Below are 288358 nucleotides of genomic sequence, written 5' to 3'. Positions count from 1 at the left end.
AGAACAGTCCATCTCCAGCTTTATTTTTGATAGAAATGAACACTTTCAGGCTACTTCAAAAAGGGGCATTCACTTTACTTTTCTTGTAGTAAGTGCTTTTCTTTGGGGTAGCTTTATTGCTGCATTTCAACCAGTAACTCTTCAAATCAATGTTGTTTGTCAATCGTATCCTACAACAACGTTTTATTTTGAATTAATCTCCAACTTTAGTACTGCCTTTGTTTCTTGTAACAGTAAGGCTATCAAGTTGGGGCAAATGTGAGAATAATATACTGCTTTTTATTTACCAAAATGTAACCCAGTACACAGTACAGTGAATATGAACCTGGACAAATGTAATGCCAGGTGACAGTTTTAAACAGACAAGATTTGTTTTATTCAGAAGGATTATTGTAACGTATACACTGACTGGTTTTATGTGTTAGAAAGTTGTTTGAATTTGCATCGTTTCAGTTGCTTCTCACTTGGAAGCCTCGTTTCTACAGGTTTTGGGGCAGAAAAGGAATTACTCTTTACTTTGCTAATGATATTTTAGAATTCACCAACGACCAATTATATCAACATCATTTTTTAACCATGCAGGCTACTTCAAAAAAAGGCATTCTCTTTCATTTATTATAGTAAGTGCTTTTCTTTGGGGTAGCTTTATTGGCGTTTATCAGCCAGTATCTCAACATGTTGTGTTTTTATATCCAAAGCTACAACAGTTCCTTTTGAATTCTACTTCAACTTTAGTACTGTCTTTTATAAATAAGAGTAAGTGCTATCAAGTTGGGGCAAAATTTGAGGATACTAAGCTTCTCTTCTCTGCTGTTTCTCATCCAAACATTAGAAAATCGAAAAATGAATGAAAATGTTCACAAAATTAACTGTGAAAGGATAAGGCTGATCCAGAAATGTCTTATAGTCACAAGGATTACTTTAACAAAAGCACTAACTCGTTCATTGCATTAGTAAGTGCTTTTTGTTGGGGTAGATCTTGGCTGTATTTTTTTTCAATTTACCAATAATGTGTTTTAACAATCAGAATGCGGGCGCAAGGGTTATTTTACAAAATGTTATATCATATCTATCAAATAAATGGACAATGGGTTCAATAAGTATTAACACTTGTGTTGACATAGAAACTACATGTGTGAGACTGCTGATTGGGTACTCAACACTATCTTTTGTTTAGTAAAGCAGAAGGAGGTTAAATCATTTTCATTGAGACAAATATAACGACGGTGCAAGAAAGGGGCTTGGCTGCAAATAGTCCCGTTCTTGCCAGATTTCTACCCGAACATAAAAAGGGAGCATTTTTGTAGTAGGAACATTCCTGCAAGGTATCCAGAAGGAGAAGACATTGCCACTAAGAAGGAAGATTTGTTTCACCAAGGATTTGCACATGCTGGAATTAAGTAAGTCTTAGTTGTATTTCTTTAAAACAACACTTTATTGTCCCAGGAGTTGAAATACTTACAGATTGTAATAGTCACAATGATTACTTTAACTTAAGCACTAACTTGTTGTTTTTAAAAGTAAGTGCTTTTTGTTGGGGTACTCTGTAGTTGATTTTTTCATCAGATATTTCACTCTCTCTGTCTCCATTGAGAACAGTCCATCTCCAGCTTTATTTTTGATAGAAATGAACACTTTCAGGCTACTTCAAAAAGGGGCATTCACTTTACTTTTCTTGTAGTAAGTGCTTTTCTTTGGGGTAGCTTTATTGCTGCATTTCAACCAGTAACTCTTCAAATCAATGTTGTTTGTCAATCGTATCCTACAACAACGTTTTATTTTGAATTAATCTCCAACTTTAGTACTGCCTTTGTTTCTTGTAACAGTAAGGCTATCAAGTTGGGGCAAATGTGAGAATAATATACTGCTTTTTATTTACCAAAATGTAACCCAGTACACAGTACAGTGAATATGAACCTGGACAAATGTAATGCCAGGTGACAGTTTTAAACAGACAAGATTTGTTTTATTCAGAAGGATTATTGTAACGTATACACTGACTGGTTTTATGTGTTAGAAAGTTGTTTGAATTTGCATCGTTTCAGTTGCTTCTCACTTGGAAGCCTCGTTTCTACAGGTTTTGGGGCAGAAAAGGAATTACTCTTTACTTTGCTAATGATATTTTAGAATTCACCAACGACCAATTATATCAACATCATTTTTTAACCATGCAGGCTACTTCAAAAAAAGGCATTCTCTTTCATTTATTATAGTAAGTGCTTTTCTTTGGGGTAGCTTTATTGGCGTTTATCAGCCAGTATCTCAACATGTTGTGTTTTTATATCCAAAGCTACAACAGTTCCTTTTGAATTCTACTTCAACTTTAGTACTGTCTTTTATAAATAAGAGTAAGTGCTATCAAGTTGGGGCAAAATTTGAGGATACTAAGCTTCTCTTCTCTGCTGTTTCTCATCCAAACATTAGAAAATCGAAAAATGAATGAAAATGTTCACAAAATTAACTGTGAAAGGATAAGGCTGATCCAGAAATGTCTTATAGTCACAAGGATTACTTTAACAAAAGCACTAACTCGTTCATTGCATTAGTAAGTGCTTTTTGTTGGGGTAGATCTTGGCTGTATTTTTTTTCAATTTACCAATAATGTGTTTTAACAATCAGAAGGAAGATTTGTTTCACCAAGGATTTGCACATGCTGGAATTAAGTAAGTCTTAGTTGTATTTCTTTAAAACAACACTTTATTGTCCCAGGAGTTGAAATACTTACAGATTGTAATAGTCACAATGATTACTTTAACTTAAGCACTAACTCGTTGTTTTAAAAAGTAAGTGCTTTTTGTTGGGGTACTCTGTAGTTGATTTTTTCATCAGATATTTCACTCTCTCTGTCTCCATTGAGAACAGTCCATCTCCAGCTTTATTTTTGATAGAAATGAACACTTTCAGGCTAATTCAAAAAGGGGCATTCACTTTACTTTTCTTGTAGTAAGTGCTTTTCTTTGGGGTAGCTTTATTGCTGCATTTCAACCAGTAACTCTTCAAATCAATGTTGTTTGTCAATCGTATCCTACAACAACGTTTTATTTTGAATTAATCTCCAACTTTAGTACTGCCTTTGTTTCTTGTAACAGTAAGGCTATCAAGTTGGGGCAAATGTGAGAATAATATACTGCTTTTTATTTACCAAAATGTAACCCAGTACACAGTACAGTGAATATGAACCAGGACAAATGTAATGCCAGGTGACAGTTTTAAACAGACAAGATTTGTTTTATTCAGAAGGATTATTGTAACGTATACACTGACTGGTTTTATGTGTTAGAAAGTTGTTTGAATTTGCATCGTTTCAGTTGCTTCTCACTTGGAAGCCTCGTTTCTACAGGTTTTGGGGCAGAAAAGGAATTACTCTTTACTTTGCTAATGATATTTTAGAATTCACCAACGACCAATTATATCAACATCATTTTTTAACCATGCAGGCTACTTCAAAAAAGGCATTCTCTTTCATTTATTATAGTAAGTGCTTTTCTTTGGGGTAGCTTTATTGGCGTTTATCAGCCAGTATCTCAACATGTTGTGTTTTTATATCCAAAGCTACAACAGTTCCTTTTGAATTCTACTTCAACTTTAGTACTGTCTTTTATAAATAAGAGTAAGTGCTATCAATAAGAAGGAAGATTTGTTTCACCAAGGATTTGCACATGCTGGAATTAAGTAAGTCTTAGTTGTATTTCTTTAAAACAACACTTTATTGTCCCAGGAGTTGAAATACTTACAGATTGTAATAGTCACAATGATTACTTTAACTTAAGCACTAACTCGTTGTTTTAAAAAGTAAGTGCTTTTTGTTGGGGTACTCTGTAGTTGATTTTTTCATCAGATATTTCACTCTCTCTGTCTCCATTGAGAACAGTCCATCTCCAGCTTTATTTTTGATAGAAATGAACACTTTCAGGCTAATTCAAAAAGGGGCATTCACTTTACTTTTCTTGTAGTAAGTGCTTTTCTTTGGGGTAGCTTTATTGCTGCATTTCAACCAGTAACTCTTCAAATCAATGTTGTTTGTCAATCGTATCCTACAACAACGTTTTATTTTGAATTAATCTCCAACTTTAGTACTGCCTTTGTTTCTTGTAACAGTAAGGCTATCAAGTTGGGGCAAATGTGAGAATAATATACTGCTTTTTATTTACCAAAATGTAACCCAGTACACAGTACAGTGAATATGAACCAGGACAAATGTAATGCCAGGTGACAGTTTTAAACAGACAAGATTTGTTTTATTCAGAAGGATTATTGTAACGTATACACTGACTGGTTTTATGTGTTAGAAAGTTGTTTGAATTTGCATCGTTTCAGTTGCTTCTCACTTGGAAGCCTCGTTTCTACAGGTTTTGGGGCAGAAAAGGAATTACTCTTTACTTTGCTAATGATATTTTAGAATTCACCAACGACCAATTATATCAACATCATTTTTTAACCATGCAGGCTACTTCAAAAAAGGCATTCTCTTTCATTTATTATAGTAAGTGCTTTTCTTTGGGGTAGCTTTATTGGCGTTTATCAGCCAGTATCTCAACATGTTGTGTTTTTATATCCAAAGCTACAACAGTTCCTTTTGAATTCTACTTCAACTTTAGTACTGTCTTTTATAAATAAGAGTAAGTGCTATCAAGTTGGGGCAAAATTTGAGGATACTAAGCTTCTCTTCTCTGCTGTTTCTCATCCAAACATTAGAAAATCGAAAAATGAATGAAAATGTTCACAAAATTAACTGTGAAAGGATAAGGCTGATCCAGAAATGTCTTATAGTCACAAGGATTACTTTAACAAAAGCACTAACTCGTTCATTGCACTAGTAAGTGCTTTTTGTTGGGGTAGATCTTGGCTGTATTTTTTTTCAATTTACCAATAATGTGTTTTAACAATCAGAATGCGGGCGCAAGGGTTATTTTACAAAATGTTATATCATATCTATCAAATAAATGGACAATGGGTTCAATAAGTATTAACACTTGTATTGACAAAGAAACTACATGTGAGACTGCTGATTGGGTACTCAACACTATCTTTTGTTTAGTAAAGCAGAAGGAGGTTAAATCATTTTCATTGAGACAAATATAACGACGGTGCAAGAAAGGGGCTTGGCTGCAAATAGTCCCGTTCTTGCCAGATTTCTACCCGAACATAAAAAGGGAGCATTTTTGTAGTAGGAACATTCCTGCAAGGTATCCAGAAGGAGAAGACATTGCCACTAAGAAGGAAGATTTGTTTCACCAAGGATTTGCACATGCTGGAATTAAGTAAGTCTTAGTTGTATTTCTTTAAAACAACACTTTATTGTCCCAGGAGTTGAAATACTTACAGATTGTAATAGTCACAATGATTACTTTAACTTAAGCACTAACTCGTTGTTTTTAAAAGTAAGTGCTTTTTGTTGGGGTACTCTGTAGTTGATTTTTTCATCAGATATTTCACTCTCTCTGTCTCTATTGAGAACAGTCCATCTCCAGCTTTATTTTTGATAGAAATGAACACTTTCAGGCTACTTCAAAAAGGGGCATTCACTTTACTTTTCTTGTAGTAAGTGCTTTTCTTTGGGGTAGCTTTATTGCTGCATTTCAACCAGTAACTCTTCAAATCAATGTTGTTTGTCAATCGTATCCTACAACAACGTTTTATTTTGAATTAATCTCCAACTTTAGTACTGCCTTTGTTTCTTGTAACAGTAAGGCTATCAAGTTGGGGCAAATGTGAGAATAATATACTGCTTTTTATTTACCAAAATGTAACCCAGTACACAGTACAGTGAATATGAACCTGGACAAATGTAATGCCAGGTGACAGTTTTAAACAGACAAGATTTGTTTTATTCAGAAGGATTTTTGTAACGTATACACTGACTGGTTTTATGTGTTAGAAAGTTGTTTGAATTTGCATCGTTTCAGTTGCTTCTCACTTGGAAGCCTCGTTTCTACAGGTTTTGGGGCAGAAAAGGAATTACTCTTTACTTTGCTAATGATATTTTAGAATTCACCAACGACCAATTATATCAACATCATTTTTTAACCATGCAGGCTACTTCAAAAAAGGCATTCTCTTTCATTTATTATAGTAAGTGATTTCTTTGGGGTAGCTTTATTGGCGTTTATCAGCCAGTATCTCAACATGTTGTGTTTTTATTTCCAAAGCTACAACAGTTCCTTTTGAATTCTACTTCAACTTTAGTACTGTCTTTTATAAATAAGAGTAAGTGCTATCAAGTTGGGGCAAAATTTGAGGATACTAAGCTTCTCTTCTCTGCTGTTTCTCATCCAAACATTAGAAAATCGCAAAATGAATGAAAAATGTTCACAAAATTAACTGTGAAAGGATAAGGCTGATCCAGAAATGTCTTATAGTCACAAGGATTACTTTAACAAAAGCACTAACTCGTTCATTGCATTAGTAAGTGCTTTTTGTTGGGGTAGATCTTGGCTGTATTTTTTTTCAATTTACCAATAATGTGTTTTAACAATCAGAATGCGGGCGCAAGGGTTATTTTACAAAATGTTATATCATATCTATCAAATAAATGGACAATGGGTTCAATAAGTATTAACACTTGTGTTGACATAGAAACTACATGTGTGAGACTGCTGATTGGGTACTCAACACTATCTTTTGTTTAGTAAAGCAGAAGGAGGTTAAATCATTTTCATTGAGACAAATATAACGACGGTGCAAGAAAGGGGCTTGGCTGCAAATAGTCCCGTTCTTGCCAGATTTCTACCCGAACATAAAAAGGGAGCATTTTTGTAGTAGGAACATTCCTGCAAGGTATCCAGAAGGAGAAGACATTGCCACTAAGAAGGAAGATTTGTTTCACCAAGGATTTGCACATGCTGGAATTAAGTAAGTCTTAGTTGTATTTCTTTAAAACAACACTTTATTGTCCCAGGAGTTGAAATACTTACAGATTGTAATAGTCACAATGATTACTTTAACTTAAGCACTAACTTGTTGTTTTTAAAAGTAAGTGCTTTTTGTTGGGGTACTCTGTAGTTGATTTTTTCATCAGATATTTCACTCTCTCTGTCTCCATTGAGAACAGTCCATCTCCAGCTTTATTTTTGATAGAAATGAACACTTTCAGGCTACTTCAAAAAGGGGCATTCACTTTACTTTTCTTGTAGTAAGTGCTTTTCTTTGGGGTAGCTTTATTGCTGCATTTCAACCAGTAACTCTTCAAATCAATGTTGTTTGTCAATCGTATCCTACAACAACGTTTTATTTTGAATTAATCTCCAACTTTAGTACTGCCTTTGTTTCTTGTAACAGTAAGGCTATCAAGTTGGGGCAAATGTGAGAATAATATACTGCTTTTTATTTACCAAAATGTAACCCAGTACACAGTACAGTGAATATGAACCTGGACAAATGTAATGCCAGGTGACAGTTTTAAACAGACAAGATTTGTTTTATTCAGAAGGATTATTGTAACGTATACACTGACTGGTTTTATGTGTTAGAAAGTTGTTTGAATTTGCATCGTTTCAGTTGCTTCTCACTTGGAAGCCTCGTTTCTACAGGTTTTGGGGCAGAAAAGGAATTACTCTTTACTTTGCTAATGATATTTTAGAATTCACCAACGACCAATTATATCAACATCATTTTTTAACCATGCAGGCTACTTCAAAAAAAGGCATTCTCTTTCATTTATTATAGTAAGTGCTTTTCTTTGGGGTAGCTTTATTGGCGTTTATCAGCCAGTATCTCAACATGTTGTGTTTTTATATCCAAAGCTACAACAGTTCCTTTTGAATTCTACTTCAACTTTAGTACTGTCTTTTATAAATAAGAGTAAGTGCTATCAAGTTGGGGCAAAATTTGAGGATACTAAGCTTCTCTTCTCTGCTGTTTCTCATCCAAACATTAGAAAATCGAAAAATGAATGAAAATGTTCACAAAATTAACTGTGAAAGGATAAGGCTGATCCAGAAATGTCTTATAGTCACAAGGATTACTTTAACAAAAGCACTAACTCGTTCATTGCATTAGTAAGTGCTTTTTGTTGGGGTAGATCTTGGCTGTATTTTTTTTCAATTTACCAATAATGTGTTTTAACAATCAGAAGGAAGATTTGTTTCACCAAGGATTTGCACATGCTGGAATTAAGTAAGTCTTAGTTGTATTTCTTTAAAACAACACTTTATTGTCCCAGGAGTTGAAATACTTACAGATTGTAATAGTCACAATGATTACTTTAACTTAAGCACTAACTCGTTGTTTTAAAAAGTAAGTGCTTTTTGTTGGGGTACTCTGTAGTTGATTTTTTCATCAGATATTTCACTCTCTCTGTCTCCATTGAGAACAGTCCATCTCCAGCTTTATTTTTGATAGAAATGAACACTTTCAGGCTAATTCAAAAAGGGGCATTCACTTTACTTTTCTTGTAGTAAGTGCTTTTCTTTGGGGTAGCTTTATTGCTGCATTTCAACCAGTAACTCTTCAAATCAATGTTGTTTGTCAATCGTATCCTACAACAACGTTTTATTTTGAATTAATCTCCAACTTTAGTACTGCCTTTGTTTCTTGTAACAGTAAGGCTATCAAGTTGGGGCAAATGTGAGAATAATATACTGCTTTTTATTTACCAAAATGTAACCCAGTACACAGTACAGTGAATATGAACCAGGACAAATGTAATGCCAGGTGACAGTTTTAAACAGACAAGATTTGTTTTATTCAGAAGGATTATTGTAACGTATACACTGACTGGTTTTATGTGTTAGAAAGTTGTTTGAATTTGCATCGTTTCAGTTGCTTCTCACTTGGAAGCCTCGTTTCTACAGGTTTTGGGGCAGAAAAGGAATTACTCTTTACTTTGCTAATGATATTTTAGAATTCACCAACGACCAATTATATCAACATCATTTTTTAACCATGCAGGCTACTTCAAAAAAGGCATTCTCTTTCATTTATTATAGTAAGTGCTTTTCTTTGGGGTAGCTTTATTGGCGTTTATCAGCCAGTATCTCAACATGTTGTGTTTTTATATCCAAAGCTACAACAGTTCCTTTTGAATTCTACTTCAACTTTAGTACTGTCTTTTATAAATAAGAGTAAGTGCTATCAAGTTGGGGCAAAATTTGAGGATACTAAGCTTCTCTTCTCTGCTGTTTCTCATCCAAACATTAGAAAATCGAAAAATGAATGAAAATGTTCACAAAATTAACTGTGAAAGGATAAGGCTGATCCAGAAATGTCTTATAGTCACAAGGATTACTTTAACAAAAGCACTAACTCGTTCATTGCACTAGTAAGTGCTTTTTGTTGGGGTAGATCTTGGCTGTATTTTTTTTCAATTTACCAATAATGTGTTTTAACAATCAGAATGCGGGCGCAAGGGTTATTTTACAAAATGTTATATCATATCTATCAAATAAATGGACAATGGGTTCAATAAGTATTAACACTTGTATTGACAAAGAAACTACATGTGAGACTGCTGATTGGGTACTCAACACTATCTTTTGTTTAGTAAAGCAGAAGGAGGTTAAATCATTTTCATTGAGACAAATATAACGACGGTGCAAGAAAGGGGCTTGGCTGCAAATAGTCCCGTTCTTGCCAGATTTCTACCCGAACATAAAAAGGGAGCATTTTTGTAGTAGGAACATTCCTGCAAGGTATCCAGAAGGAGAAGACATTGCCACTAAGAAGGAAGATTTGTTTCACCAAGGATTTGCACATGCTGGAATTAAGTAAGTCTTAGTTGTATTTCTTTAAAACAACACTTTATTGTCCCAGGAGTTGAAATACTTACAGATTGTAATAGTCACAATGATTACTTTAACTTAAGCACTAACTCGTTGTTTTTAAAAGTAAGTGCTTTTTGTTGGGGTACTCTGTAGTTGATTTTTTCATCAGATATTTCACTCTCTCTGTCTCTATTGAGAACAGTCCATCTCCAGCTTTATTTTTGATAGAAATGAACACTTTCAGGCTACTTCAAAAAGGGGCATTCACTTTACTTTTCTTGTAGTAAGTGCTTTTCTTTGGGGTAGCTTTATTGCTGCATTTCAACCAGTAACTCTTCAAATCAATGTTGTTTGTCAATCGTATCCTACAACAACGTTTTATTTTGAATTAATCTCCAACTTTAGTACTGCCTTTGTTTCTTGTAACAGTAAGGCTATCAAGTTGGGGCAAATGTGAGAATAATATACTGCTTTTTATTTACCAAAATGTAACCCAGTACACAGTACAGTGAATATGAACCTGGACAAATGTAATGCCAGGTGACAGTTTTAAACAGACAAGATTTGTTTTATTCAGAAGGATTTTTGTAACGTATACACTGACTGGTTTTATGTGTTAGAAAGTTGTTTGAATTTGCATCGTTTCAGTTGCTTCTCACTTGGAAGCCTCGTTTCTACAGGTTTTGGGGCAGAAAAGGAATTACTCTTTACTTTGCTAATGATATTTTAGAATTCACCAACGACCAATTATATCAACATCATTTTTTAACCATGCAGGCTACTTCAAAAAAGGCATTCTCTTTCATTTATTATAGTAAGTGATTTCTTTGGGGTAGCTTTATTGGCGTTTATCAGCCAGTATCTCAACATGTTGTGTTTTTATTTCCAAAGCTACAACAGTTCCTTTTGAATTCTACTTCAACTTTAGTACTGTCTTTTATAAATAAGAGTAAGTGCTATCAAGTTGGGGCAAAATTTGAGGATACTAAGCTTCTCTTCTCTGCTGTTTCTCATCCAAACATTAGAAAATCGAAAAATGAATGAAAAATGTTCACAAAATTAACTGTGAAAGGATAAGGCTGATCCAGAAATGTCTTATAGTCACAAGGATTACTTTAACAAAAGCACTAACTCGTTCATTGCACTAGTAAGTGCTTTTTGTTGGGGTAGATCTTGGCTGTATTTTTTTTCAATTTACCAATAATGTGTTTTAACAATCAGAATGCGGGCGCAAGGGTTATTTTACAAAATGTTATATCATATCTATCAAATAAATGGACAATGGGTTCAATAAGTATTAACACTTGTATTGACATAGAAACTACATGTGTGAGACTGCTGATTGGGTACTCAACACTATCTTTTGTTTAGTAAAGCAGAAGGAGGTTAAATCATTTTCATTGAGACAAATATAACGACGGTGCAAGAAAGGGGCTTGGCTGCAAATAGTCCCGTTCTTGCCAGATTTCTACCCGAACATAAAAAGGGAGCATTTTTGTAGTAGGAACATTCCTGCAAGGTATCCAGAAGGAGAAGACATTGCCACTAAGAAGGAAGATTTGTTTCACCAAGGATTTGCACATGCTGGAATTAAGTAAGTCTTAGTTGTATTTCTTTAAAACAACACTTTATTGTCCCAGGAGTTGAAATACTTACAGATTGTAATAGTCACAATGATTACTTTAACTTAAGCACTAACTCGTTGTTTTTAAAAGTAAGTGCTTTTTGTTGGGGTACTCTGTAGTTGATTTTTTCATCAGATATTTCACTCTCTCTGTCTCCATTGAGAACAGTCCGTCTCCAGCTTTATTTTTGATAGAAATGAACACTTTCAGGCTACTTCAAAAAGGGGCATTCACTTTACTTTTCTTGTAGTAAGTGCTTTTCTTTGGGGTAGCTTTATTGCTGCATTTCAACCAGTAACTCTTCAAATCAATGTTGTTTGTCAATCGTATCCTACAACAACGTTTTATTTTGAATTAATCTCCAACTTTAGTACTGCCTTTGTTTCTTGTAACAGTAAGGTTATCAAGTTGGGGCAAATGTGAGAATAATATACTGCTTTTTATTTACCAAAATGTAACCCAGTACACAGTACAGTGAATATGAACCTGGACAAATGTAATGCCAGGTGACAGTTTTAAACAGACAAGATTTGTTTTATTCAGAAGGATTTTTGTAACGTATACACTGACTGGTTTTATGTGTTAGAAAGTTGTTTGAATTTGCATCGTTTCAGTTGCTTCTCACTTGGAAGCCTCGTTTCTACAGGTTTTGGGGCAGAAAAGGAATTACTCTTTACTTTGCTAATGATATTTTAGAATTCACCAACGACCAATTATATCAACATCATTTTTTAACCATGCAGGCTACTTCAAAAAAGGCATTCTCTTTCATTTATTATAGTAAGTGCTTTTCTTTGGGGTAGCTTTATTGGCGTTTATCAGCCAGTATCTCAACATGATGTGTTTTTATATCCAAAGCTACAACAGTTCCTTTTGAATTCTACTTCAACTTTAGTACTGTCTTTTATAAATAAGAGTAAGTGCTATCAAGTTGGGGCAAAATTTGAGGATACTAAGCTTCTCTTCTCTGCTGTTTCTCATCCAAACATTAGAAAATCGAAAAATGAATGAAAATGTTCACAAAATTAACTGTGAAAGGATAAGGCTGATCCAGAAATGTCTTATAGTCACAAGGATTACTTTAACAAAAGCACTAACTCGTTCATTGCACTAGTAAGTGCTTTTTGTTGGGGTAGATCTTGGCTGTATTTTTTTTTTCAATTTACCAATAATGTGTTTTAACAATCAGAATGCGGGCGCAAGGGTTATTTTACAAAATGTTATATCATATCTATCAAATAAATGGACAATGGGTTCAATAAGTATTAACACTTGTATTGACATAGAAACTACATGTGTGAGACTGCTGATTGGGTACTCAACACTATCTTTTGTTTAGTAAAGCAGAAGGAGGTTAAATCATTTTCATTGAGACAAATATAACGACGGTGCAAGAAAGGGGCTTGGCTGCAAATAGTCCCGTTCTTGCCAGATTTCTACCCGAACATAAAAAGGGAGCATTTTTGTAGTAGGAACATTCCTGCAAGGTATCCAGAAGGAGAAGACATTGCCACTAAGAAGGAAGATTTGTTTCACCAAGGATTTGCACATGCTGGAATTAAGTAAGTCTTAGTTGTATTTCTTTAAAACAACACTTTATTGTCCCAGGAGTTGAAATACTTACAGATTGTAATAGTCACAATTACTTTAACTTAAGCACTAACTCGTTGTTTTTAAAAGTAAGTGCTTTTTGTTGGGGTACTCTGTAGTTGATTTTTTCATCAGATATTTCACTCTGTCTATCTCCATTGAGAACAGTCCATCTCCAGCTTTATTTTTGATAGAAATGAACACTTTCAGGCTACTTCAAAAAGGGGCATTCACTTTACTTTTCTTGTAGTAAGTGCTTTTCTTTGGGGTAGCTTTATTGCTGCATTTCAACCAGTAACTCTTCAAATCAATGTTGTTTGTCAATCGTATCCTACAACAACGTTTTATTTTGAATTAATCTCCAACTTTAGTACTGCCTTTGTTTCTTGTAACAGTAAGGCTATCAAGTTGGGGCAAATGTGAGAATAATATACTGCTTTTTATTTACCAAAATGTAACCCAGTACACAGTACAGTGAATATGAACCTGGACAAATGTAATGCCAGGTGACAGTTTTAAACAGACAAGATTTGTTTTATTCAGAAGGATTATTGTAACGTATACACTGACTGGTTTTATGTGTTAGAAAGTTGTTTGAATTTGCATAGTTTCAGTGGCTTCTCACTTGGAAGCCTCGTTTCTACAGGTTTTGGGGCAGAAAAGGAATTACTCTTTACTTTGCTAATGATATTTTAGAATTCACCAACGACCAATTATATCAACATCATTTTTTAACCATGCAGGCTACTTCAAAAAAGGCATTCTCTTTCATTTATTATAGTAAGTGCTTTTCTTTGGGGTAGCTTTATTGGCGTTTATCAGCCAGTATCTCAACATGTTGTGTTTTTATATCCAAAGCTACAACAGTTCCTTTTGAATTCTACTTCAACTTTAGTACTGTCTTTTATAAATAAGAGTAAGTGCTATCAAGTTGGGGCAAAATTTGAGGATACTAAGCTTCTCTTCTCTGCTGTTTCTCATCCAAACATTAGAAAATCGATAAATGAATGAAAATGTTAACAAAATTAACTGTGAAAGGATAAGGCTGATCCAGAAATGTCTTATAGTCACAAGGATTACTTTAACAAAAGCACTAACTCGTTCATTGCATTAGTAAGTGCTTTTTGTTGGGGTAGATCTTGGCTGTATTTTTTTCAATTTACCAATAATGTGTTTTAACAATCAGAATGCGGGCGCAAGGGTTATTTTACAAAATGTTATGTCATATCTATCAAATAAATGGACAATGGGTTCAATAAGTATTAACACTTGTATTGACAAAGAAACTACATGTGAGACTGCTGATTGGGTACTCAACACTATCTTTTGTTTAGTAAAGCAGAAGGAGGTTAAATCATTTTCATTGAGACAAATATAACGACGGTGCAAGAAAGGGGCTTGGCTGCAAATAGTCCCGTTCTTGCCAGATTTCTACCCGAACATAAAAAGGGAGCATTTTTGTAGTAGGAACATTCCTGCAAGGTATCCAGAAGGAGAAGACATTGCCACTAAGAAGGAAGATTTGTTTCACCAAGGATTTGCACATGCTGGAATTAAGTAAGTCTTAGTTGTATTTCTTTAAAACAACACTTTATTGTCCCAGGAGTTGAAATACTTACAGATTGTAATAGTCACAATGATTACTTTAACTTAAGCACTAACTCGTTGTTTTTAAAAGTAAGTGCTTTTTGTTGGGGTACTCTGTAGTTGATTTTTTCATCAGATATTTCACTCTCTCTGTCTCTATTGAGAACAGTCCATCTCCAGCTTTATTTTTGATAGAAATGAACACTTTCAGGCTACTTCAAAAAGGGGCATTCACTTTACTTTTCTTGTAGTAAGTGCTTTTCTTTGGGGTAGCTTTATTGCTGCATTTCAACCAGTAACTCTTCAAATCAATGTTGTTTGTCAATCGTATCCTACAACAACGTTTTATTTTGAATTAATCTCCAACTTTAGTACTGCCTTTGTTTCTTGTAACAGTAAGGCTATCAAGTTGGGGCAAATGTGAGAATAATATACTGCTTTTTATTTACCAAAATGTAACCCAGTACACAGTACAGTGAATATGAACCTGGACAAATGTAATGCCAGGTGACAGTTTTAAACAGACAAGATTTGTTTTATTCAGAAGGATTTTTGTAACGTATACACTGACTGGTTTTATGTGTTAGAAAGTTGTTTGAATTTGCATCGTTTCAGTTGCTTCTCACTTGGAAGCCTCGTTTCTACAGGTTTTGGGGCAGAAAAGGAATTACTCTTTACTTTGCTAATGATATTTTAGAATTCACCAACGACCAATTATATCAACATCATTTTTTAACCATGCAGGCTACTTCAAAAAAGGCATTCTCTTTCATTTATTATAGTAAGTGATTTCTTTGGGGTAGCTTTATTGGCGTTTATCAGCCAGTATCTCAACATGTTGTGTTTTTATTTCCAAAGCTACAACAGTTCCTTTTGAATTCTACTTCAACTTTAGTACTGTCTTTTATAAATAAGAGTAAGTGCTATCAAGTTGGGGCAAAATTTGAGGATACTAAGCTTCTCTTCTCTGCTGTTTCTCATCCAAACATTAGAAAATCGAAAAATGAATGAAAAATGTTCACAAAATTAACTGTGAAAGGATAAGGCTGATCCAGAAATGTCTTATAGTCACAAGGATTACTTTAACAAAAGCACTAACTCGTTCATTGCACTAGTAAGTGCTTTTTGTTGGGGTAGATCTTGGCTGTATTTTTTTTCAATTTACCAATAATGTGTTTTAACAATCAGAATGCGGGCGCAAGGGTTATTTTACAAAATGTTATATCATATCTATCAAATAAATGGACAATGGGTTCAATAAGTATTAACACTTGTGTTGACATAGAAACTACATGTGTGAGACTGCTGATTGGGTACTCAACACTATCTTTTGTTTAGTAAAGCAGAAGGAGGTTAAATCATTTTCATTGAGACAAATATAACGACGGTGCAAGAAAGGGGCTTGGCTGCAAATAGTCCCGTTCTTGCCAGATTTCTACCCGAACATAAAAAGGGAGCATTTTTGTAGTAGGAACATTCCTGCAAGGTATCCAGAAGGAGAAGACATTGCCACTAAGAAGGAAGATTTGTTTCACCAAGGATTTGCACATGCTGGAATTAAGTAAGTCTTAGTTGTATTTCTTTAAAACAACACTTTATTGTCCCAGGAGTTGAAATACTTACAGATTGTAATAGTCACAATGATTACTTTAACTTAAGCACTAACTTGTTGTTTTTAAAAGTAAGTGCTTTTTGTTGGGGTACTCTGTAGTTGATTTTTTTATCAGATATTTCACTCTCTCTGTCTCCATTGAGAACAGTCCATCTCCAGCTTTATTTTTGATAGAAATGAACACTTTCAGGCTACTTCAAAAAGGGGCATTCACTTTACTTTTCTTGTAGTAAGTGCTTTTCTTTGGGGTAGCTTTATTGCTGCATTTCAACCAGTAACTCTTCAAATCAATGTTGTTTGTCAATCGTATCCTACAACAACGTTTTATTTTGAATTAATCTCCAACTTTAGTACTGCCTTTGTTTCTTGTAACAGTAAGGCTATCAAGTTGGGGCAAATGTGAGAATAATATACTGCTTTTTATTTACCAAAATGTAACCCAGTACACAGTACAGTGAATATGAACCTGGACAAATGTAATGCCAGGTGACAGTTTTAAACAGACAAGATTTGTTTTATTCAGAAGGATTATTGTAACGTATACACTGACTGGTTTTATGTGTTAGAAAGTTGTTTGAATTTGCATCGTTTCAGTTGCTTCTCACTTGGAAGCCTCGTTTCTACAGGTTTTGGGGCAGAAAAGGAATTACTCTTTACTTTGCTAATGATATTTTAGAATTCACCAACGACCAATTATATCAACATCATTTTTTAACCATGCAGGCTACTTCAAAAAAAGGCATTCTCTTTCATTTATTATAGTAAGTGCTTTTCTTTGGGGTAGCTTTATTGGCGTTTATCAGCCAGTATCTCAACATGTTGTGTTTTTATATCCAAAGCTACAACAGTTCCTTTTGAATTCTACTTCAACTTTAGTACTGTCTTTTATAAATAAGAGTAAGTGCTATCAAGTTGGGGCAAAATTTGAGGATACTAAGCTTCTCTTCTCTGCTGTTTCTCATCCAAACATTAGAAAATCGAAAAATGAATGAAAATGTTCACAAAATTAACTGTGAAAGGATAAGGCTGATCCAGAAATGTCTTATAGTCACAAGGATTACTTTAACAAAAGCACTAACTCGTTCATTGCACTAGTAAGTGCTTTTTGTTGGGGTAGATCTTGGCTGTATTTTTTTTTTCAATTTACCAATAATGTGTTTTAACAATCAGAATGCGGGCGCAAGGGTTATTTTACAAAATGTTATATCATATCTATCAAATAAATGGACAATGGGTTCAATAAGTATTAACACTTGTATTGACATAGAAACTACATGTGTGAGACTGCTGATTGGGTACTCAACACTATCTTTTGTTTAGTAAAGCAGAAGGAGGTTAAATCATTTTCATTGAGACAAATATAACGACGGTGCAAGAAAGGGGCTTGGCTGCAAATAGTCCCGTTCTTGCCAGATTTCTACCCGAACATAAAAAGGGAGCATTTTTGTAGTAGGAACATTCCTGCAAGGTATCCAGAAGGAGAAGACATTGCCACTAAGAAGGAAGATTTGTTTCACCAAGGATTTGCACATGCTGGAATTAAGTAAGTCTTAGTTGTATTTCTTTAAAACAACACTTTATTGTCCCAGGAGTTGAAATACTTACAGATTGTAATAGTCACAATTACTTTAACTTAAGCACTAACTCGTTGTTTTTAAAAGTAAGTGCTTTTTGTTGGGGTACTCTGTAGTTGATTTTTTCATCAGATATTTCACTCTGTCTATCTCCATTGAGAACAGTCCATCTCCAGCTTTATTTTTGATAGAAATGAACACTTTCAGGCTACTTCAAAAAGGGGCATTCACTTTACTTTTCTTGTAGTAAGTGCTTTTCTTTGGGGTAGCTTTATTGCTGCATTTCAACCAGAAACTCTTCAAATCAATGTTGTTTGTCAATCGTATCCTACAACAATGTTTTATTTTGAATTAATCTCCAACTTTAGTACTGCCTTTGTTTCTTGTAACAGTAAGGCTATCAAGTTGGGGCAAATGTGAGAATAATATACTGCTTTTTATTTACCAAAATGTAACCCAGTGCACAGTACAGTGAATATGAACCTGGACAAATGTAATGCCAGGTGACAGTTTTAAACAGACAAGATTTGTTTTATTCAGAAGGATTATTGTAACGTATACACTGACTGGTTTTATGTGTTAGAAAGTTGTTTGAATTTGCATCGTTTCTGTTGCTTCTCACTTAGAAGCCTCGATTCTACAGGTTTTGGGGCAGAAAAGGAATTACTCTTTACTTTGCTAATGATATTTTAGAATTCACCAACTACCAATTATATCAACATCGTTTTTTAACCATGCAGGCTACTTCAAAAAGGGGCATTCTCTTTCATTTATTATAGTAAGTGCTTTTCTTTGGGGTAGCTTTATTGGCGTTTATCAGCCAGTATCTCAACATGTTGTGTTTTTATATCCAAAGCTACAACAGTTCCTTTTGAATTCTTCTTCAACTTTAGTACTGTCTTTTATAAATAAGAGTAAGTGCTATCAAGTTGGGGCAAAATTTGAGGATACTAAGCTTCTCTTCTCTGCTGTTTCTCATCCAAACATTAGAAAATCGAAAAATGAATGAAAATGTTCACAAAATTAACTGTGAAAGGATAAGACTGATGCAGAAATGTCTTATAGTCACAAGGATTACTTTAACAAAAGCACTAACTCGTTCATTGCATTAGTAAGTGCTTTTTGTTGGGGTAGATCTTGGCTGTATTTTTTTTCAATTTACCAATAATGTGTTTTAACAATCAGAATGCGGGCACAAGGGTTATTTTACAAAATGTTATGTCATATCTATCAAATAAATGGACAATGGGTTCAATAAGTATTAACACTTGTACTGACATAGAAACTACATGTGTGAGACTGCTGATTGGGTACTCAACACTATCTTTTGTTTAGTAAAGCAGAAGGAGGTTAAATCATTTTCATTGAGACAAATATAACGACGGTGCAAGAAAGGGGCTTGGCTGCAAATAGTCCCGTTCTTGCCAGATTTCTACCCGAACATAAAAAGGGAGCATTTTTGTAGTAGGAACATTCCTGCAAGGTATCCAGAAGGAGAAGACATTGCCACTAAGAAGGAAGATTTGTTTCACCAAGGATTTGCACATGCTGGAATTAAGTAAGTCTTAGTTGTATTTCTTTAAAACAACACTTTATTGTCCCAGGAGTTGAAATACTTACAGATTGTAATAGTCACAATGATTACTTTAACTTAAGCACTAACTCGTTGTTTTTAAAAGTAAGTGTTTTTTGTTGGGGTACTCTGTAGTTGATTTTTTCATCAGATATTTCACTCTGTCTATCTCCATTGAGAACAGTCCATCTCCAGCTTTATTTTTGATAGAAATGAACACTTTCAGGCTACTTCAAAAAGGGGCATTCACTTTACTTTTCTTGTAGTAAGTGCTTTTCTTTGGGGTAGCTTTATTGCTGCATTTCAACCAGTAACTCTTCAAATCAATGTTGTTTGTCAATCGTATCCTACAACAACGTTTTATTTTGAATTAATCTCCAACTTTAGTACTGCCTTTGTTTCTTGTAACAGTAAGGCTATCAAGTTGGGGCAAATGTGAGAATAATATACTGCTTTTTATTTACCAAAATGTAACCCAGTACACAGTACAGTGAATATGAACCTGGACAAATGTAATGCCAGGTGACAGTTTTAAACAGACAAGATTTGTTTTATTCAGAAGGATTATTGTAACGTATACACTGACTGGTTTTATGTGTTAGAAAGTTGTTTGAATTTGCATAGTTTCAGTGGCTTCTCACTTGGAAGCCTCGTTTCTACAGGTTTTGGGGCAGAAAAGGAATTACTCTTTACTTTGCTAATGATATTTTAGAATTCACCAACGACCAATTATATCAACATCATTTTTTAACCATGCAGGCTACTTCAAAAAAGGCATTCTCTTTCATTTATTATAGTAAGTGCTTTTCTTTGGGGTAGCTTTATTGGCGTTTATCAGCCAGTATCTCAACATGTTGTGTTTTTATATCCAAAGCTACAACAGTTCCTTTTGAATTCTACTTCAACTTTAGTACTGTCTTTTATAAATAAGAGTAAGTGCTATCAAGTTGGGGCAAAATTTGAGGATACTAAGCTTCTCTTCTCTGCTGTTTCTCATCCAAACATTAGAAAATCGAAAAATGAATGAAAATGTTCACAAAATTAACTGTGAAAGGATAAGGCTGATCCAGAAATGTCTTATAGTCACAAGGATTACTTTAACAAAAGCACTAACTCGTTCATTGCATTAGTAAGTGCTTTTTGTTGGGGTAGATCTTGGCTGTATTTTTTTCAATTTACCAATAATGTGTTTTAACAATCAGAATGCGGGCGCAAGGGTTATTTTACAAAATGTTATGTCATATCTATCAAATAAATGGACAATGGGTTCAATAAGTATTAACACTTGTATTGACAAAGAAACTACATGTGAGACTGCTGATTGGGTACTCAACACTATCTTTTGTTTAGTAAAGCAGAAGGAGGTTAAATCATTTTCATTGAGACAAATATAACGACGGTGCAAGAAAGGGGCTTGGCTGCAAATAGTCCCGTTCTTGCCAGATTTCTACCCGAACATAAAAAGGGAGCATTTTTGTAGTAGGAACATTCCTGCAAGGTATCCAGAAGGAGAAGACATTGCCACTAAGAAGGAAGATTTGTTTCACCAAGGATTTGCACATGCTGGAATTAAGTAAGTCTTAGTTGTATTTCTTTAAAACAACACTTTATTGTCCCAGGAGTTGAAATACTTACAGATTGTAATAGTCACAATGATTACTTTAACTTAAGCACTAACTCGTTGTTTTTAAAAGTAAGTGCTTTTTGTTGGGGTACTCTGTAGTTGATTTTTTCATCAGATATTTCACTCTCTCTGTCTCTATTGAGAACAGTCCATCTCCAGCTTTATTTTTGATAGAAATGAACACTTTCAGGCTACTTCAAAAAGGGGCATTCACTTTACTTTTCTTGTAGTAAGTGCTTTTCTTTGGGGTAGCTTTATTGCTGCATTTCAACCAGTAACTCTTCAAATCAATGTTGTTTGTCAATCGTATCCTACAACAACGTTTTATTTTGAATTAATCTCCAACTTTAGTACTGCCTTTGTTTCTTGTAACAGTAAGGCTATCAAGTTGGGGCAAATGTGAGAATAATATACTGCTTTTTATTTACCAAAATGTAACCCAGTACACAGTACAGTGAATATGAACCTGGACAAATGTAATGCCAGGTGACAGTTTTAAACAGACAAGATTTGTTTTATTCAGAAGGATTTTTGTAACGTATACACTGACTGGTTTTATGTGTTAGAAAGTTGTTTGAATTTGCATCGTTTCAGTTGCTTCTCACTTGGAAGCCTCGTTTCTACAGGTTTTGGGGCAGAAAAGGAATTACTCTTTACTTTGCTAATGATATTTTAGAATTCACCAACGACCAATTATATCAACATCATTTTTTAACCATGCAGGCTACTTCAAAAAAGGCATTCTCTTTCATTTATTATAGTAAGTGATTTCTTTGGGGTAGCTTTATTGGCGTTTATCAGCCAGTATCTCAACATGTTGTGTTTTTATTTCCAAAGCTACAACAGTTCCTTTTGAATTCTACTTCAACTTTAGTACTGTCTTTTATAAATAAGAGTAAGTGCTATCAAGTTGGGGCAAAATTTGAGGATACTAAGCTTCTCTTCTCTGCTGTTTCTCATCCAAACATTAGAAAATCGAAAAATGAATGAAAAATGTTCACAAAATTAACTGTGAAAGGATAAGGCTGATCCAGAAATGTCTTATAGTCACAAGGATTACTTTAACAAAAGCACTAACTCGTTCATTGCACTAGTAAGTGCTTTTTGTTGGGGTAGATCTTGGCTGTATTTTTTTTCAATTTACCAATAATGTGTTTTAACAATCAGAATGCGGGCGCAAGGGTTATTTTACAAAATGTTATATCATATCTATCAAATAAATGGACAATGGGTTCAATAAGTATTAACACTTGTATTGACATAGAAACTACATGTGTGAGACTGCTGATTGGGTACTCAACACTATCTTTTGTTTAGTAAAGCAGAAGGAGGTTAAATCATTTTCATTGAGACAAATATAACGACGGTGCAAGAAAGGGGCTTGGCTGCAAATAGTCCCGTTCTTGCCAGATTTCTACCCGAACATAAAAAGGGAGCATTTTTGTAGTAGGAACATTCCTGCAAGGTATCCAGAAGGAGAAGACATTGCCACTAAGAAGGAAGATTTGTTTCACCAAGGATTTGCACATGCTGGAATTAAGTAAGTCTTAGTTGTATTTCTTTAAAACAACACTTTATTGTCCCAGGAGTTGAAATACTTACAGATTGTAATAGTCACAATGATTACTTTAACTTAAGCACTAACTCGTTGTTTTTAAAAGTAAGTGCTTTTTGTTGGGGTACTCTGTAGTTGATTTTTTCATCAGATATTTCACTCTCTCTGTCTCCATTGAGAACAGTCCGTCTCCAGCTTTATTTTTGATAGAAATGAACACTTTCAGGCTACTTCAAAAAGGGGCATTCACTTTACTTTTCTTGTAGTAAGTGCTTTTCTTTGGGGTAGCTTTATTGCTGCATTTCAACCAGTAACTCTTCAAATCAATGTTGTTTGTCAATCGTATCCTACAACAACGTTTTATTTTGAATTAATCTCCAACTTTAGTACTGCCTTTGTTTCTTGTAACAGTAAGGTTATCAAGTTGGGGCAAATGTGAGAATAATATACTGCTTTTTATTTACCAAAATGTAACCCAGTACACAGTACAGTGAATATGAACCTGGACAAATGTAATGCCAGGTGACAGTTTTAAACAGACAAGATTTGTTTTATTCAGAAGGATTTTTGTAACGTATACACTGACTGGTTTTATGTGTTAGAAAGTTGTTTGAATTTGCATCGTTTCAGTTGCTTCTCACTTGGAAGCCTCGTTTCTACAGGTTTTGGGGCAGAAAAGGAATTACTCTTTACTTTGCTAATGATATTTTAGAATTCACCAACGACCAATTATATCAACATCATTTTTTAACCATGCAGGCTACTTCAAAAAAGGCATTCTCTTTCATTTATTATAGTAAGTGCTTTTCTTTGGGGTAGCTTTATTGGCGTTTATCAGCCAGTATCTCAACATGATGTGTTTTTATATCCAAAGCTACAACAGTTCCTTTTGAATTCTACTTCAACTTTAGTACTGTCTTTTATAAATAAGAGTAAGTGCTATCAAGTTGGGGCAAAATTTGAGGATACTAAGCTTCTCTTCTCTGCTGTTTCTCATCCAAACATTAGAAAATCGAAAAATGAATGAAAATGTTCACAAAATTAACTGTGAAAGGATAAGGCTGATCCAGAAATGTCTTATAGTCACAAGGATTACTTTAACAAAAGCACTAACTCGTTCATTGCACTAGTAAGTGCTTTTTGTTGGGGTAGATCTTGGCTGTATTTTTTTTTTCAATTTACCAATAATGTGTTTTAACAATCAGAATGCGGGCGCAAGGGTTATTTTACAAAATGTTATATCATATCTATCAAATAAATGGACAATGGGTTCAATAAGTATTAACACTTGTATTGACATAGAAACTACATGTGTGAGACTGCTGATTGGGTACTCAACACTATCTTTTGTTTAGTAAAGCAGAAGGAGGTTAAATCATTTTCATTGAGACAAATATAACGACGGTGCAAGAAAGGGGCTTGGCTGCAAATAGTCCCGTTCTTGCCAGATTTCTACCCGAACATAAAAAGGGAGCATTTTTGTAGTAGGAACATTCCTGCAAGGTATCCAGAAGGAGAAGACATTGCCACTAAGAAGGAAGATTTGTTTCACCAAGGATTTGCACATGCTGGAATTAAGTAAGTCTTAGTTGTATTTCTTTAAAACAACACTTTATTGTCCCAGGAGTTGAAATACTTACAGATTGTAATAGTCACAATTACTTTAACTTAAGCACTAACTCGTTGTTTTTAAAAGTAAGTGCTTTTTGTTGGGGTACTCTGTAGTTGATTTTTTCATCAGATATTTCACTCTGTCTATCTCCATTGAGAACAGTCCATCTCCAGCTTTATTTTTGATAGAAATGAACACTTTCAGGCTACTTCAAAAAGGGGCATTCACTTTACTTTTCTTGTAGTAAGTGCTTTTCTTTGGGGTAGCTTTATTGCTGCATTTCAACCAGAAACTCTTCAAATCAATGTTGTTTGTCAATCGTATCCTACAACAATGTTTTATTTTGAATTAATCTCCAACTTTAGTACTGCCTTTGTTTCTTGTAACAGTAAGGCTATCAAGTTGGGGCAAATGTGAGAATAATATACTGCTTTTTATTTACCAAAATGTAACCCAGTGCACAGTACAGTGAATATGAACCTGGACAAATGTAATGCCAGGTGACAGTTTTAAACAGACAAGATTTGTTTTATTCAGAAGGATTATTGTAACGTATACACTGACTGGTTTTATGTGTTAGAAAGTTGTTTGAATTTGCATCGTTTCTGTTGCTTCTCACTTAGAAGCCTCGATTCTACAGGTTTTGGGGCAGAAAAGGAATTACTCTTTACTTTGCTAATGATATTTTAGAATTCACCAACTACCAATTATATCAACATCGTTTTTTAACCATGCAGGCTACTTCAAAAAGGGGCATTCTCTTTCATTTATTATAGTAAGTGCTTTTCTTTGGGGTAGCTTTATTGGCGTTTATCAGCCAGTATCTCAACATGTTGTGTTTTTATATCCAAAGCTACAACAGTTCCTTTTGAATTCTTCTTCAACTTTAGTACTGTCTTTTATAAATAAGAGTAAGTGCTATCAAGTTGGGGCAAAATTTGAGGATACTAAGCTTCTCTTCTCTGCTGTTTCTCATCCAAACATTAGAAAATCGAAAAATGAATGAAAATGTTCACAAAATTAACTGTGAAAGGATAAGACTGATGCAGAAATGTCTTATAGTCACAAGGATTACTTTAACAAAAGCACTAACTCGTTCATTGCATTAGTAAGTGCTTTTTGTTGGGGTAGATCTTGGCTGTATTTTTTTTCAATTTACCAATAATGTGTTTTAACAATCAGAATGCGGGCACAAGGGTTATTTTACAAAATGTTATGTCATATCTATCAAATAAATGGACAATGGGTTCAATAAGTATTAACACTTGTACTGACATAGAAACTACATGTGTGAGACTGCTGATTGGGTACTCAACACTATCTTTTGTTTAGTAAAGCAGAAGGAGGTTAAATCATTTTCATTGAGACAAATATAACGACGGTGCAAGAAAGGGGCTTGGCTGCAAATAGTCCCGTTCTTGCCAGATTTCTACCCGAACATAAAAAGGGAGCATTTTTGTAGTAGGAACATTCCTGCAAGGTATCCAGAAGGAGAAGACATTGCCACTAAGAAGGAAGATTTGTTTCACCAAGGATTTGCACATGCTGGAATTAAGTAAGTCTTAGTTGTATTTCTTTAAAACAACACTTTATTGTCCCAGGAGTTGAAATACTTACAGATTGTAATAGTCACAATGATTACTTTAACTTAAGCACTAACTCGTTGTTTTTAAAAGTAAGTGTTTTTTGTTGGGGTACTCTGTAGTTGATTTTTTCATCAGATATTTCACTCTGTCTATCTCCATTGAGAACAGTCCATCTCCAGCTTTATTTTTGATAGAAATGAACACTTTCAGGCTACTTCAAAAAGGGGCATTCACTTTACTTTTCTTGTAGTAAGTGCTTTTCTTTGGGGTAGCTTTATTGCTGCATTTCAACCAGTAACTCTTCAAATCAATGTTGTTTGTCAATCGTATCCTACAACAACGTTTTATTTTGAATTAATCTCCAACTTTAGTACTGCCTTTGTTTCTTGTAACAGTAAGGCTATCAAGTTGGGGCAAATGTGAGAATAATATACTGCTTTTTATTTACCAAAATGTAACCCAGTACACAGTACAGTGAATATGAACCTGGACAAATGTAATGCCAGGTGACAGTTTTAAACAGACAAGATTTGTTTTATTCAGAAGGATTATTGTAACGTATACACTGACTGGTTTTATGTGTTAGAAAGTTGTTTGAATTTGCATAGTTTCAGTGGCTTCTCACTTGGAAGCCTCGTTTCTACAGGTTTTGGGGCAGAAAAGGAATTACTCTTTACTTTGCTAATGATATTTTAGAATTCACCAACGACCAATTATATCAACATCATTTTTTAACCATGCAGGCTACTTCAAAAAAGGCATTCTCTTTCATTTATTATAGTAAGTGCTTTTCTTTGGGGTAGCTTTATTGGCGTTTATCAGCCAGTATCTCAACATGTTGTGTTTTTATATCCAAAGCTACAACAGTTCCTTTTGAATTCTACTTCAACTTTAGTACTGTCTTTTATAAATAAGAGTAAGTGCTATCAAGTTGGGGCAAAATTTGAGGATACTAAGCTTCTCTTCTCTGCTGTTTCTCATCCAAACATTAGAAAATCGATAAATGAATGAAAATGTTAACAAAATTAACTGTGAAAGGATAAGGCTGATCCAGAAATGTCTTATAGTCACAAGGATTACTTTAACAAAAGCACTAACTCGTTCATTGCATTAGTAAGTGCTTTTTGTTGGGGTAGATCTTGGCTGTATTTTTTTCAATTTACCAATAATGTGTTTTAACAATCAGAATGCGGGCGCAAGGGTTATTTTACAAAATGTTATGTCATATCTATCAAATAAATGGACAATGGGTTCAATAAGTATTAACACTTGTATTGACAAAGAAACTACATGTGAGACTGCTGATTGGGTACTCAACACTATCTTTTGTTTAGTAAAGCAGAAGGAGGTTAAATCATTTTCATTGAGACAAATATAACGACGGTGCAAGAAAGGGGCTTGGCTGCAAATAGTCCCGTTCTTGCCAGATTTCTACCCGAACATAAAAAGGGAGCATTTTTGTAGTAGGAACATTCCTGCAAGGTATCCAGAAGGAGAAGACATTGCCACTAAGAAGGAAGATTTGTTTCACCAAGGATTTGCACATGCTGGAATTAAGTAAGTCTTAGTTGTATTTCTTTAAAACAACACTTTATTGTCCCAGGAGTTGAAATACTTACAGATTGTAATAGTCACAATGATTACTTTAACTTAAGCACTAACTCGTTGTTTTTAAAAGTAAGTGCTTTTTGTTGGGGTACTCTGTAGTTGATTTTTTCATCAGATATTTCACTCTCTCTGTCTCTATTGAGAACAGTCCATCTCCAGCTTTATTTTTGATAGAAATGAACACTTTCAGGCTACTTCAAAAAGGGGCATTCACTTTACTTTTCTTGTAGTAAGTGCTTTTCTTTGGGGTAGCTTTATTGCTGCATTTCAACCAGTAACTCTTCAAATCAATGTTGTTTGTCAATCGTATCCTACAACAACGTTTTATTTTGAATTAATCTCCAACTTTAGTACTGCCTTTGTTTCTTGTAACAGTAAGGCTATCAAGTTGGGGCAAATGTGAGAATAATATACTGCTTTTTATTTACCAAAATGTAACCCAGTACACAGTACAGTGAATATGAACCTGGACAAATGTAATGCCAGGTGACAGTTTTAAACAGACAAGATTTGTTTTATTCAGAAGGATTTTTGTAACGTATACACTGACTGGTTTTATGTGTTAGAAAGTTGTTTGAATTTGCATCGTTTCAGTTGCTTCTCACTTGGAAGCCTCGTTTCTACAGGTTTTGGGGCAGAAAAGGAATTACTCTTTACTTTGCTAATGATATTTTAGAATTCACCAACGACCAATTATATCAACATCATTTTTTAACCATGCAGGCTACTTCAAAAAAGGCATTCTCTTTCATTTATTATAGTAAGTGATTTCTTTGGGGTAGCTTTATTGGCGTTTATCAGCCAGTATCTCAACATGTTGTGTTTTTATTTCCAAAGCTACAACAGTTCCTTTTGAATTCTACTTCAACTTTAGTACTGTCTTTTATAAATAAGAGTAAGTGCTATCAAGTTGGGGCAAAATTTGAGGATACTAAGCTTCTCTTCTCTGCTGTTTCTCATCCAAACATTAGAAAATCGAAAAATGAATGAAAAATGTTCACAAAATTAACTGTGAAAGGATAAGGCTGATCCAGAAATGTCTTATAGTCACAAGGATTACTTTAACAAAAGCACTAACTCGTTCATTGCACTAGTAAGTGCTTTTTGTTGGGGTAGATCTTGGCTGTATTTTTTTTCAATTTACCAATAATGTGTTTTAACAATCAGAATGCGGGCGCAAGGGTTATTTTACAAAATGTTATATCATATCTATCAAATAAATGGACAATGGGTTCAATAAGTATTAACACTTGTATTGACATAGAAACTACATGTGTGAGACTGCTGATTGGGTACTCAACACTATCTTTTGTTTAGTAAAGCAGAAGGAGGTTAAATCATTTTCATTGAGACAAATATAACGACGGTGCAAGAAAGGGGCTTGGCTGCAAATAGTCCCGTTCTTGCCAGATTTCTACCCGAACATAAAAAGGGAGCATTTTTGTAGTAGGAACATTCCTGCAAGGTATCCAGAAGGAGAAGACATTGCCACTAAGAAGGAAGATTTGTTTCACCAAGGATTTGCACATGCTGGAATTAAGTAAGTCTTAGTTGTATTTCTTTAAAACAACACTTTATTGTCCCAGGAGTTGAAATACTTACAGATTGTAATAGTCACAATGATTACTTTAACTTAAGCACTAACTCGTTGTTTTTAAAAGTAAGTGCTTTTTGTTGGGGTACTCTGTAGTTGATTTTTTCATCAGATATTTCACTCTCTCTGTCTCCATTGAGAACAGTCCGTCTCCAGCTTTATTTTTGATAGAAATGAACACTTTCAGGCTACTTCAAAAAGGGGCATTCACTTTACTTTTCTTGTAGTAAGTGCTTTTCTTTGGGGTAGCTTTATTGCTGCATTTCAACCAGTAACTCTTCAAATCAATGTTGTTTGTCAATCGTATCCTACAACAACGTTTTATTTTGAATTAATCTCCAACTTTAGTACTGCCTTTGTTTCTTGTAACAGTAAGGTTATCAAGTTGGGGCAAATGTGAGAATAATATACTGCTTTTTATTTACCAAAATGTAACCCAGTACACAGTACAGTGAATATGAACCTGGACAAATGTAATGCCAGGTGACAGTTTTAAACAGACAAGATTTGTTTTATTCAGAAGGATTTTTGTAACGTATACACTGACTGGTTTTATGTGTTAGAAAGTTGTTTGAATTTGCATCGTTTCAGTTGCTTCTCACTTGGAAGCCTCGTTTCTACAGGTTTTGGGGCAGAAAAGGAATTACTCTTTACTTTGCTAATGATATTTTAGAATTCACCAACGACCAATTATATCAACATCATTTTTTAACCATGCAGGCTACTTCAAAAAAGGCATTCTCTTTCATTTATTATAGTAAGTGCTTTTCTTTGGGGTAGCTTTATTGGCGTTTATCAGCCAGTATCTCAACATGATGTGTTTTTATATCCAAAGCTACAACAGTTCCTTTTGAATTCTACTTCAACTTTAGTACTGTCTTTTATAAATAAGAGTAAGTGCTATCAAGTTGGGGCAAAATTTGAGGATACTAAGCTTCTCTTCTCTGCTGTTTCTCATCCAAACATTAGAAAATCGAAAAATGAATGAAAATGTTCACAAAATTAACTGTGAAAGGATAAGGCTGATCCAGAAATGTCTTATAGTCACAAGGATTACTTTAACAAAAGCACTAACTCGTTCATTGCATTAGTAAGTGCTTTTTGTTGGGGTAGATCTTGGCTGTATTTTTTTTCAATTTACCAATAATGTGTTTTAACAATCAGAAGGAAGATTTGTTTCACCAAGGATTTGCACATGCTGGAATTAAGTAAGTCTTAGTTGTATTTCTTTAAAACAACACTTTATTGTCCCAGGAGTTGAAATACTTACAGATTGTAATAGTCACAATGATTACTTTAACTTAAGCACTAACTCGTTGTTTTAAAAAGTAAGTGCTTTTTGTTGGGGTACTCTGTAGTTGATTTTTTCATCAGATATTTCACTCTCTCTGTCTCCATTGAGAACAGTCCATCTCCAGCTTTATTTTTGATAGAAATGAACACTTTCAGGCTACTTCAAAAAGGGGCATTCACTTTACTTTTCTTGTAGTAAGTGCTTTTCTTTGGGGTAGCTTTATTGCTGCATTTCAACCAGTAACTCTTCAAATCAATGTTGTTTGTCAATCGTATCCTACAACAACGTTTTATTTTGAATTCATCTCCAACTTTAGTACTGCCTTTGTTTCTTGTAACAGTAAGGCTATCAAGTTGGGGCAAATGTGAGAATAATATACTGCTTTTTATTTACCAAAATGTAACCCAGTACACAGTACAGTGAATATGAACCTGGACAAATGTAATGCCAGGTGACAGTTTTAAACAGACAAGATTTGTTTTATTCAGAAGGATTTTTGTAACGTATACACTGACTGGTTTTATGTGTTAGAAAGTTGTTTGAATTTGCATCGTTTCAGTTGCTTCTCACTTGGAAGCCTCGTTTCTACAGGTTTTGGGGCAGAAAAGGAATTACTCTTTACTTTGCTAATGATATTTTAGAATTCACCAACGACCAATTATATCAACATCATTTTTTAACCATGCAGGCTACTTCAAAAAAGGCATTCTCTTTCATTTATTATAGTAAGTGCTTTTCTTTGGGGTAGCTTTATTGGCGTTTATCAGCCAGTATCTCAACATGTTGTGTTTTTATATCCAAAGCTACAACAGTTCCTTTTGAATTCTACTTCAACTTTAGTACTGTCTTTTATAAATAAGAGTAAGTGCTATCAATAAGAAGGAAGATTTGTTTCACCAAGGATTTGCACATGCTGGAATTAAGTAAGTCTTAGTTGTATTTCTTTAAAACAACACTTTATTGTCCCAGGAGTTGAAATACTTACAGATTGTAATAGTCACAATGATTACTTTAACTTAAGCACTAACTCGTTGTTTTAAAAAGTAAGTGCTTTTTGTTGGGGTACTCTGTAGTTGATTTTTTCATCAGATATTTCACTCTCTCTGTCTCCATTGAGAACAGTCCATCTCCAGCTTTATTTTTGATAGAAATGAACACTTTCAGGCTAATTCAAAAAGGGGCATTCACTTTACTTTTCTTGTAGTAAGTGCTTTTCTTTGGGGTAGCTTTATTGCTGCATTTCAACCAGTAACTCTTCAAATCAATGTTGTTTGTCAATCGTATCCTACAACAACGTTTTATTTTGAATTAATCTCCAACTTTAGTACTGCCTTTGTTTCTTGTAACAGTAAGGCTATCAAGTTGGGGCAAATGTGAGAATAATATACTGCTTTTTATTTACCAAAATGTAACCCAGTACACAGTACAGTGAATATGAACCAGGACAAATGTAATGCCAGGTGACAGTTTTAAACAGACAAGATTTGTTTTATTCAGAAGGATTATTGTAACGTATACACTGACTGGTTTTATGTGTTAGAAAGTTGTTTGAATTTGCATCGTTTCAGTTGCTTCTCACTTGGAAGCCTCGTTTCTACAGGTTTTGGGGCAGAAAAGGAATTACTCTTTACTTTGCTAATGATATTTTAGAATTCACCAACGACCAATTATATCAACAACATTTTTTAACCATGCAGGCTACTTCAAAAAAGGCATTCTCTTTCATTTATTATAGTAAGTGCTTTTCTTTGGGGTAGCTTTATTGGCGTTTATCAGCCAGTATCTCAACATGTTGTGTTTTTATATCCAAAGCTACAACAGTTCCTTTTGAATTCTACTTCAACTTTAGTACTGTCTTTTATAAATAAGAGTAAGTGCTATCAAGTTGGGGCAAAATTTGAGGATACTAAGCTTCTCTTCTCTGCTGTTTCTCATCCAAACATTAGAAAATCGAAAAATGAATGAAAATGTTCACAAAATTAACTGTGAAAGGATAAGGCTGATCCAGAAATGTCTTATAGTCACAAGGATTACTTTAACAAAAGCACTAACTCGTTCATTGCACTAGTAAGTGCTTTTTGTTGGGGTAGATCTTGGCTGTATTTTTTTTCAATTTACCAATAATGTGTTTTAACAATCAGAATGCGGGCGCAAGGGTTATTTTACAAAATGTTATATCATATCTATCAAATAAATGGACAATGGGTTCAATAAGTATTAACACTTGTATTGACAAAGAAACTACATGTGAGACTGCTGATTGGGTACTCAACACTATCTTTTGTTTAGTAAAGCAGAAGGAGGTTAAATCATTTTCATTGAGACAAATATAACGACGGTGCAAGAAAGGGGCTTGGCTGCAAATAGTCCCGTTCTTGCCAGATTTCTACCCGAACATAAAAAGGGAGCATTTTTGTAGTAGGAACATTCCTGCAAGGTATCCAGAAGGAGAAGACATTGCCACTAAGAAGGAAGATTTGTTTCACCAAGGATTTGCACATGCTGGAATTAAGTAAGTCTTAGTTGTATTTCTTTAAAACAACACTTTATTGTCCCAGGAGTTGAAATACTTACAGATTGTAATAGTCACAATGATTACTTTAACTTAAGCACTAACTCGTTGTTTTTAAAAGTAAGTGCTTTTTGTTGGGGTACTCTGTAGTTGATTTTTTCATCAGATATTTCACTCTCTCTGTCTCCATTGAGAACAGTCCATCTCCAGCTTTATTTTTGATAGAAATGAACACTTTCAGGCTACTTCAAAAAGGGGCATTCACTTTACTTTTCTTGTAGTAAGTGCTTTTCTTTGGGGTAGCTTTATTGCTGCATTTCAACCAGTAACTCTTCAAATCAATGTTGTTTGTCAATCGTATCCTACAACAACGTTTTATTTTGAATTAATCTCCAACTTTAGTACTGCCTTTGTTTCTTGTAACAGTAAGGCTATCAAGTTGGGGCAAATGTGAGAATAATATACTGCTTTTTATTTACCAAAATGTAACCCAGTACACAGTACAGTGAATATGAACCTGGACAAATGTAATGCCAGGTGACAGTTTTAAACAGACAAGATTTGTTTTATTCAGAAGGATTTTTGTAACGTATACACTGACTGGTTTTATGTGTTAGAAAGTTGTTTGAATTTGCATCGTTTCAGTTGCTTCTCACTTGGAAGCCTCGTTTCTACAGGTTTTGGGGCAGAAAAGGAATTACTCTTTACTTTGCTAATGATATTTTAGAATTCACCAACGACCAATTATATCAACATCATTTTTTAACCATGCAGGCTACTTCAAAAAAGGCATTCTCTTTCATTTATTATAGTAAGTGATTTCTTTGGGGTAGCTTTATTGGCGTTTATCAGCCAGTATCTCAACATGTTGTGTTTTTATTTCCAAAGCTACAACAGTTCCTTTTGAATTCTACTTCAACTTTAGTACTGTCTTTTATAAATAAGAGTAAGTGCTATCAAGTTGGGGCAAAATTTGAGGATACTAAGCTTCTCTTCTCTGCTGTTTCTCATCCAAACATTAGAAAATCGAAAAATGAATGAAAAATGTTCACAAAATTAACTGTGAAAGGATAAGGCTGATCCAGAAATGTCTTATAGTCACAAGGATTACTTTAACAAAAGCACTAACTCGTTCATTGCACTAGTAAGTGCTTTTTGTTGGGGTAGATCTTGGCTGTATTTTTTTTCAATTTACCAATAATGTGTTTTAACAATCAGAATGCGGGCGCAAGGGTTATTTTACAAAATGTTATATCATATCTATCAAATAAATGGACAATGGGTTCAATAAGTATTAACACTTGTATTGACATAGAAACTACATGTGTGAGACTGCTGATTGGGTACTCAACACTATCTTTTGTTTAGTAAAGCAGAAGGAGGTTAAATCATTTTCATTGAGACAAATATAACGACGGTGCAAGAAAGGGGCTTGGCTGCAAATAGTCCCGTTCTTGCCAGATTTCTACCCGAACATAAAAAGGGAGCATTTTTGTAGTAGGAACATTCCTGCAAGGTATCCAGAAGGAGAAGACATTGCCACTAAGAAGGAAGATTTGTTTCACCAAGGATTTGCACATGCTGGAATTAAGTAAGTCTTAGTTGTATTTCTTTAAAACAACACTTTATTGTCCCAGGAGTTGAAATACTTACAGATTGTAATAGTCACAATGATTACTTTAACTTAAGCACTAACTCGTTGTTTTTAAAAGTAAGTGCTTTTTGTTGGGGTACTCTGTAGTTGATTTTTTCATCAGATATTTCACTCTCTCTGTCTCCATTGAGAACAGTCCGTCTCCAGCTTTATTTTTGATAGAAATGAACACTTTCAGGCTACTTCAAAAAGGGGCATTCACTTTACTTTTCTTGTAGTAAGTGCTTTTCTTTGGGGTAGCTTTATTGCTGCATTTCAACCAGTAACTCTTCAAATCAATGTTGTTTGTCAATCGTATCCTACAACAACGTTTTATTTTGAATTAATCTCCAACTTTAGTACTGCCTTTGTTTCTTGTAACAGTAAGGTTATCAAGTTGGGGCAAATGTGAGAATAATATACTGCTTTTTATTTACCAAAATGTAACCCAGTACACAGTACAGTGAATATGAACCTGGACAAATGTAATGCCAGGTGACAGTTTTAAACAGACAAGATTTGTTTTATTCAGAAGGATTTTTGTAACGTATACACTGACTGGTTTTATGTGTTAGAAAGTTGTTTGAATTTGCATCGTTTCAGTTGCTTCTCACTTGGAAGCCTCGTTTCTACAGGTTTTGGGGCAGAAAAGGAATTACTCTTTACTTTGCTAATGATATTTTAGAATTCACCAACGACCAATTATATCAACATCATTTTTTAACCATGCAGGCTACTTCAAAAAAGGCATTCTCTTTCATTTATTATAGTAAGTGCTTTTCTTTGGGGTAGCTTTATTGGCGTTTATCAGCCAGTATCTCAACATGATGTGTTTTTATATCCAAAGCTACAACAGTTCCTTTTGAATTCTACTTCAACTTTAGTACTGTCTTTTATAAATAAGAGTAAGTGCTATCAAGTTGGGGCAAAATTTGAGGATACTAAGCTTCTCTTCTCTGCTGTTTCTCATCCAAACATTAGAAAATCGAAAAATGAATGAAAATGTTCACAAAATTAACTGTGAAAGGATAAGGCTGATCCAGAAATGTCTTATAGTCACAAGGATTACTTTAACAAAAGCACTAACTCGTTCATTGCACTAGTAAGTGCTTTTTGTTGGGGTAGATCTTGGCTGTATTTTTTTTTTCAATTTACCAATAATGTGTTTTAACAATCAGAATGCGGGCGCAAGGGTTATTTTACAAAATGTTATATCATATCTATCAAATAAATGGACAATGGGTTCAATAAGTATTAACACTTGTATTGACATAGAAACTACATGTGTGAGACTGCTGATTGGGTACTCAACACTATCTTTTGTTTAGTAAAGCAGAAGGAGGTTAAATCATTTTCATTGAGACAAATATAACGACGGTGCAAGAAAGGGGCTTGGCTGCAAATAGTCCCGTTCTTGCCAGATTTCTACCCGAACATAAAAAGGGAGCATTTTTGTAGTAGGAACATTCCTGCAAGGTATCCAGAAGGAGAAGACATTGCCACTAAGAAGGAAGATTTGTTTCACCAAGGATTTGCACATGCTGGAATTAAGTAAGTCTTAGTTGTATTTCTTTAAAACAACACTTTATTGTCCCAGGAGTTGAAATACTTACAGATTGTAATAGTCACAATTACTTTAACTTAAGCACTAACTCGTTGTTTTTAAAAGTAAGTGCTTTTTGTTGGGGTACTCTGTAGTTGATTTTTTCATCAGATATTTCACTCTGTCTATCTCCATTGAGAACAGTCCATCTCCAGCTTTATTTTTGATAGAAATGAACACTTTCAGGCTACTTCAAAAAGGGGCATTCACTTTACTTTTCTTGTAGTAAGTGCTTTTCTTTGGGGTAGCTTTATTGCTGCATTTCAACCAGAAACTCTTCAAATCAATGTTGTTTGTCAATCGTATCCTACAACAATGTTTTATTTTGAATTAATCTCCAACTTTAGTACTGCCTTTGTTTCTTGTAACAGTAAGGCTATCAAGTTGGGGCAAATGTGAGAATAATATACTGCTTTTTATTTACCAAAATGTAACCCAGTGCACAGTACAGTGAATATGAACCTGGACAAATGTAATGCCAGGTGACAGTTTTAAACAGACAAGATTTGTTTTATTCAGAAGGATTATTGTAACGTATACACTGACTGGTTTTATGTGTTAGAAAGTTGTTTGAATTTGCATCGTTTCTGTTGCTTCTCACTTAGAAGCCTCGATTCTACAGGTTTTGGGGCAGAAAAGGAATTACTCTTTACTTTGCTAATGATATTTTAGAATTCACCAACTACCAATTATATCAACATCGTTTTTTAACCATGCAGGCTACTTCAAAAAGGGGCATTCTCTTTCATTTATTATAGTAAGTGCTTTTCTTTGGGGTAGCTTTATTGGCGTTTATCAGCCAGTATCTCAACATGTTGTGTTTTTATATCCAAAGCTACAACAGTTCCTTTTGAATTCTTCTTCAACTTTAGTACTGTCTTTTATAAATAAGAGTAAGTGCTATCAAGTTGGGGCAAAATTTGAGGATACTAAGCTTCTCTTCTCTGCTGTTTCTCATCCAAACATTAGAAAATCGAAAAATGAATGAAAATGTTCACAAAATTAACTGTGAAAGGATAAGACTGATGCAGAAATGTCTTATAGTCACAAGGATTACTTTAACAAAAGCACTAACTCGTTCATTGCACTAGTAAGTGCTTTTTGTTGGGGTAGATCTTGGCTGTATTTTTTTTCAATTTACCAATAATGTGTTTTAACAATCAGAATGCGGGCGCAAGGGTTATTTTACAAAATGTTATGTCATTTCTATCAAATAAATGGACAATGGGTTCAATAAGTATTAACACTTGTATTGACATAGAAACTACATGTGTGAGACTGCTGATTGGGTACTCAACACTATCTTTTGTTTAGTAAAGCAGAAGGAGGTTAAATCATTTTCATTGAGACAAATATAACGACGGTGCAAGAAAGGGGCTTGGCTGCAAATAGTCCCGTTCTTGCCAGATTTCTACCCGAACAAAAAAAGGGAGCATTTTTGTAGTAGGAACATTCCTGCAAGGTATCCAGAAGGAGAAGACATTGCCACTAAGAAGGAAGATTTGTTTCACCAAGGATTTGCACATGCTGGAATTAAGTAAGTCTTAGTTGTATTTCTTTAAAACAACACTTTATTGTCCCAGGAGTTGAAATACTTACAGATTGTAATAGTCACAATGATTACTTTAACTTAAGCACTAACTCGTTGTTTTTAAAAGTAAGTGCTTTTTGTTGGGGTAATCTGTAGTTGATTTTTTCATCAGATATTTCACTCTCTCTGTCTCCATTGAGAACAGTCCATCTCCAGCTTTATTTTTGATAGAAATGAACACTTTCAGGCTACTTCAAAAAGGGGCATTCACTTTACTTTTCTTGTAGTAAGTGCTTTTCTTTGGGGTAGCTTTATTGCTGCATTTCAACCAGTAACTCTTCAAATCAATGTTGTTTGTCAATCGTATCCTACAACAACGTTTTATTTTGAATTCATCTCCAACTTTAGTACTGCCTTTGTTTCTTGTAACAGTAAGGCTATCAAGTTGGGGCAAATGTGAGAATAATATACTGCTTTTTATTTACCAAAATGTAACCCAGTACACAGTACAGTGAATATGAACCTGGACAAATGTAATGCCAGGTGACAGTTTTAAACAGACAAGATTTGTTTTATTCAGAAGGATTTTTGTAACGTATACACTGACTGGTTTTATGTGTTAGAAAGTTGTTTGAATTTGCATCGCTTCAGTTGCTTCTCACTTGGAAGCCTCGTTTCTACAGGTTTTGGGGCAGAAAAGGAATTACTCTTTACTTTGCTAATGATATTTTAGAATTCACCAACGACCAATTATATCAACATCATTTTTTAACCATGCAGGCTACTTCAAAAAAGGCATTCTCTTTCATTTATTATAGTAAGTGCTTTTCTTTGGGGTAGCTTTATTGGCGTTTATCAGCCAGTATCTCAACATGTTGTGTTTTTATATCCAAAGCTACAACAGTTCCTTTTGAATTCTACTTCAACTTTAGTACTGTCTTTTATAAATAAGAGTAAGTGCTATCAAGTTGGGGCAAAATTTGAGGATACTAAGCTTCTCTTCTCTGCTGTTTCTCATCCAAACATTAGAAAATCGAAAAATGAATGAAAATGTTCACAAAATTAACTGTGAAAGGATAAGGCTGATCCAGAAATGTCTTATAGTCACAAGGATTACTTTAACAAAATCACTAACTCGTTCATTGCATTAGTAAGTGCTTTTTGTTGGGGTAGATCTTGGCTGTATTTTTTTTCAATTTACCAATAATGTGTTTTAACAATCAGAATGCGGGCGCAAGGGTTATTTTACAAAATGTTATGTCATTTCTATCAAATAAATGGACAATGGGTTCAATAAGTATTAACACTTGTATTGACATAGAAACTACATGTGTGAGACTGCTGATTGGGTACTCAACACTATCTTTTGTTTAGTAAAGCAGAAGGAGGTTAAATCATTTTCATTGAGACAAATATAACGACGGTGCAAGAAAGGGGCTTGGCTGCAAATAGTCCCGTTCTTGCCAGATTTCTACCCGAACAAAAAAAGGGAGCATTTTTGTAGTAGGAACATTCCTGCAAGGTATCCAGAAGGAGAAGACATTGCCACTAAGAAGGAAGATTTGTTTCACCAAGGATTTGCACATGCTGGAATTAAGTAAGTCTTAGTTGTATTTCTTTAAAACAACACTTTATTGTCCCAGGAGTTGAAATACTTACAGATTGTAATAGTCACAATGATTACTTTAACTTAAGCACTAACTCGTTGTTTTTAAAAGTAAGTGCTTTTTGTTGGGGTAATCTGTAGTTGATTTTTTCATCAGATATTTCACTCTCTCTGTCTCCATTGAGAACAGTCCATCTCCAGCTTTATTTTTGATAGAAATGAACACTTTCAGGCTACTTCAAAAAGGGGCATTCACTTTACTTTTCTTGTAGTAAGTGCTTTTCTTTGGGGTAGCTTTATTGCTGCATTTCAACCAGTAACTCTTCAAATCAATGTTGTTTGTCAATCGTATCCTACAACAACGTTTTATTTTGAATTCATCTCCAACTTTAGTACTGCCTTTGTTTCTTGTAACAGTAAGGCTATCAAGTTGGGGCAAATGTGAGAATAATATACTGCTTTTTATTTACCAAAATGTAACCCAGTACACAGTACAGTGAATATGAACCTGGACAAATGTAATGCCAGGTGACAGTTTTAAACAGACAAGATTTGTTTTATTCAGAAGGATTTTTGTAACGTATACACTGACTGGTTTTATGTGTTAGAAAGTTGTTTGAATTTGCATCGCTTCAGTTGCTTCTCACTTGGAAGCCTCGTTTCTACAGGTTTTGGGGCAGAAAAGGAATTACTCTTTACTTTGCTAATGATATTTTAGAATTCACCAACGACCAATTATATCAACATCATTTTTTAACCATGCAGGCTACTTCAAAAAAGGCATTCTCTTTCATTTATTATAGTAAGTGCTTTTCTTTGGGGTAGCTTTATTGGCGTTTATCAGCCAGTATCTCAACATGTTGTGTTTTTATATCCAAAGCTACAACAGTTCCTTTTGAATTCTACTTCAACTTTAGTACTGTCTTTTATAAATAAGAGTAAGTGCTATCAAGTTGGGGCAAAATTTGAGGATACTAAGCTTCTCTTCTCTGCTGTTTCTCATCCAAACATTAGAAAATCGAAAAATGAATGAAAATGTTCACAAAATTAACTGTGAAAGGATAAGGCTGATCCAGAAATGTCTTATAGTCACAAGGATTACTTTAACAAAAGCACTAACTCGTTCATTGCATTAGTAAGTGCTTTTTGTTGGGGTAGATCTTGGCTGTATTTTTTTTAAATTTACCAATAATGTGTTTTAACAATCAGAATGCGGGCGCAAGGGTTATTTTACAAAATGTTATGTCATTTCTATCAAATAAATGGACAATGGGTTCAATAAGTATTAACACTTGTATTGACATAGAAACTACATGTGTGAGACTGCTGATTGGGTACTCAACACTATCTTTTGTTTAGTAAACCAGAAGGAGGTTAAATCATTTTCATTGAGACAAATATAACGACGGTGCAAGAAAGGGGCTTGGCTGCAAATAGTCCCGTTCTTGCCAGATTTCTAACCGAACAAAAAAAGGGAGCATTTTTGTAGTAGGAACATACCTGCAAGGTATCCAGAAGGAGAAGACATTGCCACTAAGAAGGAAGATTTGTTTCACCAAGGATTTGCACATGCTGGAATTAAGTATGTCTTAGTTGTATTTCTTTAAAACAACACTTTATTGTCCCAGGAGTTGAAATACTTACAGATTGTAATAGTCACAATGATTACTTTAACTTAAGCACTAACTCGTTGTTTTTAAAAGTAAGTGCTTTTTGTTGGGGTACTCTGTAGTTGATTTTTTCATCAGATATTTCACTCTGTCTATCTCCATTGAGAACAGTCCATCTCCAGCTTTATTTTTGATAGAAATGAACACTTTCAGGCTACTTCAAAAAGGGGCATTCACTTTACTTTTCTTGTAGTAAGTGCTTTTCTTTGGGGTAGCTTTATTGCTGCATTTCAACCAGTAACTCTTCAAATCAATGTTGTTTGTCAATCGTATCCTACAACAACGCTTTATTTTGAATTAATCTCCAACTTTAGTACTGCCTTTGTTTCTTGTAACAGTAAGGCTATCAAGTTGGGGCAAATGTGAGAATAATATACTGCTTTTTATTTACCAAAATGTAACCCAGTACACAGTACAGTGAATATGAACCAGGACAAATGTAATGCCAGGTGACAGTTTTAAACAGACAAGATTTGTTTTATTCAGAAGGATTATTGTAACGTATACACTGACTGGTTTTATGTGTTAGAAAATTGTTTGAATTTGCATCGTTTCAGTTGCTTCTCACTTGGAATCCTCGTTTCTACAGGTTTTGGGGCAGAAAAGGAATTACTTTTTACTTTGCTAATGATATTTTAGAATTCACCAACGACCAATTATATCAACATCATTTTTTAACCATGCAGGCTACTTCAAAAAAAGGCATTCTCTTTCATTTATTATAGTAAGTGCTTTTCTTTGGGGTAGCTTTATTGGCGTTTATCAGCCAGTATCTCAACATGTTGTGTTTTTATATCCAAAGCTACAACAGTTCCTTTTGAATTCTACTTCAACTTTAGTACTGTCTTTTATAAATAAGAGTAAGTGCTATCAAGTTGGGGCAAAATTTGAGGATACTAAGCTTCTCTTCTCTGCTGTTTCTCATCCAAACATTAGAAAATCGAAAAATGAATGAAAAATGTTCACAAAATTAACTGTGAAAGGATAAGGCTGATCCAGAAATGTCTTATAGTCACAAGGATTACTTTAACAAAAGCACTAACTCGTTCATTGCATTAGTAAGTGCTTTTTGTTGGGGTAGATCTTGGCTGTATTTTTTTTCAATTTACCACGAATGTGTTTTAACAATCAGAATGCGGGCGCAAGGGTTATTTTACAAAATGTTATGTCATATCTATCAAATAAATGGACATTGGGTTCAATAAGTATTAACACTTGTATTGACATAGAAACTACATGTGTGAGACTGCTGATTGGGTACTCAACACTATCTTTTGTTTAGTAAAGCAGAAGGAGGTTAAATCATTTTCATTGAGACAAATATAACGACGGTGCAAGAAAGGGGCTTGGCTGCAAATAGTCCCGTTCTTGCCAGATTTCTACCAGAACATAAAAAGGGAGCATTTTTGTAGTAGGAACATACCTGCAAGGTATCCAGAAGGAGAAGACATTGCCACTAAGAAGGAAGATTTGTTTCACCAAGGATTTGCACATGCTGGAATTAAGTAAGTCTTAGTTGTATTTCTTTAAAACAACACTTTATTGTCCCAGGAGTTGAAATACTTACAGATTGTAATAGTCACAATGATTACTTTAACTTAAGCACTAACTCGTTGTTTTTAAAAGTAAGTGCTTTTTGTTGGGGTACTCTGTAGTTGATTTTTTCATCAGATATTTCACTCTCTCTGTCTCCATTGAGAACAGTCCATCTCCAGCTTTATTTTTGATAGAAATGAACACTTTCAGGCTACTTCAAAAAGGGGCATTCACTTTACTTTTCTTGTAGTAAGTGCTTTTCTTTGGGGTAGCTTTATTGCTGCATTTCAACCAGTAACTCTTCAAATCAATGTTGTTTGTCAATCGTATCCTACAACAACGTTTTATTTTGAATTAATCTCCAACTTTAGTACTGCCTTTGTTTCTTGTAACAGTAAGGCTATCAAGTTGGGGCAAATGTGAGAATAATATACTGCTTTTTATTTACCAAAATGTAACCCAGTACACAGTACAGTGAATATGAACCTGGACAAATGTAATGCCAGGTGACAGTTTTAAACAGACAAGATTTGTTTTATTCAGAAGGATTATTGTAACGTATACACTGACTGGTTTTATGTGTTAGAAAGTTGTTTGAATTTGCATCGTTTCAGTTGCTTCTCACTTGGAAGCCTCGTTTCTACAGGTTTTGGGGCAGAAAAGGAATTACTCTTTACTTTGCTAATGATATTTTAGAATTCACCAACGACCAATTATATCAACATCATTTTTTAACCATGCAGGCTACTTCAAAAAAGGCATTCTCTTTCATTTATTATAGTAAGTGCTTTTCTTTGGGGTAGCTTTATTGGCGTTTATCAGCCAGTATCTCAACATGTTGTGTTTTTATATCCAAAGCTACAACAGTTCCTTTTGAATTCTACTTCAACTTTAGTACTGTCTTTTATAAATAAGAGTAAGTGCTATCAAGTTGGGGCAAAATTTGAGGATACTAAGCTTCTCTTCTCTGCTGTTTCTCATCCAAACATTAGAAAATCGAAAAATGAATGAAAATGTTCACAAAATTAACTGTGAAAGGATAAGGCTGATCCAGAAATGTCTTATAGTCACAAGGATTACTTTAACAAAAGCACTAACTCGTTCATTGCACTAGTAAGTGCTTTTTGTTGGGGTAGATCTTGGCTGTATTTTTTTTCAATTTACCAATAATGTGTTTTAACAATCAGAATGCGGGCGCAAGGGTTATTTTACAAAATGTTATATCATATCTATCAAATAAATGGACAATGGGTTCAATAAGTATTAACACTTGTATTGACATAGAAACTACATGTGTGAGACTGCTGATTGGGTACTCAACACTATCTTTTGTTTAGTAAAGCAGAAGGAGGTTAAATCATTTTCATTGAGACAAATATAACGACGGTGCAAGAAAGGGGCTTGGCTGCAAATAGTTCCGTTCCTGCCAGATTTCTCCCAGAACATAAAAAGGGAGCATTTTTGTAGTAGGAACATTCCTGCAAGGTATCCAGAAGGAGAAGACATTGCCACTAAGAAGGAAGATTTGTTTCACCAAGGATTTGCACATGCTGGAATTAAGTAAGTCTTAGTTGAATTTCTTTAAAACAACACTTTATTGTCCCAGGAGTTGAAATACTTACAGATTGTAATAGTCACAATGATTACTTTAACTTAAGCACTAACTCGTTGTTTTTAAAAGTAAGTGCTTTTTGTTGGGGTACTCTGTAGTTGATTTTTTCATCAGATATTTCACTCTGTCTATCTCCATTGAGAACAGTCCATCTCCAGCTTTATTTTTGATAGAAATGAACACTTTCAGGCTACTTCAAAATGAGGCATTCACTTTACTTTTCTTGTAGTAAGTGCTTTTCTTTGGGGTAGCTTTATTGCTGCATTTCAACCAGTAACTCTTCAAATCAATGTTGTTTGTCAATCGTATCCTACAACAACGTTTTATTTTGAATTAATCTCCAACTTTAGTACTGCCTTTGTTTCTTGTAACAGTAAGGCTATCAAGTTGGGGCAAATGTGAGAATAATATACTGCTTTTTATTTACCAAAATGTAACCCAGTACACAGTACAGTGAATATGAACCTGGACAAATGTAATGCCAGGTGACAGTTTTAAACAGACAAGATTTGTTTTATTCAGAAGGATTATTGTAACGTATACACTGACTGGTTTTATGTGTTAGAAAGTTGTTTGAATTTGCATCGTTTCAGTTGCTTCTCACTTGGAAGCCTCGATTCTACAGGTTTTGGGGCAGAAAAGGAATTACTCTTTACTTTGCTAATGATATTTTAGAATTCACCAACGACCAATTATATCAACATCATTTTTTAACCATGCAGGCTACTTCAAAAAAAGGCATTCTCTTTCATTTATTATAGTAAGTGCTTTTCTTTGGGGTAGCTTTATTGGCGTTTATCAGCCAGTATCTCAACATGTTGTGTTTTTATATCCAAAGCTACAACAGTTCCTTTTGAATTCTACTTCAACTTTAGTACTGTCTTTTATAAATAAGAGTAAGTGCTATCAAGTTGGGGCAAAATTTGAGGATACTAAGCTTCTCTTCTCTGCTGTTTCTCATCCAAACATTAGAAAATCGAAAAATGAATGAAAATGTTCACAAAATTAACTGTGAAAGGATAAGGCTGATCCAGAAATGTCTTATAGTCACAAGGATTACTTTAACAAAAGCACTAACTCGTTCATTGCATTAGTAAGTGCTTTTTGTTGGGGTAGATCTTGGCTGTATTTTTTTTCAATTTACCAATAATGTGTTTTAACAATCAGAATGCGGGCGCAAGGGTTATTTTACAAAATGTTATGTCATATCTATCAAATAAATGGACATTGGGTTCAATAAGTATTAACACTTGTATTGACATAGAAACTACATGTGTGAGACTGCTGATTGGGTACTCAACACTATCTTTTGTTTAGTAAAGCAGAAGGAGGTTAAATCATTTTCATTGAGACAAATATAACGACGGTGCAAGAAAGGGGCTTGGCTGCAAATAGTCCCGTTCTTGCCAGATTTCTACCAGAACATAAAAAGGGAGCATTTTTGTAGTAGGAACATACCTGCAAGGTATCCAGAAGGAGAAGACATTGCCACTAAGAAGGAAGATTTGTTTCACCAAGGATTTGCACATGCTGGAATTAAGTAAGTCTTAGTTGTATTTCTTTAAAACAACACTTTATTGTCCCAGGAGTTGAAATACTTACAGATTGTAATAGTCACAATGATTACTTTAACTTAAGCACTAACTCGTTGTTTTTAAAAGTAAGTGCTTTTTGTTGGGGTACTCTGTAGTTGATTTTTTCATCAGATATTTCACTCTCTCTGTCTCCATTGAGAACAGTCCATCTCCAGCTTTATTTTTGATAGAAATGAACACTTTCAGGCTACTTCAAAAAGGGGCATTCACTTTACTTTTCTTGTAGTAAGTGCTTTTCTTTGGGGTAGCTTTATTGCTGCATTTCAACCAGTAACTCTTCAAATCAATGTTGTTTGTCAATCGTATCCTACAACAACGTTTTATTTTGAATTAATCTCCAACTTTAGTACTGCCTTTGTTTCTTGTAACAGTAAGGCTATCAAGTTGGGGCAAATGTGAGAATAATATACTGCTTTTTATTTACCAAAATGTAACCCAGTACACAGTACAGTGAATATGAACCTGGACAAATGTAATGCCAGGTGACAGTTTTAAACAGACAAGATTTGTTTTATTCAGAAGGATTATTGTAACGTATACACTGACTGGTTTTATGTGTTAGAAAGTTGTTTGAATTTGCATCGTTTCAGTTGCTTCTCACTTGGAAGCCTCGATTCTACAGGTTTTGGGGCAGAAAAGGAATTACTCTTTACTTTGCTAATGATATTTTAGAATTCACCAACGACCAATTATATCAACATCATTTTTTAACCATGCAGGCTACTTCAAAAAAAGGCATTCTCTTTCATTTATTATAGTAAGTGCTTTTCTTTGGGGTAGCTTTATTGACGTTTATCAGCCAGTATCTCAATATGTTGTGTTTTTATATCCAAAGCTACAACAGTTCCTTTTGAATTCTACTTCAACTTTAGTACTGTCTTTTATAAATAAGAGTAAGTGCTATCAAGTTGGGGCAAAATTTGAGGATACTAAGCTTCTCTTCTCTGCTGTTTCTCATCCAAACATTAGAAAATCGAGAAATGAATGAAAATCTTCACAAAATTAACTGTGAAAGGATAAGGCTGATCCAGAAATGTCTTATAGTCACAAGGATTACTTTAACAAAAGCACTAACTCGTTCATTGCATTAGTAAGTGCTTTTTGTTGGGGTAGATCTTCGCTGTATTTTTTTTCAATTTACCAATAATGTGTTTTAACAATCAGAATGCGGGCGCAAGGGTTATTTTACAAAATGTTATATCATATCTATCAAATAAATGGACAATGGGTTCAATGAGTATTAACACTTGTATTGACATAGAAACTACATGTGTGAGACTTCTGATTGGGTACTCAACACTATCTTTTGTTTAGTAAAGCAGAAGGAGGTTAAATCATTTTCATTGAGACAAATATAACGACGGTGCAAGAAAGGGGCTTGGCTGCAAATAGTTCCGTTCCTGCCAGATTTCTCCCAGAACATAAAAAGGGAGCATTTTTGTAGTAGGAACATTCCTGCAAGGTATCCAGAAGGAGAAGACATTGCCACTAAGAAGGAAGATTTGTTTCACCAAGGATTTGCACATGCTGGAATTAAGTAAGTCTTAGTTGAATTTCTTTAAAACAACACTTTATTGTCCCAGGAGTTGAAATACTTACAGATTGTAATAGTCACAATGATTACTTTAACTTAAGCAAAAACTCGTTGTTTTTAAAAGTAAGTGCTTTTTGTTGGGGTACTCTGTAGTTGATTTTTTCATCAGATATTTCACTCTGTCTATCTCCATTGAGAACAGTCCATCTCCAGCTTTATTTTTGATAGAAATGAACACTTTCAGGCTACTTCAAAATGGGGCATTCACTTTACTTTTCTTGTAGTAAGTGCTTTTCTTTGGGGTAGCTTTATTGCTGCATTTCAACCAGTAACTCTTCAAATCAATGTTGTTTGTCAATCGTATCCTACAACAACGTTTTATTTTGAATTAATCTCCAACTTTAGTACTGCCTTTGTTTCTTGTAACAGTAAGGCTATCAAGGTGGGGCCAATGTGAGAATAATATACTGCTTTTTATTTACCAAAATGTAACCCAGTACACAGTACAGTGAATATGAACCTGGACAAATGTAATGCCAGGTGACAGTTTTAAACAGACAAGATTTGTTTTATTCAGAAGGATTATTGTAACGTATACACTGACTGGTTTTATGTGTTAGAAAGTTGTTTGAATTTGCATCGTTTCAGTTGCTTCTCACTTGAAAGCCTCGATTCTACAGGTTTTGGGCAGAAAAGGAATTATTCTTTACTTTGCTAATGATATTTTAGAATTCACCAACGACCAATTATATCAACATCATTTTTTAACCATGCAGGCTACTTCAAAAAAGGCATTCTCTTTCATTTATTATAGTAAGTGCTTTTCTTTGGGGTAGCTTTATTGGCGTTTATCAGCCAGTATCTCAACATGTTGTGTTTTTATATCCAAAGCTACAACAGTTCCTTTTGAATTCTACTTCAACTTTAGTACTGTCTTTTATAAATAAGAGTAAGTGCTATCAAGTTGGGGCAAAATTTGAGGATGCTAAGCTTCTCTTCTCTGCTGTTTCTCATCCAAACATTAGAAAATCGAAAAATGAATGAAAATCTTCACAAAATTAACTGTGAAAGGATAAGGCTGATCCAGAAATGTCTTATAGTCACAAGGATTACTTTAACAAAAGCACTAACTCGTTCATTGCATTAGTAAGTGCTTTTTGTTGGGGTAGATCTTGGCTGTATTTTTTTTCAATTTACCAATAATGTGTTTTAACAATCAGAATGCGGGCGCAAGGGTTATTTTACAAAATGTCATATCATATCTATCAAATAAATGGACAATGGGTTCAATAAGTATTAACACTTGTGTTGACATAGAAACTACATGTGTGAGACTGCTGATTGGGTACTCAACACTATCTTTTGTTTAGTAAAGCAGAAGGAGGTTAAATCATTTTCATTGAGACAAATATAACGACGGTGCAAGAAAGGGGCTTGGCTGCAAATAGTTCCGTTCCTGCCAGATTTCTACCCGAACATAAAAAGGGAGCATTTTTGTAGTAGGAACATTCCTGCAAGGTATCCAGAAGGAGAAGACATTGCCACTAAGAAGGAAGATTTGTTTCACCAAGGATTTGCACATGCTGGAATTAAGTAAGTCTTAGTTGTATTTCTTTAAAACAACACTTTATTGTCCCAGGAGTTGAAATACTTACAGATTGTAATAGTCACAATGATTACTTTAACTTAAGCACTAACTCGTTGTTTTTAAAAGTAAGTGCTTTTTGTTGGGGTACTCTGTAGTTGATTTTTTCATCAGATATTTCACTCTGTCTATCTCCATTGAGAACAGTCCATCTCCAGCTTTATTTTTGATAGAAATGAACACTTTCAGGCTACTTCAAAAAGGGGCATTCACTTTACTTTTCTTGTAGTAAGTGCTTTTCTTTGGGGTAGCTTTATTGCTGCATTTCAACCAGTAACTCTTCAAATCAATGTTGTTTGTCAATCGTATCCTACAACAACGTTTTATTTTGAATTAATCTCCAACTTTAGTACTGCCTTTGTTTCTTGTAACAGTAAGGCTATCAAGTTGGGGCAAATGTGAGAATAATATACTGCTTTTTATTTACCAAAATGTAACCCAGTACACAGTACAGTGAATATGAACCTGGACAAATGTAATGCCAGGTGACAGTTTTAAACAGACAAGATTTGTTTTATTCAGAAGGATTATTGTAACGTATACACTGACTGGTTTTATGTGTTAGAAAGTTGTTTGAATTTGCATCGTTTCAGTTGCTTCTCACTTGGAAGCCTCGATTCTACAGGTTTTGGGGCAGAAAAGGAATTACTCTTTACTTTGCTAATGATATTTTAGAATTCACCAACGACCAATTATATCAACATCATTTTTTAACCATGCAGGCTACTTCAAAAAAAGGCATTCTCTTTCATTTATTATAGTAAGTGCTTTTCTTTGGGGTAGCTTTATTGACGTTTATCAGCCAGTATCTCAATATGTTGTGTTTTTATATCCAAAGCTACAACAGTTCCTTTTGAATTCTACTTCAACTTTAGTACTGTCTTTTATAAATAAGAGTAAGTGCTATCAAGTTGGGGCAAAATTTGAGGATACTAAGCTTCTCTTCTCTGCTGTTTCTCATCCAAACATTAGAAAATCGAAAAATGAATGAAAAATGTTCACAAAATTAACTGTGAAAGGATAAGGCTGATCCAGAAATGTCTTATAGTCACAAGGATTACTTTAACAAAAGCACTAACTCGTTCATTGCACTAGTAAGTGCTTTTTGTTGGGGTAGATCTTGGCTGTATTTTTTTTCAATTTACCAATAATGTGTTTTAACAATCAGAATGCGGGGGCAAGGGTTATTTTACAAAATGTTATATCATATCTATCAAATAAATGGACAATGGGTTCAATAAGTATTAACACTTGTATTGACATAGAAACTACATGTGTGAGACTGCTGATTGGGTACTCAACACTATCTTTTGTTTAGTAAAGCAGAAGGAGGTTAAATCATTTTCATTGAGACAAATATAACGACGGTGCAAGAAAGGGGCTTGGCTGCAAATAGTCCCGTTCTTGCCAGATTTCTACCCGAACATAAAAAGGGAGCATTTTTGTAGTAGGAACATTCCTGCAAGGTATCCAGAAGGAGAAGACATTGCCACTAAGAAGGAAGATTTGTTTCACCAAGGATTTGCACATGCTGGAATTAAGTAAGTCTTAGTTGTATTTCTTTAAAACAACACTTTATTGTCCCAGGAGTTGAAATACTTACAGATTGTAATAGTCACAATGATTACTTTAACTTAAGCACTAACTCGTTGTTTTTAAAAGTAAGTGCTTTTTGTTGGGGTACTCTGTAGTTGATTTTTTCATCAGATATTTCACTCTCTCTGTCTCCATTGAGAACAGTCCGTCTCCAGCTTTATTTTTGATAGAAATGAACACTTTCAGGCTACTTCAAAAAGGGGCATTCACTTTACTTTTCTTGTAGTAAGTGCTTTTCTTTGGGGTAGCTTTATTGCTGCATTTCAACCAGTAACTCTTCAAATCAATGTTGTTTGTCAATCGTATCCTACAACAACGTTTTATTTTGAATTAATCTCCAACTTTAGTACTGCCTTTGTTTCTTGTAACAGTAAGGTTATCAAGTTGGGGCAAATGTGAGAATAATATACTGCTTTTTATTTACCAAAATGTAACCCAGTACACAGTACAGTGAATATGAACCTGGACAAATATAATGCCAGGTGACAGTTTTAAACAGACAAGATTTGTTTTATTCAGAAGGATTTTTGTAACGTATACACTGACTGGTTTTATGTGTTAGAAAGTTGTTTGAATTTGCATCGTTTCAGTTGCTTCTCACTTGGAAGCCTCGTTTCTACAGGTTTTGGGGCAGAAAAGGAATTACTCTTTACTTTGCTAATGATATTTTAGAATTCACCAACGACCAATTATATCAACATCATTTTTTAACCATGCAGGCTACTTCAAAAAAGGCATTCTCTTTCATTTATTATAGTAAGTGCTTTTCTTTGGGGTAGCTTTATTGGCGTTTATCAGCCAGTATCTCAACATGTTGTGTTTTTATATCCAAAGCTACAACAGTTCCTTTTGAATTCTACTTCAACTTTAGTACTGTCTTTTATAAATAAGAGTAAGTGCTATCAAGTTGGGGCAAAATTTGAGGATACTAAGCTTCTCTTCGCTGCTGTTTCTCATCCAAACATTAGAAAATCGAAAAATGAATGAAAATGTTCACAAAATTAACTGTGAAAGGATAAGGCTGATCCAGAAATGTCTTATAGTCACAAGGATTACTTTAACAAAAGCACTAACTCGTTCATTGCACTAGTAAGTGCTTTTTGTTGGGGTAGATCTTGGCTGTATTTTTTTTTTCAATTTACCAATAATGTGTTTTAACAATCAGAATGCGGGCGCAAGGGTTATTTTACAAAATGTTATATCATATCTATCAAATAAATGGACAATGGGTTCAATAAGTATTAACACTTGTATTGACATAGAAACTACATGTGTGAGACTGCTGATTGGGTACTCAACACTATCTTTTGTTTAGTAAAGCGGAAGGAGGTTAAATCATTTTCATTGAGACAAATATAACGACGGTGCAAGAAAGGGGCTTGGCTGCAAATAGTCCCGTTCTTGCCAGATTTCTACCCGAACATAAAAAGGGAGCATTTTTGTAGTAGGAACATTCCTGCAAGGTATCCAGAAGGAGAAGACATTGCCACTAAGAAGGAAGATTTGTTTCACCAAGGATTTGCACATGCTGGAATTAAGTAAGTCTTAGTTGTATTTCTTTAAAAAAACACTTTATTGTCCCAGGATTTGAAATACTTACAGATTGTAATAGTCACAATGATTACTTTAACTTAAGCACTAACTTGTTGTTTTTAAAAGTAAGTGCTTTTTGTTGGGGTACTCTGTAGTTGATTTTTTCATCAGATATTTCACTCTCTCTGTCTCCATTGAGAACAGTCCGTCTCCAGCTTTATTTTTGATAGAAATGAACACTTTCAGGCTACTTCAAAAAGGGGCATTCACTTTACTTTTCTTGTAGTAAGTGCTTTTCTTTGGGGTAGCTTTATTGCTGCATTTCAACCAGTAACTCTTCAAATCAATGTTGTTTGTCAATCGTATCCTACAACAACGTTTTATTTTGAATTAATCTCCAACTTTAGTACTGCCTTTGTTTCTTGTAACAGTAAGGCTATCAAGTTGGGGCAAATGTGAGAATAATATACTGCTTTTTATTTACCAAAATGTAACCCAGTACACAGTACAGTGAATATGAACCTGGACAAATGTAATGCCAGGTGACAGTTTTAAACAGACAAGATTTGTTTTATTCAGAAGGATTTTTGTAACGTATACACTGACTGGTTTTATGTGTTAGAAAGTTGTTTGAATTTGCATCGTTTCAGTTGCTTCTCACTTGGAAGCCTCGTTTCTACAGGTTTTGGGGCAGAAAAGGAATTACTCTTTACTTTGCTAATGATATTTTAGAATTCACCAACGACCAATTATATCAACATCATTTTTTAACCATGCAGGCTACTTCAAAAAAGGCATTCTCTTTCATTTATTATAGTAAGTGCTTTTCTTTGGGGTAGCTTTATTGGCGTTTATCAGCCAGTATCTCAACATGTTGTGTTTTTATATCCAAAGCTACAACAGTTCCTTTTGAATTCTACTTCAACTTTAGTACTGTCTTTTATAAATAAGAGTAAGTGCTATCAAGTTGGGGCAAAATTTGAGGATACTAAGCTTCTCTTCGCTGCTGTTTCTCATCCAAACATTAGAAAATCGAAAAATGAATGAAAATGTTCACAAAATTAACTGTGAAAGGATAAGGCTGATCCAGAAATGTCTTATAGTCACAAGGATTACTTTAACAAAAGCACTAACTCGTTCATTGCACTAGTAAGTGCTTTTTGTTGGGGTAGATCTTGGCTGTATTTTTTTTTTCAATTTACCAATAATGTGTTTTAACAATCAGAATGCGGGCGCAAGGGTTATTTTACAAAATGTTATATCATATCTATCAAATAAATGGACAATGGGTTCAATAAGTATTAACACTTGTATTGACATAGAAACTACATGTGTGAGACTGCTGATTGGGTACTCAACACTATCTTTTGTTTAGTAAAGCAGAAGGAGGTTAAATCATTTTCATTGAGACAAATATAACGACGGTGCAAGAAAGGGGCTTGGCTGCAAATAGTCCCGTTCTTGCCAGATTTCTACCCGAACATAAAAAGGGAGCATTTTTGTAGTAGGAACATTCCTGCAAGGTATCCAGAAGGAGAAGACATTGCCACTAAGAAGGAAGATTTGTTTCACCAAGGATTTGCACATGCTGGAATTAAGTGAGTCTTAGTTGTATTTCTTTAAAACAACACTTTATTGTCCCAGGAGTTGAAATACTTACAGATTTTAATAGTCACAATTACTTTAACTTAAGCACTAACTCGTTGTTTTTAAAAGTAAGTGCTTTTTGTTGGGGTACTCTGTAGTTGATTTTTTCATCAGATATTTCACTCTGTCTATCTCCATTGAGAACAGTCCATCTCCAGCTTTATTTTTGATAGAAATGAACACTTTCAGGCTACTTCAAAAAGGGGCATTCACTTTACTTTTCTTGTAGTAAGTGCTTTTCTTTGGGGTAGCTTTATTGCTGCATTTCAACCAGTAACTCTTCAAATCAATGTTGTTTGTCAATCGTATCCTACAACAACGTTTTATTTTGAATTAATCTCCAACTTTAGTACTGCCTTTGTTTCTTGTAACAGTAAGGCTATCAAGTTGGGGCAAATGTGAGAATAATATACTGCTTTTTATTTACCAAAATGTAACCCAGTACACAGTACAGTAAATATGAACCTGGACAAATGTAATGCCAGGTGACAGTTTTAATCAGACAAGATTTGTTTTATTCAGAAGGATTATTGTAACGTATACACTGACTGGTTTTATGTGTTAGAAAGTTGTTTGAATTTGCATCGTTTCAGTTGCTTCTCACTTGGAAGCCTCGATTCTACAGGTTTTGGGTCAGAAAAGGAATTACTCTTTACTTTGCTAATGATATTTTAGAATTCACCAACGACCAATTATATCAACATCATTTTTTAACCATGCAGGCTAATTCAAAAAAAGGCATTCTCTTTCATTTATTATAGTAAGTGCTTTTCTTTGGGGTAGCTTTATTGGCGTTTATCAGCCAGTATCTCAACATGTTGTGTTTTTATATCCAAAGCTACAACAGTTCCTTTTGAATTCTACTTCAACTTTAGTACTGTCTTTTATAAATAAGAGTAAGTGCTATCAAGTTGGGGCAAAATTTGAGGATACTAAGCTTCTCTTCTCTGCTGTTTCTCATCCAAACATTAGAAAATCGAAAAATGAATGAAAATGTTCACAAAATTAACTGTGAAAGGATAAGGCTGATCCAGAAATGTCTTATAGTCACAAGGATTACTTTAACAAAAGCACTAACTCGTTCATTGCATTAGTAAGTGCTTTTTGTTGGGGTAGATCTTGGCTGTATTTTTTTTCAATTTACCAATAATGTGTTTTAACAATCAGAATGCTGGCGCAAGGGTTATTTTACAAAATGTTATATCATATCTATCAAATAAATTGACAATGGGTTCAATAAGTATTAACACTTGTATTGACATAGAAACTACATGTGTGAGACTGCTGATTGGGTACTCAACACTATCTTTTGTTTAGTAAAGCAGAAGGAGGTTAAATCATTTTCATTTAGACAAATATAACGACGGTGCAAGAAAGGGGCTTGGCTGCAAATTGTACCGTTCTTGCCAGATTTCTCCCAGAACATAAAAAGGGAGCATTTTTGTAGTAGGAACATTCCTGCAAGGTATCCAGAAGGAGAAGACATTGCCACTAAGAAGGAAGATTTGTTTCACCAAGGATTTGCACATGCTGAAATTAAGTAAGTCTTAGTTGTATTTCTTTAACCCTTTGCGGTCCATTGTCGGACTGGGTCCGACATTGCAATTATTCCTCACAGGTCCTTTGTCGGACTGGGTCCGACATCATTATAGCAACGCAATAAACGGGTGTTTAGTCGTTTTTTCTCCGGAAAAAGCCGAGAAAACCATTCAATTGCCGAGTGGTAGCGACAGGAGCCGAGACAAGTCGGAAAAAAAAAAAAAAAAAAAAAAAAGGCGTATTTCATGAATAGTCATACATGGTATCAGGTATCAGATAATGGGCGTCCATAATAAACAAGCTGGCTAAGTGCGTCAGCGCACTGAGACTATCATGGACATTTGCAGAGCTTTTTTCAGATGTTATAGTAATAAAATAATGACTTTGATCGCATTATTGAGGAGTTTGGTGATAAAACGAGTGATCTGGAGATGATCGATCGGTATGTACGACTATTATTATTATTATTATTTATTTCTTACACAGCTGAACGCTATAGCAAACAAAAGGCTGGGGAGGGGCTGGAGATGCCTAGTGTGTGCTTTGTTGATATGCAGGGCCATTTAAACCCGTTTGACTGTGAAAAAAAATACTTTTAAACAGCGCGTATAAAATTAACTGCGCGTGTGAAAATTAATTATTCCTGGCGTGCCTGACGCGCGATTAATAAATGGACCGCAAAGGGTTAAAACAACACTTTATTGTCCCAGGAGTTGAAATACTTACAGATTGTAATAGTCACAATGATTACTTTAACTTAAGCACTAACTCGTTGTTTTTAAAAGTAAGTGCTTTTTGTTGGGGTACTCTGTAGTTGATTTTTTCATCAGATATTTCACTCTGTCTATCTCCATTTTGAACAGACCATCTCCAGCTTTATTTTTGATAGAAATGAACACTTTCAGGCTACTTCAAAAAGGGGCATTCACTTTACTTTTCTTGTAGTAAGTGCTTTTCTTTGGGGTAGCTTTATTGCTGCATTTCAACCAGTAACTCTTCAAATCAATGTTGTTTGTCAATCGTATCCTACAACAACGTTTTATTTTGAATTAATCTCCAACTTTAGTACTGCCTTTGTTTCTTGTAACAGTAAGGCTATCAAGTTGGGGCAAATGTGAGAATAATATACTGCTTTTTATTTACCAAAATGTAACCCAGTACACAGTACAGTAAATATGAACCTGGACAAATGTAATGCCAGGTGACAGTTTTAATCAGACAAGATTTGTTTTATTCAGAAGGATTATTGTAACGTATACACTGACTGGTTTTATGTGTTAGAAAGTTGTTTGAATTTGCATCGTTTCAGTTGCTTCTCACTTGGAAGCCTCGATTCTACAGGTTTTGGGGCAGAAAAGGAATTACTCTTTACTTTGCTAATGATATTTTAGAATTCACCAACGACCAATTATATCAACATCATTTTTTAACCATGCAGGCTAATTCAAAAAAAGGCATTCTCTTTCATTTATTATAGTAAGTGCTTTTCTTTGGGGTAGCTTTATTGGCGTTTATCAGCCAGTATCTCAACATGTTGTGTTTTTATATCCAAAGCTACAACAGTTCCTTTTGAATTCTACTTCAACTTTAGTACTGTCTTTTATAAATAAGAGTAAGTGCTATCAAGTTGGGGCAAAATTTGAGGATACTAAGCTTCTCTTCTCTGCTGTTTCTCATCCAAACATTAGAAAATCGAAAAATGAATGAAAATCTTCACAAAATTAACTGTGAAAGGATAAGGTTGATCCAGAAATGTCTTATAGTCACAAGGATTACTTGAACAAAAGCACTAACTCGTTCATTGCATTAGTAAGTGCTTTTTGTTGGGGTACTCTGTAGTTGATTTTCACATCAGATATTTCACTCTGTCTATCTCCATTGAGAACAGTCCATCTCCAGCTTTATTTTTGATAGAAATGAACACTTTCATGTTACTTCAAAAAGGGGCATTCACTTTACTTTTCTTGCAGTTAGTGCTTTTCTTTGGGGTAGCTTTATTGCTGCATTTCAACCAGTAACTCTTCAAATCAATGTTGTTTGTCAATCGTATCCTACAACAACGTTTTATTTTGAATTAATCTCCAACTTTAGTACTGCCTTTGTTTCTTGTAACAGTAAGGCTATCAAGGTGGGGCAAATGTGAGAATACTATACTGCTTTTTATTTACTCAAATGTAACCTAGTACACAGTACACTGAATAAGAACCAGGACGAATGTAATGCCAGGTGACAGTTTTAAATAGTGAAGGTTTGTTTTGTTCAGAAGGATTATTGTAACGTATACACTGACTGGTTTTAGATGTTAGAAAGTTGTTTTAATTTGCATAGTTTCAGTTGCTTATTCTCAGTTGGAAGTCTCGATTCTACAGGTTTTGGGGCAAAAAAGGAATTACCCTTTACTTTGTTAATGATATTTTAGAATTCATCAACGACCAATTATATCAACATCATTTTTTAACCATGCAGGCTACTTCAAAAAAAGTCATTCTCTTTCATTTATTATAGTAAGTGCTTTTCTTTGGGCTAACTTTATTGGCGTTTATCAGCCAGTATCTCAACATGTTGTGTTTTTATATCCAAAGCTACAACAGTTCCTTTTGAATTCTACTTCAACTTTAGTACTGTCTTTTATAAATAAGAGTAAGTGCTATCAAGTTGGCGCAAAATTTGAGGATACTAAGCTTCTCTTCTCTGCTGTTTCTCATCCAAACATTAGAAAATCGATAAATGAATGAAAATGTTAACAAAATTAACTGTGAAAGGATAAGGCTGATTCAGAAATGTCTTACAGTCACAAGGATAACTTTATCAAAAGCACTAACTCGCTCAATGCATTAGTAAGTTCTTTTAGTTGGGGTAGATCTTGGCTGTATTTTTTTCAATTTACCAATAATGTGTTTTAACAATCAGAATGCGGGCGCAAGGGTTATTTTACAAAATGTTATATCATATCTATCAAATAAATGGACAATGGGTTCAATAAGTATTAACACTTGTATTGACAGAGAAACTACATGTGTGAGACTGCTGATTGGGTACTCAACACTATCTTTTGTTTAGTAAAGCAGAAGGAGGTTAAATCATTTTCATTGAGACAAATATAACGACGGTGCAAGAAAGGGGCTTGGCTGCAAATTGTCCCGTTCTTGCCAGATTTCTCCCAGAACATAAAAAGGGAGCATTTTTGTAGTAGGAACATTCTTGCAAGGTATCCAGAAGGAGAAGACATTGCCACTAAGAAGGAAGATTTGTTTCACCAAGGATTTGCACATGCTGAAATTAAGTAAGTCTTAGTTGTATTTCTTTAAAACAACACTTTATTGTCCCAGGAGTTGAAATACTTACAGATTGTAATAGTCACAATGATTACTTTAACTTAAGCACTAACTCGTTGTTTTTAAAAGTAAGTGCTTTTTGTTGGGGTACTCTGTAGTTGATTTTTTCATCAGATATTTCACTCTGTCTATCTCCATTGAGAACAGTCCATCTCCAGCTTTATTTTTGATAGAAATGAACACTTTCAGGCTACTTCAAAAAGGGGCATTCACTTTACTTTTCTTGTAGTAAGTGCTTTTCTTTGGGGTAGCTTTATTGCTGCATTTCAACCAGTAACTCTTCAAATCAATGTTGTTTGTCAATCGTATCCTACAACAAAGTTTTATTTTGAATTAATCTCCAACTTTAGTACTGCCTTTGTTTCTTGTAACAGAAAGGCTATCAAGTTGGGGCAAATGTGAGAATAATATACTGCTTTTTATTTACCAAAATGTAACCCAGTACACAGTACAGTGAATATGAACCTGGACAAATGTAATGCCAGGTGACAGTTTTAAACAGACAAGATTTGTTTTATTCAGAAGGATTATTGTAACGTATACACTGACTGGTTTTATGTGTTAGAAAGTTGTTTGAATTTGCATCGTTTCAGTTGCTTCTTCTCACTTGGAAGCCTCGATTCTACAGGTTTTGGGGCAGAAAAAGGAATTACTCTTTACTTTGCTAATGATATTTTAGAATTCACCAACGACCAATTATATCAACATCATTTTTTAACCATGCAGGCTACTTCAAAAAAAGGCATTCTCTTTCATTTATTATAGTAAGTGCTTTTCTTTGGGGTAGCTTTATTGGCATTTATCAGCCAGTATCTCAACATGTTGTGTTTTTATATCCAAAGCTACAACAGTTCCTTTTGAATTCTACTTCAACTTTAGTACTGTCTTTTATAAATAAGAGTAAGTGCTATCAAGTTGGCGCAAAATTTGAGGATACTAAGCTTCTCTTCTCTGCTGTTTCTCATCCAAACATTAGAAAATCGAAAAATGAATGAAAATGTTCACAAAATTAACTGTGAAAGGATAAGGCTGATTCAGAAATGTCTTACAGTCACAAGGATGACTTTATCAAAAGCACTAACTCGTTCAATGCATTAGTAAATGCTGTTTGTTGGGGTACTCTGTAGTTGATTTTTTCATGAGATATTTCACTCTGTCTATCTCCATTGAGATATCTCCATTGAGATAGACAGGCGGAGGGGTAGCGCTATACATTAGAAATATTCTTGAAGCCCAGGTGTTATATCGGACAAAGAAAATAATGCAGAATCAATATGGGTCCGAATAATGGACAAAAATTCAAAAGGGCATAATAATAGGAGCATTGCATAATAATAGGAGCATGCTATAGGCATGCTATAGACTGCCAAATTCAGTTGCCGAGCAAAATAATCTGTTATACAATGGCATTCGAAATGCGTGTAGAAAAGGAGAAGCCATACTAATGGGGGATTTCTACTTCCCCCGTATAAAATGGGAGAACCCGGTGGGAATGACACATGACTGCTTCCTAACGCAATTTGTCAAGGCACAGACTAGAGGGGAGGCATGACTTTAGTCTTTTCAAATAACAAAGACAGAATAACTAAAACAGAGGTCAGAGAGCCATTGGCAAACTCAGACCACAACATGGTCTCATTTGAAGTGATTTTTTAAAATCCCCAAAGTAATGACTAAAGCTAAGGTTTTCAACTTTAGAAAAGCAAACTATGAAGGTATGAAAAAGAGACTAACAGAAGTACTTTGGAGTACAATCGAGAAAACATCAACAGAAAAAGGACGCCTTTTTTTAAAAAAATGTAGTGCTAGAGGCGCAAAACAATCCTAAAAGTAGACAAATCTACATCTAAAACAAAATGCCGAAAATGGTTTACTAGATCAATTAAAAATATTCAGCGAAAAACTTTACAGAGCGTTTAAAAGGTACCAAAAACAAAGTACACAGAACTGGAACTGCAAACGCAAGTCAAAAAGGAAGTTAGAAAATCCAAGAGAGAAATGAACATTGCTAAGGGGGTAAAACCAATTCCACAATGTTTTTCCAATATTATAACAGCAAGAGAACATTTAAAGAGGAGTGCAACGGGGGTGGGGGGATCTGTGCTGACTATCTGGCACATGCGTGGTACTGCAGGAAGTGGGCAGCAGTATCGTAGATCCCTCTGTCAGTCATGGCAGTGACATGGAGAGGTGAGGAAGAGGGTGGTTTTCTTCCCTCTCTCTGAGTGGCTGAGACGCGGGCCTTGGGATTGCTGGTCCCATAAGTACTGCGCTTGGTTATTATTATTATTATTATTATTATTATTATTATTATTATTATTATTATTATTATTATTAATTTCTTAGCAGGTTATGCATTCGGGTGGCCAGAGAGCGGATATGCAGTGACGCTGGCAAAAGACACCAGTGTAAACAAAGACCAGGCAGGAACACCAGCGGTTGAAGAGAGAACAAAACAGGCAAGCATGGCTGAGGAAGACTGCCAGCCCGAACTGGCTGGCTTAGCGGCAGTGGGGGCACTGCATAAGCAGCACTTTTATTTTGTAGTTTTATTACTGTGTTTTATTTTCTCTTTTTATTTCAGCATGGTTTTAGGAAAGGGAAATCGTGCCTAACTAACCTGCTTGATTTTTTTGAGGATGCAACATCGACAATGGACAAAGTCCCGCATAAAAGGTTAATTCTCAAACTGAACACAGTAGGGATTCAAGGAAATGCATGCACATGGATTAGGGAGTGGTTAACATGTAGAAAACAGAAAGTACTGGTTAGAGGAGAAACCTCAAAATGGAGCGAGCTAACCAGTGGTGTACCACAGGGATCAGTATTAGGTCCTCTGCTATTCCTAATCTACATTAATGATTTAGATTCTGGTATAGTAAGCAAACTTGTTAAATTTGCAGACAACACAAAAATAGGCAGAGTGGCAAACACTGTTGCAGCAGCAAAGGTCATTCAAAATGATCTAGACAGCATTCAGAACTGGGCAAATTACATTGAATAGAGAAAAGTGTAAGGTACTGCACGCAGGCACTAAAAATATACATTATAAATATCATATGGGAGATACTGAAATTGAAGAATCTATGAAAAAGACCTAGGAGATTATGTTGACTCACAAATGGCTTCATCTAGACAATGTGGGGAAGCTATAAAAAAGGCCAACAAGATGCTCGGATATATTGTGAAAAGTGTTGAATTTAAATCAAGGGAAGTAATGTTAAAACTTTACAATGCATTAGTAAGACCTCATCTAGAATATTGTGTTCAGTTCTGGTCACCACATTACAAAAAGGATATTGCTGCTTTAGAAAGAGTGCAAAGAAGAGCGGACAGAATTATCCCGGGTTTAAAAGGCATGTCGTATGCAGACAGGCTAAAAGAATTGAATCTATTCAGTCTTGAACAAAGAAGACTATGCGGTGATCTGATTCAAGCATTCAAAATTCTAAAAGGTATTGACAATGTCGACCCTGGGGACTTTTTCGACCTGAAAAAAGAAACAAGGACCAGGGGTCACAAATGGAGATTAGATAAAGGGGCATTCAGAACAGAAAATAGGAGGCAATTGTGAGGGTCTGGAACCAACTACCCAGTAATGTTGTTGAAGCTGACACCCTGGGATCCTTCAAGAAGCTGCTTGATGAGATTCTGGGATCAACAAGCTGCTAACAACCAAACGAGCAAGATGGGCTGAATGCCCTCCTCTCGTTTGTAAACTTTCTTCTTCTTCTTCTTCTTCTTCTTCTTCTTCTTCTTCTTCTTCTTCTTCTTCTTCTCGAAAGCATTCGCTCAGCTTCACCAAACCCCAAATCTCTGTCTGTTTATTTCCTGCTTCTGGTCTGACGCCACCCACTCCGGCCGTCTTTGTGACACGTGGTGTCCTGCGTGGGATCTACAGCGCCGCCAGGACTCAGGCCAGAGCAGGAACCGCATTTTTGGATTAAAAAAAAAAAAAAAAAAAAAAAAAATGGCAGAAGACGCCATCAAAGTGCGGGACTGGATCCTGGAGAATGCTGGGCTGGAGGCCCAGTCTATACCAGTAGCCGTCCGGTTCCTGCGGTTGATGGACAGAGAGCGATGGGAGACGTATGCAAGGGAACAGACCGTAAGCACCTGGGAGGAAGGTGTGGAGTTGGTCCTCAGCTACCTGGATGCGGTCATAACTACAATAGCCCAGGTAGCAGGTCCACCAGCAGAGGAAGAATGTCTGCTGTCCCCGTCTCCACCAGCAGAGGAAGAATGCCTGCTGGTTTTGCCTCCACAGCCCAAGCGGGAGGAGCCAGAGCGTCCACAGCCCGAGCGGGAGGAGCCAGAGCGTCTACAGCCCGAGTGGGAGGAGCCTGAGTGTCCACAGCCCAAGCGGGAGGAGCCTGAGCGTCCACAGCCCAAGCGGGAGGAGCCTGAGCGTCCACAGCCCGAGCGGGAGGAGCCTGAGCGTCCACAGCCCGAGCGGGAGGAGCCTGAGCGTCCACAGCCCAAGCGGGAGGAGCCTGAACGTCCTACGCCTGAGTGGGAGGAGCCTGAACGTCCTACGCCTGAGTGGGAGGAGACCGAACGTCCTACGCCTGAGTGGGGGGAGCCCGAACGTCCACAGCCCAAGAGGGGGGAGTCGGTGCGTCCACAGCCCAAAAGGGAGGAGTCGGTGCGTCCACAGCCCAAAAGGGAGGAGTCGGTGCGTCCACAGCCCAAAAGGGAGGAGTCGGTGCGTCCACAGCCCAAAAGGGAGGAGTCGGTGCGTCCACAGCCCGAAGAGAGGGAAGTCGGGGCTTCCACAGCCCTAGGACCCAAGCTGCCAGCAGAGGGAGAATACCTGTTGGTTCACCTGCTGCTGCCATCCCGAGAGCTAAAGGGGGAGGAGCCATCGCTGCCGTCCCAAGAGCCAGAAGGGGAGGAGTTACAGGCGCAACCCCCTGAATTTTTCTGGGGGGGAGAAGGGCAGGATGCTGGTGTCCCCCAGCAGCCTCTATTTATGCTGCTGAAGGGAGCACGGCGCACACCAGCCCAGCCGCCACAGCAGAGGGAGCCAGCACCGCCACAGCCTCCCTCTGAGTGGCCAGCATCAGCCCCATGGCCTCTGCCTCCACCGCAAGGAGCAGAGCAGCAGGAGCTGCCTCTGCCTCCTCCACCTCCACCGGTTCCTCCACTAGGAGCAGAGGAGCAGGAGCTGCCTCTGCCTCCACCACCGCCAGGAGCAGAGGAGCAGGAGCTGCCTCTGCCTCCGCCACCACCACCGCAACGAGCAGAGCAGCAGGAGCTGCCTCTGCCTCCGCCACCTCCACCGCTTCCTCCACTAGGAGCAGAGGAGCAGGAGCTGCCTCTGCCTCCACCACCGCAAGGAGCAGAGCAGCAGGAGCTGCCTCTGCCACTAGGAGCAGAGGAGCAGGAGCTGCCTCTGCCTCCGCCACTGCCAGAAGCAGAACAGCAGGAGCTGTCTCTGCTTCCCGTACCTCCACCACAGGGAGTACGGTGGCCGGAGCCCCAGAAAGGGGAGCTGTCGGCCACGAAGAAGGGGGAGGAGGTCTGGAGACCACCAACCCCAGCAGCAGTTTTGCTGCCGGAGATCGTGGGGGAGGTCAGGAGACCTACTCCCACTGCAGCTTCTTTGCTGCTGGAAGTACTGTGGTCGGAGCCCCACCAAAGGGAGCTACCGGCTACAAAGACAGGGGGAGAGGTCAGGAGACCACTTTCCCCAGCAGCAGTTTCGCTGCAGGAATGGACCAGCATGCTGTCAGCCGTGCCACTACCGGCAGGGGTGCTGACCGCATGGCCAGCCATGGGCCCACTGAAGCCTCCCTTCCCAGCCCGAGACTTTGTCCTGGACTGCTGGATTTTTAAGGGGGGAGGTGGCCGTTGAGGCCATGTGTGCTTTGCACAGGGGGGGGGGGTATATGTGGCAATGTGCCCTGCCCCTGTGTGCATATTATGTGTTGTATGTTGCGTGCGTGTGTTAATGTTGGTGTATAGTCATTGGTACACGGGATATAAACGGGTCTGTGTTTCACGTGTATTTAAAAAGTGTAGATTTGTATTTAGGCACCAGGAGAGCACAAATCACTTCACGTGCTGGTTAAATGTAATATGTGAGCACGGGGTTGCACAGAATTAATTCACGTGCTGGGATTCAAGTGAATAATTAATTAGTAATTGAATCCCAGCACAACAGTATATATAGATGCACGTTTCTTTCACTCAGGGTTGGGTGTTCGGTGAGTGGAGAACGGGAGAGAGAGAAGGAGAAAAGTAAAATCTAAGTAAATAATAAGTGTTATCTGCTCACCGTGTTTGTTTGTCTGTCTAGTCCGTTTTGTTCGTCTATTTATTTTGGTGTATAGTGCCGTGTCCTGTGTTTTGTTGTTTCAAACCTTTTATTTTCTGTTCTGTTTATTAAATGCTTCACCAAACCCCAAATCTCTGTCTGTTTATTTCCTGCTTCTGGTCTGACGCCACCCACTCCGGCCGTCTTTGTGACACTCCCTTTTCAATTTTCCACTTTTTATTTAAATACAGTAGATGCTGCTTGATAGCCATCAGGAAGTTGTCTTAATCTGAAAGTTGTTAAGCGAAAAACCATAGCATAGGATTAGTTCCTGTAAAAATGTTAATAACCAAAAATTGTCTTTATCAGAGTTGCTAATAAGCAGCATCTATTGTATAAATTATATATCTGTTTTTGATGTTTATCTGTACGAATTGACATAATGTGTGATGAACTGAATTGTGATAAATATAAATTGTTTCGGACAAAATAGAGCAATACATAAAATGAAAATGAACATGCATACTAAAGCTGCAAGTATGCCTTATTATTAAAAATACAGCGTCTGTTATTAAAAATGCATTGTCTATTTATTGTCTGTATCTATTAATTAATAGCAACTGCTTCATTTAAAAAGATACATTCCTTTAAGAAGCTTGTCATAGGTTGAAGCCTGTTTCATATCCTTTCTCCTTATATGTATTGTTTACAGATTATTAAAAGTGTCTATTATTAAAAATACAATGTCTATTATTGAAAATAGTGTCTATTACTAAAAAATATTGTGTATATCTATCTTATTAATTAAAGCAACTGCTTCATTTAAAAAAGACGTCTCTTTTTTTTAAATGATCAGCTTGTATTTACAATATAATAATATAATAAAGAAATATATAATAATAATAATAATAATAATAATAATAATAATAATAATAATAATAATAATAATAATAATAATAATAATAATAATAACCCAACATTACCAAACCAAATCACGCCCCAGTCTTGACTGTTTATGAATATGCACGACGGTGGCAATTTCTGACGGCACTTCGTCCATAAAGAGCTCTTTTCAGGCCAGGTTACTAGCTACCGCAATTCTAGAATCTAGATTTCCATGAAGCACCGCTTGGGCACGGACGGGAGTTCGTGTTAAATCAGCGGAGTTGATCATCTTGTCTATGTAGATCTTTGGTGTGAATCAATGCACGCAGCAGGAGGACGGTAATGCGCCAAACTGTGCTGTGATCAAAAAAACCGTATTGTATACGTAGTGGTTTAGCGCTACCATTGGCGCGGGCCGATCAGGTTCGATTCCCGGCCAATGCACCTTTTTTTTGTTTTGTTGTTTTTATATATTATTATATTTCTATTGCTTTTTATTATTTTAGAAATTGTAATTATTGAAAACGAATTTAACAGGCATTCAAATTCGAACAACATTTCTTCCTATAAATGCTGCAGGAAAAAAATAAAATAATATATTATTATTATTATTATTATTATTATTATTATTATTATTATTTATTAATTTATTCGCAGACGCCCTTATCTAGGGCGACCTACAATTGTTACAAGATATCACATTATTTTTACATACAATACATACATAGAGAGAGAGAGAGAGAGAGAGAGAGAGAGAGAGAGAGAGAGAGAGAGAGAGATTAAAATACATTAACTTTTTTTCTAATGATAGTATAATTCTTATAGTTAATCTAATATCTCTTCAAAGAATTTGGAATTTGCTATTAATAATTCGCCGCCGACAATAATTAGTGGCGTACCCCTTTAAGATTATTTTTCACCACCGACAGTGAAACCCCGCCGACTGTTTCCGGTTCCGGATAGTGAGTTTGTTTGCAAGAGAGATGGCCTCTCGGTTAGTGCGGATTTTGCCCGCTTGGTCCCGGGTTCGACTCGGCTCTGTGGCCGGGGCCCGGTTTGTGTCTCAGACTCCGTCTCCTGGAGCCGCGGGCAGCCCCGCAGTGTCCAGCCTGAGCCCCGCCGAGCACAATGACGACCACGGGCATGTGGAGGTCAGCTTGTACGAGAAGGTGAGCCGAGGACATCACTGACTAGCGATACATTTTCAATGTTTTTGCTTTTCCAATACAACGCGTTTACTCCATTTCTGTATTGGCAACATTTTATTTCACATACAAATGATACATTCCATTAAATGATAAATTAACTTGGTATCATGACGTGGTCTTGTATGCTGGTTATGTTTTGGTGTCAGTTTATCAGTCTGTTTTTTTTTTGTCACCTCTGCATTCTTTCACTTTAGTAGGCCTGGTTGACTGTCCAGTGTAAATTGCTTGGTTGTTTAAAATAGACAGTGTTCCAGCATGGTTAAGGTTGTAATCTTAAAAAAAACTAACTGACGCAATACTGGATAAAGGGCACATAAGACTTATTTTTTATTATTGATTATGTCTCCTAATGCTAATGATGACACTCACATTAATAGAAAAAAATAATGTCTGCAAAGTAGGACAGGTGACCTTAAAATTAGTACATTCTGACAATAGCCTGATCTTTTACACCTTGTGCTGTAATAAAGCTGGAATAAAGCTGTGTTTTATTGGGGAGGGAAGCTATTAAGTGCCATTGTCCCCATTTGAGGACAGGCTACTTTGTATGTTTTGGAGCATTTTTATTTTTTTTAAACAGACATCTACCTGTTTTAAATTTTCTCTTTAACTAGATTATGATAACTTACTCAAATTGTGTTAAGCACACAAGTCTAAGTGTAGGGTACCAAATTACAGCTTGTCTTCTGGTGTTTTTCAAAGACAATATTATTTATTACTTAATTTATTTGGGAAGGCAATTTCAAGTGATTTAAAAGTGAATCCGCTTTAATAACTGATTCAAGTTGCCCCCTCTCTCCTCCCCTCAGAACAGGGATTTCCATGGGTTTCACAAGGACCCCCAAGTGGACGTGTGGAACATGAAAGTAGCCTTCTTCTTTGGAATCTCTGTTGCTATAGTGATCGGAGGCACTTTCATCCACTATCTACCAGACCACGGGTATGTGAATATTTCAGAAGATTGTAGCTACGTTTTCAATTCTCCATGCAATGCACATATTTACTGTACAGGGCTTAAATATGTAGTTTTGATGTTTCAGCAAACATTTATTGGCATTTTCAAACATGATAGCCAATGTTTTACTTTTAAAAAGAATCTGATTCAGTTCAATTCTGACTAGTTACAGCAACCTTTTACATGGAAACAAGACATTGTGTTCATGTGACATGTAAGGTTTGACCTGCACTGTGAAAGCACTTTATGCATTAGCCAGGATTTCTTTTTTTAACTAACTAAAATGAAGTACGTTATTTTATCGTTACCTGTCTGAAAAAGGAATCGTTAGTTACAAGTTACTGTAAAATGTAATCAGATTACAGTAATGCTTTGCTCTGGCACTACGCTTGGTTAGTGAAATCTCCAGACACTTCCAAGGTCATCTGGAGAGTGACATTGAAACAGCAACCAGCTGCTTCCCCTAATGACTGCTTGACCCTGAAAACGGAATGACCTAGGCAGTGCAAGCGTAACTGATTTCCTGCCAGGGAAACTGCAAACTTTCTTTAACCCAGAGTAGTAGCAGATCTTTTCAAATGAAAGTGTTTTTGCAATATAATGTTGCTTTCATGCGAGACCTGTATACAGTGCTGATTGGGCAGGTAACATCTATGAGAGTAATGTGCTAGCTACAACCACTGTAATGGCAGTGATTTTAACACCAGAATGCACTGATCCCTTGTTATCTACAGAGTTACAAACTCACTGCCCCAGCACCTAGTCCTGGGTTTCAGAACTTCCCTTGTTTAATTATTGAAATGTCATGAAGCCCGTGGTAAATCTGCTGTGAATGAGCTGATCGCACTTCTCATCACAGCATGATGTATTAGAACACCTGAAGATTGGTCCTTTATATACGTACCTGCATGAAATCCTCAGGGTGTGAGAATTTCAATTTCCACTCAGTAATCCGTGATACAGAAACAATAGGTGAAAATGTCAGCCCACTTTGTTCTTTAATTAGGCATCTTAAACAACTTCTATAAAGTTTAAATGAATTGCATATCATTAATTCAATTAGACAATCATTAATCTATTTTAACAATTTTCCAAGATTTTCAATTCCAGTGGTTTGATTTCATATTCACAACAAATGAAAACAGATGCAATGGGGTGTTCTAATACATTTGCACGCCACTGTACTTTTTTTTTTTTTTTCTTTTTATTCAGAATCTTAATTTTGTTTTTCAGAATGAGACAGTGGGCTAGACGGGAGGCCGAGAGACTCATCAAAGAAAGAGAAGCCAAGGGGGTCGCTGTCCTTGATGGCAATTACTATGACCCCAGCAAGATCATCCTGCCCTCTGCAGAGGAGGAGAAGTAACTACAGACATGATCACAGTGCAGAAATGAACAATTCAACAGTGCAACTTACTTGTTATATAGCTTCCCAATAAACGTCTCTTGAACATCATTTTTATTTAACTTTTATTTTATTTGTAGGATCTAACAGTAAGTAATGCCCAATGCAAACTAAGAAGTGGCAGTTTTCGCCTGCATTTCAAAATATTCTTTTCAGCAGAAGGATCTTTTTAGACAAAACCTACACTGGAAAAAAATACCTTCAATAGTGTAATAATGTGCTATTTCTAAATGGCATTATGTACCTTTAGAAAGGCAACGCTGATGGATTCACAACCTGTATATCATACTGTACATCTATCTTTATTCGGTTGAGAACCTTATCATATTCAATGATCCTGAGTGAATATTTTTCTTACCGAGTCTGATTTACATTCGTTCAAATCCAACTTCAGAGTGACCGGATGAATCGCTCTGTTCAAATTATAGTGAGTTTTTTTAAACCGATGCAGTGCTTCATCTAAGGATAGTGATTCTGTGAATTCATCTGTTTAATTCTGGTTTAAACAAACTTTCTTTTCTATGTCCTTTGTTATATAAACAGAATACACCCTGACTGTTCATAGAGTGCTGTGGTTATTTCATTCAAGCCTTTGAGGGTTTGTGGGTTCTTCAGCTGTCCTCTTTGATGCAATAACTACAGAACTCCATAAGTGTTCATGGTGCTTCTAACTAAATATCTAAGTGGCCCTTAAGTGTTCCTCTTGGTAAAGGCATGGCTGTGTGGTGTGCAGGGTGAGTCATACAGTCAGGATAGTGTACACTTCCATTCTTCACTGGGGATTCCACAGGGAGCAATAGCTGATTCAAGTTACTGGCCCCTGGAGTACAAAAGACAGCCTTGTAGGTGTCTGCTTGAGCTCATCAGACACCTGTCCAGTACGGTCCCTTTAAGGACCCTGATGATTTAACTCTTTCCCCTGCGGGAGCGCCAGAGCCAATGCTTCCTGTGGAATCCCCAGCAAAGACCACAGCCTGCACTCTCCTGACCGTATGACTCGCCCTGCATACCACACAGCCGTGCCTTTACCAGGGGAGACATTCTGGGACCCCTGCGCTCTCCTGACTGTATGACTCGCCCTGCACACCACACAGCCGTGCCTTTACCAGGGGAGACACTCTGGGACCTCTGCGCTCTCCTGACTGTATGACTCGCCCTGCACACCACACAGCCGTGCCTTTACCAGGGGAGACACTCTGGGACCGCTGCGCTCTCCTGACTGTATGACTCACCCTGCACACCACACAGCCGTGCCTTTACCAGGGGAGACATTCTGGGACCCCTGCACTCTCCTGACCGTATGACTCGCCCTGCACACCACACAGCCGTGCCTTTACCAGGGGAGACATTCTGGGACCCCTGCGCTCTCCTGACTGTATGACTCGCCCTGCACACCACACAGCCGTGCCTTTACCAGGGGAGACACTCTGGGACCTCTGCGCTCTCCTGACTGTATGACTCGCCCTGCACACCACACAGCCGTGCCTTTACCAGGGGAGACACTCTGGGACCGCTGCGCTCTCCTGACTGTATGACTCACCCTGCACACCACACAGCCGTGCCTTTACCAGGGGAGACATTCTGGGACCCCTGCACTCTCCTGACCGTATGACTCGCCCTGCACACCACACAGCCGTGCCTTTACCAGGGGAGACATTCTGGGACCCCTGCGCTCTCCTGACTGTATGACTCGCCCTGCACACCACACAGCCGTGCCTTTACCAGGGGAGACACTCTGGGACCTCTGCGCTCTCCTGACTGTATGACTCGCCCTGCACACCACACAGCCGTGCCTTTACCAGGGGAGACACTCTGGGACCGCTGCGCTCTCCTGACTGTATGACTCACCCTGCACACCACACAGCCGTGCCTTTACCAGGGGAGACATTCTGGGACCCCTGCACTCTCCTGACCGTATGACTCGCCCTGCACACCACACAGCCATACCTTTACCAGGGGAGACACTCTGGGACCCCTGCGCTCTCCTGACTCTATGACTCGCCCTGCACACCACACAGCCGTGCCTTTACCAGGGGAGACATTCTGGGACCCCTGCACTGTTACAGCATGCAGGTATCTTATTTAAAATAAACATGTTACAGCATGCAGGTATCTTTATTTTAAAGCAGGATTTCTGGTGCTACTTTAGGTTAAAGGAAGTTCTTGGTTTCTGTGTCTGATTCTTGGTTTATCTGTTTGCACTTGTTCTCCCTGGGTCATTCCACCCCAGCAGTGTCTTCTGGGTCATGTTACTGGCTGAAAGCATGTCAGTCAGTAGGGGAAGCAGCTGATTGGTTATTGGCAGGAAAGAAGCCAGTGAAAGGGGTGGGGACAGTTTCACTCTCCAGGTGGCCCAGTATGTAAAAGCATAGCTCGTGTTTTCTTTAACCTAGTGTAGCATCAGATACCGTGTTTTGAAATTAAAACATGTTTGCTATAAAATGTGTTTCTTTCAAAACTGCACATTTATAATAGCTGTAAATGGTGGAGAAATTGTAGAGAACTATTTTTTTTTTACTTCAGTGACCCAGGATTATGGGGACAGGTCTGTTATATCATTGTGCAATCAAATACAGACAGAACTGTTATAGTTTTTACAGTATGTGTAGAATAGTGGATTCAACAGAATTGATTCAATTAAACAGTTTGGAACAGGGTTGGACTTTGTTTGTATTATACTGATAACATTTTTCAGGAAACACACAAGATGGCGTCATCAAATATGGGTTTTGAGACAATAACAGTATTATTGTCTCATATTGTTTTAAAAAACCAAATGTTGCAGGGTCCGCCAACGACTTCCAGTGCTAACACGACCCCATCAGTTTTTTGGTCTCAGTTTCGATGATTCTTGTCTCTCTCGGACTGACGTTGGGTAATTCGACATAGAGGCGTACCGTTCATATTCACGATAATTCATTGGCTAACATAGTTGTCTCGTATTAGAAACTCGGCGTTTATTGGACATAGTGGCCAACAATGAAACCAGTGGTCCTGTTTCACTTTTCCTTGTCACTTCTGAAAAAAAAAAGTCGACTAGCGGTACGCTGTCGTTGGCAGTTCCCCTGCCACTTATAAAACATTTGCTTTTGATTGCTCGCTTTAATCCCCGGTGGGCGGGTGGTATCGGCGTGGCAACTGAGCTGGGGGGTGGCTTCAGAGTCGGACAGGAAAAGAAAAAGGAAAAAAAAGAAGATTGTGACAGCGAGAAAATAAAACGGTAAATAAAATAATCTCATATATTCACTTCAACTCGAAAATAACCTTGTACAGTGCTGATATTCTGGGGGTGGTTCGTTGAAATGAAAAGTTTGAAATATGGAAAAGGAAGGGTTATCAAATTATATATATATATATATGTAAAGAACATCCCAAAAGTTTAAAATGAAAAGTTATGTAACTTCCACGCCAGCCCTGTTCCGGGGTTTATAATTACTCTTTCATAGTTATAATTCCGTTTACATTCCAGAAAATGACCCAAGTAGAAACATTATTATATATTAGAAACGTCCAATTGAAAGCTTTATTTATTTTTATTTTCTTTACACGTTTATAAAAACAACTTCAGATTATATTTCGGCTTATTTGAAATTATATTTAGTTTTTGATACATAGGTATGCATATATTTTCTTTAACCTGTTGTGTATTCGAGACCGAACAGCGTATATGCGACCAGGAATACGACACAAAGAAGTGGGGGAGGGGTAGACGAAGTGTACGAGAGAGCTCTCACCCTGAACTACATTACAATATGTTTCATTCATATATATTTATATATATATAAAACGATATTATTTTTCTATTTATTTATTTTCTTGTGAGCGGAGCGGTTTGGGCGCGGCGCGTAGGCCCTTTTGGCAGGGAGCTCTCGGCGGTGGGCGGGACTACTGTGGTTAGAGAAAATAAAGTAGTTTTACCCAGGATATACAGCGTTTAAATACAATATACATGTGTGTTACACACACACACACACACAATGTTCTGTCTTGTATAATATGTATTTTTGTTTTAAGAATTTAAGTGTGGCATGACATGTTTTCCGGTCAGGCCGCGGTTCAGCATCTGTATTTCCGGTTTGCGGCTGAATCTGAGTGAACACAGTCACTTCATTGTAATGTTGCGGTACCGTGTTGATATTATTATTATTCGTGTAATACCACACAGCTAATGTGATACTAGTGTGTGAAACAATTTGACAAGGGTGTAAAGTTGATATATAAGGTGAACACTAGTATTGTATTTATTTCAACTGCAATTCCATTTTTTTTCATGCGTGATATTTTATTTTATGTTTGTATACGAGCATGATTTTTACCTCATTTTAAGTAGTGGTACATAGATACAGGAAAATCTGGGTAACCAGATTTGTAAAAGAAGACCCAATACCAGCCCAGATCGGTGTATTCAAATTTCTTATGATCGCACATAGCGCTCCTTCTCTGATTGTTTTGACGTTGCATAGGAAAGAATGAGGCATGACTCTGATAGCAGCACTAGGGTGGTTAATTACATTTCATTATCCTAAGGGAGTCTGGATGCCCATAACCACTCAGTATTGATGTGTATGTGGAATAGACTACAAATACATACAGACTATTCAATGCATCTGTATTATGGGTGTTAATAGTTTAAAAGTTAAACTAAATGTTTAACCACTTAAAAAAATAAATGTGCTGGGCAATTTGTGTCATTTACATACAGTGAGATACTTTATTTATTTCTTATTTAGTATTTCATCACAATATTTAAAAATGATTTTTCCATGTCATGATTTTTTATTTAAATTTTTGAAATGTTGTCGTGCCATAACTTAAACAACAACAAAAAAAAAACATGCATTATAAAATATAGGAAACTTAACATTGTACAATTATACACACAGTGACTGGAGGGGATATACTATTATTATTATTATTATTATTATTATTATTATTATTATTATTATTATTATTATTAATTTATTTTGGCAGATGCCTTTATCCAGGGCACTTATACGTGTTAGTTAAGTGCTGTATGTCTTCTATAGAAATACATGCAGTGATTTTTATGACCGGTGACACATATTCCCAGTATGTTCTAACATGCAAAGGTTGATAAAATGAAAGGGAAGCTAGCTACCCTACATTGTATAGCTCACACTGTATTTCACATGCAGACTCTGATCAAGTTGAGAGTGTAACAGCAGCACTAATGAAGCCTCTCCTCTCTCCTGTCCTCTCCTCTGCTCCTGTAGACATGGCTGCGATTCGTAAGAAGCTGGTGATCGTAGGGGACGGTGCTTGTGGAAAGACCTGCCTGCTGATTGTGTTCAGTAAAGACCAGTTCCCAGAGGTGTACGTGCCCACTGTCTTTGAGAACTACGTGGCAGACATTGAGGTGGACAGCAAGCAGGTGAGGCGCCCATGAAGGGTTAACTCAGGAGGGGCTGTCGGGGCTAAAGTCAATACTCCTGCAAAACAGCCTTGTTTAAATGCCTAAGAGGACTGTGTATGGGCTCCTGTGATGTGTAGGTTTACTGTTCTTTCAAATCAAAGTCTTATTAATTCTCAGGAGCTTCCATTGAAATTGTCATGTTTTAGATGATCCTTGTGTCAATGACAGCGTTTGCTGGTCTGCACTCTGTTCTGATAGCTAAAACCCTGTCCTGCTGGTACACTACAAGGATGCAGGGAGCAGTGGAACCATTTTTACACATTGCATTGCATAAAACTACTTCATAATATAAACAAAATGATTGGATAGGGATGAAAAAGGGAAATGTTGTCCATGTGCGTTTTAGAAACGCACTGCTGTTTATGTTTTGCGTTTTATTAAAATGTCCTGTGTAGTTTTTCTCTTGATTGGTTGTTACTCTGGCTGGTTGTGGATTTAAACAACTGTTTATTTTTATTTTGCTGGTACAAATCAACACGAATAAGGTAAAAAACAATAATTTAACATATTTAATTAATACTTTATATGCATAAACTGATGTAATCAATTGACTATGCATAGTAGTTTTTAAGGCTTCACTTGCAATGTCACACAGTAATCCACAGCTCCACATGTATTACTGCGTTTTTTTTACCCTTCCATAACGTTGATGAATCGATGCATCGGCTTGTTTGGAGAACGATATATCTAGTGAAAAATTAGGCATTGCCCCAGCCTTAAATAATAATAATAATAATAAACATATATATGCCATGTCATGTGATACTTAGCTGTTGCACGTTGTGTTTACAATCATTAAAGGGAAAAACAAAACAAAAACCTGTAATTATGACGTTACTCCCTAGCAATCATTGCTAACAGGTTGAAAACAACCAGAAATCAGCACAGAAAGCAGATTTGATGCCTGTGATAAAAAAAATAAACACTTAATGTCATATTGTTTAAAATGAATACAATGACTGAAATAATATTTTTCAGTGTTTTCAGATGCATGGCCTCAGGGGGAACATGCTTCTTTCCCTGGTAAACATGCATACACCCTACATACTTACATACAGAGGTAGCTGCCGGTGTTAAATGCCAAATATATCAGTATTTCTTATTGTAGATATTATGGTACTGAAGTAAGTTACCATTACCAAGACAATATTATATGTTACAGAGAAAACACTAACAGGTATGTTCAGACAGCAGAGTGCACAGTTACATGGTCTGCTGAGCTGACATTTAGAAGAGCTTTTTCCCTTAATTTTCCCATCCCAGACTCGTCCATTCCCAGAATAGTCTCCTCCACTCACAGAGATGCAGTATATACATACAGCTATGGCCAAAACTTTTGCATCACCCTATAAAATTAAAAAATGTTGCTTCATAAATTCGAATGAAACCTGCTGAATAATGTTACGTTAACACAGGGCTGGCCAACCCTGGTCCTGGAGAGCTACAATCCAACAATGTTTTATAGGTAACCCTTAACCGTTAGTTTGATTACATTACGTTAAATAAAAGATCTCTGTTCTATAGTTTATTTAATTTTTTTTAAAATTTACAGTAAATACAGACTTTACAGATAAAAATGTTAACGTAATGTTTTTTTTTTCTTCAGTTTTACAATTTTGCCTAATCGTATGTGTCTGTCTGTCCGTGCATTTCCAGGTGTGTCACACTGTGCATGCTGAACATGGTAACCGGCTCGTTAATGCAACAAACTTTTATTATACACACCTTGCATCTTACAGAATTAACTTGATTTTGCTATATACGTTTACACAACTATTTTGTAACCTGTAAATTCACGTTATTACCTTTGGGATTATGAGGACCAGCGCTGGTTACAAGTAGCAATGGCCGCAAGCAAGCTTTATTCATTGAGGACAGCAGCTGGACATGTTAACTGACAGGATAACTGAATCTACCTCACTGATACCACAGGAGTACCTCTGCTGGGGAGTTATCTGATAACGATGCCTGCCGGGTGGCACTCTGTAGTGCAATACTGTATATCACCGTATTGTTACCTTATGCAAAATTAAAAACAGCAACTACAAACTATTTGTGTAGGCCACATAAAATTATAGACCATAATATATGATCATTTATTTAAAAATGTTCTCGCAAGTCTATCTAATAATCGCCATATTAATGACCGTAAAATTTCACTCTCTCTCTCTCTACTTATATATTTATGTAACAAAAATAATTCTCCATTTTGAGTTATCAGTGTTGTGTTTCTTGTCAAACTGGTTGTGGTCTTGCAGAGCTCTGCATGTGACCCTCGTCTTCTCTGAGAAAAACACACTCTTCAGGGGACTGTTTTTGGTACAATAGGAAACTGTCACAGGTAAACAAAGCTTGCAGTAAGAATATCAGGGTCGTTGGATGCTGGAGGAGTTATGTTATTTTAACTTTCAAGCGAACAAAAATAAACTAAACAATTCATCCGTGAAAAGTGGAAATGTGCCTAAAACAAAGGCGAGCAAAACGTTTGTAAACTTTCATGCCTATCAACATTTACTTTGAATTGTTGCTGTCCTACATTTATTTATATATATATATAAGTCAGGTTTAAAACTACTGTGCCACACACTTGTCTCTCCCACCATAGTGCCTTTAGTTAACGACGGCTCTTTCCACTCGATTTCCACTTCTGAAACAGGACGGCTTTTGGATTTAAACAGTATGAAACAGTATATTTATTCCAAATACACCTAACCATTTTTTTTTTTCATGAAATAATCTGTGGAGTGCTTTGAGGGTGTGTCAGTCCCGTGTCAGGCAGGTTGTAATAAATCTACTTCCCGTGCAGGTGGAGCTGGCCCTGTGGGACACGGCTGGGCAAGAAGATTACGATCGCCTCAGACCGCTGTCCTACCCCGACACCGACGTCATCCTCATGTGCTTCTCCATCGACAGCCCTGACAGCTTAGGTGAGCGGGTATTACTGCACCTCAACTGAACACAGCACCCCCAGGGCTAGGAGCAGGGTATTACTGCATCTCCACTGAACACAGCACCCTCAGGGCTAGGAGCAGGGTATTACTGCACCTCAACTGAACACAGCACCCTCAGGGCTAGGAGCAGGGTATTACTGCATCTCCACTGAACACAGCACCCTCAGGGCTAGGAGCAGGGTATTACTGCATCTCCACTGAACACAGTGCCCCCAGGGCTAGGAACAGGGTATTACTGCACCTCAACTGAACACAGCACCCTCAGGGCTAGGAGCAGGGTATTACTGCATCTCCACTGAACACAGCACCCTCAGGGCTAGGAACAGGGTATTACTGCACCTCCACTGAACACAGCACCCTCAGGGCTAGGAGCAGGGTATTACTGCATCTCCACTGAACACAGCGCTCTCAGGGCTAGGAACAGGGTATTACTGCATCTCCACTGAACACAGCACCCTCGGGGCTAGGAGCAGGGTATTACTGCATCTCCACTGAACACAGCACCCTCAGGGCTAGGAGCAGGGTATTACTGCACCTCAACTGAACACAGCACCCTCAGGGCTAGGAGCAGGGTATTACTGCATCTCCACTGAACACAGCACCCTCAGGGCTAGGAGCAGGGTATTACTGCATCTCCACTGAACACAGCACCCTCAGGGCTAGGAGCAGGGTATTACTGCACCTCAACTGAACACAGCACCCTCAGGGCTAGGAGCAGGGTATTACTGCACCTCAACTGAACACAGCACCCTCAGGGCTAGGAACAGGGTATTACTGCATCTCCACTGAACACAGCGCTCTCAGGGCTAGGAACAGGGTATTACTGCATCTCCACTGAACACAGCGCTCTCAGGGCTAGGAACAGGGTATTACTGCATCTCCACTGAACACAGCACCCTCAGGGCTAGGAACAGGGTATTACTGCATCTCCACTGAACACAGTGCTCTCAGGGCTAGGAGCAGGGTATTACTGCATCTCCACTGAACACAGCACCCTCAGGGCTAGGAGCAGGGTATTACTGCATCTCCACTGAACACAGCACCCTCAGGGCTAGGAGCAGGGTATTACTGCATCTCCACTGAACACAGCGCCCTCAGGGCTAGGAACAGGGTATTTTACAGGAGTGAAAAAGTGCAAACGTTTCGGTCAATGCAAGACCATCCTCTGTGTTTAAAAACTGAAAATACACTTTTATTAATTAACGCCCATAAGGGCTGTATGTTAAACATATTTAGCTATGTTTTGTGGGCTGTACTGTATTTAACCCTTTAGATCCCAGAATAATTAAAGAACCTTTCTGTAGATTCCTTTGAATTTTCGCCTGTTTTAATCAAATAAACATAACTCAAAAGCCATGACAAATCTATAATTACAAGTTTTTATTTTTTTATTTTATCCAGGTCATTGTTTTTTTCTGTGATTTTCTTTATTGCTTTTATTCAAATTGTAGGTTATATTCAAAATAAAAACATGTATTAAAGTCAGTCAGAATTACGGCTTTGTTGCTAGGTGGGCGGGCTTACAACTTCCTTATTTTCGTGATCCTGCCTTTCAGACGCCGTCGGGGTATTTATTTAGGAAAAGTCATAAACGGACAACCACATAACTTTCAGACATGCAGAGTAATTTAAATTTGAAAACCTGAACCTGTCAAAATGACTTCCGTGTTAAGGTGGTATAGGTGAATAAAATATTGTAACGACCCCTGGTCTTGAGACTCAAAGCAGGAGACGGAGACGGGATTCAGGCCCTAACAAAACTACTTTATTAATTAAACAGGGTCCGTGTTTGGCTCAGGATCATACCACAAAAATAATAAATCCTTCATCCTGTCTCTGTCCTAAGAACTCGTTCACTTTCTCGCTCGCTCTATTCCACACACACTGGCTCTATCAGTCTCCTCACACACAGAGAAGAGAGTAGACCACTACTGTCATGGGAGAGGGGGGGGGGGGTGTCTAGATGACATGGTCCGTACCCAACATCACACCCACACACCCACACTACCGAAACTAGTGGTATGGTCCCACCCTGGAACAGTACAGATAGCGTGAATGCACAGGACCAGAACTGATGGGTCGCTACAATATATTGAACATGCAATCATGAAGAGATATTATTGACATTTTTTCGAGTAATAAATTAGTGCTCGAGTACTAATTTACTAAACTAAAACCCACCCCTACTCTTCTGTGTATACGGAAGACTGATTTGAGCGTGTTGATACAATAATGATTATTGCAGCGCCTGAACAAAAACATGGGCGCTGGCGGGCGTTCCAGTAATCTACAGGTTGGGCGCTCACGGGTGTTCTGGGGTTTAGAGAGTTAAAGATGGACTGCTTGTTCCTGCAAACAAAGCTGGTTGCTGCAGCACATCCTCGCTTTGCTTTTTATACCACATCAACGTAGGTTAGGGCAGCCTTGCTAAACCGCTGTCCCCTGTGCTATGTGTTTGACAGAGAACATCCCTGAGAAGTGGACCCCTGAGGTGAAGCACTTCTGCCCCAATGTGCCCATCATCCTGGTTGGGAACAAGAAGGACCTGCGCAACGACGACCACACGAGGCGCGAGCTCGCCAAGATGAAGCAGGTACGCAGCCAGAGAAACAGGGACATTATTAAACATTCACCAAGATGAAGCAGGTACGCAGCCAGAGAAACAGGGACATTATTAAACATTCACCAAGATGAAGCAGGTACGCAGCCAGAGAAACAGGGACATTATTAAACATTCACCAAGATGAAGCAGGTACACATATCTGAAAAACTCTTTATTTAAATTTACATTCTTGGAACCCCAGGATTCAAACAGAGACATGCGCACACAAAAGGGTAGAGTCCCAGGAGAGGCCCTCAGATTCAGCACACAGAATCGCCATGATGAAAGGCGTCTCAAGCAAAGACTGAGAACCCCCGCAACTTCTATACCCAACTGCTTATCACAAAAGAGTGCAGGGGCCTCTCCCTGACAGTGTCATAGAAAGTGTTCTCTTTTGCTTAAAGGCAAGTTTCATAGCCTTAATTATGTTACTACCAGGTTCCTGAATGCCCAGTTTCTTACCTTATCATGCTGTCCAGAAGTACCTCTGTGTGGCACAGCACCCAAGTTACAACTGACATTCCTTTTAAGACATAATGAATGTTTCCCCATGAGAAGCACATAAAGTGAAAAGATGTGCTAGTCCCATTTTCTACAGATGTAAATTCCTTTACATGCCTAAAATGTGTCAGTCCCTTTAGCTATAGATATCAATCCCTTTAAATGCATATATCAACCCCAACACATCCATAGAAACTAAGACATTATTGATGGCTTTCATTTTGCGAGCCCCAATTAAGCATTCACTCATCAAATAATCACCCTGGTGCCCTGTTTTGTAGGTAGCTAACCAGAAACACATGCTTTTCTTTTCACGTTGGTATTTGAGTTTTGATGAGAAACGGAAGAATCTAATAATAAAATCTTGGTTTCTAATGGTAGTTTGCTCAATGCATGTATCGTATTACTATGTATAACAATATGCACATGTTTTCAGTTACTTTTGAATACTTAAACGTTCTCAATGCGTCGATTTTATTAGGTTTTTAGATATTTGATTAGAACCAAAAAAATGCAACACAATAAAAAGAAAGGGACAGGCATTGTTGATGTTTCTATACCTTGCGTAGCTCTTAAAATACCAATAGAGAGCAAGAGAGCATTTATCAGACACAATGAAGCCTGCTTCCTGTCTACCTGTGCAGAGTACAGATGGGTGTAGAATTGTCTTATTCAGGAGCACTTGAATATCTGTGCCTGCTGGATTTCTTAGAGCACTGCTTCCAGCAGTTGGGAATGGATGTCTGTGTGCTTCTCTCATCGTGCCAGGGCTGGGTTGTAGTTCTCAAGAGAAGCCATGTTTGCATTGAGATCCCCCTTAGTTTCCCTCAGCTCCTGAGTCCTCTTCCTGCCTCTCTCCCCTCAGGAGCCGGTGAAGCCCGAGGAGGGCCGGGACATGGCTAACAGGATCAACGCATACGGATACCTGGAGTGCTCTGCCAAGACAAAGGATGGGGTGAGGGAGGTGTTCGAGATGGCCACACGCGCCGCACTGCAGGCCAAGAAGAGCAGGAGGAAGAACGGGTGCCTCTTACTATAGAAGAGAAGAACAGCAGCCAGCAGAAATGTACCAGCTTCATTCTTCTGTCATTCGCCTTCCCCACTCACCAGCTACCCTGATTGAAAGAGCTGGCGCAGAAACGTACTCAAACAGGTGCTGAACTTCAGGCCTTTATACCGTCTTGAGGGGCTCTTATAATGCAGCACCGCCCTCCCCCAGATCCCCTCTCCCCTCTGGTTGAGTTTGGTGCTAGCTAACCCTTTTCACACAGCATATGACTCTTAAGTAGCTTCAAATTTCATTTCATTTTTTTAACATGTGTTCAGTGATTCTGAATAGTTCTGGATTCTGTTATAATCGTTTTTACTCTCCAAACCTGCCTTTTCCTGGCTTTGAGTTTACCTTTAGCTTGTCTGGAAAGTCCTTTGTCAGGACTGAACAGCCTTCCTCATTCCATTAAAATCATGTGTCCCCCATATAACTCTGCCACCTCCTTTACATCTAAGTAGACAGAGAGTAGGAGGGGCTAGTTGAAAGGTCACAATGACACGTGATTTGAATGCACTGAGGAAGGCTGTTCAGTCAAAGCACTTAGGATTCTCCAGACAAACTCAAAAGTTAGTAAGAGAAAAAAACTCAATCTTGTAGCAGCCCAGAAGCGCTCAGAATGATTGCAAACACCGTACTGTAAGAGCAATGACATAGGACAGTGTGTAGCCCTCACAACTGGTTTAATTATTATTATTATTATTATTATTATTATTATTATTATTATTTGAAATAAAATATCAGGGTCCAATTACAGGGATGTAAAGTAGCTGATGTTTCTGTGTAAGCTGTGATGAAATGTTTCTGTTTTCCTCTAAACTGTCTTTCCTAAGCTTTTCCTCCTGTCTTAAAATACCTGTGTATGCCCAAATCCTGTACACTTTCATAAATCTTTACTTTCATCCCTGAAATTAGATACACAATTGTGACACCAGCTCTGGTCTATCAGGGTTGAAAAACGGTTAAAGGCACTGAATTGAACTGGATAGGTGATGGGAATATATGATACTGTACTGTTTATAGTCGGAAATGGAAGTGTTTTGATTTTCCCTTCAAAACCATGCGCAAGTTTGTTAAGCCTTTACTCATCCTTACTAACTGGGTTTTAAAGCCACGGTTCTCATTGTGTGTGTCTAACCAGACCTGCCCTGCTGAGTGATGTACTGTCTGTTCCTGGCTTGTGCAGTTTAAGACAGCTACGTGAGCCTGCAGCATTCGCGCAGTGCATAAAGACCACTTCATAAACATTCCCAAACAACGCATGCTGCAGTGATGAAGGTTTTTAAAACAGAAATAAGAAGAATCTGGGGGATTAGGGCGATAATAATGAAACCTATTTTACTGTGCTTTTTAGGAATAGCTTATATAAAAGGCTCTTCGTTGGAAACTGGTCACATTTTCATGCCGGTGTGTTGTTGGACTCTGCGCTCCCAGTGCCCACACTTCCCTGGCACACGCCCCTACATTGACGTCTGCCTCACTTTGTGTTTTTCTACTATTACTCTGTATATTTAACCCTGCGTGGAATTCTACTGGCTTGTACTGTATCAGTAATACCCTCTTGCACTCTAGAAATCCTACCTTTAAAAAAAAAATAAAAAATTAAAACAAATATATATTAATATTAAACAAGATAACTTTTTTAAATCTACTGTGCATAACTTTCCCTTTTGTACAAGTGCATCTAGGAATTTCTTCAGTTATTGCTTTTTAAAAGTATTTTAAATAAAAAAAAAATGTTTTTAGGGTATAAAACAGCTCAAGAGTATCTATTAACAAAGTGTGTTTTTTTTCCCTCTTATAAAAAAATAAAATAAATGGTTAACATGGTCTAGTGCAGGGGTGTCCTGGAGGGCCATTCCAGTCCAGGTTTAACAGGTAAAATGAGACAATGAACTACTTCAGGGTCTGGATGGAGGTTTAATTGGTTCAATTATATTAGGGGTGGGCACCAATATTGATATTTTGATATCAATAATTTCCATATTGCGATATCCTGGGATAAAAAAATAAAAAAAACTGTACTCTCGCAGAGACATATTTTTTATTGCTAATACTGCTAAAAATACAAACTCAGTGCAATCAAGTTTATTTTATGTCAAGATACAACAAACCCTATACATACCAGTCATTGTTAGTCTCGTAGGCAAACATCACACATAAAGTATTATTTAACCATTTTATTCCATTGATTGGCATTTTTCTTTTCTAAGAACAAATGTATTTCAAACATTCAATAGCTGTAAATCAAGAAAAAACTTTTCACCTGTTTCCTCTCACCAGCTAATCCCTTACCGGAAATATCCTGTTTTCAAAAAGTTCCCGCATCAACTAATGAAGTAACAGGACTGTCTTTTTTAAAGGGATACACACCTAAAAACAAACTTAATACAACAAAAGAAAACCATAATAAACAGGAAAAAGTTGATTTATATATATATATATATATATATATATATATATATATATATATATATATATATATATATATATAGCTGCATTAAGCACTATAGGGATTATTGTGAGATATGCACATGCGTCAGTGTGGTTCATTGCATTTTTTCCATTTCCTTACACTGTAATTAATGTATTTTTAAAATGTGAAATTGTGAGGGTCTGGAACCAACTCCCCAGTAATGCTGTTGAAGCTGACACCCTGGGATCCTTCAAGAAGCTGCTTGATGAGATTCTGGGATCAATAAGCTACTAACAACCAAATGAGCAAGATGGGCCGAATGGCCTCCTCTCGTAAACTTTCTTATGTTTTTATGTTCTTAAATGAGATGTACTTTTAAAACAACAAAACACATCTCAAAATAATGCACCATTCAGCATGACACCGTACTTAATACTTTTAGATGTGTCGTGCAGTTATATGCAGAGAAGATTTAATTACTTGTGGATTGGCTAGCCTGCGCAGTGAAGTATAGAAAATTTCAGTTTTGAGGTGGCTGATGATGGCATGGAATAGTAAGACAATATAACAAGACCTTGTTTTTCTCCATGGATATTGTGAAGCAAAGCACCACTAAGTTAAAGTAAGTTATTGCTTTTCTATGTAAATATCTGTTAATGTCTATATGTATATGTATGTCACATATTGCATTTGTGTTATTATATTTTTCTGTGTTTTCGAAGACTTCGATATTATAGATATCAGTATCGAAATATGCGTTGATATCGATATACAATTTTCATATCGATGCCCACCCCTAAATTAAACCATTTAGACCAGGATTATAACAAAGACCCGGATCCCTTTTAAAGATATGGAAACACAGTGTAGTAGAATGCCTTATTTGTTTAAAATGTAATGTATGCAGTGGCTTTTATTTGCATGATATTTTGATAGTGATTTTTAAATTGTGTTATATGAATATATTTCAAGCCCTATTGTTTGAAATTGCCAAATGTTTGACAAGGCACTATTTTAAACTGGAGGGGGGCACTGGTTGTGTTTTGTTTGAGATTATATATATATATATATATATATATATATATATATATATATATATATATAATGTCACCTCCAAAATTATTAGCACCATTGATAAAGATGAGCAAAAAAGGCTGTATAAAATAAACAACACAGGTAATGAGCTATATTGTATGCTCAAATATATGGGAAAATCATATTATTTTATTCTAATACAAAAGATAGGTGTCAGAATTATTGGCACCCCTAAAGATTCTTATAAATAAAATAAAACAAAATTAAATCTGCATTAACATTCTACTTCTTCAAGTTCATCTCAGTCTTAAGGAACTGTATTGTGGCTGTCCATGGCTTCCTGTTTCACTGGGGTATAAAAATGAGGTAACACGCATATGAAATCCATTTGTCATCCATCACCATGGGGAAAGGCAAATAACTCACAAATGAAAAGAGACAAATGGTTGTTGACCTTCATAAATCAGGCAATGGGTACAAAACAATAGCCAAAAAACTAAATATACCACTTACTACTATTAGGGCAATAATTAAGAAGTTCAAAACCACTGGAACCGTGGTAAACTTGCCTGGTAGAGGACACAAGTGTATTTTGCCCCCACGCACAGTGAGGCAGATGGCAAAGGGAAATCCAAGGGCAACAGTTGGAGAATTACAGAACTTGGTTGCATCTTGGGGTCACCGAGTCTCCAAATCTACAATTAGACGCCACCTCCATGCCAATAGACTATTTGGAAGGGTTGCCAGGAAAAAAGCCTTTATTGAGAGCAACCAACAAACGTAAGCGCCTGGAGTTTGGTAAACGGCATAGGCACTTCGATTGGAACCGGGTGCTATGGTCAGATGAGACGAAAATAGAGTTCTTTGGCCACGCACAGCAGCAGTGGGTTTGGCGTTTGGCATGTGCAGAAAATAACCTCATACCTACTGTAAAATGTGGTGGATCTTTGATGTTATGGGGCTGTTTTGCTTCCACTGGTCCTGGGGCCCTTGTTAAGGTTAACGGCATCATGAACTCTACCCAGTACCAGGACATTTTAGCCAAAAACCTGGTTGCCTCTGCCGCAAGTGGATCTTCCAGCAAGACAATGACCCCAAGCACGCATCAAAATCCACAAAGAAATGGTTAATTGACCACAAAATCTACATTTTGCAATGGCCATCTCAGTCTCTGGACTTGAAACCCATTGAAAACCTGTGGTTTCAATTGAAGAGGGCAGTCCATAAGCGCAGACCGAAGATATCAAGGATCTGGAAAGATTCTGTATGGAGGAATGGTCTAAGATCCCTCCCAATGTGTTCTCCAATCTCATTAAACATTATAGAAAAAAGACTCGGTGCCATTATCCTTGCAAGGGGAGGGTGCACAAAGTACTGAAAACAAGGGTGCCAATAATTGTGACACTTCATATTTATTAGAAATAAATTTATCATTTGAGAAATGTGTAATTTTGGTTGATTCCATTGAATCATTAATAAAGTCAAATATATTCCACATGTTGGAAAATTACAGTATAACTCAGTACTGGTATTATTTATTTTATACAGTCTTTTTTGCTCATCTTTATCAAGGGTGCCATTAATTTTGGAGGTGACTGTATATAAAAGTACATAAGAGAATACACTATGGAGTATTATTATTATTTATTTCTTAGCAGACGCCCTTATCCAGGGCGACTTACAATCGCAAGCAAATACAAATACATTCAAGTGTTACAATATAAGTCATACAATAAGAACAAGAAATACAATAATTCTCAAGTGTGACAAACCACAATTCAATAAGTACAGCTGTAGTTCCACAAATGAGGATGGCCAAATAAGCCCCTGACAAGGCTTACCATATGACTTAATGTACACTAGAACAGTGTGGGCAGTTCAGGTTTTCAACTCACACCGCAGTGCATTCTGGTAAGTATAGTCCTGCTGTGAAAGGCAGCTGAGCCAGGTAAAACGTGCCAGAATGCATTGGGGGAGTTGAAAAGCTTGGCCGTGCCGTATCCCTGCTGTTGAGTGTCTATTCCAGTCGCACTCTCCTCCACGGGGCTAGGCCTTGCCGCATCCCTGCTGTCGAGTAGACCCTGCCGGCTGTGTAGGCCCGCCCACCTCGGTCAGTCGGGCCTTGTAAACAAATAGTGTGCTCTCCCCATTACTATCCACGCGTTGCTGTCTGCTTAACTCGCCCACCGCGGCTTCAGGTGTGTTACCACATGGTTCGGGTAGGCACTCTGCGTAGCAGCCTCTCCGGTGCTGCGGTACCACGGCGCACGCATCGCCCTTGATACTTAGATATCTCCGGGGGTCCACAATAAGGTCCTGCAGTGGGGCCCATCTTCCTCTTCCTCCGCCACTGCTGTGGCGTGTTCCTTATAGGAAGACTAGGGTACCAAATATTAGTGTCTGGCACTGAAAAATAAAAATTGACATATACATTTTAGTATAGCCCATTGTCCAAATGGAAACAGACCTGTCACGTGTTTGTGTAATTTGGGTCACTGCAGCACTGCGTAATCCGTCATCATGACCCACTAAAATATCTATTGCAAAATGACTCACAAAGCACATTGCTACCATCATTTGCTTTGGTGAGCTCCCTGTGGTCCTGTTCCAGTACCGACATTCAGCGCTAGCAGTGCTTTGTGAAAAGGACCCCTGGCTGATTCTGTTGTAAAAAGAGCATGACTTTACGCTGAGATGTTAGCTTGCTGTAAAACGTTGTTACTCTCAAATCTTCAAAGCTCTGAGATTTACGTTTTTGTACAGTGCTACCGAAATAACATTAAATGACCATTTCCACCGATCAAATGCAAGCTGTTAAAAGTATGAAAAGCGATTCGAAGACAATGTGTAGTACTCCTTTAAATATCTGTTTAAAGCAAACATACATCAGTAGCCTATTCAATACGTTCCTGCTTCACACTGTACCGCTGTCAGTGTATTTATTGAAAAACGAAAAAAACAAAACAAACAAAAAAAACTGGTACATAAACTGGCACATGCATTAAAAGACTTACAAATGTATCAGTTTTTGACAACGTACCATTTTTCTGACATTACAAGGGTCACCGGTTATCATGTTGCCAAGAAAATAGGAAAACAGACAATAAACCGTGGTAACCTTACCAGGGAAGACCAATCCCGGTCCTGGAGGGCCGTTCCACGCCAGGGTTAACAAGTAAATTTCTTACTACCGTAGAGAAGTTGAAGCGTTGCTACAGTCCCTGCACGTCCGTTGTTAGTAGAACATACGAACCAATTTCAGAACGAATGCTGTGTCAGACTCAATCAATAGAGCTGCTCTATTATTTTCAAAACGTCATGTACACAGATTCATTCCTTTACAGATGCACAGCATCAAAATACATTATTTGGGAATCTAATAGTCCAAAATGGTGTGCACTGTAAATGTTAATCACGTTATCACAAACATTAACCTTCAGATAACACTAAAATAACTAACAATTTATTATTATTATTATTTATTTCTTAGCAGACGCCCTTATCCAGGGCGACTTACAATTGTTACAAGATATCACATTATACATTATTTCACATACAGTTATCCATTTATACAGTTGGGTTTTTTTACTGGAGCAATCTAGGTAAAGTACCTTGCTCAAGGGTACAACAGCAGTGTCCCCCACCTGGGATTGAACCCACGACCCTCCGGTCAAGAGTCCAGAGCCCTAACCACTACTCCACAATTTATGTGTATAACTAACGATAAAACGTTTTATTATAGACAACATAACATTATCCAAAGGGACTTGATATAACTTTCTGCGTTGCACTTTCTATAGGCTATTCTGTTTTCTTCCTTGGTTCTTCTTTTGCAAGTAAGAAATGTATCCATTTTTGATCTGGGTGCAAACACCGAAAACAACTTCAACGAGCCGCTATCGCTGTCAATTCAATGCAGCCGCGCTTAAGAGTGTGTAGGTGGTTTATTATTGTTCATTTATTTGGCAGACGCCTTTATCCATGGCGATTTACAGATGTTACAGGGTTACAATGCAAGATTAATGTATGATCATTTTGAAACTATAGTCAGGCTGCTAAACAAAATGGAATTATGCATGCACAGTGATTTAGAGATAATAATATAAAATACCGCTACGGTTTTACTACGGTAACCTTTCATAGGGGAAAGACAGATTTGAAACATGTTTTTGTTATATAGGCAAAAAGGAAATGTTTGGTTTTGTGACACACTGTAAATTGTGTTCGAATCCAATCCTAAGAACATTTCGTGATAAGCGGTTCTCTTGATATTATTTACCAGCCAATCAGAAATGAGTTACTCAAGGCGGGTTAAAATGATCGATGCGCACACTATCCAATAGCATTCAACGTTCTCTTAAAGGTGAGGATTGAAGCCAGTAAGAGAGGAAAACATTGGCGTGAGGGAGCCAGGTGGAAATGGTTGATAACAGTTACAACCAATCAGGGGCACAATAGGAAACGCTTCCAAACGTGTTGACCAATGAGTTATTGGACCCCGCCCCCCCACTTCCTCAGACGTGTGCCCCGCCCTGGATGTTAGCCATTTTGTCTGGAGACCCGTTTTGCTGAACAGAGGCGGTTGGTTATTTTAGGTTTTCCCATTTACTTATTTATTTCACAATATTGATTTTTTTGGGGTCCATACCTGTGGAAAATACGTATAATTACGTTAAGTAAAAGGGTAAGCATGTCGTCATCTTAATCTTGTAAGCATGTTGTTTATAACTGCGTTTTTAGTAGTTGTTTGCAATGTCTTCTCATCTAACAAACGTGACTTGTGTTGTTGTTTTAATGCGCTTTTTTTCACAATATTGCACATGCAGCAGCGTTCAAACTAAAGACATGTTTACGAACACGACACTGGTCGGAATCCCTGTATTAAGTGCGGTACGTTTCCAGGTCTTGTACGTACGGCCATGTAATGCACGTTTACGTGTTTTTTCAAACTTTTTTTTTTTTACTTTTACTGTACGTGGTTTTTTCATTAAACAGAAATGTGTCATTTTACACAGCAGTAAGACCAGCGTGTCAAAAATATACATCGTATTTAACGTTTGCACGATTTATAAAACAAGTCTTAAAATATTCGTCGTGGAATTTCTCAAAACCGTCGCGGAGTAGCTGTACGTGCAGGGCAGGGGTTACAATGCGCTCCTTGGAAGTACTTCTGACTTACTGTACACAGCACTGCCCCTGAGTGAATCATTTTGCTATTAATATAATACAAATCAATACGGGTACGGCTGATCTTGAGCCCTATTCACTGTCCACAATACAGGTATTGTCAGATATACAGCCAACCCCCTTCCCCCCACAAGTACAGTACTCTGCATTTACATGATTAAACTCGACAGCTGTATTCTGTTTCATCAAAACAGTGGCAATGAATGCTAGCTCCACTGATATTTTTGCGGTGTGGTTAATAATGTGGACTTAAACAAATGTAGCAAAATAAATTGTCCAGAAAAAAATAACAAAAAAATAGGGAGAGTTGTAGTAACATAATATGTGAACCCAACAAAATAAATACATTTCTGGCAGAAATATTCCATAATTATATGTGGACACTTTCCAAAAGGACAAAGGTTGCGATGTTGCAGAATTCACAGTTAAGACTTGTTTTTGCACCGAGTCATTCAGTTCATCCTCTTTCACAACAGATTTGAAAAGATTGAATCCCAGTAAAGATTTTTAAAATGTGTATTTAGTTGTGCTGAATTAAACTGAACACGTCAGACTGAGCAATCATATGTAGTGACATTGTAACTAATTCAAACTACATTTTAAAATTGGATTTTAAAACCTTGGTCACTCCTTTTAAATGTAATTAAGTGAATCTAAATGAGTTTGTTTTTTGTTCGTACCCTTATGTGACTATAGGGCAGCAGTGTGGAGTAGTGGTCAGGGCTCTGGACTCTTGACCAGAGGGTCGTGGGTTCAATCCCAGGTGGGGGACACTGCTGCTGTACCCTTGAGCAAGGTATTTTACCTAGATTGCTCCAGTAAAAACCCAACTGTATAAATGGGGAATTGTATGTAAAAATAATGTGATATCTTGTAACAATTGTAAGTCGCCCTGGATAAGAGCGTCTGCTAAGAAATAAATAATAATAATAATAATATAGATCCTGTTGCATTGTGCTATGTCTGTAGTTTGAGAGAGATAGGTGCTTGTTTTTCAGGGCGAGTGAAAGCAGGGTGTGTGGATGGTGTGTCGGGGTTTGTAGAGACGGGTGACCTGCTGGAAGCAGCTGCCTGAGGGAGGGGATGGAGTACGAGAGACGGTAAGCCATTGCTGCTGTGTGGGGTTGAACCCATTCAGCGAGCTTACATGCACTCCAGCTGTTTATTATTTTCACAACAGTACGGTTCTAGCGTGTCAAAATATGTATTTAACTTTTTCAGTATTTATCAAACAAGTCAAAATATTCTGCTGCCCCTTTCATTCAGAGTGAATCATTTTGCTGTTAAAATAATAAACGTCAGTATGGGTTAGTATCCTCTGTACTACAGTATGCTGCATGTGAGTAAGTGTATTCTGCATGTTGTGTGCACATGGTATGGAATAAGCAATTTCTCTAGAATTCCCTGTTTACGTGTAATATGAAGCGATGGTTGTGTGCAGCAGTGGAAATCTCATGTTCCCAAATGAAGTTCAGTTTGCATGCAGTGTCTTCTGGGAGAATTCCTCCAACATGCTGGCAGGACTCTGAATTGGCACAAAAAGGGCAAGGCCAAAATGGCCTTCAGTTCATTACGTTTGAAGAGGGCACCAAAGCCACTAAACTTCAGTCAAGGCCATAGTGTAGGGTGTTGTGTAAGAAGGGCACCCACAGCAATGGCTGCTGTTAATTTTGAGCCCTGTGCTGCTTACTGCACCAGGGATTCCGCATACTGCTGACATCACGTGCAAATGCAGCATACTTGTATTCACAATATGTGGAATATCCTTTTTTTATTGTACAGAAGTATTCTGCACATTCAGTATGCAGAATCAGAATTTAAAATGCTTGCAAGTGTGCAGATTGTACATCAATAAATCACAAAGCTGTGTTGCACTATACAGTGTATCATAATAGAAGCACAATGCTGCCCCTTGTAGACCACCGATGAGGAACAGAAATGTGATTCGTTGTTCTCAAAGATTTGCATAACATTTCTACACTATTGCATGTGTCATTGTGATGCGCAAGTTCCTTTCTGTTATCATGAAGCGTTTTTCATGTCAGACATCCCGAAGCTGTGATCACTTGGACTGGGTTGCACGAGCTGTGCTTAAGTTCTTACTTAGCTTAGTTAAAGCATAAGTCTTTATTAACATTGATTTTACAGATTACTAACTTTTCATGGTTGCAACAGCTATGATAGTTATAACTAAGACTAAAATGTACGCATACCTTTAGGGAGGTGTAAGCTGTTATTAGAATGAAAATACAAGATGAAACGGCAACTTTTGCTGCGTGAGCTTCTCTTTGAAGATGAATCTTGCGAGACCGCATACACATCTTGATAATTATAGGACATCCTTTTAAATCCTATTAGATTCTAAAGTTTCTTATAGGATTTAATAGGATTAAAAAAAAAAAAAAACTAAAACTTTGTTTTAAATTTCAGTATTTTATACCATATATATATATATATATATATATATATATATATATGAATATAATGACATACCTGCGATTCTTAGTACAAAATATTAGTTGTCTTCTGTCTGTCACGGCTGTCTTGTCAGCTTGTCTGTCAGAAGTGACAGGGAGACAACTCTGGGAGAAGCTGCGGGAATTATTATTTTTTTTAATTGTAACTTTAATCGTAACGTACGTGTGCGTGCGTGTGTGAGTTAGTTATACATAAGATGTTATACATGGAAGTGGGAAGGTTTAAGATGTGAAGTACAAACAAAAAAAGTTTGCCCTCAGCATCCCGGTTCACAAAAAGATGCTGATTTTATTTTAATCAATGAATCTCTAAAACGAAACATTCTAAAGATTCCCATTAAATGATTTGTTTATTTTCAGTAGTTAAAAGGTCCTGTCCATACGTGTTTCTTCAGAGTTTCGATCTGTATAACTGACAAAACCCTCTGAAATATCCTCACATGTAGTTGGCTACCGAGCAGTGATGACATCACTAACTTAGTATCAACCACTCTTCGTGATAAACTAACAAAAAGTATTGTCTTAAGTACATGTGGTGCAACTGAAATAACAGAGTGTTTCTTTATAAACTAACAACAAAGTCCTAAGTGGAATCTTTGTTTTAACTGATGCACAGCTGGTGCAACGGAGCCCATGATCTGAGTGATGCAAGGTGCATCTTTGAATTTACTAGCCTGAGATTTGACCTGCACTTTTGCGTCTTACTTGTCTGCTTTGAATTACAGACTTAGCTGTTTGCTATTTAGCGTCATTGTTTTTAGATGCCTACATAACGTTTTGCCTTAATACTTCAGCTTTCCCAAAATGGAGTGTTCTCTCCCAACTAGCCAGGGTCCTAAAGCCCCAAGGTATTATTCCTGCCCCATAATATTTATTTTAAACCAAACTTATTTAAATGTCCCTTATTTAATACACCATTATCATTTACACACCTATTAATTAACCCATCTTTAGTTTGAATCCCCAAAACTTTACATTATTTGATTTCCTTGTTCACCATCCAGTTGGTTTACATCAGGGGTTCTCAGACTTGGTCCTGGGGACCCCCTGTGTCTGCTGGTTTTCATTCCAACTGAGCTCTCAGTTACTTAACTATATCTTTAATTGAACTAATAATTAGCTTAATTACACCTTTTTACTTGTTTTCAGCTCTTAAACAGTTGCGGATTTCAAGTTACTTATAAAATGTTATAGCTAACTTGGAATCTGCAACTGTTTAAGAGCTGAAAACAAGTACATTAAGCAAATTATCAGTTCATTTAAGTGTGTAGTTCAGTAATTGAGAGCTCGGTTGGAATGAAAACCAGATGACACGGGGTCCCCAGGACCGAGTTTGAGAAGCCCTGGTTTACATTGTCCTTTCACCTTTTCTTAGTTTCCTTTAACCAGTCCCTCACAATATCTGTATATAAGGGGTTTTGATCTTGGCATTTTCTTTTAATCGATTAATCCACCAATTTGGACGAGTAATTAATCGATTATTCACATCCGTTTGCTATAATATGCAATTGCAGTGAAAGACAACTAAAAGTAACATTTGGTATTAATGTTATTTTTTGCAAGCTTTTACTAATGACACCTAATGTTTTACAAGCAACTTTAATATGACAGTAAATGGAAATGTTTACTTGCATGTAATGTGAAGTTAGTCAAAACAAGTCTTTTAATATAATACATAACTGTGCCATACGTTGCTGTATATTAGCAGCGGTGCTACGTACAACCAATACTGTGAATATGTTGAGCCGTTTTTCGTATAAACTTGAAACTAACAGGTATTTTATTGAATTGAGTGCCGTTTTATTTTTGTTTCATTTAGTTAGCTGAATATGCCTTAATTAAGACTTCGACTTCATCTGTAGCTGTAAATGTACTGCCATGGCACAGATTTAAACTAATAGAATACATTGTTTAAAAGAAAAATCAACGACAAGGATGATTAGATAAACTCATAGTACTGTCGTGAAAGGAAAGCCCCAAAGAGCAAATCTTGCAAGTTGTCTCTTTTTCCTTCCTTTCTTTTCCCAAACATTTTTTGCTGCGCCCTCTTCAAAGGTTTTTTTCTTTTGCTGCCTCCTAATAAGCAGTAAAATAAAAAGTATAATCTATATTTAAGATGGATACAGATTATTACAATCGCTATTCGTAATTGCATTAACTCCAATACAAAAAAAGTCAATTATTAAAATGCTGCACTCTCGTTTTCTCGTTCTTCATTCCGTTTTTAAATGAGAAAGTAAGGACATGGAGGATTTAAAGCCCATTTAATTTTCACAGGAAAACCCTGTAAACGAAACAGATTGTACTATTATTTCAGTGTTGTTATTACAGTATACCTGTGACTAGTCTTTAAATAATGTTAATGCAATTATGAATAGTAATTGTAATGTTTGTGCAGCTTATTTTTTATTATAACTATTTAAGATTGTATTAAAGATTTGTTTAATAAAACGTTGCACCTCGTTTGCTCGTTTTCTACGTTCTGCACGCAGCAAATCCTGTTAATTTTAAACTAAAAGCTAAGCCCCCTCCTCCCTATTTATAAACTGAAGCTGTATTTAAATCTAGATTATTTTATTTGTTGACAAAATGTATTTGATATTAAAACCCACCGCCACTACACTTTCAAATGAAGGAGGGCTGGGCGATAGAGGTGCTGAGCTACGATAGGTCTGAAACAACACAAGCTCTGTGGACGGGGTTGGTCAGATTAAACGTGATCCCTGCCTGGCTGGATAGTTGATCGAGTCAATCATCCTGGAGACCCACCGAGTCTGCCATTTACCGTGGAGCGTTTACAATTGCCAGGAAGTCAGAAAAAAGTATTTTACAGTCAAGTCTTGGCGCCCCCAAATAACCTGAAAAACACTGTTCTGAGCTATGGCAAAATGTTGGGTATATCTCCCTGTAACCCGTTTGCCACCGTCTTTTAAAGTACTAACGCCATCTTTCTAGATTTCCTTCTCACGCCGTGCTTTTTGCTACAGCACGTGGGGTAGACTAGATTAATCAAGCAACGATTTATATAGCGCCTTTCATAGTGGACCACCATCACAAACTGCTTTACAGGTAGGCTGTGAACTGTGCATTATATGCAGAGTCACTTACAATAGGACATTACAAGGTAGTCTTAGTCTATTATAAAAAAGAAAATTTAATGCACCTCAAGATTGTATTTTGTCTATTATTCGTACTGATAAAGCAAGGAAGACGTTACTTGGATCATGGCAAAGTTATAGCTAGCTGTTTGCTCCAGTTTATTTTTTCGTAGTCAGAATTTTGATAAAGTAATAATTATCTACTGATTTATGTGTTCATTTTAGTGTGGGTGAAACCAGGGTTAACGTTATAACAAAATAATCTCCATGACAGATTAAATTAACATTTTATAGACACTGAATAATCTTAATATACTGTTAGGACACTGCCTGTTTATGTTATAAAATTGTAATGTATTTCATTTTACTTTTGGTCTATAAAATAAACTTCATACCTTGAAGTTGTATCCACGTTGTTCTGTACTGTAGGTATTTGTACTCTACTGTCCAATACGATTTGCATTGTGGGCCTCGTGCGTATCTACATGGGGCCGTACAAACCGCAGTCATCTGTTGGGAAGCTCTATTAGCAGTGGTTTCATGAAAGATACTAATAATGTATGTGTTAAAAAAAAACGAATACCAGTGATTATGTACGTGTTCACTCAAGGTCGGTCATAAACTGCAGCGTAAGGTATCAGAAAAATGCTACTGCATAAAAAAAACTAGTAGCAAAATGCTACCAAATATACGTTAACTTTGAGCATTGATAATATATACAGTCCATATAAAAATGACTACACAACATTTTCAAGAAGCCGGGTACTGTTTAAGCAAACGTGCTTGCCTTTTTTTCTGTCCCATGAGATTCTGACATGCTCTAAAGCAGCATAACGCGTTTTTGTCCCAGTTGGCTTTCCATAGAGATCACTATGCGTGCATGCGCATAATCTGGTTTGTTTACTTTTTGCTGTCTAAAACTTTTAAAATGAGGCTCGAGCTGCTGTGTTGATCCTGTGTGTGTTTTATTTTTTTTAATATTAATCTCACATATCACACGGAGCTCTTTTTCATTTGCCATTTTTTTTAAACTGTTGCACAAATTCTGGTGAGGCGGTATATAAGTGCAAGGTATTTTTGTCATTTGTAGCGAATACGAACATCTGATATTTTTGTTTATCCGAATACATGTAAAAAAATGTTCGTTCTGATATTCGGATATTTGTTCTAGCACTAAGCTAAGTAAATGTCAGTCACCATGTGGAGCGCTCTGTTTATTATGGATGTTTGATTTTTACTGCCATCAGTAACTCCATCCACAGTAAATTCAGAATGTTGTCATTTCAAATGGTGAAGCATTGAATGTGTTTTTGTGGTACGGCAATTTTGTTTGGCATAATTATTTACATACCACGGCTTTCTCGTCCGGTTCCTCAAAATACTTCTAAACGTGGCTTTGCTTCGTTCTTTTGTGTAGAGATGCCATTTTATTAAACATATATAACAAACCAGAAAAAATGCTCGTCATTAACTTTCTTACCTCATGGACTTGATACCGTACCACTCCTACTACAGCATGAACACAGAGTGCACCAATCAAGTGCCAGATCGACCAAGAATAAACCCTGTGCCAGTGTCAATCTTTCTGTTGCACCAGTTAGAAAAGCTATTGGAGGCAACTGCCAAACCCCTTCCTTTTTATAATATCTGCTCACTGACTCCACAGCAGTCATGCGACAGACTGACTGTGTATGATGATAATTTACTAAAATTTAATACATTAAAAAATACGCGTTCTGTGAAATTTGTCACATGACCGGTTATACGTCATATAATCAATGTATATTATTCAACGTTTAACCTCTACTTTGGTTTATACGTTTTTAAACATTTATAATTCCCATCTGTGACAGGTTGGCTGAGTGGTCTGATGTCAGACAGAAACAGGAACAAAATACTGACACCAGGCACTGCAGTTCAAAAGAAAGAATCGGCTGGCCGCCGTTTTTATTAACAATTAACAAAAATAAATCAAAGGCTTGAACAAAAAAACCACTTGCTCACAGAGCGAAAATAAAAAGGTTAAACGGAACAAAATCACGAACACAAAGTATAAATAAACTATACAGGTCAGGCTGGGCAGTAGCCTTCACTGATCCTGTATGTTATAATTTAGTTTCGTTTTCAGTTTCGTTCCTCTCGCTCTCTCCTTCCAACACCCACCTCGAATGCCGAGAGCTGCAGGCTTTTTATATCATGGCCAAGGGGTTTAACTAATTAGTAATCATCCTATTACCCCTCGGCCACAATCTGCACGGGTTTATTAATTGTGTTGTGGATGGGGCTACCCATCCACGCTAAACAAAACAATCGGCTATGCCGTCCTAATACAAAACAATAACATATGGCGCTTCGCCGACATTGATACCAGAAACCTGTTTGCATGCATTACTCGGGTTGATACTGTGCACTTCCTAGGTCACCACCTGGAGACACTGGTGGCAAAGCATGTCAGTCATTAGGAGAAGCAGCTACTTGGTAATGTCAAGAAATAAGGATCGGAGCGAATTTCAGTCTCCAGGTAAAATCACCTAGGAAGTGCACACAAACTGAGAGGTTTCAGGTACCAGATAAATTATTATTATTATTATTATTATTATTATATATATATTTTTTTATAACTGAACATGCGAGAACTACATAAGAGAAAGAGAAGTGCAGACCAACATACTCAATTATATCATTAGCTAGAACCCTTTTAAAGCTGTATTAACTTTAACTACCAAATGCAATGTCAAAACCCTTGTAAAACACTGGCATTGTTAAACCTATTGGTCCTTATTCTTAACAATCTTGCGTTCTTGCATTCTCATTTTAGATTTCACCTGTAAATAAGTGATTTGCAAAATACATCCTTTCACTCAACTTAAATATACTTCTGCTGTTTTGAATCGCACTTTGCTTATATTTCTGTTTGTTTATAGCTCCCAAATGTAATTTAGTTCCAATTTTTTGTACACACTTTTGTGTGCAATATCTATGTATCTCAAAAAAAAACAAACCTATGTATGCATGGATTAATACATGCGTACCACACTTGTGTGTGCGCGATAGATAGGTATTGCACATCAGTGGGAGCTAGAAACAAACTCAAATATAAGTCTGCATTCTAAAGAAATTGAGTACACAGGCTAAACTATGGAAGATTGCAGTAAACAGTTTTAATAGTAAGTACAAGCTAAATGTAATTCTACCTTGCAGTGTAACAGAAGCGTGCTCTGCATCTGTCTTGGCTACCCTGCAACTCTTTTACTTTTGTGATTATGATTTACAGCAATGACCAGCTTGTTTTAATTTGAGAGCACATTGAAAATCAACGCATTGTAGCGTTTGGCCCCTTTGTGCAATTAACACTTTTTTCCCCCTAAAGATTTATCTGCTGTCAAAAATATTAAGGACAAATAAAGGTGTTAGACCAGTGTATTTAATTTTCAAAACAGTTTTCACTGTCTTTTCCATATACATTAATATAAAATAGTGATGGCGGACTTCTTATGATGGCTTTATGATTGGTTACAAAAATCCCCAATATGTTGAAATTAAAACGGTTTAATTAATAATATAATTGGACTCCATATAAATCAGCTGTTGGATATCCTGTTGGTTTGCATTGATAAAGCGCAGACTAGACTAACTGTGTGATTGTTTTTTTTCTTTCCCCTCCCTTGTAAAGCAGTCTCTCTCTGACTAGGGGCGGCCGGGGAGACCGCATGGGGCGCTACGGCAGCGAGGCTCCGGATCACGACTACCGAGACATGGACTACCGGAGCTACGGGCACGAGGACCTGCACCGCGACTACGAGGACTTCGAGAGAGAGGAGCGAGGCTTCAGGAGGGAGAAGAGGGGGAGAGAATTCGGCAATGCACTCGCAGCCGCGGCGTTCAGCAGGGAAGGCCGCGCTTTCCGGCGTTTTGCCCGGGAGGGCGAGCACCTAAATGAGTATGACTCGTACGCGAGAGAGGAGCACGCCCAGGAGTTCGATGTGTTCCAGAGGGAGGAGCGGGTGCTGGAGTATGATGGCAGGCTCAGGGGTCTGCGGCCATTTGGCAGAGCTGGGGACCCCCTCCCCCCTCCTGGGAAGTATAGAGATGAGGAGGGGTACGGGACTGTCCCAGAGTTCAGGGAGAAGTACAGCTCGTTCGGGAGAGGAGAGGGCAGCCGTGGCGGTGGTCGAAATAGTGCCCCTCCAGTCCAGGAGGACTACAGCACACTGCAGAGGGAGAACAGTGCTGGAGAACAGGTCGGGGAGTACAGCGGTTCTGATAAACCTGAGGTGAGTGTTTCCAAGTGCGTTGCAGGGTTAGACACTGGGTGTGTTAAGTATCTTAATTTTTCCACTCGCTCAGATCACCGATGAAAACTGATGATTAGGGGCAGTGGAACTGAGCATGCCTTTAAGTGGGTTCTTTCACCGAGTGACTCAGTTACTTAACGCACTCACTAACACTGGCCTTTCACCCAGTCCTGGAGTTTAGAACTACCCTCCATTGAGCTATGCTGTTTAAATGACTTGGTGCCCTATGCAGTTTACTGTAGTATAGCGTTTGTCTGATAGCACTATGTAACACAATTTTTGTTCCTGGGTAGTAAGTGTTTTTCCTAATTGCTTATGCCTCAAAAGTATAGAAAATGGCTATTATTCCCCACAAACTTTGCTTTTGTGACCAGACAGTGATATTTTGAAATGTACCTATTTCCAATGAGAAAACAGGCGAATTTATGTCTTTTCGTTCACATAGTCAGAAAAAAAACAACATATGAATCCAAATTAACATGTATTTATACTAAAGTAATACAAAAATGACTACAAAAGATTTAGAAGTGAGTAGTTTTTCGAGATTTACGATTATACTGTAAATGACTTTCACGAATCAGCCCCCAAATGTATATCCTGGTGGAAGCGCTCGCCTTGCTCCTCCGAGTACGCTCCCATGTTCTCCTTGAATTTATTAAGATGAGCCCATTGTGCCGTAGTTCTTCACCAGAGTCTCATCCAGCTCCACTATAGTTTTCGGCCTTGTGATTGCCCAGGAAGCCCCGAACCACTGCGACAAAGCTGTTCCACGCCGCTTTCTCCTTACTAGTGAGCTTCTTGGGGAATTCATTGCACTCCAGGATCTTCTTTATCTGTGGTCCGACGAAGACACTGGCTTTGACCTTTGCCTCAGACAGCTTAGGGGAGAAGTCTTGAATGTACTTGAAGGCTGCTGACTCCTTATCTAGAGCTCTGACAAATTGTTTCATAAGGCCCAATTTGATGTGCAGTGGTGGCATCAGCACCTTCCGGGGGTCCACCAGTGGCTCCCACTTGACGTTGTTCCTCCCCACAGAGAACTCGGTCCGCTGTGGCCAGTCCCGCCTGTGGTAGTGTGCCTTGGTGTCCCTGCTGTCCCAAAGGCAACGATAGCAGGGAAACTTGGTAAAACCACCTTGGAGACCCATCAGGAATGCCACCATTTTGAAGTCTCCTATGACCTTGATGCCATCTCAGAAAAATGCAGATATGTATCCACTTAGGCAGCTGGAACTAAACTGAACTGGTGGGCTTAAGGCCCCTGTATTTATACTACTATTTATATTACTAGAAAGTTCTAGAAGTTACTCCAAGTTTACTCAGCACTGAATCTATCTGGAATGTTCTGGAAAATAGGTAAATTTCAAAATATCACTGTCCTGGTCACAAAAGCAAAGTTTGTGGGGAATAATAGTCATTTTCTATACTTTTGAGGCATAAGCAATTAGGAAATAACTTACTACCCAGGAACAAAAAAATAAATAAATTGTTACACGGTGTAGATGGCTGTTTTAGCTTCATTTCAGGTTTTTAATGACATTCAAGAGACTTCAAGGACTAGCTACACAGCTGTGGCTGTAAGTTTTGCATCACCCTATAGAAAAAACATTTTGCCTCCAAGTCGAATGAAACTTGCTGAATAATGTTACATTAACATACTGAATTACACACCGCTTTGTAGTTTTCCATATACAGCAATCCGTCGTGTATCTGCTCTAACCGTTTATCCGCCATGGTCAAGTTCTTCAGCAATGTCATCCACATGTAGGGGACGTACGGCATACATCCTCACATATATCAGACTGTCCCGCAGGCTGTGAGAGTCCCATCGTTTAAAAAATGTGTGTGTGGGAGGGTTTAATCTCTAGAAATACGTGAACGGTTGATCGGTTACGTCATTTAAACAGTGGATGATTGACATCTAAATTAGCCTATAGGAATTATCTGTGTTATTTAGTCTGGAATCCAAGAAGTCGAGTCAGCAAACTAAAGTCTGTATTATACTGCAGATCGTGCTTTGATCTGATCAACTCGTGATGGCTACAACATTTAGGGGATCCAAGGAGCTATTTAGGCAAACTCGATCTTATTTTCAACAGTTATTTTCAGTACTAAACAATCACTATTGATTGCTGCAAGCTGTCCTATTTTGTACTACACACAATCTAATACACAGTGGTTTGCAGAAGCATTCACCCCACTGCAAAGTACTCCACAACACTTTCAAATGAGACTTTATTATTATTATTATTTGTTTATTTAGCAGACGCCTTTATCCAAGGCGACTTACAGAGACTAGGGTGTGTGAACTATGCATCAGCTGCAGAGTCACTTACAACTACGTCTCACCCGAAAGACGGAGCACAAGGAGGTTAAGTGACTTGCTCAGGGTCACACAATGAGTCAGTGGCTGAGGTGGGATTTGAACCAGGAACCTCCTGGTTATAAGCCTGGTTCTTTAACCACTGGACCACACAGCCTTTACATGTAGAATCTACACAAACTACTCCACATTGATAAAGTAAAAAAATGCATATAGAATATAAAGTAAGATTTACAGAGAAAAACAGATTAATCTCAGTTGCATAAGTATTCAACCCCTTTGCTACTGCAGCCCTAAATCAGCTCAGGTGCAAATTATTTGTTTGAAAGGTCACAAAGTTAATGAAATGGTTTCAGCCTGTGTGTACTCAAAGTGGTTTAACTTGTAGATAATTTCCCTCAGGTATATAAAGACTTTCAATCTGTAACTCACATAGTGATCCAACAAAGCAACCAAGGAGCTTTCGAAATAAGTCAGTGATGAAGTGGTAGAGAAGCGCAGAGCAGGAGAAAAGTACAAGAAAATTTCAAAGCGCTGATTATCCCTCTCAGCACAGTGAAGTCCATCATTAAGAAGTGGAAGATGCATCACACCACCCAGACACTACCCAGATCAGGTCGCCCTCCCAAACTGAGCAGCCGGGCAAGCAGGAAACTGGTTCAGGGTGTCACTCTGAAGCCAACAATGACCTTGAGAGATCTGCAAATTTCTGTGTCTGAGATGGAAGTCAGTGTTCACACATCAACAATAAGCCGGTCCCTACACAAAGCTGGCCTGTATGGACGGGTGGCAAGAAAGAAGCCATTACTCAAAAAGCCTCATCTTAAATAAAGCACATATGGAGATGGTGAAAAAGCATGTAGATCAGGGGTTCCCAAAGGTGGGCGGGAGCATTCTGTGTATTTTTTTAATGTTAATAGTAAAAAGCAGGCGCCGGCGGCAGCTGAAACTAGAAAAATGTAGTGTAGCAAGGCAGTGTTGGCGGACTGTCAATCAAAACTGAAATTAGCAAATAAGAGCTAACAGATTGCCTGTAGAGCGAGAACTCTCACAGTAGGCAGTGTTAAGGTCATGTGAACGCTCTGCTGGCAGATGTAAACTGTGTTCAGTATTTTATAAAATGACATGTCAAATCCACTCCAAAAGAATACGTTTTGCAAAGTATAAAGAACAAAAAAGGCAGCTACAGGAGTTTGAATGTATTTGTACCGATGCTGGGATGCTGTTTTTTTCTTTTGCAGAAACATTTTCATACTAACTTTTGTACTTGATAACATTCATTTAAAAATTCAGTTGATGCCTATGATGAATACGTTTTTGTGACTAATTAGCTACAGTATTAACATTTAACCCTTTGCAGTCCATTTATTAAGGGCACGTCAGGTCCAATTTATTTTCACATGCGCAGTTAATTTTAGACGCGCTGTTTAAAAGTATTTTTTTTTAATCAAACGGGTTTAAATGGCCCTGCATATCAACAAAGCACTCACTAGGCATCTCCAGCCCCGCCCCACCCTTTCGTTCGCTATCGCTTTCACATATGCTAAGAAATAAATAATAATAGTCCTACATACCGATCAATCATCTCCTGATCACTCGTTTTAACATAACATCTCAAAAAAGCTCTGCAAATGTCCGTGATAGTCTCTGTGTGCTGATGCAGTATCAGCCAGCTTGTTTCCTTATCACCACCCATATGGGATGCCAGGGGCAGGTATGACTAATGAGATATGCCTTGTTTTTTTTTTTTTTTTTTTAATTGGTTTGTCTCGGCTCCTGTCGCTCCCACTCGGCCATTGAATGGTTTTCTCGGCTTTTTCCGGAGAAAAAATGACTAGAAACCAGTTTTTTGCGTTTTTTTGATGGACCAGATAGGAATAATTGCAATGTTGGACCAGGTCCGACAATGGACCACAAAGGGTTAAAATATTGAGTACTTTAATGTATGTTTCAATATTAAGTAAATCAAACTCATTAATCTTGTTACATACAGGTAATTGATTTATTAAAATGTTTGGATATACTGCTGTTTTATGAATTACTGTCTCGTTCACAGTCGTCTTAAAATAACGATAGAATATGTTTTGTTGGAAAATAATAATAATTAAAAAACATTTTTTGTCCAATTCAAATTTTGCTGCAGATGGATTTATTTTCATAAGTTTTCTTTTGGTTAAGTGGCACAGCTGCGCTCTGATTGCAGTTCCGTGCATTTTTTTTTTGGGGGGGGGGGGGCAGTGGGATGTTGCAAGTCAACTGAATGTGATTTTGCAAGTTGTATTTGGTTGCACAGAGTAGTGCCAAAAAAAAAATAACTTATGCAAGGCTCTCGTTTCCTTCTGTATTGTGCACATTCGTTTTTTTGTGCATGACAGTTCAGCGTGAGAAGTAATGGCTGGACGTTTTAGTTACACAGTGTTCAGAAATTAGGTTTCAAGAGTAATGTTTTTGTGTACTGGTTTTACTCAAAAGTGATTCCTGTTCAGGTATTTATGAATGGGAATAATAAGAGACATGCACTTTCTTGTTTGACCAAGAAAAATAACTGAATTTCTAAAATTCTAAAATTATACAACGGTGTCTAATTTAAAGGTTTGATAAAAACCTTTTAGTTTAGTTTTTGCAATTTATTTTATTTACTTTTTTTTAATTTATTTTCACTCGGTGCGTGTTCTGTGTGATTTCCATCGTTCACAATATTTATTCAAATGAATAAAGGACAGTTTAGATTAGGTTTATTTATAATGTTACAGGTTTAAACATAACATTTTTTTAATTTGACATTTTCCCAAGGAGTGCTAATAGTGGGCCGCAGTGCCTAATGCAGCTGAACAGGTGGGCCTCAAGTAAAAAAAGTTTGGGAACCCCTGATGTAGATCATACTGCAGACATGAGGAAAAAGGTTTTGTGGTCAGACGAGACAAAAATTGAACTTTTCGGTCTAAATTCACTGCACATCACCCAGTCAGCACCATCCCAACTGTCAAGCATGGTGGTGGCAGCATCATGTTATGGGGATGCTTCTCTTCAGCAGGGACTGGGAAGCTTGTCAGGATAGAGGGGAGAATGGATGGTGCAAAGTACAGGCAGCAAAGACTCTGAAACTGGGGAGGAAATTCACATTTCGACAGGACAATGACCCGAAGCACAAAGCCAAAGCCACACTCGAGTGGTTGAACAAGAAGAGAATTGATGTTTTTGAGTAGCCCAGTCAAAGTCTTGACTTGAGTCCAATAGAAAATTTATGGCGAGGCTTGAAGATTGCAGTCCATCGACGATCCCCAACAAACTGGAACAATTTTCCTGTGAAGAATGGGCAAAAATGCCACCATCCTACTGTGCAAAACTAGTAGAGACCTATCCAAAAAGACTCATAGCAGTAACTGCTTCAAAAGGTGCTTCTACCAAGTACTGACTTAAGCGGCTGAATACTTATCCAACCAGTAAATTTCATTTTGTACATTTTCTTTGCAATTTTGCTGACATTTAACCTCCTCCTCATATAAGTGTTCAGTTTAACCACAGAAAAAAGTTCATTTGAAAAACTGTGCATATATTATTTGTAATTCAACAAAATGTGACGTTATTGGTAGGGGGTGAATACTTCTGCAAACCACTGTATGTTAGTGGCACAGAGCCCTGAAGGCTGTGAGTGACCAATCCCATCCACAATTGTAGGACATGTGTGGGAGGGTTTAGTCTCTCAAATTTTGAATGGTGCATCAGTCACGTCTGTCAAACATGCATCATGATTGATGCCTAAACTAGCCTATAGGATTTATCCTTGTTGTTCAGTCTGGAATCCAGGAAGTCAAGTCAGCAACCAAAGTCTGTATTTATATAGGATCGTACTTTGATGTGATCAAATCGTGATGGCTACAACATTTAGCAGACCCAAAGAACTATTTTTGGTAAGCTTGATGCTATTTTCAGAACTAATCAATGGCTAGTGATTGCTGCAGGGTGACCTATACTGTACCAAACGCAATGTATATCAAAGGCATTGCCCTGCAAGCTGTGAATGATCAATCGCTTTGAAAATTAGGACGTGTGTGGGAGGGTTTCGTGCCTGTCGAAATACTGTAAATCCATAAATATTTGGCGAATTACACTCATAAAACCTATTTTGGTCCAGAAATGTTGGCGACTTGTTGCAATATATACAAAGCATATATTGTTAGTGGAATTTGATATTCGTGCAAAATGTTAGATGGTTTTTTTCATATGCGAAAAACCCACAATAAGGTTTGCAGATGTTTTTGGCTTTACAGTATCTGAATGGTGTGCCAAACATTCCATCAATAAAAACTAGCCTATAACATTTCTGCTTTTTGTTTTGTATGGAAACTAGCTAATCTTTCATCACTGTGCCGTGGTGCGAGTTGAGCGATCGAGATTGCTATAACAGTGAAGGAATCAAATTACTTAAAAATAATTGATTATTCAAGAAATAGATCTGAATACATTTATGTATTTTGTACAGCTCTTTTTGAGTGTTCAGAGGTTAGAGTTATTTTCAGAAATGTGATACATATTTATTTATTTTTATTTTTTTTGGTGTGAAATGCTTGTGCCAAAATATTATTTCTTATATATTTGCCAACACTGTCGCAGTTCATTTCAGAACTTTGGTAGCTCTGTCAAATATATTTAATGCTCTACATTTAATTAATTCCCTCACTTGCTCTAATAAGTTCTATCTTTTTTTTTATTTGGTGAAATAATTATTTGCCAACACTGTCCCAGTTCATTTCAGATTTTTTGTAGCTGGCAGATACAGTGCCTTGCAAAAGTATTCAGACCCCTGACCAATTCTCTCATATTACTGAATTACAAATGGTACATTGAAATTTTGTTCTGTTTGATATTTAATTTAAAACACTGAAACTCAAAATCAATTATTGTAAGGTGACATTGGTTTTATGTTGGTAAATATTTTTAAGAAAAATAAAAAACTGAAATATCTTGCTTGCATAAGTATTCAACCCCTGTGCTGTGGAAGCTCCCAGTTTACACCGAGGACACAATTACCTTACCAATGGCCTCCACCTGTGAACCATTAAAGTTGCTGTCACATTTTCTGGATAAAAACACCACTGTTGAAGGATCATTGGTCAGGCTGTGAATCTGAAGGAAAATGAAGACCAAAGAGCATTCTACAGAAGTTAGAGATAAAGTAATACAAATGCATAGATTAGGGAAAGGGTACAAAATAATATCCAAGTGTTTGGATATCCCATTGAGCACAGTTGGATCAATAATCAGGAAGTGGAAACTGCATCACACCACCCAGGCAGTGCCAAGAAAAGGCCGTCCCTCAAAACTCAGCGCTCAAACAAGGAGACTTGTGAGAGAAGCCACAAAGAGGCCAACAATCACTTTGACGGAGCGACAGAGTTCAGTGGCTGGGAGTGGAGTAATGGTGCACCAGTCAACCATATCAAGAGCTCTGCATAACACTGGCCTGTATGGGAGGATGGCAAGAAAGAAGCCGTTACTCAAAAAGTACCATCTGAAAGCACGTCTGGAGTTTGCCGGAAAGCATGAGAGTGACCCAGCTGCGATGTGGGAAAAGGTTTTGTGGTCAGATGAGACCAAGATAGAGCTTTTTGGCCAAAACTCAAAGCGCTATGTGTGGCGCAAACCTAACACTGCCCATGCCTCAAGACACACCATCCCTACAGTGAAGTATGGTGGTGGTAGCATCATGCTGTGGGGATGCTTCTCATCAGCAGGGACTGGGCATCTTGTTAAAATTGAAGGAAGAATGGATGGAGCAAAATACAGGGAAATACTGCAAGAGAACCTGCTTCAGTCCGCTAAAAAACTGAAGCTTGGGAGGAAATTCACCTTTCAGCAGGACAATGATCCCAAACACAAGGCCAGAGCAACATTGGAGTGGCTCAAGAACAAAAAGGTGATTGTCCTACAGTGGCTAGGTCAAAGTCCTGATCTCAATCCCATTGAGAATATGTGGCACTATTTGAAAATTGCGGTCCACAAGCGTCGTCCAACCAACCTGAACAACCTGGAGCAAATCTGCCAAGAAGAATGGGCCAAAATCATTCTGACACTGTGCAAAGCTGGTACATACTTACCCCAAAATACTTAAAGCTGTTACTGCAGCAAAAGGTGGCTCTACCAAATATTAATTTGTGGGGGTTGAATACTGCAAGATATTTCAGTTTTTTATTTTTCTTTAATCCAGAAAATGTGACAGGAACTTTAATGGTTCACAGGTGGAGGCCATTGGTAAGGTAATTGTGTCCTCGTTAGGTCAATTTCTTTCATCGGTGTAAACTGGGAGCTTCCACAGCACAGGGGTTGAATACTTATGCAAGCAAGATATTTCAGTTTTTTATTTTTCTTAAAAATATTTCCCAACATAAACCCAATGTCACCTTACAATAATTGATTTTGAGTTTCAGTGTTTTAAAATAAAATATCAAACAGAACGAAATTTCAATGTACCATTTGTAATTCAGTAATATGAGAGAATTGGTCAGGGGTCTGAATACTTTTGCAAGGCACTGTATATGTACAACTACATTTAATTCCCACTACTAGTTCTAATACATTTTTAATTCATTTTTAAAACCAATTTTATTTGTGAAATAATTGTTATATATTTGCCAACACTGTCACAGTTCATTTCAGACTGTAGCTGGCAGATATATTTACAACTACATTTAATTCCTACAACTAGTTTCTAATACATTTATATATATTTTTTTATTATTTGTGAAATAATTTATATATTTGCCAACACTATCCAAGTGATTTTCAGAAGTTTTGTAGCTGGCAGATACATTTGCGACTACATTTAATTCCCATATTTTTTTATTCTCATATGTTTTTTTACTATTATGTGAAGTTTATTTCATTGATTGCTACATATTGCAGTAACTACTGTAAAAAGGAGGTAGCAAGGATGATGATGGAAACTGACCGTGGTCTGATTTCCATCTGACTGACAATGGCTTTTACCCCATTGACCCCCAGTGATGTCACTGAGGAAGAGCCTGCATGGCCCAGGAGGCCCTCCCCAATAATGCAGAGCCAGACATACCAGGCTTCATCAGTACTCCAGGTTCAAAGGTGAATACTGCTGACTGCTGGCTTCACTCCTCTGTAGTATGTCCAGCTTTTCCTCACAGATGACCTGTTGGAGCATATGGTCATCATGACCAACAGGTATGCTGCCCAGTTCCTACAGCAGCAAAAAGAGTCTGTGACCACATGTCCGTGCCCACAAATGGAAAGAATCAAGTGTCCCAGAACTGAAAAAGGCAGCTGCTACTGTTGCCTGAAGTGCCCCTCAAGTGCTTTGAACTGTATCATTCAAAGCTTGAATATTGGAAGGCAAAACTACTTAAAAAGTGGTAAAAATGACACAGGTTTATATTTAGTTCCACAATTGTGCAGTTTCTATGGTTTGCAGTGATACCAAACATGTATATTTAGGTTACTGGGTTCTTGCCTGTCACACCCCCCCAAAACCTATTGCCACCCCTGGAAGGGTATTTCCATGCAGTACAGGATGTTGTTCAAGCCGCTGTTCCTCAGACTCACTTTCTGGATTTTTATCTGGCCTGTCCCACAGTTAATATCCCCATCACTTATACCACAAGCGGCTTGAAGAACATCTGGTACTGCATGGAAATATCCTTTGTGGAATTGTGGAACTAAATATAAACTAAATTTTCACCACTTTCTAAGTAGTTTTGCCTAATACCAGAGGGGGTTGTGGGTAACAGACTTTAGGGGTGGGGTGGTTGTGTTACCCATCCCTGAATTCTATAATTTGTGGGGATTAAAAAATAAATGGTTGTCCCTGGTTACCTTGCTGCTTACAGGGAGTTTTGCCATGCTAAATGTGGGGAGGTGCCACATGCCAACATTGGCAGAATTATCATGGAAAATGCCTGTCAGGGTGTGTCTTCTTTTGATTCTTATTGCAACCAGGAACCTCATGTAAAAGTAAACATGTTTGGTATCCCTGAAAACCTTACAACCTGCAGAACGTGGAAATCTCTGTTTGCAGTTCATGTATCTAGCTTTAGTGGCACAATAAGTAAATATGGAGATTTGTGATTTTGCATGTTGTTTTTTGTGTGGTTAACATCAGTATTCGACCCTTTAGAGCAAGGAAAGCTTTGAACAGGTATAAAATATTCTATTTTTTTAAAGCACTTTTTGAAATGAGCACAAAATGTGACAGTTATCTTGCCAATTTGAAGTTTAAGTTAGAATAAGCCTTGTAATGTGAAGTGGTAATCCTTAATTTTGAAAATGAAAATTGGGCATGTTATACGCATTGCAAGAGGGGTTAAAGTTCACCCCATGTTTGAGTCTAGTACCATTGTAATCCTCACAACCTACAGTTTCAGAATGTGTATATATAGTTTTAGAATAACGTTTCCAGCTTCCTTTTGATACAGTTTGTGCAGAGGGGTCAGAAAATGGAGAACAAAGGCAAAGAAAAAATATTTTAAATATATATATGTAATGCGGTCATGTGCTGTACTTTTATTCCAAGCAAAGTAGTTGCGAGAATCACACATTTTTCAAGTTGTTCCCGCATATCTGCAAATGTCAGTGCGGGAAAATGCCGCAGGGATATTTTAAGACACCAAGCTACTGTATTTTTCACCCAATTTAGAATGCCTGAAATGTTACAACAATCTCTATGAAGTAAGTGTCAGTGACGAAAGCACTATGAGCTGCATTCTGAGTAGTTCTGGTTAAAATAAATATGGTAAATAAATAAAAGTAGTGCTGATATTTTAAGTACCGCAAGATTTTATTCTCTCGTACGTGATTCTCGGACGCTATCTTATAGAAACTCAGTACACTGCAGTAAGTAAACAGTTTTGAAAAAAAAAAAAAAGATTTGAAGTCTATCTAGGTGTTCTGCAAGCGGTGACTTTTGCTTTAACTCTTAAAACTTAGTCCCATTCATTTTGGAGTGCCAACACACCGAAGGTTACACACATATTACTCGGGCACTGTAAAAGCCGCTTACCTGGTGACCTGTTTAAAAGTACAGATTCAGGGCTTTCCAAAGACGTATTCAGTGCGTGTGTGCGGTACTTCTAGCAGTAACTATGATTGCCTGAAGTTAAGCCTCTCATCATGTGACAGAGTTCATGGCTTAGGTTTTCTTTTGAGTCTATTGCTCCGTCATTGTAGCAGCTAGACTGAAAGGGGTGGTATCGTTGGAAAGCTTACAAGCTCAGCTCCCCCCCATGTTCATTTGATATTGAGGTTCAATGGTGCAGGTTTTTTTTTTTTTTTTCTTTTTTTTTTGAGCCCTCTATGATTACAATATATATAGCAGTGACCAAACATGATTTTTTTTGGAAAATCTTTCAAACTATACAATAGTAAAACATACATAAATGAAAACAGGAGGCTGTGTGGTCCAGTGGTTAAAGAAAAGGGCTTGTAACCAGGAGGTCCCCAGTTCAAATCCCACCTCAGCCACTGACTCATTGTGTGACCCTGAGCAAGTCACTTAACCTCCTTGTGCTCCGTCTTTCGGGTGAGACGTAGTTGTAAGTGACTCTGCAGCTGATGCATAGTTCACACACCCTAGTCTCTGTAAGTCGCCTTGGATAAAGGCGTCTGCTAAATAAACAAATCATAATGAAAACAGTGAAACAGGCAGAAATAGGGCTGAGTGTAAAGAGTTTTAAAAAAAAAAGAAAGAAATGGAGCACTTTTAAAAGAAAAGCACCTTTTTTTCTGCTGCATGCAAAAACTTTGTCAGGTAATGGCAAAAGCAATGGAGAGTCCTCTGTCTCAAAGTGATGAACAGCTGTAGGTCTCCTGAAAGCAGCTTATTTTAAAGCAACACCAGTGTGAATGGTGATGCAGTAAAATATATATATAGTGTTTTATATGCAAAAGTGCCTTGGCTGCAGCATAGGGGGGAAATCCCCCCAGCACACAAAAACGAACTTCAAGCCCTGGTCATATAGTTTGAATTTTGTATTTATGTAGTTTTAGAAAATATATTGTTTTTATATGCCCCAAAGTTCACACTATGAAAAATGCAAAGATTTGACCTAGCTGCGTTCTATTTTTTTGTTTATTTTTAATAATAATGTTTAAGGAGCTGTGACAGAAACATAACTTTAGAATTTTTTTTATTTTTTTCTACATATATAGTCAACATATTGGCAATGCGAGTGTGAACAGGATGGCTTGCAGTGGTGACCAGAAACACAGACTCGGCACAAGGACTCAAGGGGCAAACCTGAAGAGCTTTTATTAAATCATAAAACAAACACAAAAGACACAAAACAAATGGTGCATTGACCAAACGAATAAATAAATAACCAATAAGTCTCGTGCTGGTGTTTAACCCTTTGCGGTCCTATGTCGGACCTGGTACGGCATTGCAATTATTCCTATCAGGTCCAATGTCGGACCCTGTCCGATATCATCAAAAAGACGCAAAAAACTGGTTTTTAGTCGTTTTTTCTCCGGAAAAAGCCGAGAAAACCATTCAATGGCCGTGTGGGAGCGACAGAAGCTGAGACAAGCCGGAAAAAAAAAAAGAAAGGGCGTATCTCATGAATAGCTCATCCTTGCCCCTGGCATCTGATAATGGAGGCCATAAGGAAACAAGCTGGCTGTGACTGCATCAGCGCTCGGAGAATATCACAGACATTTGCAGAGCTTTTTTCAGATGTTATAGTAATAAAATAATGACTTGGATCGCATTATTGAGGCGTTTGGTGATAAAACGAGTGATCAGGAGATGATTGATTGGTATGTACAACTAATTATTATTATTATTATTATTATTATTTATTATTATTTATTTCTTCGCATATGTGAAAGCTATAGCGAGTGAAAGGGTGGCGTGGGGCTGGAGATGCCTAGTGAGTGCTTTGTTGATATGCAGGGCCTGTTAACTCTTTACGGTCCATTTATTAAATGCGCGTCAGGCACGCCAGGTCTAATTTATTTTCACACGCGCAGTTAATTTTAGACGCGCTGTTTAAAAGGTTTTTTTTTCACAGTCAAACGGGTTTAAAAGGCCCTGCATAACAACAAAGCACTCACTAGGCATCTCCAGCCCCGCCCCACCCTTTCGTTCGCTATCGCTTTCACCTATGTAAAAAGCTCTGCAAATATCCGTGTTCTCTGTGCGCTGACGCACAATCAGCCAGCTTGTTTACTTATGACCGCCCCGTTATCTGGTACCAGGGCCATGTATGACTATTCATGAGATGCGCCTTTATTTATTTTTTTTATTTTTTTTTCGACTTGTCTCTGCTCCTGTCGTTCCCACTCGGCCATTGAATGGTTTTCTCGACTTTTTCCGGAGAAAAAACGACTAAAACACGTTTTTTGCGTTTCTATAATGATGTCGGACAGGGTCCGACAATGGACCCGATAGGAATAATTGCAATGTTGGACCAGGTCCGACAATGGACCGCAAAGGGTTAAACCCGTTTGACTGTGGAAAAAAAATACTTTTAAACAGCGCGTCTAAAATTAACTGCGCGTGTGAAAATAAATTGGACCTGCCGTGCACTTAATAAATTGACTGCAAAGGGTTAAATCAGCACACTTGGCAATCGTTATCTTTTTACCTCCTGTCTCTGCTCTCGTTCTCCAGCTCTGAACCCTCTTTCCATGAATAAAGACAGCTGCAGGCTTTTGTATTCTGGCCCGAGGGGTTAACTAGTTATTAATTATCTTATTACCCCTCAGCCATAGTCTGTACGAGTTTAATAAGGATGCATGACTGTCAGCTAGTTAAATAATCAATAGCTGATCAGTCACGCATACTCACGAGGTTTTAAATCTGCGCTGCAAACAATAATAATACAAATAATAATAAAACAGCGCACATATATATATATTAGGGGCGGGACACTCGGCCACAGTGAGACATATACAATTTGTCATATTACCATGTTAAGAAATAACTTCCAGGGATTTAAAGTTACATAGACACTCAATATTACTACATTTAGAAATGCTAAAAGAAATGTTTAATTGATCAACAAATGTTTTGACTAGGTCTTTATTCAATATCTTGAATGGAGAAGAAATGTTTATCATGGTGCTTTGTGCATGCCACATGTTTACTGATGGGTGGGTGTGACTGTGTCTGTCTCTCAGGAGTACCCAGAGGCTGAGCTCCCCGCAGTGGTGGCTGGGGGCTGCATTGTCGAGGGTTACCGCAGTAAGGATGTAGTGAACGATGACTCTTCGAGTTTCTCTGTGGACGGGGATTACCGGGACCAGGATTACCGGGCAGAGCCGGGGGAGGAGAAGGCCAGTAACATCGTCATGCTGAGGATGCTGCCTCCCAACGCCACTGTCAGCGAGGTGACCGTCTCTCAGGGTTTATTGGGGCACGGTTGTAGATATCTCATGAGGTTTTTTGTGACATTTAATTACGATGTAACGATTCATTGTGTATCAATGAGATATGATACTTAGGTCGGCCAGGGTGTCTTTGACTCACCACGCGCTAGCGACACCTGTGGTCTGGCCGTATTAAAAGAAGCGGTCGGCTGATGGCACACGTTTCGGAGGACAGCGTGTGTTCGTCTTCACCACTCCCGAGTCAGCGCGGGGATGGTAGCGGTGAGCTGAGCCTAAAAACAATTGGCAGTTACAAATTGGGGAGAGAAGAATAACAATTGCCGACTACTAAATTAATAAATAAATAAATAAATAGGTGACTGCAAGAATGAAATGCAATTAGGATCAGCAATGAACAGTTAACGTAATTTGTCACGTCTGTTTTGAAATAAAAATTAAGTGAAACAGAATCACACTCATTCAAGATATGAAGGTAAAAACAAGTGACATTGTTTGGTAAGTAACAGCTTTTTCTGAGTTTAATTAGGAAAGAGAATTGTCTCAAAATAAGTTTAAAGGGATGTCATGTGATCATAAATGAGTGCTGGGACGAACACAGGATTTTCATGTTCGGATATTCACTCATAATTTAAATATTCATTTGTTTTCAAAAAGTGATAAAAGCCATTATATTGCTCGGACAGCATAGTGGCAGGGCAGGGGGCGTGGCCCCTGTGTGTGTGCCTTTATTTTACAGCAAGACATTGTATTATGTAACATGTTAAAGTAAAGAATATGCCTATGTTGTGTAGGCCTTCATTTACCCCAGTGAATTAACTACAAAACAAAAGATGTTAAATAGCAGTTCAGGTTAAATGTTCTTTTGCTTATTCCTGAAATAAATAGTATATAAAGTTAACACCACATTTTATTTATTTTTTACTTTTTTTTCATTCCTTGCCTTTGCCATTTCTTCGCAGTAAAAAGTGGCCAGAGACACGTTTTCATAAAGTAATAACATGAGGTTTACGTGTGCCTTTTTGTAGCTGAACAAGCAAACTAAAATTTAACTTGAAACACTTCAAATAAAACAAACGTGGAAATGGTGTTGTGAAATAGAGGGAAAAAACTCACCGTTTTGGTTCTCGTTTATTACATTCCACATAACAAAGTCGCAACAAAAAATATATAATATATACAATTTGTATAAAAATCACTACGATTTCCATTACACGAGAGTAGATGTTAAAACTTCATGCTGATTTGAACTCGGCTCTCGCCAAGATAAGCACCAACTAAGACGTAGCTTTACAGTAAACTAATGTGATCCATATGCATCTCCATCCATTTACGTTTCCTTCCATATGATGATGTAGATATCCTTCTGTCTGGTGTTAATGGCTGAAGTGTAATGCTGGCTCCAGGGATCAGCTTATTTTGCCTCCCTGGCGCATCAGCACACACAACGGCTGCGATGCTGGCTCCGGGGATCAACCAAAGTGCGGCCTCCCCAGCGCATCAGCATGACAACCGTCTGGATTGAGCTAAGTAGGGTACATCTCTGGGGTTTTCAAGTGGGCACCTTCCATCCTCAGTGTTTCGTCGACTAGCCCACGACACCTCAAGAGGGCTCGACGGTGATTCTGGCGTCCCAGAATCACCCCCCTCCGTCCCCCACTCAACTCAGCCCAGCTTACTTACCTGTCCCCAGCCAGAATCTTTCCGTCTCAACCACAGCCAGTTGCTGCTCCTCTCTGCTGCTTCAGATAAGTTCTTCACTGTGCGACGCAACTCTTGGCCACTGAATCCGACGTCTCTGAGAAACCGGGTTGTAGAGTGTGCCACAAATCCTCGACAACCCACTTCCACTGGGTAAACCCGAACTCTCCATCCTCGCTGTTCCGCTTCAGTGGCTAGTTGAGCATACCGCAGTTTCTTCCTCTCATACGCCTCATCTACAGCGTCCTCCCATGGCACTGTTAACTCTACTAGGTGAACAAGGCGTGCTGATCTAGACCACAAGACAATATCTGGTCGAAGGTTAGTGGTGGCAATCTCAGGTGGAAAAATAAGCCGTTGACCAACATCTGCCAGCATATTCCAGTCTCTAGCAGCTTCCAGTTGTCCTGGGCGAGGATTGGTTTTAACACCTTTTCTTGGTGGTTGCTCTCCTGGGCGGAGGAATGTTGTCTTTTGTGTGTAATGTTTTGATGGAACAGGTGGCAACTTATTGGTCATGTTACGCTTGTCTTCCAATGCTAAGGCCAAACATCGCAGCACCTGGTCATGGCGCCAAGTAAACCGTCCTTGGCTAAGAGCCACCTTACATCCTGTCAAAATGTGCCTTAATGTTGCAGGTGATGAACACAAAGGACATGAGGGATCCTCTCCAACCCAGAGGTTTAGGTTCTGTGGTGATGGGAGAACATCATATGTTGACCTGATGAGGAAACTGATCCTGCTCTGTTCCATTGACCATAGGTCTTGCCAGCCAATCTTGCGTTGTTCCACACTCTCCCATCTCATCCATTCTCCCTGTTTGGCCTGGGAAATGGCCTTTATACACCTCATCCTCTCCTCCTGCTTTTGCACCTCGTTGACTACCAGCTTCCTTCTTTGAGCTGGGGCCGCCTTGTGCCATGTAGGAGGAGTTGAACTGAAACCAAGACCCCCTCTTCCATGCTGAACTTGCCCCATGATATCACCAATTCGAAGGGCAGCCTTTGCATCTTCCACAGCTTTCTTTGCCGCCCACTTTCTTCCAGTTTTCAACACAGGTGCTGCCTCCCTTACGCATTTATCGCGTGACTCTACTAATGTCATTTCCAGTCTGACCTTGGCGCACTTAAACTCCTCGGTTAGAGCAGAGACTGGTAGCTGCAGTATTCCTTTACCATAAAGTCCCACTCTGCTGAGGCAGCGTGGAACTCCCAACCATTTCCTGATGTATGAACTGATTAAAGCTTCCAGCTTCTCTACTGTTGTCAAAGAAACCTCGTACACAGTCAGTGGCCACAGCAACCTCGGCAGTAGACCAAACTGAAAGCACCAGAGTTTTAGTTTACCTGGTAGAGCGCAGCTGTCTATGCTCTTCAACCCTTCCACTGCTTGTTGTCTAACTTCTCCCACACGAACTGTGTCCTTTAGATCCCCGTCGTACCATCTCCCAAGACTCTTCACTGGCTTCTCAGACACTGTTGGTATTGCCTCACCATTAATGAAGAATGTTTTATCTACTACTTTGCCTTTAATTATAGAGATGCTCCTTGATTTAGTGGGCTTGAATTGCATTCGTGCCCATTCAATGTTATTGGTTAATTTGCCCAATAATCGATTAGTGCAGGCTACTGTTGTAGTCATGGTTGTCATGTCATCCATGTATGCTCGAATTGGTGGTAGTCGCATTCCAGAAGCCAAGCGCTCTCCTCCTACTACCCATTTTGATGCCCTAATGATTACTTCCATTGCCATGGTAAAAGCCAGTGGAGAAATGGTGCATCCTGCCATTATTCCAACCTCTAGGCATTGCCATGTAGTGCTGAATTCTGAAGTTGAAAAACTGAATTGCAAATCTCCAAAATAGGCTTTCACTAAATTTGTTATTGTCATCGGTACACTGAAAAAATCAAATGCTGCCCAAAGTAGTTCATGTGGCACTGAACCATATGCATTAGCCAAATCCAGGAATGTCACATGGAGCTCCTTCCTCTCCTTTTTAGCTGATTGAATTTGTTGCCAGATCACATTGATGTGTTCTAAGCAACCTGGGAAACCTGGAATGCCCGCTTTTTGTATTGAAGTGTCAATGAAGCAGTTCTTTAATAGGTAAGCTGACAATCTCTGAGCAATAATGCTGAAGAAAATCTTGCCTTCTACGTTTAACAGGGAAATGGGACGAAACTGACTGATGCTTGTAGAATCTTTTTCTTTAGGTATAAAGACTCCACCTGCTCGGCGCCATGCTCTTGGTACAACCTGTTTTTCCCATGCCACTTTCATCAATTTCCACAGAATTCGTAGAACTCCTGAAGCACTCTTGTACACTCTGTACGGAACTCCATTAGGCCCTGGAGATGATGAAGCCCTTGCTTTTTTCACAGCTTGCTCTATTTCTTTCCACTTAGGTGCACAATAATTCCAACACGTTAGGCATTGTTTAAGCGAGGCATTTCAGAATGACATGCTTGCCTTTTTATCTGAAGTTCTGGCCCATGAGATTCTGACATGCTCTAAAGCAGCATAACGCGTTTTTGTCCCAGTTGGCTTTCCATAGAGATCACTATGAGTGCATACGCATAATCTGGTTTGTTTATTTTTTGCCGTCTAAAACTTTTAAATAGAGGCTCAAGAGCTGTTGTGTTGATCCTGTTTATATATATATATATATATATATATATATATATACACACACACACACACACACACACACACACACACACACACAGTGGCTCTCAAAAGTATTCACCCCCCTTGGACTTTTCCACATTTTATTGTGTTACAACATGGAATCAAAATTGATTTAATTAGGAGTTTTTGCCACTGATCAACACAAAAAAAGTCCATAATGTCAAAGTGAAAAATAAAATCTACAAATTGTTCTAAATTACAAATATAAAACAGAAAATAAATGATTGCATAAGTATTCACCCCCTTTGCTATGACACACCTAAATAAGCTCTGGTGCAACCAATTGTCTTTAGAAGTCACATAATTAGTTGAATGGAGTCCACCTGTGTGCAATTAAGGTGTTTCACATGATTTCAGGTTAAATACACCTGTCTCTGGGAGGTCCCACAGTTGGTTAGTACATTTCCTAACAAAAACTACATCATGAAGACGAAGGAACATTCAAAGCAAATCCGGAATAAGGTTCTTCAAAAGCACCACTCGGGTCGGATATAAGAACATTTCCAAGGCATTGAATATCCCCCAGAGCACAGTAAAGTCCATTATTAAGAAATGGAGAGAATATGGCACAACTGTGAATCTTGTCTAGAACAGGCCGTCCTCAAAAACTGTGTTTATCCAGGCGAGAAGGGCACTAGTCAGGGAGGCCACCAAGAGGCCTATGGCAACTCTAAAGGAGTTACAGTCTTCCACGGCTGAGCTGGGAGACACTGTGCATATGGCAACAATAACCCGGGTGCTTCACAAAACTGGCCTTTATGGGAGAGTGGCAAAAAGAAAGCCATTGTTGAAAAAAAACTCACATCAAATCTTGGCTAGTTTAGCAGAAGGCATGTGGGAGACTGAGACCAAGTGGAAGAAGATTCTATGGTCTGATGAGACCAAAATAGAGCTTTTTGGCCTCAACGCTAAGTGCTATGTTTGGCACAAGCCTAACACCGCACATCATCCTGAGAACACCATCCCTACCGTGAAGCATGGTGGTGGCAGCATCATGCTATGGGGATGCTTCTCTGTGTCAGGGCCTGGAAAGCTTGTGAAAATAGAGGGCAAAATGGATGCAGCAAAGTACAGAGAAATCCTGAAGGAAAACCTGCTGAAGTCTGCAAGAGACCTGGGACTTGGGAGAAGATTCATCTTCTAGCAGGACAATGACCCCAAACATACAGCCAAAGCCAAACTGGAGTGGCTTAAAAACAAAAAGGTCAATGTCCTGGAGTGGCCCAGTCAAAGCCCGGACCTCAAGCCAATTGAGAATATGTGGAAAGAGTTGAAAATTGCTGTCCACCAAAGGTCCTCATCCAACTTGACGGAGCTTGAGCAATTTTGCAAAGAAGAATGGGCAAAAATCGCAGTGTCCAGATGTGCAAAGCTGGTAGAGACTTATCCAAATAGACTCATGGCTGTAATTGCTGCCAAAGGTGCCTCTACCAAATATTGACTCAAGGGGGTGAATACTTAAGCAATCTATTTTCTGTTTTGTATTTATAATTAATTTAGAACAATTTGTAGATTTTATTTTTCACTTTGACATTATGGACTTTTTTTGTGTTGATCAGTGGCAAAAAACTCCTATTTAAATCCATTCTGATTCCATGTTGTAACACAATAAAATGTGGTAAAGTCCAAGAGGGGTGAATACTTTTGAGAGCCACTGTATCTATATTAATCTCACATCACACAGAGCTCTTTTTTATTTGCCATTTTTTGAAACAGTCACGCAGCTTCTGGTGAGACGGTAAAAAAGTACAAGGTATTTTTGTCATTTCTAGCAAATACAAACATCTGATTTTTGTATCCAAATACATGTCAAAATATTTGTTTGAATATTCCGATATTTGTCTCGGCACTATCAAAAATAAAACACGAAAACTTCAAGCCCGAATCGTATTGTAATAGAGGTATGTATCATTTTATTGTGATACAAGACCAAACACGTGGCTCATTGTAGTTCATCAAACGGTTCTTGAATGAAGAGCAAGTGTTTTTTATAGTTGGTATGAATACATACTCTCCCTATTTCATTTAATTGGTCTTTTAACAAAGCAGCCTGTCATTAGTGATCGTTTTAATCCTGTTCTACATCTTGCAAAACAGCCCATGAGAGCCACAAGACCTTGTAAACACTGCAGGGTGTTCTGTAAGTAAACTCCAGCATGTTACAAAGTGGAATGATATATAACCCCGGTCCGATCTTCTTTCAGATCCGCTCCCAGTTACAAGAGCAGGGCATTCAACCCCGGGAGGTGCGGCTAATGAGGAACAAGTCTTCAGGTGAGTTCATCTGTCCTGTGACCCCCGGCCCTGCAAAAAAAAAAAAAAAAAACATTCACTGTGAGGCTGGGCTGCCTCTCTCCTGTCTCTCCCCCTGGTTTCACTTCAGTATCAACAGAGAAATGTACCTGCATCCACCTAGCCTTGTCATTAAGCACAGTGGGGCTGGTTGAGTGGGATTTCAATCAAGCACCTTCTGAACTAATACAGGTTCCCTTCCTCTCATTCAGAGGAAGGAACTGCTGTTTGAGAGTCTGAGATTAAGTGTTGCTGTTATCAGCTACTTACTGTCTACAGCACAGCACAGACTAGCACTGATGAGAGTACTGGGACATGCGCATTTGCAGCGTGTTCAAGATAACTAAACCGCTCAACTGCTTGCGTTTGAAAAATTCAGTTAACAGCACCTTGAATAGACATTGCTCAGTCCTGTTTGGAACCAGCCAATTCAGATTTCCCTATTATTATTATTATGATGATGATGATTATTATTATTATTATTATTATTATTATTATTATTATTATTATTATGATGATGATTATTATTGTGTATTTCTTAGACGCCCTTACCCAGGGCGACTTACAGTTGTATACAAAATAAAATGCATATCAAGAATTACAGTATGATTAGGAGCAAGATACAAAATACAATGACTTCAGTCCTAATAAGAGCAAATAGAAAACACAGTACAATTTGATATCGGGGCAATTCTAGAGCAGATTACAGTGTTAACCATGTAATGCACATGTGACTCAATGCTTAGCCACCCCTCTATATAATTATTTTTTAAATCAGGCCTCACAAGCCAGAATCTTTCATATGCAGTAAGTTTTGTGTTGCCAGACAGGATAGCTCTACATCCTCACACACGACCACACATTCCATTGTCAGCTCTGCTGATCCATTTCAACAGAGAGCAGGACCTTTCCCACCTGTCTGTGCTGTTCTAGATCCGCCCTCACTGAGCATAAGCAAGCTGTTCAATCAGTGGGGTAATCATGGGAATACTCAGAAAAGGCTGTCGCAAGCCTACTGTTTAAAGTGACTGAATGAGTGAGTTTGTGTCGGGAGATGGATTTCTTTGACTGTTAATGAGCTCCACCTCTCCCCCCTTTTGTCTGCCTCTTTTTCTTAAGCTCTGGACACTGAGCTGGAAGAGGGAGCATTAAGCCTCCTCCCACCTTCCAGTTTGCTTTGTGTTTCACCTCAAGAGGGGTGATTGCCAGGGTAGAGTGGCCAGGAGGGCTGATTCTGCTGCTGGGTGATTCCACATGTATTGCAGGGCAGCTGGGTTAAGGGTCTTACAAACCCCTTCTGCAGTGCTTGAGCTTAGATCCCTGTAGGCAAGCCATTTCTGCCTGACTGGATGTGCCTGATTCAATCACTAGAAAGATGATTGCATATTACCACACAAGTCGATGTCGAGTCGAAATCGAGCAGATTTGTTTTTAGAACCCCCTCCTGCCTCAGTAAGAGTGGTAACAGCCCCCTCTCCCCTCTCCCCTCCCTGCCTGGCAGGGCCCGCTGTTTCAGTAAGTGGATGCAGGGTCCACACCCCCCTCTCTGTCTCCTGTGTTCTGATGTTGCTGTGCCTGTATGTGTGCCTGGAGGAGAAAGGAGAATGGTTCCCACTGACACTAACACACTGCGTATCTGTATCTGAATGCTGTATCTCCAGGTCAGAGCCGAGGATTCGCCTTCGTCGAGTTTAATCACTTGCAGGATGCTGCGCGATGGATGGAGAGCAATCAGGTCGCTTCTCACTGCTCACTACAAGTACCCTCTGTTCATGATGAGCGCAGACAAGCTTACAGAGAGATCATGATATGCTGTCAGACAGGGCAATGCCTGGGCCACACTGGGGCAACGGGCCCTTTAGACATTACACACCTGAAGGGAGGCTAACCAAGGCTTTACAATCCATTCTCTTAATTACACACCTGAAGAGAGGCTAACCAAGGCTTTACAATCCATTCTCTTAATTACACACCTGAAGGGAGGCTAACCAAGGCTTTACAATCCATTCTCTTAATTACACACCTGAAGGGAGGCTAACCAAGGCTTTACAATCCATTCTCGTAAATTGTTGGCACTATCAATCAATTAATCTTTTTTTCTTATATAGCGCCTTTTGTGATAAATCGCCTCAAAGCTATTTACAGATAAAAATAACAAAATTTCTAAAATAGTATATGATAAAATACATAGATTAAAATAATTTTAAACATAATGAATTCTTACTTTAAAAAGCAGTGACAAAAAATAGGATGATCCATTTTCCCTTTGAAATGCATATGCTTAATTATAGAAATGTGTTTTTAATCTTGGCAACATGCTTTCTCTTGTGTTGGAGCTCTTTTCATATAACTTCTGATACTAGATTTTTCAAACACAGCACTCCATTTAATAGCAAGTAGCTTAATTGCATTTATTTATTTTTTCTTTTTTAAAATGTCCCCTTTTATGATCGACAAGGTCTGTTTTAATGGTTTAAACATTGACAGCTCTACTGCTGTTAGAATCCCAATGAGGCATCTGTATGTCCATATGTACTAGGTATCGGGATCTCAGAGTATGTTGATGCATCCTATCCATCAGTCATACTGTGGAAGTAGATCACTGATCTATTAATGAATCCTGGAAGAAAAAAGTGAAATACCAAAAGATGTATGTAACGGGTTTGTTTCCTGTGTGGGTCGTCACTGAACAATACTGAGGCAGACACAGAGCATTGGGTGTTGATGGCGCACAGGCACGCAGTTTTAATTAACACAAGTGCTGACACTAGGGTACCAGCAATGGTAGCCCAAGTGTCACATTTAATAAAGAAAACGACAAAGCTAAAAATAAGTGCCGCACATGGCGCGTTCCAGTCCTACTAAAATGAATGTCCCGCTCCAAGAACCTGCTAATCTACACAAACCCTCTCTATCCCCTAAATTGATCAACTTCTGGGCTCCCGGAGTCCAGGCCTTCTCACGGTGACTCCTGCCTCTTCAAATGGCCTTTCCAAACAGCCTTCATGAATACCATCTTGCAGTGGAAGGGTTTTGTGTAGTTATTCCTTCATGTCAACACAGCGCCAGCTTTCGTTCAGCGTCCGTCTGTGTGGCAGTGGCTGTGGCCGTGCAGTAGCCTCGAGCTGTGGTGCAGATGCTTTTTGAGCTTCACGCAGCCTCCCCGGCCACGCCCCCCAGCCAATCCGGAGCTCCTGATCAGCTCAGCACCTGGCGAGCCTACCTGCTCAATTAGTTCCTTAGCAACATGCCTCCTGTTGCGCGTCCCAGCTGCTTCCATAAAGGCACACATGCACCCAAGAACCAGCGACATGGTCTCCCTGTCACAATGTATCAGTACATTGAATCAGGGACAAGTAATAATATTAATAACATTAATACTGAAACAGATTTTAAAGGCTTAGTTGGCACTCCTTTAACTCCTTGCACATTTGATATCAGACCCGTATAGGGCTGTATATTTATAGGACCACAACGGTTATTCACATCAATACTTCTCTCATTTATTTACTGCGTTTACGCTAAACCTAAACCAATAAAATGCATGGTTTTGTGGAGGAAGAACAAAGACAATCTGCACACATTGAAACCCTGTCCTGCTCTACAGTTACTTCAGCTAGGAAAGGGAATTAGCCTGATTTTAAAATACTAAATATATCTAAAGTTTCATAGACCCAGTGCTAATCTTGGATTTTCTAATCGTACTTTCGGTTAGGTAGTCCCAAGATTAGTGGTGTTCAGGGTCTGAAAACACCCCTAACAGAATTAAGGCTGTAAATTGAAAGTTTAAGAGCATATATGAATGCAGAATAGATGTTTGAACCAGTTCATTCATTTTCTTACTTCTTAAACGGGTATTTGTTTTTTGTTTTAAATGTTGTAGAAGTGATGGTGAAGTACTTCTCTTATCTGACATTTCTGTCAAACAAATGAATTTATATAACCGGTAACTAAATGTGAACTACATCAGTTTATTATTCATTCATAGTTATTTGATAGGAATGGCAGATTGGGGATGTGTTTTTCCATTGTAAATACACGTCTGTTATCAGCCAGGTAACAGTCATCTTGATCTTTGCTTGTCACTTTCTACAACTTTCAGGCAAAGAAATTTTCTGGACATTTTTCAGCAATTTTCACCACATGAAAAAAACTACAAATACTAAACAATCTTCATTTGAGCTACTTGACTGTGAAAATTGCTGGAAAATGTCCTTGATTAAAAAGTTGCCTGGTGTTCCCTATTTTAAGAGGTAAGAAAATGAACTTTTAAAAGCCATCATTAGTAAATATTGCAGAAACATAAGAAAAAGTGGTATAAAAAATAACAAAGAAAACAATGGGTAAGTGAATGGAAGTGAATAGATTTGAAGTGGAGGGAGAGTTGTGTGGACCAGGTATTGTCCCCTTGACCAAGTCAGCAGATGTACTCTCTAGACAGAAGTTTATTTTAGTTTAATGAAAGAAAAAAAAAAAGTTTTCTTGTGATTTAAATTTTGTTTATTACTATTTTATTTGATTTAAATATGTACTGCAAATGTAACCAATGTGAATGCCAAAGAGCAATGATGTTTTTTTTTTTGTAGCTAAGCAAGATCCAATACGCCCCCCACCCCATCCTTTGCCACCCCTCACACCCCGGTCTTAGCTGGTTCTGCTGGGTTGTTTTTCTCTTTGGATATCGTGTGGAACAGAGCCCCCTTTAGCCTCTGTGCTGGGGGGGGAGGGGGGGAGGGGGGGAGGGGGGATTTGGAGAGCAAGGGGGTTCACTTTGAAATCTGTGTAGGGAACAGCCACAGGAACTTTCAAAACATAACTCTTATTAGTTTTATCAAAACGCTTTTATTACTAATTATTTGACCTTTTATCGTCTTGTCTTTCTATTTTAGAACCTACTTAATGCTCACCTGGAAAAAGACCTAGGGGTGTTGATAATGGAGCGCTTACATTGTAGCCTCATTTTAATCTTGGACTACAGCCGTTGTAAAAAATGTTAAAAACTGTTGAAATGAGTTTGTGTTCTATACAGCTGTGTAATGCTAGAAGTGCTAGAATGTGAAGTCTACAATTGGCTAAAAAAAAAAAAAAAAAAAAAAAACAGGTTAGCTTGATTCAATTTTAAAAAGAATCGGGTTCAACAAAACCCAATTTTGTATTTTTAGAGTCAGATGTTTTTAGACTTAGACAGTAGTAATTTATGCTGTAAAAGTGTAAAGAGAACTGAATCCAACACCCCTAGAAAGCAAACATGTGTAATGCCATTGTGCTTTTATTCCACACTGCAGCCCTCTTTTAAATGCACGTGATCATGAAGTAGCTAAACTAGTTCCTTTTTAACACAGCATTGCATTTCCTTTCTGTTTTATACCATCCCATTACCTGTACGGACTGCTAAAGTGGCACACAACCCATCTGTGCATCCCTTTTGCGTTGCGGAGGTTTTGAAAGGGGCCTGTGGTTGTGGAGCGTCCGTGCTGTAGATTAGTATTCCTGTGTAGGCAGTCAGGCAGAGGTGCTTTCCTGGAAGAAATGTGCTGGCTTCCACCTCTCCACTTCAGGGTTTATTAAACCTGTTCCTCTTGTTGGAAGTCACCACTGGGAACTAATAGCTGACTTGTCAAGGTGTCCCCTTTTTCCAGAGAGGTTATGCATTTCTTTTTTATTTATTTGTTCTTTGTCTCGTTTTAACTGGCTTTAGATAAAACAGTTTTGTGTTTTTTTTTTTTTTTTTTTAATCTTATTGCACTGGCGAATAGATTTGATTTTGGAGTTTACGATTTTGTTTCTTGTGAGTTGTTTGGTATGGGTTGTAAAGCTGCGTTAATTCTAAAATTGTATCAAGTCTTACCTTTGTAACAGTCAAGTAGCTTTTTACTCTATCAACTGGTTTCAGAGACCCTGATTAGGACAAATCTGGGACTTCTGTTACCTTCAGTAAGCTAGACAAAGATTATGGGCTAATCAAGGTCTGTTAAACCTGGCATATTAATTGCAGATGTAAGCAGAGGGACTCTGCTGTTTGTGTTTTATTTAGGAAAGCAGTAAATGGCACAGTAAGTATTTTAATATGTAGAGCAGTTGATTTTTTTTTTTTAAATATACTGAAGGTGTATACTGTATCATTACAATTTTTTGTCAGATCTTGTATAATATGTCTGTTCTGATCTTGTAAGAATTTTACATGCCTCTTGTGTCTCAGATTTAAGTGTAAGATTTCAAAATGAACTCCCCAGCAGTATTAAGATGGGACTGATGTAAGGCTACCTGTGGGTTGGTAGAGTGCTGTAGTTGTTTAGCAGATGTTGACCTCTCTGGAAGTTTTGCTCTTTCTAGTGGCTGGATGCCCCTTGGTAGCAGCTCTGTGCCCAGCAGCAGGCAGGGCAGGGTGGGTTTAGCTGGGTGCTGGTTTTGGGGATCCCCAGCAGTGGATGGCAAAGTCCCGGGTTCCAAACCATCTCCTATTCTGAGGCTAAGAGGCCGTTGTTTCCCTTGAGCTGAAGGTTATATCTTTCTCTCTCTCTCTATCTCTCTCTCACACCCTCTTTCGCTCGCTCGCTCACTCTCTCTCTCTCTCTCTCTCTCTCTCTCTCTCTCTCTCTCTCTCTCTCTGTTGTTTGTGTCTGAGCCCCGTGCCCCTTCCACTCCCTGGGTCCTCATTCTCTTTGTGTTTTGACTCTCTTTCAGAGGACCCTAACTGTCCTAGGCCAGCGAGTGTCCATGTACTACAGCGATCCCAAACCCAAGGCTAATGAGGACTGGCTCTGCTTCAAGGTAACTTCAGCAGCTATTTAACACTCAGTCGTACTAACATTGGAAAATGTGAGGTTTTTTTTTTATTGTTGTCTTCATACTGCCACTCATAAGCTGTGTTTTATTTTTGATAAGTCTGTGTGAAGGTGCATCACACAGTTCATCTGAGGTTAGGAGCTAGTGATCTGGTTTCTCTTAGTCTTTCTGGCAGTACACTAACTTGTCACTAGATGGTACTGATCATAATAACTGATCAAGCCTACAGGGCATGTCTATGGCAGGGAACTAGAACTGAGGAGCAGCTCCTGAAGTCTGGTAAAAGCAGGTAAACACAGATTTATCAAAACTGTATGACACAATATTCTAGTCATTTCAATAAGAACCATTCAGAATGATTACAAACATTATAAAAATGTAAGGACAAAACAAACAAAAAAAAGCCTTGGAAATGTAATTTGAAGCTATTATAATAATAACGAGTGTACACATTTAAGTGTCACACTTAGCCATTGAAATACATACGGTAAAATTATGGTCTAAGTCTTTTTGCTTTGCAGTGGGTTTTATATTCAGGATACAACTTAGGTAACACACGAGTCAGAAGTTCAAACCTTAAAATGTATGAATGCAATATATCTATTTGTTCTTTGCAGTGTGTCGTGCAGAATTTCAAACGGCGGGAGAAATGTTTCAAATGCGGAGTCCCAAAGTCGGGTACGTTGAGGATTTGAAAGGGCTTGGAGAGTGTTTGAATTGGGTTCAGTTGAATTGCCTCTGGTTTGAAATCCTTTTCCATTCCGATTTCTGAGTCACCTCAATCTAACCAGACCCACAGGAAACAAGATGTCATGTGGTGCTGTTACAAAGTTGTTACATGTTGAAACAACCAAATAAAAATACTGTCCTGTACACGGGGCAATGCTGGTGTGACCACACTGTAACACCCAGCAGAACTACAGCAGCCCAGCGTATGCAGTTATAATCTAGTGTTTTACACAGGCATTGCCTGTTGTGTGCTGTACACTGAGCAATTCTTTTTTTCTACACTATAAAACACAGCAACACATTCATTAGTAACAAGAAACTATATTTGTTAACCCTACTGAGATAGCCTTAACCTCTGTCTCTCTCTTTCCAGAAGCAGAGCTGAAGCCCCAGAACCGCAAGGATGTGCCCTTGGGGCATCTGAAGGAGCAGGCACAGGGCCTCTTACCACTGCCCACCATCTACAGCCAGGCTGCCACTCTGCCACTGGGGGTGCCACCCCAGAGTGGAGAGGCTGCCAATGACAGTGAGTGAAGCCTCATTCAGTACACCATGTCAACGGTTTAACCATTGTCAATGACAGGGAGTGAAATCTCATTCAATACACCATGTCAGCAGTTTAACCTTCATCAAAGTGTTGCTTGTCCAGTGTAGTCAGCTGCAGTGTTCATATGTGGAATGTGTACAGTGTATTCAATTAGGTCGTTTCCATATACACAAATGCTGTACGCGTGTCACATCTACACGATACATCAGTATTTCAGTATTGAAAACGCTGTTGAGTTGTGCGTGTCTTTAGAAAATGGTTAATTGTGATGGAAAGAGAGTGTCGGAGGGTATGCTGCTGGACAGTAAGATGATTGTCTTCAGTGAAGTTAAATATCCCAAATGAAGGATGTCAAAATGCATGTTGTTCAGGAGTAAAATGAAAGGGTGTATTACAGAAAGCAGGATTTTTGGCATCACGCTTTATTAAATGAAATAAGTTGTGCCTTATCATTACAGTGCAGTGTAAAATAGGGCCCATGAGATGTGATCATTGTCAGCCGATGATATGGGGTGTGTTTCACAATTTCATATTTACCTTGAGAACTGCTTATCCAATTGGGAGGCAACTTGCCAAGTGCATTCTTTAGCACAAATCATTGAGAGTATCAGAATACAAGGCTACAATGTCCTATTGTAAGTGACTCTGCATATAATGCACAGTTCACAGCCTACCTCTGTAAAGCGCTTTGTGATGGTGGTCCACTATGAAAGGCGCTACATAAAAATAAAGATATTATTGTTATTATATTACATGGAGGCTTCTGTCAGTCTGTATTTGTAAATGTAGGTCACACTGATAGGGCCTTTGTATCCAAATCCTGATGGATCCTGTATATACAGCCTTGGCAGGAGATGTGTATGTGACTACTTCAGTGCTGTTGAGTTTTGTTAGCAGCACAGTGCAGTCTAACCACTCCCTCTCCCCTCAGCTCTGATTCTGCGGAACCTGGGCCCCCACACCTCTCTGGAGGCAATCCTGGCAGCTTTGGCCCCCTTCGCCACCCTCTCTCCCTCCAATGTGCGTCTCATCAAGGACAAGCAGACCCAGCTGAACCGTGGCTTCGCCTTCCTGCAGCTCACCACCATCGTGGTGAGACTCCATGCCTTTACTGTATAGAGAAACTGCAGTTAAAACATGCTTACGTACACGCCTTTACTGCATAGAGAAACTGCAGTTAAAACATGATCATATACACTCCTTTACTGCATAGAGACATTGCATTAAAACATGATCATATACACTCCTTTTCAGAAATATTGAAACATGCTTAGTATTTCTGTCATGCTCAGGGTCGCTCAGTTTCCGTATCTCTGCACTTGGTCCTGATTTTTAGAGCTATTTATTGAGTTGTGTTGCTAAAGAATGAATCACTTACAGGAGTCAGCCAGCAAGGAATGAGTCTTTCAAATGATTGCCGAATGAAAGATGAGACAAACTGTTTGGACCACTTATTTCTTAAATATCTCCTTCTCCTCTTCAGCCCCCTCCAAAAAATAATATTTTCAATAATTCGGTGTGTTAAATGGGGAGGCAGTGCTGGTGTTGCTTGTTGTTAGAGGTACTGAAATGGATTGTAAAGCAGTAACTGTCGGGTGCTTTGTGTTTCAGGAGGCATCTCAGCTCTTGCAGATTCTGCAGGCTCTCCAGCCTCCCCTAAACATTGATGGGAAAATCGTCGCTGTGGAGTTTGCCAAGGGGTCCAAACGGTAACCGCTTACGACCGGAGGAATGTGATATGTAGTACCAGATCTATTCTCAAATCTTCAATTCTGTAATCCTATTAAAGCAGAGCTATCAAACCTTTTCAGTTAAGAGTCATTCTGACAACCAGTGGCCACTTAAGGAGCCGGACCATCAAACATATGAAAAGTGAATATCTCAAACCCAATGCAGGTTTAGTTTACTAAAATGAAAAAGCAGATTAAATAGTAGCAAAAAAATTAGATTAAACTGAGATACTGCTTCATTATTTTATTGTCTAAAGCTGAGGGAACACGAAGCCATTTTGTGGCTTATAACAAGGTTTCCACTGCAGTGGTGTGCCACACCAGGGAAGACTTGGGGTGGGATTCAGCAAAGTTGCCTCAAACTAGGTCTCCTGGAACCAGGTTTTAAGCCATTGTTCCTGAAAAAGTGGCTTTGTGTTCCCTCAGCTTAACAGTTTAGTTTCGTGTATTTTTATACAACCCATCTCATTTGATATTCATTGGGTACACAGCCTACTCGTGTGTGTGTGTGTGTGTGTCTGGTTTTGATCTTGGCTGTGGTCACTAAGCCTGTACTTTGCTCAGTATTTCTCTCTCTCGCTCTCTCTCTCTCGCTCTCTCTCAGGGATGTGTTCCTGACAGATGGTAGTCGGGTCAGTGCTGCCACAGTTGCCAGCACTGCCATCGCCGCGGCTCAGTGGGCCGTTACCCAGGTAACCAAACTGGAGTTAAACCTTAAACACTGATCTCTCTCCCTTTAAAAACCAACAGCTGGCCAGCCCAGGTCGGTAAACTCAGTTACAGGATCCATGAGAAAACATTGAAAGGTTGGGAAAATGACTTAATTATTATCGAAGTTCAGGACATTTCGGACAGTGTCTTTTTCAGTTGGGTTCAGGGCAGTAGGTGCTGATTATGTTGCATGAATCATGGCATCAGGTGAGGTTTATCACAAGAGTTTCTAAGTGCCAGGTGTAAAGATAAACTTGGTGCCGGGAGGCCTTGTCATACAGACATTTTACACAAAACATCTCATTTTGCTGTGTTGCAGTTTTTCTTTTATTTATTCATCAGTTTTCAGCTGGGAATTCCTATCTGCACTGCACACTTCCTACTGTATAATTGCTACAGCTGGCCTATATTTGACATGCATTTCTTTGACAGTGGCTAAACATTTAGGAAAAAGTCAAGTTTTAAACTCTAAACCAGGGGTGATGGAGTCATGGTCCTGGAGGGTCGTTCCACTCCAGGTTTAACCGGTAAACTGGTACAGTGAACTACTTCAGGGTCTGAAAGCGAATATGGTGCATACAGATGGTGTCAAAATACAGGACAGTTGATGCAGGCATGTTGAAGTGATATTTAGTGGGGTTGAAATCAATTGTATGACTTAGATTTCCTTGATATCAAACAGAGTGTGACATTAACCAAGTGATATTATCAGAACTGTGTTTCCATTGACTCCCATTATGTTGTGGTTGGGACATTTCAGCTTGATGATAATAAGCAGATGTGTGATGTTAACAGGAGCAATATTTGACTGTACAGTAGTCTCTGGCTAAGAGAACACCCCTTGGGACGCAAGCGAAGTGTTCTCTTTCTTAGCCAAAGTGTTCCCTTAGACCAGTGGTCTTCAAAGTGGAAGCCAGGCCATCTAATTTAATTTTCTCTATATATGTTTTTTAATTTCACCAGACAAGGGAAACACCGTAGTAGATTTAGTTACAAATCCACTTTCTCTGAATAATTGTACTGGAGATGAGCGATCTTTAAAACAGTAGTGTTCACAAATTTGCCAGATTGAAACAAAGCAAGATGCTATCTATCCTCTCTTATTTTAGTTTATTAATGGTTATCTATGTAAACATGCTATTTAAAAATATTTGCATTTTTATATGTTATTTTAAGAATAAGCGCAGCACGCACAGTTACTGCCTTATCAGAGTGAGCCAAGAATAACTCCCACTGAAACTTTATATATATATATATATATATATATATATATATATATATATATATATATATATATATATATACACACACACACTGTGTCGCGGGAAGGCAGTGGTTAAGATAAGAACCTATGCAATAGTCAGCGTTAAATTAACAGAATACAGTTGGCACTCACATATCCGACCCTATAAAATGTTGACTTCACTGAAGGTTAAACAAGTGTGACTGATTTTTTCATTCCAACCCTTGTCCATTCCATTTAGATGTACTGTAGTTGGTTTTGTTAGTACAATACTATATTTTCAACAGAAGTATTTTAATTCAGAACGGTATGATTCTGAAAATCACTTGCCAAAAGAGAGGACACATGGACTGTAATACAGTACATACTGTACTTTTTAAATCTGCTGTGTTGTAGCAGTATGTAAAATTCCCCATTAACGACCCAACAGCAAAATGAAATCACAATGTTAGCCGTGCACAGAACTGCGTAAAATGTACAAGGCAATGCAATTTGCGTGCAAGGAAAAAATAAAATAAAACGCAGGCTGTGACAGAATCAAATAAATTATAACATTGAAGAGATGGTCTTTGTATCTGAGAGTCGTATATCTGAGTGCTGACTATAAGTAAGAGAAAAGCAATAGGCAAGCATATGTTAATAAACTATAATAATAAACTAACTGACAGACAGAGCACCCCTACATACGCAAAAAATGCAGCAGTGGTGCTAACAGTAATTATGAATAAGAGAATTAATTAACACAATGCTTATTAACACAGCACCGCCCTACACACACATTCAGAAATGCAGCAGCAGCTCTAGATTACTCTCACGATGACAAATCAGTTTTGAAAAGATTGAATAAACCATTTAAGTTTGTTACAAAACTACTATTCTAAATCAGTTAGCAACAAATCGCTATTGGTTCCAAAAAGGTGTTCTTTTAAGTGAAGTTCCTGTTCCTTTAAGCGGAGCATTTACAATGGGAATATTCAGTTTCACAACAAGGATGTTCTCTTAGCCAAAGTGTTCTTTTAGGAGGTGTTCATATTTGTGAAAGGCAAGCGGTATATACCCAGAATTCTCAACAACTTCTGCTAAATAATGTTAATGCCAAGTTTCATGAGTTTAATAATAATAAAAATAATAAATAATAATAATAATAATAAATGTATTGAATTTATAAAGCGCCTTTCAAGAGATCTCAAGGCGCTGTTCAACAGGAACAATACAACAAACCCAGCAAAAGAAAAATAAAATCAACAGCAATTCAATTAAAAAAAAAAAAATTAAAACCTTCAGTGTAAAATTACATCTTCAGGCGAAATTTAAAAACATGAAGAGAAGGGGCCTCCCTTACAATGAGTGGCAGTGAGTTCCACAGCCACGGGACATAGCAAGAAAACACCTGTTCACCCATCGACAGCAGCCTAGCTTTAAGAACCACAAGAAGATTTAGATCAGTTGATCGCAGGGCGCGAGAGGGGGCAGAAACATGTAAGAGGTCTTTAAGATATTTAGGAGCCAAATCATTAAGTGCCATGTAGGTAAGAAGTAAAATCTTAAAATCGACCCTGAACCTCACTGGCAGCGAATGGAGGGAGGCCAGGACTGTGGATATGCTCAGATCCAGCGGTTCTAGTTTAAACCCAAGCTGCTGAATTCTGTACCAGCTGGAGTCTCTGAAGGACCTTGCCAGACACCCCAGCCAACAGAACATTACAATAATCAATACATGTGGGAAATAAGTGTGAACCAGCTTCTCTGCATGGACAGAGACGGTCTATAGCAGTAAAATTTATTTCCACACCATCAATTAATAAACTGACGCTATTGCAAAGCTGTTTTGAGGAGCCAATTAACATCACCTCATTTTTATCACAATTCAGCTGCGAGAAATTTGTTTGCATCCATATTTTAATTCCCCACAACAGTCATGTAGAACAGAAACATCCAGTCCTGCCCCAGGTTTAGCCTGCAGATATAATTGTGTGTCAGCAGCATAACAATGAAAATGTATTCCATGACAAATTATCTGACCAAGGCTAAGGATAAGCGGTTTGTTTCTAAATTGTTTTCCCGTCAGAACCACCTCCACCTCCACCCGCAGCACGAGAGTAATGAAAGTTCTGTTGTGCTTGTGTTTGCAGACTGTACAGAGCTCGGGGGCCGTGTCTCAGCAGGGGGATTACAGCCTGTACCAGCAGCCAGGCGTGCTGTACGCAGAGGCCCAGGAGTACCAGCAGGGCTACGATGGGCAGAGCATGCCTCCCGCAGTCACCACAGCCAGCAACACAGGGGCAGGGCTCATGGGGGCATACCTGCCATCCACCATAGGTCAGTGCCATCGGAACGACTTCACATTAACAAAGAAGGGGCTTCAAAAGGGTTCAATACTGTATGAGCTACCAACCTTTCTCTGTAGCTCCTGATAACAGACTGTTCAAATAGATTCAATTTATTTTGAATAACTCAAGTTTCAAAGGGTTTCGCAGTTTTTAAAGCATGGTGATGTTATTAGAGAGGTGATTTATTACTGAATACAAGGGTGGCCATGATATTGAAGGTGATTCATTGACTTTAACTGAGATTAATAAAGCAAGAGTTTTCTCTCTTTTTAGTAGCTGATCCAGCTGTATCATTGGAGCCTGAAGCACCAGGAGTGGAGACAGTCCAGTTACCCCAGGCAACAACATCCCAGCAGCATGTCACTACAACAACCAGCATCCAGACAGCACAGGTAAGGAATCTGACGGGCTATACCTCTGTGAGAGAGAAGGAGGGAGGGAGACACAGACCGAGGTGGGGGACACCCTGGTTTCGGCCCATTAACAAACAACGAGCAAAAAAATGTTTCCACAATGAACAGGGTTTGCTTGAAATGCATCTGGTAGCAAAAATAACCATGTTTAAAAAATCTTTTTTTTTTTTTATTATAATTTAAAAGAACAATAATGAAATTGTTAGTGTTGTGACACATGGGTTTTCATGTTCGTATTAGGGATGTCACAGTATTAAATTGATGGTATGAGATATATATATAGATAGATATATATATATATATATTTTTTTTTTTAAATTAGGTATTTAAAGAAGTAAAATAACCCTTTAAACAGCTTTATGGAGATGTATGTGATTCTCCCTCTTGTATCCAGTTCTGTACAAAAGGACATATTTCAATAAGCTTCCATGACCGTGCAAAGTTTGAAACATTTTTCTAAAAGGACTAAATAAAGCTTTCAGTGTTTTAAAACTGAAATAAGCTCAGTGTTAAGTGATCTTGGTTACATGCACCCATGTTTATTACCAGCTTCAAACAGTCATAACATATTATGCAGCCTTTGAGTAAAAGCTGAGTATAAGCTGTAGCACTTCTATGTGCAATATTTAATATGGTTGATGGGCTTAAAACTTAAATGCTGTCCTTTCGAGGACTTTTACAGTAACTTGTGAAAATAATTCCCATTTAAATTGTGTGCAGTTCATTTGTAAATTATCTGGGGCTCTCTGGATAGAAATTGGTACAGACAGACAGCTGTTAAATTCCTTTCCACTGAAATCCTCCTTCTCCCCCAGGCTGTACTGTACTCCCAGTCACCGACCGCCCACAAAGCTGAAATTGTGGGCAAGCCACAGCCAGCCACGACGAGCGAGCTTGCCACCCCCGGCACAGCACTGGAGTGCCAGCAGTACCGTGAGTGCACCGGCCCACTCGCTCCACTCACTCCATGTGCCAGCCTGCCAAACCATTCAGCACCTGTGCTGAGCTTCTACAGTCATGTGTTGCCTTATTTATTTATTTATTTGGCAGACTCCTTTATCCAAGCGACTTACATGTGTTACAGGGCAGTACAAGGTCACAATGCAAGATTCATATTTAAATAGTGTAGTTTACAGTAAATGCAAATTATACTACTAAAACACAATATGAAACTCACATGCAATAAGTTCTATTTACAATGATCCACAAGTGCAGTCTGAACAGGGGGGTCTTGAGGAGGCGGCGAAGGCAGCCTCTAATGAGATATCTGGTTACCCTGAAAAGATCATTTTTCTTGATTTAGTATGCAAATAACTTTCAATGTGAAATCCGTCCCACTTGTGGAGAATTGGTCTTAGCCTGGTATCTATATAAAATAAACCAGTTTATTTAACTGAGAGGTTTATACATCACAGTCCAACTATCTTCAACAATCGAGATCTGGACTGTGGACCAAGGAGTAATTTTCTTTATTCAAGGTCTTCCATAGATTCCTTTTTGTTTTTATGTTAATACACACAATTAGGGCTTAGTATTATTATTATTATTATTATTATTATTATTATTATTATTATTATTATTATTATTATTATTATTATTAGTAGTAGTAGTAATATTAGTATTATTCGTATTATTAATAAGCATTTTTCTGACGTCTTATATTTGTATTAATAAAATGGCATCTATAAACAAAGGAATGAGACAAAGTTTTATAACTAAAGTGAACATACTGTGGATGTCGGCTATGACGGCCTGTCTGTTTTCATGTTAACTGCATGTGCATTTCAAACTAGCGTTGTTGAAGGGGTTCTTTCAGTGCTAGCTCCTATTGAGCACTCTGAAATGAGGGTCGTGTTTGTGACTCTCTACAGCTGTACCAGATGTGTCCACGTACCAGTACGACGAGGCGTCTGGATACTACTACGACCCCCAAACCGGGCTTTACTACGACCCCAACTCACAGGTAAGGCTGGCTGGGACACTGCAAATAAACTAAATGGTTTTGCTTAAAGCTTTGACTCCAACTAGTTTGCAGAATCTAGAAGTAGCTGTCAACAGCGTGATTCATAATTATTCATGCAGCTTAGTCTGATCATCCTGAAAACTGCAGGGTACACAATGGAAAAATGCAATGGAAAAATCGTCTGACAGACACTCTGTGACGCACCGTTTGGCCACCAGAGGGCTGTTCAATAATGTCAACATTGAAAACAATGCAAAAGAACAATGGCTGTTTCCATTAAGATATCAAAGCGAATAACGTCTTATGCGCGTTTGAAATTCGGCAAAAGTAATGCGCATAATCAACCTAAAATTGGGTTTCCATTCAAATCAATTTCTAGCGGACAAACTGGCCGACGTGATGACTTTGTGGGCGGAGCTAAAATTATTCGTATCGAAAACTGAAATACGCTAGAAAAATAGTGCGACAGACCGTTTCCACTCTTTAACCTGATTTTACTTTACTAATGTATGCGATTTTACATATACGATGACGTATCACATAAGAACACAAGAACATAAGAAAGTTTACAAACGAGAGGAGGCCATTCAGCCCATCTTGCTCGCTTGGTTGTTAGTAGTTTATTGATCCCAGAATCTCATCAAGCAGCTTCTTGAAGGATCCCAGGGTGTCAGCTTCAACAACATTACTGGGGAGTTGGTTCCAGACCCTCAAAATTATCTGCGTAAAAAAGTGCCTCCTATTTTCTGTCCTGAGTGCCCCTTTATCTAATCTCCATTTGTGACCCCTGGTCCTTGTTTCTTTTTTCAGATCAAAAAAGTCCCCTGGGTCGACATTGTCTATACCTTTTAGGATTTTGAATGTTTGAATCGGATCGCCGCGTAGTCTTCTTTGTTCAAGACTGAATAGATTCAATTCCTTTAGCCTGTCTGCACACGACATGCCTTTTAAACCCGGGATAATTCTGGTTGCTCTTCTTTGCACACTTTCTAGAGCAGCAATATCCTTTTTGTAACGAGGTGACCAGAACTGAACACAATATTCTAGGTGAGGTCTATTTCTGAGTCAACATAAACTCCTAGGTCTGTTTCATAGATTCCTTCTTCAATTTCAGTATCTCCCATATGATATTTATAAAGCACACTTTTTATTGCCTGTATGCAATACTTTACACTTTTCTCTATTAAATGTCATTTGCCATGTGTCTGCCCAGTTCTAGCAAATAACCCCAGTTTACTAAACAGCAGTCTACTGTCCATAACTTCCCACCAGTTTATTATTCACAAAAAATAATTATAATACTGTAAGTATTCTCGGGTGAAAATCTAACCATAATATTTGACCAGTGTACTTGAATACTATACGTTTTGTATTGTAAAATTCAGTACGATAGGCTACCTACAGCTTGATTTGTTTTACCCCATAAGAATCTTAATTAACTGATATTTTGGTTATAGCCTACTATAAGGGTAGCCTACTATTTTCTAATAAATTACAGGAGCATTTTCACCTTTTCTTGTAATTTGAGAAATGTTAAACGTTTAATAAGCACACACTTTTCATATTATGTTTTTTCTTTTATCCCTTTTCAGCAGCAAAATGGTTTTAGCAGAAAAAAACTCAAGGCAAAATAATACTGATGCTGTTACTCCAGCTTGCTTCAGCAGTTATTAGTGTTGTTATGAGACGGAGAAGATCTAGAGGCAGTTGTATCACCTGGAGCGGTTACTTCTCACAACCACAAAACGGAATCCACCTCGAAAGTGGGTGTACAAGCGTTGCAATATATTTTGAGAAAATATCGTGCAAGATCATTTTAATGATCAACGCTGGCGTACCCATTTCAGGATGACCAGGGAAGCTTTTAACGAACTGTGCTCTAAACTTGACCCGTATTTTGCTCCAGAACAGTTCAGCCCAAGATCACCGATACCAACAGAAAAGAGAATCGCTATCGCTCTGTATAAGCTGGCTAGCTGTGTAGAATATGCAGTCTCCCCAGTTGCACCTGTTACTGTTAGTCGACATTGTTTCCTCCCAGTAAGGAACTTCCTTAGGAGCTGCAGTGCACTTTGGGTTATTCACTTATTTTATGTGAAAAAATTGTTTCCATTTAAAGTTATGCGCATTAAGGCATCTTAATTTGCATTTTCTGAAAATATCGACTTTCCTAAAACCCTAAGGTCTAGGGTTTTTAAAAGTTTGAATAAATGTACACGTTTTTGCGAATTATACCCATTTCCATTGAGCTTGTCGCATATTTTTTAAATCCGTAAGCTTTTAGAGAATAAATCCACTGCAATGGAAACATAGCCTATGTTGCATGAGTTATGATTCACCCTGTACGTATACCTAGCTAGACAACCTGGCTTTAACCTTGTCTCTATGGGGAAAACCAGCATAACTTTTTGAGCTGGGATTTACTTTTTTTTTTTTTTTTTTTTTTTTTTTAATTACTATGGGCAGACACTATCAATTCTATAGAACTACAGCAAAAAAATGCTATATTTATTTCAATTGAAATGCTGTGCTGTTTTGTGTGTGTTGCAGTATTACTACAACACCCAGACCCAGCAGTACATGTACTGGGATGGAGAGAGACGCACCTACATCCCTGCAGCACAGAAGAGCAGCGACCAGCAGGGCAGCTCTGCACAGACCAACAGCAGCAAAGAGAAGAGGGAGAAACCCAAGAACAAGACTGCCCAGCAGGTGAGAGGAGAGGAGCTGCCCGGCACAGCACCCTCACACAGTGAGGGGGCAGTGCGGAGCTGAGAGACCAGGAGGGAGGGGACAGAGCTGAGAGACCAGGAGGGAGGGGACAGAGCTGAGAGACCAGGAGGGAGGGGACAGAGCTGAGAGACCAGGAGGGAGGGGACAGAGCTGAGAGACCAGGAGGGAGGGGACAGAGCTGAGAGACCAGGAGGGAGGGGACAGAGCTGAGAGACCAGGAGGGAGGGGACAGAGCTGAGAGACTAGGATGGAGGGGGACAGAGCCGAGAGACCAGGAGGGAGGGGACAGAGCTGAGCGACCAGGAGGGAGGGGACAGTGCTGAGCGACCAGGAGGGAGGGGACAGTGCTGAGAGACTAGGAGGGAGGGGGACAGTGCTGACTAGGAGCGATGGGGACAGTGCTGAGAGACTAGGAGGGAGGGGACTGGGAGGGAGGGATGCAGTGTGGGTTAGTAGTTATAGCTCAGGGAGTGGGAGCGATGGATGTGGTGTGGTCTAGCGGTTAGCACAGAGAATCTGTTTTTCCTAGTGGTTAGGGCCGGGGGACTGGTATGAAGGGATGCAGTGTGGCTCTAGTGGTTAGAGCTGAGGGAGGGATGCAGTAGGGTAAAGTGGTTCAGTGCTGTGGGATGATGTGTTGCTCTAGTGGTTAGAGCAGAGGGACTGGGAGGGATGGATGCAGTGTGATCGCGTGCTGAGGGACTGGGAGGGAGGGATGCAGTGTGATCTCGTGCTGAGGGACTGGGAGGGAGGGATACAGTGTGAGCTTGTGCTGAGGGACTGGGAGGGAAGCAGCGGGGCTCGTCTCTCACCTCTTCACTCTCTTCAGATTGCAAAGGACATGGAGCGTTGGGCAAAGAGCCTGAACAAGCAGAAGGAGAATTTCAGAACAAGCTTCACTCCCCTGAACTCACGAGAGGATGAGAGGAGAGAGTCAGCGAGTGCCGACGCCGGCTACGCCATCCTGGAGAAGAAGGTGCAGAGGAGCTGTGATGATATTATTATTATTATTATTATTATTAGTATTATTATTATTATTAATTAGTCATTTAGCAGATGGTTTTATCAAAAGTGACTTGAAGAGTAGGGGGTGAACTATGCATCACAACTGCTGCTGCAGAGTCACTTACAGTAGAATAGGGCCTCGGTTTTACCTCATCCGAAGGAAGGTGCACAAGGAAGTCAAGTGACTTGCTCAGGGTCACACACAGTAAGTCAGTTGCTGAGCCAGGATTTAAAACGGGAACCTCCTGGTATCAAGCCCTTTTCTTTAACCACTGGACCACCAAACCTGACATGCAGTCTGTGCGTGTTGAAACCGAACAATACACATCTTCTAAGTTTGAGAAGTAAAACTCATAGAAAAAGTCGAGTTGCCATTTTTTAGTGTGTGGCACAGATGCCTATACCTGAATAGACACAACTGCTGATCCATTCGTTAGCAGCTTGGCCAGGATGTTCTTTAGTGCACGTCAGAGTTAATGGAGACACGTGTCTATATTAGAAATGTACTGGTTTTATCCTGCTAGTCATCCTGTGTTTCATAAAATGTCAACTTGCACCATTAAATAATTTAAAGCACAAGCAATCCAAACCACTTTATCTCGTAATTTTCCAAATGTTCCCATTTCTTTAGACAGCACTGATATATATATATTTTTTTTTACACATGCACTCCATGAATCTCTCAATCTTCCATCCAGGGGACTCTAGCAGAGAGACCGCAGACCTTGATGGACCAGCTGAGAAGAAGTGAGGAGAGGGGGGTGAGTGTGTCTGCTTTGCTCCACTCCATATCTCCTCAATAGAACTGTAGCACACAAGTGTCCTGGTTCAAACCGGATACTACATGTATTTATTAATTCATTAATGTATTTATTTATTAACAATTCTATTTGCTGGAAAAGCTATTTGAGCTGCAATCAGCTTGTTTACAAAGGCAGGAGCGAGTTCCAGTTACACACAAGCACACAGCAAGCACAGTTTCACAATCCATGTATTATTGTATTCACTTCATATTGCATACAATCACAAGGCTGGTTCAAATGATCAAACAACAATCTCTTAAAATGAGAAATATGGATATTTGTTCCAATCCTGTGTCCAGGGTGGTGGGGTGTTGGTTGGTACAGTGGAGAAGCAGCAGTGTGTTTGCTCCAGTCCAGCAGGTTGTGGAGTGATGTTGTTTCAAGCCTGTGTTCAGGGCGCTGTTGGTGTTGGTACAGTGGTGAAGCAGCAGTGAGTTTGACCCGAGCCTGTCTCATTGTCTGTCTCCAGAAGGCCAGCCCACCCCAAGGCCTGGTGGCTGCGTACAGTGGGGAGAGTGACAGCGAGGATGAGACGGAGAGGAACGAGGACCGGGAGGAGAGGCTAACCGACTGGAACAAGATGGCCTGTCTGCTGTGCAGGAGGCAGTTCCCCAGCAAGGAGGCCCTGCTGAGACACCAGCAGCTCTCAGAGCTGCACAAGGTAATCAGCACTGGGGGCTGCCTAGTAATGTCTTTACATTATAGAAAAAAGACATTGTTACTCTCCCCATCAGATGTATTATTTATTATTATTATATATATATATATATATATATATATATATATATATATATATATATATATATATATATATATATATATATATAGTAAGACTTGCATTTTTTTGTTACTCTGTTACTAGCGAGTCTGAATACTAAGTTCCATTCATTGTGTTGAGTTTGAAAAGTAGTCGGACTGACGGACACAAATAAAAGCTGTAAACCGGATTCATTCTCCTGTGTCTTTGAGAGCTTGTATAATAATTTGTAGCACAAAACAGACCTCGAAGCCACTCAGGGATGCTACATATATATTTGACTTATTTCCCCCCCCCCCCCCCCCCCAACATAAGGCGGCCAAATAAATGAAGTTTAATATCGCACTAGCTTGTACTTTAAAACATGTTATTCCTATTTAAGCAAATTAGAAAAACAGTAAGTAAACTTTTTTTTTTTAAACTTTTAAATTCGTTAACCTTTTAAGCAGTCCTATAGTACCTACCCCAATTTCGAACACCATTTCCATCACTTCATACCAATTTAAATCAATTATTAATACTTACTATTAAGCCTCTAAACCCGCACTTACTATCATACTTATAATCAAGGGGCATTCAACGTATTTCATAAGGTATATTTGCAAAAAAAAAAAAAAAAAAAAACTGCACTCTTACCATAAACTTTCAAATATATATATGGGGCTCAGATCGGCTGGACGTTAAACCAGCCAAGCATTGTCTCCTCGAATGACATTGAAATGCAACTATATCTGGTATTTTGGTCCTTGGTGATACTGTAACAGTACCGTCACAGCCTTGTTTACCTGTGTATCCGAAAACTGTCTTTGGTAAGCAAAACCATTCATTTTCATCAGAATATTGAAATACGTTTTCATATTTAGAGTACAAACAGTCGAAGGAAGTGTGTTCTGACTGTAGTGTCACAAATTCTCACAAAACTATGGTGCGTGAAAACAGCCAAGCATTGTCTCCTCCAATGACATTGAAATGCAAGTAAATCCTGTGTCTTTTGATATCCCAGCTGCCCTAGCGGTCTGGCTGTTGCGCAGTAAGAAAACGAGAAATATGTTTGTTAGACCTGCTTTGCGCACTTGCGGGGAAAAAAAATTGAACTTCTCTCACAAATATTTTTTTTTGTTGGTCAGAGTAATTTCTTGTGAGGGTTTGGGCAATTTATTTTGGGGAGGCTTTATAAGCGCCACCTATGTCTGCCCTGGTTTTGCAGCTGTCCAATCATTTGTGGGACATTAATATGCTAGGGTAAACCAGTAAGAATAGCTGAATTTCACACAATACTGCTAATATTATAAGACTGTTATTGAGAATTTTATATTTAGAATTGCTTTTTACAAATTAAAAAAAAAAAAAAAAGTCATCAGACAAAGGAGACATCGTAGTCGATTTGGTTACAAATCAATTTTCAAGAAGAACTTTCTCTGAGAATTGAAGTTGAAAAAGGGAGGGATACTCCACAAATACCCGAACTGACACAGGAAGGGAAGGGATATAGTTGCCACTTCCAAAATACAAGTTATTAAAGGTATCCGTGCCTTACCGGTAGCAGTCAATTAAAAAAAAAAAAAATACTGCTGGAAAAATGAGTTATTAATAATAAAAAGATAACTGCCTAGCAACCGAGACTTTGTTAAATCCTCTTAGCAAGGAATCCCGCCGCTGCACATCAGACCACTCTGGGATATGTAGTTCTGGGGTGCTTGTAAACAATGCAATCATGTAGACACGCTCTCCAGTTTGAACTACAACTCCCAGAATGCATACTAAACAGCTTGATAAGTGGTGTTAATACTTGCGAAAGCGCAGCGCACTAGTCAGTAAAAAATAATAATAAATGTGTCAGTCAGTAATGTGAATGAATATTTAAATATATACTGTACACACAGGCTGCAGAGCCCCACTTAATGTGAGGGCAGCAATAAATAACTTAGTGAAACGTTTAATATAATGACAAGTAAGTTAAATAGGAACTTAAAAATATGTCTTAGAGGTTTACACATAAACGGTTATTTTGAAATGGAATGAAAGTGAAAACACTCACAGGTTAAATGCCAAACTTTCCAATGAAATTCTGTCTTTTTGTATTTCTCTGGGCGAACAAGATCAAAGATTTTCTTTTTTTAATTGAGAGTCTTGTGTTTGAACTTAATTTTGTATTTCTTGCTCTTATTGTATTACTTGTATTGTAACACTTAATGTATTTGCTTACGATTGTAAGTCGCCCTGGATAAGGGCATCTGCTAAGAAATAAATAATAATAATAATAATAATAATAATAATAATAATAATAATAATAATAATAATAATAATAATAATAACTTAAGGCGAGTCGAGCGAGGAAGACTACAGGGTCAGTTTTACTTTTCTTAGGTTCTGTTAAAATGTAAACCTTTCTTTTGCCTGACTTACTAATTGTCATAAATATATTTTAAAAAATGTAACTTATCGCCATTATATTTGTGCTGGGGCAAATATCCAAACGAATATTTGACATGTTTTACTATTTGAAGTCAAAAATCGTATTCGCCAGAAATTACAAATCGGACGTCCTCAAACATGGTAAAATAAGCAAAAGGCACACATGCGTTTTATGAACAATACAAATACTACTTTTTGAAAAAATTAACACAATTTTATTTATTTTTTTGTAAATGGCAACACATGCAATGGGCTTTAAAATAAACATTTGTAAACCATATGTAAACCAATTCAATAATTGATTATTTCGAGTTTATCTGGGTTGATTAGTTCTCTTATTAAAAATATTTAATTGACGTGTTACAAGATCGAGGATTTACTATGAACACACATACACACACTAGACACAAGGAATGTTTAATCAGTAGCAGTATTTTTATTTAGTACACAAATATTAAACAGAAATCAGGAAAGTCAGAAAATAAATCTTAGTTTCTAAGCACAAAAATATGACCCAGCCTATCTCCTCCTCACACACAAAGCAGCAGCATAAGCAGGCTGTGACGTAGCTAGTAGCTTGCTGACACATACACACCCCCGTACACACACACAGCCTAAACTGAAATGGTGCAGACAATCTTAGAATATGTCACATTAAGCTTATTAATGGTATATAGATTAAAGATATAGCAAGTTTACTTTTAAAATACTTTTAAAATACATATTGTTGTATCTTCATACATCAATATGAGGCAGATTACTTATAGTTATTTAATCAAGTTTCACTAAGTTATTTCACACGCAAAGTGTGCAAACTATATAATTAACAGTTCAATTACATGTGAATATGTTACAATTAATTAATTTAGTTCCGTGAAAGGAGAAATAATTATACGCAACGATTCCTTGTAGCTTCGACTTTTGCATCAGCTGGTTTGGAAACTCAATTTGTTGAAGTGTCCAGTACAAAAGGCTCTCCTCTCAGCAATGAAGTCTTCAATCCCCATATCAGATCAAACTCTGCAACAAAGTTCTCAATCCTCGATGGAATCAACAAATAGCTGCAAAAAAATCCTCGGTAAGATCAACACAACAACACCTGTCCGCTCTGTCCTCTTCGCTGAATCTTTAGCTACCGAAGTAGCAGGGCACAGTTTCTTTTGGATACTGTGGTTTTAGGTGTACAGCAGACCCAGACGGTTTTTTTCTGATAAGTCACTAAGTTTTACGGCAGTCCTCCGTGGTCGTTGACTCGCTTGCAGCTTGCTTTCTCTTCTTGGGCCAGTTTTTAGGCAGAGTCCCGTCCTGGATCCATTTTTAGGCAGAATCCCAGAGTTGCAGCGTCACTTAGCAGAGTGACAGCACCTTGTTTAGCATTTGATGTGGAGCTCAAAATGTTTAGCTTTGCTTGGATAGTTAGTCTTGTCACTCTGCTAATAGCCGCTTTCAGAAGGTCATTGGTGTATCTTGCCTCTTAAAACTGATAGTCCTTTTAATGTCCTCCGCTGAGACATCGATGCTTTATGTCTTTGTCAGTAGGTCACACAGTTCAGTATGTCTGCAATAAAGGGGCCCTTTTCTTCAAGTCACAGCAGTTTCATTAATGAGTCCAGATACACTTCTAATACACGTTCCAGTAATGTCATATTCAGCGAATATCCCAAAACACAAGAATAAACATTATTAACTGGCAAACTTACAAATGCAAGATATAAAAAACTTGGTTTTGTAACTTTATGCATATTTATTATGTTTACTTTCATACAACATACAACCCATGAGCTAACACATCACGCCATTTCAGTTCTTTTTTTTATTTTGTCTACTTCATGTGAAGTAACTCACTCGCTTGCTTGTTTGTTGGTGCGAGCGATCAGGAATGGGAACATTTCAGTTAAAAAAAAAAACAAAAAAAAAAAAAACTTGAAAACTTGCAGCAATGAGCAGCAGGGTGTGTTGCTCTAGTGCTTATACTGTGGTTCAAAATTAAAGGATGGTTTTGGTCTTTAACATCATTTTCATAAAATGAAAAGTTACTTTCAAATTGTTGTTTTTAAAATCCCCCGATCACGCATCAAACTGTTCTTTACTTCCGGTGTCTGAATCAGTCTTATATGCTGACATTTAATTTGCAATAATAACAAGCAAAACACAAGGTAAACAAATAATACTGCAAAAAAAAATTACTCAAATGACTTGATAGCAAGTAAGACTCATTTTCTGCAAGGAATAAAGGCATCTAAACAGTATAATACTAGCAACTTGGTTTTATGAATTATTGTGGTTCCATATCGGTCCCTTGTCTTGATTCTAAAAAGGGTGAGTTTCAACACCAAACCAGCAGATGGCAGTAGTTGTCTGGAGCGTGACTTGAAGATTCGGTCGAGCCTATTGGAATCCTACTATACACCATTAACCCTTTGCGGTCCATTGTCGGACTGGGTCCGACATTGCAATTATTCCTCACAGGTCCTTTGTCGGACTGGGTCCGACATCATTATAGCAACGCAATAAACAGGTGTTTAGTCGTTTTTTCTCCGGAAAAAGCCGAGAAAACCATTCAATTGCCGAGTGGTAGCGACAGGAGCCGAGACAAGTCGGGGGGGGAAAAAAAAAAAAAAAGGCGTATTTCATGAATAGTCGTACATGGTATCAGGTATCAGATAATGGTCGTCCATAGTAAACAAGCTGGCTAAGTGCGTCAGCGCACTGAGACTATCGTGGACATTTGCAGAGCTTTTTTCAGATGTTATAGTAATAAAATAATGACTTGGATCGCATTATTGAGGAGTTTGGTGATAAAACGAGTGATCTGGAGATGATCGATCGGTATGTACGATTATTATTATTATTATTATTATTATTATTATTATTATTATTATTATTTATTTCTTACACAGCTGAACGCTATAGCAAACAAAAGGCTGGGGCGGGGCTGGAGATGCCTAGTGAGTGCTTTGTTGATATGCAGGGCCATTTAAACCCGTTTGACTGTGAAAAAAAAAACTTTTAAACAGCGCGTATAAAATTAACTGCGCGTGTGAAAATTAATTAGACCTGGCGTGCCTGACGCGCGATTAATAAATGGACCGCATAAATGGAACATCATCCTTATCCAGTTCTGATAAGACATTGAGGACATTCTCTGCAGAACTGCTTATCCAATTGTGATAAAACTTGGTGATGACATTCTCTGGCACCATTTAGGTCCCTACCCACAAGATCCTTCATGTGTTTTTTCTTTTTTTCATGGTACCAATGGCTCTGTAGTTTTGTATTAACAGACAGTTTCATGTTGCTTTTTTGTTTCTGTTTTAGCAAAACCTGGAGCAGCGTCGCTCTGGCCTGCCTGACCTGGAGGGAGTAGAGAGGGGAGACATGGAGGTCAGCTGCTGGGACGGGTGGAAATCATTCACAGTTTAAACATTAAACCCTGTCCAAACAGTACACATGTAGAATTGTCTTAACATTGTCCAAAAGATGCAAGTGAAATACAGATGCTGGTTGTAGTGTTTATACAGTAGTAGTTATAGAGGTTAAGGTTATTTATTTAATATTCAAGAGTTATTCATGGTCTATTCCATATACACTTGTTTAACACATGTATTATAATTAGGGGTGTGTAGAAAGTAGTTGCTCATACTCTCTATCGGCAGGTATTCAAGAAATGCATTTATTTACATGTTGATTTCACAACACGAAAGGTTGTCCTTCCCCCACAAATACAATTGAGTACCAATCAACGGCAATTAACTGCATTGAGTGTTTGAAAAGAAGATTGAAAGAATATTTCTCTTGTCTGGGGTGCTGACATTTTTACTGGTGTACTGAGGCTGTCAGTCTCGGTAAGCTGCTACATTTGTGCCTAGCTTGATATCTCTCCATCACAACACTGAGTTTGTGCTTCATTCTGCCGTCCTCTACTTCAGATAATGTATTGTTGAGGAGCAGGAATTTTAATGCACACATTGCCTGGCAAGCTGCTACTCCATCTCTTGCACCTTCTACCAGCTTGAAGCGTGCAGAGTTTATAACCCTATATATATATCTCCCATTCCCAGCTGCGATACAGAGACAGAGCGGCAGAGAGGAGGGAGAAGAGCGGAATGCCGGAGGCACCAGAAACCAAGAAGAGGAAATACTCAGCCCTGTAGGTGCTGAACACCAATCACTGACACTGCATTAGAAATACACAGCCCTGCAGTGCTGAACACCAATCACTGACACTGCATTAGAAATACACAGCCCTGTACTGCTGAACACAAATCACTGACACTGCATTAGAAATACACAGCTCTGTAGTGTTGAACACCTCAGTCACTGACACTGCATTAGAAATACACAGCTCTGTAGTGCTGAACACCTCAGTCACTGACACTGCATTAGAAATACACAGCCCTGTAGTGCTGAACACCAATCACTGACACTGCATTAGAAATACACAGCTCTGTACGTGCTGAACACCAATCACTGACACTGCATTAGAAATACACAGCCCTGTACTGCTGAACACCTCAGTCACTGACACTGCATTAGAAATACACAGCCCTGTACGTGCTGAACACCAATCACTGACACTGCATTAGAAATACACAGCCCTGTACTGCTGAACACCTCAATCACTGACACTGCATTAGAAATACACAGCCCTGTAGTGCTGAACACCAATCACTGACACTGCATTAGAAATACACAGCCCTGTACGTGCTGAACACCAATCACTGACACTGCATTAGAAATACACAGCCCTGTACTGCTGAACACCTCAATCACTGACACTGCATTAGAAATACACAGCCCTGTACTGCTGAACACCTCAATCACTGACACTGCATTAGAAATACACAGCCCTGTACTGCTGAACACCTCAATCACTGACACTGCATTAGAAATACACAGCCCTGTACTGCTGAACACCTCAATCACTGACACTGCATTAGAAATACACAGCCCTGTAGTGCTGAACACCAATCACTGACACTGCATTAGAAATACACAGCCCTGTACTGCTGAACACCTCAATCACTGACACTGCATTAGAAATACACAGCCCTGTACTGCTGAACACCTCAATCACTGACACTGCATTAGAAATACACAGCCCTGTAGTGCTGAACACCTCAATCACTGACACTGCATTAGAAATACACAGCCCTGTACTGCTGAACACCTCAATCACTGACACTGCATTAGAAATACACAGCCCTGTAGTGCTGAACACCTCAATCACTGACACTGCATTAGAAATACACAGCCCTGTAGTGCTGAACACCAATCACTGACACTGCATTAGAAATACACAGCCCTGTACTGCTGAACACCAATCACTGACACTGCATTAGAAATACACAGCCCTGTACTGCTGAACACCTCAATCACTGACACTGCATTAGAAATACACAGCCCTGTAGTGCTGAACACCAATCACTGACACTGCATTAGAAATACACAGCCCTGTACGTGCTGAACACCAATCACTGACACTGCATTAGAAATACACAGCCCTGTACTGCTGAACACCTCAATCACTGACACTGCATTAGAAATACACAGCCCTGTACTGCTGAACACCTCAATCAGTGACACTGCATTAGAAATACACAGCCCTGTACTGCTGAACACCTCAATCACTGACACTGCATTAGAAATACACAGCCCTGTAGTGCTGAACACCAATCACTGACACTGCATTAGAAATACACAGCCCTGTACTGCTGAACACCTCAATCACTGACACTGCATTAGAAATACACAGCCCTGTAGTGCTGAACACCAATCACTGACACTGCATTAGAAATACACAGCCCTGTACGTGCTGAACACCAATCACTGACACTGCATTAGAAATACACAGCCCTGTACTGCTGAACACCAATCACTGACACTGCATTAGAAATACACAGCCCTGTACTGCTGAACACCTCAATCACTGACACTGCATTAGAAATACACAGCCCTGTAGTGCTGAACACCAATCACTGACACTGCATTAGAAATACACAGCCCTGTACTGCTGAACACCAATCACTGACACTGCATTAGAAATACACAGCCCTGTACGTGCTGAACACCAATCACTGACACTGCATTAGAAATACACAGCCCTGTACTGCTGAACACCAATCACTGACACTGCATTAGAAATACACAGCCCTGTACTGCTGAACACCTCAATCACTGACACTGCATTAGAAATACACAGCCCTGTAGTGCTGAACACCAATCACTGACACTGCATTAGAAATACACAGCCCTGTACGTGCTGAACACCAATCACTGACACTGCATTAGAAATACACAGCCCTGTACTGCTGAACACCTCAATCACTGACACTGCATTAGAAATACACAGCCCTGTACTGCTGAACACCTCAATCACTGACACTGCATTAGAAATACACAGCCCTGTACTGCTGAACACCTCAATCACTGACACTGCATTAGAAATACACAGCCCTGTAGTGCTGAACACCTCAATCACTGACACTGCATTAGAAATACACAGCCCTGTACTGCTGAACACCTCAATCACTGACACTGCATTAGAAATACACAGCCCTGTACTGCTGAACACCTCAATCACTGACACTGCATTAGAAATACACAGCCCTGTACTGCTGAACACCTCAATCACTGACACTGCATTAGAAATACACAGCCCTGTACTGCTGAACACCTCAATCACTGACACTGCATTAGAAATACACAGCCCTGTACTGCTGAACACCTCAATCACTGACACTGCATTAGAAATACACAGCCCTGTAGTGCTGAACACCAATCACTGACACTGCATTAGAAATACACAGCCCTGTAGTGCTGAACACCAATCACTGACACTGCATTAGAAATACACAGCCCTGTACTGCTGAACACCTCAATCACTGACACTGCATTAGAAATACACAGCCCTGTACTGCTGAACACCTCAATCACTGACACTGCATTAGAAATACACAGCCCTGTAGTGCTGAACACCAATCACTGACACTGCATTAGAAATACACAGCCCTGTACGTGCTGAACACCTCAATCAGTGACACTGCATTAGAAATACACAGCCCTGTACTGCTGAACACCTCAATCACTGACACTGCATTAGAAATACACAGCCCTGTACTGCTGAACACCTCAATCACTGACACTGCATTAGAAATACACAGCCCTGTACTGCTGAACACCTCAATCACTGACACTGCATTAGAAATACACAGCCCTGTACTGCTGAACACCTCAATCACTGACACTGCATTAGAAATACACAGCCCTGTAGTGCTGAACACCTCAATCACTGACACTGCATTAGAAATACACAGCCCTGTACTGCTGAACACCTCAATCACTGACACTGCATTAGAAATACACAGCCCTGTAGTGCTGAACACCAATCACTGACACTGCATTAGAAATACACAGCCCTGTACTGCTGAACACCAATCACTGACACTGCATTAGAAATACACAGCCCTGTAGTGCTGAACACCTCAATCACTGACACTGCATTAGAAATACACAGCCCTGTACTGCTGAACACCTCAATCACTGACACTGCATTAGAAATACACAGCCCTGTACTGCTGAACACCTCAATCACTGACACTGCATTAGAAATACACAGCCCTGTACTGCTGAACACCTCAATCACTGACACTGCATTAGAAATACACAGCCCTGTAGTGCTGAACACCTCAATCACTGACACTGCATTAGAAATACACAGCCCTGTAGTGCTGAACACCAATCACTGACACTGCATTAGAAATACACAGCCCTGTACGTGCTGAACACCAATCACTGACACTGCATTAGAAATACACAGCCCTGTACTGCTGAACACCTCAATCACTGACACTGCATTAGAAATACACAGCCCTGTACTGCTGAACACCTCAATCAGTGACACTGCATTAGAAATACACAGCCCTGTACTGCTGAACACCTCAATCACTGACACTGCATTAGAAATACACAGCCCTGTAGTGCTGAACACCAATCACTGACACTGCATTAGAAATACACAGCCCTGTACGTGCTGAACACCAATCACTGACACTGCATTAGAAATACACAGCCCTGTACTGCTGAACACCAATCACTGACACTGCATTAGAAATACACAGCCCTGTACTGCTGAACACCTCAATCACTGACACTGCATTAGAAATACACAGCCCTGTACTGCTGAACACCTCAATCACTGACACTGCATTAGAAATACACAGCCCTGTAGTGCTGAACACCAATCACTGACACTGCATTAGAAATACACAGCCCTGTACTGCTGAACACCAATCACTGACACTGCATTAGAAATACACAGCCCTGTAGTGCTGAACACCTCAATCACTGACACTGCATTAGAAATACACAGCCCTGTACTGCTGAACACCTCAATCACTGACACTGCATTAGAAATACACAGCCCTGTACTGCTGAACACCTCAATCACTGACACTGCATTAGAAATACACAGCCCTGTAGTGCTGAACACCTCAATCACTGACACTGCATTAGAAATACACAGCCCTGTAGTGCTGAACACCAATCACTGACACTGCATTAGAAATACACAGCCCTGTACGTGCTGAACACCAATCACTGACACTGCATTAGAAATACACAGCCCTGTACTGCTGAACACCTCAATCACTGACACTGCATTAGAAATACACAGCCCTGTACTGCTGAACACCTCAATCACTGACACTGCATTAGAAATACACAGCCCTGTACTGCTGAACACCTTAATCACTGACACTGCATTAGAAATACACAGCCCTGTAGTGCTGAACACCAATCACTGACACTGCATTAGAAATACACAGCCCTGTACTGCTGAACACCTCAATCACTGACACTGCATTAGAAATACACAGCCCTGTAGTGCTGAACACCAATCACTGACACTGCATTAGAAATACACAGCCCTGTACGTGCTGAACACCAATCACTGACACTGCATTAGAAATACACAGCCCTGTACTGCTGAACACCTCAATCACTGACACTGCATTAGAAATACACAGCCCTGTAGTGCTGAACACCTCAATCACTGACACTGCATTAGAAATACACAGCCCTGTACTGCTGAACACCTCAATCACTGACACTGCATTAGAAATACACAGCCCTGTAGTGCTGAACACCTCAATCTCTGACACTGCATTAGAAATACACAGCCCTGTAGTGCTGAACACCAATCACTGACACTGCATTAGAAATACACAGCCCTGTAGTGCTGAACACCAATCACTGACACTGCATTAGAAATACACAGCCCTGTAGTGCTGAACACCAATCACTGACACTGCATTAGAAATACACAGCCCTGTACTGCTGAACACCTCAATCACTGACACTGCATTAGAAATACACAGCCCTGTACTGCTGAACACCTCAATCACTGACACTGCATTAGAAATACACAGCCCTGTAGTGCTGAACACCTCAATCACTGACACTGCATTAGAAATACACAGCCCTGTAGTGCTGAACACCTCAATCACTGACACTGCATTAGAAATACACAGCCCTGTAGTGCTGAACACCAATCACTGACACTGCATTAGAAATACACAGCCCTGTAGTGCTGAACACCTCAATCACTGACACTGCATTAGAAATACACAGCCCTGTAGTGCTGAACACCTCAATCACTGACACTGCATTAGAAATACACAGCCCTGTAGTGCTGAACACCAATCACTGACACTGCATTAGAAATACACAGCCCTGTAGTGCTGAACACCAATCACTGACACTGCATTAGAAATACACAGCCCTGTAGTGCTGAACACCAATCACTGACACTGCATTAGAAATACACAGCCATGTAGTGTTGAACACCTCAATCACTGACACTGCATTAGAAATACACAGCCCTGTCGTGCTGAACACCTCAGTATTCTTAGGTAGAAACAAATACAACTCGGATGCAGACAGATTGATTGAGTGCCATTTTAAGCACAAGAAAAGGCAGTTTGACCCCTTCCTAGCATAGATGTGATTTAATTGGACAGAATCATTTTTTTAAGTTGCTAGTTTGATTCTAGTACTTCACCAGATACGCTAGCCCTGTTCTAAACTTCCCCTTGTACTACCACTGGAGCCAGAACAAATGATACACAAGTGTTTCTATGTGTGCTGTGAAGTCTAGTCTGACTGTCTCCCCTCTGTCTCAGTGACAGGGTTGCAGGTGACAGTCTGGGTGTGTGAGATGTGAAGACTAGTCTGACTTTCCTTCTCCTCTATTGCAGTGACGGGGTTGCGGGTGACAGCCTGGGTGCTCGGATGCTGCAGGGCGGGATGAAGAGGGGTCTGCTGTCCCGTTACAGTGAATTGGACTGAGGAATGGGGACCAGGATGGGACACCCCTCCAAGATGGACTGTTTTTAACACTTTTGTACAGGATTGGAGTCAGAATTTTTTTTTCTTCATGTAATGAAACGCAGTTGTTTCCCTAGAAATGTGAACTGGACTGCCTTTGGTCTGAGCAGGGTCCCCTTTCTGAGGGGGGTACCCTGGGGTATGGATGAGTGCAGCATGGCTTCTGACAATAAAACAAGAACGTGTTTCTAATCTGTTCTGACTGCTTTTTTTTTTTTTCTTTACCTCTCCTTAGTCACACCTTTTAGGGAACATGGCGCCAGGTATTCATCAATGGGAAGGAGACGCACCATGTGTATACAGAGTTCACTTACATTATCAGGGCTCCGCATTCAAAAAGTCTTAAGCGCTGATATTGCCTGTCTGTCACACTGCCGGGACACGAGATCTGAAAAACTCTATAGAAATATTATTTACCTTTTGAGGTACTGTGTGGTTATTAGTGATTATGAGGACCCTCTGTGTGTGTACTGGTTTTATATATATATATATATATATATATATATATATATATATATATATATATATATATATATATATGGCAAAAACTTCGTTAAAGTAACGTTAAGGTTTGGTTGCAAAAGTCCAAAAGGTTAGGAAATTGCAGACTTATGGTAGCCATGCAACCTTAACTCTGCAGCCTTATGTGTATGTTTCCCATCACACTTGACATCACTAAGCACATGACCAATTCTCCCTGAAGACTGGCCATACGGTCATAACACTGTTGTTGAAGCTGACACCCTGGGATCCTTCAAGAAGCTGCTTGATGAGATTCTGGGATCAATAAGCTACTAACAACCAAACAAGCAAGATGGGCTGAATGGCCTCCTCTCGTTTGTAAACTTTCTTATGTTCTTAACACTGGGAAATCAGTCCTTGTGATTGGTAACATGTTCAGTAACTGCATTAGCATTCCCACAATGTTTGCTGTCAAACTAATCATTTCACCAGTGTTCTAAGTAAAACCAATAAAATCTCAGAATGCACAGTAGTGCTATAGAATTAATTAGGGACCTTCCATGTATTACTGGAACTAATGTTAAACAAGCCATATTTCTCCAAAAGCTATCAGCAATATTCATACAAACACTATTTTCTGTATCTGGAATTTGCAATATTGGCTTTCTTGTATTAACTGCACTGTTTCAAAGGAGTCACTGCATTTTCTGCAGTATGTGTATGTTTGCACTGTGATTAACCATTCGTCTTTCAAACTTTACAGTTGATTATGAATGCTTACTAACATACTGTTATGCTGGAAGCGAATTATGACATTAAAATGTTTAGGTACAATTGCAGATTTCTGTAGTTCACCATTCTGAAAATGTATCGGTACTTGATGAAGTACATAAACAAGAGGTGGATTGTAATGCGTGGATGTTATGCTTACAAGAGACATAAAACACGGCTTCGTGTACCACAGCATACATGTAGCAACAGTATGCCATACTGTACTAACTAAGTGTAAACATACATGTAGGGTTTGACATACTGCATGTCCCCTTTGTTTTCAGGTACTCCTTTCTAAAAATCTAATACTCATCTCTACATACCTCAACTTGAATTACACATTTCTGAATACAAGGTATTCTGGTGTTTGTTAAAGCACACGTTGACAGCAAAGATTGTGTCAATGCTAATGCAGTTACTGAACATGTTACCAATCACAAGGACTGATTTCCCAGTATTATGTGCGTATGGGTAGTCTTCAGGGAGAATTTGTCATGTGCTTAGTGATTTCATTGCCGATAGTGTGACGGGAAACGTACACATAAGAGTGCAGAGTTAAGGTTGCGTGGCTATCTTGACTGGAAAATCAAACAACCACATCTGCTACATAATGCAGTGGTGAAAACACAACTTGAGACACTAAATAGCACAGAAGAAAGAGACATGCACCAAGTGTGTAAAGTCTATTATTTTTTTTAAAGATTTTTTGACGCCAAATCAAATGTGAAAAAATGTTAATCCCTGCCCCTGAGGCTGGAGAGGTGGAGACAAATTTGAACAGTAGTGCTGAGGGCAGTTATTCTTCATGTTGTTTGACTTTGTCCACTCTCTCTAGAAAGATCATCTAAGAATCCTGCAGATTTTTAGGCAGTTTGATGCATTGTGTGCACTGCGTATCATTTCATTGAAACCATTCCCATTTTTTCGCACCCAGGCAACATAGTGACCATGGCTGATGGTCTTCCCTTTGTGGAGCACAATTGCCAGAGTTAAAAATGTTTTCGTATCAATTACAACTCTGTCATGCTTGACATTGGCAAGTGCTGTATTAATTGCAATAGCATATCATTTTAATAAATTCCGTGTTTGAATGTTATAATGGCGCAGTATGTATTTTTTTTTTTTTAAAGTAATTTCATGGAAGGAAGAAACATAAAATGCATTCATGCCTACAAAATCATTTTCATTTCGAAATCTTTTAAACACTGTAAACAGGAGCATGTTATCATTTATGTCTTGTTGTTAACCAACATTTTGTTATTGTTAAACTTTGCTAAATGCGGACATCTTTACCTGCCTCTGAAAGAAATAAACCAGCACTGTAACAGTGTCGTTGCTTGCACAAACAAAAAAAAACATTATTGCTGATTACCAATTTTAATCCAGACAGAAACACAGATGTGACCCGTGTGTGCTGAACTATATATTTCATGTCTCCCTATTCAGTGCAATGGAACGGTCGCAAGTCACTCTGCCTAGCAAGGACAGCAGTGTGGAGTAGTGGTTAGGGCTTTGGACTCCTGACCGGAGGGTCGTGGGTTCAATCCCTGGTAGGGGACACTGCTGCTGTACCCTTGAGCAAGGTACTTTACCTAGATTGCTCCAGTAAAAACCCAACTGTATAAATGGGTAATTGTATGTAAAAAATAATGTGATATCTTGTAACAATTGTAAGTCGCCCTGGATAAGGACGTCTGCTAAGAAATAAATAAATAATAATAATGACGTCAGGCAGCAGTGATGTCAGACCTTTATCTCTGGGGTTCAATTCCTGTAAAATTAGGACCCCCCCCAAATATATTAATACCCTGTTGCACATCTACACCCCATGTGTATGCCGAGCGTGGTTCCTTAATTTGCCATACAGGTGTATAAATTATTATTTTTTTTTTTTTTTATTTCTTTGTTGTTTTTTTATGCCACTCAGTATCTCAAAAAGTATTCAACCAAACGCTACCCCCGTTCCCAGGGTTTGTTGAGCCTGCCGATCCGACCACTCATACAAATTTTCATGATTACTGGTGGGGTTTTTACCCCACCAATAAGCTCGTTGAGCTGGTTGTAAAATCGACTTTAAACAGGACTTCTTTCAAACCTTAACTATGCGATCGTGCAGACATTATGTGGAAATGCATGGGAATTGATCTTGGTCTGTGTTAAGTCTTAGCAGGTGCTGCAATGCAGTCTGTAAGAAAGCAGCTGTTATTAAGCATTACTATTATTATTATTACGTTGCAAACTGCCAGTATTTTATAAACCATCTTGGCAGGCAACATTACTTCATATCTTCAGTGTATGGGAAACTCCAGGCAAAATCTAAAGACACTATTCACTTTCAGCTGTGACCTGTGGGTAATGTTAACTTTTCCGGATGATAATGACTTAAAAAAATCATACCATTAGCTTCAGACTCTGGATACAACTCTTTCTTTGCTGCTTCAATTGTGGGAGTCATACAAGATAAAATATTCTATTTTACAAAGCTGCCACAGAAGCCATTTTAGGTAGCAAATTAATATATGCAAGATTATATATTGATGCACAGTCTAAATTTGACATCAATAGTTCATTGGGCATATACATAATGTTATTTACATTTTATATAGTGAGCAGATAAGTTTGTTGATTGTTTTAGTAGTATTGTCCCTTGGGATAACAAAATACTGAGCATATCATGTGATTTCATAAAAACACTAGGTGCTCAGTGTTTGGTATTTGAGTTAAGTAGCTGTATAAATAGCCATTGTGATGATGTGGAAAGGAATCTCCTTTAACACAAGAACGCCTTTGGTCCAGATTGAGGGTAACCATTGACGAAGTCCTTGAGGCAACAGTTTTTCCCTTCCTGCAAGCCAATCCGGAAGTGTCCATTTTCCAGCAGGACAAGACCACACAGTGCTAGGATTACAACTGCACGACTTCAAGAAAACTATCTCGTGGTCTTGCCGTGTCCAGCTTTTTCTCCTGACCTGAGTCCAATAGATTTGTGGGACCAAATCGCTAGCGCCATCCACACGAGACAACAGCGACCAGCCAATCTTCGCCAACTGGCTGCAGCAGCAGCTGCACAGGAAGAGTGGTGTAACATCCCACAGCAGTCTATCCAGAGGCTGATCAGGTCTATGTGTCAACGCTGCCAGGATTGTGTTAATGCTCAGGGAGGTCATACCCGATACGAACTTTGTAATGCTTTCATTTTGACAGTGTGTCACGTTTCATACTGAAAACGTATCACGATTCTTTGATCTGTATTTTTGTTCACATTTTCTGTGATTTTGTTTGATATCTGTGTTTAAAATATTTGATTAAACATAGACATGAGTGTTGCGTTTCTTTTGTGCATCAGAATATACTAAATCTTGTATGCTTAATGTGTGGACCACGACATGGAATCCTTAAAGTTCCATTAACCTTTGCAGTGCCACATTGTTTCAACCTCTGGCCACCTTAACCCTGTAATGCCCATTTCTGTATCACCTATGATGCAATGCTTAGCCACCCCTCTATATTATTACTTGCTCAAGCCAGAATTTGGGGGTTGTGTTTTGTACAAGAAACAGAATCTAGTTACATAAATAAAACAAAATGCATGGTCCTAATAGAGTTAGTTATACAGACTAGTTGCTAGTTCTGACTCTGATAAGAAATAATATTTTACAGGTCAGTAGTTTATTGTTGTATTTGAATACTTTAAATTGCAGTGACATTTGATTGTGGTTGTTTGTTGTATTAAAATATTACATCTATGTAAGTAGATTGATTTTAGGCACATTACACCGGTGTAAAAATAAATATACAGCTTGTTTGTTACAGTTACAGACCTTGTAAAGGTGTAAGCAGCTGTTTTTCTAATAGTGAACGAATTCTGTATATCGTCATTAAAAATAATTAGAGAGGGTAGTAACCTAAACAATAAGGTGACCCCTGCTAATGCTAACGAGAGCTAAATTAATGTTATTGTAACACAGGGATTCTCAGTTCTTGTATTTGTGAGGTGAAATACAGGAGAGCTCAGCCCCTTGTGTGGATCTCTCTGTCTTCTCATCACAAAGGCCTGTGCAGACCCACCACCAGCTCCAGGTAGTTTGGCTCTGGAACAGAAAAAAAAAAAAACAGGAAATAAGTTTTAGTTCCTGAACAGGGAATTAAACAGGAGTCTGGGCTGGGCTGCACCAGCTGTGTGTAAGTTCATACTTAGCTTAGTTATAGCGTCGGTCTTTACTAACATTGATTTTACACATTATTAACTAGGATAGTTATAACGCAGGTGTAAGCTGTTCATGGACTCAAAATACAAGAAGACACGACAACTTTTGCTGCGTGAGCTTCTCTTTGATGATTTTGTTCATAGTTTTCGTTGTCAGCGAATCTTGCGAGACCGCATATCCTCTTGGTAATTATAGGACATCCTTTTAAATCTTATTAGATTCTAAAGTTTCTTATATGATTTAACAGCAAAAACAAACAAAAAAAAAACATAGGAATAATTTTGAAGTTCCTATATGATCTTATAGGAATTATTTCAATTTTCTTAAGGATTCCTAAAAATCCTAAAAGTCCAACTTCCACTGCCTCAAAGTGGCAGGAGGGTGACAACGGGTTCTCAAGACAAAGTACAGCGGGTCCATTGACTCTGGCAGGTTCAACCATGCTGTGAATGCTTGAGTAACATACACGGCCAAAGTGGAAGGGGCACTCACCAACCCGTCTGGCCAGCGTGGTGAGTTATGGCCAACCCCCCCCATGATGAAAGCACAGACAAAAACATGGCCCTCATTCCCCGGAGGGCAGCGGCCGGTTAGGTATGAAGGCAGAGGGTGCGAAGAATCAATGGGTTACAATTGTAGGCTGCCACAGAACACTCACCCTGGCCACATACAACTGCAGATCTCTTTCAGGTGAAGCAAGACTTCAAGAGTTGGAAGAAGAACTTGGAAGAATCACGTGGGACATTGTACAACGAAAAGACGAAGGACTACTAGAACTCAAGAGTGGACATCTTCTCTTCTACCGAGGCACTACAGAGAATGAAGAATAACGCAGTAGAGATTGACAGCATGTCAGAGAAGTCCGCAAGACTGATAGTGAAAGTTTCAATGAAGTATGAACTTCAGTTCATAAAAGTATATGCACCAACAACAAGCTATTCGGATGAAGAAGTCGAAGATTTTTATAGGACAAGAACTACACGAAAATGGGAAGAGGCACTATAACTTCATCGGTTACTTCAACAGCAAAATAGGAGCCCAGCAAGAAGACGAGAATTCGGTCGTCAAATTTGGACATGGCGACAGGAATGAGAGGGGCGACAGGCTAGTCGAGTTTGCAAAGAACAAGAACTTATTCATCATGAACACCTTCTTCCAGAAGAAACCCATCAGGAAATGACCATGGAGATGACCCAACAGAAGCACACCGTACAAGATGTCTCAGTACTAAACCATTTTAACACAGGAAGTGATCACAGACTTGTAAGATGCAAAATACACCTAAACACAGCACTGGAGAGAGCAAAACTTGTGATGACGAAATCCAACACAATCAATGTAGAAATGCTCCAGAAGCAAAGCCTGGTGTTTCAACTGGAACTGAAGAATAGATTCAGCGCTCTTCAAGATCTGCAAAAAAGATGAAGTAATCAAAGTAAACAAAATCTATGAGGAAGTGACGCAAGTAATTACAGAAACAGCAAAAAACATCACTGGAACACAGAGTATAAAATGCGACCAGAAGATCACGTAAGAGACAAAAGACAGGGAAATAAAACAAACAGCAGCTCTTAAGTCAAAGATTGAATACATTGAGCTCTGCAAGACAGTAAGAAAGCGCATTACTGGAGATATGCGGTCGTTCAACTGTAAGTTGGTAGAGAAAACTATTGAAAACAACCGAAGCATGAAGAAAGCAAAACAAAGACTAATCGTCGGGGGGGAAAAAAATGATTTTAGCAATCAAACGAGGACGGCACTGTCATCAAGAACCGCTAATTGATTTTGAAGAGAGTCGAAGACTTTTATAGAAAATGATATCAAGATGAAAAGATCAGTGTAGAAGATAACGAAGATGAGACGGAAAAAAACTCAACCCGAGGAAGAAGTTTCAGACATTCTACCAGAAGAAATGAAACATGCTATCAAACATATGAAGGCAGGAAAGACATCCGGAGAAGACGGCATAACATAATTGACATCGTGAAAGGTGGTGGTGAAGAGCTGACAAAAATACATGTGCAATACTTTTACATAAGAAAGGAGATACAGAAGACCAAGAACTACAGACCTATTAGCTTACTTCCTATAATCTACAACATTTTTACCAAGATACTCACCAACAGACTTCAAGATAAATTTGACTTGGCACAATCAAATGAGCAAGCAGGGTTCAGGAGTGGATTTAGCACAATGGATCATCTTCAACTTGTACGGCAAGTGATTCAAACCAGCAACGAGTACTACCACTTTGCTTGGGATTCATCCACTATGAAAAAGCCTTGACTCTGTTTACACAAGATCTGTATTAACCCCTTCAGTGCTAGGGGGCGTACGGCGTATGCCCTAAAAATGTTCTCAAAGTGCTAGGTGACGTACGTCCCAAAATAAATTTCACTGTAGCGCCGGCTGTGAGCATCCAATCATTTCATTTTTTTTACAGAGTGTGTAGAAAGGTTTAAACTCTCAAAATATGTGAATGGTGTATTGGTCACGTCATTTAAAAAGTGCATGATTGTCATGTAAACTGCCCTGTATATGATTTCTCTGTGTTATTCAATGTCAGATGCGGAAGTCATACAAGCAAACAAAAAGGTCTGTATTATATTTTTTAAAGTGCTTTGATTGGCGCAACTTTTGATGGATACAACATTTAGGGGATCTAAGGACCTATTTTTAGCAAACTTAACCTTACTTTCAATAGTTATGTTATGTGATCCAGCCCTCTGAAATGTCTTTATAATATACAGCACTAGACACTGATATTGATGCGATCCAGCCCTCTGAAATGTCTTTATAATATATAGCACTACACCCTGATATTGATGCGATCCAGCCCTCTGAAATGTCTTTATAATATACAGCACTAGACCCTGATAGTGATGCGATCCAGCCCTCTGAAATGTCTTTATAATATACAGCACTAGACCCTGATATTGATGCGATCCAGCCCTCTGAAATGTCTTTATAATATATAGCACTAGACCCTGATATTGATGCGATCCAGCCCTCTGAAATGTCTTTATAATATATAGCACTAGACCCTGATATTGATGCGATCCTGCCCTCTGAAATGTCTTTATAATATATAGCACTAGACCCTGATATTGATGCGATCCAGCCCTCTGACATGCCTTTATAATATATAGCACTAGACCCTGATATTGATGCGATCCAGCCCTCTGAAATGTCTTTATAATATATAGCAGACCCTGATATTGATGCGATCCAGCCCTCTGAAATGTCTATGTATAAGTTTATATCAGATGGAAATAACACCACATTTTAAAAATGCTATAATGCTTATCTATTTAAATTATATATGCTGTGTGAGATACAAGCTGATTTTCACCCACTCAGGTTCGGCCAGTAAGCTCACTCATGGCTAAGCCACTCTGAGCTCTCAGGGGTGGTTTAAATGTTACACAAATGTTCCACCCCGTCATTCAGCATTGGCAGGAAATGGATCATATTTTAGGGTACCGCTGCACTTTGTGCCTATTAAAATAATAAGGCTGTAATTTCTAGGGGGAAAACCCAAGTACAGTTGTCTGGTTACTTCATATACAAAAACCGTCCTGGGTTTCCATTTCCACAATTAGACATTTGAGAGATTTAGAGCACACTCCATGAACATGTGACGAGTGTTTTGAGTGCTGTACCTTTAAGACATGACATTGTGTTGCTCCGTTCCTCCTTTATATTATGGATGAACAGACAGTTTGCCCAACGCCTACATGTGTATAGGAGTGATACTGCTACAGAAGGGAACCCAGCTATGTATATCTCATGAGACATAATCTTGATTTGAATTCCCTGCAGTGCTGCATGTCTGTGTGTTTGTGAGCTCTCATCGAACCTGCAGGGCCCCGCACTGCGATTCATCGCAAACGTTCGAGCCCAGGATAATCAGGAATGAAAACCACAGCACCCCGTCATGGAGTACTCTGTTTACAATGCATGAAAAATAAATGCTGTTTAGGATGTTTTCTGATATTTTCTCATTGTGTAATGTGGAACAGTGTAATTCGTTGGATTTGAATGAATGCAAGGTAGATTCCAAAATGAGATTTGTGTCGAATATGAAAAAAGGTATCGGACTCAGCCCTGGTATAAAAGGATTTACACAGTGGTGTGGGTGTGGGTGTGGGTGTGGCACACTCACCTGTGTCCGGGTGCAGGTAGGAGTGTCTGATCAGGAAGTCCAGTACCACCAGTGCACAGTTCTGTTTAAACTCCTCCGTGATGAGGGCATCTTTCACCTGTAGCAAGACATTTTATTTACCACAATATTTTCTCAATGAACAATTTGAATTATGATTACAAAAAGCAGCACAATTGAATATTATTTCATTTACCAGACGAATACCACAATTTAATGGTTTAGTATTTAACTTACCAGAAAAATACCATCATAATATTGGTGCTTTCATTTTGTAATATACTGCCCCCTTACCTTTTTATGATGTTTAAAATCATTTCAGTTTTACGAACTGACCGCTGTACTGAACACCCCACTTTCAACCGGAAATGCAATCACTCACCCGTGCGTACAATGAACCCGTGCGTGCAATGCTCCTATAAGCAGCATGCTGGTCATGGACAAGGCATTTCCCCCTTAGATAGCAGGTGTACACATGTATTAAAAGCACTGAAAACTGATTTTCAGAGGTACGGACATACAGCCTGCATTCCCAAGGTGTTCATAACTGAGGTTCTGCTGTAGTTCTTACTGCAATTTATCAAATAGGCAAACTGTACATGATGTAATATAGGCTACATCAGCCAACCTCTATATACATGTACTGTAAGCACTGGCACCAGCGGTGCATTGACAGCAACACTACAGGAAAGTGGCAGCTCACCAGACAGCTCTTACTTCTACAATGACATTTGCTTGTACCTTTTCAATAGGCCACAGGTAAAATTGGTGCACCTCTCCATCCCCCACACTGGGGCTGAAGTCACTCGAGACCTCCAGATCAAACACAAACTGGCACTCCGAGAAAACCCCCTCGCCATCCTCATAGGTGTAGCTGAGAGAGAGAGAGAGAGACAATGATTCTAGCCATCAAGCAGAATTAGAACCATCAACATAATGTACAGGGTTACATACTGTGGTCACGCCAGGATTGCCCTGTGTACAGCACGGTGAGGATCTGCCCAGCACACAGCATGCCAACACACTACATTACAACTTTATACAGACCCCATGTTGGGTAGCTGCTGTTGGGTTTTATATAGTGTTATATAGTGTGGTCACACAGGACAGTACAGCAAGGCTCTGCCCAGTACACAGCAAGCAATGGCCAGTGTAAGACAATATGACCCAGTAGAGCTGCAGTAACTCAGTGTAGTTTTCATAAGTGATGTTGAAATCAGATCCATTTGTTAAGACATTTCCTCCAATTCTTGGTCTGACAGGTGTTTAATAAATCTTGATATTTATGGTATATTAAAAGTTGCTATTTACAGTACCAGTATATTTCATTCTGGAATATAAATACAGATAAAAAGAACTAATGGATATTTAGCACAATCAAAATTCAGACAAATGAAAGAATATTCTTTTTAGTCTTGGTTAGTGCTATATTAAAAGGGGCAGTGCGGATAATAGAAGTGTATATTCCTCTATAAACACTGTCTCGATGGCAGAGCATTGTGGGATTGTTGTGGGTGACTCACCTGACGGTGCCGACGGGCCGGGCTGCAGCTGCAATGCACTCTGGGATACTGGCCTCCTCGGCGCATTCTTTAATAAGAGTGTCTCTAATTCCTTTCTGGGATGCGATTCCCCCTGCAACCTGAACACAGAGGCGGGGGGGGGGGGGGTTACTGACACGCACTACAGTTCACACTGACACTTGTTTTACTGTTTACTGCAAATAGTCTGAATCACCAACGCAATGAAAGTAAACAGAATAGTTACATCTCCACTACTAGGGCTGTGCTGCTGTAGTTTCTGCCATTTCTGCAATTGTAAGTAAACAGAACAAAAAACAACCAAGTCTCAGTTTGAGAAGGGACAGATATTGCAGCTGCACAGGCTGTGAGTGACACACAGACGAACACGCAGTCACATGGTACCATGTTGTCCAGCAGTCCTGGGTATGTCTGTTTGCTAAGAGACCTCCGAGCCACCCACATAGCCAGCTGTCCGTCTGGCTGTCTGGTGAAGCCATTGACATGCACTCCGTAGCGCTTGACTCCAAACAGACCTGAGAAAAACAAAAAAAACACAGAAAGCTTAGAAAAGAACTCCCTAAATCTAACCTACACTTCCATTCGCTAGATCGGTCTCACACGTGTAGCTTTGAAACATCTTACAGCATGTAATACATTGAACTTTGCTACTATGCTATGCAATTCATTCTCTTTCTTTCACTGTCCTCTTACCTGTCCATGATGTTGGAAATAATTCTGAAGAGCTGTTATTGCAATTACTCAAATACAGTGTTTTTATTTTGTCAGTGTTTGCTGTTGCCTGCCATATTATTATATATATATATATATATATATATATATATATATATATATATATATATCTATATATATATATATATATAAATCAAGGCCATCCAAAGTGTCTTCATAGTGCACCATCTAATGATCTGCCACTTTGGATGAAGTTTTGCTGGCTATACCGTAGCTGTGCTCTAGATGGCGTTGGAGCTTGTTAATATAAAATGTACATTGCATATGGAAGGCAACTAGAAATGAAGTGCAGCTCCTGAACTCCATCAAAGCACTTCAAAATGGCAGTAAAAACCGCTCTGAATGATTGCAAACATCATAACATGGTAAGAGGAGAAGACATTGCAATTTGAAGCTTGTTCCTCTTTCGGTAGGACTAGGGGCAGTGTGATACTTACTGGTGGCTGCTCTCTCCATACACATCAACGGCGGATCAGAGAACTGAGGCATCACTTCGTATTTCTGTGGGAGAGAATGCTTTAGCGAGGCTGAAAGAGGATGACATATTCAATGAGCGGTTATTAGCTAACAATTATAGAACAATCATCACATTGTGGTTACACTTCCATTAAATACCACGTTCTCTCTAGTTAGCAGTTCTCTCTCACACGCTCTAGATTCTGCACAGTAATAACTTTTTTCTTCTTCAATAAAGCCACACCACTGACCTCTCCCACAATGGAAGGGGGTACTGAATTAGCTCTGGATGACTGTCAGAAACACCAGCTGTGATTGTTCCTGCCCTAACACACAGCAAGCATCAAGATGTGAATTCCATCAGGTTCATATACAGTATTATCAATTCTAAAGACCATAAGGACAGCTGCTACCAATATGTTTCATGCCACGGTCTTTTTCTACTGCATGGGATCAGAACTGAACACAGCCCTCAACGTACGGTGTGTGATACAATCTGTATACCTTGCTTGGACTCATACTATTCAAAGCAGGCTGAGTCACCCCACCCCACCCCACCCCCAGGTACAGCTGGACTGACGCCAATGCAAACGTTCCCATTGAAAGTGTTTCTCCTCTCCAGTCACCTCGTCCCTCCAGCCCTGTAGGCAGGTGAATCTCTCCTCCTCCCTCAGTCTCTGCAGCACTCTGTCCATCGCGGACGATCTATCATGGTAGGAGGCAAGACCGGGGTTCAGCTCCAGCCTCTTCTCCTCCTTGAAACTGAACACGTCCGGAAACCTGCGCAGCTGCTCCACGACTGCAGGGGGCACTAGACCCACCTCCATACCCCCAACACTGAAGTGCCAGCACTGACATCTGCTGGATCCTGTCAAAAGAACACAGAACACATTCCTCACACTTAAGGGTAGCTTCTTTTTAATTCAGTGCACAGTGCGCTGATTTTCTCCCCAATCTTTATACCCAAATTTTCAAGCAAGCCGTGGACCAAAATTAAAGAAGCAATTTCACTTGAAGACATTGAGAAAGACTGGAACTAGCCAAAACATTTGAGTTTATTAGGTTTCATTTAGTATTTGAAATGTAGCACTACTGAGTTTAATAGCTATATACTGGATTCTGTCGAGTCGAGTCGATTCCCCGGTTTGATTGTTCTGTAGCCTAATATTTATTGAAACATTATATTTATTTACACTTTGTTTTTTTTTTTATTGTGGCTCTCGTGGTAAACACATGTGTTTCCTTTCAGTATGTGCTGCGCCACTGAACTCCTTTATTTAAAATGGAAGCTCTTGTGAACGAAAACAAAGCATCCCAGGGGTGTAATCTAAGCAATATCAGATGGAACGGCTTGTAAACATGAAGTAAAATGCAAATGTGAAAACGAGCTGCATCACTGATCAGTCCGCATGTTAAAATAATGTGGCCGTGAAATTATTATTATTATTATTTAAATAACATTGTTTAGTATGCCATTGACAAACAAACCCCACTACAACAGTAACATTGAACAGAACTATTCAGGAATATGAATAACTTGAAATGACTGCAAACATCAAAAACAGAATATGAAAGGGAATTAAAATGAGATTTGAAATATTTAACCTGCCCAACCAGTCCCAGCCCATGTAAAGCCCAGATAGAAAGATGTTCTATATATTATAATGGCACAATAATGCCATTATAGTAAACCTGATTTTGGGGGGTATGTTTTCTCAGACATTTCAAAACTGATCGGGACGCCATTTGGCACGCTTGGTGTTCATGCTCATAGTTACAGCAGTTGTTTGATGCATCTGTAAATTATTGTTCCCTTCAACTTATTTTATTATTATTATTATTATTATTATTATTATTATTATTATTATTCCACATCATTGCACAGACTTCACATAAACAGTAACTGTGCTCTTACTTCACCCATGTTCTGATAGGCTCCAACACATTTGCAAGTAGCCTGTCCTCAAATTAGGCTAATGTAATGGCACTTAGTGTTCAATGACAAGAATTTTCCACAAATATAAAGTAACACACAGACTACAATAACAAATAAACTAAAATCGTGTGTTTTAACAGCTTTTTGGTCAAGCTCGGTGTATACTGATAGATCTTAGACGGAGGCTGCAGTATTTTTCGTAAATAACATTAACAATTTTCCGTAGCCTTCATTTTACATTAATCAAGACAAAAGTATTTTAATAACAGTACCAGTTTACGCAACGGTAACACTAAGAAACAAACTTCCGTGAGTGACATAAACTGAAATTAAATGTTGTACAAAAATACATGAGTAGAATTTGAAAACACAAGCCACCGTCTGACCTGCTGAGTAAAAGCTATTCATTCTCCGTAGGAGCCGCACAGCTCTCTCCGACCAAGAGACACCGGACCCGGCCATGTAGCGAGGAGACAGACGAGTACAATGGATCTCATCAGAAAACCATAGAAAAATACAATTAAAAAATGCGAGGCCCTTACAACAGGTCGGCCTGGCTTTATTTAATACAACACAGACAAAGACTGCGCATGTGTGGACTGGCGGTGAAGCTGACACTGCAGGCTCATTTCGGCGGTGGTTTTTATTTACACGCCGGTGCATTGAATCTCACAAGGTTTACAGAAAAGAAAAAAAAACTAGCCATGGTCCACGGAGTTAAACAGAATATGAATTATTAAACACATGATCGCAGTTATTAAACACGTAATCCATACGTTTACTGATTTATTTTTGTATAATACATTATTGTGCTGACAACTTGCTTAGCACAATGCTACAGTGTTGTACTTATAAAACAACGTAAATACAAAGTAGCAAAACCGGGACGATTCAACAATGTTATAGTTTCTGAGCGGGACAAAATATTAAGACTGAAAACTGACAATCCTAGCTCACTTTCAATTCGAAGACGACCACCAATGACATTACCTATGGGATATGCCTGCCCACTGGGTAGGTATGGCTGAGCTCTCTATACCAGAGCTGCCGATAGGCCCCTTCCTGGGATGATGCACTCAGTCCCGCCCACCGAGGGAATAAAACTGTCATCCCGAGAAAGCCATTTTTCTTTTTAATTCTCAAGATGGTACAGTAAGACCTCTGTGTTTCAGCGGTTTCCTCGCTTGCATGGTAGGCCGCTCTTTGCTGCCTATTTAGTCACCTGCAAGTGGTTGTCTGTTTCTTTTTGAGAGTACACAGGCCTTACCGTATCCCCGCTGTTGAGTGACACTTCCAGCCATGCTGTCCTCCACAGGGCTAGGCCTTGCCGCAAACCAGCTGTCAGGTAGACCTCGCCGGCTGCGTAGGCCCGCCCACCTCGGTGAGTCGGGCCTTGTAAACAAACAGTGTGCTCTCCCTTATACTATTTTTCTAAAGTGGTTTTGCTGTCTGCTTCAACTCGCCCACCGCGACTTCTGCCCTTGTGTTCCCCTGGTGCACGCTATGTGCTGACCAGGTGTGTGTGACCACACGGTCAGGGTACGCACAATTGTGTAACAGCCCACCCAGTACTTCGGTACCACGGCGCACGCATAGCTCTTGGTACTTAGGTATCTTGGTGCACAAGTGCTCAGTGCATACAGCACACGGTGCCCAGCGCTACAGTGTCAGTGCTCAGTCACAGCGCTACACGGTACATAGTGCTCTTGGTACTCGGTGCACGTTGCACAGTGCACATGGTGCTTGGTACCTACTGCTACAGCGCTAGTGCACGAACGCACGGTGCTGCACGGTAGGCGGCGCACGATGCACGCAGTGCACACGGTGCTTGGCCACTGCCACAGAACTAGAGCAAGAGCACGCGGTACTCGGTGCGCACGGAGCTTAGTGCGCACGGTGCACGGACCCCCTGCTGGACATCCCCGATGCGCTGGCCTTCCGTAGTCGCTCCCCATCTCCGCAGGAGAGAAGGGTGAAGCATTCCAGGCAGGCGAGGGACAGATGGGCCAGGTCCTGGAGCTCTTGGCCAAATAGGCACCTGCGGCCCGGCCGTAGTCCAGGCTCCATTGCAGCCCCAATATCGTGCCAAGGTACAGTCCCTGTTCATGGCCCGATAGCATTCCAATTTGTTAATTAATTTTGTTTCATTATGCCAGTGCTCAAGGTATGTCATTGTATTATTGAGATCAATGTGTTTCAATGCTATTGCTGTCATTTTGTCATTGGCTGTGTTGCCAGGCTAGTGTTTCTTTGCTCGTTGTCTCAGGGGGGTCCCTCTCTGAGCAAAGCTGGGGTCTCTGGGATGCTTTGTGCTGGTAAGAGTGTGGGTCAGCCTGGCTCAGATGGACCCAGAATTTGGCTGCTCTTTTTTCAATGGGTAGCAGTAAGGGGAAGTGACCTAGTTCAGCCCGACACGCTGATTGGGGGAGTTTCTATGTATATGTAAAATGTTTTTGCAAAATTCTCAATGGAAAGTTTCAATTTGACTTTTATCCCATGTTTTGTAATTACATTTTAAAAGTGGGCCCCATATTTTGCTGCCATAAAGAAGGATTGGTTGGATAACACCATCAAAGGTTATATTTGTAAAGTGTTTTCTTTATAGAATAGTAGGCTCTGCGTGCTTTCTCCCTCAATGCATTTATAGCCATATTGAAGCTCCCTGACGTGCTGATGGTCAGACCCAGGTAAACGTAGCTAGTGGTGTGTTCCAGAGTGGTGCTTCCCAGAGTGAAGTGGTACCTGTTTTCCTATGATCTGGCTTTTTTCTGGAAGATCATAACTTTTGTCCAGATTTACTGTCAATGCCAAGGTCTGACAGTACTGCTCTAGCAGTGCCAGGCTCTGCTGCAGACCCTGCTCTGTGGGGGACAGCAGGACCAGAATCTGCGTAGAGCAGAAATTTTATTTCAGTGTCATGTAGAGTGAGGCCAGGGGCTGCAGACTGCTCCAGCACTGTGGCCAGCTCGTTGATATAGATGTTGAACAGTGTTAGACTCAGACTGCAGCCCTGTCTCACTCCACGCCCCTGTGTGAAGAATTCTGTTCTTTTGCTACCAATTTTAACACTGCATTTATTTTCTGAGTACATCGATTTTATAATGTCATAGACTTTACCCCCTACACCACTTTGAAGAAGTTATTAAATAGTCCTTCATGCCAAATTGAATCAAATGCCTTTTTAAAATCTATAAAGCAGGAGAATATTTTTCCTTTATTAGTTTGGTGGATGTGTTTATTAGGGTGTGTAGGGTGTGAACATGATCAGAAGTGCGGTGTTTTGGTAGAAATCCAATCTGACTCTAACTCAAGACACTGTGTTCGGTAAGGAAAGCCATTATATGGGGGTAATGAGGCCTTGATTCCAGATCCCAGGGAAACAGCCAGCTCTCAGGACTAAGTTAAAGAGTTTGAGGAGGGCTTCTTGCAGCTTAGGGCTGCTGTGTTTGAGCATCTCAGTGCTGATGCTGTCGGGCCCACAGGCTTGAAGATCTGCAGTTTCTTTCTGAGCTCTAGCAGAGTGATCGGGGTGTCCAGTGGGTTTTGGTTATCTTTGAGTGTTGTTTCTAATTCTTTTAATTGTTTATGTATTGAGGTCTGATTTGAATTTAGTTTGTTGTTTTCTATTTTTTGGCAGAGTTCTAAAAAATAGTTTTTCCAACTATTGCCATTTTTGGATTGTCAATTTCTTTCTGGTATTTGAGGTGTTTTCCACAATTCCCAAAATGAGTTTTGGTGAATTGCTGCTTCAGTTTGGGTCAGTTCTTTGGACATGTACTGTTCCTTTTTCTTATTGAAGAGGTGTTTGTACTGCTTCAGAGCCTGGTGTTAGCTGAGACGTAGTTCCTTATGATTGGGCTCCCTGTGTTTCTGGTTTGACAGCTGCCTCAGGTGCTTTCTAGCTGATGCACATTCGCTGTCAAACCATTTTTTCTTTGGATTTGTTTTTTGGGTTTGTTTTTTCATGTTTATTTGTTTTAGTTTTGATTTTATTGCCAATTTGTCAGATATGTTGTTTAAATTTTGTACAGCCAGAATGATTCCTTCTTTATTGTACTGGTATTGTGTGTACTGAAAGCTGTTTAGCATGCTTTTAATCTCAGCACTTCTCATTGCTGCCTGATAGTCTGCAGCACTGGTCCCTGTCTACTTGTATGTGGGATGAAGGTTGAACAGTTTGGCTGGAGGGTTGGGATCCCTGGTGGGCTGTTCTGATTTCTTTAGGTACAGCGTTATTTGGCTGTGGTCCGACAGGGGTGTTTGTGGCATGACTATAAATTCATTTATACATTCTGGGTCCATGTCTGTGATGGCATAGTCTACCACACTACTACCTAACACTGAGCTATAAGTCAATCTACCCAGAGTCCCCCCTGGTCCTGCCATTAACGATGTACAGACCCAGGCCTTTGCAGAGCTGCACTACCTGCTTCCCACTCTTATTCACCACACTGTCGTGGCTGTGCATGTGTGTGGTGACGTGTGTGTGGTACAGTGGGGCAACTCCAAATAGGTGGCTGTTCCCCTCTGTGCTGATGTAGTTGATCTCTCTGCCAGTCCTGGCATTGAGATCTCCACACAGCAGCACAGAGCCCAGTGTCTGGAAATGCATGACTTCAGATTCAAGGTTTTGAAAACCCTCTTCTTTGTGGTATGTGGAGTCTGATGATAGCATATAAATTACACAGATAAATGTTCAGATCGGTGTTTATCATTTCTCTTTTTATTTGGATCCAGTGTGTGTCTGCCCTCTCTTAATTGGGAGGATATAGTTTGCGAGTTTGTACCAGATGATAATGCCCCCTGAATCTCTGCCACATTTATTGTGGGTTTCTCTCAGGGAGGGCACTATCAGTTCAATATAACCGCTAGGACAGTGTGTAGACACATCTCCACGAGTCCATGTTTCGTGGAGAATGATTATTTCTGAATTATTTACACTATTTACAAAGGCAGGGTCTGTGCTCTTTGTTCCAAAGGTTGAGGAACACAGGCCCTGGGTATTCCAGCTACTTACTTTAAATGATGCAATTTTTAAGTTTTTGTTATGTTTCACATTTGAATGTTTGATTTGTGGTCTATATTATAATTATTATTATTATTACTATTATCATTAATATATTTGTTTAATAATGATAAATATCCATGGGATTATCTCTATAGGAGACTTAGCTATATGTACTATGTACAGACATGCAAACATACATTACATATACATATCTATACATACATACACACACACACACACACACACACATATATATATATAGATATATATATATAATTTTAAAAAAAAATGTTGACACCAAATTAACTCATGAGTTTGGTACATATGATATTGAGCAGCTTTCTTATCTAAGAACATAAGAAAGTTTACAAACGAGAGGAGGCCATTCAGTCCATCTTGCTCGTTTGGTTGTTAGTAGTTTATTGATCCCAGAATCTCATCAAGCAGCTTCTTGAAGGATCCCAGGATGTCAGCTTCAACAACATTACTGGGGAGTTGGTTCCAGACCCTCACAATTCTCTGTGTAAAAAAGTGCCTCCTATTTTCTGTTCTGAATGCCCCTTTATCTAGTCTCTAAAGTAGGGTGGAGATGGTAACCTTGGCTGAGGGGAACTCTTCTGTGGCTTTAGCTGCCACCTGCCTCAGGGTTTGGCCACGTCGCCCCTGTGTGCGCTCAGGTCGTTAGTCCCTGTGTGGACCAGGATGTGTTCGGCGTCACTCAGTCTTTGCCCTGACAGCAGGTCCAGGGCAGTCTGTTGTTGGGCACCAGATCTTCTTTACTCTTCTTCCAGGGAAGAGGCGCCTCTCATTCAGGTAATTCCCATTCGAGTCGCTCAGGATGAAAATTCTGCACCGGCCTGCTGCACTGTGAGTATGTCAGTGTTTGGGGTGTTAGAAGGGGCAGTCTGTGTGTGACTCTGTGTGGGGGTGCTCAGGGTGCTCAGGGTTGCAGTGTGTGTGTCGGTGCTCAGGGTTGCAGTGTGTGTGTCAGTGCTGGGGGGTGCAGTGTGTGTGTCAGTGCTGGGGGGTGCAGTGTCTGTGTCGGTGCTCAGGGGTGCAGTGTGTGTGTCGGTGCTCAGGGTTGCAGTGTGTGTGTCAGTGCTGGGGGGTGCAGTGTGTGTGTGTCAGTGCTGGGGGGTGCAGTGTCTGTGTCGGTGCTCAGGGGTGCAGTGTGTGTGTCGGTGCTCAGGGATGCAGTGTGTGTGTCGGTGCTCAGGGGTGCAGTGTGTGTGTCGGTGCTCAGGGGTGCAGTGTGTGTGTCGGTGCTCAGGGGTGCAGTGTGTGTGTCGGTGCTCAGGGGTGCAGTGTGTGTGTCGGTGCTCAGGGATGCAGTGTGTGTGTCGGTGCTCAGGGGTGCAGTGTGTGTGTCGGTGCTCAGGGGTGCAGTGTGTGTGTCGGTGCTCAGGGGTGCAGTGTGTGTGTCGGTGCTCAGGGGTGCAGTGTGTGTGTCGGTGCTCAGGGGTGCAGTGTGTGTGTCGGTGCTCAGGGGTGCAGTGTTTGTGTCGGTGCTCAGGGGTGCAGTGTGTGTGTCAGTGCTCAGGGATGCAGTGTGTGTGTCGGTGCTCAGGGATGCAGTGTGTGTGTCGGTGCTCAGGGGTGCAGTGTGTGTGTCGGTCCTCAGGGGTGCAGTGTGTGTGTCGGTGCTCAGGGGTGCAGTGTGTGTGTCAATGCTCAGGGATGCAGTGTGTGTGTCAGTGCTCAGGGGTGCAGTGTGTGTGTGTCAGTGCAGGCTGGGTGATGGGTGTTGTGCAGTGTCTCTCTCAGTTCCTCCAGTTCTCTCTGCAGGCTCTTCAGGTGGTTGTGCTGGGTTGTCCTGGCCGCTCCTCTCTCACTCTCCGGAGCTCAGTCTTCAGGGTCTGGTTGTCCTCCTCTAGTCCTCTCATTGCTGCTCTCAGCTCCTGCACCTCAGCCCTGTGCTGTGTCTTGAACCTCGTCACCTCGTCTCTGAGCTGCTGTGTGGGGCTGCTCTGGTTTAGGTTGGCCAGGGTTTGCTCCCTGAACTCTGTGAACTCCACAGGGGGCTGCAGGGTTGCTGCTTGTTTCACCCTCTCTGTCTGTTCTTTCAGTGTTTGGAAGCTGCGTGCAAACTGGTCTAGGCTGTTCTCAGTGCCCTGCACCATGACTGTGCCATTGTGGTACACAGTGTCAGTGAGCATGGTGCTGTCTGTGTCCTTGTCTTCAGACACTATGATCTGCCTGCCTTTGCCAATCCCCCTCTTCCTGGTGCAGGGGTGGGTCTTGCACAGGGCTGTGTGCCTGTGTTTTTATATTGTCTCTTGACCTTTTTAGAGCAAACTTTTTCAGGGTATTTTATTTCACAGCCCTGCTCTGCATTGTGAGTGCTGCTGGTGGGAGGAGCTATAATTGATACATTTGTATCAGTCTGAGTGGCAGTTGCCGGGTCTAGCCCAACTCCCTCTGCATTTTTTGAAAATGAATTGTAGTAAATCTGAAGTTTGATAAGCATTATTTATTTTAATTATGTTATTTTCTGTCTTCTCTTCAATTTAAATTTAGACAGGCTTTCCTTGGCTGTCTCTGTCTTTCCCAAAACTTCCCTTTTCTTTCTCCTGTTTTCTCTCTTTCTTTCCTTTTCTTTAAATCCTTTTAATCCTGATGTTTTTCTTCTTGAAAAATATCCTCCCTGTCTCCTCTAGCTGTTTAGACATATTTATGCAAAATTTTAGATCACAAATCAAACATTTTTCTGTGTAAACATTTAAAAGTAATGTTTCTTTTTAGGCGCTCATCTCTCTGCTTGCTTCACAGCTCTCTCTCTCTCTCTCTCTCTCTCTCTCTCTCTCTCTCTGCCATGCCCCCTTTTTAGGTGCTCCTCATCCTGTCACACCATGATACTAACACCTCATGTGCTTACCTAATAACATCTAGGTCTTAAATAACAATTTTCAATAAACTATTAAATGCTATTTCCTATTCTATATTATACTGTTGATATTCATCAATATTCATTATACTGAGAGCTCTAATTTCCCACCTATGGCAGGGGGTGTGTGTTACTTCAATATGTACTATCTCATGTCATAAGAAAGAATAATGGCCTGAATACAAAATGAGCAACAGATTTTAAAAAACAAATATTTTTTATTCAAATGTGAAAAAATAGAACACACAGGACACTTTATAAAACATTTCTAAAGAATAAACATTTCAAATACTCTTAAAACTCAAAACAGCACCCCACCAAAGAGTGGTTACCACAGCTACCAAACTGCTCAGCATTCAGTGTCGCCGCAGCGCTGCTGTGTAATACACGCGATATAAAACAGGGATGTGTAGGTACTCAGGCTTACAAGCATTTTCCTTTAACATGGAATTAAATAAACACGCCTTTAAAAATGTGTTCATTTCGCAACCAGAAAAGCTGCATTTCTCTCCTTCCCCCTCATCTGTACAATTGAGTACCAATCAATGGCAATTAATTTATGCACTGTAATCTCTCTGACTGAATTATCTACCGGTGCTGTATACTGGGAGATGCAGTTGTTTGTCAAATTTAATCTGAGGTTAAGTCTTGCCCAGGATTACAATCCCATACTGTAAAGATGATACGCATATTGAGAGACGCATTTCTATGGAATCGAGGAAAGTGAAAATCAGGAAGTGAAACAAAATGACTTCATATCGGAAGGATAAAAGAAAGGTAAGACTAACAATCAAAAGAGTGGTTTCAGTTTGATCACGAGTCTATATTAAATCACACTCCGATTGCTATTGATCGCCCTTGTCTACCCAAGTGTTCAGTACCAAACGAGGCAATGCTTTGCTTTATTTTTGTGTAACTCATTTTTAAAAGGGTTTATTCTATTGTATAATATAATACAACCTAAAACGTGTAAAAGGGAAGTACTCCAAGTTACAACACATTCCTAGTACTTTGTACTGAATCTCCTAGTGGCTCAGGAGTTAACACTCATCAGTATAAGATCTGTACTTGCCTCTTGACTACAAAGCTTAGCTGGTAAGGCGTTCGTCTTTGCCATTCCATTCAATTCAGTTTTCTGAGATGCCAGTTCATTACGACTTATTAATCTAGATTTTCCTCAATGGGTAAATCGCATGATAATTACACCTCCATAGTACATTTATTACATGGGCAATTTGCCCACAGACTCCTTGACGCAAAACAGTAAATCTGTACAGCACACATATGCCTCGCAAGTCCAGATTGATGCAATTAGTAAAGAAATGCTCTCAGTACTACACAGTACGAGTATCTTTCAGTGACTGGGTCCTAGATCTGAGACAAGTTTCCTGCTAGTTTACAAATAGCAATTTGAAGTATAGTATTATGCGCTCCACACCCAGTTGTGTGCTGTCAATGGTGTATGCAAGCTCTACGGTGTCTATGGAAGAAGATTTTTTGCAATTATTCATGTAACAACTAGGGAATTGACCAATCAGAGAAGGCACTCATAATTACTACACCATGTTGAGGAATATGTACTGATCATAGTTTTGACAATAGCAATTTTGTTTAAGTTTTATTGATCTGGCAGTTTTCCAATTTGTCGCATCATCTCTGTGTCGCTTCTGGTGTGTGTGGTCATATCGCAGTGAAAGTATCTTGACACCTAATGAAAAATCACATCGCATCTGGTGTGTGGCGGTTGAGCCTTCGATGAGTCTGAGGCTGAAAAACACCTGCTTCCCTGCCAAACAAAGCAGAGTTGCATTAACAAAGCCCTGCTTTATAACTTGCAACAATTAATCAATGAATCGCTCACTGATCAGTATGGCTTTTATTTTGCATTTTAATTAAACATTCATCGCTTGATTCATTGCCCTGGTGCCCTATTTGGAACCACATCTGTATATTATATTACAGCACCGGCAGATATGCAGTTGAAGTGCGCTTCACATGATTTCTGTTTCTTGCTTTTGATTAATAAGCCACATTAATAATACACATATACTGATAAGATTCCTATATACATATATAGAGGGAGCTTTATAACAAATACTTTCTTTTTTATTAGACTTTATTTTCTCATATACAACACTATTTTCTATGAAGTTAAAACAGAAGGGGTTAGACGGATTGTTCTCTCACCCACTTGTCTTTCATGTTATTTGGTTTCCAGTTCATGTCTTGTTTCTGTTTATTTTACATCATTAAACTTAAAGAAAGGTTCAGAAGCCACACGATGCTAAAGAAGACCATTTCAAATAGCCCTATACTGTTTCCAGACACAAGGAAAATGAATCCATGACTTGAATCTGGCAGTCCAATCCGGGAGCAGTTAATGCGGCTTTGCTCCCTGTTCTGTTCACACTAGAGACTAATCCCATGATGCAGTTTGATGCAAGCTGGAGTTGACTCAGCAATGCAGCTGCTTGATCCGCGTGTGTGTAGAGCACATCTTTACATGCATGACACATGGGCAATCAAGTTGCATTCTTTTTTTTTAAGGGCAGATTAGTTTATTTACACACGGTAATATGGTGTAGTAATTAAAGCAGACTCGAAACTGCCTTAGGATGTGGGTTAGTTTGTCCAGTAGTCAGCTGCAAAGCAGAAACAGCACAAGTTGCAAGTCTTGCTTCAGATCTATAGTATCTATAATATACATGGATGAAGGCTATATTTGCATCCTGAGCCATTCGAAAAAAAAAGTGATAATACCACAATAGTGACGTCAAAAAGTGATAATTCCTCTAGAGGAAAATATACTTGAACTTTGACCCATTCGACTCCTCGAGACCATCACTTTCAATTCAAACACAAAATGTCTCGTTTTCAATCACTCGACAGTACGGAAATGTTAATTAATGATCCTTTACAGGGTTTCCCCTCCCTCGAGAATGTTTTGGGCAATGATTAATCTAACCTAAATTATTAAAGTTACATTCCGAATCAATAAAAGAAAAAGAAAATGACAACATTGGTTCATTTTAAATGATATAATTTGCAATTTGAATTAAGAACCATCAATGATGCGGAGGACTCTAATCTTGTGATGATAACTGTGCAGACGGGAGGACTATAGTCTTGTGATGATAACTGCGCAGACGCAGAGGAGCTATTAACTGCACAGACGCAGAGGACTTGTCTTGTGATGATAACTGCGCAGACATGGAGGACTCTAGTCTTGTGATGATAACTGCGCAGACATGGAGGACTCTAGTCTTGTGTTGCACACTTAGGCTGGGAAACAGACAAGATTGACCTTAAATCTAATATTTAGGGTTTATTTTAAATGTGGGTGACTTGGGTCTGAACCCAGGCTATTTGAAATGGTCTTCAACAGCTGGGCCTGTGGCTATGACCCGTCCTGAGCTTAACTGTTTTAAAATAAGTTTCAATAATGTATTAAAAAACAGAAACACAATAATTGGCAATACCAGAAGAACACATTGCTAAGAGAATAATAATTTTTAAAAAAAAATAAATTTCCATCCTACCATTACTAGAACTTTTTTTCAAATCTCTGTAAATTGCTCTTATTATATGCCCCATAGAGTTCTGTTGCTTAACAATTGTTGCCATGACTTTCTTTGTGTCTTTGGCTGGCTTGGAGCTTGTTTTGAGCTTGCCTGGAGAATCCTAACTACCGACACTTACCATACTTCCTCATTCCACCCCAGTCATGTGGAAAAGGAATACATTGCAGTATATTTGAATTATGTCTCCATGAGAGATTACATAGGTAAGATTTTTTGGGTGCTGTCATTATTGTACATTTTATTTTAGTTCTCCCCAGGTGTCCTGGTGGGATAGAGAGTAGATGCACGCTGCCTAAATTGTGGTGTGGAAAATGTGTTGAGGTCTGGAGGTCAGCTCAATTTTACCTGAGGAAATACAGTCCGTACACGGAGATCATTCTGCGCAGATTCTTTGCAGAATCTGACCAATTTAGCCAATGGGTGCGTTCACGGAGATCATTCTTAGAAGATAATTGGTTAATTGGTCAGATTCTGCGCAGAATCTATGCAGAATGATCTCCATGAACGCACCCAGTGTTTCTAGTTTCTGCTAATCATATACACACATGACCGGTCTCATCCTATGAGAATCAGCTCATTTCCACGTCGACGCCCACTTTGTCATCACTGTCTATGCTGAGGTCGGCGATGTCGTCCAGGGAGCTGTCCGCTGACTGGTTGAGGGGGGATTGGTGGGAGGAGTTCAGCTGGTCCTTGAAGGAAATGATCGCCTGTCGTATGCAGGAGACCCACTGCTGCTTGTTGAACGAGTCGCTGGCCTGTAGAGAGTGAGCCTGGCCCTTCCAACGCCCTCTGGAGCTCACACGGAAAAAGTTCTTAGCTTAAAAACAAAACAATAAGAGTTAAGAATTAGGCAGATCACTAGATGACATCTATACTGACACGGGCTGTAGTGCAGTGAGGAGAAATTGAACTTTCCTAACCTTGCATCTGTTATTTAAAGGGCTTGTAACATGTAATGAACTGATCGATCAACCCAACACCCCACTGTTAGCTGGAAGTTTGCAATCACTCAGTCATGCCTGCACTGCAATCAGATTGCAGTTTTAAAAAGCACAAGGTTAACCTACATATCGCACGCTAAGCTACTGATCAGATGTTGATAAAGCACTACAGAAGCGGCATGCTGGTCATGGAGAAGACTTAACAACAAATGTATCCAGACAGAGGCGAGGCTGATTTTAAAGCGAATATGGGCAGTTTTACTAGGAACATTTCAGTTTTAAACATAGCAAAGTTTTTTTTCCCCCAGTCAGAATGACTGAACAAGCTGCACGGATGCATTTTGTTTAAAATAAAATAAAAACAAGCACTATGTTTTCCTTGCATTTAAATCTGTGTTTTTGCTACAGTTACAATTTGAACAAGTGAATTTTCGCACTTTCCCATGTATAGTACCGTTTTAAAGCCTTTCAAACCATAGCAATATGAGTATCGCATTACTGTGTTGTATCCTTGTATCAATCACCAGATTGAGGGTGTAGATAGCAGGTGTACACATGTATTAAAACCACTGAAAACTCATTTTCACAGTTACAGACATTTCAGACTTACAAACAGCCTACATTCCCAAGGGGTTCGTAACTGAGGTTTTGCTGTAGTTCAATAACTCCATAAATCCTACTGATGGAGCACTTCCATTCGTTGTAGAGGAGTCCAGTTTTGAAAGAAGCACAGTTGTAGAAAACATGTAGTTTTATTTCTTATCTTAGTTTGCACTAAACTAGCTGATTCCCCTGTTGACTGACATACTTTCAGCCAGGAGGCACTGCTGAGGCAAAATCAGCCAGGAAGTGCGTGTGTATCCTGAGAAACAGGAACATAAAGCCCTTTAACCTAAAGGCGTAGCAGAGAGCATGTTTTCAAATGAAAATACATGATTTGTATAACATGTGCTTCCTTCAGAAAATCTGAACCCTTAGCTTATAGAAGCATGACCGAGGTAAGAGTACTGCTGTTTGCTCCCATCACTTTCTTGCAGCAGTACTAGAACCCCGGGGTGGGATTGGGTGAGTCTCTACCTCTGTCGTTGGTGGAGGTGAAAGCCCCCCTGAAGGAGCCCCCCACCTCCCCGTCAGGCAGCTCCTCCAGCAGCAGGTCTGCGATGGGAATGGGCTGTCTGTAGACCTGGAACTGCAGCACTTCGCTGTGGCTGACCGGCCGGGTGAGCACCAGCACTAGCTCAAACAGGAACACATGTAGCTTCTGAGGAGCAAGCACAGAGAAAGGAGCCTGGGAAAGGGGTCAAGACCGAGAGAGACTCCTGCTGTGGGAGGACACTGCCTGAGACAATTCAGTACAGTGTTTTACAGGCTGTGTGTTGAGGGTGCAGTACTCACAGCCTCCTTCAGGTGTCAGTGTGGTACAGTCTATTATAGGTAGTGTGTCACTGGTACAGTGTAGTGCAGTGGGGGGTGGTGGGGGGGCTGGAGAGAGTCAGTAAGGCAGTGAGGGCAGTTCTGTACATTTTTTAAAGGATATCCCGGTGTCCCTTGTGCTTTTTGTTCCAACTGTACCCTAAATTACTTAATTGGACCAATTAAGTGCTCATTAGAAGCTTAATTGGTCCCGTTTGAACAAACACCATGAGGGACACAGGCCCTCCAGGACCGAAATTGCCCACCCCTGCTATAGAGGGTGCAGTTTTTGTTGATGATAATATTTATTCTGGATCTCTGTCAGAGAACAATGATAGCAACTCAATATTCAACCACTCAGAATAAATGCAAACCCCAGCAGTAGGGAATGTAAAAGCATTTCAGGTCTTTAATATTGAAGTTGTGTATTTTTGCTCTGAGGTGGTAGCAAAAGCAGAAGAGCGGAAGGTTTTAGAGCCTACCTGTCCCTTGCTGTTCTTCAGCTCCCCATGGCAGTGCAGCAGGCGGGAGTGCTGGATTTCAGGGAGCCTCTGATTGTCGTCCTGGAAGCAGAGACTGCTCTGATAGTACTGGCTCTCAGCCTCCCCGGTCTTACTGTTCACCTGCCCAACGATTCTCTGAATCAGCTCCATCTGAGACACATAAACAAGCCAGGAACATCACAACCGCACAGCGTGACACAGCTGGGGATTAATTCAATAATGACGTGTTTCCAAGGAACTGGTATAGTGTAGTGTATCGAGGGTGCAGTACTCACAGCATCATCTAGGTGTCAATGTGTCACTGTGGTACAGTGTAGTGCATTGCAGGTGCAGTACTCACAGCCTCCTCCTGGTTTCAGTGTGGTAACGTGTGTATCAAGGGTTTAGTACTCACAGCCTCCTTCAGGTGGGGCAGGTCCGGGTGCTCACTGCTGGTGTGTCGGAGGATCTCTTTCAGCAGCAGGGGGTACTTGACGAGCCGGCTGCGAGGCAGGTCCAGGAAGTTCCACAGGTCCAGCTTGCGGCTGAAGGAAGACTCCTGGCAGAGACGGAGGAACTCGTCAACCCGGCGTTCCTGCTTCTTGTGATCCAGCAGGGCCTTGGCTGCCACCAGGTTACAGCAGTACGTGATGTAGGAGTCCAGGCAGGGGAACTGTGCAGAGAGGGGGGTTACAGTTAGCATCGTGAGGTAAGGATTTACACACAGTGGGGTCACAACACCCACAATCCTTCCTGCCACAACGCCCACAATCCATACTGCCACAACACCCACAATCCATACTGCCACAACACCCACAATCCTTAATGCCACAATGCAGTATTACTTTACTTGAAGGAATGCTAACCAATGTTTTCAAATCCATTATCTCCCCCAGTCAGTGTGTCTGTGTAGTGCAGTATACTACATTGAGGGTGCAGTGTTGACAGTCTCCTGTAATACTGGGTTCAGTTCTGGACCCCACAACACAAAAAGGATAATTCAGTCTTGGAGAGAGGCAAGAGCAACCAGACTAACCCAGGTGTTAACCCTTTACTGCCCTGGCTATGTTCCCACACCTGTTTAATACCTATGGTCAAATATACTGGACACTGGGCAGCAAAGGGTAGCTAACAAAACAGTTGTAAACATTTTCTCCATCACTCACATGCATTCAGGTCTCAAATGTGCAGTTTTGAAAGAAACAACTGTTACAGTATTTCATTTTAAAACATTTTGGTCTGATGCTAGGTTAAAGAAAGTGCAAGCCATGCTTTTAGTCTTGCACTCCCCGAATGGTGAAACCATGCCCACCTCTTCACTGGCTTCTAACCAATCAGCTGCTTCCCCCTTTGACTGCTTTCAGCCTATGACCAAGAAGACACTACTGATGTGAAATGTTCGAGGAAGTAAAGCAGCAACAGACTTCCTGGAAGGCAGGGCAAGCAAACTGAGAGCTTAGTGTAGTTCCAAATATCAGTTTTAAAATGAAATCCATGTTTGCTGTAAAACTGCTCAACTGAGACCTGTGTAGCAAATGGAAGTGCAAAAAAGGGAAGATGTATGGAAATGTTGGCTACATTACTCAAAAATGAGTTATGAAGACTGAGGGAATCTATTTACCCCAGAATATAAAACTATTAGGGAGGATGAGATTTAAGAAATCTTAAAAGAAAGTGACTAACCCCAGCCTAGCACAGAAACCAGGACACAATATTTGCTTGAAAGCAAGTGTGTTGTGTTGTATTTCTGCTAATGGTTCTGGTACAGAGATCTTCAGAGGAAAAGACTGGGGTTACAGTGGGATTTATTCGAAGCTCACCCATTCCATCAGTGTCGGCCCAACTTCATGGACTGTGCCTTCGGAACCCCGCAGGGTCTGTAGCCTGTTCCACAAGTCTGCAAGAAGAGGAAACCACGGCTTGAACAAGCTTCTAATAACTTGTTGATTCATGTCAAAGCTGCCCGATTCCAGCCTTGCTGAAACACCCCCAGATCATCACCGATCCTCCACCACATTTCACAGTGGGTGCGAGACACTGTGGCTTGTAGGCCTCTCCAGGTCTCCGTCTAACCATTAGACGACCAGGTGTTGGGCAAAGCTGAAAATTGGACTCATCTGGGGGTGCTTCAGCAAGGCTGGAATCAGGCAGATTTGTCTTTGTGAAGGACGCATGAATCAAGCCAAGTACAAGGTTGTCCTGGAAGAAAACTTGCTTCCTTCTGCTCTGAAAATGTTCCCCGACTCTGAGGATTGGTTTTTCCAGCAGGACAATACTCCATGCCACACAGCCAGGTCAATCAAGGTGTGGATGGAGGACCACCAGATCAAGACCCTGTCATGGCCAGCCCAATCTCCAGACCTGAACTCTATTGAAAACCTCTGGAATATGATCAAGAGGAAGATGGATGGTCCAAGCCATCAAACAAAGCCGAGCTGCTTGATTTTTTGTGCCAGGAGTGGCATAAAGTCACCCAACATCAATGTGAAAGACTGGTGGAGAGCATGCCAAGACGCATGAAAGCTGTGCTTGAAAATCAGGGTTATTCCACCAAATATTGATTTCTGAACTCTTCCTAAGTTAAAACATTAGTATTGTGTTGTTTAAAAATGAATATGAACTTATTTTCTTTGCATTATTCGAGGTCTGACAACACTGCATCTTATTTGTTATTTTGACCAGTTGTCATTTTCTGCAAATAAATGCTCTAAATGACAATATTTTTATTTGGAATTTGGGAGAAATGTTGTCAGTAGTTTATAGAATAAAACAAAAATGTTCATTTTACCCAAACACATACCTATAAATAGTAAAACCAGAGAAACTGATAATTTTGCAGTGGTCTCTTAATTTTTATCAGAGCTGTATATATATATATATATATATATATATATATATATATATATATATATATATATATATATATAAACTTAATATATTAACTCAGAATTCAACTGCAATTCAAACAATCCAATCAGCTGCTTACCTCAACCACTTGACAGGATTCTCTTCAGCAACCTTTTCTCTCAATTACATTGACTAAATAAAGGTTGCTCATGAATAGAAAACAATTAAAGCTGGATTTTTTAAAATAATAATGCAGTATATAATAGATTTTCATTGACTGTCACATACCACATATTTCAGCCTCTTTGAGCTGATATAGCCAGCACATACAGACTTCCACTGTCCTACAACTCTAAAATACAAACTGTCAGCTGTCAGTTTTATTTTGATTCATGTATCATCGCTGGTACATTTTGTTACCTTCGTGTATCGGGATCAGAGAGTCCAGTGTCCCAAATATCTGCGTCAATTCATTCTCTGTCATGATGTCCAGTTTTAGCATTGGTTCATAATAGGCCTGTTGGAGAGAGAAACAAGACTATACTAAAAACACAGTACACTAAAAACAGTACTAAAAACTCAGAAAAGAAAAAAAAAACTATTCTATTAAGGATATGCACACACCCCATGTTTACTATCATATTTTCGGAATATGTTTGTTTGTGTTTTTTTTATTTATTTCTCAAACTCTGTATTTATCCGCAATTTAGAATGTACAGTTATGTTCTCTGTCTGCACCACAACAGTTGACTCAATGGATGTGCCTGGGATAGAAAGTGTATGGAATTATTTTGTTGGTTACACAAGTTACTGTGACATCAATAAAACAAGCAAACCTTCTTGGCTAAACTGAGATCATCGACCAGCTGCTGCTCCCCTTGAGTGAGTTCAAATATTACCTGAAAGAATGAGGGAGAGGGAGAGAGAATAACCTTAAAGAAAGCCATGAAACCCTATTTGACACAAATAAAGGTGAAAGTGGAGACTCAGTTTATGTCAAAATGTAGGAACAAAAGCAGATAATGTTTAATAAAAAACATGTATGTAGTTAAAACATGATGTATATGATATTATTATTTATATACATATATTTGAGTTGTTTTATTAATGTGTATCTGTAGCAGCAGTGTGGAGTAGAGGTTAGGGCTCTGGACTCTGGGTTGTGGGTTCAATCCCAGGTGGGTGACACTGCTGCTGTATCCTTGAGCAAAGTATTTTACCAAGATTGCTCCAGTAAAAACCCAACTGTATAAATGGGTAATTGTGTGTAAAAAAATAATGTAATTGAATGTAAAAATAATGTGATATCTTGTAACAATTGTAAGTTGCCCTGGATAAGGGTGTCTGCTAAGACATAAATAATAAAAATAAATTTGTGAACAATGAAATAAAACAATTTGCGAAAAAAAAATGTTTTTTTAAATGTCACCGGGCCCTACTTATAGTGCTCCAGGTATTTTGATATTTTTATATTTTTTTCCTCAAAGGTAAACCAACTAGGAAATGACTTTTTTCAATTTTTACTCAGGAACTTTCCCCAGAAGAAAGACATTTTTCTTTCTAGCAGTGTATCCAGTTAATGGTCCCTCCTGCAACGGTGCAGGTGATTGAAATGCGTGTTGTGGGAACAGAAAATCAGCATTGTTGCAGGACGGAGTGTGATCTGAACACCATCCTTAAAAGAGACATTCTTTCTCCTGGCAAACACTCCCAAGTTAACAATTCCCTAGCTGATTTATACCCATGACTCATGGAGTACACATTTCAAAGAGTCGGCAACATCTTTACAAATATAATGCTGTGATACAGACAAGGCGGGACTGCCCAGGTCATGTGTTTCTTGTAACGCTGTAATCCCTGCTCTCCGTACTTCCTGTCGTTTGATCTCCTTTGCGGAGAGCTCTTCGCTGATGCTCTCGACCGTGTCGCTCCACAGAAGGTTGTTTTTGCGCTTCGTCGAGGGCGTGTTCTTCACTCTCGGACGCAGTGGGGCTGCAGGGAACGGACGAGCGTCTGTCTTGAAACTTATTGACCTCTAAGAGAGAAACGAGAGTGAAATCAAGCAGCTCACAATGGCTTTATTTGTCACCTTTCCCTCACCTATGAAACATATATTGCAGTATTTCAAAGTACTAAAAATATATTAAGCATATTCCTTTAGTAAAATATTGTTATTTAGTGCAATGTATTTCTGTATATATTCCCACATATTTCAGCATCCTTTGAAAATGTCCTAATTTTTATTATGTAAAATATATTTTGGAATTTCATTGAAATATTGCAATGTATACTTAAATACTGTTTTGGAATATATTATGGAACATAAAATATAATTCAATCTCCATTTATTTAAAATATGTATTAGACATATTTTAAAATATGTGTCTAAATTCAATTTTATTTTAATTGAATATTGAAAAAAAAATCTAAATATATTTCTAAATCTATTTTTCGGATATGTTTTTCTTATCCACGTAATTTTTCAGGAGAGAGAATGAACTAGATACAATGATGTTTAGAAGAAACATGATCTTTCTCCTGGCATTCCAGAGTAAATGCTGAACAAAGTAATTCCCCAGTTGATTTACTTATGATGTGTGAATAAAACCAATTGGGATTATGTTGAAAAATACATTGCTGCGATACGGACAACACTGGATACGCAGAAAGAAAGGGGGTTCAGGAACGCTACAGGGTGAAGTAGGTAGAGGGGCTCTGGAATGTTAGAAAGTTTAGGTAGTAGTGTGAATGGTTACTGAAATAGACTGGCCAATCCGCTTCAGCGAGGTCGAATTGACAGGGCCCATGAGACCCGCCAGGCCCGTTCCCTTGGAAACCGGTTTAACCCTCTTGTTGCTGGGCTCCTGCATCAAAACAAAACAGAAAACATTAGTGAAGAGAGTTCAGTTCAGTCTCCATGCCTCAAGTCTGCCCTGGACTGGAGGGAGCAACCTTTCTCTTAGGGGATGAGGTTGCAGTTCAGTCTATAAAACTCTGTAAAAGTTACATTTTCTCTTTGTCAAAGAAGGGAAGGAGACACTTCTTCATACAGAGTGGTGAAGGTATGGAATGGGTTATCTAGTCATCTTGTTGAGACAGACTCACTTGGATCTTTTCAGACCCAATTTGACAACGTCTTAAGACCAATCAGCTAGGAACTGGACAAGCTTAGATGGGCCAACTGGCTTTTCCTCATTTGTAATTGTTCTTATGTTCTCATGCAGGACAGACAGACAGACAGACTCACTTCTGCATCTTTTCCTGTTCCAGAATCCTCAATGGCTTCATCCACCTGCTGAGAGAAGAAAAGAGCTTTCAATAGAACCTGATCTAATACCCACAGTTAAACCTGATCACACTGGCATCGATGCTTGTGGCGGAGTGTCCCGCCCCTATGTATTATTATTTGTATTTCTGTTTGCGGCGCGGATAAAAGCCCTGCGTCTTTTATTATTATTATATTTAAAAACCCAGTGAGGATGCATGACTGATCAGCTACTGATTATGTAACTAGCTGACAGTCATGCATCCTTACCAAACGCGTGCAGACTGTGGCCGAGGGGTAGAAAGATAATTAACAGCTAGTTAACCCCTCGTCCAGAGTATAAGAACTTGCAGCTGTCTGTGCTGAAGGGTGTTGGGTGTAGAGAGGAGAGTACGGGAGAGCAGAGAGAGAGAGAGCACGAGGAGAATAATATAGAATTAACAATTGCTAAAATGTGCTGGATTAGCCAGCACGACACTTACTTGTTTGTTTGTTTATTCGTTTGGCCCTTGTGCCTTTTTGTTTTGTGTTTTGTTGTTTTGTTAAAATCATTTGTTTTGTTTATTAAACAAGCTGAGTGCCATTGCATTCAGCTTCACCTGCCCATCCACTGTTTTGGGTTCAGTTACTTCCTGGTCTGTGACGTCACCACACCTCATCACTGTCACAATGCTCCTCTCTCTCTCTCTCTCTCTCTCTAATACCCACAGTTACACCTGATCACACTGCCATCGATGCCCCTCTCTCTCTCTCTCTCTAATACCCACAGTTACACCTGATCACACTGCCATCGATGCTCCTCTCTCTCTCTCTAATACCCACAGTTACACCTGATCACACTGGCATTGATGCTCCCCTCTCTCTCTCTAATACCCACAGTTACACATAATCACACTGGCATTGATGCTCCCCTCTCTCTCTCTAATACCCACAGTTACACCTGATCACACTGCCATCGATGCTCCTCTCTCTCTCTCTCTAAAACCCACAGTTACACCTGATCACACTGGCATTGATGCTCCTCTCTCTCTCTCTCTCTAATACCCACAGTTACACCTGATCACACTGCCATCGATGCTCCTCTCTCTCTCTCTCTCTAATACCCACAGTTACACCTGATCACACTGCCATCGATGCTCCTCTCTCTCTCTCTCTAAAACCCACAGTTACACCTGATCACACTGGCATTGATGCTCCTCTCTCTCTCTCTCTCTAAAACCCACAGTTACACCTGATCACACTGCCATCGATGCTCCTCTCTCTCTCTCTCTCTAATACCCACAGTTACACCTGGTCACACTGGCATTGATGATTTTTTAAACCTTTTGGGTACATAAAAAAGAATCTGTTAGTACACTGCAGTTATACCTCTTATGCTTAAAAAAAAGACTTTGTATGCCATTGAGAAACATCTCATTTAGAGAAACCCCTTTATCATATTCAACATGCAACAAAACATTACACAGTTGAACAGAACTAACTTGCACTTATTCCGAGCTCCGCCCCTCTCCTTAAGCACAGCTGGACTCACTGGAGGCAAGGCAGACTGGCCCCCTTCGTCCTGCCGCGGAGACTTCATCCATTGCTCAGGGTATTGTGCACAATACTCCAAGTGTTTTCCTCTTGCGCCCCATTTTCAAATCAAACTAGTAACTGTCACCGTATATATACGCCTTAACCCGCTAATTTCAAAGTAAGCGTTTTGAATGACAGCCGCTGTAGCTGGCAAATGAAAGTGCACAGTCAGTCCGATGATCATTTAAACGAATGAGAGCGTTCTAGCACTGCTTCAGCCAACGAGACCTGTCAGGACAGGATGAAATGATTGACGGTGAAACTACACTAGCCTATTAAGGAACCACTGATTTGACTGTCAGCGATCCCTAGCCATTCAGAGCGGAACAGAGACGGGACAGACAGCAAGTATAAAAACTACATAGACTAGAGATGATTTCTTAAATTATTATTTTTGGTAAGAAAAAAAATATGGAGTGGTTTTACCACCATTTATCCTATATACATTTATTACAGTCGAACGCATATTTTAAAAGTAGGATGGTGACATTTTTGCCCATTCTTTACAGGAAAATTGCGCCAGTTCTGATAAATTTGTTGGGGATCGTCGATGGACTGCAATCTTCAAGTCTCACCATACATTTTCGATTGGATTCAAGTCAGGACTTTGACTGGGCCACTCAAAAACATTAATTCTCTTCTTGTTCAACCACTCCAGTGTGGCTTTGGCTTTGTGCTTCAGGTCATTGTCCTGCTGAAATGTGAATTTACTCCAGAGTTTCAGAGTCTTGGCTGACTCAAGGATTTGCCTGTACTTTGCACCATCTATTCTCTCTTCTATCCTGACAAGCTTCCCAGTCCCTACTGAGCAGAAGCATCCCCATAACATGATGCTGCCACCACCATGCTTGACAGTTGGGATGGTGTTGACTGGGTGATGTGCAGTGTTTGGCTTGCGCCAGATGTAACGCTTGGAATTTACAAAAAAGTTCAATTTTTGTCTTGCCTGACCAAAAAAACTTTTTCCACATGTCTGCAGTATCATCTACATGCTTTTTCACAAACTCCATATGTGTTTTAAGATGATGCTTTTTGAGTAATGGCTTCTTTCTTGCCACCCGTCCATACAGGCCAGCTTTGTGTAGGGACCCACTAATAGGAAGCTGTGTGGTCCAGTGGTTAAAGAAATGGGCTTGTAACCAGGAGGTCCCTGATTCAAATCCCACCTCAGCCACTGACTCATTGTGTGACCCTGAGCAAATCACTTAACCTCCTTGTGCTCCGTCTTTCGGGTGAGACGTAGTTGTGAGTGACTCTGCAGCTGATGCATAATTCACACACCTTAGTCTCTGTAAGTCGCCTTGGATAAAGGTGTCTGCTAAATAAACAAATAATAATGTGTGAACACAGACTTACATCTCAGACACAGAACTTTGCAGATCTCTCAAGGTCATTGTTGGCTTCAGAGCGACATCCCAAACTAGTTTCCTACTTGCCCAGCTGCTCAGTTTGGGAGAGTGACCTGACCTGGGTAGTGTCTGGGTGGTATGATGCATCTTCCACTTCTTAATGATGGACTGCACTGTGCTGAGAGGGATAATCAGCGCCTTTGAAATTTTCTTGTACTTTTCTCCTGCTCTGTGCCTCTCTACCACTTCATCGCCGACTTATTTCGAAAGCTCCTTGGTTGCTTTGTTGGATCACTATGTGAGTTACAGCTTGAAAGTCTACATATACCTGAGGGAAATTATCTACAAGTTAAACCACTTTGAGTACACACAGGCTGAAACCATTTCACTAATTTTGTGACCTTTCAAACAAATAATTTGCACCTGCGCTGATTTAGGGCTGCAGTAGCAAAGGGGTTGAATACTTATGCAACTGAGATTAATCTGTTTTTCTCTGTAAATCTTATTTATATTCTATATGCATTTTTTAACTTTGTCAATGTGGAGTAGTTTGTGTAGATTCTGCATGTAAAGTCTACTTTGAAAGCATCGTGGAGTACGCTCAGGTTCCAACAAAATGTGAAAACTTTGCAGGGAGGTGAATACTTCTGCAAACCACTGTATACATCTTTTGAAACGTCAGGGATAAAGTGGTAAAGAGGCACAGAGCAGGAGAAGGGTACAAGAACATTTCAAAGGCTCTGATTATCACTCTCAGCACAGTGAAGTCCATCATTAAGAAGTGGAAGATGCATCACACCACCCAGACACTACCCAGGTCAGGTCGCCCTCCCAAACTGAGCAGCCGGGCAAGCAGGAAACTGGTTCGGGATGTCACTCTGAAGCCAACAATGACCTTGAGAGATCTGCAAAGTTCTGTGTCTGAGATGGAAGTCAGTGTTCACACATTAACAGCAGATGTAGATGAACTGCTGCAAAAGGTGCTTCTACCAAGTACTAACTTAAGCGACTGAATACTTATGCAACCAGTAAATTTGTACATTTTCTTTGCAAGTTTTGCTGACATTTAACCTCCTCGTCATATAACCATGTTCAGTTTAACCACCATAGCTTTGAATAAAAAAGGTTAGTTTGAAAAACTGTGCATACATTATTTGTAATTCAACAAAATGTAACATTATTGGTAGGGGGTGAATACTTCTGCAAACCACTGTACACACACACACACACACACACACACACACACACACACACACACACACACACACACATATACATGATAGCTGGTACTACAGCAGGTTAAAACATCTCCGTTAGCATGCCATACTTTCAGACTGTCGTGCTTCCTGGATTATTACCTGTATTCAAAACTGCACAATTGAGACCTATGTGGCGAATGGAAGTGAAAAACAGGTCATTATTTTGTTAGCTTTAAAAATGCTTGGAGTTCACGTGCATGATCCGTTGTCTGAAAGCTTCAGTACTGGCCTTTTCATTGGAAATGTTTGAATTGTTATGTTTGAATTGCCATTGTTCGGATCTGTTTTGCGACTTGTACAGAGCGTCCCTCATGAAGCCTCGCAGGTATAGACAGCTTCCTGTGTCAGTGCTGCTCACACTCTCTCTACTTCACTCACTTCCATATTTGGCTGCTCTGTGACAGGAAATGACAGGGTGGCTGCATTCTGAGGTTTCATGGTTTCAAAATAATTGAGAGCTGGTGACTTTTCACAAAAGTGTCAGTTTCAAGTCAGATAGACAGATAGGCACACAGGCTGACAGAGCAAGAGAGCTATCTGTAGAATATGGATGAAAATAGAAGTCTTTGCAGAGGACTTATAGTGGACTAATTTCTAATCTCGCAAGGCAATTCAAAAGTCATGTTGCCAAAAGTGTGGATTACAAGTCTAGGGAAGTTAACCCTATATACAACTCTAGTTAAACCACATTTAGGTTTTGGTCACCTCACACACATTCTTCATAATAGAACCATAAAGAAATCCATCACCCAGTGATATAAAACTGTGAATTAAAACTCATTTCAGCAATGAAAGACTTAAATGAAACGTTTGTCCCTGAATCTATAATGCTTCTTTTTAAAATCTATTCATTTATATGCCTAGACCAATTACACTACCTCATGGCAGCTATCTCCCACAACAGAATGGGTGTCCTCTGATCCCCAAATGCTACAAAAGGTGGGTGAGCGACTGGCTCCTGGAGGACAAAGGCAAGCCATGCAGCTGTCTGCTTGAGCTCATCAGGCACCTGGCCAGTAGACGTAGCGTGGTGAGGAGCCAATGCGACTGGAATACTGAGAGAAGACCATTGACTTCACACAGCTAGGAACTTGCACTCCCCTGACTGTATGACCCCCTACACACCACGCAGCCATGCCTTTACCGGAGGAGACCCTCAGGACCTCTGCGGTCCCATGACTGCATGACCTCCTGCACACCACGGGGCTGTGCCTTTACTAAAGGAGCCATTCAGGAACCATACAGGTGATCATTGATATTTGTGTAATGTCCGGTTGCCGATTGGATTGTTAGATTGCAGACTACAGATGAAACCAGCTGCAGTCACAGTTTGATATTGGGAACTATACAAGATTAAGTTTTACAGATGGTTCAGATGCAAATGTAGCATAAGACCAGAAGTGAAAGTAAGCCAGTACGGCCCAGTACTGTGTACTGGTAAAACATTCTGTCAATGTAATTTTATAATTTCAACTTATCAAAATGATTGTTTTGGCTACATTTTTTTCTTTGCAATTTAAGTCCTTTCACTCCTCATGTTTTTTTCTTCGTTGTCCGGTTAGTAATTGTTTTCTCTCGGTTTCTTTATTATTATTATTCCGCCTTAATTTTGTAACGGTATCTCCTCCTACAGTTTTCACCGATCAACTTGATTTTTTTTCCCCCCACTCAGCTCTTCCAATATATTTGAATTTAGTCGCTAGTACATTTTGTAGCGATCCGGTTTGAAATGTGGGCGCAGTGCCCGGAAAAATGCCAATTTTATGCCAAACTTTTTTTGTCATCTTGTGGCAAAAGCTTGTAACTGCAATGGCCACAGAAACAGTTTTGTTTTTTGCACAAAAACTCACTGAAATACACATACACTACTGTACAGTAGACAATACTGTCAATACTGCTTTAAGAATGGTGCTGGTGGTATCTGTCAACTTACTTAATATAATGAATAACTGAAATATTGTGTATACTGTAAAACTTCAAATAATCGCCAGGGCTGCTGGGAAATATATGAACATAAGAAAGTTTACAAACGAGAGGAGGCCATTTGGCCCATTATGCTTGTTTGGTTGTTAGTAGCGTATTGATCCCAGAATCTCATCAAGCAGCTTCTTGAAGGATCCCAGGGAGTCAGCTTCAACAACATTACTGTGGAGTTGGTTCCAAACCCTCACAATTGTCTGTGGTAAATAGATGGCAGTCTCTTTAATATTATGAGTAAGGCTTCTGTTTTTCGGGTTTTATTAATTGTATTTTTCGGTGCTTGGGGGGGGGGGGGGGCTTTCGTTTTTTATATACTGTATGAAATTAGTGTTTTCAGTTACTTTCTAAAATGCTTGAGCGTTTTTTTTTCTGTCAAAATATGTATAGTTAGTAGTAACTCGACAGTACTTGCACACTTAAATTGTACCTTATTTCCTTTGCTGTCTTCCACAACGAAATCCCTATGGTCACGGGCACATTCTGGGGTTTTTGCGTGTAGGTATTTTCGTACATTTTGTCACAATTCTGTTTTAAATCCTCCGTATCTTAACTTTAATACAGCTTTAAATCCCTCTGACAAGCCTCCATCCTGCTGTCACTCAGTAGTTGGAGCAGGTTTAAAGTCTTCAGAACTAATCAATGATATATGTCAGGAAGGTGGGACATTGCCCAGCAGCACTGGGAAATGTATTTATTATTTTTGTAGTAGGTTTTATTTCTTAATGGGAAAAGGGTAAAGTCAACGTGAAATGATAAACCATTTCCACAGTTTTTCCTGTGTTTTCCGCTGTTTATTGGCTATCCACCGATTTCATTTTTTTTTTTGTATCGGGGGTGTTTTATCGGTTAAAACCGAAAATCAGAAGCCCTAATTCTGAATAATAATATAATGCTTGTCATACTGAATGTTCCAATTTGTTTTTCAACAGCAATGAAGAGACCCTGAGGCTCAGGAAGAATGATAAGAAAACGGAATTTAACTTATTTTAAGGTACACGTAATGCATACTGTTTATTTAATGACTTCATTCATTTTAAAACCAGCTGTGACGTTTTTTTGAGCCTGCTGACAGAAAGCCAAATACAAACTTGTTTACTGATATTAACAGGGTTGCCTTTCAGTGTATTTGTACGTGTTTTTTATTTTAATTTTTGCTTTTATTTTGTATATGAATGAATATTCGTATTTTGCTCCTTTTCCAGCGTTCTTATTATACGCGTTATAAAAACAAGTGAGTTACTTTTGCTTTCATTTTTTTATATAAAACTGGTACTTGTATTAATTTTATTGTTAATCATAAAAACACTGAAGCATTTTTTAGTGTGTTGTGGGCCAACAGTATGAACTTATTTTTCGATATTTACAGGGTTGCATTTCTTTTGGTATTAACACAGGCAATGAAGATTAATTTTTCATCGATTGTCCATAATTACCAATGTACACGTTTTGAGAGTGAAAATAAATATAATGTGTTAATAAAGATGATACTTACTGCTTTTATTAAGTTTAAAGCCATGTTTGTTTTTTTAATTTATTGTGCTGTAAGCCTACCTTAATACACGCTTGTGTTGCGATATTTACAGGGCTGTCTTTTGTGGATTTTTTATTTTTTACTGTATATATTACTATTCCAATAAAAAAACGATTACAACCCACTGACACAACCTTTAACGACGTTGCGTTGTAAAACGCAGACATTGTTTTCTCTCGGTTTCATTATTATTATTATTATTATTATTATTATTATTATTATTATTATTAACAGTGGCAGATGCAATTGAGCTTTGCAATACAGATTCGTTCTTCTGCTTGTTCATTTTCCAATGAACGTCGGCTTGTTTGCCCTTTAAAACATAGACCCAGACACAGGATCTGAAGGTTTTTAAAGCGCTACGCGCTATTAAATGATTACAAAACAAAGTAAACAAAATGAAACAAAACAAAAGTCTAGCTCAAACGTAGAGCCTTGCTTCACTTTAGCAGGTCCCTGACTCACACAGGACGGCTTAGCCGTTTACCTGTCAACAAACACGTTACCGTTTATCTTAACTTACAAATAGCCAAACTCATGTGGCTGTTCCCAATTAACACCAGTTACCTTGTTTGGGAACAGCCACATTCTCACTTGTTTTTGGCAGGGAGAGGAATTAACCCCGTCCCTGCCAACCACCACCAAAACTCACAACACCCAGACTTTATTTACATGCAGAGCCCTTGCTGAATTTAAGTAAATGCCTAAGAAAAAGGCATATTATTCAATTTTATTACATGGTAGAATGATAGACTGTAATACGCTGCGTATTCTAATTGCTTTAAAAAGGAAAACATCAAAACAGAAAAATAACCACAAGATGCTTCACAATCAAAACGTACTATACAAGGTAACACCATTTGAAAGTGAACATTTCGCGCGTAGTTTAGTTCATATTTTGATGACTCAAGTAGAGCAGAAATAGCCTTATTGTTTTTGTCCCTGTCAGAAACAGTAAAAACGTTAAGTCGTAAATCAAAACGGCATCGGTTTGCTCAACAAGATAATAGCAGAGTAGGCCAAATTTATTAGGTTGTGCTAACGCCATTAAAAAAATAAAATAAATGATTTTATGGATTATTTGTTTAATCATATTTACAGATACCTTGCAGGATATTGTAAACATCCGGTTCACAGCCCATATAAACGAACCGAGTCCACTTGCAAACTGCATTGTGAACACAAACGACCTTGAACCTGAAAAAAACGTGAAAACAAAACGACGGACGACGACTCAACAATAATAAAGTACCAGTATGAAATCAAAGTTACTTTCACCTCTGCATAAGACTTATGCGCAGTGTAGCTTCACTAGCGTGTAGAATAAACACAGTTTGTGAATAACTGAGAATGAACAAACTTTGAGTTGAATTACAAACCTTGTCTTCTGGGAGCTGGATACTAGAGGCATTGCCAGTCACTGTCCCTTGCTTCCGTTTTTTCTGTGAATACAAAAATCATTTAACAGATTCAAGAATTATAAAAGGTGTAGGTGTGACAAATGTATTTATTTGAACACTCCATTGCTTCTGCAGTTTTGATTTGTGCATATAAAATCAAACCAATGTGATGGAAAATAGGCAAATTAGTGATTGTCTAATTTAATTGATGACTTCAACACATGCAATTCATCTAAAATAGCAAGAGAAAAGGACCACATACCCGCAAATGGTAAAATGTACAAGATTACGGTGCCTAATTAAAGCAAGTTTCTATATCACTGATTACTGACCAAAAATTGAAATTCTCACACCCAGAGTAGGTAGGTATATAAAGGATATTAATGACAAATCTTGGGGTGTTCTAAAAAATGGCTCAGTAAATCCACACGGGTGGGTCTAAAAAAGATTGCTAAACCTGTGTCCATGTTTAACGTATATATACCTATGACGTGTTTCATTAAGTTTACAAATATAAACACTTTTACTTTTATGCTCTATAACAGAATATACAGGGTTCCTAGCTACAGTGCTGTGAAAAAGTATTCGCTCCCTGTCTGATTTTCTGCATTTTTGCACATTTTTCACATTGTATTTGGTCAGATTTATTTGTGGGTTGTAGTAGTATATAGAGGGAGTCTGAGAGAAAAAATGACATCAAAGTTTGGTGCTTCTTTCATTTGTTTGGTGTGCAAGGTAATCAAACATGCAATCTTCAGGTGTGAAAAAGTTATTGCCCCCCCCCCTAGTTAACTCAACCCAATTAAAGGGCTAATTAGGGTCAGCTGTTTGAGTACTTTGGTTAACAACCAGGTCTGTTTTGGGCCAGCACTGCCGAATATAAATCTGACTAACTTTGGCCCTTACCATCAAAGTGAAGTTGCCAGCAAACAGGTTCTAGAGGCACATCATGCCACGAACAAAAGAAATTCCTGAAGACCTCCGGAAAAAACGTTGTTGATGCTTATCAGTCTGGAAAGGGTTACAAAGCCATTTCTAAGGCTCTGGGGCTCTACCAAACCACAGTCAGAGACATATTGTCAAAATGGAGAAAGTTTGGGATAGTAGTGAATCTTCCCAGGAGTGGCTGTCGTGCCAAAATCTTTCCAAGAGCAAGGTGTAAAGTCGTCCAGGAAGTCACAAAGAACCCTAGAACAACATCCAGGGATCTGCAGGCCTCTCTCGCTCATGTTTCATGTGTTCATGACTCCACCATCAGAAAGACACTGGGCAAAAATGGGATTCATGGCAGAGTAGCAAGGCGGAAACCATTGCTCACTAAGAACAACATGAATGCTCGTCTCAAGTTTGCCAAAAAGCACCTGGATGATCCTCAAGAGAACTGGAACAATGTTCTATGGACAGATGAGTCAAAAGTGGAACTTTTTGGCCAACATGGGCCCCTTTATTTTGCTTATATATAATCACCTCCAAAATTATTGGCACCCTTGATAAAGATGAGCAAAAAAGACTGTTTACAATACCAGTACTGAGCTATATTGTAATTTTCCAACTTGTGGAATATATTTGACTTTATTAATGATTCAATGGAATCAACCAAAATTACGCATTTCTCAAATTATGAATTTATTTCCAGAAAAAGTGTCACAATTATTGGCACCCTTGTTTTCAATAATTTGTGCATCCTCCCCTTGCAAGGATAACGGCACTGAGTCTTTTTCTATAATGTTTAATGAGATTGGAGAACACATTGGGAGGGATCTTAGACCATTCCTCCATACAGAATCTTTCCAGATCCTTGATATTCTTTGGTCTGCGCTTATGGACTGCCCTCTTCAATTGAAACCACAGGTTTTCAATGGGGTTCAAGTCCGGAGACTGAGGTGGCCATTGCAAAATGTTGATTTTGTGGTCAATTAACCATTTCTTTGTGGATTTTGATGTGTGCTTGGGGTCATTGTCTTGCTGGGAGATCCACTTGCGGCAGAGGCAACCAGGTTTTTGGCTAAAATGTCCTGGTACTGGGAGAGTTCATGATGCCGTTGACCTTAACAAGCGCCCCAGGACCAGTGGAAGCAAAACAGCCCCAAAACATCAAAGATCCACCACCATATTTTACAGTAGGTATGAGGTTCTTTTCTGCACTTGCATCCTTCTTTCAACGCCAAACCCACTGCTGGTGTGCGTGGCCAGCTCTATTCTTGTCTCATCTGACCATAGCACCTGGTTCCAATCGAAGTGCCAATGCCGTTTAGCAAACTCCAGGCGCTTACGTTTGTTGGTTGCTCTCAATAAAGGCTTTTTTCTGGCAACCCTTCCAAATAGCCTATTGGCATGGAGGTGGCGTCTAATTGTAGATTTGGAGATTTGGTGACCCCAAGATGCAACCAAGTTCTTTAATTCTCCAACTGTGGCCCTTGGATTTCCCTTTGCCTCACTGTGCGTGGGGGCAAGATATACTTGCATCCTCTACCAGGCAAGTTTACTACTGTTCCAGTGGTTTTGAACTTCTTAATTGTACCCATTGCCTGATTTATGAAGGTCAACAACCATTTGTCTCCATTTGTGAGTTCTTTGCCTTTCCCCATGGTGATGGATGACAAATGGATTTCATATGCTTGTTACCTCATTTTTATACCTCAGTGAAACAGGAAGCCATGGATGACCACAATACAGTTCCTTAAGACTGAGATGAACTTGAAGTAGAATGTTAATGCAGATTTAATTTTGTTTGACTTTATAAGAATCTTTAGGGGTGCCAATAATTCTGACACCTATCTTTTTGAGAATTTTTTTATTACTTATTAATAAAAAAAAGCAATTGTATTAGAATAAAGGAATATGGTTTTCCCATGTATTTGAGTATAAAATATAGCTCATTACCTATGTTGTTTATTTTATACAGTCTTATTTGCTTATCTTTATCAAGGGTGCCAATAATTTTGGAGGTGACTGTAATATATATAAGTTATAAATATATAAGTTTTATTGAGATATATTGATGTTTGGGCAAATTACAACACATATTTCTTTTAACCTATGTGATTGAAATGACATAATACACGTTTATTAGGGTCTTTATAAGCAATTATGTCCGTGCCATCCACAGGAGAAAACCGCTACCAGCCAATCTTCACCAACTGGCTAAAGCTGCACAGGAAGAGTGTTGGAGCATCCCACAGCAGTCTATCCAGAGGCTGATCAGGTCTATGCATCAACTAATTTTGAAATGTTTTCGTTTCATGCTGAAAACTTATCATGATTCTTTGATCTGTATTTTTGTTAACATTTTCTGTAATTTTGTTTGATATCTATGTTTAAAATATTTGATTAAATCCATTAGACCTGAGTGTTGCATTTCTTTGGAATTGATTTTATTCTTAATACGAGTCCGGTAAAATGCATCTGGCGTGTATCTGACTGTTTATAAATGAGATGTACTTTTAAAACATCAAAATAATGCAACATTCAGCATGACACCGTTGTGCATTTATATTAGATATGTCGTGCATTTATATGCAGACAAAATTAAATTACTTGTGGATTGGCTAGCCTGTGCAGTGAAGTATAGAAATAGTTCAGTTTTGAGGTGGCTGATGAGGGCATGGAATAGTAAGACAATATAACAAGACCTTGTTTTTCTCCATGGATATTGTGAAGCAAAGCACCACTAAGTTAAAGTAAGTTATTGCTTTTCTATGTAAATATATGTTAACGTCCATATGTATATATGTTTCATATTGCATTTGTGTTATTATATATATATATACACACACACACTGCTGTGCAAAAGTCTTAGACATATTGCATTTTTCTACTCTGATGCATTATGAGCATCAACAATTTACTCAAGTCTCCACTAGTGTTTTCTACTATTATAACAAGCTTGACTTGCATAAAGAAGGAAAAACATGTTTTGTATTACATTGTTTTCAAAGGACAGAAACATAATGCAATACACAATGACTTAGCAAAATAAAAATGTTGTTTTTTTATACTTATCATTCAATTTCTTCATGTGTAAATCACAATCTGTTTTGCTAACTTTTTGCAGAAGCAGAAGGCACAGTGGATAACTTAAATTAAGATCTACTGAAAGACCAAGTAAAACTGTCATCTTAAAAAATAAGTCATTTTCAGTTTTCATTTTAATCTCCCATGTTGGCTGGATTCATTTCAGACTCCAGTATTGTAATTAGCACTACATGCAGTGATTGTAAACAGGGCCGGTTACATTGCAGGCATTCTGAGTGGTTCTTGTTGTGAATACATGTGTTCAGTTTGTGTTCAGATACTGTATTAGTTGTTTTGTTCAGTTTGTGTTCAGATACTGTATTAGTTCAGGAGATGCTTTTCAGTTATTCTAGTTTCTGCCACAGACACAGGTAACATTGATCAGCCAGAGTGTCTCTCTATTAGTAAGAGGCAGTGCCAGGCTGTGTAAACCAGCTTTGTATTGCAGTACAAAAGGGAACCAGAGCCACAGCTGCTGTGCACTAGATGTGGATGATCGAGCCTGTCTATGACATGCAACTAGAACTGAAGAGCAGCTCCTGAAATCAGGTGAAAACACCTGAACACTGACTTAAATAAAAGAATACAATAAAACACAGCATTTGAGCATTTGAGTACTTGCAATGCCGTAAGTATGCACTCTTTATTTAATTTTTGTTATTTTTAAACATTTATATAGGATCACTTTTCTGCAAGGCAAAGCAATAATCACTGTGGATTTGTTCTTCTATGCATCATCTGCAGGTAGCAGTATGAACAATTCCATCGATAGACTCGATGTACTTTTATGTACCCTGTATATACAAACATGTCAATGACAGTTCAAATTTCAAACAGTTCAAATGTGATGAAGAAGAACTGAGATTCTGCACACTTCTAACCAATTTTGAGAGCAGTTTAGATACTTGTAGACGACAGGAACACATGAAGTAGCTGCTCTCCTGGAGAGGAAACAGGTCACTTCCTGTGTGGAAAATCCAAACCATAGAAAGATATATAAAGACTAGAGCCGAGCTTGTAGGTAGACAGGATACAGAAGACTGACAGAACCGTCTAAATAGGTGCTGGACTTGTGTTAAATAAGTCCCAATGTCAACTTTGTGAAGCATTGCCCTTGTTTAAAATGAGTGTGCAAATTTTTGTAGCATAATTAAGCGATGGTGCAAATTCCATAGTCTTTTAGCATTCATAAAACATATGTTGTTAAAGTGCATCAGTGGTCTGTTCAGGTAGCTGTGTAGCACTTGCCTGGGTGCCTAGTCATTGGGTGTTGCATATCTTGGTAGTATTTCACAATCCGAGTCTGCTGATGTATTTGGAAGTTTTACATTTTTCAAATAGAGAATAATTATGTAAATTAACATCCGTTCTCAGTCCTGCCAACCAAGGGCCTTTCTATGGCATGGGTGTTGCATTCATGGTAGTATTTCACAATCTGAGTCCGCTGATGTATTTGTAAGTTTTACATTTTTCAAATAAAGAATAATTATTTAAATTAACATCCGCTCTCAGTTCTGCCAACCAAGGGCCTTTTCACGGCTGTGAACCTCGTGCCTAAACAACACACCAAGAAGTGACAATATCCAGCACAACCCATGCCCTCTCGAACATGTCTGGTAGTACACTAGTTTATATAAAGTTCTCAGTTTCCAAACCTTAAACACAGGAAATCTGTTACACTTGCATCTCGTGGGTCATTTCACCTTGACAGTGTCTTCTGGGTAATGTTAGTGGCTGAAGAATGACAGTCAATAGGAGACAGCTGGTTGGTTAATCACCTGGATGCCCCAGATGGGTGGGAGGCAATTATAGCATCTAGGTGACCAAGCAAGTTCAACACTGTGAAAGAGTAGATTGCAAACAAAGGTTCCCCTGAGATATCAAAGATGTCAATGAGAGGTCACTTACCCCTGAGATATCAGAGATGTCAATGAGAGGTCACTTACCCCTGAGATATCAGAGATGTCAATGAGAGGTCACTTACCCCTGAGATATCAGAGATGTCAATGAGAGGTCACTTACCCCTGAGATATCAGAGATGTTTCTACAGGTTAAGAGCCTCTCTCTCTGCACTGGAGACCTGAGAGAGAAAAGAGGGCAGTGTAATCGTGTGCACACACATCCTTTTAAATTCACAAAGCTCTATGGACTGTTTTAATGTATTACAGTTTCCTGTGTGTCGCACTTTTTTAAATTCACAAAACTTTCAGGACTTTTAAAGTGTTGTAATATATTACTTATAAACCTCTCATCCCCCCCACGCCTTGCATTTATACTCATCTTCAGCCATGGGGGCTCCTGTACTGTGACACAGGGCTTATATATAAATTCAAAGGACACAGAATACCGTTCATATGAAGTAAAAGCCCATATGCCTATTAATGGCATTATATAGTAAATGGAATGAATAATATCGTTCACTCCCAGCACTTGGGACTTTCCAGCAAGCTCACAGCCAAGTGATGCAGACAGACAGCAGGCTAATTCTCTATCTTCCATTTCCTGCCCTTCACCTTTTTCTGGAGGTCCGGGTTACAATCTGGGGGTCTAGGTTGCACAGATGGACATGAAGCTAATACACTAGCCTCTCATTTCTGACCCTACCCTTCAATTGCATGTACATTGTATCTGAGGATGTCTGTGTCAAATTATATCACATTTCCACCTGCGCCATTAACCCTCATCAGTTCCATCTGCAACCGGACAAACAGACCCCTGTGTATTCATTGCTATTTTTAAGTTACCTCCAATCTATCCCTGGCAGTTAATTCACAGCCTTCATGTTAAGCTTAAATTTTTCTTTCCTTCCTTACTTCACATTAGGAGCTAATCAGGTCACTTCCACCAGCAGTATGTTGAGCTAGAGAGCTGGAGTTCTGCCAGCCTAGCTTGGAATCAATATGATCTAATGAAAATTAACAAGCCTGGTTTCAGATTGCTTTCAAGTCAATGCCAGTGGCAGATGGAAACATAACTTCAAGTCCAGTTACTCCCGAGTCAGATGTACTTAAGTCATGTTATGACTCAGTCCTACTGCAGCAAAATGAAAGGCCTTTTCGCGGTGATGATTCTAATGAATCCAGTTCAGTTTGTTTGGACTTGTTTTTGAATTAGCATCACACTCCCATTACACAACAACACAGATGAATAGGACAACTAAAGCTATGAGACATCTTCTAGTTTTACTTTAGAATTGGGCATGTTATGAATGACCAGGTAGTGAACTTGGTTTGTCTTGCTGTTTTTCAGAACTGAAAACCTCTCAAGATTTGATTAAAACAAACTCTAAAAGAGAGTCAGTTTAGACTGTTCCTATCGGCTTCAAACAGTTTGAACGAACTTTAGTGTGAACTGGCTGAAAAAAGACTGTATAATAAAAAACGGTTGCTCAGCACACATTCCATATCTTACCAGGAAGTAGTCTCGCTCTCCTCTCCCTCCATCGCCTCCTGTTTCTCTATATCAAAACATCCTCCATATTGCTACGGCAACTGGCCCTCCAAAGAGACCTAAATCCTTGAAATATCTCTCAGAAAAACACAGAAAGAAAAACAAAAGAGAAGGCTCCTATTTGAGCTACTTTTCAAATATTCTCTCTCTCTCTCGCTCGCTTGCTTGCTCTCTGTCACTTGTTCGCTCACAATGTTCTCAGTCTCAGACCACATCCTTTCTCTTTTCTATAAAAACCTGCAGCAATACGGGGAAGTACACTTCCTGTAACTTCCTGTTATTGCTCAAATACAAGACTGAAGATGCAGTGTGTGTGTGTGTGAGAGTGTGTGTGAGAGTGAGTGTGTATGTGTGTGTGTGAGAGAGAGTAAGTGTGTGTATGTGTAAGTGTGTTTGTGTGGGTGCAGTATTTGGCCTTTAATGTGAGACTGTATAAAATAAAGTGTGTGGACCTACTGAGCTACTGAGAAACATGTATTATTCTCCAATTGCCATGAAACTTGGCATTAACATTATTTAGCATCAGTTACTGAGGGTATCAGATCCTGGGGGTATATGAAGGTATCTGTCTGTCTGTACATCCATCCATCTGCATGATACTTTATTTTTGCATATGTCAGAGAACCACCAATCAAATTGTGATTCAATATGGAATCTCTAATGATATATTCAATATGGAATCTCTAATGATATATTCAATATGGAATCTCTAATGATATATTCAATATGGAATCTCTAATGATATATTCAACATGGAATATCTAATGGTGTCGCTTCTTATCTGTCTAGGGTGTTTGCAATCATTCAGAGTCGTTCCTATTGCAATGGCTCTAATACTCATTTATTTATTTTTTAAGTCTGTGTTAAGGTGCTTTCTCCAAAATGTCTTTAGAAGAGTAAGCGCCAGCACTACCTAGCAATCAGCCACTTTGGATCAAGTTGTTTTGTTGACAATATACTAGATGTACACTAGATGGTGCTGGCTCTTACTCGCCTTGGTTACATGTTTATGGCACAATATTTGAGTAATTCCAATAAGAACACTCAGAATGATTGTAAACGTCATGACAGTATAAAATAATAAGAATAATAATTAAAAATCTAAGACACTGTCTTTTTTTGGTGGTAGGCTTGGGTCCAGTTCACAAAACATCAAACATCATGTGTTATGAGAATTGTAGACAATTTTCAGAATCTATTAATAGATGTATTAACCCCACATTTTTATTATAGATTGTTTACTTGTTAGCAGGGATTTGAACCTGATTTTTCCCCCATTCCATTTCGGTCAAACCAAGCGAGAATTTTCGTCACCGGTTCCAAAAATTCCGACCGTTCTGGATCGAACTAAATGAAATACTGATTAATACTGGTTCAATTGTTTCTTCTAGCCAAGTAGGCTATTATATTGGTGTTTATAGGTATTAATTTTCTCGAATTAAACAAAAAAATACAGTAAACTCCAGATAACTCTGCACTCAAAGGGAAAACGGTGTGACCATTTATCCGTCTGTATCAATAAATGCACTTCCTGTCTATAGAAACAACAATTCAGGAGATGCTCTTCAATTCTAGTTCCTGCCACAGACACAGGTAACATTGATCAGCCAGAGTGTCTCTCTATTATTTAGAGGCAGTGCCAGGCTGTGTAAACCTGCTTTGTATTGCAGTACAAAAGGAAACCGGATCCACAGCTGCTGTGGCCTAGATGTGGATGATCGAGCCTGACGTCTATGACATAGAACTGAAGAACAGCTCCTGAAATCAGGTGAAAACACCTGAACATTGACTTAAATAAAAGAATACAATAAAACACAGCATTTGGGTACTTGCAATGCCGTAAGTATGCACTCTTTATAAAATAATAAGAATAACAATTAAAAACCTAAGACAATGTCGTTTGTGGCAGTAGACTTGGGCCCAGTTCACAAAACATCAAACCATTAAGGACTATTTTCAAGACTATTGTATGCATGATGATGAGGAATCACTTACATGTTAATATTAGCAAAGGAATGGTGTTGAGAATTGTAGACCATTTCCAGAATGTATTGATAGATGCATTAACCACACAAATTGTTAATGTCCTACCTGTGTTGGAGTTTGTGTTAAATGTCTTGATAATAGTTTAATGCTTATGTTGCAGCCTTAAAATAAAATGACAACAGTCCACTATTTTTTTTTTTCTTTTCTCCGTTGCAACTTTCTTTTGCCTCAGTCGAGTTTACAATTGCTTTTTTTAAACAATTATAAACAGCTATATTTCCCAGCAATCTCATGGGTTACCATCCTTACATTTAACGTAATAACTTAATGGGATGCTTGTCTGAAATAAACTCTGGAGTTAATCAAGATCATGGCTCCGTCAAATATGCCACGTGCTTTTTTTCTCCATTCTGTTCCACCTTTCAACTTTGTGGTGTTTTTAACGAAACAAAAATAAAAAAAATACCAAAAAAAGACATATAATCAAAAACATTATATATTTACCATAACCTACATATTTCTTATTGCATAGTTACTCTTTTAAACAGAAAATGCAGATATGCAGAAAAAAATCTCCAAGTAATCAATTACGTATGAACACTCTTTATTATTAAGCACTAAGGGGAACACATTGTTATCATTGGTATGCACATTTCACAGTAAAGGCCATTGCACACTGGATCCGATCATGCATCTGATTTTAACATGCATCTAGAAGAAAAAAACGATCACATGCATTCCCTATTAAGAACATAAGAACATAAGAAAGTTTACAAACAAAAGGAGGCCATTCAGCCCATCTTGCTCGTTTGGTTGTTAGTAGCTTATTAATCCCAGAATCTCGTCAAGCAGCTTCTTGAAGGATCCCAGGGTGTCCGCTTCAACAACATTACTGGGGAGTTGGTTCCAGACCCTCACAATTCTCTGTGTGAAAAAGTGCCTCCTATTTTCTGTTCTGAAAATTGTGACCCCTGTGACTCCACTTGTGACCCCTGGTCCTTGTTTCTTTTTTCAGGTCAAAAAAGTCCCCTGGGTCGACATTGTCTATACCTTTTAGGATTTTGAATGCTTGAATCAGATCACCTTCAGACCTTGCCCTATGATATCCCCAATTCGAAGGGCAGCCTTTGCATCCTCCACAGCTTTCTTTGCTGCCCACTTTCTTCCAGTTTTCAACACAGGTGCTGCCTCCCTTACGCATTTCCAGTCTGACCTTGGCACACTTAAACTCCTCGGTTAGAGTGGAGACTGGAAGCCTGAGTATTCCTTTACCATAAAGTCCCACTCTGCTGAGGCAGCGTGGAACTCCCAACCATTTCCTGATGTATGAACTGATTAAAGCTTCAAGCTTCTCTACTGTTGTCAAAGACACCTCGTACACAGTCAGTGGCCACAGCAACCTCGGCAGTAGACCAAACTGAAAGCCCCAGAGTTTTAGTTTGCCTGGTAAAGCGCTGCTGTCTATGCTCTTCAACCCTTCCACTGCTTGTTGTCTAACTTCTCCCACACAAACTGTGTCCTTTAGATCCCCGTCGTACCATCTCCCAAGACTTTTCACTGGCTTTTCAGACAATGTTGGTATTGCCTCACCATTAATGAAGAATGTTTTATCTACTACTTTACCTTTAATTATAGAGATGCTCCTTGATTTAGTGGGCTTGAATTGCATTTGTGCTCATTCAATGTTATTGGTTAATTTGCCCAATAACCGATTAGTGCAGGCTACTGTTGTAGTCATGGTTGTCATGTCATCCATATATGCTCGAATTGGTGGTAGTCGTATTCCAGAAGCCAAGTGCTCTCCTCCCACTACCCATTTTGATGCCCTAGTGATTACTTCCATTGCCATGGTAAAAGCCAGTGGAGAAATGGTGCATGCTGCCATTATTCCAACTTCTAGGCATTGCCATGTAGTGCTGAATTCTAAAGTTGAAAAACTAAATTACAAATTTAGTTTTTAGGCTTTCACTAAGTTTGTTATTGTCCTCAGTAGACTGAAAAAATAAAATGCTGCCCAAAGTAGTTTGTGTGGTACTGAACCGTATGCATTAGCTAAATCCAGGAATGTCACAAGGAGCTCCTTCCTCGCCTTTTTAGCTGTTTGAATTTGCTGCCAGATCAAACTGATGTGCTGTAAGCATCCTGGGAAACCTGGAACACCAGCTTTCTGTACTGAAGTGTCAATGAAGCAGTTCTTCAATAGGTAAACTGACAATCTCTGAGCAACAAAGCTGAAGAAAATCTTGCTTTCCACGTTTAACAGGGAAATATAGTACCGATCATCGTAGAGTATTTTTCTTTGGGTATAAAGACCCCACCTGCTTGGTGCCATGCTCTTGGTACAACCTGTTTTTCCCATGCTACTTTCATGAATTTCCACAGGATTCGTAGAACACCAGGGGCAGTCTTGTACACTCTGTATGGAACTCCATTAGGCCCTGGTACAAGCATTGAGGAGGAGAACGCGAGCAGATTTTGAGGTGTGGTTGCTGAGAAACTGTGAGCTTCAGAGAGAGAAGCTGAAGGTCAGGGCCTTAGCAGTGAAACAGTAAGAAAAACCCAGGAGTGTGTCTGTGGAGTGGAAGAGAGATATAATGAGAGTGTCTGAGAGAAAAGAAGATGGCACAGAGTGAGGAAGAGAGTCAGAGGATGATTGTGAAGAAAAGTGGAGAGGAATTCATTATTTTGGCGTGAACCCGGCCCAGACAGGGATTCGCTGTTCCACCAGTAGTTCAACAAAAATAAACTTGTCAAGTTTGGAATCCCACCTGGTCTCCCACCTTGTCTACCCGAGTCTTGTTTCCCTCAAAGACGTTTCCCTCAAAAACGCAAGGATCGTTACAATATCCAGGAATATATCTACCATGATTGCCCAGTCCCTGACGACATTCTGGCACCTCCTCAAGACTCACCTCTTCAGACAGCACCTGTAGAACTCCTCTTTTCCCTCTGGACACTTTATCACTCTTCCTTAATGCGCTTTACTTACACTTATCTGCTCCCTATTTTACTGCATTTAATCCTGTACTTTAGAGTACTGTACTGTAATCTGCCACAAGTGTTATTCAATCTGTAGTATTTTGCATTTAATCGTATCCTAATGTTGTAGCACTAGCTACATGAATGCAGCATAAGTAATTTGCTGCCTGCTGCTCTTAATTGAGTATCAGAATACCTGGCCAGGTTAAGTTAATTCTCTATTCAATTGCTAAATAAGTAATTTTGTCCTCGTTTCTAAAGTGGGCCTTTCAGATTCATAAGGTAAAATTAGGTGAAGCTATATCAATTTACTGTCAGTTTTTGGTAAGGGGTTTATCTCTGCACTGGTCTCTCTCTTGTTGTTTTAACTGAATTATCTTTTCCTTAATTTCCACATGGAAGGATTGGATTCAGGTGTTTTGCTAATTGCCTTGGCAAAGGGTTTATTGAGCTTGATTTATCATTATGTCTTTAAGCTTTGAGCTCTTTAAATATGGCTATTACTTCCTGGGAAGGGTGTGGTTCCTTTTTCTTGGGTGATTCTTTTTTGGGTGTGGTTTTTTGTGGATGCAGTGTTTGGAGGAAGGAGCAGGGCTTTTTTTGAAGAAGAAGAAGGTTGCTGGTCTGTAAAGGAGAGACCGGGAAGCAATAATCTTTTGGTTGTTAGAAACAGTGTATTTTTTTCTAATCTGCCATTTTCCAGTTTGAAAGTAACCAGTTATCTAATCTCCTGCCCAATTGAAAGTATCCACATCATTCAAATTGTTTATTTTTATCCTAAGAGCAACAACGGTGACTAATCCATTTATTATCCAAATCATCACTTTTTGTCTCCTTACCTGGTTGGAAACTCCAAGCTCGACAGGACCAAGGAAGAACTGGGTGAGATCCATTGATGGGGAGGAATCTTATTTTTTGCTGCTGGATTATCTGGGCTGTTCTGACTGTTTGGGATTATTATCTTTTTTGTTTATTTATCAGGGTTTAACAAGCACCCTGCTCAGAAGTCTCATTTTTGTTTTTGTTTTGTGTTTAAACTGTTCTGGCTCAACTGCATTTTCAATACGGACCTGATATAACAGCTTGGGACTTTTAAAGTATTGGTTGTTGTTGTTTCATGGACATTTTTTTTTATAAAGACTGCCGGATGGACTCATTGGTAAACCCTTTAATCAACACAGGCATGTTTGGCTGTACATTGCTGAAAGCTTAATCTGTCCTATATGACTGGTATTAATGCTTGTTCTGGTAAACATTTTGACTGACTTAGTGACTTACCCAGCAAATTTTCTTAGTTCTGTCGCACAATCCTACTGCTTTGGATAGTTCATATTGTTCAGGGTAGTTTATTTGTATTTCCGTCACAAAAAACTAGTTATTGGAAGTTGCTTAAGGATTGGGTTTGTTACAGTGTAACTATTACTGACACTGTTATCTGTCTGATGTTGATTCGTATTTTGTACTTTGCAATGCATTAGTAAGACCTCATCTAGAATATTGTGTTGAGTTCTGGTCATCTTGTTACAAAAAGGAGATTGCTGCTCTAGAAAGAGTGCAAAGAAGAGCAACCAGAATTAAAAGGCATGTCGTATGCAGACATGCTAAAAGAATTGAATCTATTCAGTCTTGAACAAAGAAGACTACGCGGTGATCTGATTCAAACATTCAAAATCCTAAAAGGTATAGAGAATGTTGACCCAGGGGACTTCTCGACTTGAAAAAAAGAAACAAGGACCAGGGGTCACAAATGGAGATTAGATAAAGGGGCATTCAGAACAGAAAATAGGAGGCACTTTTTTACACAGAGAATTGTGAGGGTCTGGAATTAACACAAACACCTTATCCCCAGGTGAAAAAACTCTTACTGCGGCTTGCCGGTTATAGCTGTACCTTTATTGCTCTTGTGCTCACCGTAGGTGTTCACGTACTATGAGGTGACCGTGGCTAACCTCTCTTGCATGGTGTTCACGTGTTCAGTCATAATGTGAAAGGGGGGGGCCTCGTGTTCCCAAGTCTCCCATGCAATATCAAGTATCCCTCTCGGATGTCTGCCATAAAGCAGCTTGAATGGTGAGAAACCCAATGACTCCTGGGGTACCTCCCTGATGGCAAACATTAAGTGTGGCAGCATACAGTCCCAATTTTTCCCATCCTTGTCTATTACCTTGCGGAGCATAGATTTCAATGTCCGGTTAAACCGTTCCACTAAACCATAAATTTGTGGGTGGTACACCGACGTTCGAATCTGCTTCACATTTAACAGGGTACATAAATCTTTAAGAATTCGGGACATGAAGGGGGTGCCATGATCTGTCAAGATCTCTTTGGGCAGCCCAACCCAACTGAACATCAGCCATAGTTCTTTAGCTTTAGCTTCGGGATATCGGGCCACGTAGTCCATTACAACTAAAATGTATTGGTATCCCCTAGCCGACTTTGGTAGGGGACCAACCAGGTCCATAGCGACTTGCTCAACGGGGTCTCAATTATTAGGAGTGGTATCAGTGGGCTTCTAAAAGACGGTTTCGAGGCAGTTAATTGGTACTCCGGGCATTCTCGACAATGCCGACTTACCGCAGTATGTACACCGGACCAGTAAAACCGCTGCAGAATCCTATCACAGGTTTTCATTTCCCCTAGGTGTCCCCCTAGTATGTGTCTGTGAGCTAAATTTTAAACCGTGGCCATATACCTATTAGGCACCAATAACTGCTCAACCTCCTCCACCCCAATTTTGTCTATCCTATACAATAGCCCCTCTTTCATTGCAAAGAGGGAAATATTTCACCCTCAACACCTTCCAGGACCTTCCCATCCACCTTTTTATATTTGCCCTCGCATTTTGTAATGTGAGGTCCTGAATCTGAGCAGTACCAAAGTTCCCGGGTTGGGTTCAACATTCCCCAGTTCCAGGGCCTCTATCTCAATGAGACCCGGGTCATTCTGTACCAATACCCCGCTGGTACTGGCTAGTTCAGGAACTGGTTCACTTTCCCTTACTCCTCGCACTGTCTCAGATCCTGGTTCACTTGTACCAACTGGGGAAACTATTTTCTGTGATGCACCAGCCGTCTCTAAGATGGGGAATGAGGTAATTTCCTGCTTGCCAATCTGTATTTCTGGGGCCAACTCTTTATTTTGGCCTAACTTTGAAAAGTTAGGAAAGTACCTGCCGAGTATTACATTGTATGGCAGTTCGGGGACCACCCCTACCTCGTACTCTAGCTCACCCTCTAATGTCTGTAGGGTGACCAGAGCTGAGGGGTATGAACGGGTGTTGCCATGAACGCATGTAATATTCAGCTTCTGGTCTTTCTCCAATTTGGGCTTGGGCACTAATTTTGCAGCGACCAATGTAAGCATACTTCCCGAATCAAGCAGGGCTAATACCTCCTTCCCCTCAACCGTTACTGGACACACATGGGGGTGATTCATTTTACCATAAGACATAGCAGTAACCACTATTGGACAGGCATAGTATACAGCATCATCACTTTCCCTTTCTCCATATTACAGTCCATAGCTTCATCCTTTTCCGGACAGTAAGCTGCAATATACCCCAGTTTGTGACATTTGTAACATGTCACTTTGGATAGAGGGGTTGGATTCCATCTTTCTCTTCCTCTGTTCTCACCTCCCGACTGCCCCCCAACATCCTCCCGTCCCCCAGTAGCCATTTGTCCTTTTACCCCCCCCCACCCCCAGATGATTGAACAGGCTTACCGGTTTTGTAGGGACGGGTGAGTCGGGAGGTAGATGGTCCAAAATCCTGCTGCTTGTCTATTGCCGCCGCTGTGAAGAATCTCTCCACCAATGCCACAAGCTGATCTGCGGTTTTTGAATCGTTTTGCCCGACCCAGCGTCGGACTTCCTTCGGCAATCCCTGCTGAAATTGGTCAAGGACGACCAGCTCGACAATGTCCGCCGTTGTATGCTCTTCCGACTGCAACCACTTCCGGGCCAGGTTTATAAGGTCAAACATCTGAGACCTTGGTGGCTGTTCCGGGTTATACATCCACTTGTGGAACCGGTGTGCTCGTACAGCATCTGTCACCGCCAAACGATATAGAATCTCGGCCTTCAATTTTCTGTAGTTTTGGGATTCCGTAAAGTCCAAATTCTGGGAATCACCAGAGAGATATGGCGCTATCAGCCCAGCCCACTCTTCCTTTGGCCACTTTTCCCGTTCAGCGGTTCTTTCCAAAGTAGTTAAAAATGCTTCCACATCATCCTGTGGTGTCATTTTCTATAGATACCGATTGGTATGCCGTTGGCCTGTTGCTGATGTTTGGCTCCCGATTCTTTCTGCCAGGTTTTCCATCCCTTCCTTCAGTTCTTTTTCCAATCCGGGCTTGTTCCCCCTGGAGCAACTGATTAGTATGCTGTTGCAACACCATCGCTTCTTGATGTATGCGTATTGCCTCCTGTTGTGCTACCTGTTGCTGTGTAGCTACTGTCTGCAGCAAAGCTTGCAGGTTTTGCGTCCATCTTGGATTCTGCCATTTTGCAATGTTGTTGTTGTTGTTGTTGTACTTTTATAGAACATTACCCGCATTCTCCACCATATGTGACAAATAAAGAGGTCGGTCTAAACTTGTGCACAGTAAAGCAGTAGAGATACTTACAAATATGTTCAACACAACAAAGTTCAGTGTAAAACAGGGCAGCACCTGGTTTATCATTCCACAGTTCCAAAAGCAGGTCAATAAACAGGCAAGGGTAAGGTATACGTAGCAGGTTATCCACACAAAACAGGGTCAGGCCACAAATCAGGTAATCAGAACAATCCAGGTCAAAACTCACAGGTATCCGTAACTCAGTCTCGCAAAGGATTCTCTCTCTCTCTCTCTCTCTCTCTCTCTCTCTCTCTCTCTCTCTCTCTCTCTCTCTCTCTCTCTCTCACTCTCTCTCGCATTGTCTATTAGGAAATATCTGTTTTGCATTGCATTTGTGTACTTACTGATTATTATAAACCTTAACACTGGCAGGAGGCTGTGTGGTCCAGTGGTTAAAGAAAAGGGCTTGTAACCAGGAGGGCCCCGGTTCAAATCCCACCTCAGCCACTGACTCATTGTGTGACCCTGAGCAAGTCACTTAACCTCCTTGTGCTCCGTCTTTCAGGTGAGATGCACTTGTAAGTGACTCTGCAGCTGATGCATAGTTCACACACCTTAGTCTCTGTAAGTCGCCTTGGATAAAGGCGTCTGCTAAATAAATAAAATAAAATGTATTACTGTAACATACGTATGTGACAGGGTGGCTGAGTCGTCTGACAGACCAGAAACAGGAACTAAAAACGCTGACACCAAATACTGCTGTTGCAAAAGAAAGACGCGGCTGGGCGTCATTTAATTATTTAAATACAAAAATAAATCAAAGGTTTAAACAAAAAGAAACTGTGCTCACAGAGCAAAATAAAAGATTCAAACAGAAACAAATCTCGAACACAAAATAATAAATAATACAGGTCAGGCTGGGCTGTAGCCTTCACTGTTCCTGTATCTTTTTTTAGTTTTGTTTTTCTCTCCTCGCTCTCTCCACTCTTGTTCCTCATACACTCACGAGTGCAGAGAGCTGCAGGTTCATATATCGTAGCCGAGGGGTTTAACTAGCTGGCAATTATTATATTACCCCTCGGCCACAATCTGCACGAGTGTTCTAAATTACTGTGGTAAATACCTTTCTAAATAAATAAAACAACAAAACACCCGGTGCTTCGCCGTCATATAAATACAACAAAATAATAATAATAATAATAATAATAATAATAATAATAATAATAATAATAATAATACAAAATAACACGGGGGCGGAGGCAGAAACCCTGTTCTAAAAATAAACATATACATTTAAACAGCAGGGCTTACTACCGCTACAACGTATTTGTAAAATAACATAACTGCCAATAAAGAAAATGAAAAGGACACCTTGAAATCATAACAGCGACAGCTGGAGTGGTCCGCACAGCGCTGAGTGCTCCGTACTCAGTGCTGCCTATTGTATCATGTACATCCTAATATATATATATATATATATATATATATATATATATATATATATATATATATATATATATAGTGATAAATAGATGGTTATCGTGTTAGTCCCGATAGAAATGGTGGGGGTTTCTATTAAAGGACAGCGATAAAGTTACTGTTTGTCACAAGAGTTAAAAGGCAGGGTTTTCTTTTCGTTTTTTTATAAAATGGCCGCTGCTCAAAAGACTACAATTCCCCTAGTTCCTGGAACTCAGGGGCTCTGTAACGGCGGGATTCTGGGAAATAAAAAGGGGAGTGTTTTGCAGCAGTATTAAACTGAACATTAGCCCGGTTTCACAGCAAGCGGAGGCTGTAAGGGACCGTCTACAAAGGACTGTGAAAATACGCCAATACAGCAATGTGCGCTGTTTAAGAATGAGGGTTTGGTGCAAGCAATCCAACGCTAAGGACAGAACTGTTTAACAAAGGATTTGGCAATGGACTGTAACAGACCAGTAATACTGAAGAGAGCGCTTTGAAACCGGATACAAACTTACCAGCAACCATGCAACAACCAGTGAGTACAAGCACTACAACCTGGGTGCATATTCCCATACAAGTTATTTGGAGGGGTTGCTGGTGAACTAGAAAGAGACGATGCATTATTACTTGGATCATTGCACCAATTGTGGACAGTTAAAAGACTGAAAAGAAATGGTGCACTTCCCTATGGATTTAAAGTGAATCTCTATGGAACTAAGTATGTGCACAGTTTTTCTTTTTTATGCTGTGGGTCAGCCATACCATAATCCATAGTTAGGGCTCCAAAAGTGAGTTAGTGCCCAGACCTGGATTAGTCTTTTATTTGTAAAATATTTAGTTTGCTTGCTATTTTTGTTTTCTTTGTGAATTAAAATCTCACCTATTGGTTTGCCACTTCTGTTTCCGCCTCAGTCTTTGGAAAAGCACAATCAGTCAGAGTCTTACAAAATAGAGCAATATCGCCCACTTATATATGTATGAATGCCAGACGGAGGATGGCGCTTCGAGAAGCTCTTACTGATAATATGGGCTCGGCATTTCCAATTTCACTGTGTTACACGTAAAACATTTCTTCGATGTGATGTGACAGTTTTAACCAAATTTATAGCTTACTTGACGATTTCGTTTCTGTTCAATGAGGATAGATTTAAAAATATTTGTTTAGCAGGTTTATTCGTCTTGTGTTACATGAATTAAAATTCACGATTAAAACACTGGGCTGATTAGCGATCTTTACTTAAGTCTGTATCTTTTCATTCTTTTTGTCAGTTAAATCCTATATTTAAAAATGTTAAAAGTTGCCCTCTTTTAATAGACACATTTTTTTTGTGACATTTTCAACGGAGATGCAGAATCGCATTGTAAGATTACATTTAATAGAATCACTTTAACTGCAGTTTAACACCAAAAAGCAGTGTAATATATCGTGGTCAAGAGGTTATGCAGGGTGCACGAGACAAACAGAAGTCGAGTTTTGAAATGCCAAAAAGTGTTTTTTTATTCAAGGCCTCCAGTGGAATAGCAAATCAAAACAATAAAGAAAAATAAATCAACAACAAAAGATTCTCAATATTCATACAAAGAAAATACAAAAAGAAAACAAAAATACAAGGCTGTCTCACACAGATCTCCCAACACAGAACACTTGCCTACTCACAAAGTCAACATAGTCAGAGCACACCTCACTCCTCATTTCTCTCCTTCAAATGACCCAAAACCCAGGTACTTATACCTCTTTCCATTAGCTCCTCCCCTGGACTAAACCAATACAATATAAATTGAAATTTAATTACATTTAAATATACATAGAGCCATCTTTGGCCTTAACATATACAAATGCATTTGTTTTAACCCACATGTAAATACACAATGCAAGTATCAATATAAACAATAACATCAAACCAAAATAAAACTTGGTTCCCTAACATGGCTGCCCCCATGGTCCTATCGACTTGCAGTGAGAAAGGTAAGTTAAATATTACAAGCATTTTATTATAATGGTGTGGAAGGGTGGGGGGTAATTCACTGACACACACTGGAGACAGAAGTTTTAGTTGCAAACACCGCACAGGTGCCCAGTTTTATTAATTCAGACGTTTTTCTTATTGCCCGCAGAGGGAGCTGTTGTCCATGGCCTGAGTACCAACAACGGTACACAGGACCACCGGAATAACAATACTGGTAAAACGGTGAGGAATTGGCACACTGACAGGTGCTCAAAGTAATCATGAAAACAAGAGGCGAAAGAATAAGGGGAAATATAACACACTAATAAAACTACAAAACAAAAGTGCTGCTTATGCAGTGCCCCCACTATGGCTAAGCCGGTCAGTACGGGCCTCCGACCTATGCTCAGTTAGCCTATACACTGGGGTGGCCAGAGTTCCCCGTACAGTTACACGTCCCCTCGGGTACGTAATTATTTTTTGTATATTTTTTTTGTTTTTTTCAAGACAGGCTATCTCACTCAGCCGTGCTTGCCTGTTCTTTGTTTATACTGACGTCTTCCGCCAGCATCACTGGGTATCCTCTCTCTCTGGCCACCTGAATGCAAAACCAAGCACAGTTCTTATGGGCCAAGCAATCCCCCAAGGCTAGCCTCTCAGCCACTCCGAGAGAGGGAAAGCTTAACACAGCCTCTTCACCACCTCTCTGTGTCATCGCCATGACTGACAGGCGGATCCTACAAGACTGCTGCCCTCTTCCTGCTGTACCACGCATGTGCCAGATAGTCAGTCCAGATCTCCCCTGTTACAAACACAAAATCCCATAAATGAAAAGGATGATTGTGATTTTCATTAATCGGTGGTGGCACTTATTCCTTGGAGCTGGCTACACTATAGATGGGTTTCACTATTGCTTTTGCACATATCACCTGTAACACCTTCAAGCAAGAGAGCAAACTTTCTAGTATTCTCTTTAATTTCTGATGAGTGCTGTGACATAAACCATGTTGCCTAGTTGTCAACTTTCGTTCGCTTTTTTGATGGCAAATATTTTAGAGAGGAGCTTTCACGTTTGCTGCCTTTGCATGGACAAACCACCGGTGGATTTGTGGAAAATAAACTCGATTGTAACTGACGGTTGGATTGATAAAGGGGTATAGCTAGTCGGCTGGCTGCACACAACTCCGCTGCTGTGTCAATTAATTGCTTAAGTTACCAGACTGTACTCTGCGCAAAACTATCTGCAGAACTGGGAGACTAGATGGATTGTGTAATGAAACTTGTAAATTGTATTCGGAGGAGCTCAAGTCTTCAGCATCGACTCTTCAAGGCACTCTTGGAGGCTATATACGACGACTTGCTGCTACCCAATTATGTGCATTGGTTAAGCAAAGGTAAAGTGCTGGAGAGGGTATGTGCGCTTCAGAATGAGATTCGTGTTTTTTTTTAACTAAACACAGGAGCCAAAAGTCGCATACCCTGCTAGAGTTTATAAATGACGGAGCAGCAATGGCAAACGTGTCGTTCTTGTGTGACATCACTACACAGCTAAGTGAACTTAATCTTAAACTTCATGGCTCTGATCAAACTGTTGGTGACCTCTACGAGACTGTAGTTGCCTTTCAAGAGCAACTGGCTATGTTTAAAGCAGACTTGCATTCTAGAAAAATGATACACTTCCCTAAAGTTTGTGACCATTGTGTAAAAAATAAAGCTACGGCAGATGATGACATGCACAAGTTCATGGTAAAGCTAACTGAAAACTTCAAGGCCTATTTGGAAGACTTCAAATCTCTCCAGTGAGCTGCTGCTATTTCTCCGTCATCCGTTTTCAGTTTCTCCAGATGGACTGGGGGCTGCAGAAGCAAAACAACTGCTTTCCACTCTGGATGAGGGATTTCTTCAGATTTAGGCCTAAATGACTGAGCTTCATGTTTCAGATGTACTAAAAGCCAGACTGAAAGACGTCAATAACTGTGATTTCTGGGTCAGCATTATCCCAGAGACCACGTTTAAATCAATTTAAAAAAGTGCAATATTTGTGTTAACCATGTTTGGCTCAACATATCTTTGTGAATATGGTTTATCCACGCTGAATCTTATAAAAAAACTGCAACAATGTCATATCACAGACCACCTTCACCAGTGCCTGAGTATTTCCACAACATCTTACCAACCTGACTTCAGAGGGCTTGCATCAAGTCACTGCTGCCACTTTTCTCATTAACTGGCGAGTCTTCCAAACTTGCTTATTTCGTAAGCTACAAGTAAAAGGTAAATCAAAAAAGGTAACAACAGCACCATAAAATCTACTCTAAAACTAACAGGGAGCCAATGCAAATGTGCCAGTGCACATTTAAACAAGTTGCATTTGCATTTCAATTTTATCAGTGTCTTATATTCAAATTAATAATACATTTTCTAATGATTGCCAAGTTGTGATGATTATTATTATTATTATTATTATTATTATTATTATTATTATTATTATCAGTAGAAGCCATTTACAGCCTTATAGATTATGTAAGAAATAACCCACGACAGGGTGGTAAGACGATTCTTACTGCACACCCTGGGTGCGTTGTGAGACAGGAGGACCTAGGCCAAGTGCCTTCAAACACCCAGGAAGTGCAGTAAGAATTGTCTTACCACACACCCTGTCGTGGGTTATTTTGCTTATAAAATGGCTATTTTTTTTTGAGAATAAGTATACAAAATAGCTTTTTTAAGGAAAAAGAAATGTATTACGTATCCTTCCACTGAAAAATAATAGTCCCTGAATACTGGACTAAACGTCTTCTGTGTCAGTTTGTGGAGTGCCGCAGTCCTTCCCATCAGCGGCGAGCACAAGAGAATTCTATGCCGAACCCAAACTTGTTTAAAAGCCCAATGTCGGGAGAGAGCAGGAGAGATTTTAATTTTGTTTTAAATAGGTTTCTGCATTCGGAGGGTAGTGGTGAGATGTATCTGTTTTGTGTAATTTAAACATCTCATACTCACTAGTCAGTTTTATGAGGTGATATTTAGTTTAATAATTAGATGCCGCTGCTGCATATATATGACATGCTGAGTGAGACTTGCGTGGTGATTTCTCAGATGGCTTTTGAATAAAGTGTTACTGCTACTCAGAGTTTTCTTTGTTCTATTAAATACCACAGTATATTTGCCATTTTTTCAGTAATTCTTAGTGACAGAGATGAAAAAATAAACATTTGATTGTTGGGTGATTTAAATGCTGTTTCAGTTGTATGTTGACATTTTTACCTACAGAAACACTGTTTAGATAATTGTTACTATTAAGGTGCAGTAATATTAATAAATCACGTAAGTAAGTTGGTCTATGATGTCATAGCTGTGCGGTAAGACAATTCTTGTTAAGCCAAATCAGCACTTAATTTATCCAAGACATTTTATAAACTAGTTATATAACAGTATATTACAACACTGCACTGTTTATTTGTAAATCATTAAAATTGATTTAACAATATATATATACACACACATCCTGAGTTGTGTTATGAATGCAAAGTTTTATTTCAGATGCATTATTTTATACATATTAAGTGGACACAAAGATTTTTCATACACAGTATATGTAATATTTTATCATAACATTTTCATCATAACAATCCCCAGAGTAATCAAAATTGTGTTTGAGGAATGATGTATTCCCACCTCAGTCCTGGCGATTGGCTTCATGTAAATCATTTAAAAAGTGGCTCGCTATTGAAATAACCACTGTTGTAGAACTAGCAAATATAATGGTTTAGTGTTACTTTGAAGAAAAGGCCACATTTAGACAATGTAGTCCGATATGAGATATAAACCGAAAAACCTTCATATCCCTAATCATTTTAATCGCAATTATACGTAATTAGGTATCGATTGATTTACTCTAAATTACTCTACTATTAAAAACGGTGTGGTAAAACACCACAGGAGTGGCAAATTTATTATGTATAGAAGGAACATATGCTCTTTAGAAAGATGTGTTGGCTCTGAAACAGCCTTGGGTTCATTCTTGCATCGTCGCTTTAACTGTTCACTTCTTTTTAAGAGCCGCCTTCTTCACTGTGGGTTTAGCTGCCTTGGTTATTACCCTTGTAGGTTCAGGCGCTGCCTTCGCTTTCTTTGGCAAAGGATGTACACAAACTGGACAAACATACTCAATGTCAATTATTATTGCTTTGTATATCAGTAACAAAAGTAAGGTTTAGGAATACATTTTAACAACAGGTAGATAAGTTCTGAAGTGTGTCCAACTTGTATCAAAATGCCTTTGGTTCTAGTCTCGATTTAAAACATTGCAGCAATAAACCCTTGCGGACTGCAACGTACAACAGAATTTACACCACTGAGGCAGCGATATAGATTAAATGAATGACAAAAACCAACTATAGGGAATTGTTAAATTCTCAAGATTATTCTAAATGTAAAAATGTATGTTCATGTTTGCAGTAGTGTCAAACAGCTCCAAAATGAGATATTAAACAGACCCGCGTACATTTTACAGGAATGGCACCAAATACAACTATATCATAAAACCCTGTGCATTGCTAGATTTAACGAGTCACAAATATAACTTCTTCCCAAACAACTAAAAACATCTTAACTTCAAGATGGCTGTTTCAGAATTTGCAGAGGATAGAAGTGTGAATTCTACTCTTTTTGCGGTATTTGGGTGGCTCTTAGAAGAGCCTTTGTTTTGGTTAGCCTGTGCAGTGAAGTATAGAAATATTTCAGTTTTGAGGTGGCTGATGAGGGCATGGAATAGTAAAACAATATAACAAGACCTTGTTTTTCTTCATGGATATTGTGAAGCAAAGCACCACTAAGTTAAAGTAAGCATTTGCATTTGTGTTGTATGTTTCTGTGTTTTGGAAGACTTCGATATTATAGATATCGAAATATGTGCACAATATCGATATACAATTTTCATATTGACTCCCACTCTTAATTTATATATATATATATATATATATATATATATATATATATATATATATATATATATATATATATATATATATATATATATATATATATATAAATTACGAGTGTGAGTCAATATGAAAATTGTATATCGATATTGTGCATATATATATATATATCTATAATATCGAAGTCTTCCAAAACACAGAAACATACAACACAAATGCAAATGCTTACTTTAACTTAGTGGTGCTTTGCTTCACAATATCCATGAAGAAAAACAAGTGTTGGAGTTTGTGTTAAATGTCTTGATAATATTTTCATAAATCACACAAGATGAATCATCATTATTCCAGTACATCTTATCCTGTGAACCGATGTTATCCCGTGCAGAGAACACATGAAAATTGTAACACACACTTTAATATGTAATAGTAGCTCCTGAGTGCAATCTTCCTGTTTGCACAAAACATTTTCAATTATAAATTAGTGTCTCTTTTCATAGGTAGGATCAACTGCACATGATATCTACTTTACAGTAAGAGACACCCTGCATGACGAATTAACTGATAGCATTGGCAAATATGATTCAATTCAAAACTGTAAGACTGGCATTAGAAACATTAATACGAAAAACAAGAATCTACAGCTCCCGGCATTTAGAAATGGAACGTTACCTTCCCAGCCTTTATAAAGAGGGTAGTAAGGTAAAGATAACCACTATGATTAATGATCATAATAGAAAATAACAAAAGAAAAATGCAGTCTATTGTATGCCCTATTAATTAATTTAACGTTCTGTCATATTAGAAAGAGTTATGATTAACTTATACATCTATTGTAAAGGATTTTTGTTTTTAAATTAACCTACATATTTCACTTTTTATTAAATACTAGTATTTGACTGACAGAGTGACGTAATAACAAGCAGATTTATATCAAAGGGTCCGCTGGTATCGCTGCAGCTACAACTTCCTTTACACCATGCAAACAAAAGGGACCATCAACAATATCGGCTTTCTGCTTAATTGAAGCACACAAAACTTATAACTAAAATCGGACATGACTGCGGGCAGTGTGGTTTTAAACAGTTCTAAACTGTTACATTGTGTTCCAACTGGGTTACAATTCAAAAATGAGCGCCAAGAGGAAACAAAAGACAATCCGCAGCAGAACAGCGCCAAACTAGAAACAGCGGGCAGGGAATGATACAACCAATCAGAGGCACGCAAATGAAATACTGCCCGCCCTCCTCCTCTGTGACGATTTTTAACATTCTAAGAATGAGCCAGCGTGTATAAAAAAGCAAGAGAGCAGACTCGCATTTATTGTTGTAGTATTCTGAACTACAGTGAAGATGTCTGGAAGAGGAAAGACTGGCGGTAAAGCCCGTGCTAAGGCAAAGACTCGCTCCTCCAGGGCAGGACTGCAGTTCCCAGTCGGTCGTGTTCACAGGCTGCTGCGGAAGGGAAACTATGCCCAGCGTGTCGGCGCTGGAGCTCCGGTCTATCTGGCTGCTGTGCTCGAGTACCTGACTGCTGAAATCCTGGAGCTGGCCGGGAACGCCGCCCGGGACAACAAGAAAACCAGAATCATCCCGCGTCACCTGCAGCTCGCTGTCCGCAACGACGAGGAGCTCAACAAGCTGATGGGAGGCGTCACCATCGCTCAGGGCGGAGTGCTGCCCAACATCCAGGCCGTGCTGCTGCCCAAGAAAACCGAGAAGCCAGCCAAGAAATAAATCATTTGGACGCCCCCTTTTAAGATCTATAAAAACAAAAAGGCTCTTTTAAGAGCCACCCACTTTTGGTAGTAAGGGAGCATTGAATCTGTTCATGTGTACAAACCCACGTCACAGTCTGAAATAACCTGTGAGAGAAAATTGATATATTAATTATTTCTGTGAATCGTAGAACGTTATAATGGTAGCGGCTGATAACATTCCTCACATGAATGAAACGCGAATTGTTGAAAGACAACTTGCTGTTTCACTTCACTTCCCACGAAAGTTATGTACAAATTGTGTTCTGGTCAGTTGAACAGACATCTGCTACACATTGTGTTTATAATGTGCTGCCTCGTTTATTGTTTGAAATAAATGTTTCTTCACGCCTCCCCTGATATAGTTGCTGGTTGCATTATGTATCCCCCTGTCCCGTGTTGTCTGAGCCCCGCTCTTTCTCTGCGAAGAGGCACCTCTGTCTCTCAGGTATGAAGACTCACCGCAGCCGAGAGACAATGAAATCCACTGAGACAACCGCTGGGGCTCTTAACGTTGTCCCCAGTCACACTTTTAAAGGTACTTTCTTTTTCTATTTACTCATCTGTTTTCCCTCTGCCACGATGAAGGCTGTTGTCTGTTTGTGGATGTTTTTGTTGTATAATGCAGTGAAACATAATCTGTCTCGTTTCATTGCAAATACGTGAAGTATTTTTAAATATTGTATTATTATTATAATTTTCTTAGCAGACGCCCTTATCCAGGGCAACTTACAATTGTTACAAGATATCACAATATTTTTTACATACAATTACCCATTTATACAGTTGGGTTTTTACTGGAGCAATTTAGGTAAAGTACCTTGCTCAAGGGTACAGCAGCAGTGTCCCCTACCAGGGATTGAACCCACGACCCTCCGGTCAAGAGTCTAGAGCCCTAAACACTACTTAGAACGTTACCTACTTCCAGCAATGAAAAATGTAGTACCTACTATATGACACAGGATTGTTAAACACAAAGTGAGACGTGAGCTACGGGTTCTTTATAAATATGAATCAATAGTGTATTGTCTTTAGATTGCTTTCTTTCAAAAACAATGACATGTATCTTTCTATAGAAGAGCTTACTGTGACACTGAATAACAAAGCACAGAAACAGAACCGTATGAGAAGGATCGCAAACCGGGCGGGGACAGTGGCCGTGTCATAGAATGCGCGCAAATTTCAAATGAGCCAATCAATTATTGAGAATCAGGAATATAACCAATGAGGAACATAAACCCGCCCTAACTGATATATCCTATCAGAGCAGCTCAGTTATTCAATAAATGCTGTGGTATCGGCTTGCTTGTGTTATATTTTACATAGTTTGTGATAGTGTGTGTAAGAGTTTAGAAATGGCAAGAACCAAGCAGACCGCTCGTAAGTCCACCGGTGGAAAGGCGCCAAGGAAGCAGCTTGCTACCAAGGCTGCCAGAAAAAGCGCCCCCGCTACCGGCGGCGTGAAGAAACCTCACCGCTACAGGCCTGGGACTGTGGCTCTGAGGGAAATCCGCCGCTATCAGAAATCCACCGAGCTGCTGATCCGCAAGCTGCCCTTCCAGCGGCTCGTCCGAGAAATCGCTCAGGATTTCAAGACCGACCTGCGCTTCCAGAGCTCCGCTGTGATGGCGCTGCAGGAGGCTAGCGAGGCTTACCTGGTCGGGCTCTTTGAGGACACCAACCTGTGTGCCATCCACGCCAAGAGAGTCACCATCATGCCCAAAGACATCCAGCTGGCCCGCCGCATCCGAGGGGAACGCGCTTAAACTGCATCACCCCTAAAACAAAAACACAGTGAAACCCAAAGGCTCTTTTAAGAGCCACCCACTTCTCTGAAAGCCTTATATTCCAATACATATTGTTTTAAATTGTCTAATACATTTAGCAGTTTGAACATGTTGTCTATATACAATGGAAGTGTTTCACATTTTCTTCCCAACGTGTTATTCTTGTAAAACTATAAAATATAATGGGTGAGTGTTACTTTGATGGAAAAGGCCACATTGAGACAAACTAGTGATACGAGATATAAACCGAACAACCTTCGTGTTGTAAAGGGGTTACCGTGGTGCCTAGGCAACTAGGTGTTTTTATGTTTTAAGTGCTTCGTTTTATATGTTGTGGTTCTTTTTTAATTGATTGATTAGTTATTTATTGGATAATTTATTAGCTTATATAAGCTGCCTCATTGTTTGAGACGGGGCGAGAGAGGAAGGATCGACAGGTGCGTGGGACCTGAGATTCGGGGTGCTACTGTAGGTCAGTGCTCTGGAGACGCGCCGTTTCTGTGTCTGCGGTGTTAGAGCCGTGTGAATATATTCCAAAAGTAAAGTGTTGGGTAATTCGAGAGCTAGTGTGTTGAATAAAGCTCTGAGACGTGTGATTAAATCCCGGTCTCATAAGTTTTGTTTTGTTAAAATAATAATAATAAACTGCAAGGTATCCCGTTCTAAAATAAAGAATCATGTACAACAAATTAAAAATGAAATGATGCTTTTGGCTGATTTACTTTTGATGCGCCAATACCATGAAAACATATAAACTATCCGTCTTATAGTCAGGCAGTTCCTCTAAATTCAAAGTACTGGAATAATGGTTGAGTTCTCCAGATAATAGACATGGAACCAGAATCTATTAATAGATGCATTAACCACACACATTGCTAATGTGCTACCTGTGTTGGAGTTTGTGTTAAATGTCTTGAAAATTGTAACACACACACAATCGTCCTGTTTGCACAAAACATTTTTCACTTATAAATTACAGTGTCTCTCTTCATAGATACGATCAGCTTCACTTTGTAACTGCACATGATTTCTACTTATCTACATACTGGCATCTGTTTCTTTATTAAGGAACCAGAGATACAGACGTTATAAATGAGAGAAGAGTGACATTTTGTGGAAAAAGAAAAAAGCACAATTATCCAATATCCCTTCTGTGTGCCTCGATGCAAAGTTCATCTCCATTTGATAAACAGTTTAAGTGCTTTCAAACAAGTAAATACCAGCTCCTAACACGACCTTAACTGTTTGTTTTTATATGCTTTAAAAACGACAAGAGAATTGTGTATACAAGCCGAAAATGAAATATACCCGATACCACTGCCATTAAAATTGACCATTTGCAGAAATTAACTGGATGTCTATCGCCATTTTTTAAATAAATTCCCAGGCAGGTCCACGTGTATCATGTTGCTGATTTTGAAGGTCACTTTCCTACTTTGCTTCCATATTGATCCATGTCCATTTCGTTGTTCGAGGTGATCTTGGTGCAAACAGAACGAAGATCACGTGTCGTGTCATTGAGACCTCTCTATCTCACTTAAACAGACGGCTGCGTTTCTCAAGATGCTCCAGCAAGCGCTGCTGCTTGCAAATTGAGAGCATGTAAACAAACTGGACAACCAACATCAATGTCAGTTTTATTTATTTTTTTGTTCTTTATGAATACATTCTGATAACACAATTACTGGCCTGTATGCAACTTGATTAGTTAAACATGCTACAGGGAGTTCAGCTGGACAGTGTATTTTACTGGGTTAATAAACAAATATGAATGTAAACACTGCAATTCAAACTGGCCTCGGTTCTAGTCTTGATTTATAACATTACAGAACCAAACCCTTCAATTGGAAAAGTACAATAGAATGCATGTCAGTGGAGGCAGCGATATACATGAAATAAATGACACAACTAGAGCAAATTGTTAAATAATTAAAAATGTTTATTTAGCGCAAATGTAAGAATGTTTGTCATATTCACAGTTCCAAGTCTTTCCCGCCGAAATTAAAGACCCGGATCGATTTTACAAGAAAAATATAATTCATAAAGCCCGATAAACTGGTTAGTTTATAATAGTAAAATAAATGTATTCCCAAATAAAATTTTTAAAAATCTCCTTACCTACAAAAGATCCATTTTATAATAGGCAGATAACAAATGAGAATTGTACTCTTTTTGCGGGATTTGGGTGGCTCTTAGAAGAGCCTTTGTGTTGTAAAGACGGAGCAGGGACGGTCTCGGTTTACTTGGAGCTGGTGTACTTGGTGACGGCCTTGGTGCCCTCAGACACGGCGTGCTTGGCCAGCTCTCCGGGCAGCAGGAGGCGCACGGCTGTCTGGATCTCCCGGGAAGTGATGGTGGAGCGTTTGTTGTAGTGTGCCAGGCGGGACGACTCGCCGGCGATGCGCTCGAAAATGTCGTTGACGAACGAGTTCATGATGCCCATCGCCTTGGAAGAGATGCCGGTGTCGGGGTGGACCTGCTTCAGCACTTTGTACACGTAGATGGCGTAGCTCTCCTTCCTGGTCTTTCTGCGCTTCTTTCCTCCCTTAGGCTGGGTCTTGGCAACAGCCTTCTTAGAGCCTTTCTTCGGCGCGGGTGCAGTTTTCGGTTCTGGCATGTTTCCTTCTCTAATGCTTCTTCAAAGATGAATGCGCAACCAGCCCCAGAGCCCCAGTATTTATAGAGGCTGTATGCAAATTATACCAAACAATCCTTTAGAATGAGAATGTTCAACTGTGAACCAAGGAACGTCACGGAGTAGTTCGATGTGATTGGTTGGAAACGCAGTAGAGGGAGGGGGCGGGGGGTGACTTTACAGCGAGCTGAGGTTTTTTTTTCGAGTTTAAGTTTGAATTCAGCGCCTTTTTCTACAACGGTTAGTTTAGGGCTTATGTTTTTCATGTTAAATGCATCAATAACTCAATATTCATTAATAACAAGTTCTATGTTGAAACACAATCATTTTTTGCATGATTTTTGACTTCTTGCTGCTTCTACCAATGCGATTGTTTCATAGCAGCTTGACTGCGGATACTAGTGTATTGTATCATACTCTTAACACAAAGGGTCACGTTCATACATTAGAAACATTAATACGAAAAACAAGAATCTACAGCTCCCGGCATTTAGAAATGGAATCAAGAGGAAATAAAACACAATCCGCAGCAGAACAGCGCCAAACTAGAAACAGCGGGCAGGGAATGATACAACCAATCAGAGGCATGCAAATGAAATACTTTCCGCCCTTCTCCGCTGTGACGATTTTTAACATTCTAAGAATGAGCCAGCGTGTAAAAACAGCAAGAGAGCAGACTCGCATTTATTGTTGTAGTATTCTGAACTACAGTGAAGATGTCTGGAAGAGGAAAGACTGGCGGTAAAGCCCGTGCTAAGGCAAAGACTCGCTCCTCCAGGGCAGGACTGCAGTTCCCAGTCGGTCGTGTTCACAGGCTTCTGCGGAAGGGAAACTATGCCCAGCGTGTCGGCGCTGGAGCCCCGGTCTATCTGGCCGCTGTGCTCGAGTACCTGACTGCTGAAATCCTGGAGCTGGCCGGGAACGCCGCCCGGGACAACAAGAAAACCAGAATCATCCCGCGTCACCTACAGCTCGCTGTCCGCAACGACGAGGAGCTCAACAAGCTGATGGGAGGCGTCACCATCGCTCAGGGCGGAGTGCTGCCCAACATCCAGGCCGTGCTGCTGCCCAAGAAAACCGAGAAGCCAGCCAAGAAGTAAATCACTCGGACGCCCCTTTTTAAGATCTATAAAAACAAAAAGGCTCTTTTAAGAGCCACCCACTTTTGGTAGTAAGGGAGCATTGAATCTGTTCATGTGTACAAACCCACGTCACAGTCTGAAATAACCTGTGAGAGAAAATTGATATATGAATTATTTCTGGATAAGGGCGTCTGCTAAGAAATAAATAATAATAATAATAATAATATAATGGTAGCGGCTGATAACATTCCTCACATGAATGAAACGCGAATTGTTGAAAGACAACTTGCTGTTTCACTTCACTTCCCACGAAAGTTATGTACAAATTGTGTTCTGGTCAGTTGAACAGACATCTGCTACACATTGTGTTTATAATGTGCTGCCTCGTTTATTGTTTGAAATAAATGTTTCTTCACGCCTCCCCTGATATAGTTGCTGGTTGCATTATGTATCCCCCTGTCCCGTGTTGTCTGAGCCCCGCTCTTTCTCTGCGAAGAGGCACCTCTGTCTCTCCGGCATGAAGACTCACCGCAGCCGAGAGACAATGAAATCCACTGAGACAACCGCTGGGGCTCATAACGTTGTCATACTTTTAAAGGTACTTTCTTTTTCTATTTACTCATCTGTTTTCCCTCTGCCGCGATGAAGGCTGTTGTCTGTTTGTGGATGTTTTTGTTGTACAATGCAGTGAAACATAATCTGTCTCGTTTCATTGCAAATACGTGAAGTATTTTTAAATATTGTATTATTATTATTATAATTTTCTTAGCAGACGCCCTTATCCAGGGCAATTTACAATATATCACAATATTTTTTTACATACAATTACCCATTTATACAGTTGAGTTTTTACTGGAGCAATCTAGGTAAAGTACCTTGCTCAAGGGTACAGCAGCAGTGTCCCCCACCTGGGATTGAACCCACGACCCTCCGGTCAAGAGTCTAGAGCCCTAAACACTACTTAGAACGTTACCTACTTCCAGCAATTAAAAATGTAGGACCTATTATATGACACAAGATTGTTAAACGCAAAGTGAGACGTGAGCTACGGTTTCTTTATAAATATGAATCAATAGGGTATTGTCTTTAGAATGCTTTCTTTCAAAAACAATGACATGTATCTTTCTATAGAAGAGCTTACTGTGACACTGAATAACAAAGCACAGAAACAGAACCGTATGAGAAGGATGGCAAACCGGGCAGGGACAGTGGCCGTGTCATAGAATGCGCGCAAATTTCAAATGAGCCAATCAATTATTGAGAATCAGGAATATAACCAATGAGGAACATAAACCCGCCCTAACTGATATATCCTATCAGAGCAGCTCAGTTACTCAATAAATGCTGTGGTATCGGCTTGCTTGTGTTATATTTTAGAGTTTGTGATAGTGTGTGGAAGCGTTTGGAAATGGCAAGAACAAAGCAGACCGCTCGTAAGTCCACCGGTGGAAAGGCGCCCAGGAAGCAGCTCGCTACCAAGGCTGCCCGAAAAAGCGCCCCCGCTACCGGCGGCGTGAAGAAACCTCACCGCTACAGGCCTGGGACTGTGGCTCTGAGGGAAATCCGCCGCTATCAGAAATCCACCGAGCTGCTGATCCGCAAGCTGCCCTTCCAGCGGCTCGTCCGAGAAATCGCTCAGGATTTCAAGACCGACCTGCGCTTCCAGAGCTCCGCTGTGATGGCGCTGCAGGAGGCTAGCGAGGCTTACCTTGTCGGGCTCTTTGAGGACACCAACCTGTGCGCCATTCACGCCAAGAGAGTCACCATCATGCCCAAAGACATCCAGCTGGCCCGCCGCATCCGAGGGGAACGCGCTTAAACTGCATCACCCCTAAAACAAAAACACAGTGAAACCCAAAGGCTCTTTTAAGAGCCACCCACTTCTCTGAAAGCATTATATTCCAATACATATTGTTTTAAATTGTCTAATACATTTAGCAGTTTTAACATGTTATCTATATACAATGGAAGTGTTTCACATTTTCTTCCCAACGTGTTATTGTAAAACTATAAAATATAATGGGTGAGTGTTACTTTGATGGAAAAGGCCACATTGAGACAAACTAGTGATACGAGATATAAACCGAACAACCTTCGTGTTGTAAAGGGGTTACTGTGGTGCCTAGGCAACTAGGTGTTTTTATGTTTTAAGTGCTTCGTTTTATGTGTTGTGGTTCTTTTTTAATTGATTGATTAGTTATTTATTGGATAATTTATTAGCTTATATAAGCTGCCTCATTGTTTGAGACGGGGCGAGAGAGGAAGGATCGACAGGTGCGTGGGACCTGAGATTCGGGGTGCTACTGTAGATCAGTGCTCTGGAGACGCGCCGTTTCTGTGTCTGCGGTGTTAGAGCCGTGTGAGTATATTCCAAAAGTAAAGTGTTGGGTAATTCGAGAGCTAGTGTGTTGAATAAAGCTCTGAGACGTGTGATTAAATCCCGGTCTCATAAGTTTTGTTTTGTTAAAATAATAATAATAAACTGCAAGGTATCCCGTTCTAAAATAAAGAATCATGTACAACAAATTAAAAGTGAAATGATGCTTTTGGCTGATTTACTTTTGATGCGCCAATACCATGAAAACATATAAACTATCCGTCTTATAGAGTCAGGCAGTTCCTCTAAATTCAAAGTACTGGAATAATGATTGAGTTCTCCAGATAATAGACATGGAACCAGAATCTATTAATAGATGCATTAACCACACACATTGCTAATGTGCTACCTGTGTTGGAGTTTGTGTTAAATGTCTTGAAAATTGTAACACAGACACACAATCGTCCTGTTTGCACAAAACATTTTTCACTTATAAATTACAGTGTCTCTCTTCATAGATACGATCAGCTTCACTTTGTAACTGCACATGATTTCTACTTATCTACATACTGGCATCTGTATCTTTATTAAGGAACCAGAGATAAAGACGTTATAAATGAGAGAAGAGTGACATCTTGTGGAAAAAGAAAAAAAAGCACAATTTCCTATATCCGTTTTGTGTGCCTCGATGCAAAGTTCATCTCCATTTGATAAACAGTTTAAGTGCTTTCAAACAAGTAAATACCAGCTCTTAACACGACCTTAACTGTTTGTTTTTATATGCTTTAAAAACGACAAGAGAATTGTGTATACAAGCCGAAAATGAAATATACCCGATACCACTGCCATTAAAATTGACCATTTGCAGAAATTAACTGGATGTCTATCGCCATTTTTTAAATAAATTCCTATGCAGGTCCACGTGTATCATGTTGCTGATTTTGAAGGTCACTTTCCTACTTTGCTTCCATCTTTTAATGTGAGGGACATATTTAAACACCAGTCTCCAATATAGTGTTTACGTTTACGCATTACGTGATGTGATACATATCAAATATTATATGTTTTTGGAAAAAAAGCAGGAATAGCTAGCTTAAAATGAAGAAAACAATTCAAAAATACACATGGAAACATAATGTGGCAATAGACAAGTTGTGCAGTATAGCCTCTGGGAGTTCCGTTACAGGCGAATCTCTCGATCTCCATATTGATCCAGGTCCATTTCGTTGTTCGAGGTGATCTTGGTGCAAACAGAACGAAGATCACGTGTCGTGTCATTGAGACCTCTCTATCTCACTTAAACAGACGGCTGCGTTTCTCAAGATGCTCCAGCAAGCGCTGCTGCTTGCAAATTGAGAGCATGTAAACAAACTGGACAACCAACATCAATGTCAGTTTTATTTATTTTTTTGTTCTTTATGAATACATTCTGATAACACAATTACTGGCCTGTATGCAACTTGATTAGTTAAACATGCTACAGGGAGTTCAGCTGGACAGTGTATTTTACTGGGTTAATAAACAAATATGAATGTAAACACTGCAATTCAAACTGGCCTCGGTTCTAGTCTTGATTTATAACATTACAGAACCAAACCCTTCAATTGGAAAAGTACAATAGAATGCATGTCAGTGGAGGCAGCGATATACATGAAATAAATGACACAACTAGAGCAAATTGTTAAATAATTAAAAATGTTTATTTAGCGCAAATGTAAGAATGTTTGTCATATTCACAGTTCCAAGTCTTTCCCGCCGAAATTAAAGACCCGGATCGATTTTACAAGAAAAATATAATTCATAAAGCCCGATAAACTGGTTAGTTTATAATAGTAAAATAAATGTATTCCCAAATAAAATTTTTAAAAATCTCCTTACCTACAAAAGATCCATTTTATAATAGGCAGATAACAAATGAGAATTGTACTCTTTTTGCGGGATTTGGGTGGCTCTTAGAAGAGCCTTTGTGTTGTAAAGACGGAGCAGGGACGGTCTCGGTTTACTTGGAGCTGGTGTACTTGGTGACGGCCTTGGTGCCCTCAGACACGGCGTGCTTGGCCAGCTCTCCGGGCAGCAGGAGGCGCACGGCTGTCTGGATCTCCCGGGAAGTGATGGTGGAGCGCTTGTTGTAGTGAGCCAGGCGGGACGACTCGCCGGCGATGCGCTCGAAAATGTCGTTGACGAACGAGTTCATGATGCCCATCGCCTTGGAAGAGATGCCGGTGTCGGGGTGGACCTGCTTCAGCACTTTGTACACGTAGATGGCGTAGCTCTCCTTCCTGGTCTTTCTGCGCTTCTTTCCTCCCTTAGGCTGGGTCTTGGCAACAGCCTTCTTGGAGCCTTTCTTCGGCGCGGGTGCAGCTTTCGGTTCTGGCATGTTTCCTTCTCTGATGCTTCTACAAAGATGAATGAGCAACCAGCCCCGGAGCCCCGCTATTTATAGAGGCTGTATGCAAATTATACCAAACAATCCTTTAGAATGGGAATGTTCAACTGTGAACCAAGGAACGTCACGGAGTAGTTCGATGTGATTGGTTGGAAACGCAGTAGAGGGAGGGGGCGGGGGGTGACTTTACAGCAAGCTGAAAGATGGGGGAGGGGCGGGGGCTCAGTTTTTTATTTTTTTATTTTGAGTTCAGGTTTGAATTCGGCGCCTTTTTTCTAGAGCGGTTAGTTTAGATTTTTTTTTTTTTCATTTATTAAATACATGAAGAATTCAGTATACAGCAATACTGAAATCCACACCCGATGCGTCTTAAATATAGAAGAAATATAAATAAATGATCAAACCCAAGTCACTTTTTTGTGCTCATTAAACACGTTAAATGTAGAAACGCACTATCAATGCTGATGCTCTTTGATTTCTTCCTCATACCTCAGAGTTCCGATTGTTTCACAGCAGCTTGAATGGCGAAACTTCAACTCAAATTCAGAAAAGACGACATCGTGGAGCTCAAAACTCTGCGTGAGGATTTGCTGGTTTGCATTTATTTCACTGGTTAGGAAACAAAATAAAGTAAGATTTCCAAATGAATTTAATAAATCAATAAAAGTACATATATTTTATGGGACTTTAATTCTGCACGAGGGAATCGGATAAACTGAGCTCGTATTTTATCATTCTGCTACCGAAAAGGCTTACTTCAATACAATCCCATTAAAAAAAAAAAAAAAAAAAAAAAACATTGATTAAAAGAAATGCTTATTTATTTTTCCAGAAAATATATCTGGATCTGTGTTTAAGCCTACAAATCCAACAATGAAGTTTAAATCTAAAATACTCGTCACACATCGCAAAATAGGTCTAAATTATTATTATTACAAAACAAGCATGTAAACAACAATGCAAACATTCTTAAAGATGTTTTTAATCTTTTGAACATTTTCCTGGTGTACTGAATGTAGTTTGTTTCAGAATTGAAAGCTCTTTAAATGCAAAGGTGGGCGGCTCTTAAAGGACATTTGTGTTCGTGTCCTTGTGTCCAAATCTTTAACCTCCGAATCCGTACAGAGTGCGACCCTGGCGCTTCAGAGCATACACCACATGTGCATTTTTTCTGTAATTCTTAGTGACAGAGATGAAAAAATAAACATTTGATTGTTGGGTGATTTAAATGCTGTTTCAGTTGTATGTTGACATTTTTACCTACAGAAACACTGTTTAGATAATTGTTACTATTAAGGTGCAGTAATATTAATAAATCACGTAAGTAAGTTGGTCTATGATGTCATAGCTGTGCGGTAAGACAATTCTTGTTAAGCCAAATCAGCACTTAATTTATCCAAGGCATTTTATAAACTAGTTATATAACAGTATATTACAACACTGCACTGTTTATTTGTAAATCATTAAAATTGATTTAACAATATATATACACACACATCCTGAGTTGTGTTATGAATGCAAAGTTTTATTTCAGATGCATTATTTTATACATATTAAGTGACACAAAGATTTTTCATACACAGTATATGTAATATTTTATCATAACATTTTCATCATAACAATCCCCAGAGTAATCAAAATTGTGTTTGAGGAATGATGTATTCCCACCTCAGTCCTGGTGATTGGCTTCATGTAACTCATTTAAAAAGTGGCTCGCTATTGAAATAACCACTGTTGTAGAACTAGCAAATATAACGGTTTAGTGTTACTTTGAAGAAAAGGCCACATTTAGACAATGTAGTCTGATATGAGATATAAACCGAAAAACCTTCATATCCCTAATCATTTTAATCGCAATTATACGTAATTAGGTATCGACTGATTTACTCTAAATTACTACTCTACTATTAAAGACGGTGTGGTAAAACACCACAGGAGTGCCAAATTTATTATGTATGGAAGGAACATGTGCTCTTTAGAAAGATGTGTTGGCTCTGAAACAGCCTTCGGGTTCATTCTTGCATCGTCGCTTTAACTGTTCACTTCTTTTTAAGAGCTGCCTTCTTCACTGCGGGTTTAGCTGCCTTGGTTATTACCCTTGTAGGTTTAGGCGCTGCCTTCGCTTTCTTTGGCAAAGGATGTACACAAACTGGACAAACATACTCAATGTCAATTATTATTGCTTTGTATATCGGTAACAAAAGTAAGGTTTAGGAATACATTTTAACACAGGTAGATAAGTTCTGAAGTGTGTCCAACTTGTATCAAAATGCCTTTGGTTCTAGTCTCGATTTAAAACATTGCAGCAATAAACCCTTGCGGACTGCAACGTACAACAGAATTTACACCACTGAGGCAGCGATATAGATTAAATGAATGACAAAAACCAACTATAGGGAATTGTTAAATTCTCAAGATTATTCTAAATGTAAAAATGTATGTTAATGTTTGCAGTAGTGTCAAACAGCTCCAAAATGAGATATTAAACAGACCCGCGTACATTTTACAGGAATGGTACCAAATACAACTATTTCATAAAACCCTGTGCATTGCTAGATTTAACGAGTCACAAATATAACTTCTTCCCAAACAACTAAAAACATATTAACTTCAACATGGCTGTTTCAGAATTTGCAGAGGATAGAAGTGTGAATTCTACTCTTTTTGCAGTATTTGGGTGGCTCTTAGAAGAGCCTTTCTTTTGGCTAGCCTGCGCAGTGAAGTATAGAAATATTTCAGTTTTGAGGTGGCTGATGAGGGCATGGAATAGTAAAACAATATAACAAGACCTTGTTTTTCTTCATGGATATTGTGAAGCAAAGCACCACTAAGTTAAAGTAAGCATTTGCATTTGTGTTGAATGTTTCTGTGTTTTGGAAGACTTCGATATTATAGATATCGAAATATGTGCACAATATCGATATACAATTTTCATATTGACTCCCACTCTTAATATATATATATATATATATATATATATATATATATATATATATAAATTACGAGTGGAAGTCAATATGAAAATTGTATATCGATATTGTGCATATATATATATAATATATAATATATATATATATATATTGCAACTAAAGGCTATTTTTAAAGCCGATGTTGCATGCATGGTGATGAGTAATCACTGACAGTAATATTAGCAGAGGAATTGTGTTAAGAGAATTGTAGACCATTTGCAGAATGTATTGATAGATGCATTAACCACACAAATTGTTAATGTGCTACCTGTGTTGGAGTTTGTGTTAAATGTCTTGATAATTGTTTCATAAATCACACAAGATGAATCATCATTATTGCAGTACATCCTATCCTGTGTACCGATGTTATCCCGTGCACACAACACATGAAAATTGTAACACACACACACTTTAATATGTAATAGTAGCTCTTGAGTGCAATCTTCCTGTTTGCATAAAACATTTTCACTTATAAATTAGTGTCTCTTTTCATAGGTAGGATCAACTGCACATGATATCTACTTTACAGTAAGAGACACCCTGCATGACGAATTAACTGATAGCACTGGCAAATATGATTCAATTCCAAACTGTAAGACTGGCATCCGTTTCTCTAGTATGAACCAGAGGCAAAGACGTTACAAATGAGAGATGGGTGACATCTAGTGTAGAAAGAAAAAAGCGTAACGCCCTCAATATCCCTTTTGTGTGACTCGATGCAAAGTTCATCTCCATTTGATAAACAGTTTAAGTGCTTTCAAACAAGTAAATACCAGCTCTGAACACGACTTTAATTGTTTTGTATAAGCTTTCCAAACACAGGACCCGATAAGTGCCATTAAAAGTGACCATTTGCAGAAATTAACTCGGTATCTATCGCCTTTTTTGTAAATTAAATTCCTATGTAGGTCCACGTGTATCATGTTGCTGATTTTGAAGGTCACTTTCCTACTTTGCCTCCATGTTTTAATGTGAGGGACATCTTTAAACAACACCAGTCTCCAGTATAGTGTTCAGCATTACGTGATGTGATACATATCAAATATGATATGGTTTTGGAAAAAAATGCAGGAATAAATAGCTTAAAATGAAGAAAACAATTCAAAAATACACATGGAAACATAATGTGGCAATAGACAAGTTGTGCAGTATAGCCTCTGGGAGTTCCGTTACAGGCGAATCTCTCGATCTCCATATTGATCCAGGTCCATTTCGTTGTTCGAGGTGATCTTGGTGCAAACAGAACGACGATCACGTGTCGTGTCATTGAGACCTCTCTATCTCACTTAAACAGACGGCTGCGTCTCCTGTTATAGGCAAGATAATCCAGCAAGCCCTGCTACTTGCTAATCAAAGTTTATGAATAAATTCTGATTTTATAAGGACACAAGTACTGAGGTGTGCGCAACTTGATCAGTTAAACATGATATAGGCGGTACAACTGGACATTTCACTGAGTTAATAAACAAATCAAAATGAATGTAAGCCTTGCAATTCAAATTGCCTCGGTTCTAGTCTCGATTTAGAACATTACAGGTTTGAGATGCGAAGACGGAATGTGTGCCAGTGGAGGAAGCGATATACATGAAATAAATGCATTAGCTAGAGCGAATTATTAAATAACGAAAAAAAAGATTATAAAAGCATACATATAATAATGTTTTTTTTTTGTAATATTTGCAGTTGTCCTAACAGATATAACGAATTTGTTCCCGCCAAAATTAAACAAACCGGAATCGAGTTTACAGGAAAAATATAACTCGTAAAACCCTTTAAAATTGTAAGTTTAATAAATATAAAATTAAATTCTATAACGGAAAAGAATAATAAGATAAATAATACTTACCTTCAACACGTTTATTTTAAAATCTGCAAAGAACTGAAATGAGAATTGTACTCTTTTTGCGGTATTTGGGTGGCTCTTAGAAGAGCCTTTGTGTTGTAAAGACGGAGCAGGGACGGTCTCGGTTTACTTGGAGCTGGTGTACTTGGTGACGGCCTTGGTGCCCTCAGACACGGCGTGCTTGGCCAGCTCTCCGGGCAGCAGGAGGCGCACGGCTGTCTGGATCTCCCGGGAAGTGATGGTGGAGCGCTTGTTGTAGTGAGCCAGGCGGGACGACTCGCCGGCGATGCGCTCGAAAATGTCGTTGACGAACGAGTTCATGATGCCCATCGCCTTGGAAGAGATGCCGGTGTCGGGGTGGACCTGCTTCAGCACTTTGTACACGTAGATGGCGTAGCTCTCCTTCCTGGTCTTTCTGCGCTTCTTTCCTCCCTTAGGCTGGGTCTTGGCAACAGCCTTCTTGGAGCCTTTCTTCGGCGCGGGTGCAGTTTTCGGTTCTGGCATTTTCCTTCTCTGATGCTTCTTCAAAGATGAATGAGCAACCAGCCCCAGAGCCCCAGTATTTATAGAGCCTGTATGCAAATTATTACCAAACAATCCTTTAGATTGAGAATGTTCAACTGTGAACCAAGGAACGTCACGGAGTAGTTCGATGTGATTGGTTGGAAACGCAGTAGAGGGAGGGGGCGGGGGGTGACTTTACAGCGAGCTGTGTGTTTTTTTTTTAGTTTAAGTTTGAATTCAGCGCCTTTTTCTACAACGGTTAGTTTAGGGCTTATGTTTTTCATGTTAAGTGCATCAATAACTCAATATTCATTAATAACAAGTTATATGTTGAAACACAAAATCATTTTTTGCATGATTTTTGACTTCTTGCTGCTTCTACCAATGCGATTGTTTCATAGCAGCTTGACTGCGGATACTAGTGTATTGTATCATACTCTTAACACAAAGGGTCACGTTAATACATTAGAAACATTAATACGAAAAACAAGAATCTACAGCTCCCGGCATTTAAAAATTGATCTTTACCTTCCCAGCCTTTATAAAGAGGGTAGTAAGGTAAAGATAACCACTATGATTAATGATCATAATAGAAAATAAGGAAAGAAAAATGCAGTCTATTGTATGACCTATTAATTAATTTAACGTTCTGTCATATTAGAAAGAGTTATGATTAACTTATACATCTATTGTAAAGGATTTTTGTTTTTAAATTAACCTACATATTTCACTTTTTATTAAATACTAGTATTTGACTGACAGAGTGACGTAATAACAAGAAGATTTATATCAAAGGGTCCGCTGGTATCGCTGCAGCTACAACTTCCTTTACACCATGTAAACAAAAGGGACCATCAACAATATCGGCTTTCTGCTTAATTGAAGCGCACAAAACTTATAACTAAAATCGGACATGACTGCGGGCAGTGTGGTTTTAAACAGTTCTAAACTGTTACATTGTGTTCCAACTGGGTTACAATTCAAAAATGAGCGCCAAGAGGAAACAAAAGACAATCCGCAGCAGAACAGCGCCAAACTAGAAACAGCGGGTAGGGAATGATACAACCAATCAGAGGCATGCAAATGAAATACTGCCCGCCCTTCTCCGCTGTGACGATTTTTAACATTCTAAGAATGAGCCAGCGTGTATAAAAGAGCAAGAGAGCAGACTCGCATTTATTGTTGTAGTATTCTGAACTACAGTGAAGATGTCTGGAAGAGGAAAGACTGGCGGTAAAGCCCGTGCTAAGGCAAAGACTCGCTCCTCCAGGGCAGGACTGCAGTTCCCAGTCGGTCGTGTTCACAGGCTGCTGCGGAAGGGAAACTATGCCCAGCGTGTCGGCGCTGGAGCCCCGGTCTATCTGGCCGCTGTGCTCGAGTACCTGACTGCTGAAATCCTGGAGCTGGCCGGGAACGCCGCCCGGGACAACAAGAAAACCAGAATCATCCCGCGTCACCTGCAGCTCGCTGTCCGCAACGACGAGGAGCTCAACAAGCTGATGGGAGGCGTCACCATCGCTCAGGGCGGAGTGCTGCCCAACATCCAGGCCGTCCTGCTGCCCAAGAAAACCGAGAAGCCAGCCAAGAAATAAATCATTTGGACGCCCCCTTTTAAGATCTATAAAAACAAAAAGGCTCTTTTAAGAGCCACCCACTTTTGGTAGTAAGGGAGCATTGAATCTGTTCATATGTACAAACCCACGTCACAGTCTGAAATAACTATAACTATGAGAGAAAATTGATATATTAATTATTTCTGTGAATCGTAGAACGTTATAATGGTAGCGGCTGATAACATTCCTCACATGAATGAAACGCGAATTGTTGAAAGACAACTTGCTGTTTCACTTCACTTCCCACGAAAGTTATGTACAAATTGTGTTCTGGTCAGTTGAACAGACATCTGCTACACATTGTGTTTATAATGTGCTGCCTCGTTTATTGTTTGAAATAAATGTTTCTTCACGCCTCCCCTGATATAGTTGCTGGTTGCATTATGTATCCCCCTGTCCCGTGTTGTCTGAGCCCCGCTCTTTCTCTGCGAAGAGGCACCTCTGTCTCCGGCATGAAGACTCACCGCAGCCGAGAGACAATGAAATCCACTGAGACAACCGCTGGGGCTCATAACGTTGTCCCCAGTCACACTTTTAAAGGTACTTTCTTTTTCTATTTACTCATCTGTTTTCCCTCTGCCGCGATGAAGGCTGTTGTCTGTTTGTGGATGTTTTTGTTGTACAATGCAGTGAAACATAATCTGTCTCGTTTCATTGCAAATACGTGAAGTATTTTTAAATATTGTATTATTATTATAATTTTCTTAGCAGACGCACTTATCCAGGGCAACTTACAATTGTTACAAGATATCACAATATTTTTTACATACAATTATCCATTTATACAGTTGGGTTTTTACTGGAGCAATCTAGGTAAAGTACCTTGCTCAAGGGTACAGCAGCAGTGTCCCCCTACCAGGGACTGAACCCACGACCGTCCGGTCAAGAGTCTAGAGCCCTAAACACTACTTAGAACGTTACCTACTTCCAGCAATGAAAAATGTAGTACCTACTATATGACACAGGATTGTTAAACACAAAGTGAGACGTGAGCTACGGGTTCTTTATAAATATGAATCAATAGTGTATTGTCTTTAGATTGCTTTCTTTCAAAAACAATGACATGTATCTTTCTATAGAAGTGCTTACTGTGACACTGAATAACAAAGCACAGAAACAGAACCGTATGAGAAGGATCGCAAACCGGGCAGGGACAGTGGCCGTGTCATAGAATGCGCGCAAAATTCAAATGAGCCAATCAATTATTGAGAATCAGGAATATAACCAATGAGGAACATAAACCCGCCCTAACTGATATATCCTATCAGAGCAGCTCAGTTACTCAATAAATGGTGTGGTATCGGCTTGCTTGTATTGTATTTTACAGAGTTTGTGATACTGTGTGTAAGAGTTTAGAAATGGCAAGAACCAAGCAGACCGCTCGTAAGTCCACCGGTGGAAAGGCGCCAAGGAAGCAGCTCGCTACCAAGGCTGCCAGAAAAAGCGCCCCCGCTACCGGCGGCGTGAAGAAACCTCACCGCTACAGGCCTGGGACTGTGGCTCTGAGGGAAATCCGCCGCTATCAGAAATCCACCGAGCTGCTGATCCGCAAGCTGCCCTTCCAGCGGCTCGTCCGAGAAATCGCTCAGGATTTCAAGACCGACCTGCGCTTCCAGAGCTCCGCTGTGATGGCGCTGCAGGAGGCTAGCGAGGCTTACCTTGTCGGGCTCTTTGAGGACACCAACCTGTGTGCCATCCACGCCAAGAGAGTCACCATCATGCCCAAAGACATCCAGCTGGCCCGCCGCATCCGAGGGGAACGCGCTTAAACTGCATCACCCCTAAAACAAAAACACAGTGAAACCCAAAGGCTCTTTTAAGAGCCACCCACTTCTCTGAAAGCCTTATATTCCAATACATATTGTTTTAAATTGTCTAATACATTTAGCAGTTTGAACATGTTGTCTATATACAATGGAATTGTTTCACATTTTCTTCCCAACGTGTTATTCTTGTAAAACTATAAAATATAATGGGTGAGTGTTACTTTGATGGAAAAGGCCACATTGAGACAAACTAGTGATACGAGATATAAACCGAACAACCTTCGTGTTGTAAAGGGGTTACTTTGGTGCCTAGGCAACTAGGTGTTTTTATGTTTTAAGTGCTTCGTTTTATATGTTGTGGTTCTTTTTTAATTGATTGATTAGTGATTTATTGGATAATTTATTAGCTTATATAAGCTGCCTCATTGTTTGAGACGGGGCGAGAGAGGAAGGATCGACAGGTGCGTGGGACCTGAGATTCGGGGTGCTACTGTAGATCAGTGCTCTGGAGACGCGCCGTTTCTGTGTCTGCGGTGTTAGAGCCGTGTGAGTATATTCCAAAAGTAAAGGTAATTGGGTAATTCGAGAGCTAGTGTGTTGAATAAAGCTCTGAGACGTGTGATTAAATCCCGGTCTCATAAGTTTTGTTTTGTTAAAATAATAATAATAAACTGCAAGGTATCCCGTTCTAAAATAAAGAATCATGTACAACAAATTAAAAGTGAAATGATGCTTTTGGCTGATTTACTTTTGATGCGCCAATACCATGAAAACATATAAACTATCCGTCTTATAGTCAGGCAGTTCCTCTAAATTCAAAGTACTGGAATAATGATTGAGTTCTCCAGATAATAGACATGGAACCAGAATCTATTAATAGATGCATTAACCACACACATTGCTAATGTGCTACCTGTGTTGGAGTTTGTGTTAAATGTCATGAAAATTGTAACACACACACACAATCGTCCTGTTTGCACAAAACATTTTTCACTTATAAATTACAGTGTCTCTCTTCATAGATACGATCAGCTTCACTCTGTAACTGCACATGATTTCTACTTATCTACATACTGGCATCCGTTTCTTTATTAATGAACCAGAGATAAAGACGTTATAAATGAGAGAAGAGTGACATCTTGTGGAAAAAGAAAAAAAGCACAATTTCCTATATCCGTTTTGTGTGCCTCGATGCAAAGTCCATCTCCATTTGATAAACAGTTTAAGTGCTTTCAAACAAGTAAATACCAGCTCTTAACACGACCTTAACTGTTTGTTTTTATATGCTTTAAAAACGACAAGAGAATTGTGTATACAAGCCGAAAATGAAATATACCCGATAGCAGTGCCTTTAAAATTGACCATTTGCAGAAATTAACTGGATGTCTATCGTCATTTTTATAAATAAATTCCTATGCAGGTCCACGTGCACCATGTTGCTGATTTTGAGGGTCACTTTCCTACTTTGCTTCCATGTTTTAATGTGAGGGACATCTTTAAACATCAGTCTCCAGTATCGTGTTCAGCATTACGTGATGTGATACATATCAAATATTATATGTTTTTGGAAAAAAAGCAGGAATAAATAGCTTAAAATGAAGAAAACAATTCAAAAATACACATGGAAACATAATGTGGCAATAGACAAGTTGTGCAGTATAGCCTCTGGGAGATCCGTTACAGGCGAATCTCTCGATCTCCATATTGATCCAGGTCCATTTCGTTGTTCGAGGTGATCTTGGTGCAAACAGAACGAAGATCACGTGTCGTGTCATTGAGACCTCTCTATCTCACTTAAACAGACGGCTGCGTTTCTCAAGATGCTCCAGCAAGCGCTGCTGCTTGCAAATGGATAGCATGTAAACGAACTGGACAACCAACATCAATGTCAGTTTTATTTATTTTTTTGTTCTTTATGAATACATTCTGATAACACAATTACTGGCCTGTATGCAACTTGATTAGTTAAACATGCTACAGGGAGTTCAGCTGGGCAGTGCATTTTACTGGGTTAATAAACAAATATATGAATGTAAACACTGCAATTCAAACTGGCCTCGGTTCTAGTCTTGATTTATAACATTACAGAACCAAACCCTTCAATTGGAAAAGTACAATAGAATGCATGTCAGTGGAGGCAGCGATATACATGAAATAAATGACACAACTAGAGCAAATTGTTAAATAATTAAATGTTTATTTAGCGCAAAATGTAAGAATGTTTCTTGTCATATTCACAGTTCCAAGTCTTTCCCGCCGAAATTAAAGACCCGGATCGATTTTACAAGAAAAATATAATTCATAAAACCCGATAAACTGGTTAGTTTATAATAGTAAAATAAATGTATTCCCAAATAAATATTTAAAAAGTCTCCTTACCTACAAAAGATCCATTTTATAATAGGCAGATAACAAATGAGAATTGTACTCTTTTTGCGGTATTTGGGTGGCTCTTAGAAGAGCCTTTGTGTTGTAAAGACGGAGCAGGGACGGTCTCGGTTTACTTGGAGCTGGTGTACTTGGTGACGGCCTTGGTGCCCTCAGACACGGCGTGCTTGGCCAGCTCTCCGGGCAGCAGGAGGCGCACGGCTGTCTGGATCTCCCGGGAAGTGATGGTGGAGCGCTTGTTGTAGTGAGCCAGGCGGGACGACTCGCCGGCGATGCGCTCGAAAATGTCGTTGACGAACGAGTTCATGATGCCCATCGCCTTGGAAGAGATGCCGGTGTCGGGGTGGACCTGCTTCAACACTTTGTACACGTAGATGGCGTAGCTCTCCTTCCTGGTCTTTCTGCGCTTCTTTCCTCCCTTAGGCTGGGTCTTGGCAACAGCCTTCTTGGAGCCTTTCTTCGGCGCGGGTGCAGTTTTCGGTTCTGGCATTTTCCTTCTCTGATGCTTTTTCAAAGATGAATGAGTAACCAGCCCCAGAGCCCCAGTACTTATACAGCCTGTATGCAAATTATTACCAAACAATCCTTTAGAATGAGAATGTTCAACTGTGAACCAAGGAACGTCACGGAGTAGTTCGATGTGATTGGTTGGAAACGCAGTAGAGGGAGGGGGCGGGGGGTGACTTTACAGCGAGCTGTGTTTTTTTTTTTTAGTTTAAGTTTGAATTCAGCGCCTTTTTCTACAACGGTTAGTTTAGAGCTTATGTGTTTCATGTTAAATGCATCAATAACTCAATATTCATTAATAACAAGTTATATGTTGAAACACAAAATCATTTTTTGCATGATTTTTGACTTCTTGCTGCTTCTACCAATGCGATTGTTTCATAGCAGCTTGACTGCGGATACTGGTGTATTGTATCATACTCTTAACACAAAGGGTCACGTTAATACATTAGAAACATTAATACGAAAAACAAGAATCTACAGCTCCCGGCATTTAGAAATTGATCTTTACCTTCCCAGCCTTTATAAAGAGGGTAGTAAGGTAAAGATAACCACTATGATTAATGATCATAATAGAAAATAAGGAAAGAAAAATGCAGTCTATTGTATGCCCTATTAATTAATTTAACGTTCTGTCATATTAGAAAGAGTTATGATTAACTTATACATCTATTGTAAAGGATTTTTGTTTTTAAATTAACCTACATATTTCACTTTTTATTAAATACTAGTATTTGACTGACAGAGTGACGTAATAACAAGAAGATTTATATCAAAGGGTCCGCTGGTATCGCTGCAGCTACAACTTCCTTTACACCATGTAAACAAAAGGGACCATCAACAATATCGGCTTTCTGCTTAATTGAAGCGCACAAAACTTATAACTAAAATCGGACATGACTGCGGGCAGTGTGGTTTTAAACAGTTCTAAACTGTTACATTGTGTTCCAACTGGGTTACAATTCAAAAATGAGCGCCAAGAGGAAACAAAAGACAATCCGCAGCAGAACAGCGCCAAACTAGAAACAGCAGGCAGGGAATGATACAACCAATCAGAGGCACGCAAATGAAATACTGCCCGCCCTTCTCCGCTGTGACGATTTTTAACATTCTAAGAATGAGCCAGCGTGTATAAAACAGCAAGAGAGCAGACTCGCATTTATTGTTGTAGTATTCTGAACTACAGTGAAGATGTCTGGAAGAGGAAAGACTGGCGGTAAAGCTCGTGCTAAGGCAAAGACTCGCTCCTCCAGGGCAGGACTGCAGTTCCCAGTCGGCCGTGTTCACAGGCTGCTGCGGAAGGGAAACTATGCCCAGCGTGTCGGCGCTGGAGCCCCGGTCTATCTGGCCGCTGTGCTCGAGTACCTGACTGCTGAAATCCTGGAGCTGGCCGGGAACGCCGCCCGGGACAACAAGAAAACCAGAATCATCCCGCGTCACCTGCAGCTCGCTGTCCGCAACGACGAGGAGCTCAACAAGCTGATGGGAGGCGTCACCATCGCTCAGGGCGGAGTGCTGCCCAACATCCAGGCCGTGCTGCTGCCCAAGAAAACCGAGAAGCCAGCCAAGAAATAAAATATTTGGACGCCCCCTTTTAAGATCTATAAAAACAAAAAGGCTCTTTTAAGAGCCACCCACTTTTGGTAGTAAGGGAGCATTGAATCTGTTCATGTGTACAAACCCACGTCACAGTCTGAAATAACCTATGAGAGAAAATTGATATATTAATTATTTCTGTGAATCGTAGAACGTTATAATGGTAGCGGCTGATAACATTCCTCACATGAATGAAACGCGAATTGTTGAAAGACAACTTGCTGTTTCACTTCACTTCCCACGAAAGTTATGTACAAATTGTGTTCTGGTCAGTTGAACAGACATCTGCTACACATTGTGTTTATAATGTGCTGCCTCGTTTATTGTTTGAAATAAATGTTTCTTCACGCCTCCCCTGATATAGTTGCTGGTTGCATTATGTATCCCCCTGTCCCGTTGTTGACCTGTGGACCTAGCAACGCTCTCAGGTGACGGAGAAGTTTGATGTGATTGGTTGCGCTATGGAAACGCAAAAGAGGGGGTGGTGACTTTGCCGCGAGCTGAGATCTTTTTTTCTCTCTCTCGAGTTCAGGTTTGAATTCGGCGCCTTTTTTCTAGAGCGGTTAGTTTAGGTCTTTTGTTTTTCATTTATTAAATACATGAAGAATTCAGTATACAGCAATACTGAAATCCACACCCGATGCGTCTTAAATATAGAAGAAATATAAATAAATGATCAAACCCAAGTCACTTTTTTGTGCTCATTAAACACGTTAAATGTAGAAACGCACTATCAATGCTGATGCTCTTTGATTTCTTCCTCATATCAGAGTTCCGATTGTTTCACAGCAGCTTGAATGGCGAAACTTCAACTCAAATTCAGAAAAGACGACATCGTGGAGCTCAAAACTCTGCGTGAGGATTTGCTGGTTTGCATTTATTTCACTGGTTAGGAAACAAAATAAAGTAAGATTTCCAAATGAATTTAATAAATCAATAAAAATACATATATTTTATGGGACTTTAATTCTGCACGAGGGAATCGGATAAACTGAGCTCGTATTTTATCATTCTGCTACCGAAAAGGTTTACTTCAATACAATCCCATTCAAAAAAAAAAAAAACATTGATTAAATGAAATGCTTATTTATTTTTTTCAGAAAATATATCTGGATCTGTGTTTAAGGCTACAAATCCAACAATGACGTTTAAATCTAAAATACTCGTTACACATCGCAAAATAGGTCTAAATTATTATTATTACAAAACAAGCATGTAAACAACAATGCAAACATTTTTAAACATGTTTTTAATCTTTTGAACATTTTCCTGGTGTACTGAATGTAGTTTGTTTCAGAATTGAAAGCTCTTTAAATGTAAAGGTGGGCGGCTCTTAAAAGAGCCTTTGTGTTCGTGTCCTTGTGTCCAAATCTTTAACCTCCGAATCCGTACAGAGTGCGACCCTGGCGCTTCAGAGCATACACCACATCCATAGCGGTGACGGTCTTTCTCTTGGCGTGCTCAGTGTAGGTGACGGCATCCAGGATCACATTCTCCAGGAACACCTTCAGCACCCCGCGGGTCTCTTCATAGATCAGCCCGGAGATTCACTTCACTCCTCCGTGGTGAGCCAGGCGGCGGATAGCGGGCTTGGTGATGCCCTGGATATTATCACGGAGCACTTTGCGATGACGCTTAGCACCCCCTTTTCCGAGTCCTTTACCTCCCTTGCCACGACAAGACATCTTCAGATTAAAACGACAAAATATCAAGTTGAACTAAAAAAACTACCCAGCGAGATGCAGTGTTATGTGAACAAATCAGACCTGTTTTCAATTCACAGTCCTAGAAACGGCGCCTTTACCACAGGCACGCCCTCACACAACTGTCCATAGTATTTGCTTGACAGAGTGACGTAATAGCTGAGTGACGAAATAGCAAGAAGATTTATATCAAAGGGTCAGCTAGTATAGCTGCAGCTACAACTACCTTTACACCATGTAAACAAAAGGGGCCATCAACAATATCGGCTTTCTGGTTAATTGAAAAGGAGAAGCCATACTAATGGGGGATTTCAACTTCCCCCATATAAAATGGGAAAACCCAACGGGGGGCACGACGGACGAAATTGAAATGGTGGAAATGACAAATGACTGCTTCCTAACGCAATGTGTCAAGGCACCGACTAGAGGGGAGGCATGCCTTAACTTAGTCTTTTCAAATAATGAAGACAGAATAACTAAAACAGAGGTCAGGTAACCATTGGCAAACTCAGACCACAACATGGTCTCATTTGAAGTATTTTTAAAACCCCAAAAGTAATGAGTAAAGCTAAGGTTTACAATTTTAGAAAAGCAAACTATGAAGGTATGAAACAGAGACTAACAGAAGTAGATTGGAGTAAAATAGAGAAAACATCCACAGAAAAAGGATGGCTGTTTTTTAAAAAAAAAATCTAGTACTAAAGGTGCAAAACAATTACATCCCAAAAGTAGACCAATCTAAATCTAAAACAAAATGGCTAAAATGGTTTAATAGATCGATTAAAAAATATTCAGCGAAAAAAAGGCACTTTACAGAGCATTTAAAAGGGACCAAAATCAAAGTACACAGAAAGAGTACTTGTAACTGCAAACACAAATCAAAAAGGAAGTTGGAAAGGCCAAGAGAGAGATAGAAATCAATATTGCTAAGGGGGCTAAAACGAATTCCAATATATCTTTTCAATATTATAACAGCAAGAGAACATTCAAAGAGGAGATTAAATGTCTAAGAGACACAAGTGGCAAAATCATAGATGAAGAAAAAATAGCAAATATATTAAATGATTACTTTTCTCAGGTTTTTACAAAGGAGGATCTCATCCCCTGGGCCGGATGAGATTCTCACAATCGTACTCAAAGAAATGAAAGAAGTTATTTACAAACCGCTAACCAAGATTATGCAACAGTCTCTTGACACAGGGGTTGTAGCGACAGACTGGAAAATAGCAAACGTAATACCGATCCACAAAAAGGGAAACAAAACCGAACCAGGTAACTACAAGCCAATAAGCCTGACTTCTATTATATGTAAACTTATGGAAACTATAATAAGATCCAAAATGGAAAATTACCTATATGGTAACAGTATCCTGGGAGACAGTCAGCATGGTTTTAGGAAAGGGAGATCGTGTCTAACTAATTATCCATAGACAATGGATAATTGCAAAACATACAACATGGTTTATTTAGATTTCCAGAAAGCTTTTGACAAAGTCTTGCATAAAAGATTAATTCTCAAACTGAACTGTGGCAGTCTGGCTGGCAGTGGTGAGTGTGATGACGTCACGGACCAGGAAGTTACTGACACAAAAACAGTGGATGGGCGGGTGAAGCTGAATGCTCGTGCACTCAGCGTATTTAATAAACAAAACAAAAACAAGATTTAAACAAAACAACAAAACAAAAGGGCACGAGGGCCAAACGAATGAACAAACAAACAAGTAAGTGATGTGCTGGGTAATCCAGCACGTTTTAGCAATTGTTTTTTTAAAATGTTACTCGCTCTCTCCGCTCCCCGTACTCTCCTCTGTACACCCAACAACAAGTGCAGAGAGCTGCAGGTTTATATACTCTGGCCGAGGGATTAACTAGTTGTTAATTATCTTATTATCCCTCGGCCAGAGTCTGCATGCGTTTGGTAAGGATGCATGACTGTCAGCTAGTTAAATAATCAGTAGCTGATCAGCCATGCATCCTCACGGGGTTTTTAAATATAATAATAAAAGACGCTGCGCTTTTACCCGCGCCACAAACAAAAATACAAATAATAATACAGAGGGGCGGGACACTCCGCCACATGAACGCAGTAGGGATTCAAGGAAATGCATGCACATGGATTATGGAGTGGTTAACATGTAGAAAACAGAAAGTACTGATTAGAGGAGAAACCTCAAAATGGAGTGATGTAACCAGTGGTGTACCACAGGGATCAGTATTAGGTCCTCTGCTATTCCTAATCTACATTAATGATTTAGATTCTGGTATAGTAAGCAACCTCGTTAAATTTGCAGACAACACAGAAAAGGAAGAGTGGCAAACTTTGTTGCAGCAGCAAAGGCCATTCAAAATGATCTAGACAGCATTCAGAACTGGGCAGACACATGGCAAATGAAATTTAATAGAGACAAGTGTAAAGTATTGCATGCAGGCAATAAAAATGTGCATTATAAATATCATATGGGAGATACTGAAATTGAAGAAGGGAACTCTGAAAAAGACCTAGGAGTGTATGTTGACTCAGAAATGTCTTCATCTAGACAATGTGGGGAAGCTATAGAAAAGCCAACAAGATGCTTGGATATATTGTGAGAAGTGTTGAATTTACATCAAGGGAATTAATGTTAAAACTTTATAATGCATTAGTAAGACCTCATCTAGAATATTGTGTTCAGTTCTGGTCACCTCGCTACAAAAAGGATATTGCTGCTCTAAAAAGAGTGCAAAGAAGAGCAATCAGAATGATCCCAGGTTTAAAAGGTATGCCGTATGCAGACAGGCTAAAAGAATTGAATCTTTTCAGTCTTGAACAAATAAGACTACACGGTGATCTGATTCAAACATTCAAAATCCTAAAAGGTATAGACAATGTCGACCCAGGGACTTTTTTGACCTGAAAAAAGAAACAAGGACCAGGGGTCACAATTGGAGATTAGATAAAGGGGCATTCAGAACAGAAAATAGGAGGCACTTTTTTACACAGAGAATAGTGAGGGTCTGGGTCCAACTCCCCAGTAATGTTGTTGAAGCTGACACCCTGGGATCTTTCAAGAAGTTGCTTGATGAGATTCTGGGATCAATAAGCTACTAACAACCAAACGAGCAAGATGGGCCGAATGGCCTCCTCTTGTTTGTAAACTTTCTTATGTTCTTCTTATGTTCTTGACTTAAACTTATTAGCAGCATATGTCATTAATACAGTTTTGAGCTAACAAATATCGCACAAAGAAGCAATTATCACCAGTGCATATAGCATTTCTGACTTAATACTATATTTGCGCTGGCTATTTTATTAAAAATGTTAAGATTTTCGGGTATTATCATACAATCCATTTTTTTGTTGTATTATTGTACTGTGAGCTGATATATAGTACATAATAGTTATACATATGCCCCCCCCCCCAAAAAGAAATGCATATTCCTTTTGTTGTGATATAGTAAAAATATGTACCCAGGTGCTTGTGAGAGATATTGGGGGTTCATGTATAGAGCCTGTATGCCTTTAAGAAGAAAGGCATGATGGGAAAGCAGCAGAACACTTGTCAGCTGATATACAATTACAAATGCTTAAGTGCAGAAATGCTGGATTATTACAGTCCGCTTTCATGCAACAGTTCTGATGGTGACCAAACGTGTGTGAGTACTGTTGTGTAAAGAAATGGTTAAAATGAACAGTTGCATTCAAAAAATGTGGAACAGCGAAAAACAAAGTTAGACATGCATTAACAAGTGAAAAGGTTACAGTTTTTTTTTGTGAACTCTATAACCCTACATTCCCTTTCAATTCAAATACCACTACCAAAGACATTATATATGGGACATGCCTGCATGTGGTAGACCCTGAGCCTTGTGCCTAATGAAGGCAGGGCATGGTCTATGACATTAAGGCTGTAGAAAATGGAGAAAGTTTGCGGCGTGGCCCAGCTAGCTGCAGTACCAATATCAGACATCGAGGCCCAAGATGTAGCAAACCCTCTAGTGGAGTGTGCGGCTACCCTACCAGGTGGAAGCCAGCACTATTATATGCAGTTGAGACTGTGTCCACAATCCAATATGACAGACGCTGCTTAGAGAGAGGCTGTCCTAGGGTACGTGTCCCGTGACAGATGAAGAGCTGGTCAGATTGACACAGAGCTCTTGTCCTATGCACGTAGCATCTCAATGCCCGGACTGGGCAGAGGAAATTCAATCTCATTCTCCGTTGAAGCAAACGGAGGTGGATGGAAGGACTCCAGTTCCACAGACTGATTAATGTGGAAGGCTGTGATGACCTTCGGGAGGAAAGCAGGGTTGGTGCGCAGAGACACCTTGCTGCCATCCTCCCAAATACGCATACAGGAGCTGTGCAGACAACGCCTGCAGCTCACTGACCCGCTTAACGGAGGTGATCGCCAAGAGGAAGGCTGTCTTCATAGACAGGTTCTTCAACTCTATGGAGTGTATGGGCTCAAACGGGGCCTTTGTGAGAGCCTCCAGTACAATATTAAGGCTCTATTCAGGGAGATCAGTCCTCCTGGGAGGGTGTAATCGCCAAACGCCTTTAAGAAAAAGGGATAGTCAAAAAATATGTCCCCAGAAAAGTGGAAGGTGACCTACCAGCATCAAGCAGTTGTTGCAGAAACTGCAAGATGACTGGCATATGACTGGCATAGGGCTGCTTGATGAGATTCTGGGATTAATAAACCACTAACAACCAAACGAGCAAGATGGGCTAAATGGGGCCTCCTCTCATTTGTAAACTTTCTTATGTTCTTATAAGATATGGGGTCATGGCTTCTTTTGGAAGAAGGGCTGAAACGAGTGCATAATCCCAGGAAGGGGCCAATCGCTAGCTCTGATATAGAGAGCTCAGCGATACCTACCCAATGGGCAGGCATATCTCGTATGTAATGTCATTGGTGGTCATCTTCAAATTGAAAGGGAACTTCAGCGTAGAATCATAGCAGAACCTCCAAAATACCGGTAGTAGCTGCTACGGCCAAATTGCAGCCGTTGTCATCTGTGCATTATTATTAGGGGTAATATTCATAAAAACCGAAAATGTGCACATCCTTAATATACTGTACATATGTAACGAGAGAGAGACATGTTAAATACATGCCAGTAGCAATCCACAGTGTTCTGCTATTCTGCTAGTATCATTAATCCATGAATCAATATTGTTAACTAAAGGACTGATATAACTATACAGGGTAATATGAAATATTTTAAGTATCAATCTATGTTAAACATAAGGGTTTTTATTAACCATTCCATGTTGCCAAGATGCTGATTCTCTGCAGACATCTGCTGTCCCACTGGTCCGTCCGCGTTGGTGTTGTCGGAGTCTCTCTCTAAGTTTGAACATTCTCATTCTGAGGCATATGGCTCGAATTGACACGGGAGACAATCCCTGTTTTCTCTCTCTACGTCTGATCCATCACTACATGATTCACATTCATAAGAGGTTTCTGAAACTGATAAAATCAGCCTGCTCTCACTTTCACTGTCACTGTCAGCTATACTGGCAGATGCAAGGAGCTTGTGGGTATCTCCCTCTGTGACGTCACAATCTGCTGGCCCCACACCAGGACATGCAGATCGCCCTCTGTGTATTTCCGGGTATTATTTGATTAACTGTAGTGTGATTAAACATAATTTGGTAAAAAAAATAATGTGATTTATACATTCATGTAAGACCTGTTAATATTATTTTTTATGTTTTTGATAAAAGTTAAATTCCATGGCATAGGCTCTTTAAATAAACACTGGTGTGTATCCATTTTCTGTCATGTAGATCGGTACTGCTGATTCTTTCGGGCCAAATCCAACTGGACCGTGTTATGTTCCCTTCTGTTTTCCTTTCCCATAGCCATAGAATGTGTGTTCTAATTTAAATTAATCACAGTTTAAGAAAAAAAAAAATTGCTAATACATAACAGCGCCACATTGCCACATGGAGGACTTTAAAATAAATAAATAAATTAAAAATTGCAGCTTTATTTTTTCAGAGTAAAAGTATGAGGGAAAAAGTGCAGGGGCCATGACGCCCCTGGTCTGGACAAAACGTTATTGGTAACCCTGGACATACCAAAGGTCACAACAGTCATACCCTAGAGAGACTTTGTTACACATGGTGGACGGGTGGGATTTGACCTGAGGGATCTTCTAGGCGTAAATAAAACGAAGGACAGTCTAATGGCTGTTTTGCAAGCCACAGCTGTACAGCAGGAGACCAACCGGCTTCAACATGACACCAAATAAAGGTTAACAGTTCAGACAGAGCAAGAGCTGCTACAGATGCAGCAGGTTCTGAAGCAGCTCACTATTACTGAGTGGGATCAGTCCAGCAGTAGTGTATTACGGCCAATCAGGGCAAGTCAAATGCTGCAGAAGATGACCACTTGGGACGATACGGAAGCATACCTGCTAGTGTTTGAGAGAACCACAGAACGAGAAGCCTGGCCATAAGAACAGTGTGCAGGGACTGTGTCTCCCTTTCTGGTGGGAGATGCTCAGAAAGCGTACTTTGATCTGGAGGACAAGGCTGACACAGATTAGCAGCAATGACGGAGATATTGGAGCTCAGAGGTAGCAAATGTTTGATTTAATTCATCTAGCCAATGATCCAGCATGAATCTGGACATATTGGTTATGGACAGATATCTTAGAGAACTTCCTACTTCACTGTGACAATGGGATGGACACGGCAGTCCGCTCAATGCCACAGAACTTGTCGTCCTGGTAGAAGGACACCTGGTGGCAATGGAACTTGTGGCACTGCCACTTAAATTGAATGTTTGGTTCTACATGGTACAATAAACGTACCATGTGTTGCGCCTTAATTGGGCAGCACGGAAGCCTGGCCAGGTTCCAAATACATTTCGAGGTTCTTATTCGCTGGAAGCGGCAGCGTTGTTAATGGAAAGATTGTTTTAGACAAGTATAAATAGTACCTTTGTTACGCCATAGGGGGGAGCTGCTTACCTGCCTTTTGAGTTCCTGTCGTCTCCTTAGTTCCTGTTTAGGGACTCTATTCCTTGTTTTTGAAAAGTCCGCGGCGTTCTTTTTCCCGGGGTGGTTTGCCATGGTAGAGCGATCCTGTTTACCTTCGACTGTCGTTCTTGTTGGAAGTTGATTTGTTTTTTTATCAGCAAGTGCTTTGTTCCAGTTTCAGGCTGTTTAGCCGGTGTTGTTCACCTTTGCTGCCCACGATCGCTAAAGCCTGGAGCCGGCTTGTAATGCACCACGTTGCTGACGGTGTTGGTTTTTCAAGTGCATGTTCATAGTTTTTGTGGATTACTGGTCATCATCTTCTGAGAGGATCTTCAAGCAAGCGGGTACCCAGGAGTTTGGTGAGATCGTTGTTTTTTTTATTTTTGTTGCGGGACTGTTTTGTTTTTTTGTTTTATTTCGTTACTTTGTTCTCGCAATGGATATTTTGCTGGCTTGTTTATGTTTTGTTTTTTTGCTCGGAACTTCTTTTCCATCTTGTTTTGTTGAACAGTTTCAATTATTTTAGCCAATAAATGTTCAAGGTTATCCCGTGTTTCTATAGTGTATTTATTGGGGGATCTCGCGTCCTTGATGCACTGTCGCTTCGCCCTTCCCCTTGTTAATAATTTGGGTATATTTGATACAGGGAGGTAATCCCGCCGTTGGGGTTAGTTTTGTGCTAAGAGCGAGACGTTACAGATTGGTGGCCCGTACGGGGAACGTTAGACATTTTGTTTAGGCTGAGTTTATGGATTTTCAAGATGGCAGAAGGTGAAGATCACGAATATATACAGGATAGTATGGATTTTGCAAATTTTACTGCTGGTCCAGGTGTCACACGTAGACAGCCGCTAGCTGAGTTAACTTCAAAGTTGGAAGAGTTATATATCAGTGAATCCCCCACAGCTGCTCAGGGAATAGCTGATGATAGTAATGTTCCCGATTTTGGTTTTATTTTCAGTAAGATGGAGCAAATTACTGCACGTATAGACAAACTGGAACATGAAATGTCCATGGCATCTCAGAGCAGTATCAATCGAGAGGAACTGTTAAGAACATTTATTGATAACAAATTTGAAAGTATTGAGAGTTCTGTGGCTAATGCTAGATCAGTTGGAGAGTTCAGTGGTCAGGTGTTTTGAGCGAAGGGAGGCGAAATGGCAGGCAGAATTAAGGGATATGCGGAGCAGAACAAGCACTCCGAAAGTATCTTTTATTCCACGCTCTTATCAGCCTTACCAGCCTGATATGGCTGATGTGTCTAATAGCTCTTTGGAAGCTTTGTCACTGAGACCTATGGTGACTGAAAGTGTTAGATCCCATGCATATAATTATAAACCACCTATTAAACAAAGTTTTCCAGTTTTTGGAGAGGGTGAAGGTTCCACTGATGTATTGAGTTTTATAGATGCCTGCCAGGATTTCTTGTCGGTAGTAACCATGACTGAATCAGAAATCTTAGCTACACTGTCAACAGTGTTAAAGGGTTCTGCAAAGAGTTGGTGGATTGCAGAACGCCATAAAATTCAGACATGGGCACTTTTCAAAACTGCTTTTATTGAGGCTTTTCTTCCCACAGATTATTTAACTGAGGTGGAGAAAAGGTTGCGTGATCGGGTTCAAGATCCAGCTGAAAGTGTAAGAGATTTTGCATACGATTACCGAGCACTTTGTCTTAAGTGGCGTCCGGGTATGACAGAGGCGGAAATAGTAGATAGAATTTTGGGCAATGCAAACCCCAAGCTAGCAAGTTTTATTAGGGGGTCGGTGTCGTCGGTGGCAGATTTGGTGAGAGTTGGGGCCATGGTAGAAAGGGATTGGTCCTCTCAGAAAGAGTATTGGGGGAAAGTAAATGCAAAAACTGAGAGAGGGGCAAAGAAGCCGTTGAAAGGATCAGTTAGAATAGCAGCTGATATGTCTGTCATAAACAATGCAAGCACTCCTCAATTAGCACCCACTGGTAATGGCCATCTTTCATTGTTGGCTTTGAAGCTATCTGTGCGGGGGTGGGAAGGTTTAGCATTGATTGACACTGGATGTACGTACACTTTAATGAGGAATAATCTTTGGTTACAGCTTTGTCAATCAAAGGATCGTTTATCTCCAAGTACAGAGAAGTCTTTTGTGTTGGCCAATGGTCAGGCATATACTGCACTGGGCAAGTTTCGTTTGACTTATAATCTTCATGGAGAGTTTTGGTCTGTAGACACCTACATAATGGATGATGCTCATTTAGCTCAGCCTTTAGTTTTAGGACTTGATTTCCTAGTCAAAACATCTACATTGCTTGACTTGGGGAAGCAGGTGTATGGAGTAAAGAAGCCTGAGGGATATTCATTTTTTCAATTTTCTCGTGAGAATGTGTGGGGGGCAGAGTGGCAGCTAATGGCACAGCTTTTTGTGGCAGTTCCCACTAAGGTGGTGAGGAAAGAGCTAGATCTGGGATTAAGAGAGAGACCGATATTAGAATTGAATGTTACGATTGAAGGGCAAAGGTTGTTGGAACCACTGATGCTGCAGTGGCCGTCAGTTTGTACTTCCCGTTTGGGAAAGACAGACTTAATCCACCATGTGATACTTACTACCGATGAGATTCCAGTGCGTGTCCGAGCTTATCGAGTATCGGAACACAAAAAAACCATTATAAAGCAACATCTTGATCAAATGCTACAGGATGGCATTGTAGAACCGTCTGCTTCAGCCTGGGCCGCACCTGTGGTTTTGACCGAAAAAAAGGATGGGACATTTAGGTTCTGTGTTGATTACCGAGGGGTAAATAAGAAAACTGACCTTGATGCATATCCCATGCCCAGAGTTCATGACATTTTGGAATCATTAGAGGGAGCCGCAGTTTTTAGTTCCTTAGATTTGCGTTCTGGTTACTGGCAGGTGGCTATGAATGATCAAAGTAAACCAAAAACAGCTTTTATTACTCCTTTCGGTCTGTATCAGTTTAAGGTGATGCCTTTCGGTTTGAAGAATGCTGCAGCGTCGTTCCAACGTCTGATGGAACAAGTGCTGATAAACCTGAAGGGTAACAGTTGCTTTGTATACATAGATGATATCATTGTGTACTCTCCCACTAAAGAGCAGCATGTGCGAGATCTGGCATCTGTATTTCAAGCCCTGGATCAAGCCAATCTCACCCTCAATTTAGCCAAGTGTCATTTCTTTCAACCTTCACTTAAGTTCCTGGGTCATATAGTATCAGGAAATGGGGTGTCTGTAGATACAGATAAAGTTGGGGCAATAAAGGAGTACCCAGCACCGACCAATCTCAGGGGGCTGCAAAGGTTCCTGGGGTTGGTTGGGTGGTATCACAAGTTTATTCCGCGATTTGCTGATAAAGCTGCTCCACTGAATCGGCTGAAAAAGAAGGGGGTGAGCTGGGTGTGGTCGAAAGCTGAGCAAGATAGCTTTGAACAATTAAAGGAAGCCTTGCAGAGAGCTCCTGTGTTGTCCCACCCTGATTTAATGAAACCGTTCCGGGTGTATACTGATGCCAGTGATGTGGGATTAGGAGCTGTTCTGGCTCAGGGGTGCTCAGAAAACGAGTGGGTTGTTGCTTATGCATCTCGTGTTTTAACAAAACCTGAATCTAACTATTCCACATCCGAGAAGGAATGCCTGGCGGTTATCTGGGCCATTGAGAAATGGAAGCATTACCTGGAAGGGGTGGAATTTGAGGTTGTGACAGATCATGCTGCTTTAACTTGGGTTTTTAATTCTCCTAAAGTGACGTCCCGCCTAACTCGTTGGGCTTTGCGTCTCCAATCGTATACATTTCGAGTTGTATATCGAAAGGGAAGTTTAAATGTAGTACCAGATGCCTTGTCTCGATCTCCTCAGATAGAAAAGGCAGGACTTGCCGTTTTTTCAGAGGAAAAAAAGCATGTTGCCGTTCTTGATATGCCCTCTGAAATGAGTGAGATTGCAGAGGCTCAGGCTCAAGATCTTAACCTTCAAGAATTGAAGAAGAAGATGGACGGTCAGCGGTCTGACCGTATAGGGTTTGTGGTTGAACAGGGGGTGTTGTATAGGAGAATGTCTCTACCCAGAGGTGAGGGTCAGCGCTACCAAGTGGTTGTTCCCGAGTCATTAATTACCATATTTTTACAATACTATCATGACAACCCATTGAGTGGGCATCTGGGTAGAATGAAGACTCTGCTTCGTGTGTTGGAGGTAGCATGGTGGCCTACAATTAGGCGAGATGTTACAAAGCATGTTAAGGAGTGTATAGCTTGTCAAATATACAAGCCATCAAATCAGAAACCTGCAGGGTTTTTACAGTCCACGACCGTGGAAGAGCCAGGTTACATGCTAGGAATTGACTTGATGGGGCCTTTCCCACGCAGTAAGAAAGGTAATACTTGCTTGGTGGTGATTGTGGATTATTACACCAAGTGGGTGGAGGTATTCCCACTGTGTGATGGAAAGACTCATCGCATCGTGCAGCTTTTAACTCAGGAGATTTTTACGCGCTGGGGGACACCAAAGTACCTGGTGTCTGACAGAGGGGCTCAATTTACCAGTGGTGTTCTGATTGAGGTTTGCAAAAAGTGGGTTGTTACACGAAAACTTACTACAAGTTATCACCCTCAGTCTAATCTTACGGAGAGAGTCAACAGAACTCTGAAGCCGATGATAGCTTCCTTTGTGGGTCAAAATCAGCAGTTGTGGGATCAATGGTTGCCCGAATTTAGATTTGCCATAAATTCAGCAAAACAGGAGACAACTGGCTTTACTCCCGCTGAGCTAATGTTAGGAAGGGTTCTTAAAGGTCCTCTTGATCGTTTAGTGTCCAAATCTCCTTCACCTGGGGAGTCCAGTTATTCTGTACTTGAGAGACAGGCTGGTATTGCCAAGCTGGTTAGAGAGCGTGTGAAGGAAGCTCAAGGGCGTCAGGCTAAAAGTTATAATGCCCGGAGAAGGTGTGTGATATTTAGCGAAGGAGACTTAGTGTGGGTGAGGAGTCACCCAATTTCTAATGCAGCTGGGTTTTTTTCAGCTAAATTAGCCCCAAAATGGTCTGGACCAGCCTCAGTAATAAAAAAACTGGGACCAGTTAATTACAGATTGAAGTGGGTGGATCGTCCTGAGAAGGTCGAAACAGTAAATGTGGTAAATTTAAAGCCATATTTTGGGGTATTACCCTAGTTACTCCGCTGGGGGGGGGGGGGGACTATGTGGCACTGCCACTTAAATTGAATGTTTGGTTCTACATGGTACAATAAACGTACCATGTGTTGCGCCTTAATTGGGCAGCACGGAAGCCTGGCCAGGTTCCAAATACATTTCGAGGTTCTTATTCGCTGGAAGCGGCAGCGTTGTTAATGGAAAGATTGTTTTAGACAAGTATAAATAGTACCTTTGTTACGCCATAGGGGGGGGCTGCTTACCTGCCTTTTGAGTTCCTGTCGTCTCCTTAGTTCCTGTTTAGGGACTCTATTCATTGTTTTTGAAAAGTCCGCGGCGTTCTTTTTCCCGGGGTGGTTTGCCATGGTAGAGCGATCCTGTTTACCTTCAACTGTCGTTCTTGTTGGAAGTTGATTTGTTTTTTTATCAGCAAGTGCTTTGTTCCAGTTTCAGGCTGTTTAGCCGGTGTTGTTCACCTTTGCTGCCCACGATCGCTAAAGCCTGGAGCCGGCTTGTAATGCACCACGTTGCTGACGGTGTTGGTTTTTCAAGTGCATGTTCATAGTTTTTGTGGATTACTGGTCATCATCTTCTGAGAGGATCTTCAAGCAAGCGGGTACCCAGGAGTTTGGTGAGATCGTTGTTTTTTTTATTTTTGTTGCGGGACTGTTTTGTTTTTTTGTTTTATTTCGTTACTTTGTTCTCGCAATGGATATTTTGCTGGCTTGTTTATGTTTTGTTTTTTTGCTCGGAACTTCTTTTCCATCTTGTTTTGTTGAACAGTTTCAATTATTTTAGCCAATAAATGTTCAAGGTTATCCCGTGTTTCTATAGTGTATTTATTGGGGGATCTCGCGTCCTTGATGCACTGTCGCTTCGCCCTTCCCCTTGTTAATAATTTGGGTATATTTGATACAGGGAGGTAATCCCGCCGTTGGGGTTAGTTTTGTGCTAAGAGCGAGACGTTACAAACTTACCCGAGCACCGTACTCCAAACTGGTGAGATCCGCTGGGCGAGCCCTGACCCTGAAGAACCAGAGCAGCGAACGATCCGTTCAGACTATGTTTGGGGCACGGGGCTTTGAAGAGCGACATGTCATCTGGAGGGGGGGAGGGGTATTCCAGTATACAGTCTTGCCCTTCGGATTACATGGAACCTCAGCAACATTTCAAAGGTTGATGGACAAATTGTTGCATCCTCATTCTACATATGCTTCTGCATACCTTAAAGAGATTATTAACCATAGCCCGGGTTGGGAAAAACACCTAGACAAATTGGAGGCAGTATTAGACACATTCAAAAGGGCAGGATCTATAGCTTATCCCCAAAAATGCCATGTAGGGTTAACAGAAGCCAAGTATTTGGGATATGTAGCAGGCAGTGGGCAGGTAAAGCCACAAATACAGAACGTGGAGGCAATTAAAGATTGGCCGAGGCCAATAAATAAATAAACAGGCTTGGACTTTCCTGGGGATAGTGGACTATTACAGGAGATTTATGCTGGAGTTTGCTGCCAGAGCAGCCCTGTTAAGTGCAAGGTATCCCAGCATGCAATTTCAAATACAGCCCCGTATTAGTTAAGAATGATCTTTCATTGATCTATAAACCCTGTAATTCAAATAATTACAAAAGAAGAATTGTCTGATTAATTATAATACATAATAAAGATACCACACCCTACAATCTAAATACCCTCTGTGGAGAACCTGCAGCTTATAGTGACCAATAACAATGACATGGAGCAGCAGATTGTTTAATGAAAGTGTTGCTAGGGAATGTATACAAACTGGACTGCCAGCTGTCTTTTTATGATCCAGTATAGAAGGCACAATAGGCTTAAATGTGGAATGGAAGAGATACAAAGACGTTGAATGTAGGTGTAATGATAAATACGGGTGTGAAAAGCAGACCAGGGCCCTTCTCCAGCAGCTGCACCTTCTCTCCCACTTGATGATGTCATAGAACCCCTTGCTGGATTGCTTTTGTAACTCGCTGCAGCCTCGCTCTCTCACACACACCAGAGTGCTAGAGCATCCTGATTGTTCAAACCCTGCTTTGTTCTTACTCTGTCTTGTGACTGTTTCTTGTGACATGATTATAGAAAGGGGTTGACTGTTAAGCAGTTGTCAGAGGATTGCAAATCTAACCAAGTGAAAATAGACAATAAAGAAGCCAGAGATTAAAACTTTATTGAAATAATTCAGCAAAAAATACAGAGTATGAACAGTGAGAAATGCCTTGTTTCTCATACAGTTAGTTCAGTATTCATTTTGAAACACAGCAGAGAAGCCCTGAACCCAAGCCTTAATGACTGAACCCCATGTTGCACTACACCAAGCAGACTGCACAGTGAATCAGGTGGACCTGACCTTGTGGTTGTGAACTGAACACCTTTTTAAAGTGTTTGGATTCTTTTCATTTAAACATCATTTTTGCATGACTCTTTGAAAGTATGATCAATTAAAGTCTTTGTCCAGCATGTACTGTATGACTAATAATAAAAAAGACCTTCAATTCATTTAGCTCATTTTCCTTTCACTAATAGAGATCGTTTTTGATCAGGTTTGGGTGCCTGTCATGCAAAATTGGGTTAATACACAGCAGTGGATCTACAGACTGCTGTCCTGTCACTCTACTGCTGGTGTTTATTCAAAATACAGCCCATAGGGGGCGCCACCAATCTTAACGTATGCTGCAGCATTCCTTCCATTGCTATAGCAGCTCCAATCCTGAAGGTCCCCTCACCCAGGTAATAATTAAGGACATGATTGGGAATGGCCAGGGCACCAGGGTAACTCATCTCGCTTACCCAGCCTACCTTGAAGCTCTCCTGACAGCTCAGATCAAGAGCTGTCAATGACATTTCACTATCGTATCATGTGCAATGAAGAATTTTCATTGTCTGCCATATGACTTGCCCCTGTCTGTCTGATGACCAATTAATCCTGGTTCTGTAGCATCAAGACTCTACAAATAATTGCATTGTTGTTTTTTTTATCCTGCCCCCCACCCCTGTAATGTGTGGCGCCCCCTATGGAATTGTACAGGAACTTGCAAGGTGCACATTTATTCTGTCATGCCTTTGTAAAATTGCCTATTTACTTTACAATCACTCTGTATATATTTATTCTTCCTACAACATAACAAATACAACACAAACCCAAAAGGCTTCATATAATCCCTAGTAACTATATATATATAGTATAATCAAATTAAAATTTACCCCTCACCATAAATCAGTGTTGCACCAGTAACATAATATCTCTATCTATATTCTAACCAAATTAAAATACCCAAAATACACCCATCACCCAATTATAAATCAGAGTTGCACAAATAGGTAATGTAAAATTAATTTAAAACTAAAACCAACACCTTAAAATAAGTCTACATTGTCCCAGTATATCTATAGTAAAATCCATCTAAAACAAATAAATGACAGTTGCAGTCACTAATATTACATTCAGAGGCAGACAGCTTGAGTTGTTAATAGGAGATCAATGGTGTCTCACGGCTCGGAGCACTTCTCCTCCTCCTCTTCCTCCATGTGGAATATCTCCCCATCTTGTTTTCTCCAGCGCAGTTTAACACCGTCCATTGGAAAGTTCTTGGAGTAGTGCTCCCGAATCTGACACAACAACCACGAGAAACACAGTGTTATCAAGGAGCAACACACACTCTGTAAGTGTGAAATGAGAATACATTAGAAAAAACTAAAGGGAAGTAGAGTCCAACTTTTGGGGCAATGCCTTCAACAGTCTTATGGAAATGAGATCAGGAAATTAATTTGATACAAAGTCCAGTACACGGAAGCAGTGATGGGTTTCTGAAAGGGAATGTCACCTACCTGCTCTAAAAGGGCTTCACTCACTTTGGGGTCTTCAAGATTCAGTCCAGCGGGTGCGTTTAATTGGACCTTTAATATTGTCATCTTATCTGTGCAGACAAACAGAAGAGTTCACACAGCCATTAAATACACACCATGTAAAACAATAAGATCCCACATAGGGGCTTGTGTACTAAGAGCAGGCAAACGCAAGTTGATGTGGGTGCGTATTTAATTTCAATTTTAATTAATCTCAAAAGTTGTGGGCTATGTATTAACTGCGGATTGTTGAAAACAGCACCTGTGCATGTGAATGTGTGCCGCAGTATTTAAATGAAGTGAATGCGCTGCTCATCACAATAGTGTGGGCTCTGGATTTGGCTGAAGGGGGAATTGTGTGGCTGTTGCTTGAAATCCTGGCACCGTGTCCAATACCTCTTTCACACACAAATGCGTTACCGAATCATCTAATAGACGTTAAATACATTCTTAAAATACCCATTCACACAGCACGAAATTGAGCAATCTATGCCAGTATAATGCCATCATAACCCTTTCACCCAGACAAAGGGATCATGACAGTCAACAGATCGTTCTCATGGCTACAGAAACTTCACGGCAACATTTTTTTTTGTCATTGGACACCCTGCAATGCAAATGCATTATATTGTATACTGTGTATAATTTAAAACAACTATGAATGTTTTGATAGGGGCTCCTTTAATATTTTAAACACCCTTATTGAATGTACAACTATGTATTGATTTTCATTACCATTGCTAAACCAGCTCAATTACTATATATCATGATGTAACAGGGGAGAACTGGACTGACTATTTGGCACATCCGTATTACTGCAGGTGGAGGGCAGCAGTCTCGTGGGATCTGCCTGTCGGTCATGGCGATGCCACGGAGAGGTGGGGAAGAGGGTGTATGTGCTTTCCCCCTCTCTGAGTGGCTGAGGGGCAGGCCTTGGGAGATTGCTCGGCCATAAGATCTGGCTTGGTTGTGCACTCGGGTGGCCGTGTTTGGGGAACACACATTGACACTGATGAAAGGCATCAGTTTTAAAACAAAACGAGGAATACCTGGCTGGGGAAAACAGCCGGCCTTAAAATAATTTAAACAGGAAATAAATAACAGAAATCACCACGTACCCGAGGTTCATCGTGGTTATACGGGGAACTCCAGCCATCCCAGTGTATAGGGTAACTGAGCGTAGGACGGAGGCTTGTGCTGACCGGCTTAGCAGCAGTGGGGGCACTGCATAAGCAGCACTTTTGTTTGTAGTTTTATTACTGTGTTTTATTTTCCCTTTTTCTTTCGCCTTTGGTTTTCATTATTATTTACGAGCACTTGTTGTGCCTGTACCTGTATTGGTAAACACTGTGTTTCTGGATACTGTTGTCAGTATCCAGACCATGGACAACAGCGCCATCTACTGTACCAAATAAATCAGTGCGCCTGAGCAGCGTTACAAATAAAGTGCTGTCTCCTTGTGTCAGTGAATTGCCCACCACCCTTCCACACATGAATATAAGACGATGATAAAACGTGAAAGAAAAATTCTAGCTATACATTCCTTGAACAAAACTGTTTGCTGTCCTCTCCCTGTAAGGAAGATGTAGTCACTACAGTACTGTACACACAACCTGCTTCAGAAAATATATACATTCTGCCTGGAGACGCACACTTTCTAGGATTAGCAAATGATAAAAATGCTCAATTAGCAAGAACCCCTGAGCTCTATGGAACGAGGGTAGCACTAGCAACATTTGTCATTATAGTCAATAAAGTTTCTAGTAGTATAAACTTCTGCTTTAGCTTGCTCTCTACCATATTGTGTGGTTGTGTTTCAACTGCTAACATTAAAAAGTTATTGAAAAACGAACATGACACTGTCAAAAAACATTCATACTTGGCGAGAGTGATGAGCGACAGCGAAAACACTGACCTCATTACAATAAAATATACCATTTATTCTTAATGTAGCCCTTCTAAACAAATTAATCCACACAAATGCAGGCACCAAGTCAGAGGCGTCAAATTGTTTTCCCCTGGTGGCATGTGTTTAAAACACAATTAAATATGTATACACAGTATATTATTGATGTATGCATTCTTGGTATAAACACGATATCTCATTAAAGGCCATGACATACTGCATTTTCATGTTATTGCCACATCTGCCCATGACAGAAATTCCGTATGTCGCGGCTTTTCATGACTGATCTCTGTCTGGAAAACACACTCACACACACAAGCACACCTTTTTATAGCCCGTCACATCATTTACACCAAGTCCTAAATGGCACAGAGTTAAGCATATGCAAATAATGGAGTAATTAGGTGCTCATTTTAGTACATATCATTATGCACAGGCATAGCTGGTCTGCATGTGTAATCAGGAGCATCTCAGAGGTCAGTGAGATGCTGAGGAGCTATCTCCACATTCTCAGGGGCTTCTTGCTGCAGAGGCATACAGTTGCCCTTATGAATTTGGTAATGTGCATTTTCTGAGATGTACTGGGCATTTCCCTTTCATACATATGTCTCAAACATTTTTGTGTACGCACAACTCTTAGTGCATCGGCCCCATAGTGTGTAATGTGCAGCACAGAGTGTGAGAAGTGCAGGGCTCAGGTGGGGTGCTGGTACCTAGAACACAAGAAGCAGACCTGTAGAGGTAGATTTTCAAATATGTTTTTAGATGTTTAGATGAGTGTCTAGTGTTGGGGCAGTTTATTAGGCACTATTTGAAAGCATACATGCTAGTTTATCTCTCATCAACATTCCCATGTGTGGATTGCAATGCACTGACTCAAAGGAGTAGCTTAGATGTCTTGAGTTACACTGCAGGAATCTGGTGTAAGTCAGGCAGAAGTCACATACTGAGCCTTCAGCTTTCACAGTATTGTTGCTAAAAAGGTGCACAAAAATCTCACATGGCTTCACTAGGTCTAGGTTCACATGGCTATTCCTGCGGTGTGCTTTGAATGAAACTGAACTGATTACACTCCCTACCTTCAGAGAGCGGTGTTGAAGGAGGGTCTGAGGGGGTTGCATCTGTAGAAACAAATGAATTGATAATTAATAAATAATAATAAATACAATAATTCAGTAATTTATAACAGTCATTTCTGCTGTGGGCTTTCAATCAAACTGAACTGATTACACTCCCTACCTTCAGAGAGCGGTGTTGAAGGAGGGTCTGAGGGGGTTGCATCTGTAGAAACAAATGAATCAATAATTAATAAATAATAACAAATACAATAATTCAGTAATTTATAACAGTCATTTCTGCTGTGGGCTTTCAATCAAACTGAACTCTGATTACACTCCCTACCTTCAGAGAGCGGTGTTGAAGGAGGGTCTGAAGGGGTTGGATCTGTAGAAACAAATGAATCGATAATTAATAAATAATAATAAATACAATAATTCAGTAATTTATAACAGTCATTTCTGCTGTGGGCTTTCAATCAAACTGAACTGATTACACTCCCTACCTTCAGAGAGCAGTGTTGAAGGAGGGTCTGAAGGGGTTGGAGCTGTAGAAACAAATGAATCGATAATTAATAAATAATAATAAATACAATAATTCAGTAATTTATAACAGTCATTTCTGCTGTGGGCTTTCAATCAAACTGAACTGATTACACTCCCTACCTTCAGAGAGCAGTGTTGAAGGAGGGTCTGAAGGGGTTGGATCTGTAGAAACAAATGAATCGATAATTAATAAATAATAACAAATACAATAATTCAGTAATTTATAACAGTCATTTTTGCTGTGGGCTTTCAATCAAACTGAACTGATTACAATCCCTACCTTCAGAGAGCGGTGTTGAAGGAGGGTCTGAAGGGGTTGGAGCTGTAGAAACAAATTAATCGATAATTAATAAATAATAATAAATACAATAATTCAGTAATTTATAACAGTAATTTCTGCTGTGGGATTTCAATCAAACTGATCTGATTACACCCCCTACCTTCAGAGAGCAGTGTTGAAGGAGGTTCTGAGGAGATTGCATCTGTAGAAACATATGAATCGATAATTAATAAATAATAATAAATACAATAATTCAGTAATTTATAACAGTCATTTCTGCTGTGGGCTTTCTATCAAACTGATATCTACACTGTCTACAGTCTGTATTCAGTGGCAGCTCTGGGCTTCCTGGACTGGTGTTATTTTTTTGAGTGACACATTGCGAGGGAGGGATTATTGAAGACCTTTTTGTAAAAAAAAAAGTGGAGTGATCTGGTGCATTCAATAAGTGTGGGTTGTGAGAAATGTACTGATTCATATAAGATGTGCCCCAGTTCTACCTTTTAACCTGTACCAACTGAATGGTTTAACACACTGATAGTTTTAATATCTTCCTCCCTGCTCACCTTATAGTTACACAGTGAATAATTATATGACTCTGTTTAACACAGAATAAGTATACACATAAATACAAACAGAACACATTGTATCACTCTGAGTCATTTGAAACATGCTGACAAAGCACTTAAGCAATCACATTTTATTTGGTAGAAAAAGTTACAAGATGTTGCACAAATGAATAACTGTGAGCCATGAAATCTCACCAACAATACTAACTAGATATTACAGATTACACCCACATTTTTAGAACCCTAACATAAATCTTAACCAAGTTGAGAACATTTTAAAGTGCTGAAAACTTTAGGTTATTATAGCAATGATTCCCTGAAATAGAAATGTAACTATTACCAAATGAGATATACAGTCACCTCCAAAATTATTGGCACCCTTGATAAAGATGAGCAAAAAAGGCTCTAGATCCCTGCCCTGCTCTGGGGGTCAGACAGCTACCGTAGGGTCAGATGGACTGAGCCTCTGAGTCCCTGCTCACAGACTGGGGTACAAACACTGAACAAGAACTGAGCTGCACAAGAACACAGACTGAGCAGGGATCCTTACCATCATAGCAGAAGAAAGGCAACTGAGAGTTGCAGTCATAGTCAATCCATTTACCACTATTGAGCATGTTTACACATTTCTGATTGCCTCCATCATTGTTTGGGTCCCCAGGTTTCCAGTTCTGAAATGTGTAGTTATCCCCCTGGTGTGACCACTTCCAGGGCTCATTGAACAGACCTATCCAGAAGGTCTTGCCCTGCGCTTTCTTCACTATTTCTTCATTTTCAATGGGACTCTTTATACTGACGAGGTCGGTGTGGTGTTCTCTACAGTACTGCTGAGCTTCAGTCCAGGTTTTCAGTTCTTCAATCAGGGTGTATCTCTCAGTGATGATGCTGGTCTCTGTAAACACAAACCGCAGATCAAAATCAAAATCAGTTGTGGAGGTGCGCTGGCTCTCCTGTTGTACAGTGATTGAACCTGAGTCACATCCAGCTCAGCTATCAAGGTCATGAAAAGCAACATCTCTGCTTTAATGACTTAAAAGTAATTTCCCCTATTTAAAAGCTGAACATCAATATATTATTTAAGAGCAAAATCGATATGAAGCAAACAATATTATTCATTTAGCAGACACTTTTATCCAAAGTGACTTACAGAGACTAGGGTGTGAACTATTCATCACAACTGCTGCTGCACAGTCACTAACAATAGGAAGGAGGTTAAGTGACTTGCTTGGGGTCACACAGTGAGTCAGTTACTGAGCTTGAATTGAACTGGGGATCTCCTGGCAACAAGCCCCTTTCTTTAACCACCGGACCACCAAGCCTCCTTGTGTTTTCATGTTCCAATGACACTTTCAAAAGCTCTGAGGGTGTCGACTGAATGATGATTATTTCAATGATTTACATTTAAAATGCATTGAGCACTATAGATGTAGGTGTGCAATTTTATTGTGTTGCTTTAAACCCGACACCTCCGGTTTAGTGAGGGGCTTTTGTATGATTATGAAAAGCTTTTTGGGGGTGAAGGTGAGGAACTCCACTATAGAATCTGATGGGATTAAACTGCCTTTTAATTTTTATATATAACAGTATTAAAATAGGTAAAATGAAGCATTATACGTCCCCACGTGTTGCTACAACTGTTTAAATAACATACCTGTCATTTCTATTTTCATTGTTAGCATCCTGACTTTTGACTCTTATATCTTTAAACTCTGTTTCAAAGCTCTTTTCAAAAATGCCACTCTAATGCATTTAGTGTAAGGATTATTGCCCACATTGTCAAAGAGGGAACACAACAGTAATGATCCATGATGTGGTACATTCTTTCAGCAGTGATTTAGAGGACAGATCTCAAACCCCAGTGCACTAGAGCAGCCATTTAAAGAAGATCTTTGAAAACAGACTTTAAAGTTATGTGTAAAAGTTGCCAGCTTCCTGTAACATAAAACCTATGGCCCCACAAAGTTTTGGGGAGACACACTGCACAGACAGGAGACAGCAGCTGGCACATCTAGTGAATACCTGTTCCTACTTTGTTCCATCAGTTTGTATTCCGAGATTTTCAAGAGAGCCCGCATATGATGTAGAACAGCTTCAATGTATGCTTCTATAAATTCCTTTGTGGATATGTGGCAAAGTGGTAAGACAGACAACAAAGTACGGTTTGAAATGATGGTTTTTATTTGTAAATCCAATGTCTCTTGACAACAGTAAATAATTTGGTGAGCTGGCAATACACAGAGATGTGTACTGCTCAGTACAATAACCGCAGGTTCAGTCTCGGTTAAATAATATACAGTATAAACACGACACTAAACACAAACACGATCACAAGTCCAGAGTGAGTGCAGTGAAGTTAGTGGTGAAATACAATTCATTCATGATCACAAGTGCAGTGCAGTCCGGGTCGGGTGCTGGCCTTAAGCAACAGGTCCTGGATGTGTTAGTGTGACAGGGATGGACGAGTGGTGACATCAGGTCAGAAGCAGGAAGGAAAAAACTGACATCAGGGAAGTACTGCAGTTCAAAAATAACTTTTTAAGTAAATACAAATAAACAATAGTAAAACCTGCGGCGCTTCGCCGTCATAAATAAATAAATCATAACAATAATAATAATAATAATAATAATAATAATAATAATAATAATAATAATAATAATACAAAACAAATACAAAATAACACAGGGGCGGAGGAGAAAACCCTGTTCTAAAAATAACGCACATGCACACCTAGCCCCATCGGCCCCCTTCCCCCCTTAGTCACAAAGTCCCTGAAGAGGGGGAAGCAAAGTGTTTCTGGGGGTGGCCATGGTGGAATGTTCTCCACCACCCACTTCTTTGTGGCTAACAGCTCCCTCTTCCGGGGGTTCAGCCACATTATCTCCTGCCGCAAAAGTGCAGCTGGGGGAGCTGGTCTCCTGAACCCCCCCCCCTTCTTCATGGCCGGCAGCTCCCCTACGTGGGGCTCTGGCCAGTTTTTCCTGCTGCATGGCAGGACTGGTAGCGACCCCAGGAGAAGCAGAGCCGGCGACAGCCCCAGGCGAAGCAGGACCCTCGGGAGGCAATGGCAGCAGCGGACCCTCGGGAGGCGACGGCAGCAGCAGACCCTCAGGAGGAGAACTCAGGAGGGGAGCCCCTGGCCATGGAGGCGGCAGGGGGAGCGCCACTTCTCCCTCGTACCCTGTAACTGGCGACTCCGCAGGCGATGCGGAGCAACAGGCAACCCCAGAATATCCAGATGTGGCATCCCTGAGAGGTGCGAGGCAGGCATCCTTGGGCGGTGCAAGGCAGTCATCCTTGGGCAGTGCGAGGCTAACTGGCATCCCTGGGCGATGGCGAACTGGCATCCCCAGGCGATGGCAAACTGACATCCCCGGGCAATGGCGAACTGACATCCCTGGGCGATGGTGAACTGGCATCCCCAGGCAATGCAAGACAGGGCAATGGCGGTCCCTCTGGAGGCAATGGCGGCAGCTGACCCTCGGGAGGCGAAGGCGGCAGCGGTCCCTCGGGAGGCAATTGCAGGAGGGGAGCCGGGACCAGCTGGGGTGCTGGGGTTGGCCCTCTTCTCAGCTGCTGCGATCCGGCGGTTTTCTCCCTTGCTCTGCTTAGCAGCCTATGCAAGGGCAGCTGCGGACAGCCAGCATCTTGTCCCGGTCCGTCCTGTCTTGAAGGGAGAGGCAGCTCCTGCTACTCTCCCTCAGGTGGTGGTGGTGGAGGCAGAGGCAGCTCCTGGCTAAGGCGGCAGGGGCTCCTCCAGTTCTGGCTGCGAAGGCGGCAGGGGCTCTTCCCATTCTGGCTGTGAAGGCAGCAGGGCCTCCTCCCCTTCTGGCTGCGAAGGCGGCAGGGCCTCCTCCCCTTCTGGCTGCAGCCGTGAAACCAGCAGGCATGCTCCCTCTGCTGGTGGTGGTGGTGGGAGCGATACCCAGTCCTCCCACGGCGGTGGAGGTGGAACAAGCAGGTATTCTCCCTCTACTGACGCATATCCTCCAATCCTCGATTGCCAAATTGCCTCCCGTCTGGGGTGATGACTTGTTGTACTGTGACTCCGCCCCCTTTCTAGATGGCTGACTTCCACCTTTCCCTGGAATGAATTGCCAGACCATCCAGTCCGGGGCACACTGTTCCCTTTACACAGCACCCTCACAGGTCGGGAGGTAGATTTGTAATTTAGATTCATTATTTCTCTGTCACGGGATATTATTTCAAATAATTGTTTTCTGGATAATATACTGAGGTTTTAGCCATCTGGCTGATTTTATTTTCTGTAACAAACAGACCAATATTTTTAGTAGAACAGTTTAATGTAGGCTTGAAACGGGACATTGACATTACAGTTAAAATCCTGCATTGAGACCACTACAAAAAGCACTGTCGTCTGCTTAAACCCAGAAAATAACACCTGTGACACCTGCATGATGTGGGAAATCCGAGAAAACCCAGCAGGGTTCAACCAAGTGTGTGTAAAGTGCTGCACGATCCAGGACATGCTAAAACTAGTTAGTGGGCTAGAAATGGAGTGAGTCAGCAACAGGAGCTTGAGGAGCTGGCACACCCACAATTCATGGAAGTCTACACCCCTAGCAGACTGAAAGCCACCAGGGAGATGGAAGAGGGTCAAAACAGCTGTGTTCAGATATGCAGAAGCAGGGAAATAAAATAAACTTTGTCAAACACAACCACCAGAAATCCAAACATCCAACAAATTTGAGCCACTTCAAAATGTAGTTGATCAAAACCAAAATCAAGCGAACGAAAGGAACAATATCCAGAACCCTATAAACAGTGCTGGCCAGGCAGCAAAAAGAAGGGAGGTCATGATTGTTGGGGACTCCATATTGAGAAACACAGCAAGTTCAGTGCGCAGTTTGGACCCCCTTACTACAACAGTGTGCTGCCTCCCAGAAGCCTCTGTCACGCACATCACTGAGAATGTGGACAGGCTCCTAGAACAAACAGGAGACGACCCGGTAGTGGTCATTCACATCGGTACAAACAACATTGGAATAGACAAGCCAAGATCCTTGCAAAACTAGCTAGGAAGGAGATTTAAAAAAGCTAGGAAGGAGATTAAAAGATAAGACCAGAACAGTGGTATTTTCTGGGGTACTGCTGCCACCTTGCAAAGGACCATATGGACAGCTTGAAATACAAAATCAAAATGCATGGCTGAAATCGTGGTGCACACAGGAAGGTTTCATCTTTTTTGAACATTGGAGCACATTCTACAACAAGGACTATCTATATAGGTTGGACGGACTGCACTTAAACAGAAAGTGAACCAATCTACTCGGAGAAAGGATCCTTGAGGAGGTCCAGAAGCATTTAAACTAGAAAGGAAGGGGGAGGAAAAAAACAGAAGGGAGACAACTGCAAACACTAGTCAAAAGGGAAGTTAGAAAGGCAAAGAGAGAGAAAGAAATCAATATTTCTAGGGGCTAAAACCAATTCCAAAATGTTTTTCCAATATTATAACAGCAAGAGAACATTCAAAGAGGAGGTTAAATGTATAAGAGACACAAATGGCAAAATCATAGATGAAGAAAAAAAATAGCAAATACATTAAATTATTACTTTTCACAGGTTTTTACAAAGATGGACAAAGACAACATGCCCAACATGTCGACCTGTTCCTATCCAGTTTTAAATAACTTTAGCATAACAGAGGCAGAAGTGTTAAAGGGACTAGGAGCTCTTAAAATAAACAAATCCCCTGGGCTGGAGGAGATCCTCCCAATAGAACTCAAAGAAATGAAAGAAGTTATTTACAAATCGCTAACCAAGATCATGCAACAGTCTCTTGACACATGGGTTGTACCGACAGACTGGAAAATTGTAAACGTAATACCGATCCACAAAAAGGGAGACAAAACCGAACCAGGTAACTACAGACCAGTAAGCCTGACTACTATTATATGTAAACTTATGGAGAACTATAATAAGATCCAAAATGGAAAATTACCTATATGGTAACAATATCCTGAGAGACAGTCAGCATGGTTTTAGGAAAGGGAGATTGTGTCTAACTAATTATCCATAGACAATGGATAATTGCAAAGCATACAACATGGTTGATTTAGATTTTCAGAAAGCTTTTAACAAAGTCCCACGTAACAGATTAATTCTCAAACTGAACGCAGTAAGGGTTCAAGAAAATGCATGCACATGGATTATGGAGTGGTTAACATGTAGAAAACAGAAAGTACTGATTAGAGGAGAAACCTCAAAATGGAGCGAGGTGACAAGTGGTGTACCACAGGGATCAGTATTAGGTCCTCTGCTATTCCTAATCTACATGAATGATTTAGATTCTGGTCTAGTAAGCAAACTTGTTAAATTTGCAGATGACACTTAAATAGGAGGAGTGCCAAACACTGTTGCAGCAGCAAAGGTCATTCAAAATGATCTAGACAGCATGGGCAGGCACACTGCAAATGACATTTAATAGAGAAAAGTGTAATGTACTGCATGCAGGCAATAAGAATGTGCATTATAAATACCCTATGGGAAATACTGAAATTGAAGAAGGAATCTATGAAAAAGACCTAGGAGTTTATGTTAACTCGGAAATGTCTTCATCTAGACAATGTGGGGAAGCTATAAAAAAGGCCAACAAGATGCTCTGATATATTGTGAGAAGTGTTGAATTTAAATCAAGGGAAGTAATGTTAAAACTTTACAATGCATTAGTAAGACCTCACTTAGAATAGTGTGTTTTGTTCTGGTCACCTCGTTACAAAAAGTATACTGCTGCTCTAGAAAAAGTGCAAAGAATAGCAACCAGAATTATCCCAGGTTTAAAAGGCATGTCATATGCTGACAGTCTAAAAGAATTGAATCTATTCAGTCTTGAACAAAGAAGACTACACAGTGATCTGATTGAAGCATTCAAAATCCTAAACAGTATAGACAATGTCGACCCAGGGGACTTTTTTGACCTGAAAAAATAAACAATGACCAGGGGTCACAAATGGAGATTAGATAAAGGGGCATTCAGAACAGAATATAGGAGGCACATTTTTACACAGCGAATTGTGAGGGTCTGGAACCAACTCCCCCGTAATATTGTTGAAGCTGACACCCTGGGATCATTCAATAAGCTGCTTGATGAGATTCTGGGATCAATAAGCTACTAAGAACCAAACGAACAAGATGGGCTGAATGGCCTCCTCTCGTTTGTAAACTTTCTTATGTTCTTATGTAGTATGTACATCTGATGCTATTTTCAAAGGATAATATCATGAAGTATTTATATATTGTAATGAATACTGATTAGAATATATGTGTGTGTGTGTGTGTATATATATATATATATATATATGTATCACCTTACCCCTACTCTGCATTACACTATGAGCTGATCTGTCACAGACCTGGGCAAGTCAACCCCCAGTCCAGTCAGCAGTTTCATTAACAAAGGAATTGATTATCAACTCACCACTGTAGCACATGAAAGCTTTCTGCTCACTGCAGACTGAATCCCCCCACTCTCCATCAGAATTGACTGAGGCGCAGAAGAGGTCTATTCTCCAGTTGAAGTAGATGATGTCATCTCCATTGGACCACTGCCAGTTCTCTTTGTCATGATACAGACCAATCCAGAAATTCCACTTCATATACCACGGTATAAGACCTATAAGCTCATTAGCCCTGGCCTGGTCTTGTACACTGGGCTGGTCTCTGCCTTGGCTTCTGCAGTAGCTCTGAGCATCCTGCCATGTCTTCTCAGTTGCGTCATAGAAACACTGACCAGAGGAGCCACCTGGGGAGAGGGGACAGCACAATAAAGATGAAACAAGATTATTAGCCTTGTGTGAGTGTAGTATACTTCTAGTACTGTAAAGTAAAATATACAGTATATATATATATATATATATATATATATATATATATATATATTTATATATATATATATATATATATATATATATATATATTAGGGCTGTAAGGGTTTAAACGTTTAAATGATAAACGTGGATTAAAAATATTTTTCTTTCAAGTTTGTATTATAATTTTAAATGCAACTTAAGAGTAAAATATATGATTAAATTATTTTTGCATATTTTCAGCAAAGATATGTTCCCCTTTTTATGGTTTTCCCCTTTAAGGAAACCTGACCTGTTCTTCCACATGCTCACTCTAAATACGTCTTGCATAAATTAAGGACAGACCAGCTTCCTGCGTTGTTGTGTATACATCGCATTGCCTTTTTACAGGTCTTTTAGGGCTCTATGGAATCCATGTTAACGAGAGCATGGACGGAATCACGGATTCAAAAGAATATTAACGCAGAATTAAGTGCTGTACGAAAGAAATGTATTTGGCAGTAGAGCATTAAGCTTCAGATTTACATATTTGAAGGGGAAATGTGAAACTAATGGTCAGTACAGGCAGTGGCGTAACTTTGGTTTCAAAAGTGGGGGAATGGGGACGGTTTCTGTAGCTGGGTTATAAATGAAGCGGGGTATTCTGTAAGGGATAAACAACGAAAAGGGCTGAGTTTAGTGAAAATAATTAATTCACAGTTTGAGTGTGTTAAATAAATGCAATAATGGAAAATAAATATAAACTTTTTAAGGACTTAAACAATTCGTCAACGTTGCAGACTATTTTTAACGTCTGTATTACAACTCAAAAAGTACTTCTCACACAGACTGCTATTACAGCAGACACTTTGAACAATACGATCCCAGTGTTCACACAGAGATTTATAAGAAGAACATAAGAACATAAGAAAGTTTACAAACAAGAGGAGGTCATTCAGCCCATCTTGCTTGTTTGGTTGTTAGTAGCTTATTGATCCCAGAATCTCATCAAGCAGCTTCTTGAAGGATCCCAGGGTGTCAGCTTCAACAACATTACTGGGGGGTTGGTTCCAGACCCACACAATTCTCTGTGTAAAAAAGTGCCTCCTATTTTCTGTTCTGAATGCCCCTTTATCTATTCTCCATTTGTGACCCCTGGTCCTTGTTTATTTTTTCAGGTCAAAAAAGTCCCCTGGGTCGACATTGTCTATACCTTTTAGGATTTTGAATGTTTGAGTCAGATCGCCGCGTAGTCTTATTTGTTCAAGACTGAATAGATTCAATTCTTTTAGCCTGTCTGCATATGACATGCCTTTTAAACCCGGGATAATTCTGGTTGCTCTTCTTTGCACTCTTTCTAGAGCAGCAATATCCTTTTTGTAACGAGGTGACCAGAACTGAACACAATATTCAAGCCATTTTATAAAAGGGCATTTTTAGTCTTGTTTGATCTAATTGATCTTCACCACCTCGTTACACTGGCACTCCGCCTCCTACCCCACCCATGTCCGTGTCCTATGTGACCACCTACCGAAAAAATCAAATTCTGTGCATTTTGCACAGGATCAACACAGCAGTTCCTGAGCCTCTATTTAAACGATTTAGACAGCAAAAAGTAAAAAAAAAAAAGATTATGTGAGCGCACGCATAGTGGTCTCTTAAATTTGCAGACGACACAAACATAGGAGGAGTGGCAAACACTGTTGCAGCAGCAAAGGTCATTCAAAATGATCTGGACAGCATTCAGAACTGGGCAGACACATGGCAAATGCCATTTAATAGAGAAAAGTGTAAAGTATTGCATGCAGGCAATAAAAATGTTCATTATAAATATCATATGGGAGATACTGAAATTAAAGAAGGGAACTATGAAAAAGACCTAGGAGTTTATGTTAACTCAGAAATGTCTTCATCTAGACAATGTGGGGAAGCTATAAAAAAGGCCAACAAGATGCTCTGATACAGACATGCTCAAATTTGTTGGTACCCCTCCACAAAAAATGCACGAAGAATGCACAATTTTCTCTGAAATAACTTGAAACTGACAAAAGTAATTGGCATCCACCATTGTTTATTCCATATTTAATAGAAATCAGACTTTGCTTTTGATTTTTTATTCAACATAATATTGTAAATAAGAAAAGAAATGAAAATGGCATGGACAAAAATGATGGGACTGCTAACCTAATATTTTGTTGCACAACCTTTAGAGGCAATCACTGCAATCAAACGTTTTCTGTAGCTCTCAATGAGACTTCTGCACCTGTTAACAGGTAGTTTGGCCCACTTTTCCTGAGCAAACTGCTCCAGCTGTCTCAGGTTTGATGGGTGCCTTCTCCAGACTGCAAGTTTCAGCTCTTTCCATAGATGTTCGATAGGATTCAGATCAGGACTCATAGAAGGCCACTTCAGAATAGTCCAATGTTTTGCTCTTATCCATTCTTGGGTGCTTTTAGCTGTGTGTTAAAATAGCTTTTTTGTATGAATAGCCTGGACTCGAACTCGCAACGTCCAGACTATACAGCGCATCCTGCACTCCACGTGGAGCGCCTTTACTGGATGTGCCACTCGGAAGCCAATGGTGAATTACAATCTTAAACCAGTTCCCTGTGTTTGGATGCAGCAGTGTAGCGCATCATCCTCTATCTTTGTCCATCCGCTTTTCCCCAACATTACTGTGCTCTCAGGCTGGATACAAATTTGACAGCCGGGGTCTTTAAACTGTGCTCCGTGTATGTTCACTTCTCATTGGTCAGTTTCCCTAGTTAAGGCGTGTTCAGCTCCAGGGTCGGATCAACATTACTGATCAATGGAGCTTGATCCAGATCCTTGTGGTAAAACACCATCTCATGATCCAGCTACAGTGATCCCGGATCCGAGCCCATTGACTTCTATACTGACTAGTGATTATACCAATACATTATCTGAAATAAAAGTTTTAGTACTCCTGCAATGTGAGGGGGACATTTACCCATCATTGAAAAAGTGAGGGGGACATGTCCCCTGTGTAAATGACGCCTATGGTTGCTAGTGTATGTCTGCAGATTGGAGGCTCATGGACCATACAGCTGAAGACTGTTAGCATGTGTGCCGTCAACTGGATTAAAATAAGGTCAGTATATATTCATTTTTAAACCTACCGCATGCACATATTTACCACCAGGCTGTAACAGGCATAGTTAGTACAAACGTATTTTAAATAGATGAAAACATTGCTTAAATATTTTGATATATATTATATGTAAAATAATAGATAATTACTATGGAATTCTTTATTATATATTTGGTTTGCGGTGTGTATGATTAAGAAATGTATTATATCTCCTTTGTTCAATTTATGTAGGCCTTGGTGAGAAATACTTGAATGATCCCTAAATAATAAATCTACAGTGCGATAAAATGGGCCGCACATCACAGTAATTTCAATGAAAAATTATCCCACTGCACTGTTATAAAGGTACACATCTATGCAACAAAAACGGATTCATTATTGGCCAATTAAGCTATGTGTAACACAAGCAAATGGAAACTAACCAACAAAAAATAGTGAAACACAGCAATCTGAAAATGTTATTTCTGTCAGTAATAAAGCCTATTCTCAATGATAATCATATTCCTATATTGTTGAGTTGACGGTACTCCTTGTTAACTAAGCATGAATATATTTGGTATAATATCCCAACCATGCACAACACAAACCAAAAATATGAAGAACCCCATAGTAATTATCTATTAGTTTACGTATTATATATATATTGCATACAAATATTTAAGTGATATTTTCATCTATTTAAAATACGGTCTGTTACAGCCTGGGGGTAAATATGTGCATGCGGTAGGTTTAAAAATGAATATATACTGACCTTATTTTAATCCAGTTGACGGCACACATGCTAACAGTCTTCAGCTGTATGTTTCATGATCCTCTGGTCTGCAGACATACACTAGGAACACAGTGACATCACTAACGCATAAGCAACCTTTGGCAGCACTGTCGATTGTAGATGCCCCCTCGTGTGATTGACAATATTCAAACATAGGCTTTAAAAAGTTCAGTTGCCAAATTGTTCATTTACGATTTGTCAAATTAGTTTACAATTTACAAATTTAAGAATTTATAAAGTAAAAAATGTAATTTATAAATACAATAATTAATTTACACATTAACTTATTAATTGAGCAATTAACTTATGACTTGACAAATTAATTAACAAATTAACTATTTAATTTTGACCCTTATAATGCTCCATAGGTATGAAGTTTACTTTATAGAACAAAACTAAAAATAAATAACTGTTAAAAACATTACAACAGACAATGACCTAGCAGGATATTAAGATTATTCAGTGTATATAAAATGCTAATTTAATGTATCATGAAGATTATTTTGTTATTATGTTAACCCTGGTTTCACCCACACTAAAATGAACACATAATAGGTAGAATTATTACTTTATCAAAATTCTGACTACAAAAAAATAAACAGAAGCAAATAGCTAGTTATAACGTTACAATGATACAAGTACTGGCTTCCTTGTTTTATCAGTATGAATAAGAAATACAGCAGGCTTGCCAGAGACTTCTGTAGTAATACAGAGAGGGTAGTGTTGCCAGTTTACTCCTGCACAGATAAGGAATAAATACAGCAGGCTTGATTTTCAAATCGTGCTGCGCAGTCCTGAAATCTAGTTTTTAACAAGACATTCTGTTCTGCAGGAATTTCAATGCAGTGAGTGAATGGGTTAACTCGCCTGCACAGATAAGCTGTCACCCCGCTCCACACACACACACAAACTGGGGTGAAACACTGAACTAAATGACAATACAGACTGAGCAAGAATCCTTACCTTCACAGCAGAAGAAAGGGTACAGCGTGTTGCAGGAAATATCATACCAGTAACAGCTCTTAGTCATGATCACACAGCTCTCAGTGTCTGCCCAATTGTTTGGGTCCTGACTGCCCCAGCTGTGAAATGTGTAGTTATCCCCCTGGTGTGACCACTTCCAGGGCTCATTGAACAGGCCTATCCAGAAGGTCTTGCCCTGCGCTTTCTTCACTATTTCTTCATTTTCACTGGCACTCTTTATACTGACGAGGTCGGTGTGGTGTTCTCTACAGTACTGCTGAGCTTCAGTCCAGGTTTTCAGTTCTTCAATCAGAGTGTATCTCTCAGTGATGTTGCTGGTCTCTGTGAACACAAACCACAGATGAGAAACTGGGAGCTGTAGAGGTCCTTTGTTTCTGAACCCAAAACTGTGTTGTCCTCAATCAGACATTTGACATAAACCGCGTCTCCGATTTGTGTACCATCAGCAGTGGTTGTAGGGAATCGGACTAATGTCTATTCAATGGCATGGTACAGAAAAAGAAAAAGAGATCACTTCATCGGTGAGCATGCATTGAAATTACAGCGGTCGGGCGCTATAAAAGGATTTTAATAAAAAAACATTCAAGATTCTTCAGTTGATTCTTAAGTTAATTCTTAAGTCAAGGTTCTGCCTATTGAAAAAAGTACCGGAACACATTTACAATGGGTTCCAGCTAGACTACACCACTGTGTATGACTGGAGGCTATAAATACTGTGATGAAGTGTGGGGCATTGTGGTCGAGGGCCGGTATTTTGGGCCACAGATTATGCACAGTCTGTATTATTATTATTATTATTATTTATTTATTAGCAGACGCCCTTATCCAGGGCGACTTACAATCGTAGGCAAAAACATTTCAAGCGTTACAATACAAGTAATACAATAAGAGCAAGAAATACAATAACTTTTGTTCAAGTAAAGTACAAGTTTGACAAACCACAATTCAATAATACAGCAGGTAATAGTGATAGTTACATCAGGATATGATTAAATAGTGATAGTTACATCAGGATGTGATTAAATACAAAGTACTACAGGTTAAAAACTTGGCAGATTACAGTATTCTGAAGTACAGGATTAAATGCAGTAAAATAGGGGCTGATAAGAGCAAAATAAAGCACATTTACATGAAGGGTGATAGTGTCCCAGGATACAAACAGAGGAGTTCTACAGGTGCTCTTTGAAGAGGTGAGTCTTAAGGAGGCGCCGGAATGTGGTCAGGGACTGGGCAGTCCTGACATCTGTAGGAAGGTCATTCCACCACTGCGGAGCAAGGGTGGAGAAGGAGCGGGCTTTGGAGGCAGGGGAGCGTAGCGGAGGTAGAGCCAGTCTTCTAGTGCAGGCGGAGCGGAGAGGTCGAGTGGGGGTGTAGGGAGAGATGAGGGTCTGGAGGTAGCTGGGTGCAGACTGGTCAAGGCATCTGTAGGCTAGTACAAGAGTCTTGAACTGGATGCCAGCGGTGATCGGGAGCCAGTGGAGCGAGCGGAGTAGTGGAGTAGCGTGGGCGAAGCGAGGCAGAGAGAACACCAGGCGGGCAGCAGAGTTCTGGATGAGCTGGAGCGGACGGGTGGCGGACGCAGGGAGGCCAGGACGCAATTCCCAGGAGGCCACAGGATTTTAGATGGCATAATTATAAAATAGGTGATTGTGTAATTGATTCAACAGCTGACTTCAATTAATTGGGAGACTTTTAAAAAGGGCAGGGTCAACCTGTTGGTTGAGGAAAGTTGGAGAGTGAGCTGTGAAAAGGAAACATGAGTCTTTGTGCAAGGTAGGACTTAAGAGTCCTGGTGTTTTGGAGCCGGTAAGCAGCTTAGCTGCCCGGCCTGTTAGTTAATGATACTTACTTGTGTAGTTAGTAATCCATAAAGGAGTTAGGCTTTTGTTTGTTTATCGCGGATGTTTTTTTGAAACACTGTAAATAATAAACACACAGGTGCCGTCCTGTTTAAACCACATTCCTTGAAGTTTGACTTTCTTTTATGCTAGCGGACAGTGTAAAAGGTCAGGAGGAAGTGACAAAACATAACAAAAATTTCCAGAGTTGTCACAATACATAAGTTTGAAGTACCATTTGTGTTTGTAGTCGTAAGTTATTAGACATGCATTTACAGTATGTAACACTTCATTATATATTTATTAAGCTTTTAAAATTATGATAGAACTCCCTACCCAATTGTGGCAAGCAGGCTGTAGTGGTGATGTCAGACCAGGAAGAAACACACAGTACTGCCAGGTGAAATGTGAATTGCGCTGTTGCACTGTTTAATAATGAACAATAAATAAAAAGCTTTTAAACGAAAACAGCACACGGCACCTGAGGCCAAAATAAATAGACAAATAAATCTGACTAACACTAAACAAACAGGGACGAACAGACAAAACAAACAAGTACCGTGCTGGTCCTCCAGCACGACGTAGCAATTGCTGTTTCTTTTTCTTTTGTTTAATTTAAATTACTCTCCTCTCACTGAAAACACAACCCTGAGTGAGTGAAACGTGCATCTATATCAGGGGTGGGCAAACTGCGGCCCGCGGGCCAAATCCGGCCTGCGAGAGCTTTTCATCCAGCCCGCGAGCTTCCTTGTGTTTTAAAAATTAAATTACTAGATTACATAAATAGTACAAATATAAAAATCCATTAAATCAATCCATGTTATTGATTGATTTGGGTTAGAAATCACTAATTTACTAGACAAATTAATGACTCACACAGACACATACAAAGTGCTTTGCAATGTCTCACGTGGGATGCAGTATGTGTATGTGTATGTGTATGACGCAGTATGTGTATGTGTATGTGTATGACGCAGTATGTGTATGTGTATGTGTATGACGCAGTATGTGTATGTGTATGTGTATGACGCAGTATGTGTATGTGTATGACGCAGTATGTGGCAAGATCCCTGCAAAACAAATTCAGAGAGCTAGGAAGGAAATTAAAAGACAAGATCAAAACGGTGGTATTTTCTGGGATATTGCCGGCACCTTGCAAAGGACCATATGGACAGCTGGAAATACACAATCAAAATGCATGGCTGAAATTGTGATGCACACAGGAAGGCTTTATCATTCTTGAACATTGGAGCACATTCTACATCAAGGACTATCTATACAGGTGGGACGGACTGCACTTAAACAGAAAGTGAACAAATCTACTCGGAGAAAGGATCCTTGAGGAGGTCCAGAAGCATTTAAACTAGAAAGGAAGGGGGGAGAAAACAAAAAAAACAGAAGGGAGACCACATCAAAACAAGGGCCACAACTCAGGTAAGACAGCTATTAAATGTATTTATCTAAATGCTAGAAGTCTCAGAAACAAAATGTTAGAACTTGAAGCTACTGCACTAACAAGTAACTACGATGTGATAGGTGTTACAGAAACTTGGTTGTCTGAGAGTGATGGAGACGAATATAATATTAGTGGGTACACACTGTATAGGAAAGACAGGCAGGAC

The 288358-nt window shown here is 39.4% G+C and overlaps 13 protein-coding genes and 1 long non-coding RNA gene across 21 annotated transcripts; 6 read left to right on the top strand and 8 right to left on the bottom strand.

Annotated features, from left to right (window-relative positions):
- Positions 1-66330: 66330 nt before the first annotated feature.
- Positions 66331-69025, top strand: ndufb11 (NADH:ubiquinone oxidoreductase subunit B11). Its single transcript, XM_034007156.3, has 3 exons — positions 66331-66575; positions 67424-67554; positions 68803-69025. The coding sequence occupies exons 1-3, from the start codon at positions 66390-66392 to the stop codon at positions 68933-68935; spliced, it is 450 nt and encodes a 149-aa protein (XP_033863047.3). The 5' UTR covers positions 66331-66389; the 3' UTR covers positions 68936-69025.
- A 2965-nt stretch (positions 69026-71990) lies between these two features.
- rhoac (ras homolog gene family, member Ac) lies at positions 71991-83189 on the top strand. Its single transcript, XM_034919473.2, has 5 exons — positions 71991-72194; positions 74209-74366; positions 77215-77335; positions 79822-79952; positions 81328-83189. Exons 2-5 carry the CDS (start codon positions 74211-74213, stop codon positions 81499-81501), a joined length of 582 nt encoding a protein of 193 aa, XP_034775364.2. The 5' UTR covers positions 71991-72194; positions 74209-74210; the 3' UTR covers positions 81502-83189.
- Positions 83190-89493: 6304 nt separating this feature from the next.
- Positions 89494-156116, top strand: rbm10 (RNA binding motif protein 10). 7 transcript variants are annotated; one of them, XM_059017418.1, is made up of 24 exons: positions 89503-89645; positions 90845-90944; positions 91147-91248; positions 99397-99997; positions 114486-114695; positions 121286-121355; positions 123035-123108; positions 128058-128144; positions 128777-128837; positions 129262-129414; positions 130367-130527; positions 131047-131144; positions 131770-131857; positions 135252-135438; positions 135723-135841; positions 136678-136795; positions 137734-137825; positions 140376-140537; positions 141388-141534; positions 142262-142324; positions 142836-143027; positions 148857-148922; positions 149600-149688; positions 155795-156116. In XM_059017418.1, exons 3-24 carry the CDS (start codon positions 91232-91234, stop codon positions 155883-155885), a joined length of 2946 nt encoding a protein of 981 aa, XP_058873401.1. In that variant the 5' UTR covers positions 89503-89645; positions 90845-90944; positions 91147-91231; the 3' UTR covers positions 155886-156116. The 7 variants fall into 7 exon arrangements, with proteins under 7 accessions (XP_033862855.3, XP_033862853.3, XP_033862854.3 ...); XM_034006962.3 differs by lacking the exon at positions 90845-90944 and having other exon boundaries at positions 89496-89645; positions 99400-99997; XM_034006963.3 differs by lacking the exon at positions 90845-90944 and having other exon boundaries at positions 89496-89645; positions 135726-135841.
- Positions 156117-160608: 4492 nt separating this feature from the next.
- tpk2 (thiamin pyrophosphokinase 2) lies at positions 160609-170815 on the bottom strand. Its single transcript, XM_034919479.2, has 8 exons — positions 170579-170815; positions 168883-169124; positions 168238-168301; positions 167453-167583; positions 167051-167169; positions 166269-166401; positions 165531-165627; positions 160609-161248 (listed from the first exon to the last, which is right to left on the bottom strand). Exons 1-8 carry the CDS (start codon positions 170652-170654, stop codon positions 161202-161204), a joined length of 909 nt encoding a protein of 302 aa, XP_034775370.2. The 5' UTR covers positions 170655-170815; the 3' UTR covers positions 160609-161201.
- A 7473-nt stretch (positions 170816-178288) lies between these two features.
- On the bottom strand, positions 178289-207389 carry LOC117404346 (rho guanine nucleotide exchange factor 3-like). Of its 2 annotated transcripts, none has more exons than XM_059017416.1 (13): positions 207136-207389; positions 205747-205804; positions 199690-199752; positions 190599-190646; positions 190108-190215; positions 189222-189386; positions 188188-188250; positions 187772-187868; positions 186325-186401; positions 184920-185177; positions 184505-184675; positions 183687-183870; positions 178289-182485 (listed from the first exon to the last, which is right to left on the bottom strand). In XM_059017416.1, the coding sequence occupies exons 1-13, from the start codon at positions 207165-207167 to the stop codon at positions 182235-182237; spliced, it is 1575 nt and encodes a 524-aa protein (XP_058873399.1). In that variant the 5' UTR covers positions 207168-207389; the 3' UTR covers positions 178289-182234. The 2 variants fall into 2 exon arrangements, with proteins under 2 accessions (XP_058873399.1, XP_058873400.1); XM_059017417.1 differs by having other exon boundaries at positions 190599-190643.
- Positions 207390-226351: 18962 nt separating this feature from the next.
- On the top strand, positions 226352-232366 carry LOC117971335 (histone H2AX-like). Its single transcript, XM_059017362.1, has 2 exons — positions 226352-226775; positions 231928-232366. The coding sequence occupies exons 1-2, from the start codon at positions 226395-226397 to the stop codon at positions 232318-232320; spliced, it is 774 nt and encodes a 257-aa protein (XP_058873345.1). The 5' UTR covers positions 226352-226394; the 3' UTR covers positions 232321-232366.
- LOC131724730 (histone H2B 3-like) lies at positions 230766-231216 on the bottom strand. Its single transcript, XM_059017407.1, has one exon. It carries the CDS (start codon positions 231200-231202, stop codon positions 230825-230827), a length of 378 nt encoding a protein of 125 aa, XP_058873390.1. The 5' UTR covers positions 231203-231216; the 3' UTR covers positions 230766-230824.
- A 4193-nt stretch (positions 232367-236559) lies between the features above and the next one.
- LOC131724745 (histone H2B 3-like) lies at positions 236560-237035 on the bottom strand. Its single transcript, XM_059017466.1, has one exon. It carries the CDS (start codon positions 236994-236996, stop codon positions 236619-236621), a length of 378 nt encoding a protein of 125 aa, XP_058873449.1. The 5' UTR covers positions 236997-237035; the 3' UTR covers positions 236560-236618.
- Positions 237036-241884: 4849 nt separating this feature from the next.
- LOC131724746 (histone H2B 3-like) lies at positions 241885-242362 on the bottom strand. The gene has a single exon (XM_059017471.1). It carries the CDS (start codon positions 242319-242321, stop codon positions 241944-241946), a length of 378 nt encoding a protein of 125 aa, XP_058873454.1. The 5' UTR covers positions 242322-242362; the 3' UTR covers positions 241885-241943.
- Positions 242363-243481: 1119 nt separating this feature from the next.
- LOC117971340 (histone H2A-like) lies at positions 243482-243933 on the top strand. Its single transcript, XM_034919480.2, has one exon. The coding sequence runs from the start codon at positions 243530-243532 to the stop codon at positions 243911-243913; it is 384 nt and encodes a 127-aa protein (XP_034775371.1). The 5' UTR covers positions 243482-243529; the 3' UTR covers positions 243914-243933.
- Positions 243934-248141: 4208 nt separating this feature from the next.
- Positions 248142-248619, bottom strand: LOC131724749 (histone H2B 3-like). The gene has a single exon (XM_059017477.1). The coding sequence runs from the start codon at positions 248576-248578 to the stop codon at positions 248201-248203; it is 378 nt and encodes a 125-aa protein (XP_058873460.1). The 5' UTR covers positions 248579-248619; the 3' UTR covers positions 248142-248200.
- Positions 248620-249771: 1152 nt separating this feature from the next.
- LOC117971337 (histone H2A-like) lies at positions 249772-250550 on the top strand. Its single transcript, XM_034919477.2, has one exon. The coding sequence runs from the start codon at positions 249787-249789 to the stop codon at positions 250168-250170; it is 384 nt and encodes a 127-aa protein (XP_034775368.1). The 5' UTR covers positions 249772-249786; the 3' UTR covers positions 250171-250550.
- Positions 250551-266185: 15635 nt separating this feature from the next.
- Positions 266186-270905, bottom strand: LOC131724729 (uncharacterized). Its single transcript, XR_009320300.1, has 3 exons — positions 270857-270905; positions 267854-267942; positions 266186-267634 (listed from the first exon to the last, which is right to left on the bottom strand). It is a non-coding gene; the product is annotated as an uncharacterized LOC131724729 (long non-coding RNA).
- Positions 270906-271448: 543 nt separating this feature from the next.
- Positions 271449-285556, bottom strand: LOC131724719 (macrophage mannose receptor 1-like). Its single transcript, XM_059017361.1, has 7 exons — positions 285547-285556; positions 284878-285219; positions 279664-279987; positions 272778-273119; positions 271819-271860; positions 271659-271700; positions 271449-271540 (listed from the first exon to the last, which is right to left on the bottom strand). The coding sequence occupies exons 1-7, from the start codon at positions 285554-285556 to the stop codon at positions 271449-271451; spliced, it is 1194 nt and encodes a 397-aa protein (XP_058873344.1).
- Positions 285557-288358: the final 2802 nt, after the last annotated feature.

Source organism: Acipenser ruthenus, chromosome 56 (genome assembly GCF_902713425.1).
Source record: "Acipenser ruthenus chromosome 56, fAciRut3.2 maternal haplotype, whole genome shotgun sequence".
In the NCBI taxonomy this organism is placed as follows: Eukaryota; Metazoa; Chordata; class Actinopteri; order Acipenseriformes; family Acipenseridae; genus Acipenser; species Acipenser ruthenus.
Note: the sequence above shows the minus strand (reverse complement) of the source record. Positions and strands in the feature narration are given on the sequence as shown.

Bases quoted from the DNA above. Each gene is read 5' to 3' on its own strand.
- ndufb11 (XM_034007156.3), top strand. From the start codon at position 66,390: ATGGCCTCTCGGTTAGTGCGGATTTTGCCCGCTTGGTCCCGGGTTCGA. The intron at 66,576-67,423 runs GTGAGCCGAGGA...TCCTCCCCTCAG, and splicing joins AGGTCAGCTTGTACGAGAAG to AACAGGGATTTCCATGGGTT. The intron at 67,555-68,802 runs GTATGTGAATAT...TTTGTTTTTCAG, and splicing joins CACTATCTACCAGACCACGG to AATGAGACAGTGGGCTAGAC.
- rhoac (XM_034919473.2), top strand. From the start codon at position 74,211: ATGGCTGCGATTCGTAAGAAGCTGGTGATCGTAGGGGACGGTGCTTGT. The intron at 74,367-77,214 runs GTGAGGCGCCCA...CTTCCCGTGCAG, and splicing joins TTGAGGTGGACAGCAAGCAG to GTGGAGCTGGCCCTGTGGGA. The intron at 77,336-79,821 runs GTGAGCGGGTAT...TGTGTTTGACAG, and splicing joins CGACAGCCCTGACAGCTTAG to AGAACATCCCTGAGAAGTGG.
- rbm10 (XM_034006961.3), top strand. The intron at 130,528-131,046 runs GTGAGACTCCAT...TTTGTGTTTCAG, and splicing joins TGCAGCTCACCACCATCGTG to GAGGCATCTCAGCTCTTGCA. The intron at 149,689-155,794 runs GTAGGTGCTGAA...CCTCTATTGCAG, and splicing joins AAGAGGAAATACTCAGCCCT to TGACGGGGTTGCGGGTGACA.
- tpk2 (XM_034919479.2), bottom strand. From the start codon at position 170,654: ATGGCCGGGTCCGGTGTCTCTTGGTCGGAGAGAGCTGTGCGGCTCCTA. The intron at 167,584-168,237 runs GTAAGTATCACA...TGTTTTTCTCAG, and splicing joins TATGGAGAGAGCAGCCACCA to GTCTGTTTGGAGTCAAGCGC. The intron at 167,170-167,452 runs GTACCATGTGAC...CTCTGTGTTCAG, and splicing joins CAGGACTGCTGGACAACATG to GTTGCAGGGGGAATCGCATC.
- LOC117404346 (XM_059017416.1), bottom strand. From the start codon at position 207,167: ATGGAGGGAGAGGAGAGCGAGACTACTTCCTG. The intron at 190,216-190,598 runs GTGAGTCTGTCT...GTTTTGATGCAG, and splicing joins GAACAGGAAAAGATGCAGAA to GAGCCCAGCAACAAGAGGGT. The intron at 187,869-188,187 runs GTTTGCTTGTTT...TCTCTCCAACAG, and splicing joins ATCTCAGTTTAGCCAAGAAG to GCCTATTATGAACCAATGCT.
- LOC117971335 (XM_059017362.1), top strand. From the start codon at position 226,395: ATGTCTGGAAGAGGAAAGACTGGCGGTAAAGCCCGTGCTAAGGCAAAG. The intron at 226,776-231,927 runs TAAATCATTTGG...GTATTCTGAACT, and splicing joins CCGAGAAGCCAGCCAAGAAA to ACAGTGAAGATGTCTGGAAG.
- LOC131724730 (XM_059017407.1), bottom strand. From the start codon at position 231,202: ATGCCAGAACCGAAAACTGCACCCGCGCCGAAGAAAGGCTCTAAGAAG.
- LOC131724745 (XM_059017466.1), bottom strand. From the start codon at position 236,996: ATGCCAGAACCGAAAGCTGCACCCGCGCCGAAGAAAGGCTCCAAGAAG.
- LOC131724746 (XM_059017471.1), bottom strand. From the start codon at position 242,321: ATGCCAGAACCGAAAACTGCACCCGCGCCGAAGAAAGGCTCCAAGAAG.
- LOC117971340 (XM_034919480.2), top strand. From the start codon at position 243,530: ATGTCTGGAAGAGGAAAGACTGGCGGTAAAGCCCGTGCTAAGGCAAAG.
- LOC131724749 (XM_059017477.1), bottom strand. From the start codon at position 248,578: ATGCCAGAACCGAAAACTGCACCCGCGCCGAAGAAAGGCTCCAAGAAG.
- LOC117971337 (XM_034919477.2), top strand. From the start codon at position 249,787: ATGTCTGGAAGAGGAAAGACTGGCGGTAAAGCTCGTGCTAAGGCAAAG.
- LOC131724719 (XM_059017361.1), bottom strand. The intron at 279,988-284,877 runs GTAAGGATTCTT...CCCTCTCCCCAG, and splicing joins CCCTTTCTTCTGCTGTGAAG to GTGGCTCCTCTGGTCAGTGT. The intron at 271,541-271,658 runs GTAGGGATTGTA...TTGTTTCTACAG, and splicing joins TTCAACACCGCTCTCTGAAG to ATCCAACCCCTTCAGACCCT.